We start from the raw sequence: 288358 nt of genomic DNA, 5'->3' as shown, positions 1-288358 counted from the left end.
GACATTTGCTCCAGAGCCGTGTTCTCAAGTTCTGGCCCTGTGACTCTTGGCTTTAGGGTCCCCAGAGCAAGCTTCTGAAATGGGTGGCTTGGAGGTGCAAGAAAATGAGAGGAGCAGCGTTCACTGCCTCCGTCAGCATTTCCCAAACTGGTCTCGTCTTATGTATTACTGGGGTCCTCTTAGAAAGACCCGGGTCCTAGCCCCTGGCCCTAGGGATTCAGAATCCGAGTGGGAGAGAAAAGTGAAACAGGCAGTTTGGATTCAGATGCCACCCCTTGGCGGGTGTAGCCAGTCCCTTGAGAAAGACGCCCTGGGGCTCCTGCAGTCCCTGGTTTACTTGTAACACCCGCCTCAGCCCAACACCATCAACATCTAAGACGGACCCCCTTGTTGGTCCTTCATCAGCAGATACATATTATTCAGAACGCATTTTTTTTGTTGTTTTTTTAAGCAGGAGAGAGTACGAACATTTTTTTAAATACAAATTTCTTATCTTTGGTTTTTATTTTAGGATTAACTATGGACAGATCAGGCAAAGAGCAGCCCAGTGAGACTCCTGAGAGCAAAGCATTCAGTTGGGATGGGGAAAGACTGTCAACAAATTAAGGAAGAAGAGAGAGAGTAAGTGGGAGAAGGGCCAGAAAGTAAGGGGGTGGGGGGAAGCAGAGAAGCGAGACTTCATGAAAAACTAATCATGGATGATTCTGGCCCATTCGACTCTTGGCAAGAAGCCCAGCGTGGTGGATAAACATGTGGGCTTTTGAGGTTGCTTAATTTAAGTACCAGTTCTGTCCCTTTCTAACAGGGAGTTGACTCAACCTTTTTGAGCCTCAGTTTCCCCACCTATAAATAGGCTGACAATAGTGCCTCTCTGGAAGGGTCTTGAGCAGCAAATGCAGTGAGGCGGTGGTCTCTCACCAGGCTTCGTCAGCCGACGTGGCGGCATGATCACAAGGAGCACGCAGTCAGTGGGAACCATTGTGGTCCTAAGTACCTCCTTTTGGCAGACATCATTTCCAATCTAGTTTATCTCTTAGTCAGGAGAAAAGCTGTATGCCTATAGGCCACCCCTATGATGATAAGTCCTGTTCCTTACTTTAAAACCAGACCACACACCAATAAGAGATGTTTATACAGTTCTTTCTGTCCCACTGATGAAGGAGGAGAGGCAGATCCGACAAGGAGTCTCCTCCTGGGATGGTGGGGTCCAGCAGCCATCATGGACACAGTGGTATCCAAGCCTCCCCTTGGGCTCAGCAGACACTCAGCTGACTCATGCTTGTAGCCCTCAGCTGTGCTAAGCCAGTTCCTTCCAGGAGTCCTAGCTGCCCCTCTCACAGTTCCCTCCTCCCCACCTAACTCACATCTCGAGGCGGAACAAGGTAAGTTGATTAGATAAAAGGCAAGGTTGCGCCCTGGCCGGTTGGCTCAGTGGTAGAGCATTGGCCCGGCATTCAGAGTCCCGGGTTCGATTCCCAGCCAGGGCACACAGGAGAGGCGCCCATTTGCTTCTCCACCCCTCCCCCTCTCCTTCCTCTCTGTCTCTCTTTCCCTCCCTCAGCGAGACTCCATTGGAGCAAAGATGGCCGCTGGGGATGGCTCTGTGGCCTCTGCCTCAGGCCGTAGAATAGCTCTGGATGCAACAGAGCGACGCGAGGGGTGGGGCATCGCCACCTGGTGGGCATGCCGGGTAGATCCCGGTCGGGCGCATGCGGGAGTCTGTCTGACTGCCTCCCGTTTCCAGCTTCGGAAAAATGAAAAAAAAAAAAAAAAAAAAAAAAAGGCAAGGTTGACAAGAATTTTCTTTTCTTTGGGAGGCCTCTTGCAAAGGGACAGGCCCATGCTCCAGACAGAGCAGGTAACAGACTATTAATTGGTTAATAGGTTACTCTCCACCAGTGGTTCTCACAGTCGAGTGTGCATCACCACCTCCTGGCAGGTTTGTTCTAACAGAGATGCCAAATCCCAACCCAGAGCTTCTCAGTCCATAGGTCTGGGAGGGAGCCTGAGAATCTGTCTATCTGATCATTCCAGGGTGATGCTGATGCTGTTGGCCCTAAGACCATACTTTGAAAACCACGACTCTACATTTTGAGGTGGGAAAAAACCCCACTATGACTTATCAGTGCTATCCATTATCATAGAAAAGACAGCGTGAAAGCTGCTCCTCTTCAATGGCTATTGGAGGCTGGAGGGAAGCATAAAATAACACCACTGAATAGACAACAGATGCTCTCTACTATGGCATACTACTGGTCCCAATTATCAGAGCACAGGATTCAGTTTATTATTTAGGAGCATGATGATCATTTCAAAATTTTGTTTCTAATTTATGAATAACTTTTATGTCAGCAAAGGAGGGATGCACAAGGCCTGATGAGTTTTATAAGAAATCTGTTTATGCATCTGCGTACAGATGGGCTGAGACCCTGGTGGTGTCAGCTCCAGATGTCCAGGGATTCAAGCTTTCATAGGGTTAGTAAACAAGGTGAGCCTTGACAGGCAGCCAGGAGCTTAGCCATGACGGGGAATCCTGGGGCAGGGTGATGGGCGATCACTAAGCAACAGTGTGTTTAGATAAGTGATGGAAGGGGAACTACAGGAACCGTCCTGGAGCCAAATGGCTTAAAGTTTCTCCTGGCTAACTGAGGTTTTGATAAGGAGCCCCGGACCTGAACCAAACAACAACTTTGGTATCCAGTATAATATGAGGTTATTGAATGACCCACAGGCGCTAAAGCACCACCTAGTTTATTCCCAGATCAGAATCACAATGTCAGGGATGCTGTGTACGGGACTTATAAAAGGACTCAATAGGGAACCTGGAGTTCCTCTGGTCTTCCATTATCTAACTGGGAAACGTTAATTAAATCTGTTATCACTACGGTGCTGACATAGTGAGATGCAAGGAAGTTCTTACAGGTAAGACCACAGCTAAAACCAGCCCCGGGAAAAAATGAGATGGGGCCAGGGTTAGGCGAAGACTGGGTGCAAGGGTGGCTGCCCAAGGACAGAGGAGGAAGGAGATACAGACTTAGTCTATGGGAAGGTGTCAGGGCACCTGCTGTCGTGCACCGCCATCTTGATTATCTTGATTAAAGAGGTTACAAGATGCAAAGGACAAGAGTACAGGTGAGAGAAAAGCAGTTCCTGACTGCTCCAAAGGGAAATCAGCAGAAACACTAATGACTTGGCTCCTGATCAGCTGTGTGCGTCCTGTTTAATTCACGAGAGCCTCAACTCTCCCTCCTGAATTGTCCCAGTTCTCATCCCATAGAAGGCACAGTGTCTGTATAGGTCATTCCATGAGAAGACTGGGTCACTCATTTCTGGGAGGATGTGGTACAGGTCCACGGAGGGAGAGGACAGGTAGTGCAACCTCAGATAGAAATATGTACCCTGAAATTGGAGCTGCCTTTTGTTAATTCCCGCGGAGACTGATGTCAGGTAACTGAGGACAAGATTGTAAACACAGGACCCTCTGCCTGCTCCGGTTCTACAAACAGTGTGCAGAGGACATTCTCTCCCTGGGGCGGCCTCCAGGACCAAGCCAGTTCTTGCTACAGAAATCTTGCATGGAAAGGAATATTACCATTGTGCAGGCTCTGGGTGAGCTCAGTAAACAGCAATGCACTCAGAGGGGGACTAATTGAAGTGTTGGAAAACAGGACAAATGAGGTTAGGGGGTTCAAACACAGAAGCCAGGGGACCACACCAACCGAGGTTTTTGAACATAACAAAGAGCTGTCCAGCAAACTCAGAGTCTGGAGGCTTTGCTAGGAATAAATGATGAAGATTTATTCAAGGGCCTTAGAGTTTGCAAACTGAGACAGAGCTAGGCAAAAACTCAGAAGTGCTGCAAAGAAGAAAGAAAAGTTGAAAGTTCTTATAGCAAAAAAGTACGTTCTTGAGAATTATCAGTCCTTCTTAGCACAAGGATGGCCCAGGACAGTTACCAGTCAGAGGACAGGCCGTCAAGATGACAGGTGCGAGGTGGTCTGGACACTGGGTGTCATGTGATTGGATACGTGAGTCCTTCAAGGGATAATCAGGTGGCCCGGGTACAAGAGTCCTTCAGGGGGTAATTAAAGGGTTACCTGGACTCCACATGCATATCCAGGCATTGATGCAGGACATAAAGATTAAGTTTCCAGGCTAGTTAAAAGAAGAATAGCATCTTTCCTCATGCTGGAACCTTCATAATGTTACTAATTTTTGCAGCTTGGTTAAAGTGACTTCATTTTATGTATTGCCCTATCACTCCTCAGAACCTAATTTTGTAGCGTTCTGCCCGTAACCTGACACATTGCTCTGTAATGTAGTTCTTTAAACCAGACGATGGTTCAGAAACAGCCTCAGAGCTAAGTCACTCGCCCAAGGTCACCCAACAAGTAAAGACAGAGCCAGGGCTCATCTGACTTGAGACCCACGCTCTGTCTACCCCACCATGTGACCTTCTACGGGGGAAGAGCAGTATAGTCTATAATTAAGGGGAAAAACGGTGGTACTCAGGTAATTTCTATTATGCAGCATGAGAGCAATAGGTAAGACCTAAGTAGGAGTTGTTTAAAATGGAATTGGATTGTGAAAGGAAGTTAAAGAAATCCTTTGGGTAGTGTTTCGACAGTATTACTCCTCCCCAAAATGAAAAAAAGCAGGATCAGGGGCCCTGAGCCATCCAGGGGTGGCCCTGGGAGTCATGGAGGAGTAGAGCCACGAAAGTCTCCCACTCCCACCAAACACACAATCGAAAAGATTAACTGAAAATGTGGGTGCTTTTTTTTAAGCTGACTTTCAAAGGACTGAGACTCTAGCGTGCAAAGGCAGGCAGTCTGTTAGCCTTGCCTGACCCCTCCCCCACCCCCCCAACATAAATACCATCGCTTATCCTGACACTTGCAGGAGGAGAAGGGAGGGTGTGCTCAGAAGCCCATCCAAGCCCAGTGCTTGCCCTGCACAGGCCCTGCCAGGCAGCTGTCGTGTCCCCGAGGTGGAGGCTGGCTGTGTCCTGCTGCAGACGCAAGGTCCTCGCACCACGGGTGCCGGCCAAGAATGGTGTGATTAAAACCAATGTCACATCCAAACCTTGACAGTCTCTTTGCCCATGAGCTTCAGAATCTGCAAGGAGTTTGCTACCAAAAATGAGCTCCTTGTGTAACTGGAGAGGTGTCCTGTGTGTAACTGGATCCCCTGAGAGGCTCCCGGTGGACTGAAGACAAGCTCACTCATCCGGCAGCAGAGCTCTGCTCCCCAGTCTCGTGAACAGTGTCAGAGGCTCGAGGCTTATCCTCTTTGACCAGCCCTGTCAACCTGGTCCGTCAAGTGCCCAAGCCACTCTCAGTCACCTCCACTCACAGTACTGTCCTTGCATGGATATACCTCTGTCTTCTCCCTGTCAGTCTAAATCCAATTCACAAGGACTAACAGGAAGACACTTCCTTCCTAAAGCCTCCCAGATCACCCCGGGCCCATGGAGATCTCTCCCTCCTGTGAATTCTTCACCCTCTCTGTCTGCGCCCTTGTTTGGCTTTTTAAATGGCCCCTCCCCTCCTCTAGGTTAGTGGACTTGACTTTTAGATATGTCTACCCAGATTACTGTGCTTTTTAAAAATTTCCCTCAGCATATAACACAGAACAGTGTACACGATAGATACTCACATATTCATTGTTTGACTGCCTAAATATAAATTATGGAATAACTTCTTTAAAAATATTTTAATCGGGCCTGCATTATATCTTCTCAGAAATAAATGTCCCAGCTCTCGGAAGTACATAAGGTAGAAAGAGGATCTTGCTGAGCAGAGAACAAAACAGGGCATATCTGGTCAAAAAGAGGAAAGAATACAAAATAGAAAGCATACATTGTCCCCCATACAGAGCCAACCAGTGTTTAAGTGTTGGGGTGTATCTTTCCAAACAATTTTATATAGATAGATAGATTTTTATAACACCTTTACTGAAGCATAATACACATGCCATACAATTGGCTACCCATATGGAAAAAGATAAAATTGGATCCATTTCTCACATAAAGACCAAGATAATTCCAAATAGGTCAAAGATCTAAATGTAAAAACGAAACCCATACAAACAGGAAAAATGGATAAAATATTTTATGACCTAATAAAGGCAAAATTCAGACGTAATAGAGAAAAGATTAATAAATTTGTCCCAATGGCAATATAGAACATCTTAAGTAAAGTCAAACGGCAAACAAAGAGTTGGGAGAAACAATTGCAAATTATATTACAGACAAAGGGTTAATATCCTTAACAATTTAAGAACTTCAAAATAAGATAAAGTCCAATAAACTGATAGAAAAATGGACAAGAGATATGAACAGGCAATTCACAGAAAAAGAAAAGCAAATGAAAATACATTCTTTATTGCTCATAACAAGAAAATTGCAAATTTAAACTATACTAAGATAACATTTCTTATCTTTCTGATAGGCAAAAAAACACGAAAGTTTGACAATCTACACTGTGGAGAGGTTGTGGGGAAACAGTCACACTTCCATGCATTGTTGGGAATTCAAAACGGCCCAATCTCTAAGGAAGGGGGTTTTGTAATTTATAGCAAATCGGTTTGTGCCTGTTCCTTTTGACCCAAGAATCACAGTTCTAGGAGTTTATCCCCAAAATAACTACCAAAATTGTAAAATGACATGTGTCCATGGTTATCCATGGTTATCTGTAATAGCAAAGGCTGGAAACAACTCAAATGTCAATCACTAGGACACGGGAACGTTCATACAGGGAAGTAAGTGCTAAGCAGCTATGAAGAAGAATAAGGATGGTCTCCAGAAGTACAAGGTCAGAAGAGTAAGCACACTATGCTGCCTGCTTTCATTAGAAAGGGAGGGGGAATACTAGTATACAAACATATCAACAACAACGGGAGGAAAAAACAAAACTAATCAAACACAGGCCCGGGCTAATTGGCTCAGTGGTAGAGTATCAGCCTGGCGTGTGGAAGTCCCAGGTTCAATTCCTGGCCGGGGCACACAGGAGAAGCACCCATCTGTTTCTCCACCCTTCCCCCTCTTCTTTCTCTCTACCTCTCTCTTCCCTTCCCTCAGCCAAGGCTCCATTGGAGCAAAGTTAGCCCGGGCACTGAGGACGGCCTCCGCCTCAGGTGCTAGAATGGCTCCAATTGCAGTGGAGCATTGCCCCCTAGTGGGCATGCCGGGTGGATCCCTGTCAGGTGCATGCGGGAGTCTGTCTTCCTTCAGAAGATTACAAAAAACAAACAAAAAAACAAACTAATCAAATAGTTATTCTAAGGTAAGGAAGAGAATGACAGTTGGAGAAGGGAGAAGACAAGAAGCTACACTCCTTATATCTTTTTTATAATTTCAACTTTCAGCCTTGTAGATATTTTACAGTACTTTTTTTTTTTGGATTTTTTCTGAAGCTGGAAACGGGAGGCAGTCAGACAGACTACTGCATGTGCCCGACCTGGATCCACCCGGCATGCCCACCAGGGGGCGTCGCTCTGTTGCAACCAGAGCCATTCTAGCGCCTGAGGCAGAGGCCATGGAGCCATCCCCAGCACCCCGGCCATCTTGGCTCCAATGGAGCCTCGGCTTCGGGAGGGGGAGAGAGACAGAGAGGAAGGAGAGGGGTAGGGGTGGAGAAGCAGATGGGCGCTTCTCCTGTGTGCCCTGCCAGGAATCGAACCCGGGACTTCCGCACGCCAAGCCGACGCTCTACCACTGAGCCAACTGGCCAGATATTTTACAGTATTAAACAACAAAAATATATTTAGAAAAGATAATGCCCACCAATCATTAACAAACTAAGACAAATAAAACCTACATTGTATCAAGTTGATTTCCTCAGCACATGGAGAATTATTTCATTATATCTTGACTGAACATCCTAATGGGATAAAGCCTAGAAACAAAGAAAGTGACAAAGACATCTTAACCCTGTTTCTCAGTCTTCCTGGTTATTCCATATGGTAAATGACCTAGTTTCGTCAACAAATAAAATGTGGCCTGACCAGGCGGTGGCGCAGTGGATAGAGCATTGGACTGGGATGTGGAAGACTCAGGTTTGAGACCCCGAGGTCACCAGCTTGAGCACGGGCTCATCTGATTTGAGCAAAAGCTCACCAGCTTGGACCTAAAGTCGCTGGCTTGAGCAAGGGGTTACTCAGTCTGCTGAAGGCCCACGGTCAAGGCACATGTGAGAAAGCAATCAATGAACAACTAGGGTGTTGCAAAGCGCAACGAAAAACGAATGATTGATGCTTCTCCTCTCTCCATTCCTGTCTGTCTGTCCCTGTCTATCCCTCTCTCTGACTCTCTCTCTGTCTCTGTAAAAATAAAATAAAATAAAATGTGTACAAATTAAAAGGAAGGCATTCTTTTATAACTTAAGGGACCTACAACAAAATGCAATTGTGAAAAGACAGTTTGGGAATAATCAGAGAAAATTGGGCTCTAGTATTAGATGGCATTAAGGAATTATTAATTTTAATGAGTGCGATAATGGTATGGTGGTTATGGTTTAAAACCGTTCTCAGGGATTTTTTTTTTTTTTTTTTTTTTTTAGTTAAGTGTGGCCTTAAGTGAGGTTCTCAGGCTTCTGGACAACAAAGCTAAGTAGTGACTTTGAAATCCCTAGGGAAACGTTCCTACATCAAACACCTAAGTTAGTGGTGAACTCCTCAGAAGCTGCAAGTGAGAAATTGGAGTCTCAAAGGAGATGACCTTATACTACATCTTCTGTTGGCTCACGCTGATTGAAGTGGAGAAACTTCTTGGTATGTAAAAGTCAAATCATTCAAGGCCATGAGCACAGGCTCTGGAGCCAGGCTGCAGGTCCAAATTCCAGCTTTGCCATTTCCTACTCTACGACCCCGGGCCAGACGGTTGTCAGGTCAGGAAAGCTAATTGCAGAAACCCTTTTTGATGAAGAAGATGGCTAAAAGAAAAAAAGGTGAGGAGTATCGTACTTTTCAGCAGGAATGGACAGAGGAATTCGCCTTTGTGGAGTGTCTAATATGCAATGATAAAATTGCACCAATGAAACAGTCAAGTATGTATATAAAGCGTCACTTGGACACACGCCATACTACATTTGCATCGAAATATCCAGCGGGGGACAGCAGGAAGAAATCATGTCAAAAATCATGTGCAGAGTGCAAGCCAGTCAGCAGCAACTCCATGTTTGGACCCAACAAGGTGACTGGAATTCGGCTAGCTTTGCTGGTGCTTTAGCAATTGTGAGAAACGGAAAGCCATTCACAGATGGGGAGTATGCCAAAACATTCATACTTGATGTTGCCAATGAACTCTTTGACGACTTTTCGGATAAAGACAAGACAATCAAACGAATAAAAGACATGCCTCTGTCGGCAAGAACTGTTCACGATCGTATCATCATGATGGCAAATCAAATTGAGGCAACACAAATGAAGGACATAAATGCAGCACCATTCTTTTCTCTCACTTTGGATGAGTCAACAGACATAAGCCATTTATCTCAGTTCAGCGGGATTGCAAGGTATGCTGTTGGTGACACACTACGTGAGGAAAGTCTTGCTGTTTGGTCTATGAAAGAGACAACAAGAGGGGAGGATTTATTCAAGTCTTTCACCAAGTTTGCTAAAGAAAAAAATCTACCGATGGATAAATTTATTTCGGTGTGTACTGATGCTGCTCCGTGCATGGTGGGGAAAAACAGAGGATTCGTAGCACTTCTTTGTGAACATGAAAAGAGACCCATCCTAAGTTTTCACTGCATCCTACATCAGGAGGTGCTTTGTGCTCAGATGTGTGGCGAGCAGCTTGGTGAGGTGATGTCGCTGGTCATTCGGGTGGTCAACTTTATTGTTGACCAAGCTTTAAATGATCGCCAGTTTAAAACACTGCTGGATGAAGCTGGGAATAATTATCCTGGTCTGTTTCTGTGCAGCAATATGTATTGGTTGTCAAGAAGGAAGATGCTCAGCTGTTTCACAGCTTGTCTGAGTGAAATCCAGACTTTTCTTGAAATGAAAAACGTCGAGCATCTTGAGTGAGCTAACACTGAGTGGCTCCTGAAGTTCTACTATCTCATGGACATGACTGAACATCTGAACCAGCTCAATGTTAAAATGCAAGGTGTTGGAAATACAGTCTTATCCCTTCAACAAGCAGTGTTTGCATTTGAAAACAAGCTGGAACTCTTCATTGCCGACATTGAAACAGGTCGTTTACTACATTTTGAAAAACTGGGAGAGTTTAAAGATGCATGCACAGCAAGTGACCTTGCTCAACATCTTGATCTCGGGCAGCTAGCGGGCTTCACATCTAATCTCCTGCAGTCATTCAAAGCGTACTTTGGAGAATTTCGTGAGCGCACTCGTCTTTTTAAGTTCATCACCCATCCACACGAGTGTGCAGTGGACTGCACCGACCTGAGTTACATCCCCGGTTTCTCCGTCAGAGATTTTGAGCCTCAAGCTCTGACCTGAAGGCCCCAGACATGTGGGTGAATAAGTTCAAGTCACCGAATGAAGATTTGGAAAGACTTGCACGACAGCAAGCAGAGTTGGCAAGCAAACACAAGTGGGGAGAAATGAAAAAACTTCAACCCGTGGACCAGCTGATTGTCAAAACTTGGAATGCACTTCCCGTCACATACCACACACTGCACCGTGTATTGCTGTACTGACAATGTTTGGCTCTATGTATGCATGTGAGCAGTCTTTCTCACATCTAAAGAACATTAAGACCAACCTACGATTATGTTTAATGGATGGAAATCTCAACGCCTGCATGAAGCTTAAGCTCACCACGTATCAACCAGACTACAAAGCCATCAGCAAAACCATGCAGCACCAGAAGTCGCATTAATGGTAAGAAGTACTATATTCATCATTGGTTAGCAACAGCATAACAATGTTATTAAAAAGAATTCAGAGACTTATTGTACTTTAAAAGTGTTGGTCTTACATAAAATGCACACATTTACTTGTATTTAGTGTCAAACATACTGTATGGCTCTCACGGAATTACATTTTAAAGTATGTGGCGTTCATGGCTCTCTCAGCCAAAAAGGTTCCCAACCCCGGCCCTACCCCTACCTGCAATGATGTGCCCTCTTCTGGCTGACTCTGGATAGTGACCCCTAAAGTCTGAGAAGTGAAGGAGCTCAACGCTGCCTTGAGGGCAAACCTGGCCAAATGCCAAATGACTTTAGGACTACCTCCTCCAGGAAGCTCTCCATCACCCCTCTTTGACTTTTTTTCTTATGGTGGGTAACCATCACATGAGGGTGCAGTCATCAATCACACCATGCTGAAATTCCCATCTTGTCGGCACATGTGTGTAGACCTTTGCTTTGCTCTCCTTTGCAACCCAGTAGGTGTTTCATAACCACTTGTTAAACGGAACTGAACTGGGTCCCCAGTGGATAGGGGACCTGTGCAGAGAGGAACAGATGGAAGAAAATTGAGGAAAGGAAAAAGGCACCACAGGCAAACAGCATTTCCACTTGGGACCCTCCCTGCCCATCAACACTTATCCTGCCTTATCAAAAATATGCTCGTCTAATCACCCTCAGTGTCTGTGCCTTGCTTCTCTCCACAATCATTTACTAAAGAGCTCCCTGAAATACAATCCTGCTCCCCAAAACAGCAGACTGATAAAAGAGATAAATCTCATCAAAAGATACCGTCAAAAGAGTTAAAAAGGAACCTGACAGAATGAGAGAAATATCTGCAAATCTGATAAAAGATTAAGATCCGAATATACAAAGACCTTCTACAAATCAATAACAACCCCCACCCCAATAACGCAATTTAAAAATGGGCAAAGGGCTTGACCAGGCGGTAGCACAGTGGGTGGAGCATTGACCTGGGATGGTGAGGACCTACATTCGAAACCCCAAGGTTACCAGCTTGAGCACAGACTCATCCAGCTTGAGCACGGGCTCACCAGCTTGATTGAGGGTAGCAGCTTGAGCGTCTGATCATAGACATGACCCCATGGTCACTGGCTTGGGCCCAAAGATAACTGATTTGAAGCCCAAGGTCACTGGTTTGAACCCAAGGTCGCTGGCTTGAGCAAGGGGTCACTCGCTCTGCTGTAGCCCCCCGCTCAAGGCACATATGAGAAAGCAATCAATGAACAGCTAAGGTGCCACAAAGAAGAATTGATGCTTCTCATCTCTCTCTCTTTCTGTCTGTCTGTCCCTGCCTGTCCCTCTGTCTCTCTTTCTCTCCTCTCTCTCTTTCTCACAAAAAAAAGGCAAAGGACTTGAATAAACATTTCTCCAAAAAAGATAAGCAAATCACCAACAGGAAGAGACTAATGGTCAGGTGAGAGGGAAGGGGAAGCAGAGGGCCTTGTAGATGGCAGCCCAGCAGAGGTGAAGGCCCAGAGACAAGCTGCAGCACTTGCAGGCAGCCTCCTTTAGTTCACCAGACATGCATGAAGGGGGTCATAGAAATGAGGTAGGAATGTGCCCAGCAATGCCCAGGATTCTATTTCATGTCACATTTGGCTCAGTCTGTTTTGAGCAGGGATGGAGACAGCTGTGTAGCTGGTCTCAAGACCAATGTTTAGGTGAGCACTGGCCGGTTAAGCTGAGAGCACTGTGTAAAATGACTGTCAGCCCTGGAACAAGGTACATTTGTGGCTTACACTTTCCTTTGTCTCAACACATAAAATTAGCAAAACATCATCTGTAGCCAGTCACAGTTTTCTGTGGACTTCACACAGGAGCACCAGCTGTTTCTCCACAGCCTGATCGCCCTGCACAACTCATCCTAACCTACTGACACTGCCCGAAGTGCGTGGGGGTCTGTGCAGCTTGCCCTGAATCCCCACACTGCACAGCTGATTTTAGCATTGGGGCCCACACAAGGAGACAGAGCAGGAACTTAGCTCTGACCACTCGCTTGCCATGTGACAAGTTAGTCTCTGAACCTCAAAGTCATCAGGAAAATAGAGTGGTTATCATTCTTGACAGAAGATCAAATGAGGAAATTAATGTGTGTGAATGTGTACTGAAAAGTGTCAAGTGACACATAAATGTAAGAAGTAGTGACAATGATGTATACTTTCATACCCATTTCACCACCTCTCGGGACCCAGAGGCTGTAAGTACCCAAGAAAGCAGAACGTGTTTAAGTCCCCAGGAAGGAGAGTTTGTGCATGGGGCACCTGGTAAATAATACTGTCAGCTCAAAGTAAACCCTGGTGTCACAAAAACACTGCTTCCAGCCTCCTGGCATTTTGGGTCCTCCCTTTCTCTGTTCTACTTCCTTGCTCGTTCTTTCTATTTCTATGGCACCGGTCACCATGGTGTCTAGGTACTCAAATAAACACATTAAGTTGAAAACAGAGCCATATGTGCAAAGACACAGTCCCCTTCTGAAGCTTTACCTTCCAAAGCTGAGCTTGGGGGAGGAGCGACAAGGTGGATGATGGAATCTTGGTATTTCCCTTAGGAGAAGAAGAGAAGCATAAAGCAAGTATCTAGCAAATGCCCATAGGGTGTAACACCTTATTAACTGCCTGGAGATTCAGAGTTATGACTCCTGTTCTTTTGCCCTTAACGACTTACAGCCTCTGAGGCAGACTCTCCAAATACACAATTAGCATGGGGACAATAGATGACACCAGGGCTTGTCCCTGCCAAAGGTGGGTATGCACAGATGAGAGCTCATCTCCAGAAAAACACCAGCTCAACCCAGAGGTGAACTCTGTCTCATCTCCTGCCAAACCAGGGGCATCCGAAATGACAGATAAAGGCCGTCACTATGGAGACGGTCAAGGAGGGGAGACTGCGGGGACCCCTGCAGAACCGAGCAGGTACAGCTAAACAGGGGAAGTTTGTTCCAAACCAAGATGACTCCTGCTTCTCATCACAGGAGCCCCCTTTCAACCAGAATTTGTAAAAGCCAAAGAGCTCAAATAAATAAGTCCGATCACTGGTTCTACTTCCCATTCTGCCGCTGTGTCACTGGGTAATCGAAAGTGATTACTTGATCTCGTCTGATAAATGCTTTAAAAAGAAACAAAACTTCAGAATTGGATGACACTCTAGCATATTGCTCACATTTTACAAACCACAGGTCAAGATATATTTGGCAAAACATCCCTTATTCTCTTTCCAAAAGCAAGAAGCCTTCTAGGAGGTGTGGAGTGAATGTGTGTGTAACCGATTTTCTGGGACATGTGATTATTTATAGTCACCATCACAGACAGAATATTGAAAATAGGGCTGTTCCAGAATGCCTGTGACAAGGGATGGCAAAAGTGGGTGCCTTCCAGCCAGGATGTTCCTTCCGAGGGCACCACCATGTGGTCAGCAACACCTTATTGAATATTTCTGGAGGGGAGGGCTAATTTTAATATTGAAGCAAAAATCTGCTTCCTAATAACTTATTCCTTGGCCCCAAATTTGCCCTCTAATCCTACACAGAATAAATATCTTCTCTTCCACAAACATTCTAAGTATTTAAGGAGAGATGGGTCCTTGCACATCTTCTTTATTCTAAACCAAACATCCTCAGTTACTTCAACTGTCTCCTGGTTTCCAGGCCTGTCATCCAGGATGTCCTTTTAACTAACTTGTCTGCTATTGGACTGCATATTTTTTTAGAGAAATGGTTTGGCCAGCGTTGTGGCCTACTATAGCCATAAGGGGACATTTGAGGCTCCTTTAATCCACCCTCACAGAGGAAGAAGCCAGGATTTGGTCATGGGTACAGAGTTGGGCAAACATTCCTTTGGCTTCTTCCACTCTCCTTGTTAGAATCTCTATCCCTGAGAAGCACATGCCTATGGTCCTGTCAAAAGGTCTGGGGTTTGCCTTCTGTGTAGGGAAGACCCTGCCCTTGTTAGGAGGATCAAGGTGAAGCCAGGCAAAGGAGATATGGTAAAGCTTAGAGCTCTACTCTAGGCAAAGAAAAACGCTGTGGTCCCTTTACCCAGGCCTTATCATCGACCAATAAAAAGGTCAGCTAAAGGGAGCCAAAGAGCTTTTCACTCACTGTTGGCCTGGACTTAGAGGGAAAAGAACAGCTTGAAGCTCATCCAGCCATGAGAGCTGGCCAAGACCAAGCCATCTCCCTCCAACAGGGTAATAGCCAACAACTAACAAAAGCGTGTATGCTACAATGAGATGGTTGCATCCTGTGGCCCGGTTGCTGTGCTGCTATTAATGCGAGCAAAAACTGCACTGACCTTTTTAGCCAGTTTCTTTATGGACTCATGTTGAAACCATGGATTATAAGGAAAAGCTGTTCCCTAAATAAAACTGAGATCCTGCAAAGTTTAGCATCAGAAGAAGAAATCAAAGAGGAAAAATCACTCTAAGGAGCCCTGACTCTACCCCTAACCTTTGGGCTATCTCATTTCAGGACCAAGTCAGCACTGCACGGGTACCCAGGGGTTACTGTCACAGTTGGAGTCTAGGTGTGGGCATCACTCCTTCCCTCATCTGCTGGTTTTCTCTGGGCTCTGCTAAGCTTCAGGTGGCTTTGCCAGTATGGGTGTTGGCTCAACAGAGCGAATTTGTCCCCCAGAACTCACATGCTATATAGTCCAGTTCACCATCTCAGAGAACTACATACCCAAAAGATCTGGTACCTTCCGCAGGTACCCTCCTTGGGGTCCTCATATCTATCTACATGGACACCATCCGCCAGCCAGCCACCAACAGTCTCCTCATTGGCAAGCCACTCCACACAAGGGGTAAAGGCCCATCTGGCCTAGACTTGTAACAGCGAGGACTCAGACACCCCTCTGCTTCGTCCCGCAGAAGGGACAGGCCCAGGGGCCCACGGCGGCGCAGACTGGTAGCACCGCTCCCACCGCGGGTTGAGGCGCACCGCAGGGCCTCTGGCCACTAGGTGGCGCGCATGGCTGCCAGCGCCCCGCTCCAGGGTGGGTAGGGGCCTCTCGCATGCAGGCGACGGAAGACCCAAAATGACTGGCTCTGCGAGCCAACTCGCCCGGCCACCCTCCGCTGGCTCAGTCACACCAGCCCGGGGCCTGGGACCAAGGAGAAAGGGCAGAGCTGCTTGGCAGAACTACTACACAGCCTCGTTAAAAAATGTTTCCACCCCAAGCACCACTCTCAAATCAATTTAAAAATAAATAATAAACTGTGATAAAGGAAGTTGTGACAACTTAATAGTACAAAACAGCATGGATACAGGCATCAATAGAAGGAGCTGATTAAGAAGAAGTGTGGATTCTGGAGTCTGACGGCTTGAGAATCTGGCTTAATTGTCGGAAGCCGATAAACAGCTGCTGGTTGACATAGTCACAGCAAAGAAGATCAACAACTGCTGGTTGACACAGTCACAGCAAAGAAGAGGCGCAATGATACTTCTCCCTTTAACTTTTTGAATTAATTTGGTTTTTTATCCCCCCTTTTCTGGGTGTGTGTGCTATCATTTATGGCACGGGGATAATAGCACCGTGCTTTCCCTGCAGATTCGCAGTAATTTCTCTGGAAATGAGACAGAGGGTGTGAGTTCCACAGGAAATCCTATAAACCCCCTTGCCTGGACCCATAGACATAGGAGGCCGGCTATGATATCTCCCCAAAAGGGCTAAGTCTGTAGGAAAATTCCCTCCTATAAATCATATTAGGAAAAAATAGATTGTGACTTATGAATAGATAGGAAACAGTAACTATACACAAAAACACCTTTCAGCCTTCACTTAATCCATTACTTTACCTCCCTAGCCTTTTCATATAATAGAATAGAAAACCTTTTGGTTCCTCTTGCATACCTGACTTTCAGGTGGTGAAACACTCTGAGAAAAATAAAGTTAGGACTTAACTAGTATATGAATATAGTAGACAAATAAAATTTGACTAGACAATAGGCCATTAGGTAAGGTAGAGTTATTAATCAATACTGACCTTTAAGAAGCTTGCACAAAAACTGTTGTTGCTGTTTTCAAGCTATTGTATAACTATACTTTGAATGACTTACCACCTGATTTATAGCTTATAGAAATGTACTAACTGTTGCCTAGAAATATGTAACCATAATGAAATATAAACAATTATTAATCAATGTATTCTGAATACCATGTGATTGTAACTTAGTGTGTGTGTATAAAAATAAAGCTGTACTAGCCATTGGCAGAGATGCCTGGCAGTTAGTGCTAAAGCATTCGGCTTTCTCATTTGTTTCGTGCCAATACCGGCTCTTCCTGTGGGACCCCTGGATTCCCCCCGGGGCTGGGCCCCAGCACTTAATGACCTTTGCACGTTATTTATCCTCCACATCACCTCATTGCCTCCTCTGCAAATGCAGATAGTTTACGTAGAACTTGCCTCACAGGGCTGTTGACAGGAATTAAGTGAGTTGGTACATTATGTGTGTATTTACTATATGTACCTATGAATTATATGTACATATAAAAGTATAGTATATTTGTATACCTATACAGCATATAATTATATGTAGTATATAATTATATAGGTAATATGATTATAAAATTATATAAGTGCATATATTATACATGTGCCTAACACATGATTAGCACCAAAAATGGTAGCCACATTTTCTATTTCAGGCACAGGGATAATAGCACCGTGCTTTCCCTGCAGATTCGCAGTAATTTCTCTGGAAATGAGACAGAGGGTGTGAGTTCCACAGGAAATCCTATAAACCCCCTTGCCTGGACCCATAGACATAGGAGGCCGGCTATAATATCTCCCCAAAAGGGCTAAGTCTGTAGGAAAATTCCCTCCTATAAATCATATTAGGAAAAAATAGATTGTGACTTATGAATAGATAGGAAACAGTAACTATGCAACGTCTATAAATTTTTAATTTTTAAAAAGTCTTTCATTGAAAGAAGAGAAAGTCACATCTTTGGGATTTTTTGTTAACCTTTTAAAGGCAAATTTTCAAATGTTTACAACCGTAGAGAAAATTGTATAATGAGCTCGCATAGTCTCATCACCTAAATTTCAGTAATTATTGACACATGGCCAGTTCCCTGGCAACCACCCACAAGTGGAAGATGTTATGGCCCACGTACTTGTTAGGAATGGGCCTTGCCTGACCTGTAGTGGCGCAGTGGATAAAACGTCAACCTGGAAACACTGAGGTTGCCAGTTCAAAACCCTGGCTTGCCTGGTCAAAGCACATATGGGAGTTGATGCTTCCAGCTCCTCCCCCTTCTCTCTCTCTCTCCCCCCATCTCTAAAATGAATAAATAAATAAATTAATTAATTAAATTAAAAAAAAAAAGGAATGGGCCAGCCTCTGTTGACTGCTTCTCTCTGAGGGGAGTCGGTTTCTTTCACTGTACCCAGCAGTCCAGAGTTTGGCTGCCATTCTAGAAGTGTCCCTGATGTTAGCATTTCTTCCTTCTACCCTCTCCCACTAAGGCTTGCTGTATAGGACCCACTGCATGGCATACCTCCATCATCCATTCTCCGCCCATGTCCAGCTGGGACAATTGTGTTCCTTGTGAGAATGTGAGACAACCTCCACAGTGGCCCATGAATGCCGCACGAGCTGTGGGTGTCAGCATCTCCCAGGTCTGCCTATGCCCTCCCCACCTTGGGTTGTCTTGCACACCCCATCAGGTCTATCGTCCTAAAATGCCCACTCCCCTTGGGCCGCTTCTCTTTCGGGACTCTGCAGTGGCTGTGCGTTGTCTATTGGGAAGGAAAGAATGGGCACATTTGGTGAGTACTCACCACCCTACGTACCAGGGAGTGCTGGGTCACTGACCTCTATTCAAGCCTGTGAGGTAGGTGATATTCTCTTCATTCTGTAGGTGCAGGTTCTGCAGCTCACAGAGGTTAAGACTCTGCTTCAAGTTACAGACCTTATACGGCATAGAGCTGAGACTGGAGGACTTGGGGAATCGGACAAAGCATGCACCATTTTGCCTTTGTGACAGAGCTCTGAGCACACACAGCGCCCCCTCAGGGAGGAAGAGCAACTGCCTAGGTCAGTGATGCTCAGGCCCCACCCATAACAGGAGAGGGCTGGCTCCCAAATCACTGGTTAAGTTTCAGTGCAGAGCTGGGGGTACAGAGAAGTGAAAGATAGAACCATTATAGGATCCAGCATACATCCACAGACTAGTGAGACCCAAGGAAACAAAAATTGGACTTGTTTTACAAAACCGGTTAAAATCATAATACACACTCGTAACAATTTATACAAATTGAATTACAAAAGATTTTTAAAAGTCCTCTGTTCTCCTCTGTCCAACCCCACTCTCCTAAAGCAACTTGTGTTAGCTTGTTAGGGTATACCATTCCATACTTTTTCTATGCTTAATACAAACATAGAATTACCTTTTTAGAGTCTCATTTTTTCATAATATTCTACCACTTGCTTATTTTTACTTAACAAAATGTCTGCTGCACCTTCCCAACTTGATACATATAAATGTGGTTTGTTCTATGTTATGACTGCATAGTAGTATGCCATAGAATTTACCAAATCTATCCATCATTAGTCATGGGTTACGGTTATATCTGATGTTTTGTTTGCTAATTGTTTCATCTAGGCTACCCTTGTTTTCATGTAGTCTCCTAAATAACAAAGTACACTTCTTAAATACATACTTCCTTCCTAGAACCCAGCACATCACTGCCTACACACATCACACATTTGACATGACATGAATATTCTTTTAATTTTGGAAATGCTCATAATGTCTTCTTCTTGTTTGCTAAAAAGAAGACAGTTCTTTGGATGAGAGGCTCATATTTGCTACACTTACTGAGCAGGGGAAGATAGTTTTTAATCTCCTAACCCCATATGGCCCAATTTTTCTCCATATGTCAATCTCCCTCCTAACACATGCACCATATTGTCCCATGGATATACCCTTGTATTGTCCTGGCATAAATAGCAATAATACCCCCCTTTAGTCTCATAAGTGTTTCATTTTAGACAATTTTGCATGTATATTTCTGTATTTTTTGTACCAAAATCTGACCATACTGTACATGCTATTTTATAACCTGGATCTTTTATTTAATGATTTCTACTTTTCCATGTAAATAAAAGCCTATCTTTTCTAATACCAGTTGGCATTCAAATTTCCTCAGTCATCCCTAAAACATCCTATACATCTGGTTTAAGCAGTCTACACATTGCATTATAATAGTTTTCTCTTCTAAACTAGTAACAGTTTCTATCTCTCTCTATAACACTGATTTATCAAATGGATGAGGCCAAGTGTGCCATGGGCTGTGACATCTTTTGGATTTTTCTGGAGACTTTTTTATGGAGTCAGTTTGCCCCCTCCCCATTTTCTGTTTTACTTATCAACTGGAAATTAAACTTTGATGGAGTGGAGTTTTACTATACATCATAGGTAATGTTGTTGATCTCAGATCTCTGTATCACATTAGGAACCATTGTGACCTCTGATTGATCTACCTACCATTCCTGAAGCTAAGATCAACCATTATGATGGTAATGGCTTTCTGATCCCATGATAGGACAGTTACAAGTTATCCCTTGCAACTAGAAAGAATCTATATGTATCACTTTGGCTCCATACAAACAATTTCTCATCAACCTTACAGCTAATGCTTTTAAGATTGTTGATAATTGTTGCCTAAGTCAATACTAAGGGTATTGCAGGATGTTGATTTGCTAATTCTATCAATCCTACTACATTATTTGCAGATTTTATTTGGTAAAAAAGAAATATTTCATCATCTGGGACTTTATTTTTTCAGCATTAAAAAAGAACAAGTTTCTATTGGAAAGGCAAGTTGAATGTTTATTTCTTTTCTTTCACCATTTTCAAATTAGGAAGCTAGTTCAACAGCCACTTCGGTCCAGTTCCTTGAGTCCTTCTGCAATATCTCCATTAAGAGAGTGAGCACCCGCCCTGGCCAAATAGCTCAGTTGGTTAGAGCACTGTCCTGAAGCACAGAGGTTGCTGGTTCAATCCCTGGTACAGGAACAGATTGATGTTTCTGTCTCTGTCTTCCTTCCTTTCTTTCTCTCTAAAATCAGTTAAAAAAAAGAGAGAGAGAGAACACCTTCTAAATAAAAGTCTAGAGCAGGGGTCTCAAACTCAACTCAGCATGTGGGCCGCAGAGCAAGATCACAGCCGTTCGGCGGGCCGCACTAGGTCTACAAAAGGCAACTGTTACGCAACACTTTTCTCACTGCAGTTGAAAAAAAAAAAAAAAATCAGTACAACAAGCACAATCGTACATGCAGTTTACTCAGTGTCACAAAACGACCAGAAACTGTAGTTTGCATCACAACTGCTGTTAACTAAGCTAATATCTAGCTAGGATGCTAGAGAAATGAAAAATACAAGTAGGCCCCTAGGCTTACTTAATTTTATCCAAAATATTTTGAACTTCGTGGATTAGTCTGCGGGCCGCACAAAATTGTTCGTCGGGTCGCGAGTTTGAGACCCCTGGTCTAGAGGGTGTAGAATTAGACAATGCCGTAAAGTGTGACCACACTGCAGACATGATTGGCAACCAGAAATACTCCACTGAACACAATATCTATGGTAAGTGTTTATCTAAGGCAGGAGTAGTCAACCTTTTTATACCTACCGCCCACTTTTGTATCTCTGTTAGTAGTAAAATTTTCTAACCACCCACCGGTTCCACAGTAATGGTGATTTATAAAGTAGGGCAGTAACTTTACTTTATAAAATTTATAAAGCAGAGTACAGCAAGTGAAAACATATAATAATAATTACTTACCAAGTACTTTATGTTGGATTTTTGCTAAGTTTGACAGAATAAATCTTTTTTTTTTTTACAGAGACAGAGTCAGAGAGAGTGATAGATAGGGACAGACAGACAGGAATGGAGAGAGATGAGAAGATCAATCGTCAGTTTTTCATTGCGACACCTTAGTTATTCATTGATTGCTCTCTCACATGTGCCTTGACTGTGGGCCTTCAGCAGACCAAGTAACCCCTTGCTCAAGCCAGTGACCCTGGGTCCAAGCTGGTGAGCCTTGCTCAAACCAGATAATCCTGCGCTCAAGCTAGCGACCTCGGGGTCTCGAACCTGGGTCCTCCGCATCCCAGTCCAACGCTCCATCCACTGCGCCACTGCCTGGTCAGGCAAAATAAATCTTTATAAAACAACTTACTATAGTTAAATCTATCTTTTTTTTAAAGATTTTATTTATTCATTATAGGGAGGGGAGAGAGAGAGAGAGAGCACGAGAGAAGGGGGGAGGAGCAGGAAGCATCAACTCCCATATGTGCCTTGACCAGGCAAGCCCAGGGTTTTGAACCGGCAACCTCAGCGTTTCCAGGTTGACGCTTTATCCACTGCACCACCACAGGTCAGGCCTAAATCTATCTTTTTATTTATACTTTGGTTGCTCCACTACCACTCACCATGAAAGCTGGAATACCCACTGGTGGGCGGTAGGGACCAGGTTGACTACCACTGATAAGCAGACCACAGTTTTTACATGTGACCCTCGAGCCACAATCCAGTACTACATTTATTCAAGCTTGGAAGAGTTCTTGAAGAGGACTTTGTTGATGACAGAACCCTCTGATGCCTCTCAGAAAAGAGCTTTCATTAAGCAGAAGCAGAGCTGTTCTAGTTAATGGGTTCTCCACAAACAGAGGCACTGTACCAAGCTGTGGGACAATGATTCTTTGTGTTCTGACTTTGACATGTGGTGTAGGGCCTTAAAAAGAGTATTCCCAAGGGAACATACATGATACACTGTGGCATGTTCAACAATATCTCTCATCTCACATGCTCTTCTTACACAGTGACTTTGACACTTCTGCCAGTGAGAGGTGGGGTCTGTGTTCCCTTCCCTTGAATCTGGGGAGGCTTGTGGCATGGCAGATGTGACCATATATATGAAGATGCCACTATTTGTTTATTCAATCACTTATTGATGGATATTCAGCTGTTTCCAATTTGGGGATATTACAAATAAAGCTGCTATGAACATTTGTGTACAAGTCATAGTGTAGACACATACTTTCTTTCCTCAGGAATGAATGGCTGGATGATATAGGTGTGTGTGGTTTGACATTTAGGAAACTGTCAAATTGTTGCTGCAAAGTGTTGTACCCTTTTACATTTCCACCTGAAGTATATGAGTTCTGGTTCCTCCACATCCTCACCAACATTGAGTATGGTCAGTCTTCTTTAGCCATTCTAGTAGGCAGGAAGTGGTAATCTCCATTTCCCTAATGACTAATGATGTTAAGCATCTTTGCATGTGCTTTTTGACTATTTATATAATTTGTTTGAGGAAATGTCTGTTCTAATCTTTTTACAAAGTTTAATAGGGTTGTATTCTTATAAAGTTTTGAGAATTCTTTATATTTCCCAGATACAAGTTGTTTCTCAGATATACATAGCTAATATTTTCTCCGCGTCCATGGCTTATCTTTTCATTTTCTAATAGCAGTTTTTCCTTCTGATGAAGTCTAGTTTGAGTTTGTTCTTTTATAGATCATGCTTTTGGTGTGAGAGCTAAAAAATCTTTACCTAAACCGAAGTCACAAAGATTTTTCTCCTATGTTTTTGTCTGCAAGATTTTTATAGTTCTGGCTCTTACATTTAGGTCTATGACCCATCTTAAATTAACTTTTGTATATGGTACAGGATATGGATTGAAGGTCTTTTTTGCATATGTATATCCAATTGTTTCAGCAATATTTGTTGAAAAGACCATCCTTTCCCCACTGAATTCCTTTTATCTTTGTAAAAAAAAAAATCAGGCCCTGGCCGGTTGGCTCAGTGGTAGAGCGTCGGCCTAGCGTGCGGAGGACCCGGGTTCGATTCCCGGCCAGGGCACATAGGAGAAGCGCCCATTTGCTTCTCCACCCCTCCGCCGCGCCTTCCTCTCTGTCTCTCTCTTCCCCTCCCGCAGCCAAGGCTCCATTGGAGCAAAGATGGCCCGGGCGCTGGGGATGGCTCTGTGGCCTCTGCCCCAGGCGCTAGAGTGGCTCTGGTCGCAACATGGCGACGCCCAGGATGGGCAGAGCATCGCCCCCTGGTGGGCAGAGCGTCGCCCCTGGTGGGTGTGCCGGATGGATCCCGGTTGGGAGCATGCGGGAGTCTGTCTGACTGTCTCTCCCTGTTTCCAGCTTCAGAAAAATGCAAAAATGCAAAAAAAAAAAAAAAAAAAATCAGTCATAAGTGTGTCTGGATCTAGTTTTACTCTTTATTCTGTTTCACTGATCTCTTTCTACTGTATACCACCCATTACTGTCTTGATTACTACAGCTGTATAATAATTTTTGAAACTGGGTGGATAGTTTTAGTCCTCCAACTTTGTTCTTTTTCAAATTTCTTTTGGCTATTCTGGGTCCTTCACATTTCATATGAATTTTAGAATCAGGTTATAAATTTCAATCCCAAGAAAAATAGCCTGCTGGGATTTGATAGGTATTGCATTAAATCTACAGATCAATCCGGGAAGGATTGACGTTTTAACTGTATTGAGTCTTCTGGCCCATGAACAACATATACCTCTCCATTTCTTTGTCTTCTTTCTCCCAGCACCATTTTGCATTTTCAGTGCACAGGTCTTGCAGGTTCATTCCCTAAATAGCTCATATTTTTATGCTATTTTAAGTGGTATCTTAAACTTTTTGTTTCTGATTGTCAGTACAGCACTCATTTTTTTTTGTTTTGTTTTTAATTTTTTAAAATTTATTCATTTCAGAGAAGAGAGAGAGAGAGAGAGAGAGAGAGAGAGAGAGAAGGGGGGAGGAGCAGGAAGCATCTACTCCCATATGTGCCTTGACTAGGCAAGCCCAGGATTTCAAACCAGCGACCTCAGCGTTCTAGGTCAATGCTTTATCCACTGCGCCACCACGGGTCAGGCAGTACTCATTTTTATTTCTTAATTTCTTAAGAGTTCTTTATGGTTCTGTTCTTTTGTGTTGTTTAAAAGCATCCCATACTTGTTTTATTCATGCAAAATCTTCTCATCTAAGAATGCAAGTTTATTTTGTTTGTTTGGTTTTAAATTTTCTTCTGCTCCCTGAATAGTCTATGTTTTCTCTAGGTTTCTTAATTTCTGTTTATCTGGGACTTTATCTTTCAGGGCAGTCCATTCATATTTGAGAAGGAGACACTAAAAAGCCAGTCAGAAGCTCTGCACGCTGGGCAAAGGTAGATCACCAGTAGTCATCTCTGTAGGGCAACTGCCCATCTCTCATGAAACCCTAAAATGTCAGGATTTGTAGTATTTTTGCCTTGGGTTAGGTTCTCCAAAGAAGACTCATCTAACTTTTGCCAAGAGCCTGGTTTGAAGGAAAAGGGGCCTGGATGAAGACCAAGGTTTAGGGAATCTCCCTCTTCCATATGTAGATATTTACTTAATTTTCAATTTTAGGATTGTGCCTCAACACTCATTCCCCCGGCCTTTGTTCCTGAGTCTGATGCTTCTTTAGTTGAATTTCTTTAGAAAATAAACTTTTTTTCTTCTTCCGGGGTAAGGGAGAGGTAGTCATCTTGCAGCGTAGGGTGTGGAAAGGGACCTGTGGTTGAACTGTTCCTGACAGTCTTCCAACAAATCGCTGTTAGGAGTCCCTCCCTCCTCCAGCTATTTGAGGTACCTGCTACCTCCGATTCCTGAGGCCCTCTGAGCTCTGCTGCACAGACTGGTGTGCCCATTGGCATTTTCCTCTGTAGGCCGGGTCAGTTACCACTGCCTTTCCGCTTCCCATTTTCTAATGTTTGTTGACATCTCTAATCCACTGGCTTCTCCTGTCCTGTGAATTTAAACGTTTATTCTTTGCACAAGTGTGCAGTCCACATTTACCTAGAAGCCAGTTTTGAATTCCCAACTAATAACCCTGAGTGGCAGCCTTGATGTTTCATCCCTCCCAATGAGGCTGTGGGATTAAGTCTAAAGGAGCGAGGCTGAAGGTGGGGTCTGGTTCACTCATTATATTTAGCAATTTAAGAAGAATGTCCAGCCTGACCTGTGGTGGCGCAGTGGATAAAGCATCGACCTGAATGCTGAGGTTGCCGGTTCAAAACCCTGGGCTTGCCTGGTCAAGGCACATATGGGAGTTGATGCTTCCTGCTCCTCCTGTCTCTCCTTCTCTCTCTCTTTCTCTCCCCTCTTTAAAAGGAATAAATTAAAAATTAATAAGTAAATATAAATATAAAGAATGTCCAGCCTGACCCGTGGTGGCACCTGGAGCGCTGAGGCTGCTAGCTCGAAACCCTGGGCTTGCCTGGTCAAGGCACATCCACTTCTCCCCCACTGCCTTTCTCTCTCTCCTCTAAAAATCTATAAATAAAACATAAAAAGAACATCCAGTAGTTTGTAAAAATATATAAGAAAATGTAGGTTATTATTTCTATAATCCTTCTATGACAAACAGGTAAAAAAAATTGTAACATGTCAGAGTGCTCCTAATATATATATTAAAAAAATAAGTGCTTTCAAATCAATGGTGAACACCCAATAAAAAATAAAGATGAAAATATATTGCAATAAATGTGAAAATTAAAATATTGAGCTTATTTTCACCTATCAGATTAACAAAGTTTAACAGGTCAGCCTTTCTTGGGGTGAGGGGTACAATTTGGCAGTTCTGTCAAAACTTGAAATGTGAGTCGTTTTTGACCAAGAAATTCCAGCCCGAAGGTCGCTGGCTTGAGCAAGGAGTCACTGGCTCTACTTGAGCCCTCTGGCCAGGGTGTGTACAAGAAGTAATAAATGAACAACTAAAGTGAAGAAACTACGAGTTGATGCTTCTCACTCTCCTTCCTATCTCTAAAATCAATATAAAAATAAAATAGTTTCCGCCTGACCAGCTGATGGCGCAGTGGATAGAGCGTCGAATTGGGACGCGGAGGACCCGGGTTTGAGACCCCAAGGTCGCCAGCTTGAGCATGGGCTCATCGGGTTTGAGCAAGGCTCACCAGCTTGAGCCCAAGGTCACTGGCTCGAGCAAGGGGTCACTTGGTCTGCTGTAGCCCCCTTGTCAAAGCATATATGAGAAATCAATCAATGGACAACTAAGGAACCGCAACAAAGAATTGATGTTTCTCATCTCTCTCCCTTCCTGTCTGGCTGTCCCTATCTGTCCCTCTTTCTGAAAAAATAAAATAAAATAAGTTTCCTATGAACTGAGGTAGCATATTAGCATACAGTTGTGCTTGCTGCATCTCAGAACATGAAAAGTCCCAGAAAGGGGACAACTATATGATTGAAGCAATCTTAAGCCTTTAATGAAAGAAGAGCTACTTCATTAGCATAAACTAAAGAAAAAAATTGGAACTCGTCAGCCTAGAAATGTTACAGCTCAGAAAAATTTAAAAAGACTTCATCAAATCTAAACTGACAGAACTAAGATTGACAGGCACTGTCAGCACCTTCACAGTCCTGTTAAAAGAGTTATTCACAGGGCAGAAAAGTATCAAACTCTATACTTCTATGAAGTAGTGCTAGCCAGAAAAGTCAGGCAGGCAGTCTTCAGAACAGGAAGTTCCTGGAAAATATTATAAATAAATCATTAGAAATTAAATTGTGTTTCCCACTGTCCCCCATTTCCCAGCAGTAAGATGAAGGATCTTGACCAAGGGAGTATTATGTCAAGTCACAGATATAGCCAACATGTTATTAATAAAATCCAATGACTTCAAAACTTCATATTCATAAAAATAAAAGGGTCTTTACGTTCCATACCCTGATTGTACCAGAAACCTCCATTTACTGTAAGGTGTGCAGAACTACAGTGTGTCCGTAAAGTCATGGTGCACTTTTGACCGGTCACAGGAAAGCAACAAAAGACGATAGAAATGTGAAATCTGCACCAAATAAAAGGAAAACTCTCCCAGTTTCATACCTATTCAGTGCAGTTTGATGTGGGCTCATGCACAGATTTTCTAGGGCTCCTTAGGTAGCTATCCCGTATAGCCCCGGCCTACCAGAACAGGGTTTCTCCACCAAACTGCCAGTTTCCTTCAACTGCTTATCCCACTGAGTAACGTTATTCCTATGTGGTGGCACTTTGTTATAAATGCGCCAATATTCACGTTGCACTTTGGTCACGGATTCGAATTTAGAGAGCCACAGAACACACTGAACTTTCCTCTGTACCGTCCACATCTCAACTGGCATGGCCATGGGCTGCTCTGCTGTATACACGGTGTTACGTCATCATCTACGCATGCGCACATGCTGCCACATCCTACAGAAACTGGGTTTTCCTTTTATTTGGTGCAGATTTCACATTTCTATCGTCTTTTGTTGCTTTCCTGTGACCAGTCAAAAGTGCACCATGACTTTACGCACACACACAGTATATGTATGTATATAAATTGGAGACCCTGGCTGATGGCTCAGTGGATAGAGTGTTGGAGTATGGATATGCTGGGTTCGATTCTTGATAAGGGCTCACAAGAGAAATGACCATCTGAGCTCCCCTTCCTCCTCCTGCAATCAGTGGCTTGAGTAATACGAGTATGGACCCAGGGACTGAGGATAGCTCAGTTGGTCTGAGCCAGGGGTCCCCAAACTTTTTACACAGGGGGCCAGTTCACTGTCCCAGACTGTTGGAGGGCTGGACTATAAAAAAAACTACGAACAAATCCCTATGCACACTGCACATATCTTATTTTAAAGTAAAAAAAACAAAACGGGAACAACTACAATATTTAAAATAAAGAACAAGTAAATTTAAATCAACAAACTGACCAGTTTTCAATGGGAACTATGGGCCTGCTTTTGGCTAATGAGATGGCTGATGTCCGGTTCCATATTTGTCACTGCTAGCCATAACAAGTGATATGATGTGCTTCCGGAGCCGTGACACGTGCATCCCACGTCACCAGTAGTATTATACGTGAGCAACGCCACCACATACAGTACTCCAGGAGCACAGGATGTGGATGCATCCTGTGCTCCTCTCACTGACCACCAATGAAAGAGGTGTCCCTTCCGGAAGTGCCGCAGGGGCCAGATAAATGGCCTCAGAGGGCCGCATGCGGCCCGCGGGACGTAGTGTGGGGACCCCTGGTCTGAGCACATCAGCCTCAGGCACTAAAAATAGCTCAGTACTCAAGCATGGGCCCCAAACAGTACATGCAGGAGTCTACCTATCTCCCCCTCTCTCCTCTTAAAAACAAATTGTATATATCCAATACTAGAAGTAAAATTATATCAAAACTTCTCTTAATGTCTCCTGCCTTTAGAATATAGGAGGGCTTTTATTGGGGTGAGCCAAATCTTTAAGAAAAAAATTAACAAGAAAATTGCTGTCCAGATAGGTTGCTGAATTTTCTATTACCTGAGCTCTACTTATCTATAAAGTCCATTTTTATTGAAGAATTCAGAGCAGCAGCTGACCATGGATTTGAAATGGCCACGATGGGGTTGTGACAGCCTGTGTTTCCTTCCCAAGTGTCAACTTCATGGCAGCGCCCCTATCTCTCCTGGAGATTTGTATTGAGTATCAATAAAAGTACTTTTATACATATTTTACTGTGAATTAAGTGGGTCAGTGTAGATAGAGTGCAGAGCGCATTCCTAGCAGCTGTGGCTGATGTGATGCTCTGAGAACACTCCAGCACCTGAAACCCTCCTAGGCACACCCAGGAGGGAGCTCGCCCACTGTAAGGAAGTAACTCAGCACCAACCAGGCAGCTTCCTGACCTTTTCAGCCATTGGCTTTGAAGAACATGCTGTAACACCCCATAGGCTGAACCTGTGTATATATAAGCTAACTTACTTCCTGAATAAAGCGGATCTGCATCACTGAACCTGGTCTCCAAGTCAAGTCCTGCATCTCCATCGTCCTCACCCCCCGGTGGGCCTTGTCCACAGGTCATATATTCTCATTTCATACAAAAGATATCTAAAGTTCCCTTAAATGACATTAAGTCATATAGCTCATTAGTTGGCAGAGCTAAGTCAGGTCTTCCAAATGCTAGTACTGTACTACAAAATGCTATGTCCAAGTTATTAAGACTTATTCTTGACTCATCCAAAATAACCAGACTATAAGTTGTTTGTTCCTTAACTCCAAATCTTGAGACATGTATAAACTGTTCCTTCATAGAAAATACCACTTTCCTGCAGTATAGCCAACTGCTTGTCTGCCAGCACAGAGCTATTTCTTCCAAGAACCCTTGGGAGTTGGCGAGATGCCTACATGATAAAAGCAGGATTTGTAGTTGACAGGATGACTATAGCCCAGGTTTTCCCAGTAAGGTCTCTCCCACTTAATGGAGATATTTTTTAAATGACTATCATCACTTCTCACTAGATAACTAATAGCACAATGAGATTTTCTTGTGACCACAAATGTCTAGATTTTTCTCAAAGCCACGTAACTTCAGAGGAGGGGGGTAAATTTTTAAGTTCTAAACTACTGTGTTTCTTTTTCCCAATCTTGGAGTTAGGATCTGGTATACCTCAAATATTTTTTCAAGCTCAGAAAAGCTAATCTTTAAAGAGTTTTCAATATATCCAAACTCAATACCTAGATGTGCCAACACTATCATTCCCTTTCCCCATCACAGCAATCCAACCCATATCCTGGCCCCAAACACCCACCTTACCTAGAATCTGAACAAGAGGTAGCTGGTGTCAGTCAGGAATTCTGTGGAACTCAACCAGTTGCTTCTCCCCTAGCTGCCCATAAACTAGGGTAGAAAGTTCTTCCTCCAACCCAAGTTACCACTCAGACCTTTACCAGCTCTGAGGATTCTCACATGAACATTCATGATGCAAGAAATTGGTGGGTAGCCTGATCCTTACTTTTATTCATCACTACTTTCTAGTTCTAGAACATTCTTATTACCCCAAAAGGAAATCCTGTACCCATTAGCAGTCACTCCCCATTCTTTCATCCCCAATCTCTGGCAACCACTATTTTACCTTGTCTAACCATTTATCAGAGCAATTAATAGTTGGGCTAATACAGCTAATACATCCAGTCACTAAGGAGAACCAATTAATTCAATAAAGCAAAAGGCTTGGTTGTATACAAACTTTGAGTATTAACATCTGGATTCTAAGTCAAATTTAACTTCAGGTCATAATATCCCTATTGGTTTGCCTTATTAAACGTGAGCATACCACAAGATCTGAGTCTCTCATCATCAATTTGTGAAATAGAATTACCTTACCTGCTTCCCTCCATATAGTGTTAATTACTCCTTGCCCTCGTTTTCCTCCCATTTTATAGAATTCATAAAAGCTATAACAGATTCAGGTTACATTACTCAAAGATTAGAGATTCACTAATCAATTTTCAGTTCTTATTAATAGGGTTTTGTCTCCTATCTGGAAATACACCTTTGCCACTCTTCTGTTGTTTCCTTCATAAACTCAAATTAGCCTATTGACTTTTTTAAGCTAACTGCCTGCTTGAACTTTTCAAGTCTGGCCCATTGTGTGCACTTAATAGATGCTGGGGAAAGAAATGAGTTAAATATCCAAGAAGGCAAATGGGTCCAAGTGACACTTCTGAAATGGTTTTTGTAGAAACTAAGTTTTTGTTCAACTGTAATTTTTTTCCCTCTAAATTATAACAAAATAATCTTATCTACTTTATATTAATGCTTGTGATATCATAAAATCACAAACCAAGATAAGCTTTACATGGAAATTAATAATAGTTTACTTTGACACTAGAAACATACATACACACAGAGTCCAATTAAGTCCAAATCTGCTGATGGTCTATATCAGTCTTTTCTGAAAGCTCCCCACGTGATTCCAGTTTCTACTGCTGGAATCACCCCCCAATCCCGAAATCCTCTCTAAAGAATCACTGCTGAATATTACTGTGCACACAAGCATTATCTACCATGTCTTTTAACTCCCCCTACTGTCCTAGGAAAAAGGTATTCTAAATACAGTCACATCCTCATATCATCTTAATAACCTAAGCTTCACAATCATAAACTGTAATCAAGTTTCAAGCCCCAAAACCATCCCACTGGTATTCAGTTATCTAATAAGCTTCTCTAAAATTATAGTAACAATCACAATCTTTCAGGCCAGACTAGTTTATTTGCCAGTCTCTCAATAAACCTTAACTACTATCCAGAAAGAGGTTAACACTGCTCTTTATTTCTGTTGGCATTTATTTCTGTGGAGTAAACACAAAACCAGAAATGCTAACCAAATTATCAAATCAACTCAAAGCAAACATTTCAAGGTTGGCCAGCAGCTTCTGCCTTTGTGATGACTGTATTACACCAAGGAGTTATGTATGTTTCCAAATCACTGCCACCCATTCAGTGCTTCTGCTTAATGCAATGAACAGTTCTTATATGATTACATAAAAGGATTTAAATTACATAATAGAATTTTTTAGTATATAGAAGCTTCCTGCTTTTGAAAAGGGAATCATTAACAAATCTAGTGAATATTTTCAGTATAGAAAAGGGTCCAGAAATATTTCACCTGTTTAAACTTTATGGAAGCACTCATGAGGAAATAGGAAGGGTCACAGGCCTACAACTGGCAATAAGATAAATGTTTCAGGTTTCAAAATAGGGAGTGCCTTCTGTCAAACAATTCTCAATGATCATTCAGTTGATTCTTGTTTGTATATTAGAATGACTAAAGGTGAGATTTAGGCAATTGTAGATTCTTAACATGTAAGTCATGATTTGTAACTGAAAAGGGAACTCGAAGACAGAGGTCTACTGAGCACGAAAGGATCCCGTTAGCCCATGCTCATGCTGGTTTCCGTATGCTGTCTAAATTAGGGTATCTTTAGTTCTACCCTCTTTAAGAGTCGGGGCACTGACCTCTTTTCTCTTGGATTGTCGATAAAAAATGACAACAGCCAATATAACAATAGCTGTCCAGTGTGAATGAATCAAAATTCTACCTACTTTTTGGGCCATAATAGCAAAAATATATATATATTGGTGTGCTACTACAAAATTTTAGTATTTATTGATAGTTTATGTGTGCCATGAGATGAAGATGATTAAAAATTCCTGTTCTAGATGGAATTTAAATTTTTCTAAATTCTTAGAGGGCTAACAGGACATTGGTCAACTGACGTCAAAACTTAAGGGGACAGCCCTGGCCGGTTGGCTCAGTGGTAGAGCGTTGGCCTGGCGTGCGGGAGTCCCGGGTTTGATTCCCGGCCAGGGCACACAGGAGAAGCGCCCATCTGCTTCTCCACCCCTCCCCCTCTCCTTCCTCTCTCTCTCTCTCTTCCCCTCCCGCAGCCGAAGCTCCATTGGAGCAAAGTTTGCCCAGGCGCTGAGGATGGCTCTGTGGCCTCTGCCTCAGGCGCTAGAATGGCTCTGATTACGGCAGAGCGACACCCCAGATAGGCAGAGCATCACCCCCTGGTGGGCATGCCGGGTGGATCCCGGTCAGGCGCAGGCGGGGGTCTGACTGCCTCCTAGTTTCAAACTTAAGAAAAATACAAAAAAAAAAAACAAAAAACTTAAGGGGACAGAAATGTTAATGTGTTTAGTTTCTATGTGAACTTTCTATTCGATAGCTCTTAAATTATTTTAAACCTATGTAATTCTTTTAAAAATTAAGGCAAACTGCCTTTTTGTGTGTTAAAATTCAAAATAAAGCTTTTAGAAAAGATCTAAATGGAACTTCTATATGCAAATTTATTTTTAAAATCTCTCAAGATCACAAAACTACTATTTGCCAACAATAGACTTCATAGTTATCAGATGGTTGAAATATATTCTCCTTTCTTTTAAAGATGAAAATAAAATCATCATATCAGTTTCCTATTATAAAAAAGCTAAGAACTTGATAACAAGTGTACGAGCGTCTCTTAATCCCATGTTCCAGCCTTACATTTTACTTGCCTATGTATAAAATATGTTCTTTTCCAAATAAAGAAAAATAAAACAGATCCACTGGGAGAAAGAATGTTTAATAAATGGTGTTGAAACAAATAGTTATCTGTTTGGAATAAAAATAAAATTAGATCCTTATACCTTGCACCATATAGAAAAATACATATATTACTGATGGATTCAAGAGTAAAAAATAAAAATGCAAGTACCCAAAATTCTACATACAATTTTAGGGGGTTCACAGACTCCCTAAAGCCCATCCATGGATCTCAGATTATCTAGAAGAGAAACTGTTAATCATAACTTCTATTAAAATTTCAGTGCCAAATACCAGACATGTTTTCAAGATCAAGTCACATGCAACCAATGAAGATGAACACATTAACTCATTGCTGTAACTTTATAAAATCTCCAGACTGGAACTAGAAACAGAGGCATGTCAATACAAATGGACAATGACTTAAAAAAAATACACCAATTTAAATAAGTTTGAGTGCATACTGTACAAGTGTACCCATAATCTCTGTTAGCTTTTCAGAAATATAAAATCAGCTAAATCTGTAGTACTTAAAATTTAATAAGTGTAATGTTTTCCTCAAACTTGATTAAAATACTTAATAAATACAAGTTATGTTTATTATGAATAACTGCAACATACTTAAACATCTAAACATATAATAGGAATTCTATAATATTAAAATGCAATACTTTCACCTGCATTAATCTCATACACAATGGAAAAATACTTGCAAATAATTAGCATTAAGAATGCAAATATATTTTCACTGTGGAAGAAAACTAGTAAGATTAGAAATCATATATTTTGAGTAATCTACAAAGAAGCTGTAGATAGTCTACATTATGACATTCTATTTTAAAATGAAAACAATTCAATATGTAAGTTTACAACAAATTTACTCAAGGCAAAATACTTGTTTATTACAGAACAGGATCTTAAAGTAAGCAAGGCAACATTAGATCAACCATTGTAGATTTTTTTAAATGAAGTATAGCTTTAAAATTGTAATAAAGGTGAACATAAACTCTAACATGCTCTTCTCTTCTTATAAATGGGATGATGTAGAAAAGCAAAGCTTCAATGTGTAGGGATTGGAACCATCTGTAAAAATTAAAAACCAAAGTTAATAATTCATGTCTTCAAAATTTCAAGATTACCCTCAATTAGCAGGGTAAATTATTTTACCTTTTTATAGTATTTGAAGCAGGAATATAAAGAAGGAAAATTTTTAAGTAAAGTTAAGGGAAGATTACTTTTGTTCATATCTACATTCCTACTGTTCTAAACATTATCTGACACATAGAAGGTAATCGATTGGGGGTGTGTGTGTGAATTATAGTTAAATAGTGTCAGGATTAGGTCTACGTCCATGAGCAAAAGCTCACTTTGCAGAAAATATTACAAGTGGCAATTTCTCCATAAAACCCAATTCAAATATAGCTTGATAAATGGGACAAGACTGGAAATTAGAGAAAAATACCAATAAGCTGAAAAATTTCCAGGCAATCTAGTATTAAATCTTTGATCAATAGAGCATGTAAATTCTAAAATTATATTTTTTAAATTGAGTATAATCCACAAAAATACTTCCATTTCATGCATTTTTCTTTAATTTTTTTAGATCAGAGATAACTCTTCATCAATTGATTATGCAAAGAAATTATAGTAATGTACCAAAATTTTAGTCTTAAAAGCTATAGCTTCTTAAGGAGGAAAAATAAGTCATATAAAGGAAAAGCTACACATATCAACAAGTATTTGAAAGATTGTAGAGGATGAAACAGAAATAATCGTACCTGTCTCCAAGGAGCTTACAATTAATATACTCCACTCTGTTGAACATATCTCAAATATGCATATAATTTTAAAGCTTTTTAAAACCTTCTATCAAAAATTAAGCCTGACTTACTACTTAAAATTTACTTTTGTGACTAGAAGTAAAATGAGAAGTATTCCTACTTATTTAACTTCTTATTTTAAAAAATTTCAAACATAAATAAAGTAGTATAATAACCCTCACATAGCACCTCACTTCAGTAACTGTCAATATTTGGCATTCTGACTTCATCTATCTATCCTCCCCACACTTTGGGGGCTAGGATATTTAAAAGCAAATCTTAGATATGTTATTCCACCCATAAATCCTTCAGTGTGTATTTTTTTTCTTAACTACCATTCATTACCACAGCTAATAAAATTAATAACTTTTCTCCTATTAGCTAGAAAAATAAACTCTTAACACCCTTTAGATCCAGGATCAAAGTGAACTGTACAGCACAAAGCTTCAAAAGTAAAATACTTTGCACGATAAAAAAGGCCTTTGCACAATAAACAGAGTGATAATTTCATTTGATATACATTTTAAAAAAACAAAAGTTTTACTACACTATTAGTGAGTGCTGGGCAATAGGCATTTTCATGTACGACAGTAGGAATGTAAACTGGTGCAACCTTTACAAAGAGCAATCCAGAAACATTTGCCAAGACATAAACCTTACTGTCCTCCACTATTAGGAAACTGTCTATAATACAAAAAATTGCAACTACAGAAAAAACACCTAGAAACTAAGTGTTCACCAGTGAGGAAATGGGTAAATCAAACAAACTGTAGTCATCTCTACTATAAACAGCTATTCTACAAATGCTTTTTTAAAAACAGTAGTTTTGGGCCCTGGCCGGTTGGCTCAGTGGTAGAACGTCAGCCTGGTGTGCAGGAGTCCCAGGTTCGATTCCCGGCCAGGGCACACAGGAGAAGCGCCCATCTGCTTCTCCACCCCTCCCCCTCTCCTTCCTCCCTCTCTCTTCCCCTCCCGCAGCCAAGGCTCCATTGGAGCAAAGTTGGCCCGGCACTGGGGATGACTCTATGGCCTCTACCTAAGGCGCTAGAATGGCTCTGGTTGCAGCGGAGCAACGCCCCAGAAGGGCAGAGCATCGCCCCCTGGTGGGCATGCCGGGTGGATCCTGGTCAGGCGCATGCGGGAGTCTGTCTGACTGCCTCCTCATTTCCAACTTCAGAAAAATACAAAAAAAAAAAAAAGTAGTTTTGCACGTGCTAATATAGAAATAGCTCCAAGATATATTAAGTGAAAATAGCAAGGCACACAATAGTATGTATAGAGAAACCATTTTGAGTAAGTTTCAAAAAATGTAGATATTTATACATGCATGTATGTGTGTGTGTATGAATGCATATGTGTGTGTGTGTGTGTGTGTGTGTGTGTGTGTATATATACACACACACACACACACACAACACACTGACAGGAGGAATAAAAGGAAGACACAAAAGGTTAGAAGGTATAAAAAGCTTTAACTTTCGTTTTGTACCTTCATGTATTATTTGAGTTTTTTAGCCATATACATGAATTGCTTTCTTCTAAAAAATCAATAGGTATGGTAGAAACCAGCTTCTAAGATGGCCCCAACGATCCCTACCTCCTGGTATTCTCAGCCCTGTGTAGCCACCTCACAAAGTGTACCACAGTTCTTCTGGATGACCACAAGAACACAGCGTTAAGTGATGGCACATCACTTCCAACATTATGTTATAAAAGACTGCTGTTTTGGTCTTTTGCCCTCATCCGTCTTGGATCATTCACTCTGACGGAAGCCAGTTACTGAGCCCGCAAATAACCCCATTCAGAGAGCTTGGCAGTGAATTTTTTAGCCCCAGGCCAGGCGAGTAATGACTGAGACCCAGACAACAGCTTGACTGCAACATCATAGACTCTGAGCCAGAACTACCCAGCTAAACTGTACACAGATTACTGACCCTCAGAAATAAGATAAATGTTTAATGTTTTAGGGTGTTACATATTGGGAAAATCTGTTACACAGCAATAGGTAACTAATAAAAAGATTGTGGGGGTTGTAGGATTTATATGCCTTTTTTTCTTTGTATTTCTATTTTTTTAAAGCTAATAAATGTTATTTTTAAATTACTGTCAATGTTTCTGACAGTACCTCTCACTGAAAAATCATGACCATTTTACTCACTTGGAACTCTTATCTGGTAGTGATTAAGTGCTGTAAGGGCTTCGACTGCATCAGTTTTGCATTCCCATTCTAACAGCCCAGAAAGCGTTTTGGCAGAAGCTAAAACAAAGAATCACAGATCCAGCTGTTATTTGCTTATCATCAACTTAACCAGAAAACTTAAAAAGAGGGAATGTGCACTTACGTTTTGCATCAAACACTTTATATTTGATGAATGTAAGAACTTCATGGTCATTACACAACTGTTAAAGAAATGTAAAACTCCATTAAAAATATGGCCAAAATAATATTCCTACCTTTTTTAAAGAAAGTAAACTTTATGGCAGCATTTAAGTTTTGAGCCTGGCATAAATGAATTAAATCAAATGTGTTTTTAGATTAATAAGCTGTGTAACTAGAAAAAAATCAATAATGAACAGCGAAGGAGCCACAATGAAGAATTGATGCTTCTCATCTCTCTCCCTTCCCGCCTGTCTGTCCCTCTTTGTCTCTCTGTCTCTGTCACCAAAGGAAAAAAAAAGGGCTGTGTAAGAAAAAAATTAAAAATAGTGATGTTCTATACACTATGTACATAATTTAGAGCTGTACAATGGAATCACAAATTTGTAACTGAAATATATATTCTCAGAGTTGACTAGGATTTACCGGTTGGCCCAAATCAATTCTTTTCTTAGGCATTTCCTACAGTTAGGGGAAAAGGCAGGGATATATAAAATTTTCTTATGGTTAGGAATTTAAAACATTGTAAAAGAACTTTCTGAATGCAGGAGTCAAGGTATCTCATTCTAATTCCAACTCAGAGAAAGACTGCCACATACCAAAAAGACCAATGAAGAATGGAGGCCAGAGAAGTATATTGACCAAAGAATAAACTATACAAATAAAGCACCAAAAAACATCAGAATACAAATATAAAAAGCAGATAAACAGAACAAAGCCTTAAAATGAGGCTAAAATAGGACACATTTAAAAATACACAACAGGAACATTTTACACAATTTGTATTTCAGTGCCTACCTTTGTGAAGGTCTCTTCTGTGACACACAAGGGAACATTGTAATAATGCAGCACACACGAGGGTGGCTGGATTATATTCTTAGATGCTTGGCCAGCACTTGTAAAGCGATTATTTTTGCTCATTGCAAAATCCTTGTAGCTACTTGTACCATCCTCCAGTTCAAATATCTGACTTGGAACAACTGAATGTTGTTTAGACACACTAAAGATTAGAAAGAAAAAAGGTACAGAACATACTTTGTTAGATAAAACACAGCAAGTATGCAGTCTCAAAATGTTAACATATATACCTGCATCAACCTTAATTTAAAAAAAAATATATATATATAGCTATTTAAACACAATTTTAAGTATTTAATATTTTTGAACATTTATTTAAATATTTTCGTTTGAGTTAAATCACTTATATTATTACAGATATCAATTAGAAAGAAAAATCTATTGAATATTAGGAAACTTTAACATAAATGTGCCCATTTTACCATGCTACTTTATGATCATAAAACTAGAAACTAGGTATAGATAAGCAAAATCTGAATTATATAATCCTAAAAATCTGTCTAAGATAACAACACTATAGCTGGTAGTTTCAAATGTCCCTCCAGTTACATTAAAATATTCTGAAAAATTGAAATTACCTTTAATAAAAAGGATAAAGATTTAAAAATATTTTCTAAATTTACCACTTAAGATATTTACCAAACATTAAGTCTTTTTCCAAATAACTTGACATTGTTAAGGTGTGTGACAGCTCTTTCTACAGCATATTCATCACCCATTTCTACCAGTGCTGTACCAGGAATGGTCTTCATAAATTTTACCTGTAAATACAAAATGCCAAAATGGTGACCATTTAATTTCCTTTTTTTTTCTTTTTTTTTAAATATTTTATTTATTGATTTTTAGAGAGAGGGGGGAGAGAGAGAGAGAGAGAGAGAGAGAGAGAGAGAGAGAAAGGGGAGGAGCAGGAAGCATCAACTCCCATATGTGCCTTGACCAGGCAAGCCCAGGGTTTTGAACCAGTGACCTCAGCATTTCAGGTCGACGCTTTATCCACTGCGCCACCACAGGTCAGGTTAATTCCCTTTTATAGTAACAGAATTTCTAAAAGATAGTATCGTTTAAGTGGCTGATGTCAAATACAGAAGGATCACCTGGAATCTTAACTTTATTCTGATGTGCTATTATGGGACACTTCACTCATAGCAAAATTCAATCAAGTTAAAAAGGAAGACTGTAATACACTGTACAGCACACTGAAGAAGAGCACAAGCTTACCACCCTGGCCCTCTATGTACTAACTGTGTGGCCTACAGCAATCTGCTTTACTTCTTCTCTGAGCCTCAAACATCCCTATAAATGAAGATAGTAACATCTGACAGAACTAATCAGTATTTAGTCATTCAACAAATATTTACTAAATGCCTAATATATTTTGATAAGCAATGTGCTAGGCACTGGGGAGTTAATGATGAACACAACAGATGTGGTCTTCTTGAAGTTTGTATTCCAGTAGTTAAGTCAGAAATGTAAAAGTAAGTAATAATTACTAAATATCCAGAGTATTGTTATAGTGATATACAAAAACCTATAATGATGGCCTTGAGACAACATTGCCAGTAGGAAGGCTTGTGCAAGGTAGGGGCAGTTTGAAAAACAGGCAGTATTTCACAAGTTTACATGACTTCTTGGGCAGAGGCCACACTATACTCTTACACTATTCCAATTTTAATATAAATGTTATAAGGGTTAGATGGAATGAAGTATGAAAATCCTTTGGCATCGTGATTTTCCTATAACCCTTGCAAGTCCATAAATAGCTGTAAGTACCACTAACGTCCATGACAACTTGAAATACTTCCTTATCAGTTAACCTCAAAGGAATATCGAGAATGTACTTCCACAACAAATGCGACATAACATTTATATCCACCACAACTGTCAACTTTATTGGGCTAACCTAGCATTTTTATACTATGCCTGCCCTTGAACAAAACTCAGCCAAATAGGACTTTTCAGTTTTATTTGAAATCAACTACCTTCTTATGGGCAAAATTTCTCTCCCTTGATTAAATCCAATATAACATCCTACAAATCTAATAGTGAGTAAATATATGTGTAAAATATGTAGTTCTTGTGCTGGTAAGTCTTTAACAGAAGTTAGAAAATTTTAACTATATATAGATATAGATATAGATATATAGATATAGATAAGATGGCCTGAGTTTAATGTATCATTTCAAACATTTAAAAAATTTTGAGATATGAAGTGAGAATAGAATTGTTCAAATATTATACAGAAAATTTAAGTTTTATTAGGCAAAGCAATTTGGGTTTCTAAATCATGAGATAATTTTTTCAGAACGCAAAGACAGAGATCTACTAAAGATGTTGATTCAACGGCCTGACTCTGATGCTCTACAAATGTGAAAAGCGCCAACAGAAAAGTAACACCGTGTAAAGAAGGTAAAAATACACATTAGTTATCAAGTATGAGGCTCCTAGCCCTTAACTAAACATCGAGTGTCTAAGATAAATGTCTGTATGAAAAAATCTGAACTACTTTCCCCATGTTGCTAAATATGTCCCATGCAGTGTTGGCTAGTTACATAAGTAGAAATATCCCATATGTTATCTCCTAGACAAATGTAAATTGTGTTCTAAAAGTCTGGTCAAGTAGTTGAGGAAATTCATATTTTAGAGATTTTCCAAATTGCTTCTTCAAATCAAAGAGGCTTCAGACTGAAAGAACAAAACGCACCAAGAGACTCATATCTTTATACTTTTCTACTGTTGTGAAAAGAATACTCACTACAAATCACTCAAAACAACAGGGAAACATCATCACTACAATATTGAAACTCAAATGAGCAAGTGTACCAAACAATTGGTAACTTAAGATACCAATCGTTTCCCCCATTAAATTTTCCAGGATTCTTTCAAAAACAGTTTAGCGCCCTGGCCTGTTGGCTCAGTGGTAGAGCGTCGGCCTGGCGTGCAGGAGTCCCAGGTTCAATTCCCAGCCAGGGCACACAGGAGAGGCGCCCATCTGCTTCTCCACCCCTCCCCCTCTCCCTTCCTCTCTGTCTCTCTCTTCTCCTCCTGCAGCCAAGGCTCCACTGGAGCAAAGTTGGCCCAGGCGCTGAAGATGGCTCTATGGCCTCTGCCTCAGGTGCTAGAATGGCTCTGGTTGCAACAGAGCAATGCCCCAGATGGACAGAGCATCGCCCCCTGGTGGGCATGCCAGGTGGATCCTGGTCGGGCGCATGCGGGAGTCTGTCTGACTGCCTCCCCGTTTCCAACTTCAGAAAAATACAAAAACAAAAACAGTTTTGCATCTACTTTGTGACAGGGACTATTCTAAGTATTTGTAAGATGATCAATGAACAGAGCATCACAGATCTGGTGAAACCACTGAGTATCTGGCAAAAATAAAGTTACAATTTTAAAGATCTTCAAAATATGCATAATTTAAATGTGTTGCTCCTTTTCTGAGTATAAGCCTTCGGACAGAAAGTTCTGGACACACTCTATCAAAGTAGGTCAGTTTCAGACACCACTGGAGCCTCTTGTTCCTCAGAAGATACAAGAGCTCTAGCATTTGGTAGACAAGTATGTATGTAACTCCAGAACCCCCTAAAATTCATGACTTGTGGACAAGTCATATTTATGTATACCTAAATGTGTATAAGTAACTGCTCTTTCACATTCCACAGTTAAACATGTTAAATGCTAGAATCTCTCTGAAATGATAAAAAGAAAAATTTATGCCTATAATACCACAGTAATTGATTAAACCATTTGACTTCTATTTATATTAGTTATTTTAAAAATATTTAGTACCAACAAACGATACTGATCACTTACCAACAAAAAACAATTTCTAGAGTTCCTACCTACTGGATTTTTAGCTCCTGTGGGTCACTACTAAAAGAACTTGAATGTTCCTAATTCAAGGACAATATACGTATCTGTTGCCTTTTCAGATTTTCTTACTATATTATCTTAGCAAAAGAAACTAAATATAAAATGAAACTTACCTTTTCAATATTTCCATATAAGCAGAATAGGTTAAAGACTCTTGAACAATTCATTTTTAGCGGATGTAATCCACTGACCATTACAACTGACCCGGAGGGATTTCCTCCATGCATGTAAGAGGAAGAAGCCTGTGGTATTGGATAGGCAACAAGCTCAGGTGTATCTCGAGAGCCCATCCTGTAACGACTTGGTAAAGGCAATAATGGACCATGTGATCCTATAAAAATGATCAAAAAAGAAAAGAAAGGAAACACAACTTTAGCAAATACACTATACCATGCAGAAAATAAACTCTTAATATAGTCTATGTCCAAAGAAAATTCAAATGTGTGAATGTTCAATTATAACCTGTGGGAATTAGTAAAATCTATATTTATTGTCCCAGATCCAATATACATCGGCCTGCACACACCTGTATACATCAGGTTGTAAGTTTATATATTCTTTAAAAATAGTAGTAGGATCAGGCCATAGACAGAGAGGGAGAAATCAGTGTAATACTTTGGATCACTGTATATACATTATACCTCACATTTTAAAAAAACACCTGCTGCCAACATCTTTTGGAAAACTATCTCTATAGAGCAGACATAACAAAAAAAAAAATCTTTAGTTCCACTGAAGTTGTCTCCTTTAAATATAACTTACTATAATGTACTTTCAGGTTAGTAATTTTATTCCAATTCAACTCTTAACTAAAACCACAGATTTAGTTAATACCACACCTACTCAGAGATGTCATTATTCAGCAACCTCCATGTTTTGCAACACCATCAAGAACCATAAGAAAATGCCTCAGTATATGAACCTGTTGTCACAGAAACACATAAATATCTACATCTCTTATACTGAAAATCATTAAATATCAATCTGCTAACTTTAGAGTAATTTTCTAAGAGTAATCAACTTCTGGTTTTCTAATCCACAACTGAATTAACATAACAAGAAAAATTAAGCTAGCTAGAATGAATGAGATAGACAGGAATGAAGGAGTCTGGACAAACTGTGATACTAAAAGTAGGCACAGGGCATGTTTACAGCAACCAGAAGAGGCATAAGAACTCAGAAGAGGAAACTAAGCTGAAGACAGGCAGCTCAGAAATCTCTGAGCATTCCTGAGTTAGTGATTATAGAAAGAAACATACTCTGGGATACATGCAAAGGTCCTCTTGATGTGCAAGAAACCAATCCAAATTCCAAGTACTTTCCTCATTTCTCAAAAAGTGGAGGGTATGTAATGCTACTGACTTTTGTTTTTAAGTTAAGACTAAGGGACACTTGTCATCTACTAAGTGAGTTACTAAGAATTACTGTATTTTGGTTTTATAGAATGCTATTAGAGCTTATGCGAATTCCAATTCAGTATTCAGTCTTCTAAATATAGCTGCCATGCATAACAACACAGAAACACTAGTACTGAGCACATGCAAATGGTGTGAATTCCTGAAATTTTATAGAACAGGGATTTTTCAACCGGTATGCCGCAAGAATTTTTAGAATATGTAATACCTTATGTTTTAGTCAGGGGCTCTTTTCCCTTAGATTGTCAAATAAAAAGATGACAACAGTCAACATAATAGCCATCTGGTGTGAATGGTCAAAATTATACCTACTTTTTTGGTCAGATTGGCAATATATATATATATATATTTTAATATTTTTGCTGATTTTAGTAATTAGTTTATATGCACCAGGAGATGAAGAAGGTTGAAAATCACTGTTATTGAGGAATACTTTATCAGTGCATCGTCATCAGTACTGCCTTAAATTGGTCATGGTTTTCAACTGCTCTTCTTGCTGGTAATTGTTTATCAAAACAATCAATATGGCTCATGGTGAGTTGTTTGTTAGTAACCACATTTGGCCTGTAACTTAAACTGTTATACATACACTGGGGTCATATATCAATCATTCTTATCCCTATTGCAAAAGTATATATACATATTATACTGCACCCCCCCCCCCCATCTGCTTGTAAGTAGTGACATCTTACTATTATCACTAAATTTTCTTTTCCATGGAAAGTGGAAAGATCAGGGTAGGTGAGCAGTAGAAACCTTCCACTCTCTTTAAGTTGGCCAAGGTCCAACAACTTTTGGGATCTACTGCCATAGATAACAATTAAATCCAGTGTAACATTATAATTAATGTTTAGAGTTATGACCTTGAGCCATCAGGATTACATTATGTTACCTATAGAACTTAAATTGTTACCTATATTGTTTAGAAGATTAAAAAATTACATATTTTTAAAGATTTCTATACTAAATAGTTCATACAAAATGTTTTGGTCCTTACAAAACCTAACACTTCAAGTTTTTAAAATATTCACTTATATGAAAAAAAAATGCTATATAAATGGCAGTATTAACATTTTGAAGGCATTTCCCATCTTTGATATTCTAAAATTGTTGGTCCAGGACCTATATTCAAAAATACTAGCAGCCAACACACAAACTTTTCTTGGGCTCACAGCAAATAAGTACATTTATTTTTTTGCCACTTTTCAAGGAAAACAGCGTCTACCAGTTCATCTCATAGTGCTGGGCTTGCCAAATTACAAGAGCTAAAAGTTCTAAAAGCACAGATTTATACTGTTTTAATAAATTATAAAAATAAATTTAATCTAATAATTAAAACTCTTCTATTCCCTCTTTCTTACATACCAACATAAGAAAAAGCCACATGTGATACGGCACAAAAGTGCAAATAAACCAGTTTGGCTGAACTGAGGGGTACAGCTGCGATCTGCAATGTCTGTAAAAAGTCTCAGGATCACTAGCACCCACTCCTGTTTTTTGCCTTTCCCCCAATTTCCTCATCTTGCTGCTTTCCCTCTTTATTCATTTCTCCCCCTCCCACGCCCACCTCTCTGTCCGTCTATAACCTATTCTGCTTAACTCCCTAGGAAAGTGGAATTATCCTCAGAGTTAAGTGTTTCAGTGGACAGAGTTCAGAATGGATGCCCCTACACAACCCCACCGCAACCATTCCTCCTCAGAAGGGCTCAACAAAGCCTGAAAGATCCCTAGTAAACAGCCACCATCATGCCAAAGAATTCTGCACCTCCTCTCTTAAGCAAGCTTACACTTTAAAATTTATATGCACACACATACACAAATACTCTAAATAAATTAGGGCATGGAACTGACAAAGAATTTTACAATAGGCTTTTTAAAAAAATGTAAAGTTCTTCTAGGGTATATAACCTATTTTTGTTTATACAATTTTCAATAAGATATATTTTCAAAAGGAGGGAAAACCCGAAAACTCGCACTAAGAATAAGTCAGTGTCAACACTACTAAAGCAGAGTTCCTCATCCTTCATTTAGTCTTACAGAGATTTCTCTAGCCTGCTCTGGGAAAACACTTAACCAGTTTTAGGCTTCAGCTAACTCTTAGGAGACAGTTATATATTCCACAACTACACTACAAATTTGTGATTAGCAATTCCTTTGCAACCCTCCATTATGCAAAGCACACGGGGCTCCTAGTAAGTGTTTCGTAGAACTACCCATACGACCATTTTTATACACTGTTAAAAAACTAAGACAAATTAACAAGGAACACACTCACTAAAAAGACAATACATAGTAAGATTTTCATTCTATATAACATACTGTTTAAACATACTGTTTCAAGTTCTTCTGCCATATAGACTACTATAGAAATTTGAACATACACATCACATAATAAATTCCTGGAGTTCAAAGGAAGACAAGGAATAAGCTAAAATTCACAGCCAAGAATGTAGGTGATTTGAAAATATTTCAGACAACAGACAACACCAGGGACTTTTCGATGATAAAGCCCAATGCTATGATATAGCAATTTCTATTTTCTACTTTTCAAATAGCACTGGACTTCAACATTAACCACAGAATAGGTGGGGTCAATAATTAATGCTTTTTAAAAACTAACAACTATATAAAACCACAGAACCTATAAACCATTAAAAACATTATCAACAGCAATTCTCAGTTTCTACTCACAATAACAACAGCCTGATACCTCTTTCCTGAGGAAGAATATTATTCTAGGTTTCATAATCTTCACTTACCAACACAGCAAACATTAAAATCAAAGTCTTAAAAGATTAAATACAAACCAATTTAACCAGAGCCAAAATATCAAATGCAGAACTAAAATAACTAAAGATCTAAACAGAAACATGTCTCCTTTTCAACAAATATTCCATTCCTTCTGCCTTTATTACTCAAAACTCCTCTTTGCTTACAATTGCTAGAATGAAAGAAGAATTACTAGTATTACTCAGCAATAATACTTCGATTTGGTCCTCTAACAGAACCAGAGCCCATCACTAATCAAAACCAAGGCAAAACTAAACAAAACATCATGGTAAAAAAGCTTTCAAATAACTACCAACAGCTCTTCTTTATCTCAAGGATTATATGACATAGCCTTATTCTAAAAAGCAAAAGATTCTGGACAACTCCTTGGGAGTATATTATAAGGGACCAATCCCCTATAAGCCAAATCAGGTGAGCAGAAAAAATAGAAACAAGAAATGTGCCATTCTTCATCAGAAATGCAAAAATGCTAACAATTCATCTATACTACCTTCCTTCTGCCTTGACAAACTTACCATAGCCATCATGTCTAAACGAAGAAGGGTGTTCTCCCAAAATGGCTTGTCTCTGGCGACCCTTTCCTCTATCTGACACAAAAGTAGAAACATGGTTTTAACAATTTTGACCCAAGTACTTAACAGAGTTCTGACATGGGAAAACCCATTCAAAACATTCATTACAACTCATAAAATATATATATATAATTCCTGGTTAACTTTAAACATCGATTCATAACCGTTTTAAGTACAAACACCAAAAGTTTAAGAAAGTAATTCTCTCTAACAAACTCCACTTAACTTGAAAATACCTTTTTGGCAAATGCCAAATACAATCACACTTCCAAATTTTAGAAAAGAATGGATACTTTTCAGAAAGTAAATAGACACAATGCTAGAGTTTGACACTGTACAGAAGTTTTTACCAATACATGTCTTTAAAACAAGCTTTAAGTGCAGTACTTTTGAAAGACAGTACCTGAATCATACTATTAGCTTCAACAGCAACACATTTTCAAAGTGGGCTTCTTTCAAGAAGTTCAGCATAAGCCAACAACAACCTGTATTACATGGTTTCACAATCAGTAAACACAGAGTATTTTGTATGTACATACACATATTTACAAACACCTACAGACTGGAGAGCTGGAAATTTGCACATCACTGGCCCAGATTGTATCATGGACTGGTCATTGTGTATAGATCTTAACACCAAGCAGGACTATGAGCACCTCCCAAAGCTTAAATATGCCAAGATAAAGCTAACCAAAGGGGCTACATTATTGGATGAGAGTACTACAATATTCCTAAATAATTTTATTTTAACTACATTTTCAAGGAAGGCATACCAATTTTCCCAAATCTAATTTGAGACAATAAAAAGTGACTTGTAAATTTCTAAAAATAGCACTTCCTATGTTGGTTAGTAAATATTTAAAATCATTGTACAATACTTTTAGAAAGTCTGCTGATCCAAATGCCCAGTAAGGTTTTTTTATAATGTATCTTGAGTCTGGTCATTTCTATCTCTGAAAATTCAGAGAGGTTTTTGACATATCCTTAGTCACCTAAACAAATGAGGTTTATGGGAGATGAGAAATACTTTAACTTTCACTTCTGTCTGGAGAAGTATCATTTTAATTACCTATTTTAAGTTATCACAGCATTGATACAAACCTAGGAGGTCTTCTAGTTCAACTTTTATTCAGTGTAAATTCTCTATGGCCCTGATCATTTGGGACAATCTGGCCTCTGATTACCCAACATCAGTAATAAGATATTCGCTACTTTCCATTACATTTTCAGTTAGTCTTAAATCATCAGGAAGTTAATTTTAATATTGTATAGAAATTGGTCCTCTACCCATATTCTATCCCATTTGGGGCCTCGCATACATACTCATTCTTTCTTCAAAAGCCCTTCCAAGTGCTCAGAAGCTATGATCTTCCATTTCCCTAATGTCACTTATTCTCCAGTTTAAACATTCACAGTTCTTTCTTTCCATTCCATGGCTTCCATCATCATCATTGAAGTCTCACTCCTCCTGCATCAATTCAATCTAATACATTCTGCTAATGCGCCTCTATTTAAGCATGCCACCAAACACTAAATACAATTCCTTATCTGACCTAGGAATCTTAAAACCAAAACCACCATGTCTTCAAGGCTCAGCTTTATTGATACACAGTTAACAGTGTGCTATGCAGTATATGAAAGAGCACTGAATTGGTAATCAGAGGATCCCTACTAAATCACAGAAAAAAAACTTCATTCATAAAACGAAGGAGTTAGGGTAGATAATCTCCAAGCTATCCTTCAGTCAAACATTATCATTATTAATACTTCTCTTTATTTGAAGTATTCACTACTTAATATTAGGTCACATAAAATAGAAGTGTGCAGAAGAGTCAAAAACACTGAATACACTAGACTATAAACAGTGGTCTGTAACCTTTCCTGGAGTCCTCTGAAATCTCATGGAAGCTGTGGGCCTTCTCCCCTAAAAATATATATAGACAAGTTTTGCTTAAGATTTCTGGAGGGCTTCTCTGGAGTCCAGGCTAAGAATTCTTTTCACTAAAATGTAACTTGGGCTAAAAAAGACTTTTTAAAATGAGGTTATGTTTATAAAAGCACTGTTTTTTGGCTGAAAAAGTTATAACTCAATGTCAACTTGAGTAGAAGCTAAAGTCACTACAAAAACAAAAACATAAACTGCTATAGTCTTGCCAGACAATTATCTACTTGTAAGGAGTTAGAAAAATTCTTTTCCCTTGAAAACATAACTAAAATTCTGTTTTATTCCTTTTAATGACATTTCACCATTTAAATATCTACCTTACACATCTCTAAACTTTTCTGACTGTAATTCTTTACATAAAAAACAAATGTAAACTAGCTTTCTATAACCTTTAGACCAGCGGTTCTCAACCTGTGGGTCGCAACCCCGGCGGGGGTCGAACGACCAAAACACAGGGGTCGCCTAAAGCCATTGCAACCCACAGGTTGAGAACCGCTGCTTTAGACCTTTTAAAAGAATAGATGTTAACACTATTAAAATAAGAAGCATGTCTATAGTTTAAGAAACATTAAGAAAAATTTAACCAAAAACCACTATGTCAAATAATAAAAAGAAAAATAAAAAAACCTGAATGTTCAATAGCTGACTGTAATTTGACAGAAGTGAGAGATTTCTCATCAACCACTATTCTTTTGTTTAAGGACTATGGCTTTGTTTTCTAATACTGTAATCAACTGCACCAAGCCTATACCAAGAAGATTTCTCTGAATAGTGAAAAATGTGGGGTCCAGGCAAAGCTGAATTACAAACCAAATCTATTTGTAATCCCATACTTAAGGCAACATGATTTACTGAGAATTGAGACTTAAAGGGGCCAATCATCCAAAAGTCCTAAAACTTTGGACAGGCAAAGGTTCACTGCTTGTATTTTTTCTTTTGACAAGAGTACATGCACTATAGAGTCCCTATTGCCCACAGTATTTTAGATGCCATAAAAATTTTTTCCTAGTTTATTAAATTTTACAGACATACTGATCTTGGTGAGTTTTCCCAACATCTGGTTCAAATGCTAATATTGTAGTTGAGATGTAGCCAATATTGCAGCCCCCTTGTTTTTACAAGATCCACATTTTAATCTGTATATTCCAAAATTGCCACACACTTAGTTGAACAATCTTATCGGTAATATCTATGCTCATGAACTCTAGCATTTATTGGTTATAGGTGAAAATGAATTGCTCTTATTTTCAGACTTATCAAGTTCAAATATATTCTACCTCAAACAGACATGTTACTTTCACCTAGATTTGAAATGTCAAACTTTCTAGTTACATAAATTAACATGTGATAACCTTAAATTGTTACAAAAAGTAACAACTTATAAACAGCCACTTGACAAAAATCAAACCACACAGAAAATCATTTTTTACATATGATGCACCTTTTCATTATAGTATTCTATTCAATGACCACAGGTAAGGGAGATAGAAAGAAAATTAAGTGCACTAAGGGTGCACCTTTCTAATTCTTTTATCTTTAATATCTGTGTGGACTGGTTGAGCATTATCAATTCTCAAGACCTGTAGATAAATTGGCCCTGGTTATTTGCCAATTAACAATTTGAATCTAAGCTGCCAACAGTTACAGTAATGGGCATTAAGATTTACAACATTGCATATAAAGTCTAGTATCCGTTAGTAAAAAATCTTAAACTCTACAACTGAAACCTTAAGGGAAATCAGACCAATATATACATACAACTTGAATAAATGGGCACAGTCTATCATGGTGTTCATTCCATGCAAGTCTGAAGTACTGTTAAGTGTCCTCCTTTAAAAACTTGGGGTGATGGTGCATGCAGTATGCAGTCAAGGTGAATTGCAAGTCTGAGTTTTTCAGAGGGCTTTTTGCTGGTGCCGATGTTGTGCATGATGAAGTGTAGAGTCAGCCTGCTGGAGTCCTCTATCCTTCTTAATGCCTCGTCCAGCTTGGGGGTAAAGTCCTTTCCATAGAGAAGCAGTGTGCAAGTTTGAAGTTTGTAAGGAAATTCTGAATCAGTTTCCTCTCCTCCAAAGAGAGAGAGCTGCTTGGAGAAATGCAAGTCCTTGAACTGCGGGCGTGCTTGTATGTGTGGGCTCCTTTGTTGAACTAAATACATAACTCAGTACATACCAGTAGGGGGCACTAATGATCAAGGTTATTTTCAAGCATCACAAGGCCTTTCGCAACAAAAGCATTCACCAACAAGATTTTCAATGGAATGAACTACCTCATCTCAGGAAAAAGGAATCTAACTTCATATAAAAACTTTTCAGCAGATACAAGTACATTCTAAAATACATAAAATACTTACCTCGTCTTCCCAAATATGGTTTAGTGTAGTCCCAACTGTCATTGTCATTCCTAATAACATTTAGACGAGTTGGCTGTTAAGATTAAAAAGAAAGTTAAGTCTAAACTGTATATCCAAAGTATAAATATTTTTTTTGGTGAAGTGTTGAAAAAAATACTTACCCTTGCATATTCAATTTTTAGTGTACAACATCCAGCATATATATCTGCTCCATTGAGTGCTGCTTTAGCTTTCTGGGCACAAAGGACTGATTCAAACATAACCTCTATTAAGGAAATTTGGTTTAATATGTCCAATATTTAATCATCAGTTAATCCCTAAAGGAAAGAACTTAAAAAATTAGAAGTAACTCATTTCTGGAATGTTTTACCAAATAAAATTGCTAGATGCTTTTAGTAGAGTAACTTATTTTTAAGATCAACAACACCATCATAGAATATATAAACATAACATTGTATGTCAACTATAATTGAAAAATAAATTTAAGAAACAAATCAAAAAAGAAAAAGAAAAAAAGGATCAATACCCAAAAAGAAGAAAAAACATAATACAACCAACCTATCCACACATTACTGAGAACCAAAATAATACAAAACAAACATTTAATTTTTATATATTTCTGAAAAGGCAGGGCTTTATAATCTTGTAACTATCTTCATTTTATTGGTTTTTAAAAAATGCTTAAGTCTATATAGTTCTTTCCAAAAAAATAAAATCAAACCACAAAAGTAGTTAAAGAACCTGACCAGGCGGTGGCGCAGTAGATAGTGTTGGACTGGGACACAGAGGACCCAGGTTCGAGACCCCGAGGTCACCAGCTTGAGCGCGGGCTCATCGTATTTGAGCAAAGCTCACCAGCTTGAGCCCACAGTCGCTGGCTCAAGCAAGGGGTCACTCGGTCTGCTATAGCCCCCAGTCAAGGCACATATGAGAAATCAATCAATGGACAACTAAGGAACCGCAACAAAGAATTGATATTTCTCATCTCTCTCCCTTCCTGTCTGTCTGTCCCTCTCTGATTTTCTGTCTCTGACACACACACACACACACACACACACACACACACACGAGTAAAGAAAGACAAAAACACCTGGCTAGAAGTAAGCACCATGAAGAGTCTGCTGTATATCTCTAGCTTTCTCTATGCATATGTTGGGTTTTTTAAGTTATTCTTTTTAAATAAAATTATACTATATATCTATTTTGCAACTTGTTCTTTTTACTCAACCTATAACAAATTTAACAAACAGAACTAGTTCTTACATAAATTATAACCATTAACATCCAATAAAGAAAGGTAAAAAATGTTCCATTGATTCTAGTTTGGTTCTTCCAAATGACCTATTTTAAGAAGAGATTCAGAAAAGCTCATTCACGATAAAATTAAAAACGGTGCAAGTGTACATATCAAATAGTGTCATTTCTTCCCCATTAGAAAGGCAAAGCACACTGTAAGATGAAGCACTGGCCTATTCCATAGTAGCAAGCACAATTCTCTATAGGTACTAGTTTCATTTTTTAAATCTAAGAAAAACAGACTGGGGAGGAATAAACACTACCTGTCTAAAAATGAGTATGCAAGAGAAAATAAAGTCTATATTACAGAGCATTCATATATATCAATAAAAAAAGTACAAATAAAGGATATTCAACCATTGCTTGTATTCCATTTCTCTTGAAAATAACAATACGTTGCACTTTTCCAACAGGGTTGCATACGGTATACAAAACATCCTAAGAAAGAAAGAAAAAATTTCTTCACATTTTACATTTGGAAAAACATTAAAAGCTGAACAGCGATTTCTTTAACAACAAAAACTATCAAGATATCATTTTTATTCATTCATTTATTTATTTATTTTTGTATTTTTCCAAAGTGAGAAGGGGGGGGCAGGCAGACAGACTCCCGCATGCACCCGACCAGGATCCACCCAGCATGCCCACCAGGGGGTGATGCTCTGCCCTTCTGGGGCCTTGCTCCATTGTGGCCAAACCATCCTAGCACCTGAGGCAGAGGCCACAGAGCCATCCTCAGCACCCAGACCAACTTTGCTCCAACAGAGCCTTGGCTGTGGGAGGGGAGGAGATAAAGAGAGAAAGAAGAGGGGGAAGGGTAGAGACGCAGATAGGCGCTTCTGTGTGCCCTGGCCGGGAATCGAACCCAGGACTTCCAAAAGCCGGGCCAATACTCTACTGCTGAGCCAACTAGCCAGGATCGCTCAAGATATCACTTTTAATAATTACTAATTAAACTTTAAAAAAATTGTTATACTTTAATAAACCTAAAGTTATTTCCTCACCTACACAATATAACTACACATTAGAGACGTTCCAATAAAACATTTGAAAAGCACTGTTACCTATATTTGATCCCTAAATGAATTCTAAATTTTTATTTTCTTAACAGATGGCTAAAATATTGACTATACACAGTTAATACCAAAACTGTAATCAATTAATTTGGTTTTTTTCCAAATGTGACTCAGAAATGTTTCCTATTATAATAACTTGAATTATGGTAATAAGTATTTATTAAGGGGTAGTAGTAGAATAACTCAGAATCTATTTTTCTTTTTCTTTTTTTACAGAGACATAGAGTCAGAGAGAGGTGCCTTGACCGTGGGGCTACAGCAGACCGAGAAACCCCTTGCTTGAGCCAGCAACCTTGGGTCCAAGCTAGTGAGCTTTGCTCAAACCAGGTGAGCCTGTGCTCAAGCTGGCAACTTCAGGGTCTCGAATCTGGGTCTTCCGCATCCCAGTCCGACACTCTATCCACTGCACCACCGCCTGGTCAGGCCTCAGTATCTATTTTTCAAGGGACAATGGCTATTCAGAAAAGACCCAGGGAAGATCATTTCTACAGTGTTAGATGACATCAAACAAGATGCATGAATCATCTAAGAGAGAATCAACCTAAATACCCTTTTAAAAATTCTTCAACTTTCAAGAAATTCTTGAATACCTACAATTCCATAGCTGTACCATTTAGGTACCAGGGATACAACAATAAACAAATCAGAATACTTGTACTAAATTATGTTATATTCTTTTTCCCAGAATAAGTACTATTAATATATTAATACTGTATATTAACAACTCTGTAACCATAAAGATAAATGTCTAATTAAACTTAAAGCTTAAGATACTATTTAAATTTATGTCTCACTATCATATACCTTGACTAGAAATGATACTAACTGAAGTTTCCCTTACTGTGATAGTCATTATAAAAAGCAAGTGTCTTTGTCACTAGCTTATTGTGAAACAGCATGTGATTATAAAGTAGAACACTCAACTGGTTTAGAACATGAATCTTTTTTAAAATTCTACTAATAACACTTTTTTAAAGGGTAAAGCAGAGAATTTTAAGTACAGTGGTACCTTGAGATACGAACAGACCAATATATGAATTTTTTTAAGGTCCGAGCTACAAATCGGTCCATATTTTTATTCGAGATCCGAGCGAAATTCCAAGATACGAGTCGTGATTTGGGAAGCTGCGGCTAGTTGGTGCACGGGTCCAGTATTGGCAGTTTGATATACGAGTTGACTGACTTACGAGCTCGGTTACAGAACGAATTAAATTCATATCTCAAGGTACCACTGTAAATCAGGCCAGTTTTTAACAACCTGTATCAAAGGACCTTATAATAACAACATGCATCTTACAATGCTATGGGAGTGTCATTACCTAGTAGATGCTCTTGATACATGTGCTGGCATATGAGTGAGACAGCCTTTGTGGGTCATTTCCAGTAAGTCTGTCTAATTCCTTATTAGAAACAGTTAACACTGATGATTTCAATGTTCTTATTTAATTATGACAATGGTGCTTCTGAGCCCTTTAGCATCAGTGTTTGCCATTTCTTTATTCATTAAAGTTAATAGTCAAAACTAAGCTTCATTTTAATAACTAACTCTAAAAACAAGCACTATTTTTAAATATCTAGATGGCAGTGAAGAAAATTAGATATTAGTCACTCGAACGGCAAATCACTTTCAATTAAGTTTGTCATTACAAATCCATACCACTGTAATTGGATAAAGAGGATTCTGGATTGATAATAGAAGAACTTTGTTGCCTCCTGATGGATCATCAGTATTTCCTGGCCGAGTTATCCTTTTGCTTGTAGAATAGTTGAAAAAAGCCTGTTGACCAGCAATGTATACAGGTTCATCTGCAGCAAATGTCACACATTCTTTGGCACTATCTACGTTCTCAAATTCCACCAGAGCCTGCCGTTTAAAAGGCATCATCATCACATAGCTGAAAGAGATTGGGAGGGAATACCCAAATATAGTAAGTTCAATTAGCATTATTTGTTCTCCATCAAGTAAAAGCAGACTTTAGTAAAAAAAATGTTAAGTCATACAGATTAGTATTCTTTACTATGTGTACCCAAACTTAGTGAACTCTTAAATCATCCAAATAAGTTGTGTTCTACCAGTTACATGGTGCACATTTGAAAACTTATCCTTGTGTGATTGCAAGCTTATCCATTTCATGCCTTCCTCAAGCACAATTTTCTGTTACCAGTTACTAATGACACCACCCAGGTCCTCAGGCTGCCACTCCCACACAGTATTAGAAAATATATAGATATAGAAACCAACAGTGATAAAACTCAGCAGAAGCTTAGTAGATGGGACCCCTAAAGGCAGAAGCTACTACAACTACTGGTTTTTCCAAGTAAGTGCCCACACTAATAACTGACTATACTTTCACTTATCTTACTGAAAACAGAGAACAAAAGATAAATAAAAGTAACTAATCTCCCCCAAATATTTTTAAATACTAAAGAATGTGAAAAGATATTCACTAGAATATGGTAATCACGATTGCCGATGGGCAGGAAGGTGAAGTATTACTTTTCACTATATATTCTCTTGGGGGGAGATAAAATGAAAAATAAAGACATGAAGGAAAAAGGAGGGAAGAGAGAAATCAGAGCACATGGGTCACAACAGGAGAATCAACATGCCCTCAATTCACAGAGACAAAAACCTTAAAAATGTTTTTAAATACAATTAACATGGTTTTAATAATAATAGAACAGAGAAATAACATTAGGTCAGGTACTTGGTGACTACACTGCTTCTCAATCAGGCATCCAGGACCTACTGCTACACTTTAGAGACTGGCATATGGTTTATTATTAAAAAACAGGCTACTCTGTAAACTGGCAAATTATATAATTTCTTAAGAATTTCAGCCTCCTCATTTACAAAACTTGGAGAATTGTTATCAAGATTTTAGTTACACAGTCTGGCCTGCGGTGGCACAGTGGATTGAACATTGACCTGGAACACTGACATCACTGGTTCAAAACCCTGGGCTTGCCCAGTCAAGGCACATATGATAAGCAACAAGCAAGCAATGAACAGCTAAAGTGAAGTAACTATGAGTTGATACTTCTTGCTTCCTTCTCTCTCCTCTCTAAAATCAATAAATCTTTTTTTTTAAATTAAGTGAGAGGTGGGAGGCAGGGAGGCACAGATTGGGATCAATCGGCATATCCATTAGGGGGCGATGCTCTGCCCATCTGGGGCTGCTACTCTGTTGCTTGGTAATTGAGCTATTTCAACAGCTGAGGTGAGGTCTCGGAGCCAACCCCAGACCTCTAGAGCCAAGTTGCTCAAACCATTCAAGCCATGGCTGAGGGAGAGAAGGAGAGAGGGACAGGGTGAGGCAGAGAAGTAGAGAAGCAGATGGGTGCTTCTCCTGTGTGCCCTGCTCAGGAATTGAACCTGGGACTTCCATACGCCTGGCCAATATTCTACTGTAGAGCTAACCATTCAGGGACTAAATAAAAATCTTAAAAAAAAAAAAAAAAGGATTACAGTTACACAAACTGCTTCCCTTGCCTCATTTATCTTTATATCATCAGAAGCTTTAAATAAATTTTTTTTTAAAAGCCTGGCACATAACAGGAATTTCATCAGTATTTGTTGGTCTGTGAGGCTTGTTAGCTCTTCCCACCCACATCATGCAAAATTAAAGAAAAAAATTACAGAAACAATAGGTCTTGAATTGAAAGATTCACCAACTATAAATATAAGATACAAGTCCTAGGAGAGAAACATTCCCTTTAGAAACACAGACTCCTTCCTGAAGTTCTGAAGTCCGGGGCAAAAAATTCTTGAATTGTGCTAAAGAAATTTAAGAATATTCTCTCACAAATGCAAGATGGTTTAACAGCTAAATGATATTGCCAAATAAATACAATAATACTGGCCTTTGGCTCTTTGGAAACAGAAAAATAATAAAGATTAAAAAAAAATTTTATTGGTCATAATAGACTTAGACTATTTCTAGAACAATAAGAAGTGAGCTAGAAGCACAGATTGAAAACTTAAAAAGTTACCCAGGAAAGTGGTACCATATGAAGATAGAGAAGAAAAAATTAGAGTATCACAGATATTTTAAGAATGCACTTAAACTGTCTGGCACATAATTTCTAAAAAATATTTAAAAAGCATTAATATGAGGAAGACTGAAAGACCAAAGAGAGAAAAAAATAAACAAAAAGGCTAAAGGACACACTGGGTACTTTCAACTTCGAGCTCAAGACATGTTTACTAAATTTTAAATAAAAACAGAAGGAGGCAAAAAATTTACTACACAAATTAGGTTTTGTTATAAAATTTTAAGCTAATCATTACCCAGCATCCTCTCCTTAAATGGGAGGGAGGAATAAAAAATAAATAAATAGAGAGAAGGAAGAAAAAGAGACTCGGTATATATATTTCTTTCTTTTTTTAATAGAGGAAGGAAGAGAGACAGAGAAAGAGAGAAACATCATCTTGTTATTCCAGTAATTCATGCCATCATTGGTTGACTCATTCTTGCATGTGCCCTGACTAGGAATCAAACCTGGAACCTTAGCATATTAAATTTTTTTTTTAATTTTTTTTGTATTTTTCTGAAGCTGGAAACGGGGAGGCAGTCAGACTCCTGCATGCACCCCACCGGGATCCACCTGGCACGCCCACCAGGGGGCGTCACTCTGTCACGACCAGAGCCACTCTAGCACCTGGGGCAGAGGCCAAGGAGCCATCCCCAGTAGCCGGGCCATCTTTGCTCCAATGGAGCCTCGGCTGCAGGAGGGGAAAAGAGAGACAGAGAGGAAGGAGAGGGGAAGGGGTGGAGAAGCAGATGGGTGCCTCTCCTGTGTGCCCTGGCTGGGAATTGAACCCGGGACTTCAGCACGCCAGGCTGACGCTCTACCACTGAGCAAACCAGCCAGGGCCCTTAGCATATTAAGATGACACTCTAACCAATGGAGCACCCAGCCAGGACACACTACATACTTTTAAGTATTCTCTGATTATAATATATGAATATACTACAGAATAGATTTTTAAATATAGTAATTTTATTATCCTGACACAATCATTCTCAACATCTTGTTAGAGTTTCTCCTGAACTTCCTTCCTATTCATTGTTTTCAGGTATAAACTTACCAAATATTGAACTTGATGACTCACCTTTTTAATATGAGCAGTTTCTGTATAATCGTTATAATTATACATCACAAAACAAACAAATAGGAAAAGGTTTCTATAAATACAGCATTTTGAAGCAAAATACCTACTTCTCGCTGGAGTCTATGTAAGGTACTTTCAGCTTTACCAGCAGTCACTTATTCACTATCACTTCATACAACTGAAACTCCTATTATTCATATTTATGTCAATTAAGTTCTTAATTATACACTAATTTGTTCCAATTATTTCACAACTTTTCTATCCAGATAACTACCAATCTTGAGGACAGAATGATTAGGCAAGTTAACGGAATAATATTCATATATGGAATGCTTTACCACGGACTACATATGAAACAGTATTGAATCTAAAAGTGAACAGACCACCAAAAATAATAAATTAATCACCAACTTAAACACATAGTTCTAGTTCTTTAATCCCAACATTCAGGTCATTGTTATAATTAACATCAAAGTTTCCAACTATATTTGTTCATCAACTTGTTTTTCTGATATTGTTGCAGTATTTTTTGGCTATAAGGAAATAACTTTAAAAGCCCTAAATAAATAACACAAGAAAAATAAACCAGAAATAAGCATCTCATTAGAACTCCATAGTACAATGCACTTATAAGGTCCTTATAGTGAATGGGGTCAGTCTAGTGTCAACATGTAAGTCTAAATAAGGTCTAAGTTATATATATATATTGAAGTTATATATATATAACTCTCCAGACAGACTGAACTTTCAAGATCTACTCTGAATGACTAAGAAGTAATACAGTATGTTAGTGATCTTCAAGAAATGAGCTTTCTTATGCCCATGTAGAGCCCTAATTTATACCTTCAAACAGAAACACTATGGAACAGTGATTCCTGAGGCACATAGGTTGAAGGTAACAGGTTTGCCACATCATCTACCTCTCAATGAAGTCACTAAAGAAATAAAAAAAAAGATGCCATGATAGAAGTTATCACCTAAAACTACTCCTTTGAAGCGATGATTCCTTTCTGTTGGATATCTCTCATCACTCCCTCATTATCTATTTATGCATCATCCTCAATACTCAAAAACACCATATACAATTTTTTAAAAATTGAAGCAATCAAGCTATCTCAACAAATATACTAAAATTTCCCTCCTGTTCAAAAATTTTTCTTTAGTCTATGTCATGGAGGCTTAAAAAAAAAATCCCAAACATATTCATCAAGGAAAAAATAATAATAAAAATTGACTCTAGATTATCCATACTAAGAAGAGAACTGGGCATGTTCCAAAAATAATTTAGCAAGAATTTTTAAGTGTCTATTTTTAACAGCAGATTCAATTTTCTAATTACGTTTTCACTTAAGTCAATATTGTCAAGCACATACCAGCTGTGGGAATGAGAAAGGAGGAGCCTGAGTGAACACAAGACACAAATGAAAGACAGCTAGAATAAAACACTGACTGCTTATGATCTGTGTAAGAACTCACAGCAACACATAGCTAAGCAAATAACACCTACCCTTCACTATCCACTTTTACTTGCCAATTCCTAAATATTCCAAAATAACTTTATAAAACAAAGAACAACCTGACCCATGGTGCCACAGTGGATAGAGCCTCCTTGGTCCCAGGTCCGAAACAAGGTCTCCGCCTCATGTGGCTTGAGCGCAGGCTTGCCAGCTTAAGTGCAGGGTTGCCAGGTTGGGCAGAGGATCATCAACATGATCTCAGGGTCACTGGCTTGAACCCAAGGCTGCTGGCTTGAGCAAGGGGTCACTGGCTCAGCTTAAGCCCCTCTCCCCCAACCTCCAAGACACTTATGAGAAGTAATCAGTGAACAACTTAAAAAATGAAAGCAACTATGAGTTGATACTTCTCATCTTTCTCCCTTCATCTCTCTCTCTCTCCTCCTCTTTCTCATGAACGCAAAAAAAAAAAAAAAAATCAATATTTAAGTGCCACTAACCACTTGAAACTCTGATGATAGAAGGGTGTAATCAACTCACTAGTTTAAAGCAATGTTTAATGAGGAATCATGGACTCATCTGAAAACCAAGAAGCAGCAATGATCAGTTTTACATAAAACCTAGTTGGGAAGTGAGAGATGATCATGGCCACAAAAATATATACATCCATGCATCACCCCAAAATGGTTAAAATCAACAGGCTTAAAGGTTCCAAAGAAATACAGTGATAAGCAAAACTTGATATATACAACAGTAAACGTTAAGGCTGTAGTAACCAAGCAAGGCTTGTTCATTCTGTTTTCAATCTGCACGAAGTCCCTAATTGTTCTTACCATATTGTCCCAAATTTTTCCAGAGCCTCCACAAGGTCTGCTTCCACCACAGATTCACAGAGTCCTCGAACATGGACGACGGGTGAAACAGAAACTTTATGATGACTTCCACCTGCCTCCTAGCAAGAGAAAATATATAATTAGGAATTAAAAACTTAAAAAATCCAAATTGTACCTTTTAGTAAATTTAATTCTGCCTTAAAAAGCAAGCATTAAAAAAAAAACCCACAATTCACAAGTTAGCAAAGGACCTACAAGTAAAATCAACATTTAGTTGCTTGGCATAAAAATTTCTATTTCTTAAAAGGGAGCAGTCTTTCTCAATAAAAAGTAAAAATAAGTTATTTTAATAACTCATTTCAACTAGAAGAAAACCTCAGAAAAAACCTCAGCAGATAATATAGAGAGAGTATGCTAAGAAAAACTGGGAACACCATTTTAGGCTCATAATTTCATAGTTTTACTTCCATAAAATCAAAATCAAGCAGTCCAAATGAACAAGTCCCAATTTAAAACTTTCATTTAATATAAAGATTATATATTTTCTTTTTCCAGTAACATAGATTTCTATATTTTTGTCCTCAACTGGTTACCTAGTACCAGTATAACTTGAAGTTACTCAGCAGTACACTTGACAACTTAAATTTATACAAGGGACTATGTAGAATTACTCTGAAAATTAAAATAGCTCTCATTTACTTACTCAAATTCTATTAATTTACTTTACTCAAGTAAATTAAGATTTATATTTACAGTTAGCTGCTGGATACCTCTCCTGCATCACTTCAGAAATGACTTCCATATACAATCCATTCATATATATGAGATTTTTTCTTTTGCCCACCACATCACATTGTTCACCCTCTGCCCCTATCAACATCTCTTTCTGTCCCCATTTTCCCAACCTCTGCCTGCCTCTACATAGCCTTCATCCCCCTTTCCCTCTGGCCATCACCACACTATTGGCTGTGTCTATGTGTTACATATATATGTAAGTATGTTTTTTGGCTAACCCCTTTACCTTCTTTCATACTAATTCAATCCTTGGAATTTCATTTGGATTGCTTAGGTTTAGCCTTTTCTATGCTTACACAGATATTCACTACATGTCACTGAATTTGAAAGAAATCATTCTCATTGTTCCCTATGTAAACCAACATATTTTTAGCAACCTTAACAAATGAGACCCTGCCTATGTGAAATTCAACAACTAAATGTGCATTATCACCATTAAGCTCCTAAATATAACTGAGCAATAATAATGCAGCAAGAGTGCTCTAAATAATACCTAAAACCCTTAATTGAGACATATATTTAAAGTATAAATAAGAAGTTTTGCTCTAAAAGAATCAGACAATAATAAACTACAAGAAATAAGAGTCATCTCCGTTGATCCTTAAAAATCAGCTGGCAAAGAAAAGATGCAAAAGAAACCTACATTAGCCTGGACTCTTCAAAAAGTTAGTATCAAGAACAGTGGAAGATTTCAGATTGAGACTAAAGACAGACAACAACCAAATGTATATAGTATGTAAGCCTTCATTTTATAATAAATAACTGCTATAAAAATACATCTTAGGGACAAGTGGAGAATTTAAATAGGATATTAGATTATACAATGGAACCTTGGGTACCATTGTAACAACAGTGGTATAAAAAATATCATCTCTATTTTTTAAGAAAGCTGGGATATTTAAGGATAATTGTGACGTCTGTAACTTACTTTCAAATAGTTTAGGAAAAATAATGTATAGAAATATATACTGCTCACAAAAACTAGGGGATCAGGTATGTGCAGATATGCCAGTACTTTCACCCTTTGTATAATGCATTTTCACCAATGAAATAAAAGTTGGTTTTGCATCTCATTTGCATAACTGAACAACTTTCTTTGACTTGTTTGCTTTTCTGATATTCTTGTTTAATAAAAAAAATCAAATGCTTCTTTTATCTTCATATTCATTTTGAAATATCCAATTTTTGTGAGTATAGATACATAGATAAAAATTCCAATTAACAAAATGTTAAAAACTGCATATGTAATTGAACATTTTACATAGTAATAAGAAGTTGGGAAAATATATTATTATATAATATTTAAGACCATCAAAAGAGTACAAAGAACAAAATAACTTACCACTCAGTTTAATAAATGAAACTACCCATCAGTCGAATACATCTCGTATCTCCCTTGCCATGATGGATAACCACTATCTTGTGCTAAAGAATATGGCTTTTTTCAAATTGGTCTTCTCACAAAGAAATGGATTACTGGACCAATTTTAAAATCCCTCAAAAGGTCTAATTTTAATATATTATTTAATTATATTTCCCAAATGAAACAGATTGAGACTCAAGTCATTCTTTAAAAGCTGGAAAATGGCCTGACCAGGTGGTGGCGCAATAGATAAGAGCGTCGGACTGGGATGCAGAAGGATCCAGGTTCGAGACCTTGCCAGCTTGAGCGCGGGCTCACCTGGTTTGAGCAAAAAGCTCACCGGCTTGGACCCAAGGTCGCTGGCTCCAGCAAGGGGTTACTCGGTCTGCTAAAGGCCCGTGGTCAAGGCACATATGAGAAAGCAATCAATGAACAACTAAGAAGTCGCAAGGCACAACGAGAAACTAATGATTGATGCTTCTCATCTCTCTCCGTCCCTGTCTATCTCTGCTTCTGTAAAAAAAAAAAAAAAAAAGCTGGAAAATGTTAAATGCTATCCATTTGGTATATGGTAGAAGATATGATTATCTTAGCCCAGAGCAGAAAACATACCCCACACCTCTGGTATTTCCCTTATTCCCACTCAATGAATTTGCCCTTCATGAATTTACCTACCTTGATGTTTCTCTATCTTTAAATTATGTCTCCTTTTCTTAAACTTAAAAAATTCTTATCCTTTCTGTGGTTGATTTATTTTTTAAAACTGTATGTATCTTAGTCTCATTTTTATGTCCCACCTACGTATGGAATCATGCAGTTCTTAGTTTTTTCTGATTTACTTATTTCACTCAGTATAATGTTATCAAGGTCAATCCATGTTGTTGTAAATGATCCAATGTCATCATTTCTTATGGCTGAATAGTATTCAACAGTATATATGTACGAGACTAAGAGACATGGACAAGAATGTGGTGGTTACGGGGGGAGGGGCACAAAGAAAACTAGATAGAAGGTGACAGAGAACAATTTGACTTTGGGTGACGGGTATGCAACATAATTGAATGACAAGATAATCTGAAGATGTTTTCTTTGAACATATATGCCCTGATTTATTAATGTCGCCCCATTAAAATTAATAAAAATTAAAAAAAAACTGTATGTATCAATTTTAGAGAGGAAAGGAGAGAGGCAGAAATATTGATCTGTTCCTGTATGTGCCCTGACCAGGAATGGAACCCACCACAACCTTTGTATTGGGACAACACTCAAAACAACCGTGCTATCTGGCCAGGGCCTTTCTGTAGTTTATTTAAAAAGAAAAAAGAAAAAAAAAAACCTCTATGGTTGCTACCAAATATACATTAAAGATATCTTTTCAAACTTGATTTTCATTCCCTTGTACCTCCAAAACACTTTTCTTAAATCAGTATTATCTCGGGGGAGAGGCAAAGTGGCAGAACCACCACCAGGTTGGGCCTTGGTCCATACCCACCCAGTGTCCACAGCCACTGCCACCACCGGAGTACAAGAGGAGACGGGCACCTAAAGCAGGGCTAGACCTGCGTGGTGCACTACACGGCTACACTTGAAGATGGAAAGAAATCTGATTTCGCCTAGGGCAGAAGCAAGCCCTCTAAGTTTATGCGAGGTAAGCAGGAGGTGATCCGAGGCTGGGAAGAAGTTGCCCAAATGAGTGTGGGTCAGACAGCCAAAGTGACTATCTTCCCAGACAATGCCTAGGCTAGTGGGTACCCAGGCATCATCCCACCAAATGTCACTCTCATGTTTGACGGGAAGCTTCTAAAACTGGAATGATAGGAACGGCCTTCTCCCTGAGCTCCTTGTTCTTGGATGTGCCACAGAGGGACCTGCTGTCCAGACACCCATACATGAATCCCTCGAGATTTCCTGATGTTTCACCACACTCTCCGTATAAACATTTGCCCCGACGGAATGTGTTCTGTCACCCAGCTCTGCGCCTCCTCTTTCTCCTAGGCATGTGGGATGACCTAAACTATTGATATATTCCATAAACCTCCAGTTACTCTTGATTTTGTTTTTGTTTTGGAATGAAGATTCAGTTGCAGTCTTTTGGATCTAGGTTTCCAATTAAGTATTAGGGTTAACTTTACACTAGGAATCAGTATGGGGGAGGAATGCAAGAATATTTTATTATTTGGGTGAAATTTTTAAATCTATTATATATTAAACATTCTCACTGCTGTGCTGCAAAGCCATAGCAGATTTAAGATGTTGTTGAAGGTCAAATTATCTCCAAATTGAGATATGTCTTTGGGTTAAATTAAGAGCCCTACCCAAAATTGAAGTGGGGAGATAAAGCCCTTGACTCCACTGCCCCATCCAAATCTCCCCTTAAAACCTCTGCCTTTTAAAAGCAAATCACTTTTGCCCTGGCTAGACAGCTCAGTTGGTTAAGACAGCCTTGACCATATATGCCAAGGTTGCAGGTTCAATCCCCAGTCAGGGCACATGCAGGAAAAGATTGGTGGTTCTGTCTCTTCCTTCCTCTCTCTCTAAAATCAATCAATAAAAAATTTGTATTTATTTATTTTTATTGAGAGGCAGGGAAGCAGAGAGACTCCGCATGTGCCCCAACTGGTATCCAGCCAGCAAGCCCCCTGCAGGGCAATGCTCTGCCCATCTGGGTCTGGTGCTCAGTTGCTCAGCAATTTCAGCACCTACGGTGAGGCCATGGATGGCACCACCCTCAGCGCCTGGGGCCAACCAACTTGGATCTAGTGATGGCTATGGGAGAAAAGAGGGAGAGAGAGAGAGAGAAGGGGGAGGGGTGAAGAAGCAGATGGTCACTTCTCCTGTGTGCCCTAACTAGGATTTGAACCCAGGACTTCCACATACCAGGTCCATGTTCTACCACTGAGCCAACCAGCTAGGGCAATCAATACAATTTTTTAAAATGTAAATCATTCTCACTGTGATATTGGACCTTACAGGTATCTGTCCCTGGGCCAGCAGGGACCTATGAAGCCTTCTTCACAGCCTGGCTTTTTCCCCCCTCCATCTTGTGTTGTTTTATTTTTCCTAAGATATTCAAAGACTTTTATAATGTCTTAGCTATCCAAGCTCCACTCCCTAAATTTTAAAAACTTTAAACAAAAGTTTAAATTGAAGGTGCTGTTTGTAGACAGGTAACACCCAATGAAAGCCCAACTATCATGACAACTCCTTGAGTATTGTCTTAAAAAAATGATGCTGGTCATCACAGCTTCAGCATCTCCTGTTTTTTGATGTTCAACTCCCCCTGCTGATCTCAGTTTCCTGTCTTTTCCTTCCCTCTTCTTACTCATTTGCTGTCTTATTCTATAAACTCCGTGTTTTTGCCTACACTCAACTCCTTCCCACTTCTTCTGGCTAAACACACCAAAAATAAATAAAGAAAGAAAGAAAGAAAAAGATGCCGGACCAGGCAGTGGCGCAGTGAATAGAGTGTCAGACTGGCATGCAGAGGACCCAGGTTCTAGACCCTGAGGTCACCAGCTTGAGCACAGGCTCATCTGGTTTGAGCAAAAGCTCACCAGCTTGGACCCAAGGTCACTAGCTCGAGCAAGGGATTACTCGGTCTGCTGAAGGCCCGCGGTCAAGGCACATATGAGAAAGCAATCAATGGACAACTAAGGTCTCGCAACGGAAAACTGATGATTGATGCTTCTCATCTCTCTCCATTCCTGTCTGTCCCTGTCTCTCTCTCTCTCTCTCTGTCCCTGTTTAAAAAATAAAAAAAAAACCTCTTCAACTCCATATCATTATATGGTATTCTCAATCACAGTCATGTTTCCCTACCTTCAGAGGTAGCCCAGTGATTAGTTGTGGAATTGAGAGATAAAAAATGGTTGACTGGAGGAGATAAAAAGGAGGGCTAGGGAACACTTTATCTGCTAGTTATAAGATAGAGCTAAAACACGGATGGGAGACAGAATCAAGTCTCTATGACCTCATCTAAATCTCTGGGTCCAGCCATGACTGAAACTAATTCCACAACTTGGCTTTTCCAGTTACATGGGCCAATAAATTCCCTACCCACGCCCCCTTTTTGTTTTGCTAGGTTCATCTGAGTTGTTGTTGCAGCTCCAATTGCAAACTTTGAAAGTTACATTCAATTTTATAGAGGGGGAAAAGATCACTAAATAATGTAGATTCACTGATTTTTAGATACATTGTTTTAACTATTATATTATCAAGAACTGCACCTGAAACATGGTAGGGGCTCAAGAATTATTTTTTTAATAAGTTAAGAGATCACGGTAATCATCTAACCCAACCATCTCATATGATAGGTAGCAAATTGAGTTCAAAAGCATGTTGGTAGCAGAGCCAAGGCACCTGCCTGCTTGGGCTTATGGCTCCTTTCACTTTATAAACTATTGAATACAAAAAAATAAAACCAAAAGATAGTAATACCTACTTCTTTCCCTTTCTTTCCTAAAAGTAGGCCTGAAAATCCTCACTTACTGTAGCAGATTACCTAAAGGAGATTTTACTACTATCGAAGTCTCAAGGACCCAACACTTACCTGCATGGCATACATCCTTGAAAGGTTTTATTCCCCAGAGTGTAGTTACTATGCTCACTGTCACGGTCTCTAATAAACTTTTCCTGTGGGAGCTAAACTAATAAAGTGACCTCATCCCTTCTCCCATCCCATATGCATCCAATAAGCCATCATAATATTCCTAACATCACTGTAATTTAGATCATAAAAGTATAATAATATATCTTAAATTCAAACTAGATTATCTACATACATATATTCCTTTATTTGGACATTTATCTTGCCATTTTGCCATCTTGCAAGTCTAGTTAATAAAAGTTGAAAAATAAACTTCTACCTCATCAGCAACAAACCACTTTATATTTAATTTCCTGCTTACTCACTAGCAGAACAAAGTAAAAAAAAAAAAACTTGAAAAAATCTCAGAAATAAGTTAGTACTCCAAAAATTTTTATTGATACCAGTCTTTATAAAAGCAGATCTTCTCTAAGAACCTCCCAATTCAGTTTCTCAGTTAGTTTTGCCAAGTGAAGCCCTAATATTTGGAAGTCAAACTGCTTTCTTAAAATGAAGTGGATACAGAAATTTACTATTAATATAATCTTGAAGGTCATGCCTGCTAAACTTAATAGTAGCATTTACAGGCAGTCCCTGGGTTACCAAGGAGATCGGTTCTGTAGGTTTGTTCTTAAGTTGAAACATTTACCTATTAAATGCAACTTACAGAGATGTATTTATTTTTACCTGTGTATAAACACTTAAACATTTTCAAACCTACAGAACCTATCTTGGTAATCCAAGACTGTCTGTACTCTCTAAGAATAAAGTAACTGTATAATACATAGCACAAACCTCCATAATCAAGCTTTGTTCAACAATATAGCCTCAATGAATCTATATCACTCGGGAAATTTTTGCTCTTCAAAATAAGTACCATAAGACTCAAATTTAAAGTATGTCTTATTCTTCATGTCTTATTTCTCCTTGTACCTTGAAACATCATGATCATCACAATGACCAATTCATCTTTAAATTAGGAGTATTTGTAGAAACACTGTTTTTCTAAATATGTACTCACTTTCCTCTTTAAATCTAGTTAACATATTATTAAAGAACTCATGAAAATAATTATGAAAAGCCAATGTAAATCTTTGAAGTCTTACTTTGTACTTCACAAACTTCCAAAGAGTTGTACAGATTGACCATCACTGTACCTAATCTTTGTGGTACCTAATACCACCAAAGGTATGTCTTCTCTGGATGGGCTGAAGAGGACTAGGGTTGACTCAGACCCTTTGCAGTTAGATGAATTACCATATTACTAGACGATGATGCATTAGACAGTAAACTTCTATCCAGAAAAGGCCTATCATAATAAAATTTTATTATGTACAGGTTTCAATAGTTGCAATGATTTCAAACAGTATCAAAAATTTCATTTAAAAAATGTTTAAAAAACAGGAAAAATATGCATTCTTTAGATTCACAGTGCAATATGGGTTCTACTGTTAAAAGCAATTCACCCTCACTTAAGAAATATGAGAGCAGTAAGATAAACAAAAATTTGAATTTATAACTCAGTCTGCATATATATATATATATATTAGTTCCTGCCTGGGTAATTTAAAAACAGTTTTACATTCATCACTGAACTACAACTTCAGATATGGAAGGCATGAAGTTCAACTTTCATATTTTACAGACTAAGAGAATTCAGCATAGTTAGGTGACTTTCCCAAGGTCACATGAACTGTATGCTAGCTAAGACTTGACTCTCCCCAAGTTCTGCCTGGTGCTATTTCCACTACTGGATACAATTTGCTCTGGATATGTTAATTACATGTTATTTTCTTCCCAACATCCTATACTATTGACTTAATGTTTTATCTTTCCAAGACACTCAATGGAAGATATTTCATGATGCTGCATGAAAATTCAAGCAAGGCTTTAGGCAAAAGACATACAGTGATACAATACATCTAAGTATCAGTTATAATATTACTGTTTTCAACTTCTACAACACAACTGGCTTTGAACACTTCTTTAAAAACCAAGGTACTTTCTTTATACACACTTCCAAGTTACATTTTGAATATTCCCTATGGGTAGGCACAAAAATCAAATGTAAGAAAACTATTTTATTTAGTAGATGAAAAAGTTCCTTTCTTACCCATCACATTATCATATCTAACAGAAGTTTGGGGACTATTTATCAGAATTTTTTAAATAAATAAATTTAAACAATAGCTAAAAGACTTCTAATAACAGAACATATGTGTACAATGTCATAATTTCTGGTAAAGTGTGCTTTTAAAAATATCACAATTGAAAACGAGAAAAAGTAAAGCAAGAAAAAATTGGAAAAGACAAAAAAGGAACAAAACATGAAAAATAAAACCATAATGAAAACGTTTTAACTGTTTAAAGAACACCTAAGTCATTAAGGCTGCTTAATGCACCAAAGAAGGGCTTTGCTTGTTTCCTTCAAGTCGCCATCCAACTGAAGCTGAGTTACTATCTGCCGTGGATAAAACGATTTCCACATTTCCTCCTGCCTCCAGCTAACCTTTTTTGATGAGAGAAACAAGAATCTTAGGAAGTGTGTTGAAAGCAGTCCTGAGCTCAGTTCCTCTCTTCGTGGGGCATGAAGAACTGAGATGATTTTAAGATTTATTTTACTTGCGACTAGAGATGTCCCAACACCCACACCGACACTTTTTTTCCTTAAACCGAAGAGCTAAAAACTTTACTAAGCAGTAATGAAAACTGGGTAGCAAAGCATGTACTCCATACCTGCCAAGAGTAAAAATATTCAAGTTAAATCTTCAGGGCGCCGGTCAGGGCACATGTGAGGCGCAACCAACGAGGGCACAACTGAAAAAGGAACAACTACGTGGAACAACGAGTTGATGCCCCTCTCTCTTCTTCTGTCTCTCCCCCTCTCCCTTCTCCTCTCCCTCTCTTTCTCCCCACCTCTCTCTCTCTCTTTCTTTCTCAAATCAATGGAAAATTTTTAAAAATTAATTTAAAGAAAAGAAACCTTCAGGAGAACTAGAGCATGAGCACCGGAGCGTAATTACTCCTTTAGTTAGGACTCTCCTCTGGACCTAGGCGAAGAGTCCTCGGCAGAACAGGCGCAACGATCATCTTGTGCCCGTGACCAGCGCGCGACGCTGCGGGCAGAGGGTCTGGAAGGAGAGCGGGTCTTCCAGACGCCCGCCGGCAGCCGGAAGAGTTCAACTAACAAAGAGCTGGTCGCGCACCCCAGCCCCGCGGCGGAGGTAACCCGCCCCTCCCGCGACCCTCTCCAAGTTCAGGGCCGCCGCCGCCTGGCGCCGGGGCCTACGGCCAGGCCTGGCCGGGTACGCGACCAGGATGCGGTAAACAGGGAGAGCAAATAATAAGAGCCCCAAAGAGCAGAGCGGGCGCTTCCCGACCCGGTCAGCGCAGGCAATAAAAGGAAACGAGGCGGGCGGGAGGCCCGGAGCCAAACCCCCGCCACCGGGCCCTGCTTTCCGGGGAACCGCCAGGCACAGCGGACGGGGCGCCGCGCTTTGTTACCGGCTGTGAGAAGCTACGGCCGCCGCCGCCGCCGCCGCCGCCATCGCCCCGGGGCGTCGCTTCCCGGCGGTTCTCGCCTTCCTCGGCCGAGTAGTCGATCTCCCCCTCCTCGGTCTTGAGACGCTTGGCCTGGCTCTCGTACTCCCGATCCTCCTCGTACGTCTCCCTGGGGGAGGAGGAGGAGGAGGACATGGCGGCGGCCGGAGGGACCGGCGGGCTGGCGGGTGGGGGTGGCGGCGTGGTGCGGGCCTCGGACCGCAGGTCAGTCCCCGCCGCGGGCAGCGCGTCTTCAGCGAGGTCTGCGCGGCCGGGCCGTCCGCAAGGGCGGCGCGCCCAGGAGCCGGGTGGGTACGGAGGGCGCCAGGGGAGGAGGCTCCCGAGCGGCCGCTCCCTGTACTAAGGAGCCAACATTCAGCCTCTCCCCGCTCCTCGGTCTCCGCTGCCAGCCCCAGGGAGCGAATCTAAGGATCGGACACGACCGTGGCTTCCGGTCTTCCCTCCTCCCCGGATCCACTGCCCGCCGCCCAGGCCGAGCCTCCGCCCCCGCCCCCGCCTTCGCTGTCTCCGCGCAGGATCGAATCCAGCCGCAGCCCGCGGGAAGCGGCCCCCAACGTGGGTCTCGCTCCCAATTGGCAGGGGGAAAAGTCGACCAGGCTTCCAATTGGCTACAAGGGCCGTTCGTCAGAAGCCCCCAGCCCGGCCTCGCCTTCCTCTCTGCACCTTCTGAACTCGACTCTGGCCTGACTCCCGACTGTGCAACGCTCGCTGCTCGCCGCGCGCCGCCTCGGAGCGGTTGCTTCCCCGCGGCAGTTAGCGCTGTTGGGTTAGCCTGCGGCCGTGCGCAGAGTGAACCCGGGAGGGCAGGTGACGGGGTGTGCAGAGGAGTAGAGCTGCGGGTGTTAACCGCCCTAATTTAAATGCTTTTATTATGTGTCATGAAAAAGAAAAGGAAAACCTCCAAAATTCCTGTAGATATGCCTCATACAGCCTAAAACTACAGAGGAGAAAAGCGTTTGGAACCGTGAAAGTCGCCTTCTGCCTGTACTGTGTGCAAAATCTGATAGAAGTGGTGGACTCCCTGCCCCTAACTAGGTATTGAAGAACAGCAGTCAACATTGACTAAATGCAGCAAGTGCAAGTCTGCAGAAGATGCACCACACAAGCGACTGTCAATTGATCAGCACTCATTTATCAGCTGGACCTTTGTTCTTTACTGACAATTATAGGGGACTTGTCTAAGTCTCTGCTCCAATTAAATGTTTTAAACCTTCTGTATAAAATTTCACCATCCCAACACTCTCCTTTATGGACAATCTATTTCACAATATCATTTATTTTTGAAAGATACAAAAGCCTATCACAATTCTCTCTGTCCTTTGAACCACAGTTCTCTTCCTCTGTGGAACCTTGAGGTCTCTTCCAAGCTTCTAGTTGAGGCTTTCTCTTTTTGCAACAAGGCCCTTAATACCCACCTCTTAGGATGTTCTGTTTCAAAAACTAAAAGCACTTGAAGACAGAAACTATTCCTTTCACTTTGCATATCTAGTTCTTGTACAGTCCCCACACAGGTTAGGCCTCAACAATGCCAAATGAGTGGTCCTTAGGAAATAAAGGTCCAGTATACCTTCTAGGAGAGTCCCTGTCAAATCTAGTGCAACCCAATGCCCTCTGTGACTTAATCCTTGGAGGACTGCTGAGGATCCATACCCAGCAATTTCACTCTGGGTATCTACCTAAAGAAAACAGGAACACTGATTTGAACAGTACATGCACCCCTATGTTCAATGCAGCATTATTTGCAATAGCTAAGATATGAAAGCGACTTAAGTGTTCATCAATAAATGAATGGATAAGGAAGCTGTGATATATATAATAATGGAATATTACTGAGCTGTGAAAAAAATGAAGTCATTTGTGCCAACATAGATGGACTTAAAGGGTATTATTCTAGGTGAAAAAAGTCTGACAAAACAAATACCATATGATTTTACTTATATGTGGAATCTAAATAAAAAAAATAGATTTGTAGATACACAAAACAAACTGAGGGTTGTCAGAGGGAGAGAAAGGGCAAAAAAGTTGAAGGGTAATAAGTACAGATTTCCAATTAGAAAACAAGTAAATCATGGTGATATATGTTCAATGCAGCATAGGGAATATAGCTGATAATAATGTGATAACTTTGCATGATGTCAGAGGGTGATCACTGTTAGGTGCATAAAGGTTGAATAACTATGTTGTATATCTGAAGCTAATATATTGTATGGTTACTGTATTTTATTAAAAGTAAGGTCACTTAAGTGTTTCCGTTGTTCTTGTGCCTCAAATGCTTTCCTAAATGTGGCTCTTCCTTTCCTAGGTATGGATTGTTTCCTCTCCCAGACTAGTTCTCTCTCCTTCCCAAACATTGTATTTGTTGCTGACATTGCTTTAATACAGTGTTTTATACTTTATAATTTATACTGCTTGTTGTTTTGGAGTTTAACTACAAGCTTTTTCACAACTCCATATAGGTATAATCAAATTTGTATGTGGCTGCAAGTACTCACTGACAAAATAGAACCCCAAAAACATAATTAGAAATTTAATTTGTAAATAAGATAGAGTAGAAGTGGATAGAGAAATATGAAAGAGGATGCTGCAGAGCTGGTTGCAGACAAGGGGATGTCATTGGCAGAGCACTGGAAAGAATCAGGGCAGCACAAAGGCCTTATATAAACTTTCCAAGCATTTTGTATGATGATGGAAATATTTTAAATTCTCAATACTGGCCCTGGCCAGTTGGCTCAATGGATAGAGTGTTTCCCGGTATGTGGACGTCCTGAGTTCCATCCCCCAGTCAGGACACACATGAGAAGTGACCATCTGCTTCTTCTACCCTCCCTTTCACCCTCCTTCACTCTTCCCCTCTAGCAGCCAGTGGCTTGATTGGTTCAAGCGTCGGCTCCAGGCGCTGAGGATAGCTCGGTTGATTCAAGCAAGCATCAGCCCCAGATGGAAGTTGCTGGGTGAATCCTGGTGAGGGTGTATGTGGGAGTCTGTCTCTTTATCTCATTTAAAAAACAATTCTCAAAGCCTTCATCCGACCAATGGATTCTACCAGGTTAAAATGCAATTCTCACAACAATCAGTAAGGAAACCCAGGCTTGCTGAACCTTGCCATTATATTCAGTGTTTACTTCACTAACTGTAGGTAGAAATCAGTCTGTACCAGTACTAAACTTAATTCTTTTTTGGACTAGCTCAAATCAAATTGTTAGGTTAAAAAACAAAACAAAACTGAAAACGTAAAACTTAAGTTTTTTTTTTTTAATTTTTTTTCCATTTTTTTTTTTAGAAAGGAGAGAGAGGGAGGGAGAGAGAGAGGAGAGAGAGACAGAGGGGGGGGGAGGAGCAGAAAGCATCAACTCCCATATGTGCCTTGACCAGGCAAGCCCAGGGTTTTGAACCGGCAACCTCAGCATTTCCAGGTCGACGTTTTATCCACTGCGCCACCACAGATCAGGCAAACTTAACAAGTTTAAAGGACATGTCAGTACATTGACCTTGGGTGACCTTTGAGACTATTACAGATGAGTTGTTCAGACTGTGATAGCAGGTCCTTTAATAAGGAAAATGCTAGCTAGCCCATCTCTATACCATGAGAGAAGAAAAGGAGAGATAAATTATATTCTGCATACACTGCCCAGTAGTCAGAAATGCCTAAGAAATTCAGAAACAGATACTAAATGTTGCGGTCATCTGGAATCTTTTGCACTACCACATACATCCTTTGGCCAAAGTTCTGATGGTCTGGATGCTTGATTGGATTGGCTGGTGTTGATTGGCAAAGGAAGCAGCCACAATTCAAAGAGTTTTCAGGGCTTATACTAGAGTGGGAGAGAGATCTAGAGCAGAAACTGATAGTCAAGGTCCTTCATAATCTAACTCCAAGTTGCCCTTTAATGTTAAATCTCATTGCTGACTATGTATGTAATTTACAAGACATTGTACTGAGTGATGAAGGGGCTAGAAAACTATATGACAGGAGTCCCCAAACTTTTTACTCAAGGGGCCAGTTCACTGTCCCTCAGACTGTTGGAGGGCGGACTATAAAAAAAACTATGAACAAATCCCTATGCACACCGCACATACCATATTTTAAAGTAAAAAAACAAAATGGGAACAAATACAATATTTAAAATAAAGAACAAGTAAATTTAAATCAACAAACTGACCAGTATTTCAATGGGAACTATGCTCCTCTCACTGACCACCAATGAAAGAGGTGCCCCTTCCGGAAGTGCAGCGGGGGCCGGATAAATGGCCTCAGGGGGCCGCATGCGGCCCGCGGGCCGTAGTTTGGGGACCCCTGCTATATGAGCTGGATCCCTGCCTTCTCAAAGCTTGCAATCAAGTTGAGGATACAAGATGCGTACCCAAAAAATAGGCTACAAGGCACATGTAATATACATGTAATAATAATAACAGCCCTTTATATTATGCCAGGCAGAGGTGGATTTAATGGTGGATGCACCGGGTGTGGGCCCTGGGCCCCGACTTCTGAAGAGCCCTACAAAACCACAACTTTACACTTTTCTCTAATGACACTAAGTTTGGTTTCATATGTGCAATTTTAACATTAGTAATACATAATATTTTTATTTATTTAAAAATATGGTTAACATGTTTTTTTTATTTTCCCTGTCTCTCTTTTTATAAAGGGGCCCAATATTTTCTTCTGAGCCCGGGGCTTCAACTGACCTTAATCAGCCTCTGGTGCCAGGCACTATGCTAACTGCTACAAGAGTCAGGTCAATAAATCCTAACAGAAGCCCCCTAACAGAGGCTCTATTACTATGTTCATTTGCTCATTGTACAAGTAAAGAAACAACGTAGGAGAGATTAAGAGATCTGCCCTAGAAGATGCAGTCAGTAAACTAGGCAGCCAGGATTGGAACCCAAACAATCTAATTCTAGAGCCAATAGTCTTCATCAAGAAGGATAAATTGGCCCTGGCCAGTTGGCTCAGCGGTAGAGCGTCGGCCTGGCGTGCGAGGGACCCAGGTTCGATTCCAGCCAGGGCACATAGGAGAAGCGCCCATTTGCTTCTCCACCTCCCCCTCCTTCCTCTATGTCTCTCTCTTCCCCTCCCGCAGCCAAGGCTCCATTGGAGCAAAGGTGGCCCGGGCGCTGGGGATGGCTCCTTGGCCCCAAGGTGGCCCGGGCGCTGGGGATGGCTCCTTGGCCCCTGCCCCAGGCGCTAGAGTGGCTCTGGTCGCGGCAGAGCATCGCCCCTGGTGGGCGTGCCGGGTGGATCCCGGTCGGGCGCATGCGGGAGTCTGTCTGACTGTCTTTCCCCGTTTCCAGCTTAAAAACAAACAAACAAAACAAACAACAAAAAAAGGATAAATTAATTACTGTATTTACTGCCATGAACATATAGATCTAATTTCTAGTCACTTATCACGATACTAATTCATTCATTAATTTCTACCAGAGCTTATACAACTGTAATTATGGGAAGGGGTAAACAAATTATAGTTCTCACCATTTTTATTGGGATAAAGAAATTCAGTTAGCTTCCATAGGAAATTACAAATATAACACACTGTTTTAGTGTTTGTTTTAAAATGTATTTTCTATAGAAAAGCCTCAGAAATTATGAGAATAGTGTCACCATTTTCTGGTGGATGCATCATTTGAACAACTAGGCATGCAAACTATGACCTTTTCATACCCAAACTCGATTTCCAATATTGCTGCTTTTCATTAAAAATATAAAAATCTGTTTCCTCCCTCAGCTCCTGAAAAAAAAAAATGAAATAAAAAACCTTTCTATACACCTTATTTGTGAACCACATTTCCAAAGGACTGGAACCATAAGAGGAATATTTTAATTAAGACATGTTTAACATAAATCCAGCTTAGAACAAAGTCTACTCAAAGACAAATCAATTAGTTCCTATGAAACTTTGAAATTCAGAGTACATTATTTGTGATATCATTTTCCTTGTTTGACAGAGACCACCAGGAAAGTGGCACTGGTACCCAAACTGGCCCCTTTAATTTCATCTACATTTGGTTAGTTATAATGAAAAAAAAAAGCCACCGTTCCAAAAGGATGCCCCCCACAGGAAGTGCCTGGAGCACAATTAGCTCCTGGGTAGTCAAGTGTAACCACAGTGGTATTCTCTTTCAGGTGCTATAGTCATGCACTGCTTTGGGGCAAGAGCTGCCACTGTGTTTAGCCTCTTTTAAAAATAATAATAATTTGTGATAAATATGCAAAAAATAGAATGACCTTAGAAGGACTAGCTCATATATTAGATAATGACAGGTAATATTCAGATTTTTGTTATCGGTTATAGCCACTTATCCTTAATTTTAAAAAGAATTTTAATAAAAATAGTAAAATTGCCTGATACACCAAGGTTGTGGGTTCGACCCCAGGTCAGAGCACATACAAGAAACAACCAATGAATGCATAAATAAGTGGAACAACAAATCTATGTTTTTCTTTCTCTTTATCCTTTCCATTCTCTCTCTAAAAAAATTTTTAAAAATTATTAAAAAATTTAAAAGAGTAAAATCATAACACTCTGTCCCAAATTGAGAGTAAATACTTTATCAAAGTAAATTTATCTTGCATGTGACAATATAGATAAAAATAAATTAAATTAACCAATGGATGCTCACAGTTAAAAAGATACTAAGATAGAATGTGAAATAACTGAGAGCAATCAGTAGTAACTCTTAACAACTTTGTTAAGTATGAGCCCTCAATTCTTTTCTGTATTTTTAAAATTTGAGCAAAACAAAAATATCTTGGATGGCCCACCTGACCCTAAGAAGTAGCTCAGAACTCCATCACCACAGTCACTGTCTGGAAACCACCAGGATCAGGATGCTGCCACTTCCACAGCCAGCTCCAGAATCCTACCATACCAACTGTTATCTGAACCAACAAAATGGTGGTACTATCCCATGCTCCCTGATGTTCACACAGCCTAATGACTAAAGAATGGGACCTCTACAGTAGGAAAAAAATGCCTCCACAGCCATGCCTATCAGAGAAATAGCCTTCCAGAGCTCACATGAAAGCATCTGATTGTTAAAACCTAAGCACTGCAGTAAAAATAGCAAGAGACTCTGGAAGATGTGCTTTCTGGCTTAGGTCTCCGCAGTACGGGAAGCATACTTGAGGCTTGAAGGAGGATGAAATGAAAGGTTTGTAAGTTCAATCCTCTTTATCCTCCACACTCATCTAAAGAAACTAAATGTTTGGTTTTAGTAGACCACATGTTTTGTGCTGTACTTTTGTAGAATATGTCGTATTTGTATATAGGTGTATGTGTATAAGAGAGAGTGCGCATGCTCCATGATGGCGGGAACATTATAGAATCAAACCTCATATCCCTGGCAGCACCGTTTTAGTACAACTTCTTCTAGCAGAGGAACCCCCCACCCCCGTTTTAATGATTTGCTCTTTTGTTAAATACCCAAGAAGTGCAACTTCCCATCTGGTTATATTACTCACTATATTCTAGATCGGTGCTCTCAAACTTTAATATGCATGTAAATCACCTGGAAATCTTATGGAAATGCAGATTCTGATTTAGTAAATTGGGATAGAGTCTGCGATTCTGCATTTCTAACAAGCTCCCACGTGCTGCTGAAGCTGCTGATGTGAAGACGGCCTTTTGAATACCAGTATTTTAGATAAGCCCTTGCATGGCTGCCCCATGAATGGAGTATACTGAGATAATGATTCCCTTCAATACCTGGGCAGCTAGGTGAGGCGGTGCAGGCAGAGCCTCCAGGTCAGTTAGCTTCGGTCGGATTCAGTGTGCCAGACAAATATTAGTATTTTCTAACCCGTGCTGTGATTTGGCAAGCATTGCACTATTTGAATAAATGTGTCAGTTATTGAGTCTTGGTCAAGTATCAGTCAATTAGCATGCTCCTTTAGGAATACTTTCTTAATAGTAGAAAATTTTTTTAATATTCTTACAACAAATTTAGAGAACTAAAGATAGCAATAATCAATTTACATATCACCAAATCAACTCTTATAATAAGGATTTACAGTAAGAAAAAGTAGTATTAATAAGCATGTTATCTCAAACTGAAAGCAAAGTCTTAAGATACTTACAATGGCTTCAGCTATTCTGCAATGACACTAAAATGACCATAGGAAGGGAGAAGAGAGAAAGTTACTCTGATTGTTTCCAGAGTGCAATACTTTTGCAGAAAAGTAAAAATTTACAAACACAGCATTTAGGAATGCTTCTGCATGAATACCAATGAGCACATCTATGATTTAGATATAGTATATATACATATACATATGTGTGTGTGTATATATATTTTCCCCCTGCAAACTGTAAGACAAACCCTAGTCCTTTTAAACTAAATAAGGCCACAGTGCTACCTACTCAAATTGAGTGTTTTTCACAAGTGTTAACATTTCCACCACTACTTAAACCTCTTCTCTGACTCCCACTTCCCAACTCTATCAACCAGCAAAGAATCTATCAACAATCCAAAAAATTGTTGGATGAGCAAAGAAGGGAAAGAATATTGTAGCCACAGCCTTATGTAGAGAGCCATCCTGTGTGCCCTGTGGTGTGGGGTTCTGAATGGCCAGGGCAACATGGGTTCTATATGCCCAGGAAAGGAAGATGAAGAAAGATGAGATCACCAATGATAGATTTGGTCTATTTTACAACTTTAAAAGAATGACTCTTCCAGTGTTGTGGTGGAGAAGGAAGATTGCTAGTGGCCTCCAGATTATCAAGCCCCCAGTCTTAGAGATTCAAATATAAGAAAGAGAGAAATGGGCTAACGAAGACAAATGATCTAGAAATGAAATGGATTGAAGCATCAGGCCCCTCTTGATTGCTCTTTATTTTCTGGTGTTTTGGAGGTATCTAGTTGTGACATACCAGACATCTGTTTAAGACTGGACAGATTCAATGATTCATAAACCATCTGACACCATTGCCACATTGTGAAACAATTTTTATTTTTATATACCCACATCTACAAAATAAGTTCTTGTCTGCATTTTCAGCTGGGTGTATGGCCACCCAGCTAAAGACTACATTTCTCAGCCTCCCTTGCAGCTAGGTATGGCCATGTGACCAAACATCTTGCCAATGGAATGTGAGTAGAAATGATGGTGCTACTTTTGTATCATTTCCTTAAAAAGAAGTTGTTTGCCCTCCATGTCTTCTTTTTCCCTTCCTACATGCTGGAGTACAGATGTAGTATTGAGTTAGATGTCACCATGCACAACACCCTAAGGCAGCGGTTCTCAACCTGTGGGTCACAACCCCGGTGGGGTCGCCTAAAGCCATCGGAAAATACATAATGCATATCAGGTATTTACATTCCGAATCATAACTGTAGCAAAATTACAGTTATGAAGTAGCCACCAAAATTAATTTTTGGTTTGGGGTCACCGCAACATGAGGAACTGTATTGCGGGGTCACGGCATTAGAAAGGTTGAGAACCACTGCCCTAAGGGATGGCAGAACAGCAAGACTGAAAGCACCCAAGGTCTTGGGATGATTTCTATGGAGTAGAGCCACCCGCAGCCTGGACCATGTACTTCCAGACTGTTACATGAGAGAGACAAACTTTTATTTTGCTTGTGTGCTTTATCTTGGAATCTCTTAGCTATGGTGCTTTCTAGCCTATATCTAGCATATCTATTAGACCCTCCAGAGAGAGAAACTGGATATTTGGAAACCCCAGCTTGAAAAATACTTCATATATTTTTTCAACTTTTGTGTCATGTACATGTGTTCCTAAATGTTAAGAATTCATTGGTCAAAATATTAATTTGTTAATACCTTTACATCCCACTTAAGTTATAAAAAAACCAATGTTATCTTGCTGAGAAGAAGAGCCCTGTGTGTGTTCCCAGACCTTCAATAACTTGGCTTCTACCACAACCTTAGCAGAGTCTGAGAGCAAGAACAATCATTAAGTGTAATGACAACTATAAGAACCACTTCCAACATGAATGTTAATGGTTTTATGGGAACACAAAACTTTCTGTGCTGTCATCTGCCCCAGTAAAGTGAGTCACATTAAGTTAGTCACTCCATGTGCTACTACTCCTACCCATCTCTGCACATTCAACAAACATTTATAACATATATTTTCAACCTGTGGTGGATACTAAAGATATAAAGGTGAATAAGAGGCTACCCACGTGGTGCCAGTAGCACCCACCTACCCCTGTCCCATGTGGGGCAAAATCATCTCCAACTGAGTATCCTTAGTAGATAAACTAAATATATAATGTATATTTTATGATCATAGTTATATAAAATATATGCACATGTAGACAAAGCTTGGTAGGAATTTGAAAAAAATTAAATGGCACTTTTAATGTATATGCGTTGACCAGGCAAGCCCGAGATTTCGAACTGCTGTTCTCAGCATTGCAGGCCAGTGCCTTATCCATTGTGCCACCGCAGGTCAGGCTCTTCTATGGAATTTTAATCATCAGATTATTATACATTTTATTATTATAGAGATAATGTTAATCTCACCACTGTAACATCAAAAGTAACTTTAGATGATTGCAAAATCATTTTTTAAAAACCCATCAAGTCAAATTGATATGTGATTCAGATGGGGAAGGACAGAATGACTCATTACTGCTGGATGTGATTCTCATTCTGCAGAATGCTTCTTGGAGGTAGCCTACATTCAGAATTGCCACTGATTTCAAAGGAAACTTTGTACAAATAAAAAAAATTCAGAATTATTTCATCATTGATCTCATCACTGGATTTAGGTAAGACCTTAATGTATGTTTGGCTTCAATAGGAAAGTAATTGAAAATATTTTGACAATGCCCAATTTATTATTATTATTATTATTTTCTTTTTTTGCATTTTTCCGAAGCTGGAAATGGGGAGGCAGTCAGACAGACTCCCTCATGTGCCCGACCGGGATCCACCCGGCATGCCCACCAGGGGGCAATGCTCTGCTCCTCTGGGGCATCGCTCTGTTGCATCCAGAGTCATTCTAGCGCCTGAGGCAGAGGCCACAGAGCCATCCTCAGCGCCCGGGCCATCTTTGCTCCAATGGAGCCTCGGCTGCGGGAGGGGAAGAGAGAGACAGAGAGGAAGGAGTGGGGGAGGGGTGGAGAAGCAGATGGCCGCTTCTCCTGTGTGCCCTGGCTGGGAATCGAACCCGGGACTCCTTCACGCCAGGCCGATACTCTACCACTGAGCCAACTGGCCAGGGCGACAATGCCCAATTTTATTTAAAAAACACATATTCAAGTATTACAGCATCTAACATTTGCAGAATACTTTACAGTGTTTCATTCTCTCTTTTAATCAATGTAAGTGTAAGACACAGAGGTCCAGTTATGAATATGTGCAGTGTATGGTGAATATAAAATGTAGAACAAAGATAGTTGAGGCTACTCAACACTGTAGAATTGGGAAAGAATAAAGCTATTGTCAAAATTTACATAGCTGTTCTGTTCCTTGCTACATTAGGAAATATGATTGAAAACTATTTTTGAAAGTCTCAATGACATTCTGAAAAACAGTTGATCTGGTGAACCTAAGACTTGGCAGAGAGGGGCATGTGGGTTGTTGACACACAGCCTGTCTTGTTCTGGGGCATATATTTGAATCTGTAAATAGACACAGGGCTATTTGATGCTTGACTTATGGTAGTTATGCCTGGAAGCTTGAAGAATTTGGAAACCCCACCCAACCCTCTTGGTTCTGTGGACTCATTAGATCCTTGTAAAAAGAAATGGGAAAGCAGAAGTTGAAGAAACTTTCTCAGGATACTTTGTCAGACGGGGTACATGCAGCACTGTTTTGGCCAGGTCATAAAGGACAGAGTGGGTTGGGGACATTGTCTTTATTTCTTTCTGAATGGATGGAGCAAAGCAAGTGGAGCAAGTGCTGTTCAGGATGGAGCGGCAGAAAAGCAGTATTTACATGGCGGTACCAGCAATAGGGGCAGTGCCTCCTTCAAACAAATTTGAACAAGGGACTTCCACCAGGAGACTGGATCACCACAGGCCCTGAGCAAGAAACCCACTCACAACTTCCCAATTAACTGGTGAACAATTTGTAAGAAGAAGTTATTGAAGTCTTTTAGGTAGCTATGTATTATTAATCTGACTTTTTTGGTTTCTACGGACTGACTAGACATCAGAGCATTCATACTATACCTGATTTATAAAAATATCCCACCAGTTCCCAGTTTTATATTCCACACGTATTCCTTACTTTATAAAATAAATATTTCAAAAACATTGACTATAAATAGAATGTAAAAGCAATCCTATCTTCTTATAAGTAGCCAGTTTAAGGTATAATTTACATTCACAGTGACCATCAAATTCTTTTCCAGTGGGGAAAATTTTTCAATAAATTGGATTAAAAACTTTTGATAATAAAAAACATTGAGATGAAGCTCTGGCTGAGTAGCTTAGTTGGTTAGAACATTGTCCCAATATGCCAAGATTGTAGGTTCAATTCCCAGTCAAGGCATATACAGTACAAGAATCAACCAATAAGCCTGGTCAGGTGGTGGTGCAGTGGATAGAGCATCGGACTGTGACATGGAGGACCCAGGTTTGAAACCGAGGTTGCTGGCTTGAGCATGGGCTCACCAACTTGAATTCTGGGTCACTGGCTTGAGCGTGGGGTCGCTGGCTTGAGCATGGGACCATAGACATGATCTCATGGTCACTGGCTTGAGCCCAAGGGTTGCTGGCTTGAACAAGGGGTCACTCGCTGGGCTGTAGCCTCCTAGTCAAGGCACATATGAGAATTTAATCAATGAACAACTAAGGAGAGACTAAGGAGCTGCAATGAAGAATTGATGCTTCTCATCTCTCTCCCTTTCTGTCTGTCAGTCCTTATTTGTCTCTCTCTCTGTCTCTGTCACACACACACACACACAAAAGAATCAGCCAATAAATAAGTGGAACAACAAATCAAGGTTCTTTCTCTCTAAAATCAATTTTAAAAAAATTTTTGAAGAAAGACATTGTGATGACAGATATGTCAGAAAAGCCAATTGGGGCACATCTCTTACTCAAAAACAAATCTTCCACTCTTAGATACTGCCATTGCCTTACTTTACATTTCTTACATTTGCCACTGTTAGATACTCACAGTGCCCAGATTTTTTAGCTGGTATTTGTGAAACCTAAAGAGTGGAGCTGTAATGGTATCATTTCTGCTAGTACTATGATCATCACACCAAATTAAAGTTTACTTAAAATTGTACGGAATAAACTAGTCCCATATTCATTCTAAAAGTTTAGAATGTTTTAGAGGCCCTGCTGGCCAGCACACAAGGATAAGGTTCTAATTCATCGGTGGTAAATGAATCTGTAATAGACATCTCTCATTTTTAACAGCCTAGTTCCTCTCCCTTAAACAGAACCCTTCTTTTCTGTGAGAAGACAAATCTAAGTGTCTTGTTGGGGTTCACCTCTAACTCAAGGCTGCACAGCCATCATCACAAGAATGTGCAAATGACAAGGCCAAGCAAACTAGAGTTTTCCAGTTCCCCAGTGTCATTGCTTGTTTCAGAGGTGTGTGTATGTGTGATGTAGCAGAATGTGTCAGAATCACCTCCAGGAGATTTTTGTCAGAGCTATTGGGAAAGACTGTTCTTTTTGCTGGATTTGCTGAACTAGGAGCATGGGCATCGGGAACTGAAGAAGCCCGGAATGAAACTGTGAGGGTTAGACAGCTGGGAGAGAGGGAAACAGTCCTGATGACATCATCTGAGTCCCTGGACCTAGTTATGTCTGAAGCTGGCTCTGTATTAACTCTCCTTTCTTCTCCTATCATCCCGCTCTGGAGCAGTAGGCTTAGTTGCTCTGATCTGAGAACAATTTACACAGCTCAGCATGAGTAAAAAATCTTACCATTTCCAAGACCTGAGTCCTGGAGTTTTCTTCCAGACAGTGGTGCCAATGAAAAAACTAGTGAGGCAATAAGAATATCTGAGCCCGTGATTCATTATTTTCATTAACGTTAACCAATCAGGGAGAAAGACAATGGGCTGGAATTACCTAGCTCTCTCAAGCCCACGGGGTTTTAGATTATCCTTGTTATGAGCAGGAATTATCTTCCTTATGATATTGTTCTTATCTGTGGCCAAATCATTTCTAAAGCTTCTCTGCAAATCACTTCCAAAACTCTCCTCCAGATAGTACCCCAAGGTTCAGTTAGCTAGACTACCTGTGGCTTTGCCTCTAATTGCTATTTACTTCATTTGCATGTAGTCTTTGTCATTATCATAGAGAGGGTGTTCCATTGCCAAGACAACCGTGAGGAGACAGCACCTCACGACTTGAGTGCACTTGAACCACACCTGCTTCACCCCCGCTGTGTTCTTGGGAAACCTTGCTTCTGTGTTCACAGAAACAGACGTTCTGCAGTTCCTGCTCATGTCTCTTCGTTTTGTTTCTCTATCCACAACTACTGACTCACTTATTTACTTCACCCTGAATTTGCTAATTTTATTTATTTTACTTCTATTAACTAATATAGGTAGCTTTTCTTCCCCCTACATAACAAATTATCTCTCTGAATTTCACTTGTAGACTAAAATTGTCCATTCACCCCTCTGAACCTACCAATTTTGATAAGAGAATAATTTCTTCTTTTTCTGTTAGCCTGTTTGAGCAGGGTTTCTTTCACCAAAAAAAAAAAAAAGTGATTCCATTTCCTACCACAATCTGCTGAACTATTAAACTGTTTCATTCTTTTATTCAGCCAATTATTGGAATGCTCACTACCATAATTCCTGGGATTCAAAATTGGATTAACTAGAAAAAGGAAGGAAAACATGGTAGAGTCACCATGCCCCTGTGTTCCCCAAACAGGAGTAAAATTACAGTAAAGAAATACAGTGGCTCTTGGTTCCTGGGATGATTAGCATGAGAGAGCAGAGAGAGCAGAGGGAACAGAGCAGAGAGCAGAAAGAGGCCATGTGGCCAGGGGAAGCAGGCAAGATGGCGGAGTGCTGAGTGAGATGCCAGTTTGTGCAGAGTTTGTATCTGGGCTAAGGAAGGAGATGGGGAACTGAGGAGAATAAGGTTGGTGAGCTAGAAACTTTTGATTCTAGGAAACTCAGATAAGTCAGTAGCTTTGTGAGCACTGAATGTGAGTGGGTTTTGGAGCCCAGTGTGTATTTTTACTTGCCTGCCGGGTGCAAGCTAGAATTAAAAAAAATGGCCCATCAAAAAAAAAAAAAAAAAAGAGAAATACAGTGGCTTGACCGGGCGGTGGCGCAGTGGATAGAGCATCAGACTGAGATGTGGAGGACCCAGGTTCGAGACCCCGAGGTTGCCAGCTTGAGCGCAAGCTCATCTGGTTTGAACAAAAGCTCACCAGCTTGGACCCAAGGTCGCTGGCTAGAACAAGAGGTTACTCGGTCTGCTGCAGCCCCACGGTCAAGGCACATATGAGAAGGCAATCAATGAACAACTAAGGTGTCGCAACGAAAAACTAATGATTGATGCTTCTCATCTCTCTCTGTTCCTGTCTGTCTGTCCCTATTTATCCCTCTCTCTGACTCTCTCTCTGTCACTGTAAAAAAAAAAGAAAGAAAGAAAGGAAAAACAGTGTGGAGTATTAACCTCCAACAAGATGGAGAGGACTAGAAACCAAGAATATTACTTATGGAGATGGAAAGTGAATGGAGAAGTTAGCACTAACGTAATAGAACAGAAGAAGCTGGAAATTAAAGAGAGGGGAATTCCAATGAATAGTGAACTGAAAACTAGCAGTCTCAGTATTTGGAGGCTGTAAGGTCCACAAACAGTGAAAGTAAAGACGTGACTCTAAAATTAGTGAGATTGGTAGATGATATGTGTGGAAAATGGTTGGACCTCTAGTTTTAGGTCCCCTTCCCAACTCTTAAAAAGCCAAACAAATATTTCCCTCTCTATCCACCTCTCCATGGGAGAATAGAGGTTCTTACTCTGGAGAAATTAACCCAAGAGGCTCTGGAGTTGGAGTCTAAGCCACATGCAGGCAAGTACAAATTATAGAGTTAAAAGCTGGTATATTATGTAAGAAGCTATATACTGAGTTATGGAAGCCTCAGGCACCTCCCTGTCCCGCTCTGAGAATGCCAGCACCCAGCATTTATGTATCCCTGCTTCCATCTAATCAGAGATCCTCCTCTGGAGAAACTGGACAGTTCCAGAGAAAAGACCTCCACACACTGACATTATAGGGTCCCTCAGTAGCGATAAGGCTAGTCCACTACCCAATAATCCTACAACAAAGCCCTTCAGACAACAACCCTTACCAATGTACCCAGAGCTTCCAAAAAACTTTCTCATGAGTCAGTCCTAAAAACTAATGGCCAGCCAATAAATCCTGATATTTGAGGAAAATCCGCACATGAAAGACATCCCAAAACAAACAGAAAAATAAAATTCAAGTGTTGGAAATCAGAAGTTATTGACCCTAGAAAGAGTGAGTATAATTATAATCACTGCTTGTGAGGACGTTTGGTCAGCAGAGTTGCCATTAGTATACCCTCAATGTGTCATGTCAGCTAGGGTTACATTCAGTTGCAAATAACAGAAAAATTACCACAGTGGCTTAAACAAATACAACCATGTGCCTCTTAATCATGGGGATACATCCTAAGAAATGTGCTGTTAGGCAATTTTGTCATCATGCGAACAAACTTTGATGGGGTAGCCTACCAGCATGTAGGTGGTACTACTTTTATATAACTGGTAGTGTAGTAGGTTTGTTTACACTAGCATCAGCACAAACATGTGAGCATGCATTGTGCTATGGCATTACAATGGCTACAACGTCACCAGGCAATAGGAATTTTTCAGTTCCAGTACAATCTTATAGGATCACTACATATATGATTTGTCATTGAACAAAATGATGCATGATTATAACAGTTTAGTTTTTCACATAACAAGAAGATGGAGGTAGCAGCTGCAGGCATTGGTTCAACATCTTAATTAAGTCAGAGATGGCACCTCTGTGATATTCTCACCCTTATCCTGATGGCCCAAGATGGCTGTTGCACTTTCAGTCATCACATCCTGTTCAAGGCAGGAGAAGGAAGGAAGGAGCTAAAGATAATGCCAGCTGTACCTGTCTCTGTGATATCATCTTTTGGCCAGTACCATGTCACATGCACCACTACCACCGCCACCTGGGAAAGCTTATGTCTATGCTTGGATGAGCCATCACTACCTTAACAAAATCAACAAGAAAGAGGAGGGAGATGTTCACTGGATAGAACCTAGCAGTGTCTACCACAGTTTTTAAATTGAAAAGTAACTCTCTGAAACGTCCTTGTTATCTAACATCTTACAAAATCATAAATGATTTTTAAGTAGCAACATATCAAAAGAAAGACCTGGAAAATGTTTATGGAGATTATGGTATCTTTCATCCAGACTAGAAGAGTTTAGCCTTTTCTTAGGATGACATCCCTTAATTGTCTTTCTTGTAGCAAAGTTTAGGGAAAATCCACAGTGCCACAGATACTTGAGGCTAAAACAATATATATGACATTTTCCAGCCTTATTTCTCACTTCTAACTTAAGTTTCGGATTTCTGCACACTTTCTATATGGTGAATGTTGGCTCACCAACAGCATCAAGAACAGCACTACCACAATTGCTTTCAGAACTCACATCGGTAAATGAATGTAACTAATATCTTCAAAAGTTTCAAATGTGGCAAAGGTATACTGTAGACCAAAATGTGAACTTGTCCTTGTGTATCAACAGCTCCCATATTCATGTTCAACATACATCGTGATGAAAACTTATTCAGCTCTACCCTGTGAGAACTCAAGCTCTAAATACAGGAATTTTTGTTTTGTTTCTATTAACTATGCCAAGATCAACACTTGGAATATAGTAAGGCTCAATAAATAGTTAATTGAATGAATAAATCTCCTGACTTTCTGTTTTCTTCTTGCTTCCTTATTACACATCCCACTGGTTTTGCAGAAGAAAACCCTTTGCACTGATGGTAGAATTGAAAATTGGTACAGTCACCGTGCAAAACAATTGGAGCTTACTCAAAATTTAAAAATAAAACTACCATGTGACCCAATAATCTCACTTCTGGGTATTCATCTGAAGAATAAAAAAACATGAATTTTAAAAGCTACATGTATCTATATGATCATTGCAACATTATTTACAATAGCCTTAATGTGGAAATAACCTAAGTGTTCATGGATGGATAAATGAATAAAGAATATGTGATATATACACAATGGAATATTACTCAGCCATAATCAGGATATCCTACCATTTGTGACAATATGGATGGACCTTGAAGGCACTGTGCTAAGTGAAATAAATCAGACAGAGAAAGACAAATATTTTATGATTTCACTTATACAGTATTTGTCTAAGGAAATTGTGGAATTTAGTGAAGCCAAACTCAAAGAAACAGAGAGTAGAATTGTGATTGCCAGAGACTGAGAGGAGGGGGAAATGGGGAGATATTGATCAAAGGGTACAAACTTCTAGTTACAAGATAAATAAGTTAAAACAAAACCAAAAAAAAGATGAGTAAATTCTGGAGATGTAATGTACAGCAACAGTGACTATAGCTAACAACACTGTAATACATCCTTGAAAGTTGCTAAGAAAGTAGATCTTAAATGTTCTCCTCTTACACACAGAAAAGGTAATTATGTGAAGTGATAATGGAGGTGTTGAGTAACCTTATTGTGGTAATCATTTTGCAATATATACGTGTATGAAATCATCACATTGTACACCCTAAGCTTACAATGTTATATGTCAATTATATGTCAATAAAGCTGGAGGTGGGGAATAAAAATGATGTGCTTGTAGAACTCGACTCTCAAGACCCATTTTACATCCTTTGATGATGGTGAAAACAGTCCTACATGGGCACACTGCTAGTTAGCTAGATAGAAGTCTTTGTCAGGGAAATAGGTGTCAGCAGCGAAACAATCTGCTATTTCACCAATGATCATTACCTGAATACCTGCATTTCACAATTACTAGTCTAAACCAGGAGTCCTCAAGTGGGAAGTGGGCTCTACTGAAACCAGGAAACATGCTACTGAGCCTTTGGGAGCCATCAGCCAGTCCTGTTAACACTTTACTTCCCTCACAACCTTCACCGACTTCCAGCTCCAACAAAGGGGTCAGCATCAGCCCCTTCTCTGCTGCAAGCCGTGTGGTCCTCTGGAGAGACAGTTCCTCCCATCGACACTCCACCACTGTACCCAGCCCCGACTCCATGCTCTCCTGTGACCTGAGGCTTTCAGAAAAGCATTTTGAAGGTATTGATCACTGCTTTAGATGATGATAAGACCAGAGTGTACTTGAATCTAGGTGGCAAGTCATGTTATAACGGCACGGTTTAATTCTTGGTGGCATCACAAGATGTCCTGTACTCAGCATAGTGGTGCTTCTGACTGGGGAAAAAAATCAGTAATAAAATAGCATCTAATTTATTGAGAACAGACCACATGCCAAGCACTCTGCTAAACACTTTACACGTACAAACTCATATATGTAACCTTCACAGCCACCCTGGCAAGTAAAACTTACTATTCCATTTTACTGATGAGGAAAATGAGGTGAAGAGGTTAAATAATTTCCTAAAGTTACACAGCTAGTAAATGATTGTTAGTATCACATTTTTTTTTTTACATTGCCGGCAATAAAAAGCCACTTGAACTAAATTAAGCTCCCCTCCTACACAAAAAGGAAATTTAAGAACAGCATTAACAGAAACCCAAGGGTCAGGAAGTAGCATCACACACCAACAGGGACTTGAATCAGGAAATGGAAATCTGTTAGGGACAGTGAGAATGCCCAGAACTCATGTAGGGTACCTTGTAGTTAGGCTTCACTTGTCTCTCCTTCTTCCTCTCTAATCCTCCTTCCTCAAGGTCTCTTGCTTAGTTCTCCATATATCTTCTTCATCATGTTTCATTCTTTCCTATGCTTCAAGCATATGTGCATGGCCAAATATAGTTGTCCCCAATCCCAGCTTACAAGTTTACTTGTTTTTAATCAAAGTGGCCACAATTCTAAATATTAGGAAAAATAACTTGATTAATCTACTTTATTATTAAAAATAATTTTTATATATATTTATTGGTTTGAGAGAGAGAGGAAGGAAGAGGTAGAGAGACAGGAACATTGATCTGTTCCTATAGGTGCCTTGACTGGGAATCAAACTAGCAACCTCTGTACTTCAGTGCAACGCTCTAACCAGCCAAGCTGTCTGGCCAAGGTATAACTTGATTGATCTTGTTTCCTCTTCTGACCCAATCAAACGTGTCCAGACAGGCAGTCACATAATATAAGCATGATTACAGGGCACAGGCCTAAGGGCAGTTTTCGGAGGAGGCTTGCAGTCTGGGTGGACTCTCCAAAATGTGTATTTTCCAGGGCTTGAGATTAGATTGGAGTCCAGGTTTTTCTGACTCCAGAACCAGAGTTCCTAACTATCATGTATTCTGAAAGAGGGACACTAAATACCTACTGGATTTTTACATTGTTGAAGTCATCACAAACAATGTATGTGTAATATTTTATTTATTAAACTGGATAAAGATTCATTATAATATTCCATACACTTTGTATATCTAAAATATTTCATAATTTGAAAGCCCAAGCATCATCAGACATTGAGATTTTAGGAAAAAAAATTCAAAAGGTGATCAAAGACTTAAAATTTTTAACAATATAGTGGCCTAACTGTCCAGAGTAACTCTCTCAGTGAAGTTGTTAGATAAAGTAAAAATGATGGATAAAGATTTTTTTGATATACATTCAAAAAATGGGTTTTTTACTATTGAATTTTTGAGAGAGAGGAAGGGAGAAAGAGAAACATTGATTTGTTGTTACACTCATGTATGCGTTCATTTTTTTATTTTTATTTTTTTTTAATTGATTGACTTTAGAGAGTAAGAGAGAGAGAGGGAGGGGAAAGCATTCATTTTGTTGTTCCACTTTTTACTTGGTTGTGCACTTATTGGTCACTTACTGTATGTGCCCTGACCAGGGATCGAACCCACAACCTTGATGCTGGATGATGTTCTAATTAACTGAGCTACCCAACCAGGGTAAAAAAAAAAAAGTTTTTAAAGGTATTGTTGAGCTGGCTGGAATATAAGGAATCTGTGGGGGTGAGAACCAACCAGAAAAGTCAGTGGTGTTTGCCCTGGGGCGTCTGCTTATCCCTGGTGACCTAGTACCTGGGCTTTAATAAACCTCTGGAATATGCAGGCATCAGGAGAAAAGTCTTTCACAAAATGAGAGACCAGAATAGAGACCCTCAATAGAGTGTTTTAAAGATAACTGACTAAGTAGATGATTTAAGGGGGGAAACACACCCAGCAAAGTGCAATGGGGAGATTCTTATCTGTCTTGACATTGAGATATCCTAACCACAAACTCCATACTTACATAAATCTTGAGCATTGACACTACCTATATGGCCTGAAACTCCCCAATCTGAGAACTCAGCTTAAATGGTTCTAGATTGTCAATGCTTCCAAGCACTAAACAGGTACAAAAAAATTTTCTCTTTGGTGAGACACACTTTAAACCCAGGCTTCAAATAATTCCCATAAAGTTTCAAGGAACATAACATCACAACCCAGAATCGTAAAATAGTATACATGAGAAGTCAAACCAGGGTGTTCAATTTATTACTAATCTTTCAACTGTACCAATATACTATATATACTCTTGTTTTAAGATCTTCATCTTTTTAATTTAAAAGGTAATCTGAATTCATTTGAAAAACTATTAAATTGAAAAGTTAAAAATGCAGCAATAATAGAGTTAAAATATCAATATTGTATACTGCCCACATAATTTGACCAGATAAATATTAAGACCATGTTGAAAATGGAACAGAAGTCAAGAATAGACAAAGTCAAACAGGAGAATATATATTCTTATATATAAGTAACAGTTAAATATAGGGATTAAAAAATTTAAAAATTCCATCAAACTAGTAGTAAAAATAAATTTAAATTTAGTATTTAAATACTATCCTTGTTCAAATTAAATATATTAGTTTTGGGCATTATACAATGGATTAGCAGGTAAAGGTCATACAAATTTGTGAAAAGCAATTTATCAACATCTATTGAGAGTCCTAAATTGCTTATAACCTTTGGTTAAAAAATACTTCCACAAAAATATTTACTGAATGTGAGATGCCATGTGCCAACTATGGTCCTAAACATATGAAGTAGGTAGTGTTATAATCAACATCTCATGAATAGAGACTTGGGTTAAGTTATTGCCCAAATTACTCAGCCTGGGGTACCATGGTCAGAATCCAAACCCAGGCAGTGTGATTGTAGAACCCATATTTTAACTGCCACACTATATTGGAACACTGCAGCATTATTTCTTCTAATTGTAAAAATAAAAAAACCCACTTTTTAGTAATTTGAAACAGTGTGAGACAATTATTCATGGGGGAAAAAAGAAAAAAGAAACTGTCAACAACCTAAATGCCCAATAAGAGCCAAATAAAGTATAGTATATTTATATGTGATTGGGGGGGATTATCATTTCAGAAACTAACATGTGGGAGAATATGCATCTTAGAATTGAAGAAATGTAGTAGCAGTGCAAATGTGTTACTGTTAAAATTCAATTAAAAGTGAAAGTCCTACTCATGACGAATCAATATCATCTTAGGAAGCAATGGACGGCATCTTTTTATTTCTAGTTTAATTTAATGCTAATGGGTAATATACTCACATTGTCCAAACATCAAACAGGCATAAAAATATACACAGTAGAAAGTCTCACTCCCACCCTGTCCCCGGTCCACTTGGTTCCCATCCTTAACCCCAACATATGTCATTAACATTAGCAGTTCCTTGGGTAGTCATCTAGTTTTCCAGCAACTTGATGTTTTTTCATTTAGTATATCTTGAAGATTTTTCTAAATCAATAGAAAGCACTTACTCACTTTTAATAATTGCATAGTATTCTAAAGTGTAGTTGTACCATAATTATTTAACAAGGCTTATATTGACACCTTTGTTGCTTCCAATTTTTTGCTATCACAAAAATAAAAATACTGCAATGAATAATATTTCTTAAATGTTATCTCTAGAAATAATTATTAAAAATATAACATTGGATTCAAATTTATATCTATTTGTAATATTGATGGAAACTGCTAATCCTTAATGAGCTAACATCTTTACGCCATTAGGTTTTCCTACCCCAAAACACAGTCTGCTTTTTCGTTAGTACCAGCCTTCTTTAGTAGTGGACAACACATTTTGCACCCAGTGCTTTTAAAAAAAAATAATACATATAGACAAAACTGTATATATCAAGGATTTCAGTTATGCAGAAAGAGGAATAAAAGGAAATAGTTCATTATGTTAACATTAAGTAATCTATTAGGGCAGGTGGATTATGGGTTAAATGAGTTACCTCTGTTTTTTGTTACCATATACTTTTCTGCATTTTCAAATTTCTTACTTTATTTTTTAAATTTTGTTTTGTTACAGTAATCATGATTACTTTTTAAATAAGAGCTTTTAATAAACGTCATCTGGTCCCGCCTTTTGCATCCATCTGCCAAAATAAGACAACTAAAGCAGACTTTAGATGATGGGCCAGCGGTCACATTTAACTATTCTTCATGGCTGGAGAATGGTTCAGGTCTCCTGCTTCCCAATGTGGGATCCCCCCCTCCCAAGTTCCCATATCTTGCTATTTTATTTGGCAACAATGGAGATTTTGATTACTTGCTAAAGTTTGGGAAAATGTGCTCCATACATTTCATTGTGTTATAATGGAGTTTTTTCCCCCAGCTTGATCTAGTGCTGAGTTTGGACACAACGTCAGGCTGTTGTTGTTTTTTTTGTTTTTTTTTTTTTTTTTTTGGTATTTTGGTATTTTTTTTTCGAAGCTGGAAACGGGGAGAGACAGTCAGACAGACTCCTGCATGCTCCCGACCGGGATCCACCCGGCACGCCCACCAGGGGCGATGCTCTGCCCCTCCGGGGCATCGCTCTGCCGTGACCAGAGCCACTCTAGCGCCTGGGGCAGAGGCCAAGGAGCCATCCCCAGTGCCCGGGCCATCTTTGCTCCAATGGAGCCTTGGCTGCGGGAGGGGAAGAGAGAGACAGAGAGGAAGGGGGGGGGGGGTGGAGAAGCAAATGGGCGCTTCTCCTATGTGCCCTGGCCGGGAATCGAACCCGGGTCCCCCGCACGCCTGGCCGACGCTCCACCGCTGAGCCAACCGGCCAGGGCCATGTCAGGCTGTTTTAAAGATGAGCTCACCCCATCCCCAGAATCAAGGTCTCCCAAGAAACCCCAGTCATCACCGCCACTTTCCTGAAGACTCAGTTACATGCAGTTTATCTGGCTGCTCCCGCTCTCAGCCTACATCTTCTCTGCCCAAATATCCAGTAGGGTCTTCAAAAGTGATGTCCCACCTGTATTACTGCTTTAAAAAATTGTTGTAACTTTTGCTTGCCAAATGTGGCCCAATTTACTGAATAATAACCCTGAGGCCTATACGTAGGAAATTCTACACTTCCAGGAAAGACATTGTTTGATGCAAAAGGTGAGGCAAGGTAATATACAGAAAGGAGGTAAAATCAGGGAGACGTAGGTTTTTCAGAAGTGTAGGAAGGACGCACAAGTCTGCAGTTATACAAAGAAAAAACATGTTACTCATTTAAAATCTCAGAAGAGCCGATAACTTTTCAAAGTAATAAGACAGCACCATTCATCAAGAAAAACAAAAACAATATAAACCCATAATAGACTGGCCAAGAGAATTAGGTACTTTGACATGAAACTGTGAATTGTCTAGATAAGGCAAATTCCCCATTTGTCCTTACTGTGTCTTATTTCAACTGACAAGTTACGGCAAGACCAGTAGAGAAAAGGCTATATACCCTTGTACTGAGTTTGACCTTTCTGAAAGCAGAATGTGGTTTTGCTAAAATAAGAAAAGACTCTATCAAGGTCTTGCTGAACTTGGTTGTTATATTACAAAATTTGACAGAAGTTTTGTCCCAATCTTATTTGCAGCACTGACAACTCCAGAAAAGCATCTGTTTAAATTGGTGCTACCACTACTGATGCAGAATCTCATTTTAGGAAACTTCATCATCTTGGGAAACCACAGTTTAGAGATACATAATTTGATTTTTTTATAGGACAATCAAAGTATTTCTAAAGGAAAAATGCTAATATAGAGACTTACTGAAGGAAAAATTTACTAAAAATTTCCTTTAGGGGAAATTTTCTGTGTGGCATAAATGACTTTTCTCTCTTTGGTCAATTCTTATAACTGTTTTTTATAGACCAAAATCTGTTGAACTTCATATTTTGGGAAGAAGGAAAGAAGGAAGGAAAGACTGGTGGAAATAAGACAGGACTACTCAATTACGCTAGGGGCTCAGCCTAGACTGAATTCCGAGCAAGTTCCCTCTCCTGCTACCCTACCTCCCACATCCTACGTTCATGTTCTTGTACTGTTTCAGACTCTTAGTCCCAGCTAGCTGTCAAACATGAAAAGTTCTTATAAACAAATCCTCCTTAAGACGGTTTACCTTTCTAAGGAAAATTTACATTTCAAAAAGGTTTTGAAAGAAAAAAAAATCAAAAGGCCAAAAGGAACATGGCTCTGACCTCAGTGCTTTAGGAAAAATAAGAGGCTGGTAAGAAAAAACAAGAGGCCCCAGGCCTGGGCCACTCCTGACTCAAGCACACAGGCTGGTCACATATGCCACCTACTTAAGATTAGTCCTTAATCCCCTAAATTCTGAAACATAAGAATCTTGATTGTTTCTTCCTTCAAATCAAATGAAAAGGAAAATATTTAAACTGATAGTATATAGGTCTGGGTTTAGGGGGGGGGGGGTTTGAAGCAAAATGTACCCTCAAGCCATAGCCCCAACTCATATTTTATTAGAGTTTCATTTAATGCATTCAAAATCTATTTAACTATTAGATATAAAAGATTCACAAAGTAATCATAAAAAATAATACATGAAAATATCTACCATACCTAATATGTACTTCAGTACAAGAAATAATTAATCCACCTAATAATGAATGTTCTTTTTCCGTTACTTGTCAGCTTACTGAGTATTCCTGGATCAGGAACAATGAAAGCTCCCACTCACCACAACAGCTTGTTAGATTTTTATCTGCTTACTTAAATAAATGTGGGGCATCTCAGAGGAATTCATACATACACTCTACAGGATAAAAAGTGTATAAAGGAGGAACTTTGGGACAGATGGTAAATGAAGTTTAGAAAATAAAGACATGATGTGCTCAATACATAAAAACCATGTCATGAAGATTTTTCCTGTTTATTCAGTTGTATGTTTGGTTCTGAGCTGCTAGCAGCCAAACCAGAGGAAAACTAGATCAGTTAGAAAGTCAAAGCCTAGTTAGGAATTCTAGTCACAGAGACACTGAAAAAAAGAGAGAGAGAAGAGAGATCAATATATGTCCACAGCCCTGGCCAGTTGGCTCAGTGGTAGAGCATTGGCCTAGAGTGTGGATGTCCAGGGTTCTATTCTTAGGGCACAGAGGAGAAGCGACCATCTGCTTCTCCACCTCTCCCCCTTCTTCCTCTCTCTCTCTCTCTCTTTTTCTCTCCTCCCGCAGCCATGGTTCCATTGGTTTGAGCACATCAGTCCTGGGAAATGAGGATGACTCCACGGAGCCTCCCTTAAGCAATAAAAATAGTTCGGTTTCGAGCATGGCCCCAGATAGGCAGAGCATTGGTGCCAGACAGGGGTTGCCTGGTGGATCCAGGTCGGGGCACATGCAGGAGTCTGTCTATCTCCCTTCCTCTCACTGGGAAAAGAAGAAAAATAAATAAATGAATAAAAGTAAAAAATTCATCTTAAAAAATACATGTCCAAGTAACTCACTTCTAGCATTATCATGCATTCTAGAAAAGAAAGAAAAACCAAGTAAGTCCACAATGGACGTCCCACAATATCATCTTAGAAAGTAAGAAGTTTTAGATTTTGAGGGACAAAGCAAAGCTTGCCCTAGAAGTATACATAGCAAGTCTCTAACCCTGTGATTAAAGAATACCTGGACGTTTTTTGACTCTGTTGGGTTGGCTGTTTTTATATGTATGTAGTTACAACAAAAATCCTCCACCTCATGGTCCAATACTATTTGTACTGATTCAAGTTTTTTTCTTTTTCAAATTTCAATTTTATGGCTCTTTACCATTTTTGCTTTATTTAAAAATGGCAAGCCTATTTTAAGATGATTGTTACTGTTTATACATTTTTTATTTGTTTTCTTTATTGAGGTATAGTTGACAAATATCAATTCAAGTTAATTCAAATTCTTGACATCATTTCAGTGTTAAAGTCCTTTTCTTTTTAAAGCCACTTCCTTATCATGATATCTTTGGGTACTACATATTAGCAGAGTAAGACAGAGGACACCTGGCAATAGATGTTGCTGTCACAGCTGCAGAATTCACTATGCTATAAGACAGCATTTAAATTTTGTCTTTTAGAGTTTGAATGAACTGTAATTCCATTATGATGCTATTAAGTGCATTTATAACATGAGCATTCACAAACACTCCCTCCATGATAAAACAGCTGAGTTGCCCTTTTTTCCTGAACGGTTGAAGACAGATCTGTTGCTCGGTTTAAAACAACCTATAATGTGAGGTCAGAGTCACATGCTTTAAGTCTTGAAGATCAAGAAAACATAAAACTATACTAACCATTTTCTCTGGGGGAAAAAAATGCATGTTTTCACTATGTGTACTGTATCTTAGTCCCTAATGAGGTATGTCTTTTCGAGAAAAAATTAAAATAGAAATTCTGATGCAGATAAAATGTTTAAATAAGGGGAAAAGTGAGAACACTGAAATCACTCTGAAACTAAATAATGATAAATTGTAACAGCTTCCAACAATTAGTTCTTTTTTTTTTTTTTTTTACAGAGACAGAGAGAGAGTCAGAGAGAGGGATAGATAGGGACAGACAGACAGGGACGGAGAGAGATGAGAAGCATCAATCATCAGTTTCTCGTTGCAACACCTCAGCTGTTCATCAATTGCCCTCTCATATGTGCCTTGACCACGGGCCTTCAGCAGACCGAGCAACCCCCTGCTCAAGCCAGCGACCCTGGGTCCAAGCTGATGAGCTTTGCTCAAACCAGATGAGCCCGCACTCAAGCCGGCGACCTCGGGGGTCTCGAACCTGGGTCCTCCGTATCGCAGTCTAATGCTCTATCCACTGCGCCACTGCCTGGTCAGGCAACAATTAGTTCTTATAACAAGTATTTGCCATGGCAACCATGGCATCAAATTGCTCTTAAATAGGTCCTGAGCCATGCACACACACACACACAAAAGTCCTAGACCCATATTTATGTGTGTGTAGAGGCAAGAAAGTAGCCTACAGTATCACAATACTACAAGATAACACATGAGCACCTCTTTATAGAACACGCCATACACACTATCTCGTAGATGTGCTCATGATGATGGGATCAGTTTAATTATATCGATCTCCTTCCTGACATTTCAGAAAGGACTCCCAGACTATTTAACAGTGATATAAGGAATTTTTGAAAATGGTGCGGGGGGATGCCTCCTTTCATGCAGTTACTAAAATAGCGTTAAATTCTGAAGTCCTCTCAGTACCACAAGGCATCTTCCATACATCAATTTCATATTATCAGTGAACATAGGCAAGAGTCTTAAGGAAGTAATCTGATATGTGGACACAGATATAAGAACAAAGATACATAGAGCAGCATAACAATAGCCAAGAAATTAGAACATGCTCTTACTCTTTTATTCTTATCAGGGCAACATGAGAATATTAATAATAGAGGAGTGAGAACATGGAACATGGAGCCAGACGGCCTGGTGCTAAATCCAGACTCTGCTACTGCCTAGATGAGTAACCTCTTCTTCCCTGTTTCTCACCTGTGAAATTGAGATAATTACAATACTTATGTATTAGATTATCATAAGGTTTGTTCAGATGAGTGCATGCATAGGACACATGAATAATGCAGCACACAGTAAGTACAATGTGGATGTTTGCTATTATTGCCATTATCATTTTCAGTAAGCACATTCTATGTACTTGGTCACAAGATCCTTTAAGTACACTGGCTCATTTCATCATTGCAAGAACCTTATATGGTAAGCACTATTAGTCTCATTTTATAACTAGAAATTCAGACTCAGAAAAATTACCTAATCTACCAAAATCAGACAACTAGTAATTGGTAAAACACACTATTGTATAGCTCATGAAATCAATAAATTTAAGATTCTGGACCAGTTTTTGCTAAATTTAGGTGGAATGTCTACAAAGAAAGACATGACTTAACATTTAGACTACATGTTTTACAGAAAAATCACTTTGGGGAGGACAGCAAAGCCGTTCCTGTCCAGAGCATCTGAGACTGAGTTCAACGTGAGGTCACTGCGAGTGCACACCGGCAGAGACGTGACGTGAAGCCTACTGAGCTGTGCACCATTTGTAATGGCAAACTGGTGCCACATGTCTTCCTGCTGTAGTGACAGCAGTTCATTAAAAGCTAAAGAAAAAAAATAGCTAAGAGGAAAAGAAACTTGGTAGTTTGATTGTACCTGAAACCAAATGAACAACATTCAAATACGCAGGGATAAGATCTGTAAGTGGAATATAGCCCAGTATCAAAGGTGACTCATTAAAATGTTCTCTCACCTCTGTTTGGGCACAGTTTTTCTTTTCTCAGTATTATCTGGCGCAAATTTTCTGTTTCTCTCCACAGCGCCTCCAACCTCTGATCAGAAAGCCATGGCCCTGGAACTCCTTGGTGACGGCCCTATGCCTGTGAAACACATGCTTCACTTCCTGTTTTCTCTTTCATCTTGATGCAACAGGTACAAGTAGAGCAGGATATGACAGTTAGAGGGAATGTTGCAAACAATAATGAAAGCAGTTGCTCTGAGTCTCAGACCCATTTGCTCATTTTAGCTTCAGCAGATAAGTGATATTATCTCTTATATAATGCTCCAAGTGGGACAGGGGTTGTCCCCATACAAGGGAAGAAGAAAAGGCACCTGGCTTCAGTATTCGCTGTCAATCAGCAGCCTGTTTGGCCTCTTCAGGTCTTAGGTAATTTTTTTTTTAATTAAAGCCTTTCCGGGGAGTGGCTGGAGGGTAAAGGGAACAAAATAATGGTGATGGAAGATGATTTGACTTTGAGTGATGGGCACACAATGTAATATACAGATCATGAACCATAGATGTTCCTATTAACCAATGTCACCAATAAATGTCATTAAATAAATAAATCTATAAATAAATAAATAAATAAATAAATAAAGCCTTTTTACTAATGAGCTTTTGAGTTTGAATTTAGAGTTTTGTAACTTTATAGTTACTTCATATCTTAAAAAATATCACTTACCTTAAAGAAAGGCTGAAATATAAGACAAAATTTAGAAAAACAGCATGATTCTTTAGGACTGAATGAGGAAAGGGATGAAGTGCTTTCTGCTTTCACTGAGTGCAATATGGAATCAGTTCTTCACAAAAACACTCTACCACAGCAGATGAATTACTTTTCATAATACAGTATATTTAAATCTAACTTTATTCCCTGATGCTCATTTTCACAGTGTTTTTGCTGGACTGTCCAGTAGAAAATCAGACTCTTTCAAACATTTGCTCTCAAACAAGAAGTGAATTAGCGGTTGTCTAGGCGGGGGGATGGGTCAGGGGTTCCTCTTCGGGATAATGGAAATGTTCTGAACGTAGACTTGGGTGGTAAGGGCACAACTCTGTGAATATACTAAAACCATTGAATTATACCCTTTAAATGAGTGAGTTTTGTGGTTTTTGAATTATGTCAATAATTTAATTAATAATCTGAAAGAGTGCAGAGTACCATAAAAAGAAGTTAGGCGTCTCTTGGATTTGAGTCATCTCTTAGCTAAAGCACTAAGGCCAGGACGGACCTGAGTATTTTATTTGCTATATCCTAGCATTTCACCATTCTTTCTCCCCACCACCTATCAGGGTACATTTTTGTCATCAATCTCATGAATATAACCTTGTAATAGACACTGGGAACTGGCAGTCCCAGAGCCATTCATACTGTCCTGTTCTCTTGTTCTCTTCTACTACTGAGGCTGGAAAGGAAAATACTTTCCCTTTGCTGCTAGCGGTGGCCATATGACTCAGTTCTGGCCAATACAATGTAGGCACAATTATCTTAGTCACAATTTCCATGAACTTTTACTTTCCAGATGAAAAAGGATAGGTGCAGATGCAAGAGCCCTCTCGCCCCTTTCATCCCTGTTGTCTTTCCCTCTTCTTCCTGCCTAGAAAGCAGACATGAGGCCTGAGGGGTGCAACCATCAGGGGATGGCATGAGGTGACAAGCATGAAGATTGAAGCTTATAAGCTAAGAATGGTGGAACAGGAAGATTGACAAAGCCTTGGTCCTCGTTAGCATTTCTTAGCAGCTATATTGGTGCTGGACTATTCAGTTCTGAGCTCTCATTATATCAGAAAAATAAAACTCTTTTTTTGTTAATCTACTGTTACTTGCTGTTACAAACAGGTCTTCTGTTACTTGCAACCAAAAGCACTCCTAACAAGCCAATTAGGAGACATTCATATTTTAAATTATTTAGGTATGTCAGTGTTAAAGTGGGTCAGGGGTTGCTTCTTGTGAAAAAGACCATTTTAAAATTAATTGGTGTTTAAATTATCATACTGTTTATTGAAGACATAAGTTTTCCTTAAGCCTTTAAGTTTAATTTAAAATATTTTATCTTTATTATAGCAAAGATGAGTGTCATACTAGCAATCTGTGCAAACATAAAGAAAAAGGAAAAAATTGTTTCATAGAGAAGCATTTTGAGTTAGGCCTTAGAGAATGAAAAGAAAATTCAAAACAGAAAGAATGCATACACTCAGAGACATAAAAGCACGTGGTGCGGTCGAGGGGCTGGAAAGCGATTTGAGGTAAAATTGTTCAGAGTCTTGTACATCAGACTCAGCAGTTTGAGTGTTACCTTATAAGGAAACAGGAAGCTTTTAGAGGTTTTGAAGAAAGGGAGCGACACAATCCTATGGGTGTTAAAGAAAGAAAAAGATTGGAGAAGTCCATCGGCAGGGAGGCCGTTTGACACCTATTGCAGAAGAACTAATGAGAGAGGGTAAGGGTCTGATCAGAGAGAAGACCCCACTGCAGATCCCACTGCAGATCCCACTGCAGAGACGGCAGTAGACCCCCAGGGCAGGAGCCAATGGAGGACAAAGCAGAGGCTCAGGGTCCACAGTCAGAGGGAGCTGAGGGGAGGCCAAGTCTGCGAGGCAGAGGGGGTCACTGTTCCCAGGAAACATTCCCGAGGTTGTTAGAGGCCACAGCTAACCGCTGCAGGCTGCAGTTCAGAAACCAGCGGAGCTCATAGCTAACAGATGGACATGGGAGCAGAGGGGGCAGAGAACCCTCCCTCTACCTGGGACTTTGACTCTTCCTGCTGTGACAATCACTCATAAGCCATACCCCTTCCTCTTCACCATTTCAGGAAAACAAGCAGGGAGAGCAGAGTTATCTGGGAGTTAAATTATTTTTATCTGAGAGAAACTGAACATACCTATTAAATTAATTGAACAAGGAAGCCATTAGATTAAGTGGGTCTAATGCCATGGGGGCTTACATAAGCAAACCAAAATCTAAGTTTATAAATGCCTCAGGGTGATAAAATTGAAACCTAAGACAACCAACCACAAACAGCCAACTAGGATTTACATGATAGCCAATCTGTAATTTCCTTACTTTGCTTCCGCCTTTTCTCTATAGAAGCTTCTCCCCAAGCTCCTGTTGGTAGATGCTCCCAGCTGCTTTTGGCTTGGTGATGCCCTAATTCCAATCAATTTTTGCTCAAGGAAACTTAAAAAATTTTAATATACCTAAAGGGTATCTTTTAACATACCTAAAGGGGTCATTTCCATTATCAGCATTACCATGCTTTAAACCAGATCAGACGTTTATAGATAATCACCACCAACAACTAACCAAGTAGGTGGAAGCTCAAGATGAGTCCATGTCAGTTATGAACAAAATAGAAGGAACACCCAGTTTCTCTGCACAAGGTTGGAGCACAAGTTACATTGTGCAAATCTGGTGTAGATGCACAGAAAAAGCAAAGTCGAAGTGCAGACACTGGCTGATTATGTTTACCATTGTCCAAAGGAGGCGCTGAACCCAGGGGGCATCAGTGGCCTAGTCATCGGAGATAACTCCCACTTGCAAAGCATGTATATTTTGGGGGGATTGGCTGTTGCTCGACCCACCAGCTCTTTGCTCCAATCCACGCCCATCAAATGGCCCTTGATTACTAATTTATCGTTGTCAGTTCTTCAAAACTATAGACTGGGAAAGGATAACCACCTTTTAAAGGAAAAAAGTGGGCATTTATTTTACACATCAGTCTCTTAAGAATGTGGTTGGGGCCCTGGCCAGGTGGCTCAGTGGATAAAGCATCAAGCCGGTGCACCAGAGGTCGTGGGTTTGACCCCCTTCTCAGGGCATGTACAGGAAGCAACCAATGAATACACAACTAAATGGAACAGCTAAGTAAAATGAGTTGATGCTTCTCTCTCTCTCTCTCTCTCTCTCTCTCTCTCTCTCTCTCATTCAAATCAATGGAAATATTTTTAAAAAGATAGAGACAATGTAGTTGGTATTAGTCTCTCTAATTGGGACACATTCTGGAGACCTGACAAGACTGAGTGAGTTTCTTGCCCAAAAGGCCGAGGACCAGACCCTGGACTCATTGGTGAATTCACACCCTACTGATCACTTAGCCAGTTTCTCTGATGATACCACTACTTTCCTGCTGCCCCTTCTGTCAGTGTCACGTCACACTGCCACCTCCATCCAAGATGGACAAAAATCTACATATAAGTAGAACACAAGCTAGCTAGGTGGGCGTATTTCCTGGACCTACCATATCACAATCTCTTGGTGTGTTGCCAAGCTGTCCACTCAATGACTCATCCCTGAACGCTTCCCGTGCCCCACTCCACTTCCCTCTAACCTGCTCTGAAAGTTCTGCCTGCTGGTATTTATTTTCCCACTCTCCCCATTGGATTTGACCTTGGCTGACTCAAAAAGCATTGGTTGATTCATTCTTATTTCTCCCTCTACCCCAGCCCTGAACAAAAGGCCTGCTCTCCTATCAGGCTTGCCCTGGCCTTACAGACAAGACATATACAATTCAGGGAATACTTGTCATGTCAGAAGAGGCACAAGTTGGCATCAACCACACTAGGTTCAGCATAAGATGTGTAGACCCCAACAATTTCCAGAACTGTTAGTTGGTCTCTGCCCCGGGGATTAGAGTTCAGCAAAAAAAAAAACAAAAAAATAACAGAGAAGCATTCATCCAGCAAGACTGGTGATTTCCCAGGGAGGCTCGGAGAAAGAAGCTGCTTCAGTGACCAGCATCTGTGGGCTGATGTTTTTCATACTTGGCATCCCAGAGCTGTCCATCAGCGCTGCCATTTCCAGAAGTGATGATGGAGTGATTGACACTCTGCACTGTGGCTGCAGTGACTCTGGCTCACAACCAAGTCACACCAGCTCAACACGCTCCCTTTTAATTATTTACCATTTTGAGGTAGGTATTGGAATACCAGCTGTGCCTCCTCAGCTGCAGTATTCTTTGAGTCTTCGTTTCTCAGCCATAAAATAATAATGGTTATACCTCTCCCACAGATAAACTACATAAAAACACCCAGCAGCCACACTGCCCAACACACAGCAAACACTGACCAATGTGAATCCTGACTCCTTTTCCTGAGATTCTGAGACAGAGTCTTCAGAATCTGAATAATCTGCATTACCTAAGGGTGCTCTGAACTCAATGTAATTTTTTGTCCTTGCATCAAAAGATTTTTTCAACCTGCAGCCAGACTTGGGCTCTTCCTTAAGGCATGATTAGATCTACTTTTGGAAAGGAGTGGTGTTGAGGGTGGGGAACACTCAAGGAAGTACTTATTCTCTTGTTCTCAAACTTCAGTGAGCATGGGGATAATTTAAGGGGGTGTATTAAAAATACAGATGCCCAGGTCCCTTCCTCAGAGTCACTGAGAGTCACTGAGTTATGAGACTCAGATACCGGAATCTATATTTTTAAGTTTCCCAGGCTATTCTAATGTGCACCAGAGTTTGAGAATCACTGCCCTTTCTGAAAGTTTCTCCCTTTCCCTCCTTAACCTAGTTACTGTGGTAGACAGAGTAGGTGGTGGGGCTCAGTTGGGGCTGTGGTGTAACTTAAAAAAGAAATCAGTCTTTGACTCGAGTTCCTGCCACAGAGCTCCCCAAATGCTTAAAATCTCTTGAGTGATAAGAGTGTGTGTTATGCTAACCAGCTCCCAGGTTGATGAATCCATTCTGGTGCTGGGAAGCTGGTCCACTAAGAGAGAACATGAAAGCCTGCACCAACCCCCCTCCCCCCATAACTTGCCTTGTGTGCGTTTCTCCCATTTGGCTGTTCCTGGGTTATCTCCTTTCTAACAAGCGCATAAAGGTAAGTAAAGTGTTTTCCTGAGTTCTGTGAGTCATTCTAGCAAATTATCAAACCTGAGAGGAGCTTGTGGGAACTCTCAGATTTGTAGTCAGCTGGGCAGACGTGTGGGTGGCCTGGGTACCCCATTAGCAGCTGGTGCCTGAAATAGAGACAGTCTTGTGAGGACTGGCCCTTCAACTGGTAAGATGTGGCCCTAACCTTGGGTAGATAGTATCAGAATTGAATTGAAATGTTGGGTACCCAATTGATGTCATAGAATTGGTTGGTGTGTATAAAAACAACACACATTTAGTGTCAGGAGTGGTATCTGAAAAAAAAAACATACCGGGACCCAGTCACAGTTTGTCTCCTTCTGACTGCACTTGGCACATTGTATAAACATGCTTCTTTATAGAATGTGGTTAAACCCAGCAGAAACGGCCAATTCTGCTGCAATTCTCTGACCTAAATTCAGAGGCATAGAAGTGGGGCTTAAACTTTCCCCATTTAAGCCTACCCAAGGGAGGGCAGAGTTTGCCTTCAGGCCTCTGACCTGCTGACAGTAACCCACACCATAGCCAGTAGGCAGTCTCCAACAGGCCAGGGAGCAAAGGACCTACTCTGGAATAGGGTACATGCTCATTTGCTGGGATCATCTTATGGATTCGCTGACCACCTGAGCTTGCTGACTCTGGCTGGACCCCACATGAGCTGCCTCCTAACCTTTTAAGCCTGTTTAGAGGTGTCTGCCAGTCCTCTTCCATCCAGCTAGATTCTTTGCCCTCGTTCCTCTTGGCTATTTGTCAGTAGTGAAGCCTTTCTTCATGCCTCAGCGGTGCTGCAATAAACTCACTCAGTCATTTCCACTAGAATGTGTCTCAGGAGTCCAGGCAGAAGCTTTGCTGATCAGCCTTCCTCTCCCGGCTTCACACGCTCCAGGTGTCTGCTGTGCTTGTCCCAGCATTTGTGGTTAAAATGCTGTCTCCTCCCTTCCTGCCTTCTGTTCCCTCTCCTCCTAGAGAAACCACACAGTTTTGTGAATCAGTGTTGCCCATCTTAGTATACCCACCAGCATACTTGAAACTATTCACAGGGGCCTCACTCTTAGTCTTATTATTATTTTTTTATGTGGTGATTTTTGACCGGAACTTCCTCTACTGGGACATTGTTCAAGACAAAGTTAATCTGGCCAAAGATCGTCTACCCCACCTGCAGGGAGAGAGACACAGTAAATTTGACAAAAGATTGCACCAAATTAAGGGACATGACTGAAGATCAATAGGCTGTAGAAGTCCAAGTGGAATAAACTGGCCAAATGCTTCTATTCTGAGCAGATTCTCAAGTCTTTCATAAAGGAGTTGCTTCCCTGGCCCCAGGGAGCCATTTTGCAGGCTCACCATTAACTAGTGGAGAGTTTGTTTGAGCTGCAAAGTCATCCCAAAGGACCTCATCTGGGCACAACTTGGCCCCAAGAAATTTCTTACTGTAACTATACTGGGCTAGCACTAACTCCTAGAAACCCCTGCCTCCAAGTCCCCTCTTGGAGACTCTTCTTCCAAGACACAAACAGCCCATGTCCTGTGCTGACTGACTTGGGATTCTCTGTGTCCTTCTTGGGAGCCAGTTATGTGAGGGTTGTGGGAAAGGGAGGGGGACTCTTGTGTGGATTGGGTTCTTCTTCCCTTGACAAAGCCATCACCATCAAGATGGTTCTTATCCTGTGCTCCCCACCCTCTGGGCATAATGAACTTCTCCCACTAGAAGTTTAGACCTTGACACAGTGATCCTTGGAGTCTAGCTCCACACTCACAAATTCACCATCATCTGGAGTAGAATCATGATCTTCTTCCAGATCCTTGGAAATCATCTGAATTCTTTGTGTTCTCATTTGGGCAGTGCCTGAAGTGTATCTGATACCTCTAGTCCTATCCCAGTCATGTGCTTGTAGATATCTGGCTTCGACCAGACACCCAAGACACGGGCTCAGATTCTCATTATGTACAAAGGATAGGAGGAACATAGTGGCTGTTTACAAGGTCCCTGTATAGTATTTATTGAAATACTATCTATGTTTAGTAAAGAATATGGTAGAGTACTACTTCGTTCCAATGTCTTCTCCTTTATACTACTTTAATAGAACCCCTTAGAATAATGATTATACATTTCTCCACCTATCTTGAAGTTTGATGTTATGTAAATAAGTTCTGGTCAATGGGGTATGAAAGGAAGTAATGTGTGTAACTTTCAGGATGTGTCTTTAAAAAAAGGGGACCTGCTTCTTCTTGAACATTCCTTCTCCACCCCTCCTCTCCTTCATTCTGCTGCTTTAAATCTGGACATCTTGGCATACCTCACTGGCCAAGTGGACCTCAGGACATAACCTACAGACAGTAAAACAACAAATTAAAGGGCATCTATGTTCCAGACTTCTATACTTACCTTGAACCACCTGTTGAGATAAGTAATCCACCATGGCCCTGAGCATCTCTGAACATTTTCTGGGGGTATGCCAAGAATGCATACTACTGACCATTTCTCAGAGTTGAGTTTGCAATGAGCAGACTCAAGGCATGAGGTAAAGTCATCTGTCAGAGAACATGCAGGCTTGCTTACCACTTATTATAAAAGTGGTAGAGTCCAGTTATAATGAAAACACACTGTGTATAGCATTCACCTTGGTCCTTCCATGTTGGCTTCCATAGGTCTTAGGGGCATGAAGATCCAGCACCAACATGATGTACATGCTACTTGTTATGCAGTAAATGATAAAAATTCTTTGTCTGAGACCTAAGAATCTTGTGTCTTCAGCCAGCATCTGTAAAACAGTAATTTATTAGCTTGCAAGTAGGATAAAATCCCAGAACATAACGTTACTATCTCTAGACTGTTCGTACGTGAAAAAAAAAATCAACTTGTATCTCTCTTAGCCACTGTTATTTTGTATTTCTGTTACTAGCATTCAAACCTAATCTGAACTTATCAATGAGTAACTTTTCAAAGTTTTGATTTGGACAAACAACAACAACAAAACACCACGTTTATTACATCTCATCAGAAATTTATTATTCAAGCTGAGCCAAAGAAGATCCATTCAAAATCCAGAAATTATACAAGTGAGAAGTGACTGCTATTTGGGACCTCTTGAACTAGTGTCATATAGGAATTAAGAAAATCATATTATGACTAGTTCTCATGGTTAGTAGATATCAAAGGTGTTGAATCAAAGGTTACTGAATCGTGCTGGCAGAATCATAACAGTAAATGCTTCACATTTATTTGAGTAAGATAATTAAAAAATACTCTTTAAATGTTACTTTCCGCCAAGAATTATCTTCACCTATACTTTTTGATAAAAGACTTCATATTATGAGGAATGGAGTCTAGATAAACAGGGACAGCAGTTTCCTTACCTGTCTTTAAACAAGAGAGGGATGAACCTGCTTCAGGTTAGCCTGAATCTGAGTTGATATTCTGTCTAGAATGTGGGCAGCTCTTGTCCTTCGAAAAACAGCAGGGTAGCCCTGGTTGGGTGGCTCAGTGGATAGAGCGTCTTCCTGGCATGCTGAGGTGTGGGTTTGATCCCCAGTCAGAGCACATATGAGAAGCAAGCAATAAGTGCACAACTAAAGGGAACTAAGTGGAACAATGAGTTGAAGCTTCTCATCTCTCTCCTTCCTGTTTCTCTCCCTTCCCCCCCCCATCTCTATCTCTGAAATCAATAATAATAATAATAATAAACAGCATGGTAAGCGAGAAAGTGTAGAAAGGTTTAGGCAAGGTTGTATCACTACCACCTCAGTCAGGAGACCAAGGCAGATAAAGATAAAACAGAAATAGAAGTGAGGATGTGGCAACACCTGCACCTGAACCACTGACAAGATGTCGAAAGCTCTTTTGAGACACAGATATTTTGATGTGTCAAAATAGTCTAAATGTTTGAACACTCTGAAGAAATTAACACCATTACTCTTTTTGGTGGGTGCATGCTGTTTCCACTTGATCAGCATCTATTCTCTCTTTGGGAACAGCATCTAGATTTTCTTTTGGGAAATTGCCTCTCCCCACTCTCTCAGCCCATATTGTTGAGTGGGGTTGACTACCATGTCAAGCACCAGATAATTGGTTCAGAAGGGGATATAACTGAGATTCAATGCTGGGACTTTGTCATTTCCATTGAGACCATTATTGTGAGTAACAGAAGCCTGGGAATGCTAGATATCATAAATATAAAGAGCAGTCCTGAGAATAGGACTATCACAGTGGAAAAGATAACCAGGAGGCAGAGAAGCACCAGGTGTTACTGACATAGTTTTAGCCCAGATCCAGCCATGCCTGAAGGCAAGTCTATCCCTAGAATTTCCACTATGTTAACCAATAAATTCTCTTTTTTGCCTAATCCAAGTTTGAGTTGGTCTATACCTTTTAGAAATAATAGAGTTCTGACTCTTAAAGGTATTGCTGTCACAGGGATACCTAAATGTGGTTATCTGGTTTGTATAAAAGCAAAGAATGTGCTCAGGCCAATTGTGGCTCCAAATTTCTATATATAGATGCTATATTCAAGTCAGAGGGGAACGGAAGAGGGATTTGTTTTAAAGCTGCTTTACATAAAATTGATTAAACATCTATTATTCATATCAAAGAAGAGGGAAAGAAAAGACAAACTCCCAGCCACTCCTTGGCACCGTCACTGACTCAAAGTAAGGAAAGATCAATCAACAGGGTTTCCAGGATCTAATACATACCTGATTGTCAATGTTTACCAGAGATAGATCAATGTAGCTCTGGGTTCAAATCCAAGCTCTGCAAGTTACCAAGCTAAATGGATTTAGATTAATGGTTTATATTCAGGGAGAACAAGCTGGTATTACAGTTTTTAATTTGATATATATGATATCTTTGAATCTTTCTGCCACAGCTTTTTTTCTCCCTTAACATGAACATTATGAAATTCACACCTGAGGACTGACTGATGGAGCCTAGTGCACTCATTTTCCTGTTATGTCATATTCTATTCATGAATTTACTGTAATTTTTAAATCCATTTTTTTATTAGAGACAGAGAGAGAGAGAGAGAAACAGAGAGAGACAGATAGGGACAGACAGACAGGCAGGGAGAAAGATGAGAAGCATCAATTCATTTCAGCACCTTAGTTGTTCATTGATTGCTTTCTTATATGTGCCTTGACTGGGAGGCTACAGCAGAGCAAATGACCCCTTGCTCAAGCCAGCAACCCCATGCTCAAGGTGGTGAGCTCATGCTCAAGCCAAACGAGTCCATGCTCAAGCCAGTGACCTTGGGGTTTCAAACCTGGGTCATCTGTATCCCAGACCAACCCTCTATCCACTGTGCCACTGCTTGGTCAGGCTAAATCCAGTTTTCAATGGATGGACCTTAGGTTGTTTCTAAATTTTTATTTGTGCACAGAATAGTACTATAAATATTCTTATGTTCGTATGCAAAACATCGTGTAGGGTCTATTCCAAGGAACGGAATTGCTAGGTTATGGCCATTCCTGAGTTATGGGCAATTTGACTTTATAGATACTGACTAGTTGTCATCTATAGTGGTTTTATCAACTGAGACTTTCACCAGCTTTGTATGAGAGATGCATCATATTCTTTCTAGCGTTCAAACATTCATTCAACCAATATATTTTAGTGACCTACTAACTATTCTAGGTACTAGACACAGCAGTGAAAGTTCCAGCTCTCTTGGAGCTTCCATTTTCTTGGCAGGAGACATGATAACAAATAAATGAATAAATATGTAATTAGTCCAGAAGCGATGAGTGTTTGTTTGCAGGTCCTGTGGGTGCCAAAGACTAGCTCTTCTCCTTGGGCCCTTCTTTACCTTTACTGTGTAAGTGAATGTAATACCCTCTTGAGCTCAATGTGACTTAGTTCCAGAAGTTGATTTTTTTAAATGTGTAATTATTTGTAATTACCATAAATATTAGAAGATGAACTTTTACATTAGTGTAATATGTTAGAATCTATAGGGTGTTTTGGAATCATGTTCTCAGTTGACCATAATACTAGACAACTTATAAGGAAGTGGTTAAATGCTCCTATCTCTGCAGTCAAGTTGCCTGGGATCAGATCTTGGTTTCCTGACTTACTAACCATGTGACCTTAAACAAGTTACTGAACCACTCTAAATCTCAATTTTTGTGTCAGATAATAGTGCCTGACTCATAGGGATGTTTATCATGTTGCCCATTAAATTTTTAGTACTTTATATTTACTAGCAATTAATTAATAATAATTGGATGGTCCAATCATGTGATATAATTTCCACTTTATAAATGAGGAAACTGAGGTTTAGAGTGGTTGAACAAGTTGCCAGTAAGTTCTAGTGCCTCTTAAACCAGGTCTTCTGACACCAGGGCCAATTCTGCACTGCAACTTTGTACTTATGAATGTATCATGTATTCATTCAATAATTATTTGTTGAGCATCTAAAATTGCCAGTCATTGTGCTTGGTGCTAGGAAATTCTGAAATAATCCCAAAATGACTGATCATCTTTGGGCAATCCTGAAATTATAACTACCTAGTACTTTGTTTTATCTAGCATAGATTAGTAATAAATTTTCAAGATTTGACTGAAGTTTTTATGGAGGACAAGGATGAGCATCTATCACATTAGACTGTTAACTCCTTGAAAAACAAGGATCATATTAGTTATCAATATACAACTGGCACTTAGCACAATGCCTGGTACATACTCATTGAATATTTGACAAATGAGCAAAGTGTCATACAGCTAAATTTAATTTCTCTCCCTCAATAACTTCTCACCTGCTCCCATAGTGTCTTCCCCAGAAGCTGCTCCAAAATTGTTGATGAAATAGATTTGAATAGCACTGGAAAGAAGTCCACTTCTCATGAACTTGATAGGATTCTCCCAGGTATTCTTGTTTTCCAGATACAAGTAGTTTCCATCTGAAACCAAGTATAGTGATGTTTGGGTTAGGAAATATATATATATGTCAAGATATTGACTCAGAAGGCCAACAGTTGAATAAACAACCTCAACAACAAAGTGTACTCATGGAAAGACCCTGATCTAAGACCATGCGTGTTGAGTGCCCAATGAAGAGAACTGGCAGTAAACACTACTGGAGTTCAAAGTGATGAGGAAGAAAACAGGAAGTTGATAACATATCAACCTGATTGAAAAGAATCTATTCTATTTCTCTTTGTAGACAAACTCTGAGGTATTGTGAGTTGTTTTCATTCTTATATCTCAGTGTTTTCTCTGCCAACAGCTAAAGGCTTTGGAATCAGTGGTCCTCCTGGGCCCCAAGTCTGATACATCCCAGGAACAGCATACTTGCAGTTTCTGCTTAGAATAAAGAGGTGGAGCCCAAGGTTCCAGGGCTCAGATTTTATTTCTGGCTCCCCAGCACTAAGTTTAGGGGACTAACCTCCCACTGAGAACAAGGACAGAACTTGTTCTTCACCTGTCTACTCATCCCCAGTTGAAAGAAAAGGTATCCATTCTAAGTAACTCCTCATTGACATAAATGTCACAATTCCTATTTCCTTGACCTCATAATCTTCGTCTCAACCCCTAGCCCCAGAATAAAAATCAATACCTCCTAGAATTTGACAATGCTTCTTTTTCAAGATTACTGCTTTGCATCTGATCTACTCCAACCTTGGAGACGAAGAATATTTTCTTAGATTTAGGCTTATTTCTCTAAGTGCATTAAATATTTTTTTAGAGCATGACAGTGGGACTAGAAAAATGGGATATTCTGATAAGAAAAATCAAGGTTTGTGCCTGACAGCTGCCTTAGCACAAAGTAGTCTGATTTGGCTCTATTTGTCAAACCCTTAAAAGTGAAATCAACAAGTAGAGTACTTACATCTTAAAGAGACATCATAACATGTTTCATTTTATACCAAGCCAAGCTACAAGACCTCCCCTAGTGACATTTGGATTTGGCCATTTGAATGCATTTATTTCTCTCCATGACAACATGAGCTTGGCAGAACATTGAGAACTGGCGCCTGAGAAAACAAAATGCCAACTTCCTGCTCACAGAAGAGCTTCTAAGACATCCTTGCTAACACAGCATAGCCAAAGGAGCTTGTATATGAATCAGCTATAAATGTTAAGTGGGCTCATGAGGGTTGCAGAATTCATGAGAATTTCTGATGAAGCAACATGAAAGAGTGCTTATTGGTTATTGTATGTGTGGTGCAGTCTGTAATTTGGCTTGTTTGGATCTTTTTGTTATCATATGCTATCCTTCACCACAGCCTGTTGCAAGTTCTCATTTTCCTTTTGCTATCAGAATTCCCCTGCTTCGTGAATGAGAATTGAGGCTTTATGGCAAGAATGCTAAACATTCCTTCCAACTACCCAGACAGAAGAGGCTGAAAGACAGTTATGTTTTATTAGCAGCTGATTCCAGAAACACGATCCCAATTCTCCTAATTTCCTAATCACAGATACTTTTGGCATTCACTGAAGTCTAGTTGGATTCCCTCTGAAGTACCTAGGAACCAAACCAAAAGCAGCATCAAGCAAAGATGAGACAAGTATGCAGATAGTCAAGTACAACATGATTTCTGGCTTTCAGCATCCTTTCTTCCTGGGCCCAGTACTGTCTAGCACTGCCAGATATATCAAAGAGATATGTAGGCTCCTGTATTTTAGCTGACAGTCCTTCTGGGGCTCTTAGTAGCTCTATTTTAGTCCTCTGCCATTAGAGCCTATTTTGGTGTTGGGGGGAGCCTTAAATTAGTCATCAAAAGTTAGGGCAATATTTCTTAAAGTTTGGTCCCAGATAATCTGCATTAGAATAACCTGGAAAACCTGTGAAAAAGGCAGATTCCTGAGTCTCAGCCTGAACTCAAAGAATCAGAAATTCCAGGGATGGGCCTAGTAATGTGCATTTAAAAAAATCTCTGCAAATAATTCTGAGGCATACTAGGCATGATCATTCTTTAACGACCTCGGTGTTTTTCCTCTCCCAGCAGTATATACTTAAAGCCTTTTTCTGCTTGTGGGAAGGAGATCATAAAAGTATCAGGTATTTATGATGATCCAGCTAGACTGTGGTGAATGTCAAAAGCATCTATGATTAAGAAATTAAAATAAATGTTTCCTTAATCCCTTCTTAAAGGGAATCTGGACCTCAGGAACAAGAGTGGGAAGATACCCTTTCCCAGTCCTCTGAAGAAAAGATGGTGAGAGCTGCCTCTGATCACCTCCACAAGCACCTGATCAACTATCTATGATTGACCCTGTTGAGGCTGCTACCCCAGTGGGCAGTCAGGAGAGCCTTTGGGCAGGGGAAACATGTGCAGGGCTTTGCCCTGTGGGACAAACAGAATGCATCTGCAGCCAGCGTGCAGTGTGCCAAGAAGCCTGCAACCACCCCTTCTCTAAACAACTGTACTTCTTTCCATTCTGAGTCAAAGAGTTAACTTAAAACCAGAATTCCCCCACCCCCCACCGACAAGATCTGTTTCACTGCCTCTAATTCTGCTCCCTGCATTTTCCAGCATTTAATCTGAAAGTTAGCCACCAACATTAACGAACAGCTCATTGAATGTTGAGAACCTTGGGCCAGAGACCCGGGTGGAATCCTACAGGTTCGGGATTGGGCTTAGAAAGACTACAGGCCCCAAAATGCAATTTTACCTTCCAAAGACTACCATTCCCAACATGCAGTGCAGCCTGGGTTAGCAAAGGAAAATTACAACAAGCATAGTTGGAAATTTTGCATTCAGGTCACCCTTAGGCAAGGAAATTACACTGCTCACAAAAATGAGGGGATCAGGGAACGTACAGATACTCTAGTACTTTCAGTCTTTTGCATAGTGCATTTTCACCAATGAAATAAAAGTTAGTTTTGCATCTCATTTCCATAATCGAACAACTTTCTTTGACTTGTCCTTTGCTTTTCTGATGTTCTTGTTTAATAATAATAAAAAAAAATCAAATGCTTCTTCTTTTTTACCACTCCATATTCATTTTGAAATATTCCCTAGTTTTTGTGAGCAGTATATTAGAAAGGCCCCCAGAGGATATTTTTTTTGCAGGAATAGTCACTTCCTAAATCCAAGCAAGGAAAGGGAGGAGCCTGAGTCGTGTCCCACCCCTTCTCCAGTAAACTTCTGTCTTTCCCAGTTTGGCGGCTGGAGTTGGAAGAGCCAGGAGTTAGCAGCACTTCCTGAGCTTTCCCCATGGTTTCGGTAACCAGTTCCGTGTTTGGAGAGTTGCCCTTGGGCGCAGGGACTGTGGAGAAGTTCCGGCTGCAGTCAGATCTGCTGAGAGTGGACATCATCTCCTGGGGTTGCACCATCACAGCCCTGGAAGTCAAAGACAGGCAGGGCAGAGCCTCAGATGTGGTGCTCGGTTTTGCCGAATTGGAAGGTGGGTTGAACTCCGTCCAGGGCCGCGGGCGGGCCTCAGGACCACCCCGCACACGACCCGGATCGTGCGGCTGGCGGATCAGGGACCGAGAGGAAAGATCCAAGCTTGGGACCGTCAGGAATGCTTGGATCCCGCTAACTCACTGTGTTGTGATCCAGTGCTTGAAAAAAGACAAAAATGAATGGAAACGGCTATAGGACTTGGCCTCTGGTTATCCTTTCAGGCTTTGCCTCAGTTGATTTAAAAAATAAGTCAGTTGAGAGTAGGGTAAAACTTCAGCAACCCAGGAGTGATCTTTGAACTGCCTGACCTTTGTGAGGGTTGGAGAGGAAAAAGCAGGCTGGAGTGGGTATGACTCCCGAGTTCCTTCCGCGTGCCCTTTCTCAAGAAGGAAAATCAAAGATGTGCATCTTCTACTTGCTTTTTCCGTGATCAGATTATCTTTGAGGCATGGTTGTCTCAGAAATGCTCAGGGGGTGCGGACAGCTTATCCACTTCAGTCTGGGTGGGGTTAGTGCCCAGCGCTCCCTGACTGCTCAGTAACCATGTGGAACACAGAAGACCTTACTCCTTGTCTAGAAATGAGGTCTCCTAACCAGGGTGGACTTTTATCCTGTTGGAACCCCTGGGCAATTAAGACCACGTATTAATAAATACACGCATTTAAAAACTGATAATTCAGTTATCTCACTCAGTGAAACAGACGAAGTCCCCACCCTCATAGAGCTTGCAGTTGTGTTGGGAACATAACTGTTAGCCAAATAATTGCATAAATAATTACAATTGCAGTTTGATCACAACAAAGGAAAGCATACATAGTGCCCTCTTGGCAATGAGGATGCAACTAGACAGAGAACAAAGTCTGAAATAAAGTTGGCAAAGGTACACTGCTGAGAAGGAATATCCTCTGCTCAGTGAGAGGTGTGGACAAAAATCTGCTGAGAGAGGAGGTTTGAGGTTTTCCTTTAGGTGTGTCTTTCCGTCTGTTTGGTTCTTTAGATATGTAGCGTGGCTCGTGGCTGCAGGCCACTGGTTTTCCCTTAGGAGACTGAAATTTGCTCCCCATATCCTTAACAAAATGTAGTTATCAAAATATTCCTGGCCAGACCTGTGGTGGCACAGTGGATAAAGTGTCGCCCTGGAGTGCTGAGGTCACCAGTTTGAAACCCTGGGCTTGCCCAATCAGAGCACATACTACAAGCAACTGGAGTTGATGCTTCCTGCTCCTCTCTCTAAAATCAATAAATTAAAAATCTTAAAAAAAAAAAAAAAGGAGTTCCTAAGGATCCTATTCCTGGCCCTGTTTATCTATCTGCCTTGGATATTCCACAGCCTGGCTTAGAGAGAAGCAAGGTAATCTTCAGCAGAATTTCCTTGGTAATTTAAGCAAATATTGTATAGGTGACTCAAGGGTGGGAAGGCACAGGGACATGGGAGAAATCAGCTTCATGTCCCTTTGAATTTCTGGGGGTGGGGATTCACATCTGTTTTCAAAGTCAAAAGGCAAGAAGATTGAGAAATGACAACAGAGGATTTCTCATTTTGCTGAGTCAACTCTCTTTGTTAGTAGCATCACCATTTTCTAGTCTGAAACAGCACCATAAAGAAATTATTTAACTGGTGCAGAACTGCCCGTGAAGTAAAAGAATTGGGTATTTGCTTGTAATTGCAGTACCAGTAAGGAATTGGAGATGATAAGCTAAGAGCACCTGATTTTATTATCTCATTTCCATCTCTGCCTTATCACCATTCGGGAGGCAACTAACTACTCCCCCCGACACACAAACACACACTCAAGTCGTAGCATTTTTAGTTCTGATGTGGGTTACATGGACCTTAAAGCACAAAGTGTCTTTCTCAAATTCATTTGAAACGTGGGTCACGATGACACAGCACCTGGGAAGCACCAGGCATAGAAGTGCCGATTTTGTGAGGGCATTTATGTAATTGTCTCAATGAATCTATGTCTTTTGTGGGAATCTGGGTGAAAGACAATATTATCTCCCCATATTCTTAAAATGGAGGGAAAAAACCTGATTCCCTCAGATCCCCTGGCTTGAATTGTATTACACTCCATATTATTAACATCTCTTCAGAAATTCAAATAGCATTTTCTTAACCATGCATCGCAGGCTTCACAGAAAGCATTGAGACAAGCATTTCCATTCCTATGCTATAATTTAGATAATTTATTTTATTTTAAAAGGAAATCGAGCTGTTTTCAAAAAAGAAGTTAAAGAAAAGCCCTCAGAATATCCAGTAATACTTTCTGATCTATCTAGCCATCTTTGAGGCTGCCACAGGTGATCCTTGTTCCCTTTTTAAGGCCTTGTCCTACAGGGTTTTTTTGTAGATTCTTTCAGTATTGCCCAAAATAAAAAAGACTTCCTAATAGGAAGCATAATTGTCTCCATCAGATACAGTCATGGCTGCATAACAACATTTCGGTCAAGGCCGGACCACCCATACTACAGGAGCACACCAACCATATAGCCTTGGTGTGTCGTAGGTTTGTGTAAGTATACTTTCTGATGTCGGCACGGTGATGAAATCGATCAGGGTGCCCCCATCATTAAGCGGTGCATAGCAGTAGTTTGGAATGAGTCTCTGCTACTATTTTGATCAAATCTAGTGTATTAAAACCCGTGTTAAGAAATTGGCAACACTGGTTGTCCTTAAACAAAGACTTTGGGTAGCTAAGGTACAGGGATAGGAAGGAGACTTAATTTTTATATGGAGTCTCTAAGAATGTCTGAGTATGTAAGTTTTATATAAATAAATTGAGGCAAATAATTTTTTTTTTTTTTTTTAGCAACAGAGAGAGACAGGAAGGGAGAGAGATGAGAAACATCAACTCGTAGTTACAGCACTTTAGTTGTTCATTGATTGCTCCTCATATGTGCCTTGACTAGGGATCTCTAGCCAAGCCAGTGACCCCCTGGCTCAAGCCAGAGACCTTGGGCTCAAGCCAGTGGCGTTGGGCTTCAAGCCAGTGACCTTTGAACTCAAGCCAGAGACCATGGGGTCATGTCTATGATCTCACACTCAGACTGGCATCCCTGTGCTCAAGCCTGATGACCTGCACTCAAGCCATCAACCTCAGGGTTTCAAACCTGGCTCCTCTGCATCCCAGTCTGATGCCCTATCCACTGCACCACCACCAGTCAAGCTTGAGGCAGATAACTTAAAGTGAAAGATGTGACAAAGTCAGGGATTATCTTCATTATCATGTTTCAAAAAATGTTTTGAGCCACAGGGAAGAGCTAAGCATGGACAATTCCATGAGACACAGTCCTTGTGTAACTGCCCGGTTAGATGTGAACTATCTCCAATTTCCCAGATAGATTGTATTAACTGCTTGGATGATGGCCATGACCTGAGGTCAGAATGGTTAAATTTCTCCCTGGGAAAATGAGATCTTTCTTCTGCAGAATTCTAAAGAGGTTAATCATATATGATCTTTTAGTTATAGGCTACGCAAATCAGACATGGCCTCCTGTGAGTTTTCTGCCATTTTTTGTATTTAAAATATTGTTAAATGTTTTTCATCTGCATGTCCCACCTGCAGTCATTATGATTTCTTTCAAAACCTGTGATGAGAATATTTGCTTCTCAGGGACAAACAACCTACCCATACAATCAGTGCAACTCCTCCTCCATCTTCCCCCCAGTTACCAACCAGACACCCAGCTATTACTGCCAAGAGGGCCATTATGGAATAACTGGAAAAAATAAACTTAGTGCTTTAAAAAAAAACCTGTATTCATAAAAGAGAGTATCCTGGAGGAAAAGGAACCAGTGTAGAGGCTGTAGTTTAGTATTACAGATCCCTTATAAGGAACATTGAGGACTCCTGGTTTAAATCAGCTTTGTCCCTTAAAGCTGTGTGACCTTGGACAAGTTACTTAATTTCTTCAGACCTATTTCCTTGCATGTAACACGTGACAGAAGATGCTTGAACGTGCTGTTGGCTGTGATAGTGTGTGGCTATGGTGAACAATTGATAATTTTTACTTTCTTTCCTTCCTTTGCCCCCAAATACCTTCCTTTACACCACTTGAACTTTTCATTTTACTTTGTTAACACTGAAAAAATAAATAATGGAGGTTCATCTGGAACAACCAGCAGCCATTTAAAATATATAAAATATTTGGGATGTTTAAAGTGTTTGTCCATTAAAGTAATGTTTGTTTTTCTCAAAAAGCCAAAGGAAAGTGGACCATGGTGTGAAGCAACTGTATTTGCAACTTTAGGGCACTCTGGCTAAGGTTTGGGCCGTCCGAGATGAATGTCATATCTGGGATCCTTGGCATGTTAGAGGAGCAGAATGGGCCATAGCCCATTGTTCAACATTTATTACTATATTCGGACCAGTTCCTTGACTCCCCCCCCAAAAAAAGAGGATACTTTTTCTTTATCCTTTATTCCACATTAGCAATTGGCTTGATAAAATCAGCTTTCCTGGCTTAACTAGAAACTTTGCCCTTTTTTGTAGAAAATAATATTTTCTACATTTCAAAACAAGCTTTTTAGTCATGTCCTTTTTATCATTTGGGGACTGTCACATTTTGTTATTCTGATTTGATATAAAAGCTTAGTAACATATGCGGATAATATAAAATTCATTTATTCTGAAGAGTTTTCCAGAGACAGTTGGAAGCAGTGGTGTCTGCTGTCCTTACAGTTTAATCCTGAAAAGCCCTCCATATAAACCAGCAACTGACAAGTGCTTCTCATCTCCCTGGGCTTACTACCCACTTCTAGGAAGCGGTCCCTTCTGAGGCAATCCTTGCAAGCCCTTGAAGCAGCAGCCTTGCTGTTGGATGTGTAGATGTTGCTAAGCATGTGACTGACAGAGAGAAAGGGCTCAGTGTGCACTTGTTGAATGAATCACAATAGCAGTTAAAAATAGATACAGCCAAACAGTTTCTGAACAGAAGTTCTGTTTTCTTCACATTTTTGAGCTCTTAAAAAACAAATGAGTGTTCCACATTATATATCGTCAGAGAAAAGCAAATTAAAACAAGACATATTAGAATGGCCAAAGTTCAGAACACTGACAACACCAGATACTAATGGGGATGGAGCAGCAGGAACTCTCATTCATTGTTGGTGGGTGTGCGGAATGGTGCAGCCATTTTGGAGACAGTTTAGTAGTTTCTCACCAAACTAAACATCCTCTAACCATACAATCCAGAAATCATGCTCCTTGGTAAATACCAAGGAGTTAAAAAAACTTATGCTCACACAAAAACATGCACATGGATGTTCATAGTAGCTTACTCATAATTGCCAAAACTTGGAAGTGGCCATGATGTCCTTCAGTAGGTGACTGGATAAATAAACTGGGGTATATCCAGACAATAGAATATTATTCAGTGCTAAGACATGAGCTATCAAGCTATGAAAAGATAGGGTGGACCCTTAAATGCATGTTACTAAATGAAAGAAGCCCATCTGAAAGGCTACATACTGTATGATTCCACCTATATGACGTTCTGTAAAAGGCTAAACTATGGAAACAATAAAAAGATCAGTGCTTGCCTGGGGCTTGGGGGATGGAAGGGATGAATAGGCAATGCACAGAAGATTTTTAAAACAGTAAAATGCTCTGTATGATAATGTAATGGAGGGCACATGTCATTATACATTTGTCCAAACCCAAAGAATGTACAACACTAAGAGTAAACTGTAATGTAAACTGCAGACTTCAGGTGATGGTGATGTGTCAGTGCAGATTCATGAGTTGTAATAAATGTACCATGCTGGTGGGGGTTGTTGATAGTGGGGAGGCTTTGCCTGTGGGAGGGAGATGGGATATGTGGGAAATTTCTGAACCTTCAGCTCAATTTTCCTGTGAACCCAAAACTGCTCTAAAGAAATGAAGTCTATTAAAAACCAAAACACGTGAAGCAAAATCAGGAAAAGATTGTTTGGCTTTTTGGAACTCCTTTTGGTTACCCAGTGTAAGGGGTTTTAAAGCTTCAGAAAGAAAGGGGTCCGGGGACATAGGTGGGAGCTGATAGATCAGTCTGGTTGCTGCTAAGATGGTGGTGATGTCAATTAACCAGAAAACCTTGTGCTTTCCAAGTACTCAGGAGCCAGACTGTCTGCATCCGACTCCAGGTTCTGCCATAACTAGCTGTGTATTTGGGGACAAGTTACTTAACCTTTCTGTTCTCAGTTTCCACACCTGTAAAATGAGGGTAGTAATAATGTCAACCATATAGAAACATTCTGATGATAAATGAATTCAATATAGAGCACTTAGAAAGCAGCTGAGACTTTGAAAGAGCTCAGTGTTAGCTGTATGATGGTCTCTGAGCAGGACTCTGAGGACCTGCAGTTTAGCAAAGAAGTGAACCAGGAAAGACCAGGATGGGAAGATTAATGTTTCACGTGGGCCTAACTAGTTGAGGAATGAGAACCTGTGACCTGTACCTGGCCTGATCTGTTCAGGGTCCATAGCCGAAGAACCCCTCCAGCCACGGTAAAAATAGTTCATACACTTAGATTGCATGCTCATCTGCTCTATAATAGATGTGATGGATACACAGGACCGCAGGAAAGGGAATGGGATTATGAGAGCATCTGAGTGAAAAATAGAGTAGAAACTAATCTTGGTGACAATACAAAAAGTAAACTACCTCCACACCTTTGTCTCTGCCAATGTAATCTAAACCAAAAGATCATAGCGAAAAGGAATTTAAAGAGAAGGGAAGTACTGTAATATGCCCAGGCACAAAGTTCTAAGTATAGGACACAAGCTGTATTTCTTTTAACTGCCCCCCAAAGCTGACAATAGTTTATGCTCATCAAGATGCCATGAACCCATCAAAAGAAATAGGGTAGGTGAGTATGCAGTCATTTGGAGAGACCTTAAGACATTTGATAACAGAAAATATTGCAAAACAATGTGTATAGTAAATTCTCTTTATATAGAATGTGCATTTATGTATTTGTATGTGCTTACATGTAGTTAAATTTTTTAAAAAATAAGAGTATATGCCTAACTGTTAGCAGTGGTTACCACTGGGAAGGGGAGGAGTCGAGAGGCAGAGGAGGGTTGCATGTTTTACTCTTTATTAAGGTTGCCAGATTTTGCAAATAAAAATACAGGATGCCCAATTAAAGTTGAATGTCAGATAAATAGCGAACATTTTAAAGTGTAAGTATGTGCCATGTTTAGCAATAATATGGACATACTTATACTAAAATATTAATATTTATCTGAAATTCAGATTTAACTGGGCATCCTGTATTTCCTCTGGCAAACCTACTCTATATACTGGTGCATTATTGAACACTCTTTACAGGACATTTTTATGTACTAATTGTACTTTTTTAAAAAACGAAAAGAGGAAAAAGATGATAGTTTTTTCTGAAGACTACACAAAAATATAATTTTTAGTTAAGAAAATTGATCAGCCTAGAAGAAAAAAAGCAGATTACAAAGTAGCATGGACACTCAGACCCCAGTTTATAAAAAAAGAGGAAAAGCACACGTGCGCATGGAATAGAAGAAGGATGTACGTGTTAACAGTGGCTTTCTGGTGAAGAGGTCGGGATGATTTAAATTTCTTCTCTGTGCTTTATAAAGTTCTCTAAAAATGTTCACTACCTTTGGAAAGGGCAAAGGTCATGTGTAGAGCACACCATCTTCCGGTGCTTCCAAGTGGGTACGCCCAGCTTGTTACTCTGCAGCGGCCCTCAGGAGAAAGTGGTGGGTAGCAGTGTGAGCCTCGCCATCGGCGTGAAGTTTTAAAAATCGCTGTCATCTCATGTCCTTGCAGGGTACCTCCAAAAGCAGCCCTACTTTGGAGCAGTGGTTGGCAGAGTGGCCAACCGAATCGCCAAAGGAACATTCACGTTGGACGGGAAGGAGTATAAGCTCGCCATTAACAAGGGGCCCAACAGTCTGCATGGAGGGGTCAGAGGGTTTGATAAGGTGAGTCAGGGCCATTGGGAAGAGGCCTTACCTGGCACGCTTCACAAAGCACCTTCGAGCGTACCTTCTGTTTGCCAGGCACAGTCTTGGGCCCTGGAGCGAATGCATGGAAAGTCGATTCAGGACAGAGGCCGAGGTTCCTCTTCCCAAGGTTCCTCCTGCCAAGGTTCTGAGGAGCAGATGCACTGGGCCCTGTCCCAGGACCCATCCTTGTCTAGTTCACCTGACTGTAACAGTCAGGGAGCCAGTGAAAGGACAATGGCCCTTGACTTAGGAAAGATAGGGAACGACTTTCTCAAAGTGTTGGGATCAGGGAGTCACATTGACCTCAGGCACAGCTGGAAAATGGATTGAAAATAATACCTCACCACTTACTGTATTTTTTGCTACATAAGACGCACCTGACCATAAGACGCAACTAGGGTTTTAAGGAGGAAAATAAGAAAAAAAATATTCTGAACCAAATGGTGTGTTAAAATACTTAATAAAACATACCACAATAATATTTCAACAATGTAAACTCAATAGCAGTATTAACAACCATTAGCACTGTTATTAACAAATGAGAAGAGACTTGAATGTTCAAATACTCTTCTAGCTGTCCGGGAACCTGCAGCAGCTATAAAAATATAACATTCGCTCCGTAAGATGCACGGGCATTTCCCCTCTCCACTTTTTTTGGGGAAAGTGTGTCTTATGGAGCGAAAAATACGGTACTTACTGCACAGGGCATTTGCATATATTATCTCTTACCCTTACTAGAACCCTGTGTTATTACCAGATGTGAAATCTGAGGCTCTGAAAGGCCACACCCTTCTAAGCCAGGCTGCCTGGTCTGACAGCCTCACTCCTGCACTACAGCTTCAGCTGTCCACTAGGGCCACCACTGTGGGTGCCTCCAACCCAACACCCCCCACCCCATATCTGTTCTTAACCCCTGCTGCATTCAGGCCTACCCTTCCACATCTCAGAATTACCTAATATTCTCCCCAGTTCCCCTTTTCCACATCAAAACTTTCATTCCCCAAGAGAATCTCTGGGAAAAAATAAGATTAGGAAAGCAAATTGACCAAATAGCTTCTCCCTGTGATAGGAATGCCTGGCCTCCTGCTTCCTGGCTGGGTGGTTAACCTCTTACTAGCGGACTCTCTCTTTTCTTTTTTCCTTTCTTTCTTTTTAAATTTTATTTATTCATGCAGGAGTCCCCAAACTTTTTACACAGGGAGCCAGTTCACTGTCCCTCAGACTGTTGGAGGGCCGCCACATACAGTGCTCCTCTCACTGACCACCAATGAAAGAGGTGCCCCTTCCGGAAGTGCGGCAGGGGGCCAGATAAATGGCCTCAGGGCGCCGCATGCGGCCCGCGGCCATAGTTTGGGGACGCCTGAGAGAGAGAGAGGGAGAATGGAGGAAGGAGCAAGAAGCATCAACTCCCATACGTGCTTTGACCAGGCAAGCCCAGAGTTTTGAACCAGCAACCTCAGTGTTCCAGGTCAATGCTTTATCCATTGCGCCACCACAGGTCAAGCACCAGCGAATTCTCTTACTCGTCTAATTTCAGTCTGTGAGGGAGATAATTTCAGTGGTTAACCTTCCTTTCAATTATACCACCCAGGTTATTTCTTAGAGGAGAGCCAGAGAAGACAGGCACATGTATGCAGTTAATGATAACAATTTTTTCTTTTCTGCCTCTGACCACCGTCTGTCCTATAGAAGGAAGTTGGTCACTCTCTGTCCCACCAAATTCCTCTGTCCCACCAACTTCCTTTCTGTGGCCCAGAACCACACTGCCCCATCAGTTCCCTTTTCCTTAATGATGGGACTTCTCACGCCAGGGAGGCACAAAACCAGAGGTTCTCTGGAATATACGAGGTCCATGGGCAAACCTCAATTAGAGGAAGTTTGGCCCAGCTCTGTTTGGACAAGAATCTTCAGAGAGGTCTCAGAACAGTACCTTGTACCAGCTCGTTTCTGTTCCCTCTATTCTACTGTGGTTTATCTGTGTGTGTTGCTTAACACGTATGCTCTAGCCCTGGCCGGGTAGCTCAGCTGGTTAGAACATGGTCTTGATATACCAGGGTTGTGGTTTTGACCCCTTGTTAGGGCACAGACAGGAATCAAACGGTGACAGCATAAATAAGTGGAACAACAAATCGATCTTTCTCTTCCTCCCTCTCTTTTTCTCTATGTCTTTCTCTTCTTCCTCCTCCTTCTCCCTCTTTCCCTATAAAGTAAATAAATAAAAAAAATATTTTTAAAACCATGTATGCCTTGCATGAACATAACAAATAGTAAGTATACATGTATACATATCCTTGCATGTAGTATGCCTACTGAACCCCTTCTGTGAACCAGGGCACATTATAGGACAGGGGTTTCTAAGGCTCACGTTATAGTGAGGGAGTGGGACCCTTCCATGAACAACTGTTATGTGTGGGCCACAACAAGCCCCTAATATAGACCCCAGTGGTGTGATAGAGGAACTGGGTATGAACAAATTAATAGCAAGTGGGGAGGTGGGATCTGAACTGTCCATGAAGAAAAGATACCATTTCACTCACTAGACTGATATTGGAGGGAATGGCTGTGCAACAGCCCAGAGAGAAGTGGGGCAAGACTTGCAATGTTATTATGGAGCCACTGAAAGTTTTAAACAGTAGGTTTGTATATAGTACCATGAGCAGTGTACCTGATGAACTTTGTTTTAAGGTATGTTTGATCTCACCAGTTACTGAATAATTGTTCTGTTGGAGGTATGTGTTGTCTATTTATATCAATGCATTTTTTTAAAGATGAAATTTGAATAACCTGACAGGATTAGAAATGGTATAAGTAGACCTAACAGTGAAAATTAGGAAAATTTCTGGAAATTTGGAAACTACTGGGTCAGAGAAATTATACTTCCCATAGTATCATATTATCCTTATCTGATAAGATTGGTTTACACAAAAATCTTTCCATTGTGTCCTTTCTCTAAAGGAGAAAACCTAGGTAGCAAGTTAAGAACATTTTATATCAAATATTTTATCCCTAAAATTTTCTGTTTGAGAGATTCTTTTTTCTTTCTTTACTCCTGTATGTAACATGCTTTTTATATGTCAAGTGTCTTGAAAGTTCAACATTTCTGGGGGGTAATTACAGTGTAAAATTAATTTTTTACTAAGGTCAGTAACTTTGTTTCAAATACCAGCTGCTTTCACCATAGGTGAAGGCAGAGGCCTCCGTTCCCGCTGGGTCCCCCTTCCTGGCAAAGGCAATGTCACCAGGAGACCCAGCGGGAGGTGGTGGGCGGAGCCTGGGCTCATACAGCGCTCCGCAGGCCAGAGGAGTTGCTATCTTTCAAGTCTGTTAAGAGTGACAGTTTGGCCTCAACTCAGGGAGATTTGAACAAAACATTCACTGAAACCAAAATAAGTTATAACGTAGACTACCAGACCCGAATTTGAGTCCTGGCTCTGTACAACTTTAATAATTTTTTTCTCTCTTTAAGCAGTGGGCATGTAATATGAAAAGTTTCTGCTCTACTCCCCTGGGTTTTAGGAGGTGGAAGTGAGCGAGTCAACTCCACTGAACTCAATTTGCTCATCTGTAAAATGGGGATAATAGTATTAATTAAAACCATGTGAAATTGCCACTGTTCAACTATTTTGACCTACAAAGATGGTGATTTTTTTGTTTGTTTGTTTGTTTCCACCAAATCCTTACCTTGTGAAAGAACTTATATAAATAAAGCACCATGTCAGTGACTGGTGAACACTCAACAGATGGCAGTCTCTTGTCTGCAAAAGGCCCCTTTACCCCAGGACTTCCCAAAGGGACTGAGGGTCTCTGGCTACTTTGTCCTCTGATAGTGTAAAATAAGGGGAGAAGGCCTGGCCTGTGGTGGTGCAGTGGATAAAGCGTCAACCTGGAGCACTGAAGTCGCCAGTTTGAAACCCTGGGCTTGCCTGGTCAAGGCACATATGGGAGTTGATGCTTCCTAGTCCTCCCCCCTCCTCTCTCTCTCTTCTCTCTGAAATGAATAAATAAAATCTTAAAACAATAACAATAATAAGACTTCTGAAAAATAAGGGGAGAGGATTAGACCACTTAGTTTAAATTCACTCTTACTAGCTGTGTGGCCTAGAACAAGTAATTTATCTTTTCTGAGCCTCAGCTTTGTCATCCCTAAATGAGGATAATGGTACTTATATTAAATCAGCTCTGTGAAGTTTCTAGCAAAGTGCCTTGGTTCATAACGGGCACTCAATAGATACTGGTGTTCCCTTCCCTGTAAGCGCCATCTCGGGCCTCTAAGGCAAAGTTGAGAGGAATCACTGTGTTAATTCAAATTTCCTATTTTTATTTTCAAAAGCAAGAAACTCTTTTAGAAAACTTTTCTTCATATTTTTCTTTCCATTCTTAGAATCATATTTTCCAGAATGAGAAAGAAATCTTTGAGATATTTTTTTCTGCCCCTTTATTTTATGGATGGGATTGATGTCCAAAATCATACAGTGAGCGTGAAACAAATTTGGCCTTTAAATCAGGACTCTTGACTTGTGGGCTAGAACTCTTCCTAATGGAACAAGTGCCTTCTTTTTTTGGAATGCCCAGGAAATATAAGAGAATATCACAGTGTTTTTTTTTAACAAATATTTATAAATAGTATCCCCAAGAGAGGGGCTGATTTATTAAAATTATTGTTAATGCTCTTAGCAGATAGCAGATATTGCAATATGGCACTCAGCATGTGGTGCTGAGATTTCAAAAAAAAGTCTCCAAGTAGGGGGGAAAAATGTGGTAGACACATACATATAAAGTTAGGGAAAGAGAGTATGGAAAATGTGACTAGGTAAAGAGAAAAACTTTTTCTCTCAAAATCTATTTCAGAGTTTTAGAATAATTAAAATCTAGGCTATTATTTTAAACCTTATCAACTATATCATTTCCCTTTCTGGAATCAGTTGTCTTTAATACTGAAATGTGGCATTTAGCTTGGGATTGCAGTGACTAAACAGCTTTGAAAACACTTTTTCCCCAGGTCCTCTGGAGCCCTCAGGTGCTGTCAAACGGCGTTCAGTTCTCACGGGTCAGTCCAGACGGTGAGGAAGGTTACCCTGGGGAGTTAAAAGTCTGGGTGACATACATGCTGGATGGTGGGGAGCTCGTGGTCAACTATCGAGCACAAGCCAGTCAGACCACACCAGTCAATCTGACCAACCATTCTTATTTCAACCTGGCAGGCCAGGTAAGTGCCCTTGCCTCCGCTCTCCTGCCTGCTCTAACCTGCCTCTTCTCTCCTGCGATGTACTTTGTAGAATGACCTGGGGGAGTGGCTGGAGAGACCAACCCAGCATGAAATTACTCTGGCAATCACCCCATGATGATGAAGAGTGCCCAGCAAAGCCATCTGACTCATAGTAGATGCTCAATAAATGGAAGTAATAGAGAAAGATAGGATGAGTACATTGTACTGCCAAGAGAAGTATCTGTGTCCCATATGCTCAGACAACTAACTAGCCATTTAAAGGATTTCCTTTCATCTAGAAGCATAAAATTACATTTGCTTCCCCTACTTCACTCCAAGCCCTCCCCCCCTAAATTATTTCCAAGTAAAGTGAATTCCACCCTTGGGCCTTTGGAAATGTGCGTGGTCCAACCCCTTTAGCTATGCTATCAATAGTTGTGTGTACTATGGTGCAGCCCACCCTAAGTGCAGGGTAGAGACGTTGACAACTCCCCTTAAGTAATCTCTAACCTACCACATTCACTCCTTATGCTAAAATTTTAGCTTGTTGGGGGTGAGGGGAGCTATTGCCTGAGACAGAATAAAAATAGCTTAAACTGTAGATTATATCTATTACTTCCTGTTCTTCTGAAGAACTCATCATCGTCTACTATACTTGAGTCATTTTGGCATGATTTTCTACCACAAGATGATGTTCACAGCCAACTAGTAACATCTTGCATTTTAACACTCTTTTACGAGTTTGCTAATGATCTGCCGGTTTTTTTCTAGGATTTTTTCAAATAGCATGAGTCAGTTGGTTCTTATAAAATTTCCAAAGTTTTCCCCTTTAAAAATAAGAAAGATGTGTCTGATTGGTGGTGTTGCAATGGATAGAGCATCGACCTAGGACACTGAGGACCCAGGTCTGAAACCCCGAGGCCACCAGCTTGAACGCAGGCTTGCCAGCTTGAACATGGGATCATAGACATGACCCCACAAGGTTGCTGACTTGAGCAATGGGTCACTGGCTCGACTGGAGTCCCTCAGTCAAGGCATGTGTGAGAAGCAATCATTGAACAACTAAGGTGCCGTAACTATGAGTTGATGCTTCTCATCTCTCTCCCTTCCTGTCTGTCTGTCCCTGTCTGTCGCTCTCTCTCAAAATAATAATAATAATAATAATAATAAAAGAAAGATGTTTCTTCACTTCCTTGTTTCTTATCTTCAGGAACTTTCACCCACTATCCTTCCTCAGATCTTTAAAGACAAACCAAAACACAGAAACAAGACAAACGTGCCCAGCCATAGGAGGCTCTGCACTAATATATATAAACTCTACTTTTGAAAATAAGTTCATGATATATTATGAATTAGGCAGAAATTTTGTTCACCTCTTGTTGAAAATGTCTCTAAAATATAAGATCATTTCTAAAATAAAGCTCCTACTTTAGTAAGTGAAAAAATAAAATAAGTTTGTAAAGAAACTTGACCAAAAAAAAATAATAACAAAATATTAATGGTTGTATGTAGGTAGTAGGTCCTGGTGATTTTTTAGTATTTATGTAGGTAGTAGGTCCTGGTGATTTTTTAGTATTTTCCACAATTTTATATGCTTAGGACATCCTCTATATCAGTGGTTCTCAACCTGTGGGTCGCGACCCCGGCGAGGGTCGAACAACCAAAACACAGGGGTCACCTGACCCCCGCCGGGGTAGCAACCCACAGGTTGAGAACCGCTGCTCTATATAATCAGGGGTGATCTAAAGTAATAGATTCAGAAACCGAGAAATTATGTGTGAACCATTACACCTCCGTGTGTTCCAATGGAGGAGATGTAATGGGAATGTAAGGTTTGTTCAGACTTTTCCATTTACCTGGCAGGAGAGCCCTCCTGACCAGAATTTTACACCCTCCCTCTCTTACAGGGACTTAAAGTGATAAGTATTTCTGAATTTCTTTCCAGAGGCAGAATAGTTTCCCAGATCACAGCCTAACCAGAAGGGTGGTCAGTGTCAGCTGCCTTCTGTATACTGTCTTAGTAAGTGCAGCTCCAGTCCACAAGCATTAGCTTCAGGGCTGGGCGTGGGCTGCAGTTGTTAGCCTTCTGGGGCGCGCAGGTAAGAGTGGAGGGTCAGTCACCAGGCCTGGGGTCAAGGTGCCTCTGCGGTTTCAGAGCATCTCTTACTCTTCCCATGGGCACATTAGCATATATCTTAAACCCTCCCTGGGGAAATAGGTCAAAACTTGGTATTTAAGGTAGTTGGCTCATCTTATATATATTCATCTTTGGGTTGTTGGGGTTTTTTTAATTTAATAGCTGTGAAGCCAGTAGCCAGGACCACCATCACAGCAGCCTGGCCCATGCAGGTTCTCATTGGATTCGGACAGTCGGTAAAAAAACAACGGAGCCAAAAGCTGATGGGCCATCATCTTTAATCCTAGCTTGCACACAGCGGGCAAGTAAAAACACACAATGGGCTCCAAAACCCACTCATTCAGTGCTCACAAAGCTACTGACTTATCCGAGTTTCCTAGAAGCAAAGGTTTCTAGCTCACCTGACTTATTCACCTCTGTTCCCCATCTCCTTCCTTCTCCCTGCACAAACTCTGCACAAACTGGCTTTTCCTTCAACACTCCGCCATCTTGGCTGCTTCTCCTGGCCTCCTCCACGTGGCCTTTCTCTGCTCTCCTCTCTAATGCTAATCTCAGGAACCAAGAGAGCAAGCTCCCAGTCTGCCCCCATTTTATAGTGTAGAAATCAAAACCTTTAATCCAATATACAAATAAGGAAGTCTCTGATAAAAGTCACTTATCTGAGGCCTAATTGGATTCCTCATGAGAGTGCACCACTCCAATCAAAAAGGGTGGGAAAGGCCCTGGCCAGTTGGCTCAGCGGTAGAGCGTCGGCCTGGCGTGCGGGGGACCCAGGTTCGGTTCCCGGCCAGGGCACATAGGAGAAGCACCCATTTGCTTCTCCACCCCCCCTCCTTCCTCTCTGTCTCTCTCTTCCCCTCCCACAGCCAAGGTTCCATTGGAGCAAAGATGGCCCCGGCGCTGGGGATGGCTCCTTGGCCTCTGCCCCAGGCACTAGAGTGGCTCTGGTCGCGGCAAAGCGACACCCCGGAGGGGCAGAGCATCGCCCCCTGGTGGGCAGAGCGTCGCCCCTGGTGGGCGTGCTGGGTGGATCCCGGTCGGGCACATGCGGGAGTCTGTCTGACTGTCTCTCCCCGTTTCCAGCTTCAGGAAAATAAAAAAAATAAAAAATAAATAAAAAATGGTGGGAAAGGCTTAGTCCCAAAACCAAGCCCCAGGCTACAAAGATCCCACCTGCCCACAGCCCACTCCCAACACACATTAATACAATCATGCCCATCCCAAACAATCACTGGGCAACGGGCTTCCATGTGGGCAACGCCATCTTTATTTATTTTTTTTTTTTTCCTCTTTTTCTGAAGTTGGAAACGGGGAGGCAGTCAGACAGACTCCTTACACGCCCGACCGGGATCCACCCGGCATGCCCACCAGGGGGCGATGCTCTGCCCATCTGGGGTGTTGCTCTGTTGCAACCAGAGCCATCCTAGCACCTGAGGCAGAGGCCACAGAGCCATCCTCAGCGCCCAGGCAATCACTGCTCCAATGGAGCCTTGGCTGCGGGAGGGGAAGAGAGAGACAGAGAGGAAGGAGAGGGGGAGGGGTGGAGAAGCAGATGGGCGCTTCTCCTGTGTGCCCTGGCCGGGAATCGAACCCAGGACTCCCGCACGCCAGGCTGATGCTCCACCACTGAGCCAACCGGCCAGGGCGGCAATGCCATCTTTAACAAAGTGAACATAGATATTTTATCTGCCCAACAATAGCAATTGTTTTTTTCCTACTTGGGGCCAAGCTTTCACTTATCACTTCTAAGTTTAAGTGTTGGAGGCCTGGCAGGGAGGAAGAACAGTGTTTTTCAAAGAATGGAAAAGTTATGTGGGTTGGTTGGTTGGGTTGGGTGTTTTTTCTTTTTTTCTTTCTCTCTCTCTCTCTCTTTTTTTTTTCCGGCTGTTCCTGCTTTTGCCTAACACAAAACTAGGAGAACATTTTTCTTATTGAAACTTTACCTAAAGAGCTATGCAAGCAGGCTGGTAGCTGTGGTTCTGGTATGACTGGGCAGGTACGTCATCAGGAACCAAGTCCTTCCATCTTTCCATTCTGCTTCCTCAGTGTTTTGGCTTTTGTCTTCAGGCTTTTCCCTTTATGCTCACAAGATGGTTACCACAGTGTGGGTCAAATAAGCTTGCAAATAGGATGTATATGTTTGCTCGCTTATAGTTTACGTTGGGTATGGGGGACAGGCTATAAGCAGGCAGGGTCCTTATAACCTAAGGCTTAGTTTTAAGACTAAGCCTTTCCCATCCTTTTAATACTAAGATCTTCTCAACACTAAGCTTTTCCCCACACCCTTGACTGTTGCATGATGTGGGGTGGTGCACTCTTGTGAGGAATCCCATTTATGCCTCAGATAAGTGGCTTTGTATCAGAAACTTCCTTATTTGTATATTGGCTTAAAGGTTTTGATTTCTACACTATAAAATGGGGCAGACCAGGAGCTCTCTCGCTCAGTTCATGAAATTAGCATTGCAGCAGAGAGGCAGCCAAGATGGCAGAGTGCTGAAGAAGCCAGTTTGTGCAGAGTTTGTGCAGAGAGAAGGAGATGGGGAACAAAGGGGAATAAGACTGGTGAGGTAGAGACCTTTGATTCCAAGAATATTCAAATAAGTCAGTGGCTTGGGAGCCCTGAATGGAAAGGAAAGTGTTTTCCCACTGTGTGTATTTCTCACCTGCCAGTTCTTGGCTCCGTTGTTTCATTACCGTCTGTGTGAATCAAATGCGAACCTGCATGGACCAGGTGGCTGTGATGGTGGCCGTGGCTACTGGCTTTACACACAGCTCCAGAAATTACATCCTCATATAGTCACATGTAGAGACAAAAAAGGACCTATTCCTTTTTTTCATATCTCTACTGTTCCATTTTTAAGAACAAGCTAAAATGCCTGACCAGGTGGTGGCACAGTGGATAGAGCATCGGACTGGGATGCGGAGGACCCAGGTTCGAGACCCCCGAGGTTGCCAGCTTGAGAGCGGGTTCATCTGGCTTGAGCAAAAAAGCTTACCAGCTTGGACCCAAGGTCACTGGCTCAAGCAAGGGGTTACTCAGTCTGCTGAAGGCCCACGGTCAAGGCACATATGAGAAAGCAATCAATGAACAACTAAGGTGTCGCAACGAAAAACTGATGATTGATGCTTCTAATCTCTCTCCGTTCCTGTCTGTCTGTCCCTATCTATCCCTCTCTCTGACTCTCTCTCTGTCCCTGAAAAAAAAAAAAAAAAAACAAGCAAAACTTTTCCCAGAAGCTCCCACCAGATTTTTCCCTCACATTTTGCGCAAACCAGATGAGCCCACGCTCAAGCTGGCGACCCCCACGAACCTGGGTCCTCTTGCATCCCAGTCCGATGCTCTATCCACTACGCCACCACCTGGTCAGGTGTCCCTCATATTTTGTTGCCTTATCTAACCCCTCACAAGCAAGGTAATTAGACCACTGTGATTGGCTTAGACCAATCAAGATTTGCCCTCTGGGGCCAGGGTGGGGGTCATTTCCTGATAAGTCAACAGGTCAAGGTTCTTCCAAGAGACAGGGAGGGCACTGGTAAAGGAGTTGCTAGGGCTTGGGTAGTTATCAGTAGTGTCATATCCTGCTGAGTTAAGGCAGTGGTAGTTGTAATGCAAAAAAAGTCTTTAAAGCCTTGTGCAGGCCACAATGAGTGCTATAAATGGTTAATGTTACAGACTAGTAACAGCCAAGTCAAGTTCATCAAAACAAACGCTGAGCTCAGAGATGGACCTCAAGTTCTGTTTGTGAATCAGCATTCCTTGCCAAGTTTTCATCAGCCTGGAAAGGAAATGAATCCAATAGTAATATTCCACCGGAGTAGGTCATTGCATTATTCCAGGTCAGAAGAGTCATAAAATGAAGGGTGCTTTCCTTCAGTGAGGGAATGTTAGTGCTGCTTAGTGACCCAATAACCATTAAGGGAGTGGGTGCCTAACAAGCGTTTTCTTCCTTCTCCTCCCAGGCTTCTTCCTAACATCTCAAGCTCATCAGTTTATTTGGGGTGTGGTTTTCATATTGAATCATTTTCTTCCTGCTTTAGTGCTAAAAAACAAAGAGAAAAAGGAAATTCCTAAGCATCTTTAATCATTAATGGTAAAAACAGAACAACCCAAAAGTCTGTCAACAGGAGAATGGATAAACACGTTGTGATATACTCATACAATGGAATGGTGCTCAAACTTGAACTGAACTTTGAACAGAGAGAGCCAAGAAAACAGTCTCAAGTTCTCTTCCCTCATCAGGGCAAAGACGCCCCTCAGTCCCCAAGGCCTCTTTGGGGCTGACAGTACCCCCGAGCGTAAGAGGGTGGCAGTAGGGAGAGCCACATGGAAGATGAGCCCTCTTGTCCAGGGCTGCCCTAGGCAGACCCCTTCCATTTTGGACCTACCTTCCCAGCTCAGAACAGGGACCAAACAAGTGGCTAATATAGTGTAAGCAAGGAAGAGACCTCTGCCTCCACTTTGCCTGCCACCCATTCTTACCTCTGCCCAGCATGTAACCTCTGGGAGAATAAGAGATGTTCTTCAGAAATATACCTTCTCAGTAGTGTAATTAAAACAGTTTCTATCACATTTAGAAATAGATTCTCAAGGTCTCTAAAATCTTGGCCTTCCTTCTTAGGACAACCCCATTTGACTATGTGGACCTGAGTCTTTCCGACCATACATTCTTGTTTTCCATTAACTTGCAGTGCTGTCTCTCTCTGCTGACTTCTCAGGGACCCAGCTGAACCTTCAATGTACCTTAGCTCCTGGTTTCTCAGTCTTGGTACTACTGACATTTTGAGCCAGATAATTCTTTGGGTAGGCTGTCCTGTACATTGTAGAGTGTTTAGTAGAATCCCTGGTCTCTTCCTACTAGATGCTATCAGCATTACTACCCCCAGTCATGACAATCAAACATGTCTCTGGACAATGTCCAATTTTTTCCTGGTGGGGCAAAATCAGCCCCAGTTGAGAACCACTGGTTTCGCTTATTTTTGAGTACTCACTAAGCAGAAGCTCTCACCTGATTTCCTTTTCATATCTTCTGCTGCGGAACTTTAAAATGAACTCCTATTAATAATAAAAAGAACCCCTTAAATTAGAATCGTATATGTGTATCTTCTACTTTACCAGCAATACAACATGTCTTTACTAGACTGTTCTTCACAAGAACCCTGGAAAAGGTGGGGTCATTATTAATCCAGTTTACACCAAAGGAAATGAGATTCTAGGCAGTCACGTGACTTCCCTGGGGCCTCTCACCATTAACCATACTTTGGCTCCCCCAGAAAAGCAGGGTGCATCTTGATGGAGGAGATGACAAACTCTCAAAAGCAGGGACCCCAGTTCTGACTCCCCAGCTTCTGTCATGTGACAGGGAGTGTCTGGGTGGGAATTGGGCCAGAGAAATGGTGACAGGCCCCACCTCTAGCAAGCCTGGAAGTGAGGCCCTGGTCGTCCAGCAGCTGTCTAGCACTTGTGTGTTACAGGTCACCGAGCCTTGCTCTTCTGTCTGCCTGGCAGGTGAGGAGGGTGGAGGAAACCCCAGGGCTGATAAAGCTGAAATGCAAAAGGCTCTCAAACTACTGGTGTCTCTCCAACTTTCATCTTTACAATTTCATTTAGAAAAGAGAATGCATGCTGGGGTCACGCTGAAAAGCTTCTTCCTGGTGTGTCAGCTGCTATTTTGAGGCCCTATCTCCTTAAATGAACATATCAGTCGTCAGCGTAGGTCAAATGAGATGTCTAAAGTCAATGCTTGAAAACATTTTTGCAAGAGAAGTTCTAAAGCAAATTTATGAAGTAAGACTATGCTTTAAATCTCCTTCTCTACCTTTTCCATCCCAGGGTTCCCCAAATATATATGACCACGAAGTCACCATAGAAGCTGATGCCTTTTTGCCTGTGGATGAAACCCTGATTCCTACAGGTTGGTGGTGCATTTTAACTTTTTATGGGAATGTAGAGCTGGGGTTGGACTTGAGAAACTTTGAAACTTTATTTGCCTAAATTTATTTTCCTTGTTGGCCTGCCAAAATGCCTATAATTACCAAAGCTAGTCATTTATTTTGGTTAAGGTTGGGTAACCACCTATTTAGACACCCAAACCAGGGCCTTTCGGAGGGGAAAGGTGATGCTATTATTAATGAAGCCAGGGCAACAGGCATAAACTAGGACAACCCCAAACACACTGGGTCCTCTGGTCACCCCAGCTGAGCTTTAGGTTCCAGGAGTTCTTTACTAAAAGGTAAATCTGTTACTTGTTAGCACCTTAGCAGAGATCGCTTTAACATAATATCACCTCACAAATGCAGGACATTGATAGAACACCATATGGTTTCTGATAGAAGATGGAAGGGTAGGATGAGTTGTACCCGGAGCAGGACGAATGCAGACAGGTCACCTCTGGGACACAGTTGGAGGGATGGGGTGAACAGGGAGTGCAGACCATCGAAAGAGAAGGTGAGGTGCTGCCAACATCTAACTTCCTGGGTGTGTGTGCACACGCACATGTGTGTATGTAGCTCCTAGGTTAACTAGATTGAGATGATCTTGGTTATTATATTTTGGAATCAAAAGTACCTTGGTTCAGATAGGCAAATCCGGAGACCTAGAAAGTAGAGGAGTGAGTTGCCAGGGACGAGGGGCAGAGGGAAATGGGGAGTGACGGTGGGCATGAAATCTCTTGTTGGGATGATGAAAATATTTTGGAATAGATAGCGGTAAGGGTTATATAACCTTGTAAATATACTAAACACCATTGAATTGTGCACTTTGAATTGTGTATGTGCATTATATCTCAATTTGAAAAAAGAAAGAACAAATGTTCTTTTTTTTTTTTTTTTTTTTTTTCCTGTTACTTGCTGGGTGAATGCCACCTCCGGAGTGAGTGGTGTGTGGTTTTGTACTAGATAGTGCGTACACCCTCTTCGGCCTCCAGGGGACAGATGGATGACCAGATCACTGGCAGGGAAGCTGTTGTTTGTGACAGCTTATGGAAAGTAACTTAAAGTAATTACCTCAAAGTAGCAGACAAATATTCTTACTGGGAACAGGTGAGTGTAGAAGGCATGGTCTCAGAAACCTAAAGTAAACAAAAGTAAAGAGCAAACTGAGGCAAGAGCAGACGTCCAGAAAAACACAGACATTTCCACATCTGCTCCTCCTCCCTGGGAGGAAGGGCTCCTCACGTGTGGCCCCTTGGCTGATCCAGGTCCCCTGCCGGTGTGTCTGACAGCGACTTCTCGGAGGCATTACCTCATGATCCCCTAGTCAGATGCTAATGTTCTGTGCTCCGGTCTCTCAGGCATCCCTTCAGGGCTGCAGCCCTCAGTAAGCCTGTCTGCTGGCAGCTAGGAGCAGAAGGCCAGCAAGGCCCTTGCCTTCTGTGCCCACCTCCCGTAAAGGGGCTGTTACTCCAGCTGTCGCATCTGCTCCAATGAAGAGCTTAGAATGACAGCATATAAGCAATGAGAAGTCAAGGGCACATCTTAACCAAGTAAACAAGGTTTATATCACCAGTAATAAGACATTTGGGCATTACACTTCCCCTCACGTGATGCAATAAAAAAGCATATCATTTGTGTGGTATTCTGTCAAAAATGCATGACCTCAATCCATTCGGGAGAAAATAGCCCATGAACCCAACTGAGAGACAGTCTACAAAATAATTGACCAGCACTCTACAATATTATCAAGATTATGAAAGTCAAAGAAAAACTGAAGAACAGTCGCAGGGGAGACCAAGGTGATAAGACAACAAATGCAACATGAGAGCCTCGATTGGGTTACCAGGCAGAGAAAGTAAAATTCTAGTGAAGCCTATAGCTGAGTAAATAGTATCATTCCCATGTTAAATTTTTTAGTTGTGATCATTGTACAGTTGTCATGTAAGATATTAACATTAGAAAAGGAGAAAAGGGTAAGGGAAGGATACACAAAGATATACTATTTTGCACCTTTCTGTAAGTCTAAAATGATTTCAAAATTAAAAAAAAAAAGTAGAAAGCCTGGCCCTCACTGGTTGGCTCAGTGATAGAGTGTCAGCCTGGTATGTGGATATCCCAGGTTCAATTCCTGGTCAGGGCACACAGGAGAGGCGCCCATCTGCTTCTCCAACCCTCTCCCTTCTTGCTTCTCTCTCTCTCTCTCTTCTCTTCCTGCAACCATAGCTTTGTTGGAGCAAGTTGGCCCTGGGTGCTGAGAATGGCTCCGCGGCCTCCACCTCAGGCGCTAAGAAGAGCTCGGTTGCTGAGCAATGGAGCAACACCTCAAATGAGCAGAGCATTGCCCCTTAGTGAGCTTGCTGGGTGAATACTGGTTGGGGCACATGCGGGAGTCTGTCTCTCTGCCTCCCCTCCTCTCACTGAATAATAATACTAATAATTATATTATATATAGAAAGCCCAGGGCACCAAGTAAGATGTTACTTTAAGTTTACTGGCACCTGCCTTACTTTAGGTAAGGGCTTTTGTTTTATTTTGGCCTCTTTCAAACAATGGGGTTGTACTTATGGCTGCTAGATCAAAATGTTTAGGAGGAAAAGGTAAGAAGGTAAGCCGGCATACTAAACAGCAACTTCAGTTAACAGCAGGGATTAGAAACTCACAGAAATATAGTGACTGTGAAACTAATTAGAGTAAGAATGAGAAATCAAGATAAATGGATTCAAATATTTGGCATCACAGTGTTGAATGTTTTGCTGGCTCCCGAGCTGGGTTTACAGGTTTTTATATTTGTCTTGATGACGTGTCATCTTTTGATATTGACATGGCTCAGTAGATGAGCATGAGTAAGCTGGCCCATCTTGTCCTGGGTACAGAATTAATGCATTTGAACCATGTGTTGTGAACAGCAAAGAGAAAATAGCAGTGGTGACTGTTTTGTTACTGATAAGGAAGAAAATGAACTAAATAGCTTATATTTGGAGGTGATGAACTAAGTGCCTATTTATTTGTGTATATTTATAAAATCTTAAGCTATCCTGTTGCATTTTGATCAGATGAAAAATCACAAAAAATTCATGCTATGTAAAGAATATTTGTTATGATTGTAAGAGGTAATTGTGGCAATGCACAGTGGAACTTAACCTACAATCTCACTGGTTGTATAAAATTATGTTCATCTCAGTTCTGCACTGTAAGTGGTTTAAGGATCAAATTCAATACTCCACTAGCATTGAACACCCATGAAGTCGAGTATGATATAAGAGCTCTGGACTTGGGGAGACAAGAGCCCTGGTTCCAGTCTTGGCTTTGCTGTTAGCTAGCTAGGGAAACTTTCACTGTATGTTTAATGCTTACCACATAACTTCTCTACACTCTCATTTTCTTTTCTGCAAATAGGAGGAATATTGAACTCAATCCAATTTTATGGACTAGTAAATTTTTAAAAAAATATTTTTAAGACTTTATTCATTTTAGAGAGAGAAAGCAAGACAGAGAAAGAGTGAAGGGGAGAGGGTCAGGAAGAATCAACTCCCATATGTGCCTTGACTAGGCAAGCCCAGGGTTTTGAACCTGCGACCTCAGCATTCCAGATTGACGCTTTATCCATTGCGCCACCACCGGGAAGGCTGGACTAGTAAATTTTCTTTAAAACACACTTTGGGAGATTTATCTGGCATAGCCCAACATTTTATTTTGCCAAGTTAGAAAGCTATCATATATGTATGACTATTAAAACTAATTGGAATGTATGTATGTGTATTTCAATAAAATTTTTAAATACTGATTGGAATAATAATGAGGAACAGAGATAGACTACATTTTTTTAATTCCAAAATGCCATTTATAATTGTTATCTTTTCATAAAAATTGAATTCATCTTTTTTCTTTTTTCTTTTTTAACAAATATAATAGATTATCCCCCAAAATCTCAGTTTTCTATGGACCAGTGAAAATTTTATCATAGACTCAAGACTGAGAACAAATAATTTGTAAGGTCACTTGCACCTCTTCTAGCCTGTGATTCTTTGAGGCCCTGCGCAGAGCACTTACTCCTGTTTACACCACCTTCAAGTCCATTGGAACTCCATCAATAAGTAGCCGAGGCTGGCAATAAACTTTCACCTCTCTGCCTATGAATAGCTTTTATTCCATAAATCAGTTACTTTGCTCCCCATCCCCATCCTCTGCTTTCAACCCCAAATCCTTGTTTGTGCGTTTGTTTTTTAAATGTCTTCCTAAGATCATGAACATTCACATTATTTTTACTTGGACCTCCTAGAAACCAAGAACTCCTTCACAGCACCCAGAGTACCACAAGAGCAGGTAACAAGGAAACACGTCTGCAGAAGCGGCTCATGCAGGAGCGTTGTGGTGGACCCGGAGGAAGCTCAGGGCCACATTTAACCCTGAGGACTTTTGTCAAATCAGTCCTTGAATTCTGTGTTCGCTTGTCCCAAATGCTTAATCTGACAAATGGCGATTTTTCAGCTTCCTTTGGTCAGCCTTCTGTGGACTTCCAGCCAAGTCACCTAGGCCAGCTTCTAAGCTTGTGTTACAAGATTGTTTAATGTGTAGTCCCAGGCCTCTGCCTTGTGACTATGAAATTGTATTCATACTAGTTTTTCAACTCCTTCTTTCTGCTTGCCCTTCATAAAAGCTGTAACCTGAGTAGTTCTTGAGGAAAATGCTGATGCAGATCTAAACTTTGGGGGTGTTTTTCACCTTGATTACAGACATTTGGTAAATAATTTTTCAGGTGCTGGGAAAACCCGTTGTCAGGTGAGAGCGACTCTCTGCCCCCTTTTTTATAGTAGTTGTCAGTCTGTGGCACTGGGTAAAAAGAGACCTTCCCCAGCGTGTGCCAGGGGAGGGGTGAAGTCCTGGCCCCTCTGTTGTTTGTCATCGGCTTATTGATTGGATGTCATCACAGAGAAAAGAAAGGGATTATGTCCTCAGTATTACACTTGCAGGAGCGTAAGCAAGCGCACAGGACGGAATCCCCTCGTCTTCACCTTGTAGTTCCATCTGGACCTTAACCCCAGGCGGGGCCCACAGACCCCTGGAGGCCTTGGGCACCTGCTTTGCTTTTGCCCTTTTCCTGTTTGCAGTTTTGGGGGGCATATAAAATATGGAGGTCAACAGCCTGTCTTCCATGGCTGCTTCTTTTGTCCCCTTTCTCTGCCCTGCTAATTATTAAAAGGCTGCCCTTTTCCCAAACCCAGTGGGAATGCCTTGGTCAGTGTAGGGGTATCAGAAGGCTTCAGAGGGGCCCACTGAAGTAACTTAAAGTCGCCCCATTTTTCCCATCAGAAATTTATGCCATTTTGTCAGCCCTGCTGGCTTCCTATCACAGGCAAACAATATCCCCTGGGTTTTGTTAGGCTGAAACACTCCAGCATCTTTGCTTTTCTTCTGGGGGGGAAAAAAACAGTTTGTGTAAAAGAGTAGATAGAAACCACGAGTTAGCTTCTGAGGATACCGCTCTGGATGAGATGCCGGCACTTTGAAGTCGGTAGCGGTGTTTTGAGCACAAGGTTCTCGCTCCCAGGTGACTCTTGGCTGTGCCACAGCCGCACCACCTGGAGGCCTCTGGAGGCCTCGAGCTCATTTTACCTGCGAACCTGGGTCAAAGGTGGCAGCTGAGCTGTCGGGCTGGCTTTGCGTGTCAGCAGTGAGTTTCACTTCGCTTCTTCCAAGTGATCCCCACCCCCTTACTTAAAAAAATAATTGCAGACCATAAAGCATTTGCTACTGCTAAGGATGGGCACACATTGTTACTGGGGCATCTTCAGGTTCTCTTGCGAGTGTGTGTGTGTGTGTGTGTGTGTGTGTGTGGTTGTCAGTGCTGTCCCCAGAGTTTCCCAGCAGAGGAACTCCTGGAGGCCATTTACCTGGAGGGTCAGGTATATAAGGGATGTCCGCAGACAGAGCACTCCAAGGCCAGATCTCTGTGTGACATGTCAGGATTTTAGCTATGGGACCCAGAGTCTCGTGTCCTGCCTGTGGCAATGGTGGAGGGGACAGGGGGACTGGACTGGTCCTTGGTGCCTTGCTTGGGTATGAAGCCAGCTACATGTGAGCAGGTGAGAAAATGCAATCCTCTGTTTCTCCAGGGACGAATTTGCTCCAAGGATTGTAAATATTACGTTTCACCCTTCCGCCTTCCACAGCTGTGAGACGTGGAGGCGATCTGGGCAACCTGCCCAGCAGGACGTGATGATGCAGGCCGCACGTTGTGTAACTAAGCAGGTGTCTCTGAGGCATTCACAGCACATAGCGTTTTTCTTCTCTTAATTTTACTGCTCTCCCCTTGCAGATAGCAATTAAGAAAGAAAAATAAGAGTGCTTTGACTAGGTCTTTTGCCTCTTAAAGTAACATCAGGAAAACCCCATCTTATTTATTCTTTTTCTTGAGAAAAGATACCTTTTATTCTTATAAAAATTAACCTCAACCCACTCTTTCCCACAGCCCATCCGTGTTCACTAGTTACACTTACTGCTCTCCGTTTCTGAAAGCTCATTCTAAAATTACATCAAAGCAACCCCATTTTGACAAAATTAGAATTCTGGTAGGAAAGGTTTACTTCAGGCTGTGAAGAGAGACCCAGCAAGATCTGTGCGTTTTATTTCAACCTCTCTGGGTTCAGCCCACCATTCAGTCTGTTTTATAATTACTTCTCTAGGGTAGGTGTAAGTCTCTGCCCTGGAGAAATAACAAATTCCAAAATTGTCTACTGGTTCAAAGAGGGTGCAAATGAGGACTCTTTGGATCTACATGTTTTCGTCTTTCTGGAGCTTCTTGCAGAACATTTCTTTAGACTTCGTGTAATTCTAAAGTAGCTGGGCGTATGGATTTCAAACCTCCCATCAGTATACTTCCTCTGTCCCTTTTTTTTTTTCCCTGAAGTTGGAAACGGGAAGGCAGTCAGACAGACTCCCACATGTGCCTGACCGTTATCCACCCGGCACACCCACCAGGGGGCGATGCTCTGCCCAGCTGGGGTGTTGCTCTGTTGCCACCAGAGCCATTCTAGCGCCTGAGGCAGAGGCCACAGAGCCATCCTCAGTGCCCGGGCCATCTTTGCTCCAATGGAGTCTTGGCTGCGGGAGGGAAAGAGAGAGACAGAGAGGAAGGAGGGGGGGAGGGAAGGAGAAGTAGATGGGCGCCTCCCCTGTGTGCCCTGGCCGGGAATCGAACCCAGGACTCCTGCACGCCAGGCCGATGCTCTACCGCTGAGCCAACTGACCAGGTCCTTCCTCTGTCCTTTTCATTCTCCCCCGTCCCTCACCTGATATTGTTAGTCATCCGGGTCCCACTGATATTTAACTCCTGAGTATTTCTCAAATCTGCTTCCTCAACATGTATTATTATGGCTTATGTGGCTTCATCTTCATCACTGTCCTGGTTTAGGCTCTTTTGGTCTTGATCAGTGCCTAGCTTATATTATGAGCTTCATAAATTAGGATCAGTGAAGGAACAAAATGAATCTGGACGACAGCTCTCTAATGGGGGCGAGGGGTTTCTTCAGAGCAATCCTCTAACAGTTGTTCAAGTCATCTATCTAAAATACAGATTTCACTTTGATACTCTTCACTTTAAAAAATCCCTTAGATAGCTCCCAGATCAGATGCCAGCTGCCTCCCAGACACCCCCCCCCCACCGTACCTCAGTCACACCCTACCCTGCCCCACCCTGGTTCAATACTCACAGGGACCACCCAGTACCCTCTTCTTTGATGCATCAACCCCTATTCTTTCTTCAAGACTCATACTTTCTCCTGAGAAATCTCTCCCCCACCTCCTGGACACAGTGGATTCTTTGTTGCTCTGGGGGTTTTATTTGTTCAGAGTTCATCTTGTGCCAAAGCTCCCTGTGTTTCCCTCCACAAGTCTGCCTCAGATGCTCTATCAGGATTTAGTTACAAAGTCAGAGTAGGGAGCCAGCAGGGAGCCACAGGCTTGGTCTTTTTGGCTTGAAGCTAGAAAACCGATCTTCGGTAAACACAAAAATGAAACCACATAATGGCCAGTCTGCACAGTCTAGTCCTCCCTTTCCCCTCACAGTGCATCTCTCTCCACTGTTTTGCCTTCTTTACATTGGTTTTCATACATTAAAGCAATACTGTGGGATAACTGGGACTCAGAAAACCTGGATGCCTGCAGGTCTCAGTTCTCTACCCACCAACCACGCCCTTGGTCAGCCAGGAAAATTCTTTGGGCCTCATAACCTCCTTTGTAAAATCTCATTAGGTGATGGTTACATGACATCCTCTGAGGTCCTGTCCATTTCTAACAATGATCCAAAGACCACACAAAACCTCAAACCCAGATCTTATCAACCAGGGGCCATACCTGGATGTCTGAGATGTCTGAAATTCTGTGTAAAACCCGTGTGAGTTGGTCATATCCTCTGAGTCCACAGAGGGGTTTTCCAGTCTTTTTCCCTCCCTTAAGGTATTGACAGTTTATGGTTTGTTCTCTTTTTCTACATAAAGGTCACATTGTTTTTGGGAAAAACAATAATTTCCCCCTTTTTTAGGAAACTATTAGGAAATAGTTTTCCTTTTTGTAACGAACGTGGTTTTTAAACTTCTGTGGTTGTTAGTGATTATCATTAGGTTTTCTCAAGGGAGCTGGAATGCTAGCTAGAGGGGCAAGACGGGCCACCAGGAAGAAAAGGAACTTCCTCAAGATTCTACTCAGGGGAGCAATAGCAGCCGGGGCTCTGGGTTGGAGGGCCAGCTTTTCTGTTTCTATTTGATCAGACGAGCGAAATTACTTTCCATTATTCACCAGCCGCTGGCGCGGTCCTGCATCCAGGCCTGGCCATCAGTCTGTAGAGGGGAGGAGTAGGCAGGCGTGCTGGGACCTCACTGGAAGTGGAAAGCCAGAGGGCATGGTGTTCTGGTTTCATCTTCGCTCTGCACTTCTGCAGACGAGCCCTTCCGGCTCCAGGTCCACTCCCCAAGTTCCATCCTTTTCCATTCTCCATCACCAACTGATACCAAATACTCTCCACGTGCCAGGTACTATGCCAGCCTTGGGGGAAAAGTGTTGAGTAAAATAGATCTGGAGAACATATAGCCATGGATAAGCCATTTGGTCTTGTCCTCAAAGAAATACAGCTGGAGTTAAGAAAATGCTTGAATAACACTAAAAAGGGGAAACTCGTGACATTGGATAGAAGAATGGACTAAAATGGGGAAACTCATAATATTGGATCTGATGGCATATTAATTACCCTAGTGCTGTTTCTCCTCTGACAGTTCCCTCCTAAATAGTGGTCAAGGAAGTTCAATACAGAACTTTCTTGTAACAGTAATATTCTCCAAGGGGATGTATTACTGAATCTCTCTATAAAATGATCCCAAGAAGAGTTTTCTGAGGCCCCAGAATAACTCCCAAAGCTCCTTGTGTTCCTTGCTGGAAAACACATCACTTGCTGGGAGATTGGCAGACATGCGCCTGCACGGTGGAAATTTGGCAGGTGGAAAGCTCAGAAATTAGCACTTGGCCGGGCATTGTGTAATTCCCATAAAAATTTCAGACTAATGTCAAGTAAATTTGTCAGGAGAGTTATTTGCTAGAGCTCTGACTTCCACCCTTGGAGAGGAGATGGTTTAATACCCTCCCTGCCCCACGCTAGGTCTCAACAGAGGCTGGCTCTAGCTTATATCTGGTACACAGCCATCCTTAGAGGTCACCCCATTGTGAAGGGCCTGAGAAGTAACTGTGGGCTTGCACCATGGGCCGGAAGGCTGACTCAAGCAAGTTCCCAAAGCACTTTTGCATACAGTTCAGCTAACATTTATATTGCCCCTACTGATTTCTATATGCTGCCTCAGGCACTGGTCACAGAAAGATGATTGAACACTATCTCTGCATTTGAGAAGCTTCTAATATGCCCGACCATGTTAGAAGACCATCTAATGTGAGGACAGGGATAGAAATAATGCCTAGGGGGCCTAGGGGACTAAGGAAGCACAGAAGCAAAGGTGGGGAAGAGCACCCTGAGCTATGAGAAGCTATTTAGTATATGTAAAGATCCAGCAACAAGGAGAGAGAACTAAAGCACAGTAGGGGTGGATTGTCAAGCCAAAAAGCTAGAGAGGCAGCTGGGTTGGGTGGGGGCTAAGGTGAGACAAGAGACAGGAAGCACCGAGGGTGTAAAATTTAAAGCAGCACTCACTCTCAGGGTTGTGCACCTGCTGGGACAGCACCTGCGTGTGAGTATGTCCTTAAATTTTGCACCCTATCCCTGGCCAGATAGCTTGGTTGGTTAAAGCATCCTGATATGCAGAGGTTGTGGGTTCAATCTCCAGTCAGGGCACATACAGGACCAGATTGATGTTTCTTTCTCTCTCTCTCTCTCTCTCTCTCTCTCTCTCTCTCTCCCTACTTCTCTCTCTAAAATCAATAAACAAAAAAAATTTTAATGACATTAAAAAAAAATTGCACCCCAGCTCCTTGTTTGCCTCAGCCTGGTCCTGCTGTTTGATGCAGTCATGATGGGCCTTTCATGCCATCCCAAGGAGCTGCGACTGATCTCTAGATCATGAAGTGTTTTGAAGATTGCCCTAGCAAGATTGGCATTTTAGAAATACCACCTAGCTACTGTTGGGGGTGGGGCTTGACTGGAGACCAGTGAAGAGGCTATCTTAGTAGACTAGCAAGAGGTAAGAACCTAAACTAGAGGGCAGATGGAAGAAATGTAGTTTTATAACAGTATTTAAGAGGTTAAATCAGGAAGCCTGAATTGAATGTAGTAGATGAAGAGAAAGGAAGGCTGTATGATGACTTCCAGGGCAGCGCCTGGGCAGTATAAATGGAGCTATTTAGCGAATAAATAGAGGAGGAGGTGCTGGCATGGAGGCAGATTGGGGGACAGAGAGGGACAGCTGGAGCTATGGATTTGGCTGGAAAATATTTGAGATTTTCCAGATGATGTCCAGCAAGTGGTTGGACACATGCGCACAATGTTAGGAGAGAAGTGAGAGCACGAGATATAAAGCAGTGTGTTCTTATAGATTAAGTCGTGTGGATTCTCCGGGGAGGAACCTTAGGTTGAAAATAGCAGTGGTCGGCCCTGGCCGGTTGGCTCAGCGGTACAGCGTCGGCCTGGCGTGCAGGAGTCCCGGGATCGATTCCCGGCCAGGGCACACAGGCAAAGCGCCCATCTGCTTCTCCACCCCTCCCCCTCTCCTTCCTCTCTGTCTCTCTCTTCCCCTCCCACAGCTGAGGCTCCATTGGAGCAAGGATGGCCTGGGCGCTGGGGATGGCTCTGTGGCCTCTGCCTCGGGCGCTAGAGTGGCTCTGGATGCGACAGAGCGACGCCCCAGAGGGGCGAAACATCGCCCCCTGGTGGGCATGCCAGGTGGATCCTGGTCGGGCGCATGCGGGAGTCTGTCTGACTGCCTCCCCATTTCCAGCTTCGGAAAAATGAAAAAAAAAAAAAAGAAAAAAAGAAAATAGCAGGGGTCTAAGGACTACACCTTGGGGAACCCACCAAAACCACCATCAATATTTAAGGTACAAGAAAAGTTCACATTTAAGGTGCCAAGGGAGATGGTCAGAGGAAGAGGCAAAGGAGGAGAAAGGGTGATCAGAAGTCTTAGAGTGACTAACAGTGTCAGCATTCCAGAGAGGTCAGGTCAGGGGGTACTTGGGCTGTCGTGGCTGTTCCTGCTGACCCCATTTCATAGAGTGGAGTGGGTTGTTGCCAGACTGTGACAATTGGAGGAGTTTAAGTGAAAGTAAGGAGAGAGAGAGCCAGTGTACAGGCCAATGAGCAGTTCCCAACTGAGGCAACTTCCTTGAATACAGAACCCTAGGCCCCACCCCAGAGGTCACTGCTGTTGAATAGGCTTTCAAAAATGTGTGAAAGGAAGAAGAGGCTTTGCCGGAAGAGCAAAGCTGATGAAGGGCGAGGAAAATGCTGGTCTGAGGGTGTGAGAATCCCGATGAGCATTGAAACCATGAAGCTGTGGTGGCCTCAGCTGGTGCTTCCGTGGGTTTTCCCCAGTCTCTCTCAGCAGCAGGGAGTGAGGGGCAGAGACGGTGGACTGTGGGATGACCCAAAGTTGGGGTCTGTCAGGTAGGAAGGGCAGCAGGACAGGGTGTCAGGTACGTCAATAAGAGTGTCGGGTCATAGACAGTGGGCCCAGACAGGTAGCAGAGGATGCGAGGGAACTGATGGACGGCACAGCAGGGCCCTGAGGGCCTGGAGAACATGGTAACACCCAGGAGGAGAGCAGGTCTATGGGAATGCCCCTGTGGGAAGGCTGCAGACAGACAGTGGACGACACCTTTTTTTTTCCGAAGTTAGAAGCAGGGAGGCAGTCAGACTCCCACATGCACCCGACCAGGATCCACCAGGCATGTCACCAGGGGGCAATGCTCTGCCCATCTGGGGCATTGCTCCGTTGTGGCCAGAGCCATTCTAACACCTGCGGTGAGGCCATGGAACCGTCCTTAGCACCTGGGCCAACTTTGCTCCAATGGAGCCTTGGCTGCGGGAGGGGAAGAGAGAGACAGAGAGGAAAGAGAGGATGGAGAAGCAGATGGGCGCTTCTCCTATGTGCCCTGACTGGGAATTGAACCCAGGACTTTCACCGCCAGGCCGATGCTCTACCACTGAGCCAACCAGCCAGGGCAACACTTTTTAAATGGCAGCAAATCCCTGGATGGGAGTCTAGGATGGAAAAATTCTCTGTATGAAAATTTCCTGCCCAACTGTGAAGTGTAAAATTGCCTTCTCACCTGAAAACACTGTGTAGCTGGGTTTAGCATTTTATGCTTCAGATGGCATGTAACATCCACAAGCAAAGCCCTCCCCCACTGCAAGTCAAAGTGAAATCAGAAAAGACTCAGTGGAAAGAAAAAAACAACACGGCAGTAAAATCAAGCGGCAAACCCAGAAAGCATTGGCAGAAGAAAGGGGGGAACTGCAGCGGAGACCAGCTCTGACTCTGTGTGATCCATGAACATTTATAGAAATGTTACCCTACCAAAAAATCCCAACGTGCTTTACTTGCCAACCACTGGAATGAAATCAAAATTCCCACCCGGGGTGTTACTTTTAATTATCCTTCTCTTTATGTTGTTTCCTAAAATAATAACAGGCATTCTAGAGATGATTTAACCAAGATGGCTTAATGAGTTGTCAGATGAGTACCTGTGCCCACGAGCCCCTTTACTTCTGGCTGCCTTATGCAAATTTGACTGACTATTCTGAACTTGAAGAAACAGTAATTGAAGCAGCTGGGCTGTCAGCACAGCTGGGCCATCCCCATGGAGACCAGACTCTAGCCTTCCTCCTATTGCCCCAGCATTCCTCCCCTCCCTTTTCTTACTGAGCTGAATGCATAGCACATCCGAGCCTGGGTCTGTCTCCCTTAGGTGATCTTCTATCAGTGCCTTTCACCTGTAATATACACATAAATCACCTGGGGAACTTGTTAATTTGAAGATTCTGACTCAGTTGACCTAGGGTGGAGCCTCAGGGCCTTCATTTCTAACAATCCCTAGGGATGTGGTGCTGGGTCCACCCTTTTTTTATATAAATAAATTATATATGTGTAAAAGAGTTTATTTGAGCCAAAACTGATGACATATGGATGACAGGGAGCAAGATCCCAAATGTTACCAGGGTCCAGCTTTGAGTAACTATTTAAAAGGCTTTACAATGCTCTATCTAGCCTTGAGAGGCCTTTGTTGCTTTTCCTTTGTGACATCTATTTGTCCCCACTTGCTCCCCTCCCCTAGAGCCCTGTGTCCTCCTGCTACCCCATTAGCTGCGCTTATTTCTCTCCCCTTCCACTTTGGCCCTCTCTTGTCAAAAGCCATTGTCTTAGGTCATTCTGCAAAAAGCTGCTCTCAGCCAATGGCCTCTGTAGACAAGACAAGCTAAAAAATTGACTTAAAAAAGAGGGAGGAAGGCCCTGGCCGGTTGGCTCAGTGGTAGAGTGTCGGCCTGGCATGCGGAAGTCCCGGGTTCGATTCCCGGAGAAGCACCCATCTGCTTCTCCATCCCCCCTCCTTCCTCTCTGTCTCTCTCTTCCCCTCCCGCAGCCAAGGCTCCATTGGAGCAAAGATGGCCCCGGGCACTGGGGATGGCTCCTTGGCCTCTGCCCCAGGCGCTAGAGTGGCTCTGGTCGCAACGAGCGACACCCCGGAGGGGCAGAGCATCGCCCCCTGGTGGGCAGAGCATCGCCCCCTGGTGGGCGAGCCGGGTGGATCCCAGTAGGGCGCATACGGGAGTCTGTCTGACTGTCTCTCCCGTTTCCAGCTTCAGAAAAAAAAAAAAGAGAGAAAGAGGAGAGAAATAACCGGATATCACCATGTGTCCCTGAAGGGAACAACCTGCTTTATTGTTTGTCATGTGAGCCAATGGTCTTACAGCCCCAGAATGTCACAATTGGAAAGGATCTTATCTTTTTCAACTACCACCCTCCTGTCCAGTATCTAATCCCAGAACTGTGGGCCCTGCCAGCACTCAGGTGTCTCCAGGACAGGAAGTTCACTGTCCATCTCCATCCTGGGTCAGTGCATCAGAAATGCCTTTATTATTATTATCATTATTATTATTATTATTAAGTGAGAGGAGGGGAGGCAAAGACAGACTCCTGCATGCGCCCCAACTGGGATCTATCCAGCAAGCCCCCTATGGGGCAATGCTCTGCCCATCTGGGGCTGCTGCTCTGTTGCTTGGCAACCTAGCTATTTTAGTGCCTGAGGTGAGACCATAGAGCCATCTTCAGCGCCCAAGGTCAACTTGCTCAAACTGTTTGAGCCATGGCTGTGGGAGGGGAAGAGAGAAAGAGGGAGTGAGAGAAGGGTGAGGGGTGGAGAAGCAGATGATTGCTTCTCCTTTGTGCTCTGGGAATCAAACCCGGGATTCCACACTCTGGCCTGATGCTCTACCACTAAGTCAACCAGTCAGGGCCAGAAATGCCTTCTTTTTTTTTTTTTTATAGGGGTAGAGAGAGAGTCAGAGAGAGGGATAGATAGGGACAGACAGGCAGGAATGGAGAGAGATGAGAAGCATCAATCATCAGTTTTTTGTTGCGACACCTTAGTTGTTCATTGATTGCATTCTTATATGTGCCTTGACCGTGGGCCTTCAGCAGACCAAGTAACCCCTTGCTCGAGCCAGCGACCTTGGGTTCAAGCTGGTGAGCTTTTGCTCAAACCAGATGAGCCCACGCTCAAGCTGGCGACCTCAGAGTCTCGAACCTGGGTCCTCCTCATCCCAGTTTGACACTCTATCCACTTTGCCACCGCCTGGTCAGGCCAGAAATGCCTTCTTGATATTGAGTTGAAATCTGTCTACTTAGAGCTGAACCCCAGTTGGGCTTATTCTTGGGTCCCTAAAGAGTATGCTCCAGGCCTGCGAAGGCAGTCATCTGTCACCCCAAGTCATTTCCTTTTCAGGCAGCACTTCCCCAGGTCCTCGGCTAGTCTTCTTATGCCGTGAATTGGCCTTCTGGTCATTCTCCTCTGCTTCTGCTTGTCTCTCTGCCTATGATACCTGTACTGAAAAAAGTAACCAAAAACTGTCTCCAGCTTATTATACCCTACATGACTCCTGATGAACTTGCTGCCAACCACAACTTGAAAGTCATTTTCATACATGTGGTTCAGCCATACCTCACTAGTCAGTAATAATTGTAGTAATTTGACTTAACATTTATGAGAGTTAGTATAACAGGAAGGTTAAGAGCGCAGGCTCTGGAACCAGATTGCCTGGGTGTGAAGCACTCTATGAAAAACCATATCTAATCATTGGCTATCACCATCATGATCGCCATCATGATCAACCCATGATCACCATAATGATCATTGTCTTCATCACCGTACTAAGTACTTGGCCTCCAATCACTATTTTAATCCTCACGACAACTTCATGCGGTCTGGGCTATCTTATCCCCATTTGATAAGTGAGGAATTGGGATCTCTAAAGATTATGTTTTGTGCCCAGGTTTAGATTTACAATGTAAACCTAGGCAGTGTCCTTTGTTTTTTTTTGTTTCTGTTTCTTTCTCTCTTTTTTTTTTAAAGATTTTATTTATTCATTTTAAAGAGGAGAGAGGGAGAGAGAAGGGGGGAGGAACAGGAAGCATCAACTCCCATATGTGCCTTGACCAGGCAAGCTCAGGGTTTCAAACCGGCGACCTCAGCGTTCTAAGTCAATGCTTTATCCACTGTACCACCACAGGTCAGGTCTTGTTTCTGTTTCTTTAGGGCACAAGTGCAGGACCTTTTCTGTGGCTATTATCCATGAATTTCATCTTGTTGTAATCAGTACATTATTCCCACTTTGCACTGTCTTTGGACTCCTGGTTCTGTCATCCCAAGTGACTGCCTCCTAGCTTCATCTCCGTGGTGTCTGTCCTAGTTTGAGAAGAATACCTTCTATATCTTCATCTAGATCATCCACAGTTCAGAAGGCCACTTGACAGCTCCTTACAGATTCTGCTCACTACAGCCCAGATGCCTGGTCTCCAGAGGTTTAGGAAGCTCGCTGAGCCACCAGTCCTGTCACCCACTGAGAGAAGCCGAGGGGTGCTTGGAAAGAATTGCATTTGACTCTATCTGTATATGGCTCCTAGAGAGCATGTCCTCCTCCCTTTTCAGGTCTCCACTCCAGAATTCTCCCCAAGACAGAGAGCAGCTACTAAATTTGTTGTGAAATTGACCCTCTGGGCAGGCAGATGCAGTGAACAAGTAGAATGCAGGGTCTACAAAACACACTTCCTGGAGAAGGTAATGACCATGTTGTGCAGATAGTGAGATGTAGACGGCTGGCCCTGCAGGGCAAGGCTCTAGCCTCCGAATGCACTTGTACAAACACGGGCCTTTTATGCTCCCCCTGAACCACAGGAGGCTAAGCAGCTGTGATGCGGCCAGTATTTCTGTGTAGAGGGACTTGGGGCAGCAGTCTTCTTAGAAGGGTGACTGAGGCATGCTCTGAAACTTAAATTGTATGTTTACTTGGGGCCATTTGCAAGAAAGAAAAGCACTGATGGAGATCAGGGGGGCCGAACTGCTCACGTAAAGCCATGTCATGGTGCTACCACCATGTCAACTGACCAGAAAGGCTGGACTGATTTTTCCCTCTCACCTTCACTGGCTTTTTTCTCTGACCCTGGGTCATTAACGCAATTTGGCTATGTTCAATTAATATCCTTTTCATGGTGTCAGGATGTCAGCCACCTGCCCCTGGTGTTCATCTAGTCTCCCTGTGAACTGTGACAGTGGGAGCCTTGTGACTTGGAGGAAAGCAGGAGGCCGTGGGTCTACCAGGAGCCTGAACTCCCTGACCATGCGTTGTCACTGGAGCCTGCCTGAGCCGCTATGAAGCAGCAAAACAAACATGCAGGGAAGTTCTGCCCAAACCTGTTCTCCTCTCAACACCATCAAGCAAACCCGGAACACTGCCTCTCTCTGTGGTCTTGCAGAGGGGCTGTCCCTCTCATGCTAGAGCTATTAGCTGTCCTTGGCTTACTGAGGCCTGTGGAGTCAAGGTGATTTGGGGAAGGTGGTCTTGGACTCAGAGAACCACATCTGGTCCTAGCAGTGCCTGCTTTGGGCTTTGGGCACCACCCACATGCCATGAAAACTGTTGGGGGCAGGCGAGGGTGCTCCAGCCAAAATTAGAAAGTGACTCTGACCTCAGCAAAGTGAGTCCTTGGTATGACCTTGAATGGCTATTGAAAAGGGCTGATTCAATACAGCATCATCAGGAAAACACAGTAGTTAAGGGCCTGGACTCAAACCCTGACTGCTTAAGTATAAGTCCTTACTGGTTCTGTGAACTTGGACAATTTACTTAAGCTCTGCAGACCATATGTATAAAGCAGGGATAATATTGGACCTACCTCATTGGTTGTAAAGATTAAATGAGGAGCCTGACCAGGCGGTGGCACAGTGGGTAGAGTACTGGCTCACCAGCTTCAGTGCAGGGTCTCTGGCTTGAGTGTGGGATCATAGACATGACCCCATGGTTGCTGGCTTGAGCTCAAGGTCACTGGCTTGAGCAATGGGTCACTCGCTCTGCTGTAGCCCCCTGGCCAAGGCACATATGAAAAAGCAATCAGTGAACAACTAGAGAGCCACAACAAAGAATTGATGCTTTGCATCTCTCTCTTTTCCTGTCTGTCCCTATCTGTCCCTCTCTCTCTCTCTCTCTCTGTCACACACACACACACAAAAAGATTACATGAGGATCTTACCTGTACCAAATATTGCTTGAAATAAGGAAACATATGGGCCAGACCTTGAAAAGTGCTGCCTGATCTAATGTAATTTGTTGTCTTGAACTCAAACTTTTAAAGAGGAACTGATTGTGCAAGAAAATACTTAAATACAGTAAAACCAAATTGTAAAAAATGCTCTTTCTCCCTGCCCCATTGTGATGGTTGATTTTGTGTCAACTTGACTGGGCTAAGGGATGCTCAGACAGCTGATAAAACATTATTTCTGGTGTGTGGGGGTAATACTTATAAAGTGCTTGGGATAGTTCCTGGCATTTAGTAAGAGCTTTGTAACTACTAACTATTATGTTTACCATTATCATCATCACCACCACCATTTACTCTGTGTTTAACATGTACTGGACACTAAGCACATGGTGCTACCTTTTGAAATAAATGTTATGCTTCAGTAATGCCTCAGTTGAACAAACAGACATTTGGAGAGATCAGGTAACCTGCACAGGGTTAAACAGGCGATTGGTGGAGCCAAGTATTCCTGTCCCAATCTGTGCTGTCATTGTTCTCAGTGGCAGTCCATACTCACAGCTATATTGCTAAGTACTGTGCTTCCCACAGACTGGGCAGGGTGCTGAGCATTTTACGTGCTTGATCCTGTTTAAGTTTCATAATTCCATGAGGTGGATACTCTTGTCATTCCCATTTGACAGATGAGAGAAGCTAAGCAACCTCTACAAATTTTGACAGTAAAGAAAGCTGGGATTTGAATTCAGGCCTGCCTGGCTCTAAAATCCATTCTAATATCTATTTAGTTTGATGGCGAAACAGGTGAGCCGGATGCTCCTGGGAGGCTGGTGACAGTAATTGGTAATCATGATTTCCTGATATCCACTGCAACGCAGGGGGACACAGTTTGCCTAGTCAGCCCTATTTTCAGAGCTGTTATTAAGGGCAATTTCCACTTTCTCTGATATTTCATTTTCCTGCAGCTTCTGAAAGCTGTAGATGTGCTCAGGTTGAGACAGGCTTCTGTGCCTTTCACAGGTCAGTCTGTTGTACCTGATGCAAGAATATGGAGGAATCATAAACGGGAGACCCTGTTATGATATGCAGAGTCTTCCCTGCATTGCAATAGGAGGAAAGAGCCAGTAGATACCCAGATTGCATTTTTTGACCAAACACCTAAGGTTATGTGACTGCATCATTCCAAATGTGCATTTCATTATCAGGTCACAAGGGGGCAACTTGTTTGGTGACAAGTAGCAGTATAGGCAGAACACAATCATCAGCCTGTAGATCAGCAATTCTGAACCAGGCATACACTGGCTGGGCATCAGAGGGCCCGGGAACATTCTGTGTGTGTGTCTGCATTTTCCTTTAGCCTGTAACTTTTGTAATATGCTCTAGGGAGTTCATGACACACACACAAAAAGTTTAAAATTCATTGTTCTAGATTTTACAATCACTAAAAAAGAAAGCTTCAAAAAACAAAATACCTAATTTCTTTTTTAATGAAAATGGCAATGCCCCCTAGAGGCAGCAATGCACCTTTCTTTTGGATGAATGATTTATGCTATAATGAGCGTTCTTTCTATTCTCTGTATTTCTAACGTGTGTGTGTGTGTGTGTGTGTGTGTGTGTGTGTGTGAGAGAGAGAGGTAGAGACAGAGAGAGAGGTAGAGAGAGAGAGAGAGAGAGAGAGAGAACTATGCCAGGTTCTAGCCTAGAGATAAGATTTCCTTCACAGCAATCTTTTGGGTAAAGCTTATAATATCTGTGTTAGGTAGATAATAATATTAACTCCATTATATAAATGGGGAAATTGAATCTTACAGAGACATACAAACTTACCCAGGGTCACTTAGTAAGTCAATCTAAATTCTGAGATGTCATAACTAGATTTGTAAATCAAAATACAGGATAAACCATAGAAAATAATTTTTAAATAATATATTTTAATATTTCTTTTTAAGGAAGAAAAAATTTGGAGAAAATTTCTTCCTACCCCCTCCCCCACAAATTTTTCTAGAAATCTTTGCCAGAAATCTTTTTTTCTTTTCTTCTTTGGCAAAATAATTTTTTTTTTTTTTTGTATTTTTCTGAAGCTGGAAATGGGGAGAGACAGTCAGACAGACTCCCGCATGCGCCTGACCGGGATCCACCCGGCACGCCCACCAGGGGCAATGCTCTGCCCACCAGGGGGGATGCTCTGCCCCTCCGGGGCGTCGCTCTGCCGCGACCAGAGCCACTCTAGCGCCTGGGGCAGAGGCCAAGGAGCCATCCCCAGCGCCTGGGCCATCCTTGCTCCAATGGAGCCTTGGCTGCGGGAGGGGAAGAGAGAGACCGAGAGGAAGGAGGGGGGGTGGAGAAGCAAATGGGCGCTTCTCCTATGTGCCCTGGCCGGGAATCGAACCCCGGTCCTCCCGCACGCCAGGCCGACGCTCTACCGCTGAGCCAACCGGCCAGGGCCGGCAAAATAATTTTTAATTGTTATTATAAACAGGACTACCTGTGCTGAGGATTTATTTCTGGCAGTGGTGTTACTGGGTTGTGAGAAGAGGAGACAGAAAGGGACCTGTCAAGAAGGAAGAGGCTAAAAATGAATGAATGTGTAGATTCAGTGGCTCTTACACAGTGACCATATGTTCATCTTCTCAGAGAGTCAGACACGAGGGCCACCAGGCAGAGAACAAAAAGCTATTTCAGATGATGGGAAATTAAATACTTTGAATTAAAATTCAGCCCAGGTGAATTTTTCTCAGACACTTTGAAAGTGTTCATGCCCAGATGTTACCAAAAGAACATTTCACCAAGTTAGTGTTTGATCAGGAGTCCACAAGAACTAATTCATCTTCTACTTCATTTCCTAAGTCTTTTGACCCCCAAATTAAATCAGAGCCCACAGAACATGTGTAACATAAATGTATCTTGCCAATGCCCCAAATCCAACTTTACAGGTGGCAGAGGGCAGTTCCTATGCTCGTGCCTTGTTCAGTTGGCCAATCCGACTTCTCTTTTAGGATTAGGTTCCTGCTCACACCTCCGGGAAACCTTTCCTGCCCTGATGGCTGCGTGAGGGGCAGCTTCTCTCTGCTCCACCAGAGCTTCTGAGTGCCACTCATTGCTTTTGTCACATTCTTCTGTTTTTATTTTTTGTGTGCCTCTTTAACCAGATTCTAGACTCCCTGGAGTTAGTTTAATGTCTGGGTACATAAAAGATGCTCAAAAATTAGTAACCTGACAATCTTGCACTTGTTTTTCCCCATCTAAAAGTAATGGCAAGCCCTGGCGGGTTGGCTCAGCGGTAGAGCGTTGGCCTGGCGTGCGGGGGACCCGGGTTCGATTCCCGGCCAGGGCACATAGGAGAAGCGCCCATTTGCTTCTCCACCCCCGCCCCCCCCCCTTCCTCTCTGTCTCTCTCTTCCCCTCCCGCAGCCAAGGCTCCATTGGAGCAAAGATGGCCCGGGCGCTGGGGATGGCTCCTTGGCCTCTGCCCCAGGCGCTAGAGTGGCTCTGGTCGCGGCAGAGCGATGCCCCGGAGGGGCAGAGCATCGCCCCCTGGTGGGCAGAGCGTTGCCCCTGGTGGGCGTGCCGGGTGGATCCCGGTCGGGCGCATGTGGGAGTCTGTCTGACTGTCTCTCCCCGTTTCCAGCTTCAGAAAAATACAAAAAAAAAAAAAAAATCAATAAATATTAAAAGTAATGGCAAGTCTTAGTGTCCTTAAAGTAGAATCATTTAAAAGCACTCTATGTTAAAAAGGGGTGGAGGGTGGGAGGGGCGCATTAACCTCATGCCAGGACTTGTAGAGTTAGTGCCAAGAAGGGAAGACATCCAAGGGCAGTATACTAGTTATCCGTTGCTGTACAAGAAGTTGTTTCAGCACCTCACTTATCATCGCTCTTTATTTCTGCTGGTCAGGGATTTAGACAGCCCATTTATCTTGCCTCTGCATATGGTGCCTCGGGTCTCTGCTGGAAGGGTAGAGCCGGGGGCTGGAATCATCAGAAGGCTCATGCACTCACAAGTCTGGCAGTTGACTTTGGCTATTGGAGACTTAGCTGGGGCTGTCAGTCAGAACACCCCCCACATGGCCTTATGATGTGACTTGAGCTTCCTTAGAACATGGCAGCTGGTGTCCAAGGACAGATGTCTTGACAGACAGAGAGCCAGGCCAAAGTCATTCTGTACATATAACTGGCCTCAGAAGTCACATGGCACCACTGTGCCACATTCTATTGGCTGAGGCCACTCTAAAGGTTCATTTAGGTTTAAGGGAGAGAACAAAGGCTCCACCCCTCAGTGAAGAAGCATCAACATCACATTGTAAGAATATCATGTAAGACAGGATATATGCCATGTGGCCATCTTTTAAAAATGCTATCTGAGCTCTGTCCAGGTAACTCAGTTGGTTAGAGAGTCGTCCCAATACACCAAGGTTGTGGCTTCAATCCCTGGTCAGGGCATATACAAGTAGCAACCAATGAGTCACAACTAAATGGAATAAGTTGATGCTTCTCTCTTTCTCTCTCTCTGCCCTTCTCGCTCTCCCTTCCTCTCTCTCAAAATCAATAAGTAAAAATTTTTTTTAAATGCTATCTGCCGTAAGCAGTCATAGGGAAAAGGCCAAATTCCCCATAATAGAATATGTGTAAGAATCCCTATCGGGGAGAGGGATATGAATCAAGGCAGAGGAGTTCATAGAGGCAGTGGGGTTTCCTTTACTTCCAGAAGACAGCTAATTACAAGGCTTCCAGGAATGCAATAGAAAAAAGAGATTTAATACCTTGTGACAGATATTTGAAATGTTAGAGAATTCTGTTTCTTATTATCAGGTCTACATCATCTTCTTGCAAGAATGAGGCAGCTTTACTTGCCAGAGTGACTCTCATGTGACCTCTCTTTGTTGAGGTCATTTATAGACCCCCTCCCCCCCAAGTTTCTTCTTAATTCCTTGCTCATGTCAATCTATCACTCTTGTCATAATACTTGGTTATTTCATTATCCTTACTGATGATACCCTGGCCTCTCACCATTATGACATCCTCTCTTCCAGTGATCTTCTCCTCCACCCTTCTCATCTACTCATTCCTATGGTCACTGGGTTATTCCCTTGACTTTGTCATTGCAGCCTTCCATGGTCACTGTTTAAGGTGTCTATCAGCTCCCATAAATCTTCGATGCTAAAAGAACCCATAACCTCTGATCTTTCTACCTTTGTACTGTCCCTCACTTTCTCCTGACCTCACTCCCCCCAAATTAGGTCAGAAGTCCAGGATTAGAACCCCTGACTTGCATATGCTCTCAAATTCCTTGCCTCCTCCCTCTTCTCTTCTTTGTAGTCTCCTGACAAAACTCAACTCTGATTAATTCCCCCCAGGCCCCACCTGGCTCCCCACAACTGCCAATAGGCAGCTACTGGTCTCACTCTAAATTCATGACAACAACCTCCAGTGAGTCTTTAGGGTGCTCACAGTCAGACTTTCCCTGAAATGGGAAAGCAGAAGTGCCACTTGAGGTTGCTGCTGTGCCCCAGAGCTATAACCCCACACCTTTGGGTCAGAGCTCACTACCTACTAGACACTGCTGCTCAAACTCAGGGCATACCCAGGCAACCTTCCGAAGAATAAATCCTCTTTAGAAAACAGCTTCTCTCTGCCAACACCCCAGCTTTCCGGTGGCTTCAAAACCAGTCTGGTGATGTGACATCCTCTCAGAGGACAACCTTTCCATTTCTGCTTTGTACATTCTGCATTGCTGAGAAAGCTGTGCTGACATCTCCTTCTACTACTGTTAGCACCAAAGCACAAAGTCAGAACTGCACGTTCATTTTTCAGTGAGAAAAACCAAAACACCTGGGGGTGAGGGTGAAGGGGCTGTAACCAAGTCACTGCTGGGTGAGGCGGAAAGCACCTGAGTAGGAGCCTAGAAGATCTGTCACCTTGGGCAAGTCCCTTCAGCTCTCTGGGTCCCAGCCTCCTCATCTGCAAAGCAAGGTTCTTTCTAGAGCTTTCATTCTGACTTTGCCACAGGATGCTACACCATTCACAGTTGCCCCTGTATTTTTCAGCCTCTACTTCATTCACTCATCAGCTTTTCCATCCAGAAAAGGCTCTGCTTTGTGCCAGGAGGGTACCAAGATAAACAGAACAGAACCCTGGCCCTCTAAGTGCTCATATTCCTTATAGACAGATAGCGTGATATGATCTTATAATTATGCCATAATGTGACGAATGTTTGGGGGAAAATATCTTTAAAGTGTGATGAGGACAAAAAAACAAAGAGGATTAGTTCTCACTGTGGAGGTCACAATCCTTTACAGAGAAAGCAGCACTAGAAAATTCTTAAATGACCTAGACTCTAGGTCCTAGAGGGTTTTGCCAGAGTGTGGTGGCCATAGGGGGCGCAGAAATGACATTCCAGTTATGCAAAAGGGCCCAAAGATTTGGTGAATCTGGAGGACTAATTCCAGGTTTTCCATATGTCTGACTCTCGGGCACATGGGGGAATGTGTCAGGGTACGAGGCTGGACAGGACAGATTGGAACCTTTGCTCTTGTTTTCCTCTCATTTAGCAAAAATCTCACTTTAGAATTATCCCAATTCCTCGTTCTTTAAGTCAGGACTTCCCTGCCAGTCTTCAAGTCTTGCCCACTGTAGCCTCTGCTCTCTGTGTTATGTATGAATTCTCCTGAAACCTGACCCCTCTGTGTATGCCATCCTCCCGTATGAATTCAAGCGAATCGCTGATCAAATATTTCCATGTAATGTATAAGGCAGCAGATAATAGCAGCTTCGTTTCACAGAGAGAAAAGCTAAAGTAAACACTGATTTACAGATGTCTCAGTATCAGGTAAACAGACTGGAAATATGTCCTGGGTCCTTATGTCATAAAAACTCCATGACTCTTGATGGAAGGAGACTTGACTTGGAGTGGCGAATGCACAATACAGTGTACAAAAGGTGTCTTGTAGAATTGTGCACCTGAAGCCTATTTAATCTTGTTAACTGGTGTCACCCAATAAATTTAATAAAAAGGAAAGAAACTTAAATTAAAAAGAATACCCTCCATGACTTTCTTTTTTTCCGAGTAAGGAGAAATAAGTAATCTTGACTGACCTAGGCAATCACATTGGAACTGTCATAAGGGTAAGATTTTGAGCAGAGTATAGCTTTAGGGAAGAGATAAATAAGGGAAGAAAGCATAACGAGTTACCACTCGGCATGTGGATGGTAAAATTAAAATCTTGAGCCCATGACAACCACTGCTTCTTTTTCCCAGTCTAATTGTTTCACAAGGAAAGAGAGTTGTTACCTTTTAAAAATTCACTGTGAGAGGTAATTGGTCACCCAAACTCCACAGGACAATAGCACTCAGATAGGTCACTATCCAAGATCTGGTCTTTGGCCTTAGAGATCCAAAAAGTTCAACTATTAATTTTCACAAAAGAGATCAGGGGTTCAAGGACTGAGTCTGAACTCAAATGAGGTTGATGTTTATTTTATAAAGCAAGCTCTTTATATTGTGTCACTAGCACCATCTGCTGGGAAACAAAAGTGACTTGTTAAGAATACTTAATGTTTGAAAGTCTCAGCAAAGAGGAAGGACAAACTAGGCAGATTCTGAGAAAAAAAATTTAAGTATGTTATATTGAAGTTACTTATATACAGAAGTAACCACTAAAACAAAAATACATACTTTATAAATGACCAGAAAGACACACAAACACAGATCATATGGTAAAAGATTTTTAAAAAGCAATAACTAGAATTAGTCAACACAGAAAGCGTGCCACCAAATATAAAGACAGAACAAAGAACACTTAGAACATATATATGTCACATTAATGCCATAGAATCCCCTATTAAACAAATTCTCTGAGATGGAATCACAAAGCAAAACCCAACGAATGTTGTGTACAATCCACGTGACTCAGAAAGGTTGAAAATAGGAGACTTCGCCCTGGCCGGTTGGCTCAGCAGTAGAGCGTCGGCCTAGCGTGCGGAGGACCCGGGTTCGATTCCCGGCCAGGGCACACAGGAGAAGCGCCCATCTGCTTCTCCACCCCTCCGCCACGCCTTCCTCTCTGTCTCTCTCTTCCCCTCCCGCAGCCAAGGCTCCATTGGAGCAAAGATGGCCCGGGCGCTGGGGATGGCTCTGTGGCCTCTGCCTCAGGTGCTAGAGTGGCTCTGGTCGCAACATGGCGATGCCCAGGATGGGCAGAGCATCGCCCCCTGGTGGGCAGAGCGTCGCCCCATGGTGGGTGTGCCGGGTAGATCCCGGTAGGGCACATGCGGGAGTCTGTCTGACTGTCTCTCCCTGTTTCCAGCTTCAGAAAAATGCCAAAAGAAATAAAAAAAAAAAGAAAATAGGAGACTTCAAAAGCACACCAAACAAATGAAAGCCAAAGCAGCACGGATCTCAGTCGGCAAAGGCTGATTTCATGACAGAAAGCATTAAGTTACATAAAAGAACACAGACACCTTGTAATGATAAAGGATGCAGTTCACAGTGAAGGCTCACAAAAAGAGATAAAAGGAAAGAAGGGAGAAAGGGAGGGAGGGAGGGAGTCCCATAACACCAGAAGGGATGTTCTTAACTGGTCGCTGGTTGTGTGATGACCACCAAGACAGGGCTCCTGTTCATGTTCCTTCTGAGCTTTGCGCTTTAAGAGTTGAGGGGCCCCACACTGCAGTGACCTCCCACCCAAATCATTGTAAAGAGGCATCAGGATGTCCTCTCTTGATGAGCTTGAGGAATCCAGCGTGCACATGCGCAGTGCTTGCTGACTTTAACTCCTTCAGGAATGCGTCCTGGAGACACAACGCTTTCATTCAGGGGGTTGACTCTAAAATAGGCAAATAGTAGAGTGGCCGTACCTCCCAGTTTGCCCTAGAGACTGTCCCTGTTAACTCATTTCTCCCAGTGTTATTAACAGCCCTACTACAGGCTGGAGTGTATCTACAAGGAAGTGACTGGGAAAGGGTCGCTGCCAGTGTTCCTTTGGCTAATAATGGCCCCAATTGGTTTGTGAATCATTCATGTCAGGGACATTTTTAGTGCCTGTTTAGCCACTTCCAGATGCTATAAGCCCTGGGATATTTCAGCACTAAAGCGAGAAATGTCAACAAAGTGATTTGACTCAATGGTTAGGACAACCATCGCCCTTTATCCAACTTAGCCCCTAATGGAAATTGTTTCCTTGATTTTTGTATTTTTTTTTCCACATATGAATGATTCTGAATATTATAACCACTGCATCTGACAACTTTTTAAAAATTTAATAATTCATTCTCCTTCTTAGGATCGGAGCTCCTATCTCCTTTACAAATCAAAATGAAGGCCGAGTGAGTCTTTAGAACACCACACACAAAGATGTGAGTTGGGCATTTATCACCCTTTTTTCTGCCTCTTGCCAACAGGGGAAGTTGCTCCAGTGCAAGGAACTGCATTTGACCTGAGGAAACCAGTGGAGCTTGGGAAACACCTGCAAGAGTTCCACATCAATGGTTTTGACCACAATTTCTGTCTGAAGAGATCTAAGGAAAAGCATTTTTGTGCCCGGTAGGTACTTTTCAATTCCTGCCTCTGTACAGAAGACGAAATAGCCACCCCTATTGGAGGAGCTCTATTTTTCTTTTTAATTGATTTTAATTTATTGTGCTTACATAGATTCAAGTGTCCCAATGAATATATCTCCTTGCCCTCCACCCCCTGTGTTCCCGTTGATACCCTCTTTGCCCCCTCCCCCCAACACCTTCCCCCTTCCCTCCAGGATTTGCTGTCCTGCTGTCTATAACTCTGTTATTTTTTTTTTCAACTTGTTAATCTTTTTTTTTTATATAAATTTTTATTAATGTTAATGGGATGACATTAATAATTCAGGGTACATATATTCAAAGAAAACATGTCTAGGTTATCTTGTCATTAAATTATGTTGCATACCCCTCACCCAGAGTCAGATTGTCCTCCGTCACCCTCTGTCTAGTTTTCTCTGTGCCCCTCCCCCTCCCCCTAACTCTCTCCCTCCCTCCCTCCTGCATCCTCCCTCCCCCTACCCCTGGTAACCACCACTCTCTTGTCCATGTCTCTTAGTCTCGTTTTTATGTTCCACCAATGTATGGAATCATGTAGTTCTTGTTTTTTTCTGATTTACTTATTTCACTCCGTATAATGTTATCAAGATCCCACCATTTTGCTGTAAATGATCTGATGTCATCATTTCTTATGGCTGAGTAGTATTCCATAGTGTATATGTGCCACATCTTCTTTATCCAGTCTTCTATTGAAGGGTTTTTTGGTTGTTTCCATGTCCTGGCCACTGTGAACAGTGCTGCAATGAACATGGGGTTACATGTGTCTTTACGTATCAATGATTCTGAGGTTTTGGGGTATATACCCAGTAGAGGGATTGCTGGGTCATAAGGTATAACTCTGTTATGAATATATAATTTCACTAATCTTTCTCTTCTCTGATCCCATCCTCTCGTCTCCTTTCCCTCTGACCGCTTCCCCTCTGGTCCCTTTGATCCCACGCCTCTACCTCTATTCCATTCCTCCATGATTAGATTACGCATATGAGTGAGGTCATATGATATTTTTCTTCCACTGCCTGGCTTATTTCACTTAGCATAATAGTCTCCAGGTCCATCCATGTTGTTGCAAAAGATAAGATTTTCTTCTTTTTCACAGTCATGTAGTATTCCATTGTGTACATGTACCACTGCCTTTTTAATTCACTCGTCCACTGATGAACACTTGGGTGTTTCCAGATCTTGGTTATTGTAAACAATGCTGCAATAAACATGGGGATCCATTTCTTCTTTTGAATCCGTGATTTGCTATTCTTAGGATATATTCCTAAAAGTGGGATAGCTGGGTCAAAAGGCAGTTCCACTTTTAATTTTTTGAGAAATCTCCATACTGTTTTCCACAGTGGCTGCACAAGTCTGCATACCCACCAGCAGTGCAGGAGGGTTCTCTTTTCTCCACACCCTCGCCAGCACTTACTATGTGTTGTTTTGTTAATGAGCGCCATTCTGAAAAGTGTGAGGTGGTACCTCATTGTGGTTTTAATTTGCATTTCTCTAATGATTGGTGATGTCGAACATTTTTTCATATGACTATTGGCTATCTGTATGTCTTCTTTAGAGAAGTGTCTATTCAGTTATTTTTCCCATTTTTTGATCGGATTGTTTACCTTCCAGGTGTTGAGTTTTACAAGTTCCTTATATATTTTGATTATTAACGCCTATCAAACATGTTCTCCCATTGTGTGGTTTGTCTTTTTATTCTGTTCATATCATCTTTAGCTGTGCAAAAGCTTTTTAGTTTGATATAGTCCTATTTGTTCATTCTGTCCTTTATTTCACTTGCCCGTGGAGATAAATCAGCAAATATATTGCTGCAAGAGATGTTGGAGAGCTTACTGCCTATGTTTTCTTCCAAGATGATTATGGTGTTGACTTACATTTAAGTCTTTTATCCATTTTGAGTTTATTTTTGTGAATGGTTAAGTGGGTGGTCTAGTTTTATTTTTTTGCAAGTACCTGTCCAATTTTCCCAACAATATTTGTTAAAGAGACTGTCTTAACTCCACTGTATACTCTTACTTTGTCAAATATCAATTGTCCATATAGGTGTGGGTTTATTTCTGGGTTCTCTGTTCTGTTCCACTGATCTGTATGCCTGTTCTTATGCCAGTATCAAGCTGTTTTGAGTACAATGGCCTTGTCGTATAATTTGGTATCAGGAAATGTGATACCATCCACGTTATTCTTCTTTTTCAATATGCTGAGGACATTCGTGTTCTTTTTTGCTTCCATATAAATTTTTGGAATATTTGTTCTATATTTTGAAGTATGCAACTGGTATTTTAATAAAAATTGCATTGAATTTATAGATTGCTTTGGGTAAAATAGACATTTTAATGATGTTTATTCTTCCTATCCATGAACACGGTATATGCTTCCACTTGTTTGTATCTTACTTGATTTCTTTTATCAATGTTTTATAATTTTCCAAGTATAAGTCTTTAACCTCCTTGGTTAAATTTACTCCTAGGTTACTTTCTTTTTTATTGTTGGAATAGTGAAGGGGATTGTTTCCTTAATTTCTCTTTTAGACAGTTCATTGTTGGTGTATAAAAATGCTACTGATTTCTGAATATTAGTTTTATATCCTGCCACCTTGCTGAATTCATTTATCAGGTCCAGTAGTTTTTTGACTGAGACCTTAGGGTTTTCTATGTACAGTATCATGTCATCAGCAAATAATGATAGTTTTACTTCTACTTTTCCAATTTGGATGTCTGATTGCTGTGGCAAGGACTTCCAGAACTATGTTGAATAAGAGTGGTGAAAGGTGGCACCCCTGCCTTGTTTCTGATCTTAAGGGGATTGCTTTTAATTTTAGCCCATTGAGTATGATGTTGGCTGTGGGTTTGTCATAGATGGCCTTTATCATGTTGAGGTATGTTCCCTGTATTCCCACTTTGCTGAGAGTTTTGATCATAAATGGGTGCTGGATTTTATCAAATGCTTTTTCTACATTTATTGATATTATCATGTGATTTTTCTCCTTCCTTTTGTTTATCTGATGAATCACATTGATTGATACGCAAATATTGTACCAGCCTTGCCTCCCCAGAATAAATCCCACTTGATCATGATGTATGATTTTTTTCATGTGTTGCTGGGTCGAGTTTGCTAATATTTTGTTGAGAATTTTAGCAACTAAGCTCATCAGGGATATTGGCCTAGAGTTTTCTTTCTTTGTAGTGTCATCACCTGGTTTTGGAATGAGGAATATGCCTGCCTCATTAAAGGAGCTTGGAATTCTTACTTCTTCTTGAATTTTTTGAAATAGTTTGAGAAGAATAGGAGTTAGTTCTTCTCTGAATATTTGGTAGAATTAGCCTGTGAAGCCATCTGGCCCAGGACTTTTGTTTGTTGGGAGTTTTTTGATAACTGTTTCAATCTCTTTTGTTGTAATTGGTCTGTTTAGGTTTTCTGATTCTTACAGATTGATTTTTTAAAATTAATTTTAATGAGGTGACATTGATAAATCAGGGTACATATGTTCAGAGAAAACATCTCCAGATTATTTTGACATTTGATTATGTTGTATACCCCTCACCCAAAGTCAAATTGTCTTCCGTCACCTGCTAACTGGTTTTCTTTGTGCCCCTCACCTCCTCTATCCCCTCCCTCTCCTTCCTCCTCCCCTTCCCCTCTGCCCCCCCCCATCACCATCACATTCTTGTCCATGTCTCTGAGTCTCATTTTTATGTCCCATCTATGTATGGATTCATATATTTCTTGTTTTTTTCTGATTTACTTTTTTCACTCAGTATAATGATATTAAGTGGGATTTATTCTGGGGAGTCAGGCTGGTACAATATTTGCAAATCAATCAATGTGATTCATCACATAAACAAAAAGAAAGAGAAAAACCACATGATAATTTCAATACATGCAGAAAAAGCATTTGATAAAATCCAGCACCCATTCATGACCAAAACTCTCAGCGAAGTGGGAATATAGGGAACATACCTCAACATGATAAAGGCCTTCTATGACAAACCCACAACCAACATCATACTCAATGGGCAAAAATTAAAAGCAATCCCCTTAAGATCAGGAACAAGGCAGGGGTGCCCCCTTTCACCACTCTTATTCAACATAGTCCTGGAAGTCCTAGCCACAGCAATCATACAAGAAGAAGAAATAAAAGGCATACAAATTGGAAAAGAAAAGTAAAACTATCATTATTTGCAGATGATATGATATTGTATATAGAAAACCCTAAAGTCCCAGATTGATTTTTTAAAGATTATATGTTTCAAGGAATTTGTCCATTTCTCCTAGGTTGTCTAATTATTTGGCATACAGTTCTTCATAGTATTTTCTTACAATCCCTTGTACTTCTGCTGTGTCAGTTTTTACTTTCCATCTTCATTTCTAATTTTATTTATTTGAGTCGTCTCTCTTTTTTGCTTGGTGTGTCTGGTTAAATGTTCATCAATCTTGTTTATTTTTTCATAGAACCTGCTCTTGGTTTCATTGATCTTCTTTTTTTTTTTTTAGCCTCTATCATTTTTTTCTGCTCTGATCTTTATTATTTCCTTCCTTCTACTTCCTCTGGGTTTTACTTGCTGATCTTTTTATAGTTCTTTTAGATGCAGGGTTATGTTGTTTATTTGAGCTTTTTCTTGCTTTTTAAGGTATGCCTGTATGCTATGAACTTCCCTCTCAGGACTGTTTTTGCTGTGTTCCATAATTTTTGAGTTGTTGTATGTTCATTTTCACTTGTTTCAAGGAAATTTTTTATTTCTTCCTTGATCTCATTGTTAACCCAGTCGTTATTTAATAACATGCTATTTAGTCTCCAAGTGTTTGAATGTTTTTCAGTTTTTCTATTGTAGTTGATTTCTAATTTCATGACATTTGATCACAGAAGATGCTTGATATGATTTCAATTTTCTTAAATTTGAGACTCATTTTGTGTCCTAACATGTGGTTTATCCTAGAGAATATACCATGAGTGCTTGAAAGGAATGTATATTCTGCTGCTTTAGGGTGAAAGGTTCTGAAGATATCTATTAAATCCAGTTGATCTAGTGTGTCCTTTAAAGCTGGTGGGGTTTTTTGTTTATTTTCTTTCTTGAGGATCTATCCATTGATGCTAGTGGGTTATTAAAATCCCCTACTATTATAGTATTGCTGTTGATCTCTCCCTTTATGTCTGTCAAAATCTGCTTTATATATTTAGGTGCTCCTATTTTAGCAGCATAGATATTTATAATGATTATATCTTTCTGTTGGATTGCTTCCTTTATCATTATGTAGTGACCTTCTTTATCCCTTACTATAGCTTTTGTTTTAAAGTCTATTTTGTCAGATATAAGTATTGCTACCCCAGCTTTTTATTCCTTTCCATTTGCATGAAATACTTTTTTCCATTCCTTCACTTTCAGTCTATCTGTATCTTTTGTTCTGAGGTGAGTCTCTTGTAGGCAACATATGAACGGGTCCTGTTTTCTTATCCATTCAGCTACCCTATGTCTTTTGATTGGAGCATTTAATCCATTTACATTTAAGGTTATTATTGATATGTAGTTGTTTATTACCATTTTGTTCTTTAAATCTACAATCCTCATTTTCTAGATTTTTATTCCTTTGCTCTGTTTACAGCAGGCCCCTTAACATTTCTTGCAGAATTGGTCTAGTTGTAATGAGTTCTTTCAGTTTTGTTTTTTTGTCTTTGTTTTGGGGTGGGTTTTTTTTTTTGTCTGGGAAGCTTTTTATTTCTCCTTCAATTTTAAACAATAACCTTGCTGGATAAAGAAGTTTTGAGTATAGTCTCCTGTTTTGCATTACTTTGAATATTTCTTGCCATTCTAACTGGCCTCAAGGGTTTCTGTTGAAAAATCAGATGTCATCCTTTTCTGGGCTACTCTGTAGGTAATAGACTTCTTTTCTCTTGCAGCTTTTAGTATTCTTCCTTTATCTCTTAACTTTGGTATTTTAATTTTGATGTGTCTTGGTGTAGGCCTCCTTGGGTTACTCTTTAATGGGACTCTGTGCTTTTTCAACTTGTGTGACTCTTTCCTTCATAAATTTAGGGAAGTTTTCAGGTATGATTTCTTCAGTCAGGTTCTCTATCCCTTGTTCTTTCTCTTCTCCTTCAGGAACCCCTATGATACAGATGTTGTTTCTATTCATGTTGTCACAGAGCTCTCTTAGAGTTTCCTCAGATTTTTTTTTTTTTAAAGACTTTATTTATTCATTATAGAGAGGGGAGAGAGAGAGAGGGAGAGAAGGGGGGAGGAGCAGGTAGCATCAACTCTCATATGTGCCTTGACCAGGCAAGCCCAGGGTTTTGAACTGGCAACCTCAGTGTTTCCAGGTTGATGCTTTATCCACTGCGCTACCACAGGTCAGGCAAGTTTCCTCAGATTTTTTGAGCCTCTTTTCTCTTTGCTGCTCTGCTTCCATGCTTTTGTTTATCTGTCCTCTAAATTGCTGATTTGATCCTCTGCTTCATCCAGCCGCTGTTAATTCTTTCTAGTATAGTCTTCATTTCTGATATTGTATTGTATATTTGTCATTTCTGACTGATTCTTCTTTATGATTTCAATGTCCTTTTTGATGCTTGCTATCTCTTTATTTAGGTGCTCATTATGTCCATCCATTGTTGCTCTAAGATCCTTGAGCATCCTAACAATCATTATTTTAAACTCAGCATCTGGTAATTTGGTTACTTCCATCTCATTCTGTTCTTTTTCTTTTTTTTTTTTTTTTTTTCTTTTCTGTATTTTTCCGAAGCCGGAAATGGAGAGAGACAGTCAGACAGACTCCTGCATGCACCCGACCAGGATCCACCCAGCACGCCCACCAGGGGGCGACGCTCTGCCCACCAGGGGGCGATGCTCTGCCCCTCCGGGGCATCGCTCTGTTGCGACCAGAGCCACTCTAGCGCCTAGGGCAGAGGCCAAGGAGCCGTCCCCAGCGCCTGGGACATCTTTGCTCCAGGGGAGCCTCGGCTGCGGGAGGGGAAGAGAGAGACAGAGAGGAAGGAGAGGGGGAGGGGTGGAGAAGCAGATGGGCGCTTCTCCTGTGTGCCCTGGCCAGGAATCAAACCCAGGACTTCTGCACGCCAGGCCGACGCTCTACCACTGAGCCAACCGGCCAGGGCCTCATTCTGTTCTTTTTCTATGAATTTCTCTTGTTGATTCATTTGGATTGCATTTCTCTGTCTTCCCATTTTTTCTGTGTATAGAGTCCTCCTTTGGGTGTGTTCTTTGAATAGCTAGCTGAGTCTAGGGTTTAAGTTGTCTGCCTTCTGCTATCAGGTGTGTTGGTTCTAGATCTTATTGGATTGTCTTCATCTGTTGTTTATAATCTGCTGTGGGCTACTTGTCAGCAGCTACTGCTACTGCTCTTTTTGCTGTATGTGTAGGTGATTTCTCTGCCTGGGTAGTGTGGGAGAGGTCAACCTGTCTATACAGATCAGCTTCCTCCTGTTTAGGGCTGTCAGCAGCTCCATAAAAGCTGCAAGCTCTGAAAGATATGCCTCTACTTTTCAGTTTTGCCACCACCTCTTGCAGCTGCCTTGTCTTTTCAGAGTCTTCAGTCTTGGTGTGGCTTCTTCAGTGATCCTTGGTTTTAGTTTCCTCTTAATTTAGTCCAAAGTTGGTTTTTCATGATGATTGTTCCTAATTTGAGTTGTAGTCCAATTTGGTCCTGAGAGGCGGCAGCTGGCACATCTGCCTACTCCATTGCCATCTTGGAATATTTGAGGAGCTCTTCCTCTGGCCATATAAACATGTACTATGCTACAGGGACCAAACGCCACATGCCATGTCTTTTCAAAGCTGATGTTGCACAGGTGAGCTCTGCAGAATTTCACATCCTGAACCCTCATGCCATTATCCCTGTGCCCCTGCCTGGTATCTCATCCCTTTGCTCCCACACACCATGTCTGTCTGCTCCTTAAGGCCCCTTTTTTGTTAGAAGCCCTAATTCCTCCTTCCAGACCCTTTGTACTTCTTTACCTTGGGTTTCACCCTTCCCACTCCTGTCAGCCCTCCCACCTCCAGCCTGGTGTGACAGGCATTGTGTGCACACTCCCTCCTCACTGAATTCCCAGCCCCTCCTGCCAGCTCACCTTTGTGAATCCCTGCCTCTCCCTATCCCCTAATACCATGGTAGCACTAGCAAAACAACCATAAGTATTTGTAGAATTAATGGATTATCAGTAACACCTAGAAAATGATTCAAACTCTATGAGAGAACTTAAACAGCCTTCTTTCCCTTGGAGCCGCAGACCTCCTGCCTTCTTTCTATTCCACTACTCAAGTTCTGGCCCTCAAACCTCTTTCCCTGAACCACTTGGTTAACTACATGCTGTGCGATGTTTTACTTCTCAGAGAGACTGTGAGACCCAGGCTCTTTATCAATAGCCCTTAGACACCAAGTACAGGACCGGGAAGGTACTTACCTCTGTAGAGGCCTGGTTTGAGGGAAAAAAAAAAAAAAAAGGAAACTGGTTGTTGCAGAAACCCCAGCAGATGATGTAGGGGCTAAAGAGCACACATGCGCCAGTCCCAGAGATATGGACATTTAATTAAGGAGAGTGTCTCTTTTTTCAAAAACCAGCTGGTTGTTTTGCCAGGCTGAGCAGAGAGCTCCAGCTCTTTATGAAGAGGAATCCCAGCAAATCCCAGCCCCTCCAGGACCCTAAAACTGCCATTTTCCAACCTGGCTGCCCCAAACACACACACACACACACACACACACACACACACACACACACACACACACACACACACACCGTCTGTTTAGTCCTTCCCCAAAAAAACTAAAATCAGAGTGAGACATTGCTACAGAGGATCTTCAAAACCACCTGCGAATGCCTTACCTAGGAGGCTGCCAGAATTTCCCATGATGCTCTTCTTACATTTGTCTCCTCCATATATCTAGTCCTGGCTCTGTGACTGGGTTTGATTTCTGTCTCCAAGCTGCTTCTGAGCTCTGCTTTTCTCTGGCTATTTTTTCTGCCCTGAACCTATATATGGTTTGGCTTTTTCCCCAGGGTTCGTCATGCTGGAAGTGGGCGGGTACTGGAAGTACACACCACCCAGCCTGGGGTCCAATTTTACACGGGCAACTTCCTGGATGGAACCCTGAAGGGCAAGAATGGAGCAGTCTATCCCAAGCATTCTGGTTTCTGCCTCGAGACCCAGCACTGGCCTGATGCAGTCAATCAGGTAAAGTGACAGGTTGGCCTGTTAGAGTGGTGGTGTGTCCAAGGTCACACTGTATGACAGAGGTTATCACTCTCAAGTCTGGTTTGTATGATTCAAAAGTCCAAGTGTGTTCTCTTCTCCAAGTCATGATACACACAGGAAACACTTAGCCAAGTTACTAACATAGCACTGAGACATTTTTTAAAATATCTTGTTTTGGGCCTGACCTGTGGTGGCGCAGTGGATAAAGCGTTGACCTGGAAATGCTGAGGTCGCCGGTTCGAAACCCTGGACTTGCCTGGTCAAGGCACATATGGGAGTTGATGCTTCCTGCTCCTCCCCTCTTTCTCTCTCTCCTCTAAAATGAATAAATAAATTTAAAAAAAAATTAAAAATATCTTGTTTTGTACCTTCAAAGCTTTTATTCCGTTTGTTTCTCATCAATACCTACTCATTTTCTGCAACCACACATTTAAGATAAGCCTTCATATCTTCTCTTCCTATTTGCTTCCTAGTAACTTTCTTTTCTAGCTGTTCCCTAGAGTAATGTTCTGAAAAGCACCCTCCAAGGATAAGACACTTGCAGCTTGCACCAGAATATGTCAACACACTGCTTCCTTCGTGATAGTCTGGCTATGACCAACTGTGCTTAGTGATGTAGTTGATTTTCATTCTGGCTCAAATTCAAAACAGGGCCTCCATTGCCATCTGGTTCACAGAGCTGATCTAAAGACCAGACTAGAAGCCATCCTGGGTATGGGTGCAACCTGGCTGGCAAGGTGTAACCTGTGTTTTTCCCCCTTCACAGTCCCACTTCCCTCCTGTGCTGCTGAGGCCTGGTGAGGAGTATGACCACACCACTTGGTTCAAGTTTTCTGTGGCTTAAGGAAGTGTACGACACAACCTGCTCTGGGGCCAGGCTGTGAGCCCCTTCAGAAGCTGGTCTACTCAGTGGTGAGATAAAGATTTAGAAGCTTTAAAAGTGATCCTGTGAATTAAAACCATACAAATAATAGCTGTCATTATAACGAGTCTGAATATTCATTTCCTTTCCAATGACTGGCTCCAGGTCTCTGTGTAGTCAGGAGGACCCAAGTACCACTCATCATCCAATCACTAACCCTAGCCCAGAAATGGCACATGGACCCCCATGCTCTGTTGGCTTCATCTCTCCACCCCGCCACTTTCTTTTCTACTTTTCACCCCCTCTTTGAGCTTACTCTCTCATTCCTTTACTTCTTCCTTTTCCTCAAACCACCTTGAGCATCACTTTGGAGTTTTCAGAGATCACATTAGTTCTTTCCACATGCTGGCAGATGGACCTTTCCCCTTGATAAGGCAGTATATAATTAAGTGAGGAAGTTGAGTTTTAAGGAAGGTAAAATGATGGTCGTGGCTGGTTGGCTGTGGTAGAGCATCTGCCCAGCATGTGGATGGCCTGTTCTCAACTCCCGGCCCAGGCACAAAGGAGAAGTGCCCATCTCTCTCTCTGTCTATCTCTCTGTGTCTGTCTGTCTCTCTCTCTCTCTCTCTCATCCTCCTCTCCTCCTGCAGCCATGTCTCAATTGGAGCAAACTAGTCCTGGGCACTGAGGATGGCTCCATGGCTTCCGGTGCTAAAAAATGGCTCTGGTTGCAACAGAGTAAGGGCCTCACATGGGCAGAGCATCACCCCCCCTAGTGAGTTTGTAGGGTGGATCATGGTAGAGCTTATGCAGGAGTGTCTCTGCCTCCCCTCCTCTCACTAAAAAAAAAGGAAGGTAAATGGCCCACTTAAAGGCACACAGCCCAGGAGTGTCAGCCAGGACTTGAGGTAAGGCCATGTGAATTCAAGTCCCTTCTTTACTTCCCCTTCCATCTGCCAGAGCATTTCCAGGGTCCACTCATGGGCAAAGCAGGGTCTGACCCTTATCTGTTAGAGCTAGCCTTTCTTCCCATATTCACTTTTATGAAAAGCATTAGCATGAGTTTAATTAACTATCTCTGAGCCTTAGAAGTGGTGTGACTTAAAGTACAAGAATCAAAGCTTTCTTAGGACAGCGGTGCATTAGACTTAAATAAATAAAAGTACAAGAATCTGGAATTATGATTCTGTGCCTTTGAAGTTAACTTGGAAAGCCCTAGCCCAACCAAGGTTTGGAAGAAAGGAAGCCACTGGAGTCAGGACCTGTGTGTGCAGAGAGGACCTTACCTGGGGGTCGCACATTGCACCTGGAACAGATGTTGTGTTGTGTATATGAGGCTGGGGCTCCCTCTTTTCCTGAAGAGTTGAATCATCAGTGATGGGTTTGGGTTAGTGTTTTTTTAAACAAATGTTATCTTTCATATATTAGCAATCAGTTGAAATAAAAAAAAAAGAAAAAAATACCTTCCCAAAACTCCCAGTTTCTTCACTTTAAATCTGTGAAGCATGGGTCTTTAGTAAAATTTTTGAGAAACTGATCATTTGTAGTGGTGACTAGTCCATTCTTTTTCATGAAACACACATAAAAGAGAACTTTGATGTTCTTGAGAAATGACACTACATAGTTATGAGACATGTGAGCATAATTGTAGAATTTTATGGTAAAATCACTGAAGGTGTCAGCAAGAAACAATTTTACAGTCTAACCCAGGGGTCTCAAACTCGCGGCCCGCGGGCCGCATGCGGCCCGCCAAACAATTTTGTGCGGCCCGCAGACTAATCCACGAAGTTCAAAATATTTTGGATAAAATTAAGTAAGCCTAGGGGCCTACTTGTATTTTTCATTTCTCTAGCATCCTAGCTAGATATTAGCTTAGTTAACAGCAATTGTGAAGTGAACTACAGTTTCTGGTCATTTTGTGACACTGAGTAAACTGCATGTACGATTGTGCTTGTTGTACTGATTTTTTTTGTTTTCAACTGCAGTGAGAAAAGTGTTGCATAACAGTTGCCTTTTGTAGACCTAGTGCGGCCCGCCGAACGGCTGTGATCTTGCTCTGCGGCCCACATGCTGAGTTGAGTTTGAGACTCCTGGTCTAACCGGACACTTCATTCACATGAGGTGGTGAAAAAAAACATGGAATTTAATATGAAAACATACTACAGTATTAAAATCTTATTGAAAATGCAAATATCTAGTGCTTATAATATTACAAGCATGCCCTACAACGAGTCTTGATTCAAATAACAATGTCCTAAGTAAGCAAAGCTAATGAAGAGTATTTTAAAGAAATACTTTGTAAATGAGATATCAGTAGTGTTCAAAGTAGTACTTTTAAAAGATAAATATTCCTTTTTTATACCTAAACAATAAATGCAATTATCCACTAAAATGAAACATACACTTCCCTCCAAGAATAAGTCTCCAGGCTCCTAGGAGTCCAAGCCTTACTTACTACACAGCCCTACCCACAACCAGATTAGTGCTTTATTATTCTGAGTTCTAATCCTGCACAGGTGAACATATCATTGATTAAGCTCAATGATCTGTATAATCCTTGATCTGTATAATCTGAATTGTTTCTAATTCATTGGACATTAAGTTCTTATCATTTCATTACCAGTAGGATATTAATTTTTTACAGTTTCCACTCATTTTGCCTAACAAGGTAAGATGCAATATTAAATAACTGCACAAACATTGCTGTAAAGACTAAACTAAGATGGCATGAAGGTTGATGGAGGTTGAATTCTTGACTGTTAGGTGACCAATGACAGTGCAACCTCAGCAGACAAAAAGGAAGTTGGTGTCAATGCATAAATGAATAGTTTGTGAAAAGTAGAACATGAAATAATACAAGACTACCAGAAGACAGGAGGAATGTACACCATATACCCAGTTCCTTAGACAAGTTCCAATATTAGTCATAACCATTTTAAACAATTGGATCACCAGTTCGCAATGGGCTATTTGGACAGTTGTGACAGGCATGCACCCCTTTTTCAGTCAAGGTATTTATATTCTCCCCCTAAGTTCCAACTTCTCCAATCCAATTACCCAAATCATAATTAAAGTCTCAGGTGCTTTGGGTAGCATTTCAGCTATAAGTAAGTAAAATGCTCAGCAAATCCCCTCTTCAATAACGCAACTATAATGCTGGGGAAAAATCTGACAAAACAATTTTGGTGCTCTGGAAACTGACCATAATCACACAACAATATGAGACGTGTTTGTGTTTGAAAAATTACTGACCTTTGGGTAGGAACAATGGGACACTGTGGTGTCCTGCCTGCGACTGCTCCCATTCTCCTTACTTTCCCAGCTCGGTCACTGTGGAGCTTCTCCCAGGGCAAAACAGAACATGAGGACCAGCAGGTTCTGCGGCTGATGGGGAGGGGGAATGGCTCACTCAGTTTGGTGGGTGATACTTATATCCAAAAACTTTATCAATACAATGGAAGTAATGATCTCAGTGCTATGCAAACACAACGGGCCAATGCCTCTAGTAAGTAGCCTGAGGTTGCAGTCATGATTGGAGCAAACATATTCGGGGTAATCAGGGGCTGTGCACATGCATAGAAGAGACCAGAGTGGATACAAGCTATTCACACATTCCTGGCCAACTCTGAGGCCACATGTATGAGCAGAGAAAATTAAGAGGGGCTCAGCAAAAAATAAAAGCCAAGACAGATGAAAACAGCCTGAACACTGAGTTCACTCTCTAACTACACACATATCCATGATCAGATGGAAAAAACCTGACCAGGTTGAGGTGTTTCTGTCCAGTTAATGGCTGACCACTGAACCATGCAGACACAGGGCAAACCCCCAGAATGCTGAGCTTACAAATAAACACAAGAGCCCTGGGTGGCTCAGTAGGTTAGAGCACCATCCCAATATGCAAAGGTTGGTTCGACCCCTGGTCAGGCAACGTACAGGAACAGATCAATGTCTCTCTCTCCCATTCTCTAAAATCAGTAAGTAAATAGTTTTTTAAATTCACAAGATTTAAATAAATAATAACCAAAACACTAAATCGAGATTATTTTTAAAAAAAGTGAAATTCTGAGGTTGAAATGTACAACAAAAAATGAAAAGTTCACTTCTTCACTTGTTTCTGAGAAGCTCAGAAACAGGTTTAAGATGGCAGAAGAAAGAATAAGAACTTGAAGGCAGCCCTGGCAGGATAGCTTAATTGGTTAGAAACTCAATCCAAAAGACAAAGGCTGTGGGTTCAATCCCAGGTAAAAACACATACACAAACAGATTGATGTTTCTGTCTGTTTCTCTCTAAAATCAATAAATACATTTTTTTAAACACTTGAAGACTGAATAAAAGAAATTCTTCAATTTAAAAAAGCAAGAAAAGAGACTGAAGAAAATGGAAAAGAGCCTCTAAGATGTGTGGACATCAGCATACGTATATAGGGAGTCTAAAAAGTGTGGAGAAAAAGGGACAGAAAAATATTTCAAAACATAATTTGGGCCTGACCAGGTGATGGCACAGTGGATAGAGTGTCGGACTGGAATGCAGAGGACCCAGTTTGAAATCCAAAGGTCGCTGGTTTGAGTGCGGGTTCACCAGTTTGAGCACAGGGTCATTGGCTTGAGTGTGGGAACATAGACATGACTGCATGGTCGCTGGCTTGAGCCCAAAGGTCGCTGGCTTGAAGCCCAAGGTTGCTGGCTTGAGCAAGGGGTCACATGCTCTGCTGTAGCCCCAGTCAAGGCACATATGAGAAAGCAATCAATGAACAACTAAGTGCTACAAGAAAGAGTTGATGGTTCTCAATCTCTCTCCTGTCTCTATCTTCCCCTCTCCCCATGCCTCTATCACACACACATACACAAAGATATATTACTAGACAGATATTTTATAATGATGAAAATATCAACACATCCAATGATACAACAATTATATGATACACGCATCTAATACAGCCTTGGATGCTTTGACGCATTAACTGTGAGCAGAGGCCATGCCTGGAGTCATTGGTGTTGGGCATAACACAATAGCTCTGGTCAATATTGCTTCAAATTTCCTGAACAGAACAATTTTTTTTTTAGATGAATACTTCTCTGTGCTAGTGAACTCTACTGGTACTAATTGAAAGTAAAATGCAGTTTGTGCCTTTTTTATAGAAAGGTTCCATTCCAGGATAAGGTCATTTGGTTAAAGAAAGGATCAGAAAAACCTAAAGAATACTTAACAGAACCCTGCTTTGATTAATATATGTGTGCTGCCACCTTATAATAATAGCAATAAGCCAGGCTAATCCATCCAATGACCAGTGAACGAGGCTACCCTGCCTAACATTATCTCCTACAGCAGTTTTCAATTCTGGTTGCATGTTAGAATCACCAAGGGAGTTTTCTGGATTTTAATACCGGGCTTTAAGTTCAATTTTGGTTTCATTAGGTTTTAAAGCTCCTTGGATCCTAATATATAACTACGAATGAGAACTAATGCCCCAGAGTAAAAGCTTTCCTCGTTATTATCTCATAACATTCACCAATATTACATAAATGTGTTCAGCTAGAATTTGCTCCCTAGCTTCCTGAAGCATTTCAAGAATGAGTCACACAGAAACAATCTTCCCAGACCAAAAATACATCTTGGTAAGGCCCTGCAAAACCCCATCAATAATCCTGGCACCAAATATCTTCCTAGATAATTATTTTGAAGATGGTAAACAGTTCAAGGTATAATGTCTAAACCAGGAGTTGGCAAACATTTTCTGTAAAGATGCCAGAATGTTTTAAGCTCTGTGAGACTCAGTAGTTCATGATTGTTCAACTCTTGTCATTGTATCAGAAAATCAGACAATAGGTCACTGAGCATGACTGTGTTCCCATAAAACTTTATGGACGCTGAAATTTGAATTTCTCTTAATTCTCATGTCTTGAAGTATTATCATGTTTTCAACCACTTAAAAATGTAAAAATCATCTTTGCTCATAAGCTGTAAGAAACAGCAGTAGGCGACATTTGACGTGGAGGCCCTAATTTCCTGCATCCTGGTCTAACAAATAGCCAGCACTCGGAAAGAATGGAAACATAAGGTGCAACATATTCACCCTTAGGCAAGGGAAGCAGTACTTCTTGTTACAGGCACCCAAGAACTCTGGTGATTGTCCTCCTGATAAACTGGCCCATCTGCCTTGACCTCTGCCATACATACTTTCCTTATAGCCAGTTTTATCCTTGGCAGTGAAAGGATTCATCTTCTAGAATTCAGATTTCCTGAAGATATGTTACAATCCAAAATAAAAATTAAGTCTTTGTATTGGATCACATCCAGCCACCTTCAAGCTTTAGTCACTAAAATTCCCTTCAGTCAGGGAATCTAGAGGTGGACAATGTAACCTTAGGCAGCTGATAAGACATAAGAAATGGACCCTGTTAGTTCAATGACTTGACCTTCTTTACATAGGTTAGGCTGACTCACCTGGGCTAAACAGCTTTGCATAGTAAGTCTGCACCCTTTTCTGCAGAGAACTTTCTGCACAGAAATCTTCCACACCCTTTCTGAGAACTCTCTAATTTAACCCAGACATGGAGAGAAACACTTTGCACTCAACTTGGAGGAGAGATGGGCATTGCAAATTGCAGCCAAAGGATCCCAATTATCTGCAGGTAGATTCTGACAGAAATCAGTCTTATAAGGGACTAAAAGGAAAATGTGAAATGTGGGATTTGAATTGAAATGGTGATTATAAAGTTCTCACATAAGAGGTTAAAATTTTATGTGCTTGGTTTAATAGATTCAAATTCATTCATTCATCCATCCATTAACTCACTTATTATTCACCAAATATTTAAGTACTAATTAAGTGCTAGGCACTGAGGAACTGAAACAAGGCTGGGTACCTGCTGTCACAGTGTGTCTTGGGGTGGCATACCTACAGAGTAAACAGGCGATTACAGTATCAATAGGTGTCCCACCATTGAAGAAGTTCAGTGTGTTGAGAGCAAAATACCTAAACCAGATTTTTGAACACTTGGAAATTTTCCAGAGTAGGCAAGAAATATGTATTTTACAGTTTAATAAATAAGAAAAAAAAAACCCACACCTATGCTGTGACACCATTTTCAACACAAGATTGATAAAATTCAACGAGCTTGATAGCCCTGTACCACATGGGCAATGGTACAGGAAAACAGGCACTCCTACACATTGCCACCAGGGAAAACTAACATTACCGAGCAAAAATATATATAAACGCACATACTCTTAGACCAAACAATTCTTTCTGGGGATTTTCCTACATATGCAGATTCATATGTGCAATGTATTGTACAAGGATACTCACTGCAGCATTGAGATAGTAATTAGAAACAACCCTCGTATCTATCAATAAGGAACTAATTCAATTCCTATTTGCTCAAAACTCTAAAGGAAGACTCCTTTCTAGGACATACCAAGTCCTACATGATCCCCCTGCCTTCCTGTGCCACTCTCTGTTCACTTCCTAATGGCCTCCTTACACTCCAACAACGCAAACTACTTTAGGGCCTTTGCACTTACTGCGCCCTCTGCCTAGAAAGCTCTTTCCCCAAAAGTAAATGTGGCTTACTCCCTCACTAGCTCAAATGTCACTTTCAGAGGCCTCCTTAGATCCTTTACATGATAACAGCCAGCTCCCAACACCTCTTACCCTCCCTGTGCCTCATTCTTTTACGTTATCAGTTATTACCCACCCGATGTTTGTTCGCCTCTTCAGAATTTAAGCTCCGTAAGGATAGACTGTTCACTGCTGTACTCCAAGGCTAGCAGTACCTGGCACATTGAAGGGGCACAAAATTTTACTGCCTGGATTATGCAACATCCAGGCAACTAAATAGTAAGCAACATTAAAATAAAAAAGGAAGAGCCATGTTTACTTATATGAAAGATACTAAATGAGAAAAGCTAGGTGTATTATATTGTTAAAAGAAAAAATATCTATGTATATATGCCTAGTCTACATAACTGGTTTCAATGGCTGGAGTCAACTGGGTGGCTGAGTCTGGCTAGGAAACCTAACTGTATATATATCGAGTGTATTATCAAGGCTAAAATGAAACGAAAATAGGTTGAGCCAGTGGCTTGTGGAAAAACACAAAAGCAAAGTTTGAGAGTGACCTTAAATTTAATGGCTACTACATTCCGTGTGCTCCAGAATAATCCTTATAATCAGCATCTTTCCCCAACAGGTATGGAAGGAAAATTGCCAAATTATAAACAATGGTATAACCTACAATGGGAGGAGCATTGGTTGTCTATTTTCTCATATTTTGACTTTTCCATGTGCTTTTGTTTTAAAGGAGCAATAAAGTATGTACTTTATGATTAAAGAGTAAGGGCTTTAAAACCATCAGCAGGATTCAAACTTTTCTTATCAGCAGATTAATAGTAGAGGATTAAATTATCAATCACTCTGAGGCAAGTTACAAACCTCTTCTGTGAAGGGGGTTAACTGTACTATTTTGTTGTGGGGATTAAGTGACAATGTGGCTTTGAAATTGTTTATTGGTGCTTTCTCCCTCTTTATTAAAAGTCAAGTCTGAATATAACAACTTAATATTATCATACCACTGCCTAGGCCTCTTTGCCCCATTTTGACTTGTCACCAGTTCTCCCCACTCCAAATGCTCTGACAGCCAGGCCTCTGGTATTTCTGGTAACTATGTTTCACCTTCTTTGCTTTGTGTCTTCCCAACTATTCAATTATGTATACATCTTCTAGGTTATATAGCGCAGCCCTAAAAAGGTCTCTAAGCAAGAGTTGCTCTTTAAGCCCAATCTAATGAATTCATTACTATTTATTCTTTACTTTCTGCCAACTTGTCCTTTTAGAGCTTCCTATTCCTACTAGTTTTATGTATCTTGGAAATCACTGGGCTCCTTCAGAATTCAAGATAGGCTACACAAAGATGACAACCACAATCCTACATGACCATTCATTTAACAAGTCTCAAGTTAACAGCATTTCAGGCCCCCTATTTTCTGTCCTCAGAAGAGACAGTGCCAAGAAGTAGGATCACACTTTCACTTGTTACTTAGCCTAGTTCAAAGCCTAAGGGAGAACTACCACTGTGAAGTCAAGGGTATGCATACTTCCCTCTCTATCCCTGGGAGAGGATCAGGTAAGGCTCTATGTCTAAAGCATGTCTGACATATTGTAAGCTACTAACTGGAGCCATGTTTAAAATTTAGAATGATTTGAGTCTGGACCAACCCTTTTCAACTCAGTCACAAAACCTAGTAGCAGTCTTAACCTCTAAAAGCAGACAAGTGCACTACAAACTGTTACCACTTTTAGACTACTGAACACAGGGGTACTGAGTTATAGTCAATGGTATGAAAGGTATTTGCCTATATAACCTTCCCATAAGGGTAGAATTTCCTGTGCTTGTTTCTTAAAATCATTTTTGCTCCTACTCCTCCCCCTCTATATCTTTTATCCTTTTCTCTTTAGCAACTGCTAGTAATCCGTCCCAAAGCTACCAAAGTTATTTCTACACTTATCTCAGAAATCCGACTTCCAAAAATTGAGTATCAGGATTGTTTGTTCTCTACAGATTTATTGAGTAAACTTAGCTTTATATAATACAAATTAATTAAAACTGACCAAGTGCAACAAATAAGCTTGCCAATTAGTTTGAAACCAACCAGAATTCAGCCAGATTTCAAAATGCCAAGAACAAAGTATCCAAACTTCCAACATACTAATCATTCACACCAAATACTTTGAGGCAGACCAGCATTCCCAAATTGCAGTGCTATCCAGTAACTTTGTTAAGCCTAAGGAAATGGACACGACGGACACCTGTGCCCCACAGGCAACGGTCATTTCCTTTGCTTCATCTTTTTTTTTGCACCAAGGCTAGAAAATTAGCAGGCAAAGCTTGATCAGCAAACAAAATGAACTGTTACTGCCCTACTAAAGATAAAGTCTAAATAAAGAATCTACTGGCTATATTCTAGGGTCTACCAGATGCGACCAAAAACTACATAAGGTATAGCTAAATATATGAGCTTTACAAAACTGCATCTCATTAACATTTCTGATTGACATCTTTAATGACTGCACCAGCCTGGCAAAATAAGATAAAGTATGTTGGGGGTTGGGAAAGAACTAAAAAAAAATCTAACTTGGGAATTAACAGATCTCTGCTCAGAATAAGGCAATCATTAATTTGAAGAGATAGAGGAGTTTCTGGGTTGGACAATTTTGCAAAGCTGGTTTACAAGATGTTTTGTCCCAAATTTAGACAATTCCTCAAACATGCAAAAATGTAGGTATAAAATTGGCTAATCTTGAAAACAAAATGACACCGAGAACTTCCTAAAATGGGAGTTCTGATTTGACACCATCTCATCTAATAACCTGAATACCTCAGTCACTATATCTAGTGTTCAGAAAATTCAGTGCCTTGAGCATCAAGCTCAATTACTTCTTTTATCATTTATTAATAAGCTGTGTTTAGTTCTTGTCAGGCTATTTCCAGGCAAGTCAGTGGTTCTTCTACCTTGACAGATGGGGAATAAGCCTGACAACATATAACAACTCCAATTAATAAAATCAGGGGCTTGTCAGGAAGCGTTCATCCTTTGGGAGTATTTATCTAAAAGCTCTAGGGTGAAAGGAAATTTTCCAAGTGTATGTATACTAAAGGTAATGATGCTGAGGATTTAAAACACCATTAAAACATTGATGTAGGTCTGTATGAATATGGTTGCTATCAAGCTTGACTACTGAAGCTTACCAATTGAGTATTAATATTGAACACAGATCAAAAATCTAGAGAGAAACATTTTATTTAAATGTGCCAAATAAAAACCCACATTTTCAAACCATAAGATGTTAATACATTCAACATTTATATTATCTTACTGCTGTGAATTTACAGAGTAATAATCCAGATCCATTTTGATTAGATGGTTGAAAACCCTTCTTCTAGGTTACATTTTACAAACATCACAAATCCCTTATAATAATGTAAACAAAATAACATTTCCCTAAAAGGTGAACTTGAGAACTTCAGTCCACTCTTTCAGGACTTGCGCTTCTTCGCGGACTTCCTGATGGGGAACGACTAAAAAGAAAAACATTAAGTTTGGAACCATTAGTGTCTACTGAAACTTACTCTTCTTGTTCTGAACATGTCAGGGCAAAACTCAGTTTCCATCAATTCAAAGGTGGCCAAAGAAACTAAGTTTCTATGACAGGGACCTAAAAATTACATAAAAGACCTATTATATATAAATCCTCTGTCCCTGCTTAAGATGAGGCTTTTAATTTTAACCCTGCTAAAATTGCAAGATTGGCCCTGGTCAGGTAGTTCAGCTGGTTCGAACATTACCACAATGGACCAAGGTTGCAGGTCTCATCCGGTCAGGGCACATACAAGAATCAACCAATAAATGCATAAATAGGTGGAACAACAAATTAATGTTTCTCTCTAAAATTATTAAATAAATTAAAAAGAAATTGCAACATTTAATTAAAGAAACTAAATTTGGGGCTTTCTGGGATTATTAAGTAGCAACTAGAAGAGGTTTACAAGACTAAATGCAGCATCATCATTCTAACATTTTATGACTGAATTATTTCCAACAAAAGTGTAGTGATATTGAAGCAGGAAAAGCAATCCTCTAAGAAACTTATTAGCTAGTTGTTGTTTTTTTAAATTTTATTTTATTTATTCATTTTTAGAGAGGAGAGAGGGAGGGAGAGAGAGAGACAGAGAGGGAGAGAGAGGAGAGATAGACAGAGAGAGAGAGAAGGGGGGAGGAGCTGGAAGCATCAACTCCCATATGTGCCTTGACCAGGCAAGCCCAGGGTTTCAAACCGGCGACCTCAGCATTTCCAGGTCGACGCTTTATCCACTGTGCCACCACAGGTCAGGCAATAGCTAGTATTTTTTACATATTTGTGTATATAGCACCAATTCTCCAAAGAGCTCAAAATCAAAGCCTACAAAGTAGGCAGTAAGCAAACAAATTAGGCAGAGGCCATATTTAACAGTTAAAATTTGGCAAATTATTTAGCTTACCTTCTTTTTGGAGATGGAGATCTGGACTTTGATCGGCTGTTAAAACATGAGAAATTCTATTAAGAAAAAATACTAAACAATCCCTCTCAAAGACACATATCATGAAATGAACCCCCATACTGTCCCAAAATTAAAATGTCAGACTGCAGTTACACTGGAGAAAAAGAAAATAAAAGCCTACCACACGCTTTTGCTGACAAAGCAAATCTTCCAACTGTTCTTCATAAAATTAACTACTTTTATCATGCTTAATCTGCCACAAACACAACTATCTTAGAATGCTTTCCCACACACCTAGCAGTTCCAACAAGGGCCTCCAAATAGAACCCTTAAGTTCTAAACCAGGGGTCGGGAACCTTTTTGGCTGAGACAGCTATGAACGCCAAATATTTTAAAATGTAATTCCATGAGAACCATACAGTATGTTTAGCAGTAAATACATGTAAACGTGTGCTTTTTATGTAAGGCCAACATTTTTAAAGTACAATAAGTCTCTGAATTCTTTTTAATAACGTTGTTATGCTGTTGCTAACCAATGATGAATACAGTACTTCTTACCATTAATGCGACTTCTGGTGCTGCATGGTTTTGCTGATGGCTTTGTAGTCTGGTTGATACGTGGTGAGGTTAAGCTTCATGCAGGCATTGAGACTTCCATCCGTTAAATGTGATCGTAGGTTGGTCTTAACGTTATTTAGATGTGAGAAAGACTGCTCACATGCATACGTAGAGCCAAACATTGTCAGTAGATTAATACACGCTGCAGTGTGTGGTATGACTGGAAGAGCGTTCCAAGTTTTGACAATCAGCTTGCCCACGGGTTGAAGTTTTTTCTTTTCTCCCCACTTGTGTTTGCTCACCAACTCTGCTTGCTGTCGTGCAAGTCTTTCCAGATCTTCATTCAGTGACTTGATCTTATTCAGCCATGTCCAGACTGCGCTCACGAAATTCTCCAAAGCACGCTTTGAATGACTGCAGAAGATTAGATGTGAAGCCTGCTAGCTGCTGATCAGGATGTCGAGCAGGGTCACTCGCTGTGCATGCACCTTTAAACTCTCCCAGTTGTTCAAAGTGTAGTAAATGACCTGTTTCAATGTCGGTGAAAAGTTCCAGTTTGTTTTCAAATGCAAACACATCTTGTTGAAGGGATAAGACTGTATTTCCAACGCCTTGCATTTTCACATTGACCTGGTTCACATGTTCATTCATGCCCACGAGATAGTACTTCAGGAGCCACTCAGTGTTAGCTAACTAGAAATGAATGCTTGGCGTATTTCATTTCAAGAAAAGTCCGGATTTCGCTCAGACAAGCCGAAAACAGCTGAGCACTTTCACTCTTGACAACCAACTCACATTGCTGTGCAGATGCAGACCAGGATAATCATTCCCAACTTCATCCAGCAGTGTTTTAAACTGGCAATCATTTAAAGCTTGGGCAACATTAAAGTTGACCACCCGAATGACCAGCAACATCACCTCACCAAGCTGCTCGTCACACATCTGAGCACAAAGCACCTCCTGATGTAGAATGCAGTGAAAACTTAGGATGGGTCTCTTTTCATGTTCACAAAGAAGCCCTACGAATCCTGTTTTTCCCCACCATGCACGGAGCATCATCAGTACACACCAAAATAAATTTATCCACCAGTAATTTTTTTCTTTAGCGAACTCAGTGATAGACTTGAATAAATCCTCCCCTCTTGTTGTCTCTTTCATAGGCCAAATGGCAAGACTTTCCTCACGTAGTGTGTCACCGACAGCATACCTTGCAATCTCGCTGAACTGGGATAAATGGCTTATGTCTGTTGACTGATCCAAAGTGAGAAAAAATGGTGCTGCATTTATGTCCTTCACTTGTGTTGCCTCAATTTGATTTGCCATCAAGATGGTATGATCGTGAACAGTTCTTGCCGACAGAGGCATGTCTTTTATTCGTTTGATTATCTTGTCTTTATCCGAAAAGTCGTTCAAAAGTTCATTGACAACATCAAGCATGAATGTTTTGGCATACTCCCCATCTGTGAATGGCTTTCCATTTCTCACAACTGCTAAAGAACCAGCAAAGCTAGCCGAATTCCAGTCACCTTGTTGGGTCCAAACACGGAGTTGCTGCTGACTAGCTTGCACTCTGCACAGTAGCTCTTGACATGCTTTCTTCCTGCTGTCCCCGCTGGATATTTCAATGCAAATGTAGTATGGTGTGTGCGCTTTATATTTGACCGTTTCATCAATGCAATTTTATCATTGCGTATTAGACACACTGCACAACCTACTCTATCCACACAAAGGCAAATTCCTCTGTCCATTCCTGCTGAACAGTACAATACTCATCTTTTTTTCTTTTTGCCATCTTCTTCATCAAAAGGGTTTGTGCAATTAGCTGACTACTTGATTAAAAGGAGGAAGTTTACTTCCTGATCTCACAATGACCCATGTATGTTAAGTATTATCCAATAAAAATTTAGTGTTGTCCTGGAGGACAGCTTTGATTGGCACCAGCCACCCGCAACCATGAGCGTTAGGAAATGAATGGATTGTAATACATGAGAAATGTTTTATTTTTTAACATTACTTTTTTTATTAAAGATTTGTCTGTGAGCCAGATGCAGCCATCAAAAGAGCCACATCTGGCTCGCAAGCCATAGGTTCCCAATCCCTGTTCTAAACTTTTCCACTATAGCCTGGCATTCTCTTGTCCAGAAAGTCAGCCAGAGTAGGTCAGGTACAAAAGAAATTCTTAAGTTTACCTTATTCATGAGATAATATGCTCTCACCTAACACCTAGGCTTAGAGTTAACACTCAAAACTTCAAAGAATTCGAAACACTTTGAACTCTTTGGATATTGGTGCCATATAACTATAAGAGCAGTAATCACATTTTTACCCTTACCTGCTTCTCGGTCGTGAAAGAGACCTGGATCTTGATCTTGACCTCGACCGGGATCTAAAAAACAGAAATTACACCCCTTAGTGCATACTAGCCATTTTCTAAAACATCTCCTGAGCACCTTATTAGGTAGGTTCAGAACAGAGAGGCTGAAAATACACAAGAGGCAACTCTCGCCTTATATCAAGAATTGGACAGAGTCACATTTTCAACAAGCTGATATTAAATAAATAAGAAAACAATTTCCGATATCTGCTTTGCTCATCCATAATGAGCTGGATTGTCACAATTACAGAGGTGTAATATTCTTAAAATGTATAGTAATCCAAAAGAAAGTAGTTTGCTTTCGTTTAAGGATAATATGATTTGCTTTTACCTTAAAAGAATCAAATCAATGTCACGTAGATCCCTGAATTGAGATTTTTTTTTACTTATTTTAGAGGGGGGAAGACAGTGTTCGAGAGAGAGAGAAGGGAGGAAGAAGCCAAAAGCATCAACTCCCATATGTGCCTTAACCAGGCAAGCCTGGGGTTTTGAAATGGCAACTCGGCCCTGGCCGGTTGGCTCAGCGGTAGAGAGTCGGCCTGGCATGCGGGGGACCTGGGTTCGATTTCCGGCCAGGGCACATAGGAGAAGCGCCCATTTGCTTCTCCACCCCCCCTCCTTCCTCTCTGTCTCTCTCTTCCCCTCCCGCAGCCAAGGCTCCATTGGAGCAAAGATGGCCCGGGCGCTGGGGATGGCTCCTTGGCCTCTGCCCCAGGCGCTAGAGTGGCTCTGGTCTCGGCAGAGCGAAGCCCCGGAGGGGCAGAGCATCGCCCCCTGGTGGGCAGAGCAGCGTCGCCCCTGGTGGGCGTGCCGGGTGGATCCCGGTCGGGCGCATGCGGGAGTCTGTCTGACTGTCCCCGTTTCCGGCTTCAGAAAAATACAAAAAAAATAAAAAATAAAAAAGAAATGGCAACTCCAGCATTCCAAGTTGACGCTTTACCCACTGCACTACCAAGGTCAGGCCTGAACTGAGATTTGAATTACTCAAGTGATTAGAGCTCAGTAAGAAGGATGTCAAAACTGAGTAAGGGTTTATTCTTGAATCAGAAAATCATGGTTCAAGACCATCAATATATCAGCGAGAAACCAAATCAGTATGACATATACATCTTGGGGTCTTGCAATCAAATTAAATTCATTTACCTAGAGAGAGGGTCCAGAACTTTTACAGATGGACATCTCTGCATTTAAAGACTCACAGAACAATGTTATTTCCCAGTTGCATTCCCTACTACTGACTCATCTGTGGAATTATCAACTCCAAATTTTCTAGACTTTATTAAGACATTCTAGTACTGTCATTAAGACATGACAATCCAAATACAAATAAGGGGGGGAAAAATGTTACATACTGGAAATACGTCGATCCTTTTATAGAACCAGATCTAGAGCGTCTGAGGGAGGCTGATCGTGATCTACGGAGAGATACAGATCTGGATCGTCGAGGAGATGCTGATCTTGACCTAAAAATTAATTCAAAGAGGTTTAGGTCCATTTGCAATTAGTTTTTTACTGCTTGTTAAAACTTGAATTAAAGATCTCTCACCTCCTTCCCCTGCTCCTGCTTCGTGAGCGAGAGTATCGCCTACCTCTGGATCTCGAATGTGATCTAGAGCGTGACCTATTTTTCAGGTTAGAAAAAAACAAAATGTTAGATAATCACTCATTTTTATAGTTTTTGTGCCTCTGCTGAAATCGAATCTCAAAACTATTTAAATTTAGTGTCTCATTTGGAAACAAACTCTGGGCCTATTATAATTATCATTATTATTATTTTTACTACCTAAAAAAGGATTTGTTAAAAGCTGAATTACATCTTAGAATTACACAATAAAAAATACCGTAATTTGTATTTAAAATAAACCTTGCAAGTTTGCAGGTCGACCCTCTTTGGCCCATGGTCTAGTAGATCTAGACGATCTAGAAGTATCTATAGCCGATCGCTGCATCTAGATGTTTTCTTCAATCTAACGACGATCAAACTGACAGCCAAATGAGCCAGGTGAGGCTTGATTGACGCAAGAAGATTTTTCTAGTTGGGAATGTGGTCAATCTGGTGTTCCTCTTTCTAAACCGGAGGGGGCCCCAATTGTAAGCCAATTTTACTGTTACGGCGATCACCGACTCAAATTTTCTGCCCTTTAAAGAATAAGGTGAAGCTAGGTGTAGATGACTCGAGGGGATCTGGTCTCTTATGCTGATCACCTCAAGGTCTAGGAGGATCTTAATTGTCGGATTTGCAAGGCGCCTCAGCATATCATAAGGCTCGTGACATTCTGAATCAAGGCGACTGACTCAAACGAAGAAACCTGAAAGGTTTTGACCAGGTTGATTATTAATATATTAACATTGGTTTAATTAAACAATAATTGTAAAATACACCTGTACAATTAACAGTCAAATTTATACAAACATAATAGTTTCTGCCTTGCTAATAAAGGATTTACTTGATTAACTAGTATACCAACCATTCTTTTAAAATAAATACCTGCTGCTTCTTCTTCGCCGACTATAGCGATGACAATCATAAGCATAATGTCCCTTTTCTCCACACTCATAACATCTATCATTGGGATCAAAGGGACGTCGGGCAGGTGGTCTATCAAAACGAGATCTCCGAGGCATGCCTGTTGATAGTTCAACCCTTACTCGGGAACCACAAATCACCCTATAAAAAAGAACAAAAATTCTAATGCTAAAAAAACATGCACCTTCCTAGTTTTAAAACTTTTCTTTCTTTCTTTCATTTTTTTTTTTTTGTATTTTTCTGAAGTTGGAAACGGAGAGGCAGTCAGACAGACTCCCGCATACGCCTGACCGGGATCCACCGGGCACGCCCACCAGGGGCGTCACTCTGCTGCAACCAGAGCCATTCGAGTGCCTGAAGCAGAGGTCAGAGCCATCCTCAGCGCCTGGGCCAACTTTGCTCCAATGGAGCCTTGGCTGCGAGAGGGGAAGAGAGAGACAGAGAGGGGAGGGAGAGGGGTGGAGAAGCAGATGGGCGCTTCTCTTGTGTGCCCTGGCCGGGAATCGAACCCGGGACTCCTACAAGCCAGTCCAACGCTCTACCACTGAGCCAACAGGCCAGGGCTAGAACTTTTCAACCATTCTGCTTTTACAAACATTAGCTGTCTTTGTAAGTCCTTCCAACGCACCTTTGCTCCCTTTCTGAAGTAAAATGATGAGCTAATTATAATCTCTAAACTACAGAATCAGAGCTTAGCACCTAGCTCATTAACCAACCCGCTGGACTATATTCTAAGTTTCCACACGGACATCTTACTTACTTGCCATCCAGGCCTCGCACTGCATCTTCTGCATCTCTAGGGTCTTCAAATTCCACAAAGGCAAATCCTGGAGGATTTCTCGCAATCCACACAGTTCTTAATGGACCATAATAACTGAAAGCCCTTTCTAACTCTCCTTTGCCAGCACCAGTTCCCAGGTTACCAACATACACCTTGGTTTCTGTTTAAAAATGCAAAAAGAAAGATGAATGTTATGCAACATTTGACCCAAGTTTGAATAATACTTTACCTTAAAACTGTGCAAAGCACGTTTAGTGCTCTGTCAAGGATTAAGTTTGGCCTCAACATCAGCAAAGTCTGAAAATTTCGAAAAGCTAGGCGTATGACAAGAATTCTAATAAAGTGGGGGGAACCTCCAATACACGTGTAACGATGAATGGTAGGATATTCCCAGGCGTACGGCGGGCTCCGCCCCGGCCACGCCCCCGACGTCCTGGGAGCGCGCGGACCCGTGGCGGCAGCGGCGTCGGGCGCCCCACCGAAGGCCGGACCGGGAGAGCAGGGCTGCGCCGGCTCTCGTCCTCCGCGGCAACCGCCCCGGGCGCAGGCTCATCTAAGACTCCAGCTCCCGCCCCAGTAATAAACCGCGCTCGAAAGAGCTAAAAGAAAAGAAACCAGCCGCCGGACGACAAGACTACGTCTCCGTACCCACTCCGCAATTCGACCGAGTGTATGACGAAAAACCGCAGCTCGAAGCTGGGGCCAGTTTTGTTCAGGCTCAAAGTCATCCTTGATTTTATAGCTGCCAGCAGGCCTGTCCCCTAAAGTGGCGGGAAAGTGCCAAGGAAATGCGCCACCACGCTCGTCAATGTGCGCAAAATGGCAGCCGAGGGCAGGAGGGGGGTGTGGGGGGCGACGAGCGGATTGAGGAAGGGGGACACGAAAACAGTGACCGTGGGCATGACCTGGGCTGGTGCGCCAGACGAAAACGCCCGAGCAGCAGCACGGCCCTCGACACAGACCTACACCCGCCATCCCCCGTCTCTTTTAATATCCCGCCCCTGCTGCCTCCGGCTTCGGACGCCATGCGCCGAGGCCGCCATTACGCACGCGGAATAACCGTCTCCCAACCGCCGCGCCAGCCCCCCGGCCTCGCAACACTCGCTACGCCCACAACAACGTCCCTCACTGGGCCCTAGCCGCTCACCTCCTCCGTACCGCCCATAACGCGACATAGTGACTGTCCCGCGAGCTCTGCTCTCTCAGCTCGCAGTGACCAGGAATCGAGGAATACAAAACCCACAATCCCTAACACGCCAACGGTCCAGCGACACTACGAGGAAGAGCGTGAGTTCCGGTTTATATATGCGACGGACCGGTTTCTTTGCGCATGCGTTATCTTAGCGTTCTGCGCGGCACAAAGGAGACGGGTAGAAACAGCGGAGAAGCGACGCGGAAGGAAACCGAAGAAACTAAAACACCAATCACAGGCGGAGGGATACGTTTCCATGGGAACGTCAGAATCCCGCCTGTAAACCCTTGGTCTACCCCGCGGTGTCCCGCCCCTATCCTCCCCGTTTTTCTGATCCCTTCTCCTTTCCGTTCCCTCCTCCCTTCCCCGTCTCATTTCCCCACTCTAGGGACCGCAGCTCTAGTACTTATTACAGGTGCATTAAACTGGCCTTATGAAAGGCTGTAAAATATAACTGCTGATGTTGCAGCCGTCGCCACCGTTCTGTTGTCAGACTGGCCCAGACCACTACTCTGATCTTTGGGGCTCATCAGAGCCAGGCTGAGAACTCCAGGAACTCCGCCACCTGAGTAGTGGGCTCTGTAGTGGGCTCTGCATTATACGCCTCAGAAGAAGTGACACCTCGAGGGATCGCCATTCCTGTACCGACCCGCCTATCCCTTAAGAACCAGCCACCAATTTTCACCAACACGTTCAGAGTTCTTGGAGGCAGGGAGCAGGGCGGGGGTGGGTAGGTGGCGGGGGGGGGGGGGGGCAACAAAGGTGTAGAGTTTCTTCTTTCGTCTTATGTTGAAATTGTGACAAAACTAAATCCTTAAAGCATTTTGTCTAGTGGCAATTCTGAAATTATTTGCATTTGAAGCACACTCGATTTGTGCGTCCCTTCTAGTTCTTTTTGCTTTGTATTGTAGTAACACATCTCAGCCACTAAACACTCAGATCCTTAAGTCTGGGACTTAAGTCTTTTAGTAGCTGCTGCTTGCTGCTTAGCCACTCTATATTGCAAATATATGGAAACATTCTTTTTCGTTACAATCACTTAAAATCCAGTATTGATTTTACACATTGCATTTTCCAGACACCGATTATACAAATTCAGATTTAACTTTTTTTTTTTTTTTTTTTTACCATGACCCATAAATACTTGGGATACACGAATTGGAAATGTTTCACATAAAAGAATTCCTTAGGTATCTGTACTTTTTTCACCTGCTGTATCTTCACCCAGTGTGTATAGGTGTGGGATACACAGTATAGAAGAAAAGAGGATTAGCTGAAGAAGCCTTTATTCAGGAGAGAATATGGATTCTCCCCAGGTAATGCTATGAATTTATATATTTTTTCAGATTTATCAAATTATGAAAAGAATTACTGTGTCAAGGAACTCTAGCAACAAAATAGAAGTTCTATATAGTATATTTGTTTTCCATTAGTCTTAATGATTTTTGTCTTCATCTACTTTACACAATTCTTCTCAAAAGGATAAAACCATAAAGATATTTTTATTTTAAGTCTCTGAAAAGTAGACTACAGTATTAATTCTATAGAATCTCACTATTTATATTTTCTCCTCTTAAGAATTTATGAAAATTGCTGTTGGACAAAACAGAGAATTTATTCAAAAGATAATCAGTCAACGGCCATACCACCCTGAATGCCCGAGATCTGGTCTATCTCTGGCACCAAGTTGGGTTGGTTCTGGTTAGAACTTGGGAGAAATAGTACTTATTATACTGCATAGCTCCTAATAGGCCTCAATAAATAGTTTTTGGCTCTGAACACAGAATCTAGTGTACAGAAGGGAATTCTAAGCCAGTAATAATGCTAACAATATAAAAAGAAGCAATTTTTCAACTTAAAACAAACTGCTTTCAAGCACATTAAAGGAGAGAGGTTAACCCTGACTGACTTGCCTGCCTCTAGGAGACAGGCACTTTGATAAATTAATTACATCTATTTATTTCTATTAAAAGAGCCGATTCTAGGCTGGGCTTTGCTAACATGGTTGCCATGAAAAAAATAGCAGTACTGTGTACTATTTCTGTACACTATTATAGTGAACACTCTTTCTCTAAGAACATGTAACCCAGGGGTCCCCAAACTACGGCCGCGGGCAGCATGCGGCCCCCTGAGGCCATTTATCCGGCCCCACCGCGCTTCTGGAAGGGGCACCTCTTTCATTGGTGGTCAGTGAGAGGAGCATAGTTCCCATTGAAATATTGGTCAGTTTGTTGTTTTAAATTTACAGGTTCTTTATTTTAAATATTGTATTTGTTTCTGTTTTGTCTTTTTACTTTAAAATAAGATATGTGCAGTATGCATAGGGATTTGTTCATAGTTTTTTTTATAGTCGAGCCCTCCAATGGTCTGAGGGACAGTGAACTGGCCCCCTGTGTGAAAAGTTTGGGGACCCCTGATGTAACCATTTCTTTTCACTAAATGACAATCTAAATTTGGGAGATTCTATTGTAAGGAGTACTTTTATTCTGCTGATTCTTTTGAAATAAGTTTCACTGACATTTTTGCCTCTAGGATTCTGTGTTAAATTAAGATTACATTCTCAGATTCAGTTTGAATGTTAAAGCTACTTAATTCAGTTCAACAAATATTCTATTTACTAATATGAAATATTGAGTAATTCTTAACACATTGTTGTTAACATTGAGAATGTTTTTAGTGTTTTAGGGGGTAATTCTTAATCTTTTTACAGCAGCTTTCAAAATTTATCTACATTTCCTAGATCACTATTTCCAGGGAAGCATTAAAGAAAAAGTTCACTTTTTATCTTATTTTCTTCTTCATTTTAGTTTCACTTTTAAGTCATTTTTACCATCTTAGCTTGGATATGAAAACATTAAAACAAGAAAATCAAGTTTAGACTTTTGCACATGTATTGATTTTTTTAACCCAACAAAATAGTCTGTAGTTACAAAGACTAGTCTTTTAATATCTATTTATGTATGTGCTGTTGTATGTATGGTCAATCGAAACAACTACAACTTTCTTTTTTCAACATTTCATAATCTTATGTTTCATCTGGAATGCATGTTAGAAGCATATTTATAATTTTTTCATAGTATAAAAAATTTGACTTTTCATTACCCAAGTGTTGGACGACAGTCAGTACTTAAGTCTGGGGTAGGTTGGGACAACAGTTAAAGAAAGCCAGTGCTTTGACCATCTTCATAGAGCGAAACTAGGAAGAAGAAAAATGTGATGCAGGAGTGCCCTGCTAATATAAATATTACCATAATGGGTGACTGCAGAGTAAAAGAACCTAGGAAGAATGAGGCTTTTGGAGGAATGCCTGATTGTATTAAAAAGTGTGAAACTGTAACCATCAATTGTTAAACTAATCAATTGTGTTGTTCTTTCTCTAAAGAAAGAATATTCATGAAAGGAATTCAGTAAGCTTGGTTGGTGTCTTAACTAGAGGGCTAGATTAGTTAGACTTTAGAGTTTAGCAGTTTATCCATCACCATTTTAGAAGAAGAGAACCTATGTTATTTAGAGAAATACTGCTCAAGACCTTTGACTTTCCTTTGTCTGATGTTTTGGCACTCATTTTCTAGTCTCTGGAAAAGCATATGTTCTACTCTAAGTTAATAAAAGTGATTTTAGTTCATACATCCTTTTCTTAGGAGAGGTGGTGCAGTGTAATAATTAAGAACGTAAGCATGTGGAGTGTGACAGTAACGGGCTTGAAGCGTGGCCCCACCCTGGTCAAGTTTTTCATCTACCAGTACTTCCATTACCTCATCTGAAAAGCGGGGTTTTGCCTGACAGTGTGATGTCGCAGCAGATAAAGCCTCAACCTGTAATGCTGAGGTCGCCTGGTCAGAAACCCTGACTTGCCTGCCCGGTCAAGGCACGTGGGAGAAGCAACTGCTGCGAGCTGATGCTTCCTATTCCCCCACACACTTTCTCTCTCTCTCTCTCTCTCCTCTCTCTCCTCTCTCTGAAAGTCAATAAGTAAAATGTTAAAAAAAAAAAAAAAAGAACCCCCAAAACAAAACTAAAACAATTCTATTAAAAAAAAGTGGGGTTTCATAATAGTAACTATCTCAGAGAGTTGTTTTTCGGAGTCAATGAGGTAAAACAAGTAAATAACATTGCAAAACGTCTAGCATTATTCAATAAATGTTAGTAGAAGGTGGAGGAGGAAGAGCAGTAGTAGTAGCAGTAGTCTGACTAACCTTTGTAAGCTTCTAAAAGTTTGATGTGATCTGGGTGCATTGACAAAATTGAAATTTGTTTCTGCAAAGCTAGAGACTAGACCTCTGGAATGTGGTGACCAGCCTTAAGTGGCCACTCCTAAGACGTCTTTGTCTGATCACTCATTGACTTCAGTAAGGGAAATTGTCACTTTTCTTCTTCAACCCAATCCACAGAGAGAAAAACAATCTGACATATAAGAAGCAACAACTCAGAAAAGGAAATTTTGTTCTTGGAAAGTAAATTCTGCCCTGGCTGGATAGCTTGACTGGTTACTAGTCGTAGTCAACCTGGTCCCTACTGCCCTCTAGTGGGCATTCCAGCTTTCTTGGTGGGCGGTAGCGGAGCAACCAAAGTATAAATAAAAAGATAGATTTAATTATAGTAAGTTGTTTTATAAAGATTTATTCTGCTGAACTTAGCAAAAATCCGACATAAAGTACTTGGTAAGTAATTATTATTTTATGCTTTAACCTGCTGTAACTCTGCTTTATAAATTTATAGAGTAATTTCCCTACTTTATAAATCACCATTACTGTGGAACCCATGGGTGGTTAGAAAATTTTACTACTAACAAAGATGAAAAGGGGGCAGTAGGTATAAAAAGGTTGATTACCCCTGGGTTAGACTGTTAGAGCATCATCTGGATACACCAAGGTTGTGGGTTTGATCCCCAGTCAGGGCGTATACAGGAACAAATCTATCTTTCTCTATCTCCCTCTCCAGATAAAATCAATAAATAATATTTAAAAAAAGAAAAGTAAAGTAAATCCCCAGGAATTCCAAAATGAAATGCTGAAACCTTGTTAAGGGTTATATGCAAAAGTATTTGCCTGGGGAATGGGGAGATACGTGTTCATGAGCAGTGGAGAAATTGTCTCTTTTTATACAAAGTTTAGTCTTTGAAGCTAATTCTTGTGAGATTAAGCACATATTTTTTTATTTTTAATATGATTGATTGATTTTAGAGAGAGAGAGAAATATCAATCCATTATGCCACCTATCCATGCCTGCAATGATTTAGTCTTTATGTGCCCCGACCAGGGATTGAACCTGCAACCTTGGTATATTGGGATGATGCTCTAACCAACTGAGCTACCCAGCACCACCTGTAGGCACTTCTTTAAAAAACAAAAACAAAAAAATGTATTTTAAAACCAATAAGACACTACAACACTTAAATAGATAATTAAGTTTAGACTACATGTGAAAGAAATGGCTTGAAATTCAGAGATAGAAGGATCTCTGAATTAGATCATTAGTCTAATCACTTTGTTTTCCAGATGAGACTAAGATATAGAATTACAGAATGGTGAACTTGACTTGGAGTGGTGAACACTCAATACAGGGTACTGATGATGTGTTGTTGAATTGTGCACCTGAACCTGTATAATTTTTTTAACCATGTCACCCCAATAAATAAGTAAAAAGAAAAAAAATAATTGCAGAATAGTGAGAGCATTGATTCCCAAATGCTGCTGCAAGGACTGTCACTGTGAACCGTGATGAAAATTTCTCAAATCCAAAAAAATAGGGACTGTTGGCAACTAGTCTCCCTTAGGAAAGAGCCATCCTTTGTTCTGTGAATATGTCTTTCTTATTTTTTTATTAAAATGCTCCTCCAGTTTTAGAGTTTTTTTAGTTTTTATTTCAGAGATAGAAAGTCAGAGAGAGGTATAGATAGGGACAGACAGACAGGAACGGAGAGAGATGAGAAGCATCAATCATTAGTTTTTCGTTGCGACACCTTAGTTGTTCATTGATTGCTTTCTCATATGTGCCTTGACCGTGGGCCTTCAGCAGAACCAGTAACCCCTTGCTCAAGCCACCGACCTTGGGTCCAAGCTGGTGAGCTTTGCTCAAACCAGATGAGCCCGTGCTCTAGCTGGCGACCTCGGCCTCTCAAACCTGGGTCCCCCACATCCCAGTCCGATGCTCTATCCACTGCGCCACCGCCTGGTCAGGCGCTCCTCTAGTTTTTTAATGAAAGGAACAGATTGTTGTTCCTCTCTCTCTCCTTTCCTCTCTCTGTAAAATCAATAAAGTAAAAAATATATATATTTAGAAAAAGAACAAAGCATGAATTTACCCAATTAAAAATAGAAAAAAAATCAGAAACAGTTCAGAAAAGCAAAGAAAGAATAAAATGAAAAAAAAGTTTATCGTAGTAAAAATGCAAATTAAAACAGCGTACTTTTTTTTGTCAGGAGTGCAGTGAAATCGGCACTTATACCCACTAATGGAAATGTGAAATAATATGATATTCTTGAGGGTCAGTTTGGCAGTGTTTTATTTCTTAAATTTTTATTGATTTTTTTTAAGTGAGAGTAAATAGACTCCTGCATGCACCCCCACACCCAGCAAAGAGGGAAAGAGAGAGAGAAGGAGTAATGGGAAAGGAAGCAAATGGTTGCTTCTCATGTGTGTCCTGACCAGGAATCGAACCCAGGACATCTACACGCTGGGCTGAGACTCTGTCCACTGAGCTAACCAGCCAGGGCCCAGCAGTAGGTTTTAAATTTCAATTATATGTAGAGTAGGTCCCTCCTTACCTGTAGTTTTGTTTTCCATGGTGTCAGTTACCAATAAGCTGGAGCCAATAAATATTAAATAGAAAATTCTAAAAATAATTTACAAGTTTAAAATTTTTTTTATTGATTTTAAAGTGAGAAGAGAGGGAAGTGGGGGAGGAGATAGAGAGACAGAAACATATGTTTCTGTATGTGCCCTGACCAGGGATTGAACCGGCAGCCTTTGGCTCCCAGGCTGACACTCAAACCAACAGAACTATCCAGCCAGGGCACAATTTACAAGTTATAAATACGTACCATTCTAATAGTGTGATGACCTATTGGGCCATTCTGCTCCATCCCACCCAGGACGTGAATCCCCCTTTGTCCAACATATCCATGCTGTATATACTACCTGCACTTTAATCACTTAGTAACTGTCTGGATTAGCACATCATTTGTCAGACAGACCACATTCACATAACTTTTATTATAATTGGTGTATTTTACTACTAGTTACTATGTACCTAATTTATAAATTACTGTGCCTGGAATTGCCAGGGCTTGGATATCAATCACTGATGAGTATGGGGGAAGAAAAAGGGAGACAGTGTAGAGTAGATGATGGGTTCGACCATCTAGACAGGAAATACAAGAGTAGATTGAGGAGGAGATGGGTTTAGGGTTTCATAAATAGCATCCCTTTTCCTCCCCTGAGTTCAGGAAAAGAAGACTGAAACATGACCTTTTTAAAGTAGAGCATTCCTATAGCAGAAAAGTTCCCTTAGGGAACAATAAGAATAAGGAATACAGTGGATGGGGTAATCAGAGATGTTTTCTAATGAGTATAAACTCTCAGTTCTGAGATTAATAAGGTCTGAGGATCTAATATATAGCAAGGTGACTATAGTTGACAACACTATTGTATGTACAATTAAAATTTGCTAAGAGTAGAACTTAAATGTTCTCACCACTCCCAGAATCATCATGTTGTATACTTTAATTAATCTTACGATTTTATTTGCCAATTTAATTTAATGAAACTGAGGGAGGAAATAATTGGAAATAGGAACCCCCTCACCATCTCTGAAAATGTATATTATTGACTGAACAAGTATTAGTCCTTGAGGTAGGTAAAAATAGAATCTCAATCCCAAAAATATTAGAACAATATACAAGTAAACCTTGGTACAAGGACCTCATTATGGTTATATCTTTATGTACTCTTTGGGAATAGCAAACTTAGCAATTCTATGGCAGAAAGATGAGTTCACAACTTGCTTTCAAGAAATTCCTAGAAATATGTTGTGGGTACCTGAATCATTTAGCAACCATTTATTAATCCCTACTTTGTTCAAAAAAGTGAGCTAGGACTGGGGTGTGATGCTGAATAAAACACAGATTATACCTCAGAGTTCCCAGGCTGGTAGTGAAAGCAGGTGACTAAATAATTACAGTGCAGTGAGCTAGAAGCTAATAGGGATATACGCACAATGCCATTAGAGTGGTTGTGCTGACAGACTCAGGTCAGGTTCTGGGAAAAGTAAGATTTAGATTATGTTGGAAGGAGAATAGGGATTTTACGGAATATCATTTGAAAGCATTAGGCCAAAGAAGGGGAAGTTTGTCCTTGGGTGGAATCTGGCCCTCATCTAGGTTTCTCCAGCGAACCTTCATCTAGCCATTACTACTGCAGCTCCAGGAAGAATTTCCCTCCTCATGAACTGCATGGCTTTTCCTCTCAGAACTTAACCTTTAGGGAAATATGTAATTAACAGCTTTCTTCTTTATTTTTAATATTTTTAAATTTATGTGAGAGAGAGAGCGGAAGGACGGGAGGAGCAGGAAGCATTAACTCATAGTTGCTTCTTGTATGTGCCTTGACCAGGCAAGCCCAGGGTTTTGAACAGGGACCTCAGCGTTCCAGGTCAACGCTTTATCCACTGCACCACCAGGGCCAGGTAACTTAGCTTTTTAATGGATAGTGATTATCGTTGCTGATATCCTGAAGCATAACTAAGCCTTAAGGTGTAAAAACAAGCAATTTAACTAAAATAATACCTCTGAGGTTGTCCTCCTTCCCCTCATTTTTTCCCTCTGATATTTTCCCTGTTTCAAAATACAGAATTAAAGTACATTTTAAAGTATACTTGTAATTGTTGTAAAGCATGGTAATTAATATTAAAGTGCTATATTTGCTGTTTCAACTTTTTAAAATAGATTAATTGAACCTACTGTGTTGTTATGAATCGATTTCTACATGTAATTGGTTTTCCATTATACAGACCCTCCACCCTACCTTCCTACCACAATACCACAGTAATGCTGTGATAGCAACTGTTATATTTGAATATTTTTTCGAATTGCAGCAATGCTAGGAAGTCTTTCTAGTTTATACAGCCTTTCCATGTCCAAAATTCCATACAAATAACCATAATATTTCACAAAGATCTATTTTTTTAATGAAAATATACACAAATGTAGTGGTGTTACTAAGAATAATAGAATGGATTTTTGATTCCTATAATCTTTTGGTCTGGACAATTTACTCCTTCCTTAGTTTTAAGCTTCCTTAGTTTTAAGGGGATACAGTCCCCTTTCAAGCCTGAATCTTGTCCCCAAAATTTTCCTAGAGAGAAGTTCAATTCTACAACATAAATTCGCAAAAGCATGATCTTAAGAAAATAATGAATTGGAGGGATGGTTACAAAAGAACTCTTCACACAATATATTAAAAGAATGTTTTTTATTTTTAGAGAAAGGGAGAGAGAGAGACAGGAAGGGAGAAAGATAAGATGCATCAGCTCATAGTTGCATCATGTTAGTTGTTCATTGATGGCTTTATATGTGCTTTGACCTGGGAGCTCAAGCAGAGCCAGCGACCTTGGGCTCAAGTCAGCTTTCTTAGGCTTCAAGCCAGTGATCATGGGATATCGATCTCGTGCTCAAGCCTGTGTCCCCATGCTCAAGCTGGGTGAGCCTGGGCTCAAGCTGTAGAGCTCGGGGTTTTGAACCTGGGACCTTAGCGTCCCGGGTCAATGCTCCTTCCACTGAGTCACCACTGGTCAGGCAACGAATGTGCTTTCTTTGGTACATTTCAAATGATTTGAGGTTTTCAGAACTACATCTTCTAGGTAAATAAAATGATCTTTTTTCCCATTTTGTCTGATCTAGATGACACTATCCTAATGCTGCACCTCAGAGCTCTTAGTTTGCTTGCCTCCATTATAATAGCAACACTTCAGGTTGTAGGACTGACCCCAGTCAGGAGAACAGGAGCTACCCTCACTGCAGACACATCACTACACTGCAGATCTTTCCCATCTCTAAAACGAAAAAGTGAATATGTCGCTTATTCTAAGTAAAAGAGAACATAATAAGGAAGATGACTTTACATCATTTACTTTATGAAAGGAAGACAATGATGAGGCCAATGATGAGTTTGAAGACGCCTATGAAATTATTCCAGCAGCCACAATAATGAATCTAACATCTTCCCTGGAAGAATGCACAACTGGGTTGTATTTATTTCTAAATAACAGATTCTCCGATGCAATAAATTTCATGGTCGAAAAACAGCATATACCATGCTCTAATTTATGGTATCCTTATGGTTGTCCAAGCCATCTTGACTTTCGAGCCACAGGATATAGAGATTAGGATGACTGCTGTAAAGGAAGCTTCGAAAACCTGTAACAGTTTCCGAACAAAAGAGAAGAAGACGAGTTTTCTCATTTAGTGAGTAAACAGGCAATGAAGGCTGTCAAAGAAGAGGAGTTGCATGCAGAAGTCTGCTATGCTGAGTGTTTGATCTTAAAATCCACTATAACATTTATACAAGAGGAGACTGTACTTGGTTTTCTTAAAAGTGGGGTCAACATTGGGTTAAGTTACCAAATATTCAAAGACTATCAATATATATTAGCACGAATACCTAACAACCAAAGCAAAACCTACAAACACCTGGTTGGAGGAATAAAATTTGGACTTGGAGCATTCAATTTGATGTTATCACTTGTGCCATCAAACATACCTAAATTCCACAATATTCTTGACTATTATGGTGATAGAGAGGTAGGCTTAACTTTACTTCACGAGAGTGCATCTGGATCACATATAAACAATGTTTTAAGTATTGATATTTTGACACTACTCTTCCATTACAATTATATCTGTATTACTTTTGGTATTGAAAATGGTCATCATTCTTCTATAGAAGACCTCTTCCTAATCTATCTCCAGAAATTTCCAAAGTGTGTCATACTTAAATTTTTTCAAGCACGTTTTAGTATGCTGAAAGGAAAGTTTGAAATTGCACAGTTACCATTAGAGGAGTGCATTTTTATTCAGAATGAATGGAAGCAGCTTAATCACCTCTGTTACTGGGAGCTCATGTGGTGCTACATTTTTGTGCATTGGAAGCAGGCTTACCACTATGCCGATCTGCTGTTTCAAAACAGCAGGTGGTCCAACGCAACGTATTTATACAGTAAAGCTATTCTGTTGGCCTTGCTTCCTTCTGGATTTGCTAAATCAGCAAGTGAGGACGTGAACTCTCTCTTCTTAAAAGTGGATAACCTGAGAATCAGAATTTTAGGAAATTTTGTGCCAGTAGAAAAGTTTGTTGCTGAGAAGGGTCAGCGCTATGGTTCTCCTACAGGCTGCTTTACAGCACAGCCCATTCTGGAATTCGTTTATGCCTGGAGTGGTTTCCAAGTCATGAGCAAAATACTACATCTTATTTCATACTGGCTTTCAATAATTGACAAAGGAGAAGACATTTTGTGAGAAAATCCAAATTAAGAGTATGGCACAGATGACTTAAATTTGCTAAATTTACTGAAAGGTCTATGTCTGAGATACTTAGGCAAATATTCAACAGCTGAGCAGTACTTTTTTTTTTATAAATAAATTTTTATTTTAATGGGGTGACATCAATAAATCAGGGTACATATATTCAAAGAAAACATGTCCAGGTTAACTTGTCATTCCATTCTGTTGCATACCCATCACCCAAAGTCAGATCATCCTCCTTCACCTTCTATCTAGTTTTCTTTGTGCCCCTCCCCACCTCCTGCCCCTCTCCCCCCTTCCCTCCCCTGCCCCCCCCTAAACCACCACACTCTTGTCCATGTCTCTTAGTCTAGTTTTTATGTCCCACCAATGTATGGAATCCTGCAGTTCTTGTTTTTTTCTGATTTACTTATTTCACTCCGTATAATGTTATCAGGATCCCACCATTTTGTTGTAAGTGGTCCGATGTCATCATTTCTTATGGCTGAGTAGTATACCATAGTGTATATTGCCACATCTTCTTTATCCAGTCCCCTATTTTATTTTTACAGTGATTAAAGCTTTTAAGCAAACTCTTGGCCAATACAGGAAGAATCCATAAAAGAGTAGTATCCTTAACATGTTCACCAAGTCCAAGTTGGCCCCAACACCATGCCAAATCCCTGAAAAATGCAACCCAACCCCTGAGCAGTACTTTAATTGTGTCATTCAAAAGGAGAAATTGTTAAAATATGACCACTATTTGGTGCCATACACTTACTATGAACTGGGAATTCTATACTATCTGAAAGGAGATTATGCCAATGCAATGAAAAACTTTGACAACATAAAAATCTACAGAGACTATTCCATGGAAGCCCGATTACAGTTTAGGGCTCACATAACTCTTGAACGAATAGCTAAAGAAAAGTAATTTAGACACAAAATATGCTTTTGTTTACTATGAGTAAAGTGTCTCCAGTCAGCAAGGTTAATTAACAGGTAGAAAAAATCATTTCTTTGTGGAAGAAATCTAAGAAGAGGCAGCTGCTAAGAATCTGGTAACAAGAAAGAAATTACCTTTCTCTCTTTCCTTCTCTATAAGTATAAAATTAAATGTCAGACTAGCAAATGGAATGATGTACATTTTTGAAAACGAAAAGGTAAATGATGCACATTATAAAAGATACTTTCATATAGTTATGAATTTATCCATCATGTTAGAGAACATTTTCAAAAACTCAAAAGATATTTTTAACATCTCATTATATATAATATATACTTCTTAAATAAAATAGGGAAAGTAGCTACACTAGGAATCCCAGTGCCCTGTAAATGTTTTTATTTAATTAGTAAAAGAAAGAAAAAAGAGTTTAAGGTCTTCCTGACATTTCAAAACAATGATGAGCTGAGAGCCTAGACTCAATGGTTTCCAATGATGCTCAGTAATTGTTATTGGCGTTTTATACCAGAGAAGATTATTTTCCTCCTGTGTGCTTAGAAGTATATTTTACCTTTTTCATTAGGAAGTCCAAATATGTGGCTATAATTTACAGCAGGATAGAATAGAAAGATGCGGCTCCTCCACACACGCACACGCACACACGCACTAACCCTTTGAAGATAATTGAGGAGGCCAGGAGGATAAATGCACTGGGTAAAAAAAAAAAGTCAAGATTGAGGCCCTTAAAGGGAGAGTTTAGTTACCACCAGCCCTCCCTTTAGCTGCTGTCCCTAGGTATAATTCCTATTAAGACCAGCTCTTCAATATAATTAAACCCTTGCATCTATCCTGTGTTATGGTAAACGGGCTAATCTGAGAGTCAATTGCATGGGCTCGGTATTGTTTTACCCTCTTCGGGATAAAATTAGTCCCTGGTTTTCAGACCATTAAGTCTGGCTGAGTGTATCTTCTGTGCTGTCACCTGTGAAAAAAGACACTGCCAGGAAAGCTTGCTTTGCTAAAACACATGAGTGAAACACATTATCTTAGTGCTTTGGGTGTCCAAACAACCCACTGGAGCCCATCCTGGGGCTACTAGTTCAGATATAGAAATGCTTAGGTTGAAAAACATGTTCCTTATTAGTTAAAAATAGACTTTTAGGTGCACAGATATACTTTAGTTATAATATATTCACCATTATTTAATAATGCTGGTACTGTATAGTAGTTAGGAGGGCAGGTTCTGGCCTGATTGCCTGGATTTACATCCTAGCTCTGTCACTAAATAGCTGTGTGGTCCTGGGCCTCTGTACCTCAGTTTCCTTAGCTATCAGTTGAGATAATTAATAATAGTTCTTATCTCATGGTTTTCCTGTGATTAAGACTGAGTTTATATAGATTTATTATCCCTATTACTAGTAAGAATAACACATTGTTGTTCAGTGAAGAGGACTTAAATTACTTTCTTGGAAAAAGCAAAGGTTCCTTTGTTACCACTTTGCCAATCTAAAACTTGATTGATACTGTAACTTGCTTTTTCTGTTCTTAGCTTATCTTGGTAACTTATGAAATAAGTAACTCTCTGTTTAATTTATGACTTTGTGCTTTGCCCCAGTTTCTAACAATGAAGAGTGAAGTTATTAATTAAACAAGTATCTGTTGAGTGCCTACTATATGCAGGCGCTGAGCTGTGTACTGAGGATATAAAAAGAAAGCATGGTCTCTCTTCTGAGGACTTTATTAGGGAGAAAAGTTAGAAAAAGGTTTTGTTATGGGTTTAAACACTTAAAGAAATTGCTTAAACAGAAAGTCATTTATTTGTCCCAAACAAAAAAGTATCTGAACGTAGGTAGTTCAGGTCTGGTCTGGCTCTTTTTATCTCATATTTTTCTGCTTGGCATACAGGCCTTCCATGCGTGTTTCCTCACGGTGGAAAAGGCTGCGGCACCTCCAGGCCTCATGCTCAAGCCAGGCAGGCTGGGACAGAAATGGTTAAGGCACCAAAAAGGCCTTCTCTTTATTAGGAGGCATTGCTTTTTTATTTCAGAAAACACAGCCTTCCTAGGAATGTCCATTATATCTCATTGGTCAGAAATATTTGTGTGGCCACTTCTGCCCACAAAGGAAGCTGAGACTGTGTTTTAGCTGTCATCCCTCATTAATTAGGAGGTTATGGGAAAGGACTGTTAAATGAACCAACCTGAAGTTACTGCCCCCTAAACCCATATGTAAGTAACAATAAGCTACAAAAGAGTATCAGAGGGGCACAGTTGAAAAGGAGGCAAGGCAACAGTGAGATCAAGGGACACCTGGGAAAGACTCTATGGGGATCTAACAGGACATCTTGTGATTACATTTCCTTTGTGAAGGTGCTTCTCACAGTCCAGGTTCTGGCCTTTAATGGGCCCAAGAGTTGACTAGACACATTGAAGCTGTTTTTCACCAGTCAAAGTCACAAGAGATTAAGGTATAATTTACTCTGCTAACTTATTTATTTATAGCAGGAATTATTCCAGAGTTGCAAATTCAACTTCCTATAGGGATCAGGCAAGCAATATAAACATTAAAGAACCAAGTATAAAACAATAGTGCCTGACCTGTGGTGGCGCAGTGGATAAAGCATCAACCTGGAGCACTGAGGTTGCCAGTTTGAAACCCTGGGCTTGCCTGGTCAAGGCACATATGGGAGTTGATGCTTCCTGCTCCTCCCCCTTATCTCTCTCTCTCTCTCTCTCTCTCTCTCTCTCTCTCTCTCTCTTCTCTCACCTCTAAAAATCAGTAAATAAAATATATTTTAAAAAAAACAATAAAAGTGGTGAAAACTAGTTGTGAAGAAAAGAGAGCAAATCTATCTAAAGACTTACAAATTATAAAGAAATTTAACAATATACAGATATTAAATCTACCTGCAAGTACTGATATCACCTTTGGCCCCTAGTTTGTGACTTCTGATCGATTCCTTTGTATTGACTGGGAAATGCACATGTTTCTGTCTTGAGAACCATCTCTCTTGATAAACAGTGTTCCTAGAAAACCAGGGCAGAGTCACAGGCAGCACGGTGAGCATGGAATCAGAATATAAAGAGACAGATAGTTTAAGGAATATCTATTCCTGGCCAGGGTGAGACACAATGAAGCATTCATTCCTCACAATGTGGGAACCTCTCTGCAAAGTCCCCGTCTTCCAGATTCAGGATCTCTGAGAAATATCTCCCAAACATCTGCTTGCTTACCTTTCTTCTTTTGTGCCTTCTGCTGCCAACCCTGGGCTACTGAATGTCGTAGGGGTCAATATAACTAAGTTTTCATCTACTAAGCTTTTATCCCATTCCAGCCCCGCTTCGAGAAACTGCAACCTGATCACTTAGTTTAGAACTTTCAGTCATCCCCATATTCTTTGGTTACCCATAGTATAGATGGTCTCTTTGTGCAAATGAATCACAGATCCAATCCCATCCATTTTATTTAATGTTTCGGGTTAGTTTAGGGTTATTTAGAAGAGTTGGGTTTAGGGTTAGTTTATAAGAGCTTGGAGGTGGTACCTCAGTGTTGTTTCCTGTGCCATAAACACAGATAAAGTGCTATTGAAACTTTTTATTCTATGGAGAAATTTTTTATTTATTTCATTTTTATGGGAGACAGAGTGACAGAGAGAGGGACAGATAGGGACAGACAGACAGGAAGAGAGAGAGATGAGAAACATCAGTTCTTCGTAACAGAACCTTAGTTATTCATTGACTGCTTTTTCATATGTGCCTTGATTGAGCCAGTGACCCCTTGCTCAAACTAGCAACCTTGGGCTTCAATCCAGCAACCTTTGGGCTGAAATCAGCAACCTTTGGGCTCAAGCCAGCAACCATAGGGTCATGTCTATGATCCATGTTCAACTCAGCAACCCCTGTGCTAAATCTAGATGAGCCTGCGCTCAAGCGGGCGACTTAAGGGTTTCAAAATTGGGTTCTCTGCCTGCCAGGCCAATGCTCTATCCACTATGCCACTGTCTGGTCAGGCTATGGAGAAATGGTCTTATTTAAAATAGTAAATATAATAACTATTTGAAGGCCCAACATCCTGGAAAAATGAAAAGGAAAACAGGGTGTTATGAATAAAGAAAAGAACAAAAAGATTTCTAGGCCTGACATGCGGTGGCACAGTGGATAAAGTGTCAACCTGGAATGCTGAGTTCACTGGTTCGAAACCCTGGACTTGCAGGGTCAAGACACACATGGGAGTTGTTGCTTCCTGTCCCTCCTTCTCCTCTCTCTCTCCTTTCTAAAAATGAATAAATAAAGTCTTTAAAAAGAAAAAAGATTTCTAGCCCTGGCCAGTTAATTCATTTGGTTAGAGCAGTGGTTCTCAAAGTGTGCGCCAGGGCACACAGTTGCGCCCTAGAAGATTTCCAGGTGCGCCCTATGGTATTCTAGAGAAATATGTGCCTGTTGGGGACTAAAAAACCAACAGGGTTTTTGGAGTTTAGATTTTTGGGGGACAGAGGTGTGGGGAATTGGATGTAAGCTGACAGTCTGCCCAACCCCCCACCTCACTTGCCTGATTAGGTTGCAAAAGGCTGTTAAGCTATGGTGCTTAATTGTTTACACTACCCCCCATGTTCCCCGGAAAGACTGTAGGCAAGTTCCTTCTATCCTTTGTTTGGTGTAAAGTTAAGATGATATGTATGGTGAGGGTTTTCTGCACTCAACACAATTAAGAGTAAAAAGAGAGGAATTCTTCAATGTATTGATGAGGAAATGAGAGTTTGCCTTTCAAATATATGCCCAAACATTGAAGAAATCGCTAGGACACATCAGGCTCATGTTCTCATAAACACAAGAATAAACTTAACACATTCGCACCTGGACAGGCCAAATTAACAAAATCTTACTAAGAATGTGTCTATATATATATATAAATAGATAACTTTTTGTCATTCTTTTTTTTTTAATCCCTCTTTTTTACAAATTCTAAAAAGTATAACTCTAAAAATGTAACATAAAAATGTTTTTTAATGTCAGAATAAATTTAATTTTGTCATAGTATTTATTTTGTTTAATTACCATAAAAGCACACTTGGACTTTATATTTTTTTCTTTAATATTTGACTTAATTATTATAACATATTTCTCAGCAATTTGTATATACTGTGCCTACAATTATTTGTAGGATTTTAAATGTGCCCCTACTTCAAGAAGTTTGAGAATCACTCGGTTAGAGCATGGTCCCAAAACACCAAGATTCGACCCCTGGTCAGGGCACATATGGAAAATGACCAGTGAATGCACAACTTATTGGAACAACAAGTGAATGCTCTCTCTCCGCCCCACTTTATTCTACCAATAAATAAAAATTTTAAAAAAATTTCTGTGAAGACCTAGTGTCAAAGTTCTTCTCAACATGCCCTTTCCCCAATCAATCATTAAATCATGTTGATTTCTACTCTAATATATTTGTTGAATCTACTTCATTATTTCTTTTTCATTTCCACTGCTACCAACTTAGGCTAGGACTTTATTATTTCCTGTCTGGACTACTGCAGTAGTTTTTAGGAAATCAATAGCAGACATAATTTTGTGTTCCAAGACAATTCCAGGGGAAAATAAAAATAGTTAACCTCACTTTATTATATTTTCAGATCAAAATAAAATTATGTAAAATCTATATTCTTTTTTTAAGTTGACTTTTTGAGAGGGAAAGAGAGAGAGAAACATCAATTTGTTATTACATTTATTTTTGAAAGGTTTTTGTCAGGATCATTACAAACTCAGGAGAGTACACAGAAGGTCTTACAATGTGTTTCTCTCCTTTTTTAAAATTAACCAGGTAATAAGGAAATAGGAATCTTAGTTAAGACCAAAGAGGAAAGAAAAATTATTGGACCTTGCTGGAAGTGAAGGATTGAGACTGCTCTCAGGATCTGAAAGCAAGTTCACCCAGAGCCAGAGCAGCTCCAGCACTGCAGCAGGTGCTAAGAATATTCCCTCCAATGCCCCACCTTAACGAGACTCACCACTCAGGACCTCAGTATTCCTTCTCTTTGTACCTCATCCTCATTGCTGACTAGTATTCTACTGTAGGAATACATGAGTTTGTTTATTCATCCACCAGCTGACAATGACCAAGGCTGCTTCTAGTTTTGGCGATAGTGAATAAAGCTGCTATGAATTTTACAAATTTTTTGTTAAAATATGTTTTCTTTTCCCTTGGGTAAATATCTAGGAGTAAGATTGCTGGTCATACGTAAATTTCTTTTTACTTTCACTTTTTATGTTTATTTTTAAAAATTGAATTTAGAGGGAGAGGAAGAGAGAAAGTGAGAGAGAGAGACAGAAAATCAATCCATTCCGCAATGTGCCCTGACTAGGGATAAAAAAGGTCAGGTTCAAGGTCATGGTATAATGTTCACATTCATGTTCAGATTGCAGCTACAGCTGTGGCTGCAGCTCAGACATTGGTTCTTACATTTATGTGATATCTAATTAAGGGTCAGTCAGTTTTACTTTGTGGGGGAGGATTTTTTAGGAGTGTTATTTCTAACTGAAATCAATGTAGAACTACTGTCCCTTTATTCTCTCCTTTAATAACCTAATACTCCTGCTAAGGAAACTGTTCTTCACAGATTCATTGACCCTCTTATTTCTTTTTTTCCACTTCTATTTGAACTCCAAAGCTGTCTTTGATGTTCATTTTAATGTTTCCAGAAAACTAACGGTTCAGAGTCAGTTAAAGTTCATGGTCACATCAGGTTTACGGTCAGGATCAGGTCACAGTCACGTTCCCAGTCACGTTCCATTCACGGTCAGGTTAATGTTCATTGCATTTCCGGCTGCAGCTCAGGTTTTGTAAACCTTCCTTAGTGTTCACATTTGCAGGAACTCAAAATTTACCACCTTGTACCATTTTTCAGGATCATAGCTCAGAAAAAATTCTGGACCTGCCAGGAGCCAACAAAGTACCAGAAACCTGTGGTGGGAACGAGTCTTTTGCACTTTTTCACTTAGGGGTGGGGTGTTTATAGCGAGTATTTGACTAGGTGGAATTTATCCAAACCCGGTGCTTTTCTTCCCAGCTTCTGCACCTCCCCTATGGCTGTACCGAGAGCACATCCCAAAGGGGCCGGCACCCTAATGGCCTTACACAGGCCAAACAATATCTTTGTTCTGTTGCTCTTCTCCAAGGTACTTTCAACTCACATTTCCAGAGCTTTAAGGTTTACTAGGGTTCATGTGGTTTGAATCCGTGGCAAAAGTGAAATTCCACTTCCATCAAGCACCTGGCACGGGTATTTTCCCCTTAAATATATATTTTTTTCGTTTTAGCCTGGCCCATGGTGGTGCAGTGGAGGATTGGACCTGTAACACCGGGGTCACTGGTTCAAAACTCTGGACTTGCCAGGTAAAGACACACAGCACAGGCGAGTAATGAACAACTAAAGTGAAGCAACTCTTGAGTTGATACTTCTCGTTCCTCCCTCTCCTCTCTATAAAATCAATACAATATTTAAAAATAAATTTTCTTGTAAATGTCCTCTGTGGCAGTGGAGAGAAGTGGCTTCAGAGAACAAGAAGGCTTATTGTTATTACACAAAAATCTCAGCCTGACCAGGCGGTGGCGCAGTGGATGGAGTGCCAGGATTGGGATGTGGAGGACCCACGTTCCAGATGCCCAAGTCTCCAGATTGAGCGCGGGCTCATCTGGTTTAAGCAAAAAGCTCACCAGCTTGGACCCAAGGTCGCTGGCTTGAGCAAAGAGTCACTCGGTCTGCGGTAACCCCCCCCTCCTCCCATCAACGCACATATGAGAAATCAATCAATGAACAACTAAGGAACCACTAGGAAGAATTGATGTTTCTCATCTCTCTCCCTTCCAGTATGTCTGTCCCTATGTATTCCTCTCTCTAACTCTGTCTCTGCCACACACACACACACACACACAGAGAGAGAGAGAGAGAGAGAGAGAGAGAGAGAGAGAGAGAGAGAGAGAGAGAGAGAGAGAGAGAGAGAGAAAAGAAAAGAAAAAGTCTCAGCCCCTGCCCACAACCTGCAGCCCGCCTTTAACTCTCCAGAACCCGCCATTCTCTAGGTTTTGCTAAGCCCAGGACTACAAAACAGTGACTTCTGGGGTGAGGAAGTGACGTCACGACGCAAAGCATGCTGGACCCAGTCCGCTCCGCTCAAGAAAAGACGCCTTCCTTCCCAACGTAGTTCCTGGGAGCTGCTTGCTGTTTTAACTGGTGTTTTGCTCGTTTATAAGGATTAAACGTTAAGTTCCATCTTGTTTGATTACGACCCAAAAAGTACGATGCTCCTGCAGGCTAGATCAAGAAATGTGAGCTCTAGATCCTTAGCTGCTACCTCGTTATGCGTCATCCAGAGGAGATTGTGACAAATCCGGAGGTCGGGCCCCTTTCTGGAGGATGCCTCGGAAACCGCCAAAGAGCGGGACGGTGGATATCCGAGTTAACCTTTTCAGTTTGGGGCTAAAAGTGCTGTGGAGTGAGGTCATTTGGTCGAAGGAGAGCAGAGTTTAAGGGTTTGAGCATCTGCAGACCGGAGTTCAAAGCCAGCGTGACGGCTATCGGGAACGGGATTGGGGGTGGAGGAGGAGTGCCGGATGAGTTACCGCAGACGGGGCCCCGCGGGAATGCGGTGGGCCCTTCCTATTCCTCCTTTCAGAAGGAATAGGAAATACTGTATTAACTAGTTTTCCGATATGGAACTTGAGGCAAGTCACAGATATTCTTTACCTCTAGGGTGGAGATTAGGGGTAAGACATTTGCTTGGGTGCAACGTATATAATTAACCCGAACTGGTGGTGGTCTTAGATCTAGCCAGATGGCAGCTATGAATGAATGGATGAAGAAAGGTCCTTTAGAATGGCAAGATTACACTTACAAGGAGGTCAGAGTGACAGCGAGTGAGAAGGAGTATAAAGGATGGGTTTTAACCACGGACCCAGTCTCTGCCAGGTGAGTATGGATCCTGCTTCCCTGAAATCATGACACCCTATTGTGCTGCCTGTATATTATAGCCAAACTCAGAAAGCGATAACGAAAGGCTAATTATTCCTTTGTAAGAATTTTATTGCCTTTGAATGTATGTACGGCTTTAACTATGGATTGCCTCGTCAAACCAGCCAGGTTGGTAGACATGAGATATTTCCTACTATATTTTGTTGGGAAATTTCAAACATATACAAGTGAAAAGAGAATGGTATAACACACACTAACCTTACGCCCCCACATATTTTAAAGCCATACGCAGGCATATAATTTTGTTCATAAATACTTCACTATATCTCTTAGTAGATAGGGACTCTAAATTAATGTAAGCTCAATATTATAACACCTAAAAACAGTAATAATAATTTTAATATTAGCTAAATCCTAGTCTGAGTTCAGATTCACCTGGCTGTCTCTTTTTATATTGATTCATCCATTTGGTTGATATGTCTCTTAAGTATCTTAATCTATAATTCTGCATTTTCCCTTTTTAATTTTCTGTGTTCCTCATTTATTCAAAGAACAGCAATTTGATAGAATTGAATACGTTCTGGATTGAGCTTCTTGCAGTTTCATGTAGCTTAACATGTTCTTTTATCCTATATTTCCTATAAACTAGTTTTCAGATGTCAAGGTTTAATTGGGGTCAGACTTACCTTTTGCAAGACTACTTTTAAGGTGGTAATACATATACACACACACTTTTTATTTTGGGATGGTTTTGGATTACAGAAAAATTGTAAACAAGGTACAGAGAATACCCATGTACCCAGTTCCCCCTAATGTTAGCATCTTACATAGGCATAGTGCATTTGTGAAAACTAAAATTTATGTTAACTAAACTGTAATCATTTCTATTTTACTAGTTTTTCCATTAATGAACTTGTTTTGTTTTGGGGGGTTTTTTTGGTTCCAGGATCCAATCTGGGATGCCACATTACATTCAATCATGTCTCCTTAAGTCTCCTCCAATCTTTGACAGTTTTTTAATCTTATCTTGTTTTTCATGACCTTGACTTATTTGAAGAGAACTGGTGAGGAATTTTATAGACCGTCTCTCAATTTGTGTGTGTGTGTGTGTGTGTGATCTCATTAGTAGACTTGGTTTTGGGGAAGAGTACTATAGAAGTGAAATTCCCTTCACATCACATCATATATCATATTTTATTTAGAATTTTTACATTTGTGTTTGTGTGTGAGATTCATTTATAGTTTTATTTTTTAATTCTGACCTCTGCTTTTGGTATCAAGGTTATATCAGCCTCATTAAACATGTTAAGGCATAGTCCCCTTTAATAGTCTCTAGAAGAATTTGGTTAGATTAGAAATGTTTGATGCTTGAAAGTTTTATAGAATTTTCTGGTAAGGTTGCTTAGGTCTTTTTTCTCCCTTCCATGGGAAGTTTTTAAACTAGTTATTAAGTTTTTATGTAAAGATCATAGGATTATTTATACTCTTTCTTTTTTTTTTTTCGTCATTAGAAGAAACATTTTCCAGGGTTTTCTAAGTTCAAAATTATTTGCATAAATTTGTTCTTAATATTTTATACTTCCTTATTTCTAATTTTATTTGTATGTGTCTTGGGTTACTTTTTTCAAAAGTAATCTTGCTGAGTTTTGTGAATTTTTTTCAAAGAATCAACTTTTGGCTTTGATCCTTTTATTGACTCTTTTTTCTATTTTATTAATTTTGTTCTTTGTAATTTTTCTTTGGTCCAGTTTGAAGGGGAGTTAATTGGGTTGTTTTTTTAACTCTGAAATTAAAATGTGTACCCTCTTTTCCTTTTTTTCAAATTTTTATTTATTGATTTTAGAGAGAGGAAAGAGAGAGAGAGAGATAGAAACGCCAACTTGTCGTTTCACTTATTTATTCATTCATTGGTTAATTCTTTTATATACCCTGACTGGGGATCAAGCCAGACTTTAGTATATCAGGATGATAGTCGAGCCAGCTGAGAAACACAGCCAGGACCTTTCTTCTTTTCTTTTTATTTATTTTTTATTTTTTTAATTTTATTTATTCATTTTTAGAGAGGAGAGAGACAGAGAGGGAGAGAGAGGAGAGAGAGACAGAGAGAGAAGGGGGGGAGGAGCTGGAAGCATCAACTCTCATATGTGCCTTGACCAGGCAAGCCCAGGGTTTCGAACCGGCGACCTCAGCATTTCCAGGTCAACGCTTTATCCACTGCGCCACCACAGGTCAGAGCCCTTTCTTCTTTTCAATACACATTTAAGTCACTCATAACTCTTTAATCCTTTTACTGACTCCCACAATGACTCCCTCATTTCATTGCTTCATCCATAGTTTTATGGACCTTCTTACATAGATTTATGGACCTTTAAGTTTTTCTTTTGCAAATATGCTCTGAACTTACTTTTTCTCCAAAGTATTGTCCTTGTGAACTTCCTTGAAGATGGCAGCATGCATGTGACCGGAATTATGGGACATGCTGTGCAGACGGTTGAAATTGTGAATGAAGAGGACCATAGGGTGAAAGAGAAGCTGATGCATTTGTTCACATCTGGAGACTGCAAGGCATACAACCTTGAGGACTTGGAAAAGAAAAAGAACAGCCCAAAGAAATGGCTCGAGAAGAACTACATCCCTGTCACTGAACAGGGAGATTCACCAAGGACACTCTGTGTGGCAGGGGTCCTGACTATAGAGCCACCATATGGTCCAGAAGATTGCAGTAGTTCTAATGAAATTATTCTATCCCGTGTTCAGGATCTTATTCAAGGACATCTTGCGGCTTCCCAATGAGAGGCTAAGAACCATGGATGCACTGAAATAAGACTTACTTTTTTGTCCTTCATAAAATGTTTTGAATGTTAATGTCATCATATTTTAGGATTATAAAGGCACACAGATGTGTGTGTGTGAGTTTTAATTCGTTGTTTTGGTAAAATCAAAGTTGTGGATTATGAGTGCTAATCACTAAGTGAACTCTGGCAAGGATAGCATCACATGCAACCAGATTAGCACAGGGACATCAGAATTCTAAGTCTTTTTTTGATGGGGCCATGGCTCTGTTTCTGTTAGGCAGAAAATGTGTTTGTTAAAAAATACATGTTACATTTGATATAAAATGTATTAAGTCCCTGGCACTAAAATTGTGTGTGTGTGTGTGTGTGTGTGTGTGTGTGTGTGTGTGTGTGTGTGTGTTTAATAATGAAACTTGGTTGAAAGTTGAAAGTTTTGATTATTGGTAAAAATCTTTTTTTTTCTTGGTGACAGAGACAGAGTCAGAAAGTGGGACAGATAGGGACAGACAGACAGGAAGGGAGATGAGAATCATCAATTCTTTGTTGCGGCACCTTAGTTTCTCATTGCTTTCTCATCTGTGCCTTGACTGGAGGGCTATAGCAGACTGAGTGACCCTTGCTTGAGCCAGCGTCCTTGGGCTCAAGCTGATGAGCGTTGCTCAAACCAGGTTGCTTGTGCTCAAGCTAGTGACCTCGGGGTCTCAAACCTGAGTCCTCCACATCCCAGTCTAATGCTCTATCCACTGCACCACTGCCTGGTTAGGCGGTAAAAATCTTAACATGTAAGGCTTATAATTCACAACGCCTTTAAAGTGAGAATGAGGTGATATTTCTGAGGAGAAAGGTAAATGTGACAGGCATTCTGCCCCTGAACTTACTTCAGTTTCTTTGCCTGGTGCTGTCAGCCCAGGCTTCTGACTGAGGTGCTCTCTGCCTGTAGTCCCTATTCCCAGGTTAGGCTTCACAGGGGGTGCAGGAATTGTGCTTCGCTGCACCTGTCCCGTGGAAGCCAGTCAGGCCCAGCACTCCATAAGGAGGTTTCTGGCCTAGAAAGGCTCCTCAGGCTGTTAGTTGGGATTACTTTTCATGGGCATGCCTAGAATGACCACATAGTCATACTAGATTAGAACTCCCAAGGCCCTGACTCCCTAGGATAGGGGTTAACAAAATTTAGTCCCTTGGAGACAAATGTAGTCTGCTACCTGTGTTAAAGTTTTTATGGAATACACCTACCAGTTTACATTTTATGTGCCATAATGGCAGAGTTGAGTGTTACAACAGAAATTATACGGCTTATATTTAAGAAGAATAGGACCCTTTACAGGAAGTCCTTCCCTCACAACTTTAAAATTCCATGATACTATAAATGAAATTTAGTGCACATCCTTTCTCCCCGTGACCCTGGATGTCTTCTGAAAGTAAATAGGGGAAGGGAAATAAAACTAAATTTAGCATGGAAAAGACGGTGACATTCTGAGGAGGCCTCGAGAGTGAACTGTGTAGGAAACTGCTCAGCCTCAGTGGGGCTCAGTCCCTCAGTGGGGCTCAGTCCTTGGCCCAGGCACAGTGTAAGTGTATTTGCTGTCTGGCTAATGAGCTGGAGACAGATTGAACAATGTGCGTGCTGAAGAGGCTAAGTGGTCTGGCTCTGCCGTAGAATCCTGCCTGCTTAGGGAGTTGTCCCGCTCCTTCCTCAGCTAAGATTCTCCCCCAGGAGTTAGCTCAACTGTTTCAGATCCCTCCTCTGGTTCCAGATGCCCAGGGAAGATTCCTCCCAGAGCTGCCTCTGCTCCCTGCCAGCTGGAGGCAGTAGCTGGGCAGTCTTTGAACACATTGGGTATCAAGGATACCTTTTTCTAAAGTTTTAAAATTTATTATGTTAACATGGTTTCAAGTGTCCCACGCAATGTAACACCCCCACCCAACCCCTACACGCATACACATTGAGCCCCCATGCCCCATTCAGAGTCTCTATTGCCGTTTCACCTCCTTTGCCCCAAGGATACCTTTCAAAACAAAGGTTGTTAGATTTTCACTGAGTTCTTTTTGGTCCCTTTGGAGCAAAGTTTCCAACCTTTGCCCTGATTTCTCGCTATCTCATTGTCTGATTTCCTAAATCTCTCCACCTGTCCCTAGACGTTATAGCAAAATAGGTTTTTCTATGAATTAAGTTTTTAAAAAGCTATTATTTTTATTTATTTTGGTGAGCAAGCAAGAGAGAGACAGGAAGTGGGGGAGAGAGAGACAGGAAGAGAGAAGCATCAGCTCGTAGTTACAGCACGTTATTGTTCATTGATTGCTTCTCATACATGCTTTGACGCAGGGGCTCCAGCCGAACCAGTGACTTGGACTCAAGCCAGGAACCTTGGGTTTCAAGCTAACCTTTGGGCTTATGCTGGTGAGCCTGTGCTCAAGCTGGATGAGCCCACATTCAAGCTGGCAACCTTGGGTTTCGAACCTGAGACCTCAGTGTCCCATGTCGATGCTCTATCCACTGCACCACCACTGGTCAGACAAGTTTAAAAAAATATATTAATGAAAGATTTAAAACGGCCCTGGCCAGTTGGCTCAGCAGTAAAGCGTTGGCTGGGCGTGTGGAAGTCTCAGGTTCAATTTCAGGTTAGGGCACACAGGAGAAGCGACCATCTGCTTCTCCCCCACCCCATCTCTCTCTCTCCCTCCTGCAGCCATGGCTCGAATGGTTCAAGCAAAGTTGGCACCGGGCACTGAGGATGGTGCCATGGCCTTGCTTCAGGTGCTAATATAGCTCAGTTGCTGAGCAACAGAGCAGCAGCCCAGATAGGCAGAGCATCGCCTGGTAGTGGGCGTGTTCGATGGATCCCAGTTGGTCGGTGCACATACCGGAGTCTGTCTGTGCCTCCCTGCCTCTCAATTAAAAAAAAAAAGATTTAAAACATTCACATTCATTTTATTTGATGAGAGCTGGTGGAAATTTCATGATGCCTTGAAGCAGACTCTAGAATGCTAGAGTCAGGAGTAAGGATTACTATAATTCATGCTTACATTTTAGAATAAATCAGCAGTCAAGGACTATGGTTTAATATACTTAATTGCTTCTACTACCAAATACAATGCATTTTTTAAAACCACTTATTTTGTGGTATAAAAAACTGTACATATTAAATGTATACAATTTAATAGGTTGGAGATACATCTGTGAAACCATCACCACAATTTATGCCATAGCAATCCTTCATCTCCGTAAGTTTTCTTCTGCCTCTTTTATTATTATTATAAAGTTGGATTTTATTGTTCAAACGAAATTAAATCTTTTTTAAAATCTTTTCTTTATTTTTAATATTTTATTTATTGTCCTTTGTGATGTTGACATTTTTGAATACAGGCCAGTTATTTTGTGGAGTCACCCTCAGTTTGGCTTGTCTGGTTTGTTTTGTTTGTTTTATGATTCAGTTCAGTATGCATTGGAGATGATAGTGTGCTCCTCTTGTATATCATCTCAGGGGCACATGATATTAATTGTCCCATTTCTGGTGATGTTAACTGTGATCACTTAGTTAAGGTGGTGTCTCAGGTTTCTCCAGTGTGAAGTTACTATTTTTCTTTTAGTAATTAAAGGTATCTTCATACATATTTTAAAAATGAGCTTTATTGAGGTATTATTCACATATAAAGTTTATCCACTTTAGACATATATAACTCAGTGATTTTAGTAAATTTAGAGTTTTGCAGCCATCACGACTTTTCATCATCCTATAATATCCCTTATCCCATTTGTAGTCAATTCCCATTCCCACCCTTAGTCCCAGGCTAATCTACTTTCTGTATCTATGGATTTGATTTTTCTGTACATTTCATGTAAGTAGAATCATACAGATGTGTCTGGCTTCTTTCACTTAGTATAATGTTTTTGAAGTTCATGTTGTAGCATGTATCAGCGGTTCCTACTTCTCTCCCCTTCTCTTTCTCTCCCCCTTCTCTAAGAGTGACTGAAAATTAATAAAAAAATTAAAAAATGAATTTATTGATTTTAGAGAGAGGCAGGGAGAGAGAAACATTGATTTACTGTTCCACCTATGCATTTATCATTGGTTGATTCTTGTATGTGTCCTGACCAGGGATGGAACCTGCAACTTTGGTGTATTAGAATGATGCTCTAACTACCTGAGCTACCCGGCAAGGGCCACCTTTTATTTTATTTTTATTTATTTATTTTTCTTAAAGGTCACATATTATATGATTCCCTTTATTTATATTTTTATGTTTTTTGTTTTTTTTTACACAGAAGAGAGAGGGATAGATAGGGACAGACAGACAGGAATGAAAAGAGATGAGAAGCATCAATCATCAGTTTTTCGTTGTGACACCTTAGTTGTTCATTGATTGCTTTCTCATACATACCTTGACCATGGGCCTTCAGCAGACTAAGTAACCCCTTGCTCAAGCCAGAGACTTCGGGTTCAAGCTGGTGGGCTTTTGCTCAAACCAGATGAGCCTGCGCTCAAACTGGCGACCTTGGGGTCTCGAACCTGGGTCCTTGGCATCCCAGTCCTACGCTCTATCCACTGCACCACCACCTGGTCAGTCGCCTTTTATTTTCTTAATTATGTTTTTAAAAAATTTATTTATTGATAAACATTGATCTGTTCCTGTATGTGCCCTGACTGGGAATTAAACCCACAATCTTTTCATATTGGGACAGTGCTAACCAACTGAGCATCTCTCTGTCTAGGGCTTAATTATGTTTTTGAACTATGTAAGTTTAAAAAATGGGCATATTACAATTTACCAAAAACATTTTTTTATAGCTCATATGTTCAGTGCCATAGCTAAGAACTCATTGCCCAACCCTAGGTCACAAAGATTTTTTTTTTTTTTTTTTTTTTTTTTAACAGGAAGAAGGAGAGAGTCAGAGGGATAGATAGGGACAGACAGGAACGGAGAGAGATGAGAAGCATCAATCATCAGTTTTTCGTTGCAATACCTCAGTTGTTCATTGATTGCTTTCTCATATGTGCCTTGACTGCGGGCCTTCAGCAGACCCAGTAACCCCTTGCTCAAGCCAGCAACCTTGGGTCCAAGCTGGTTGTTGAAATCCATGGGAGTCCGAAAAGACCAGAGTAACAGGCTTTATTGAAAGGAACAAAGGAACCCTGCTGGGCACTTCTCAGGGGGAGAAGGGTGCCAGTTACAGACTAGAGGTGAGTTATATAGTGTTTGGGAGAGCCTGAGGGGATACTGAGGCAAAAGTCCTGGTATGTCCGGAATGCTCCTCCTTGGGGGGCTTCGAGCATGTGGGTGTTGAATCAAAAGTCCTGGTATGTTCGGCTTGTCAGGTTTTTGGAATTCCTCTGTCTCAGGGGCAATACTCCAGTAAGGGTGAAGTCTGACAGATAAGCCGAACATCAAGAGGGCAGTTTGGAATACACATATCTATCACTGGTGAGCTTTTTGCTCAAGCCAGATGAGCCCGCACTCAAGCTGGCAACCTGGGTCCTCCATATCCCAGTCTGATGCTCCATCCACTGCGCCACCGCCTGGTCAGGCAAAGATTTTGTTTTCTTTTAAAAGTTTTAATTAACCCTTAATGGCTTGGCCTTTGGTGGCGCAGTGGATGGAGTGTTGACTTGGAATGCTGAGGTCACCTGTTTGAAACCCTGGGCTTGCCTGGTCAAGGCACATATGAGATTGATGCTTCCTGCTCCTCCCCCCTCTCGTCTCTCTAAAATGAATAAATAAGAAAAAATTTAACTTTTAAACTTAGGTTTATGTTCTATTTTGAGGTAATTTTTGTGTATGGTATGAAGTAAGGGCCTTAATTCATCTTTTTGCATGAGGATATGGAATTAATCCAGTACCATTTGTTGAAAAGACTTTCTTCATTGAACTGTCTGGCACTTTTGTTTAATGTCAGTTGATAATAATTTAAGAGTCTCTTTCTGGGCTTATAGTTGTGTTCTATTGCTCTATATATCTGTCCTTGTGTTAGCAACAAGTTGTATTGATTACTATAGCTTTAAACTGCAGGGGTCTCAAACTCGCTGCCCGCGGGCCACATGCGGCCTGCCCACCAATTTTGTGCGGCCCACAGACTGGCCTGCAGACTAATCAAACTTCGTGGATTAGTCTGCGGGCCGCACAAAATTGGTGGGCAGGCCGCATGTGGCCCGCGGGCCGCGAGTTTGAGACCCCTGCTTTAAAGTAAAATTTTATATCTATGCATGTAAGACTTCCAACTTTGATCTTTTAAAAGATTGTTTGATATTCTGGCTCCTTGGCAGTTTTATATAGATTTTGGATGAGGTTGTCAATTTCTGGAAAAAAATGCCTGTGGGATTTTGATAGGGATTGTGTTGAATCTGATCAACTGCAAGAAAGGTGTCACCTTAATATTGAGTCTTCCATGAACTAGGATGTCTCTTCATTTATTTATATCTTTAATTTTCTTAAAACAATGTTTTATAGTTTTTAATGTATAAGTCTTATATATCTTTTGTTCTTTTGTTAAATTTATTCCTAGGCATTTTTTGTGCCATTGTGAGTGGAATTGTCTTCTTAATTTTATCTTTGAATTACTGATTGGTAGTATACAGAAATAGTTGATATTTATATATTGATCTTGTGTCCCACAGCCATGCTGAACTCATTTCTCATAAACAGTTTTGAGTTCCTCTTCCTTTACTTTACATTGCCCAAGTACTTTTTTTTTTTTTTTTTTTTTTGTATTTTTCTGAAGCTGGAAATGGGGAGAGACAGTCAGACAGACTCCCGCATGCGCCCGACCGGGATCCACCCGGCACGCCCACCAGGGGCGACACTCTGCCCACCAGGGGGACCAGAGCCACTCTAGCGCCTGGGGCAGAGCCAAGGAGCCATCCCCAGCGCCTGGGCCATCTTTGCTCCAATGGAGCCTTGGCTGCGGGAGGGGAAGAGAGAGACAGAGAGGAAGGGGGGGTGGAGAAGCAAAAGGGCGCTTCTCCTATATGCCCTGGCTGGGAATCGAACCCGGGTCCGCCACACGCCAGGCCAACGCTCTACCGCTAAGCCTACCGGCCAGGGCTGCCCAAGTACATTTTGAAGAGGGAGTAGGTCATACATTTATTCCTTACAGCCTCTTCTTCAGTGATATGCAAAAGTTACTCACAGGTTTATGGAAGCCCTTCTAATTGTGGAACAAGATGAGAGTCTTAAAAAGCAGAATTAAAAGACTTGATCAAAACCATCAACACCTTTTCTTTTAATTTCAACATATAGTCATCCAGCCTTTTTAGAGCCTTCACAGGCTCCTGAAAGGGGATATTATTTTCCTGAATGATTAAATAAAGTAAACTTTTTCTATTATCATCTTTTTCTTGTGTCCCTATTTATCTTTGTATCTTGAGTTCATAACACAACTGGCACATAGAACTTGTTTAAAGTAAGTTGTTTATATTGATATTATTGCATAAATGTGAAAGGAATTTCTGCAGTCCCAATATAGGTCTCAAACTGGACATGTAGCACACATTAGTTATAAACTGGACAAATGGCCTCCTGTTAACTAATCAGATTGCATGCTTCAATTAATCCAGCCTTAGCCATTCTTTTTTTTTTCTGAAGCTGGAAACGGGGAGAGACAGTCAGACAGACTCCCGCATGCGCCCGACCAGGATCCACCTGGCACGCCCACCAGGGGCAAGGCTCTGCCCACCAGGGGGCGATGCTCTGCCCCTCCTGGGCGTCGCTCTGCCGCGACCAGAGCCACTCTAGTGCCCGGGGCAGAGGCCAAGGAGCCATCCCCAGAGCCCGGGCCATCCTTGCTCCAATGGAGCCTTGGCTGTGGGAGGGGAAAGAGAGACAGAGAGGAAGGAGGAGGGGGGGTGGAGAAGCAAATGGGCGCCTTTCCTATGTGCCCTGGCCGGGAATTGAACCCGGGTCCCCCGCATGCCAGGCCGACGTTCTACCGCTGAGCCAACCGGCCACCTTAGCCATTCTTACTGTAGATAAGGATGGTATAAAGATTTGTGGGCTAGAAATAATGGGGACAGCTGGAGCTTAAATAGGACAGTGCACAGGAGAATTTCAGACACAGAAGGGTGTTTTGTGCTGGGTCGATATCAGTGGATTAGTTTCCTCTTTAAATGGGATAGTCCCTTGGTGACAATTGTATAGCACAGCCCCTGATTTGTAGACACCTGTCTTCTAAAGAACATAACACGTCTTTGATATTCAATCTGGTAATCTTACTAATAATGAAATCTTAAAACAGATTTTTTTGCAGTTCAAACTATAGGGTTAATAAGCCTAGAAATTATAGTTCCTAATGAGGCTTCATGTTTATTTTTCAACATTTTATAGTCATATACCCTTAGAATTATATACTTCCAACCACCCCCTTTTAACCTTATTTGTGTTTTAGTATATTGGCCAAAGTCTTCTAGGTTGGACTCTGTTAAGATAACACAAAGATAAGGTAAGGGTGTATGTGTTTTTTAAACATATTAATGTGGACCTAAGTGTGAGAACTTGAGTTTTAAACTGGAAGTGTTAGCAATATTAGTGTCACATGTAAGTCACATCTTCAAAAGGCATGTTTTAACTTATTTTCACATTTTCAGAATAAGTGCTTTAAAAAAATGAAACCAAATTTAATGGTGGGATATTTTTATTTTTTTATTTTTCCAAAGTGAGAAGAGGGGAGGCAGACAGACTTCCACATGCGCCTGATTGGTATCCACCCAGCATGCCCACTACGGGGTAATGCTCTGCCCATGTGGGGCATTACTCCATTGCAACCAGAGCCATTCTAGCACATGAGGCAGAGGCCATGGAGCCATCCTCAGTGCCCAGGCCAACTTTACTCCAATGGAGCCTTGGTTGTGGGAGGGGAAGAGAGAGATAGAGAGAAAGGAGAGGGGGAAGGGTGGAGAAGCAGATGGGCACTTCTCCTGTGTACCCTGGCCAGGAATTGAACCGAGGACTTCCACATGCTGGGCCGACACTCTACCACTGAGCCAACTGGCCAGGGTGGTAGGACATCTTTTAAAGAAAAGATATCTCTACCCATCTGTGCATGGCTTTTCCAGTTCATACATATTATTTTCTCAATTTCTTAAGTACTCTGTATTTCTGATAACATTCATATAGGACATGCTTATTAGAGTTGATTTGGCAAAAAAATATTTTGCCTTCATTAATGGAAATATCTTTCCATTTTCAGAGACAACCATGGGCATAATTTATATTTGAATAATAAGTAGTAGCTAGACTTTACATGCTCACCTATCATTTTGTTTATATAGGTTTTCTCTGCCTTGGCACTAGTGACATTTGGACTGCATACTCTCTTGTTGGGGGTTACCTTGTGCAGTTGCAGGATATTTACAGCATCCCTGGTCTCTAACCTCTGGATGCCAGGAATACTCTCTCTCCTCAGTCATGACAACGACATCTCCAGACATTATGACATGTCCATGGGAGGGTAAAATTGCCCCCAGTTGAGAACTACTAGTTTAAAACAAACAAAAAGTATAAATGATAAAGAAGGAAATGTCTTTATAGTCTTTGTACATGATAAGGTCCTGTACTTATTATAGTTAATCAAGTTCTCTGGACAAATAAAGTCTTATTTGAAAGGCTAACAGTCACTTTTGTTTTAATACATTTGAAACCCAAAGATGGAATAAGGTGAAACTTGCTAAAAGTGGACTCTTAGGACTACATGAGTCTTTTTGGCTAAGTTATTTTGTCTTTCATTTTTGTAGGAAAAAAAGTAGCCATGGATCATTTGTTCTTTGTCAACTAAATTCATTCAACATGAAAGGAAATTAAGTCCTTTGGGCCATTTTCAGTAAAAACTATGTTGAAGGAGTAGCAGTAACTGCATATTCTGCATAGGAAATAATAATAAAACGCCTCGCTGTTTGAATACGTCTGTTGAAAAGTTTATTATTATGTTAGTATATTATATTTAGCCATATTGAAATATGTCGATTCATTATCCTAAACACTGATTCTCATTGTAGTCCCCACACAGCCAGCCAGGGCTCAGTGGGAAAAACGCACTCTCAGTCCTGATATGCTGGCATTTACTGTACTGTAATTTTACAAAGTACTTCACAAGATCTTATTTTAGGAACATTTTATAAACAATGGCTAGAAAGAAAAAAGAAAGTTTACCATATGCCTACAGATTCACAGGCTGTGTGCTTTGATATACGAAACTTCTCAGATCAGATGACAGAATGGGAGGACAGAGACCAAAGTTCAGTGCCTGCCAGGAAGGCTGAGCTGCAATACTCAGATATAAACTCAGGCAGGAAGAAGACAGAGCTAACACTGTCAACCTATTATCGCCTCTATAAGAATGTTTAGACCTTCTAATTTTCTGAGAACTTCTCAATTAGACATACTACAAAACAGTGTGCAGACTAATTTCATAGCAAGTACTTTATTAATATTGTTCCCTAACTAGAATCCAGTAAAACAAACATTTAAGAAAACATTTACAGAGTTCTCCATAAAATTAACATTAAATGCTGACCATCTTGTTGGGGCTTAGAAATCTAGTTTCACATTGAAATACTCTACTGCATTTTGACCTTTAATCACAAAGAAATAATCTTACTTCATATTTCATAATGTTAATAGTTTTGGGGGTGGCCCTGGCCAGTTTGCTCAGCGGTAGAGCATCGGCCTGGTGTGAAGGAGTCCCGGGTTCGATTTCCGGCTAAGGCACACAGGAGAGGCGCCCATCTGCTTCTCCACCCCTCCCCCTCTCCTTCCTCTCTGTCTCTCTCTTCCCCTCCGGCAGCCGAGGCTCCATTGGAGCAAAGATTGCCCGGGCGCTGAGGAGGGCTTTGTGGCCTCTGCCTCAGGTGCTAGAATGGCTCTGGATGCAACAGAGTGACGCCCCAGAGGGGCAGAGCATCGCCCCCTGGTGGGCATGCCGGGTGGATCCCGGTTGGGCGCATACGAGAGTCTGTCTGACTGCCTCCCCGTTTCCAGCTTCGGAAAAATGGGAAAAAAAATAGTTTAGGGGGTGACGATTTTCTTATTCTGTGCCTTCAGTCAAGGGTCCCAACCTTCTTAACACACTGGCACATCTCTAACGATGACAGGATTTGTGCATCTGTTATGTGGCCGCAAGAAACCAGCTCAGGAAGGGCTCCTCCCACCCTGCATTGGGCTGCAAACTGGGTTCAGTCCCCCCGGCTCCAGGTAGGACAGCATGAGCTCCACTATAGCACCAAGAGTCAAAACGGGTTTAAAAACCCTTTTTAGAGGTTTAGTGCAGCTTTCTCCTCATTTCTCCTACATGTCCCAGCCCAATCACTTCTGTAATCAGCCTTGTTTCAATAGCAAAGTCAGGACTTGCATATTTTATATGCTATGCATATGTATGTCTTTTACTTAAAGTAATACGCATTAATGCCTTGAAAATACACTGCTTACAGTCTAAGCTCCAAGTGCACTGAAGCTTAACCACACCTGATAATGATCATCTTGGGCAGTCTAAGAGGTTTCCCGGAAACAACTAAAATAGTATCTTAAGAAGTGCACACCCTTCACTGAGATGGATTTTCTCAATTAGTTTGAATTCCATCTACAGTATGAAACCTGTAGTGACTCTACCTGGGGGCTAGACAAACACAAGCATCTTTCCCACTCAGTTCTTCGGGATTCTTGCTGACCACACTGATAAAGGTCCATGAAAAATGTAAGTGTACTCGTTCTTCTTCAAAATGCTAGTGCTCCATTAGCCTAAGCAGTCTCATGGAAGGTATTTTTATGGCTGTAAATCTGACACTAGCATGGCAACTTCTACCTCAGCCATGCCAACTCTGCTCTGAGAACACCATTAAAATTCCCCTTTGGGTAATGTGAAATGTGGCCATTAGATGCGGGTGAGTTCATGAGAGAGCACAGATTTCTAAATGGAAAACCTAAAGGAAAATAAAGACATCCAGACTGTTCTGCTTTTAAGAATCAGAGAGTTATAGATAAGACCAGCTTGCATTTTAATAATAAATGAGAGGTCATTAAGTTTGTTTTTTAAGGCTTACCTTGAATGAGTAAAAAGAAAAATCCCTCACAAATCAAGTTTACTCTGTCGCCAACAACCTAAAATGGAATTTTAATTTTTCTTGCTCACATGACTATTTTTTCTTCTCTGTTCTGACTTCTCTCAGTTGAGCCCAAATGAACAGAAAAAACAATTAGTGCTTCTCCTCATGCCCCCATCTCACTTCAGTAAAATGCAGGAGAAAAATAATACATAGATTAAAATAATCGTACTGTATTAAACATTCACTTTTGTGTCATAAGGCATATTTCATTCATTCCAGGACGGTCATAGGGAAAGACAGGTAAGGCGGTTTTTAGACTGTCTTACCACGGCACTCCAAATTGTGCTGGGAGTGCCCACTGCTTCGTTGGAACTACTGAACCTAGGAAACGTCCCTACGGGCATGGGGCACCCCAGCGGACAGAGCAGTGCGCGCCCTGGCTCCTTCAGGGCCAGTCCAGCGCAGGGCTTTAGTTCGAGGCAGAGCTGCTGCTGTCTCCCAGGTGAACAAGAAGCAGGCGAGGGCAGTGCTCTCCTAAGACTAGTCTTATTGCGTGGTGACAAGTTTCACAATCATGCTGATGATCCGGGACCCTCGAGGACAGGTACACAGATCCATGCTCGGGTTTTTTATCTTATCCTGCAGGAGCTGGTCAAGTTCACAGCGCAGTTCCTTGACTAGTTCGGCGACCTGAAATGAAAGTTTGCAATGTGAGCAGTGCTCAGACCAACAGGGGAGGGAAGGTTATTAAAGGAAGTGCCCCAATTATGATGATCAGTATTCTAGATGTCTGGTATTAATTTTAACTTCATTAGTGGGTGGGGAGGGGTAGAAACTAAATGCATTTTCATTCTAAAAGTGCTTCTAAAATTTCTTGATGCAACAATAAGAAAATTCAATGTGAACTCTGGACTACTAAATGGGGATCAACACACAAAGGCTTTTCTATCACATCTCATGTAAAGATTGAATTTGGAAGGTTTAATTTGCTCTTGTGTGTGTGTGTATGTGAGAGAGAAAGACAGAGAGAGGGACAGACAGGCAGGAAGGAAGAGATATGAGAAGCATCAATTCTTTATTGAGGCTCCTTAGCTGTTCATTGATTGCTTTCTCATATGTGCCTTGATGGGGGGGGGGGGCTACAGCAGAGCGAGTGGTCCTTTGATCAAGCCAATGACCTTGTGCTCAAACCAATGGCCTTGCCTGTAACCTTTGGCCTCATGCCAGTGACCATGGATCATGTTATGATCCAATGCTCAAACCAGTGACCCCAGCCTGACCAGGCGGTGGCGCAGTGGATAGAGATGCGGAAGGACCCAGTTTCAAGACCTTGAGGTTGCCAGCTTGAGCGTGGGCTCATCTGGTGTGAGTAAAGTTCACCAGCTTGGACCCAAAGTCGCTGGTTACTCGGTCTGCTGAAGGCCCACGGTCAAGGCACATATGAGAAAGCAATCAATGAACAACTAAGGTGTCGCAATGAAAAACTGATGATTGATGCTTCTCATCTCTCTCCATTCCTGTCTGTCTGTCCCTATCTATCCCTCTCTCTCTCTCTCTCACTCTCTCTCTCTCTGTCTCTAAAAAAAACCAAAAAAAAAAACCAAACAAACCAGTGACCCCACGCTCAAGCTGGCAACCTCGGGGTTTCAAACCTGGATCCTCTGAGTCTCAGTCTGTGCCACTGCCTGGTCACACTTTCTTTTTTTTTTTTTAAGATTCATTCATTTTAGAGAAAGGAAGAGATGGAGGGAGGAACAGGAAGCATCAATTCCCATATGTGCCTTGACCAGGCAAGCCCAGTGTTTCAAACCATCAACCTCAGTGTTTCAGGTAGACGCTTTATTCCCTGTGCCACCACTAGTCAGGCCGGAATTTTTTTTCTTATAGATATACTCCCCCGTAAATGTCTCCTTCAGACTCCACAGAGAACGTAGCTGAGACCTAAGAAAAGAATTCTGATCTATTCCCTATTTTTTTGAAATGGTAGTAGTAGAATCAGGGTGATTTTTATTTATTTCTACTCATCTATATTTTCCGATTTTTCTTTGGTGAATACATTGTTCACATAACAATTAGGAAGGTCCAACATCTACCCACAGCTTCTGTCCTGACTCTTTCATGCCAGGCAATCCTGGGCTTCCCCTCCCACCATGCTGCGGGAAGTCTTACTCAGTCCCCAGGCTTGGCCTCTCCCTTCAGCCTCAGTCTTTCATGGTGTCTCACTGCAGACCCATCATTCTCTCTTAATGAGCTTTGTTGTCCTTGGTCCCTGAAGGAATGCCCAATACTTCATAACATGAAAGCCCTTCATATCTGAGGCTCACAGGACAGATCCCTTTATACTGTACCTGATGGGAAGCAGCTACAAAACGAATCCAACCATCATCCAAGGAGACAACAAACTCTCCCCTTTGAAGCTGCACATTCACTTGGCCTCCTCCGAACAAGACCAGCGGGTACACAGACACCATGCTGCAGTTGCGGATGAACACCCGACTGGTTTTGATCTTCTCGTGGTATAGTAGGTAGGGGCTGTCAAAGTGTCTGACCTGGAGCAAAAACCTGAGATGATGACAGTGATGTCACTGTCCCACGGATTTAAATTCCACCTGTCTGATGACTTACAAAATTATCTCCATCCTTTCCCTTTCCTTGGAGCTCCAGACTTGTACATGCAACTTCCTAGCTGACATCTCCACTGGGATACCTAATAAGCACGTCAAACTTCTGATGTTTAAAAGGAATTCTTTTTATTTTTTACACCAAGGCTTTGAGGGTTTTTCAGTTTTTTGTTTTGTTTTGTTTTGTTTTTTTTCATTTTTCTGAAGCTGGAAATGGGGAGAGACAGTCAGACAGACTCCCGCATGCGCCCGACCGGGATCCACCCGGCACGCCCACCAGGGGCGACGCTCTGCCCACCAGGGGGCGATGCTCTGCCCATCCTGGGCGTCGCCATGTTGCGACCAGAGCCACTCCAGCGCCTGGGGCAGAGGCCACAGAGCCATCCCCAGCGCCCGGGCCATCTTTGCTCCAATGGAGCCTTGGCTGCGGGAGGGGAAGAGAGAGACAGAGAGGAAGGAGAGGGGGAGGGGTGGAGAAGCAAATGGGCGCTTCTCCTGTGTGCCCTGGCCGGGAATCGAACCCGGGTCCTCCGCACGCTAGGCCGACGCTCTACCGCTGAGCCAACCGGCCAGGGCCGAGGGTTTTTTTTTTTTAATTTTTTATTTATTCATTTTAGAGAGGAGAGACTTTTTTTCTTCCTTTGTAAGATTTATTCATTTTAAAGAGAAGAGAGAAAGAGAAAGAAGGGGGGAGGAGCAAGGGGCATCAACTCCCATATGTGCTTTGACTAGGCACACCTGGGGTTTTGAACCAGCGACCTCAGTGTTCCAGGTTGACGCCTTATACACTGCGCCACCACAGGTCAGGCCAGGAGTCTTGATCTCCTGCATGTAATGTTCACCCTCTTAGTAAATGACATTCTCTTCAGCCGGCTGCTCAAGCCCGGATTTAGGAGCCACCCTTGGTAATTCTTTCCCTCCCTCTCCATCTACATCATCACTGAGTCCCGTCAACTCTATTTTCAATACACGTGACAAACTGACAGGTTCTCACCACTTCTACAGCCACCCCTGCACAAGCCAGCGTCATGTCACACAGACCACTGCAAAGGCTCCCTAAGTACTCGCCCTGCTTCTCTTTTTGCATCTTTAGTTTCTTCTCCACACAGCAACCACAGAGATCCTTCAAAAACATACATCCAGGCCTGACCTGTGGTGGCGCAGTGGATAAAGTGTCAACCTGGAAATGCTGAGGTCGCCAGTTCGAAACCCTGAGCTTGCCTGGGTCAAGGCACATATGGGAGTTGATGCTTCTTGCTCCTCCCACCTTCTCTCTCCTCTCTCTTTCTCTCTCTCTCTCTCTCTCTCTCTCTCTCTCTCTCCCTCTCTCTCTCCTTTCTAAAAAAATAAATAAAATTAAATTTAAAAAAAATCATACATCCAGCTAGGGCTCAAAATCCTCCAGTGATCTCCCAGGGACAGAATCTCAAATCCTCAGCATGGCTTACCAGGTCCTGCGTGGCCTGACCGCTGCCTGCTCGTCCCAGTCACCTCCGCCCTGGCTGTCATCATCCCACAGCACTCGCACCGACCGCCTGCCTGCGTTTCCTGGAACACGCCAAGTATGCTCCCCTCTTGTGGTCTTTGCACTTCCTTTCCTGGAATGTCCTCTCTAGATACCCGCATGGCTCACCCTTCACTGCATTGAGGATTTGCTCAAATGTTTGCTCCACGGAGTTCTTGCCTGACCACTCCACGTAAAACAGATGCCCTCCTGTCACTCTCAATCTCTGTTTTATTTTTCTTTATAACATTTGCTGCCTCACTGAGATTGGTTCCTTACTTCTTGCTGGTCTTCCTGACTGGAACACGTGTGCCCTGAGGTCAGAGACCTTGTCTGTCTAGCACATTTGCTGTCCCCCGTGGCCGACAACAGCGCCTGGCTCAGAGGAGGGAAGCTCGAAGGCACCGAGTGCACCTAATGCTTGCACAGGTGACGTGCATTCATTGCACGAGGGCCACACCAGGCTTTGGTTCCTAAGTACACGTGCAGCTGAGAGGACAGATGACCTCAGACCCTCAGACTCTCCTGAGCTTATTTGAGGTGACCCTTTTCAAACTTTGCTGACTCTGCTCAGCAGTTCCTGCGGGCTCAAAGCCCTGACACTTCATACTCTCTCTCTAGTCTCCTTCCCACTTTTTCTTCTTCATTTCTCCTAAGAGCTTTATCAAGAGTCTGCTTTCAGTGAGGCACCATGCTAGACATCAAGAACGTCAAATAATTACAGTTTTCCTGTCTTCAGGAATCTCAGTAACATAAAGGAGGCACACCATAAACCAGAAAACAATGTGATGAGCACAACAGTGAACAAATGCACACTATATATTGGTGGAACAGAAGTAAAGAACAACTTAGAGAGAGAAGGGCCCTGGAGAAGTGGTATTTAATGGAAGCTTGAGGATAAGTTAGAACCTGCCGGGGAATAATAATGTCATGCCAGGCACAGAGAACAATGTCCTTTGTCACAGTGTCGGGGACACTGTTGGATATCTCGTGTTGCTGGAGCATAAAGAATGACAGAGGGAGAGCTGAGGGGAACATGGTATAAGAAGGGGCCAGATGTGAAAGGTCATATTGAAGTTTGCAGCAGATGCCGGATGTGAAGAGTTTCAAGCAAGGGAACGACATGATCGAATGCATGTTGCATAAAGGCAGTCTGGCAGCAGTTGTGTGAAAGGCTGGAGAGGGAGCATCAGAAGAGCACTTCATGCAAACGATGGAAGTCTGGTGTTTGAACTGAGGAAATGGCAGTGGGGCTGAGAAGAGCCGGTGAATCGGAGACATGCCAGAAGGAGGGCTTGTTGGGACCTGGTGACCAGCTGGGCTGGAGCAAGGGTCTGAAAGAAGCAGGGTCTGTGTCACTCCAGGGTCTGATTTAGAGGGTGCTTTTCAACAAGACAGGGAACACAGAAAGGAAGAGTGAACTGGGAGATAATGAGTTTGATTGTGCAGCTTTTGAGTGTGAGGTGCCTAGAAGGCATATAGCTCAGAGAAAACCCCAGGACTGGAGTGAGAGGCCTGGGGGTCTGTATCAGCATGGAGGTTGTCGTTAAAAGCATGATGTCGTGGTCTGGAGCTTCAGGAAGAGTATGTATGCTGCATGAGAAAACAAGGACTAAGGACCAAACCAGCGTTTAGTGTTTCAAAGCAGAGGAAGAGAAACTAGCAACGGGGATAGAGGAAGATCAGAGAGATAGAAGTAATGTTTTAGAAGCAAAAAAACCCAAAAAAACCATCAAAGATAGCTTTAAAAGGAAGGGAGGGGTCAGCAATATCAAATACTATGTGGGAGTCAAGTAGGATGAGGACCAGGACATTTCACTGGGTCTGACAACTTGGAGGTCACTCGTGACTTCTGATGAGTTTGGTGGAGTGGCAAGGGCAGGCGCCTCACAGCAGCAGCTGGAGGAAGGGAGTTGAGGATGTGGGATCAGCAAATGTAGGTCACTGCCTGGCAAGCACAGACTCAGTGATGCAAAGAAACAATTTCATCGAAGGGATCAAGGAGTTCAAAGTGGTCGTTACAAAACAATCACAGGGATGTAAAGTACAGCATAGAGAACAGAGTCAATAATATTGTAGTAACTATGGATGGTGCCGGGTGGGGCCTAGAAATATCGGGGAACACTTTGTGAAGTACATGACTGTCTAACCCCTATGCAGAATACCTGAAACTAATAAAAAATAATATTGACTGTCAACTGTAATTTTTAAAATGTTTAAAAATTAAAGAAATAATTTTACATAGGAAAGAAGTCTTGAACAGTTGTGTTTTTTTTTTGCATCCGAGAGACTTTTCTTGAAAATGGAAAACCTTTCCAGAAACGGACCAATTTCTAGTCTGTTTATACTCACTCAACCTTCCCCCTGCCAGTGGGGACGCTGGGGCAGCAAGTGACAGAACAAGGTATGGCTGAGTTTAAGGGCTATGTTTCTCACCCCAGACCTGCCACATGTAGCTAGAAGTGCACCCCGCCATTCTGACCTGATAGTTCACTGATGAAGGGTGAATGTGTACATAGCCATCGTTCTTGGTGACAAACTTCAGCTCCTCTGATTTTGGCTGCATTCTGACAGCTCCAGTACTGGTCTTCTGAAATTTCCCTTCTGGGCTTTTCACCTAAATGATAGGTATTTGTAAAAATAGATATATAATATGTATATTTCCACTGTAGGATGGGATCCTTCATACAAAATCAGTCTTGTTTGAATGAATGCCTTTTCTGCGTCTTCTCTCTCTTAATTTCCTTTTGAAAGTCGTATAAGTGTATTTTTTTTCTTTTCTTTTCACACCATCAAGAGGTGTGAATGTAGGTGCAGAAGCACTGGGTGACTAAACTGCACGCCAGCCACACGGATGCGAAACTATGTCGGTATTTCCGCTCTGCAGTTATGATTAGATGCAGAGACCCAGCTGGCAACACTGGACCAGGAATCTGTTGACTATCAACCCCAGTCCCAATCCCGATCCCACATTCCAAATAATTTTATTTCACAACAGCAAAAACAATTCTATGACTGGAAAAAATATTCTATGAATAAACAGATTATTTCATTTGAAAAAGTACTGAAAAACTTATGTAAACACATATATGAGTTATACATATATTGCAAAAATAATACATGTTTATTTTACAAATAACATGTTAGGAAATGAGAAAATAAAGACTTCCTGTAATCACATAATTAAAATAACTAGCATTAATATTTGATAAATATCTGTTTTCTCTGCCAGATTTATGTTCATATATATAGAAAAGCATAACAATATAATTAAAAATATACATAGATATTGGAACTAATATAGAATTGTTTTCTATAAATATACCTTTGAAACTAAATATATTAAGAAATTTATCCCTGCTTTAAAATGTTTTCCTAAAACATAATTCTTTTTTTTTTTTTTGTATTTTTCTGAAGCTAGAAACGGGGAGAGACAGTCAGACAGACTCCCGCATGCGCCCGACCGGGATCCACCCGGCATGCCCACCAGGGGGCGATGCTCTGCCCATCCGGGGCGTCGTTCTGCCGCGACCAGAGCCACTCCAGCGCCTGGGGCAGAGGCCAAGGAGCCATCCCCAGCGCCCAGGCCATCTTGGCTCCAATGGAGCCTCAGCTGCGGGAGGGGAAGAGAGAGACAGAGAGGAAGGAGAGGGGGAGGGGTGGAGAAGCAGATGGGCGCTTCTCCTGTGTGCCCTGGCCGGGAATCGAACCCAGGACTTCCGCATGCCAGGCCGACGCTCTACCACTGAGCCAACCGGCCAGGGCCTAAAACATAATTCTTAATGGCAATTAGTACCTTGTTGTAATGATCAATAATAATTTAACCAATAAACTCCCTATTATTTGAATTTTAGATATTCATAGTAACAGATTATAATTGCAAATATTCTCCCAGATGTATCATTATGCATATATACAATTACTTTCTAATAATGAATCCTTAAAAATGAAACTGCTATCTAGAAAGGGTATATCAATTTTATTCCTACCAAGAGTGAGAGTGCTCATTTTGGGAGGCTTATAACAGTATTATAATTAAAAAAAAATTTTTTATCACATCATAATCACCCAAAATTCATAGTTTACCTTAGGGTTCACTCTCGAGGGTGTGTGTTCTATGGATTTGGGTATATGTAAGGTGATATGTATCCATCATTATAAAACCATGCAGAGTATTTTCACTGCCCTAAAAATCTACTGTGCTCTGCCTGTTCACCCCCAACCCCTGATTTTATTTTTATTGTCTCCATAGTTTTGCTCCAAATGATTTTTGAAGTAAATTTCAAATGATTGAAAAGCATGCACATACTGACCAGAAAATGAACCATGATTAATCAGTGGCTGTTAACTGAGCATTTAACAAAAAGTTAAAAGAGTAATGATTCAGTACTCTGACAAATTCAAATCTAAGTTTCACAAGGACCAGATGCCAAAACCCAAAGGGCCCCACAAAGAGGTTTCCGGAAGGAGGGCCACAGGTGGTTGTAGGTCAAAGCACTGACCTGTTTGATTTTGTTCTTATCTAATTTTAGTCCAGAGTAGAGGGCATAAGAGAAAATGTGGTAGAAACCAAGTTTCTAACTATCACAGAAAGTCAGTTATACACAGGTTGCTGAGAAAGTGACCTACATATCTATTTTAATTCCTTGAATGTCAATAATACATTAGGATTAAAAAGCAACCCATTTTATACAGTAAATGTTTTTGAACAATGCATCTAAACAGATTAAGGAATTGAAGGATTAGAAATGTATATGAAATTTAAAAGGCTCTGTGTGTTTGAGTGAGTGTCTTTAAGATGATTAATGTGTAGACTTAACTTATATCTCTTGGCTATAAAGAAAACAAGTAGTGGGAGAATGCAAGAAAAATGTTTTCTTACCTGCACTACATTTGGATACAGAGCAGCACACAGCATTGCTGATATCAGCTTGGGGTTCTCAGCATTTGAATTTGCCTATGAGAGAAATGTGGTATTAATTTTGTAAGTTATGTGGCTACTTCTGTCTGTGTCCTGCAATTTACATAATTTTTCATTTGATTTCTACCTTAAAACAAAACAAAAGCAGCATATAACTTCTATACATGTGCTAGAAAAATTATTTTTTTCTAAGTAAACAATAGGTCTATTGGAACACATTCACACAGGACCCACTCTAAGAAGCCCACAGTAGCTCTTTTGATTTCTGTAAAGCAGTTACAAAGTGTTCCTGAGAATCAGTGAACAGAAAGATTCTGGTTCATGAGATCTTCATAAGTTCTAGAAAGTATTAACTTCACTTAAAACAGAGTGGCATCAGGTTCATCTTGAGGGAGTGTTCTTCCTATAGTAATACAAAAACCTGTCCCTTTGGGCAAAAGCTGGTCTGATTTAAGAAGACATTATTAGAAAGTCTATTCTACCTCTTATGGACTTATCAAGAAACCAGTGTGAACATTAAAAAACAAAAACAGTAACAACAATTAACAGAGAAACCCTTGTGTGAGTGTTAGCTGACATTTATTTGTGGAAAGAAGAAAAGCAAGAACCCACAGCTCACAGGGCTGAAGTGAAGGATGCCTACAAGAGGTCCTGAGTAAAATACTATTCATGGGCTAATCAGAGAAAAATAAGAACTCATTACACATTCTTTACCTCTTCTCTTGCGGCTTCCAGGATGCCATCTCCTCCTAGAGCCCTCTTCTCAATCTCCCTGGCTCTGAGCCCCTCCTTTACAAAGCCTATGTCTGATAACAGCTCTGTGAACTGTCGTTTGAGGCTGGCCATTTCCTGAAAGAAGTGGGCAGTCTTTAAGCAGGGGCTTCAACACAGAAAAGATAAGTGGAGATGAATGAGACAAAAATGCATTACTTCAGTAGACAGTAACGAGGCTCTTATGGGCCCATCAAACAGGTTGTTTCCAAAAAGGCAGTTTACATGTATGCAAACTGGCAAATACAGTGAAATAGTCACACAGAAATTCACAAATTACCAAAACCCTGGTTATTGGTTATTTATCTCTAGACTACATTTTTAAGATCATGTTCACTGGATTTTGAGTAGGTCTGATTTTCCTGGAAATTCTTGGAACAGCAAAAAATGTTTACTTTGGTTGGAACCCCAACTCAAGGTGCTGTGATGCTGTCTAGTTTTTCCTACTTGCATTTCTGCACGGGGCCTCTCAGTTCCTTACCTGAGCCCAGAGCGGTTATTTCTGCATCCCTAGTGCTGAACAGCCACCTCAGAACTTTCCCTCTTTCTCTTACCTTGAAGTCTCAGTGGCTCACATCTTTTCCTAGGAATAGGGACACGATTAAGCGGTCTAGATTTAGACACTCCTTTTTGTAGCTAAGCACAAGTATGAGAAAGGAAAGCCCAAACCTCTTTGTTCTCTGGCTTCTGTTCAAATATAGGCCATTTTTCAGGCACCAGAGAAGGAGACAAATCAAAGGAACTGAAACTAAGCAACACTATCCTGTCTCCTGATGACGATTGAAGTGTTTTCTTGGAATGTCTCAAGTACATATAAATAATGTGGCAAAATATAAGTAGGAGTTAAATATACCATAAATTAAGGGTCGGAAACCTTTTTGACTGAGAGAGCCATGAATGCCACATATTTTAAAATATAATTCCAGAGAGCCATACAATATGTTTAACACTAAATACAAGTAAATGTGTGCATTATATTGAAGACCAACACTTTTAAAGTACAATAAGTCTCTGAATTCTTTTTAATAACGTTGTTATGCTGTTGCTAACCAATGATGAATAAAGTACTTCTTACCATTAATGCGACTTCTGGTGTGCATGGTTTTAGCTGATGGCTTTGTAGTCTGGTTGATACGTAGTGAGGTTAAGCCTCATGCAGGCGTTGAGACTTCCATCTGTTAAACGTGATCGTAGGTTGGTCTTAATGTTCTTTAGATGTGAGAAAGACTGCTCACATGCATATATAGAGCCAAACATTGTCAGTACAGCAATACTCACATGCTGCAATGTGTTGTATGTGACTGGAAGCGCATTCCAAGTTTTGACAATCAGCTGGTCCACGGTTTGAAGTTTTTTTCTTTTCTCCCCACTTGTGTTTGCTCGCCAACTCTGTTTGCTGTCGTGCAAGTCTTTCCAAATCCTCATTCAGTGACTTGAACTTATTCACCAAAATGTCTGAGGCCTTCAGGTCAGCAGCTTGTAGCTCAAAATCTCTGACAGAGACACTGGGGGGTGTAACTCAGGTCGGTGCTATCCCCTGCACACTTGTGTGGACGAGTGATGAACTTAAAAAGACGAGTGCGCTCACGAAATTCTCCAAAGTACGCTTTGAATGACTGCAGGATATTAGATGTGAAGCCCGCTAGCTACTGGAGATCAAGATGTTGAGTAGGGTCACTTGCTGTGCATGCATCTTTAAACTCTCCCAGTTTTTCAAAGTGTAGTAAACAACCAGTTTCAATGTTGGCAATGAAGAGTTCCAGATTGTTTTCAAATGCAAACACTGCTTGTTGAAGACTGTATTTCCAACGCCTTGCATTTTCACATTGAGCTGGTTCAGATGTTCAGTCACATCCACGAGGTAGTAGAACTTCAAGAGCCACTCAGTGTTAGCTAACTCAGGATGCTCGATGTTTTTCTTTTCAAGGGAAGTCCGGATTTCGCTCAGACAAGCCGCAAAATGGCTGAGCACTTTCCTTCTTGACAACCAACGCACATTGCTGTGCTGAAGCAGACCAGGATAATTATTCCCAACCTCATCCAGCAGTGTTTTAAACTGGCAATCAATTAAAGCTCGGGCAACAATAAAGTTGACCACCCGAATGACCAGCGACATCACCTCACCGAGCTGCTCAGCACACATCTGAGCACAAAGCACCTCCTGATGTAGGATGCAGTGAAAACTTGGGATGGGTCTCTTTTCATGTTCACAAAGAAGCACTACGAATCCTCTGTTTTTCCCCACCATGCACGGAGCATCATCAGTACACACCGAAATAAGTTTATCCATCGGTAGATTTTTTTCTTTAGCGAACTCAGTGAAAGGTTTGAATAAATCCTCCCCTCTTGTTGTCTCTTTCATAGGCAAAACAGTAAGATTTTCCTCATGTATGTGTCATCAACAGCATACCTTGCAATCACGTTGAACTGGGATAAATGGCTTACGTCAGTTAATTCATCCAAAGAGAGAGAAAAAAAATGGTGCTGCATTTATGACCTTCACTTGTGTTGCCTCAATTTGATTTGCCATCATGATGGTATGATCATGAACAGTTCTTGCTGACAGAGGCATGTCTTTTATTCATTTGATTATCTTGTCTTTATCCAAAAAGTCGTCAAAAAGTTCATTGGCAAGTTCATTCATCAAGCATGAATGTTTTCGCATACTCCCCATCTGTGAATGGCTTTCTGTTTCTCACAATTGCTAAAGCACCAGCAAAGATAGCTGAATTTCAGTCACCTTGTTGGGTCCAAACACGGAGTTGCTGCTGACTAGCTTGCACTCTGCACAGTAGCTCTTGACATACTTTCTTTCTGCTGTCCCCGGCTTGATATTTTGATGCAAATGTAGTATGGCATGTGTCATAGTGCCACTTTATATTTGACCGTTTCATCGATGCAATTTTATCATTGCATATTAGACACACTGCAGAACCTGCTCTCTCCACAAAGGCGAATTCCTCTGTCCATTCCTGACCCCTATGTGTATGCCATCCCGTATGTATTCAAGCGAATCACTGATCAAATATTTCCATGTAATGTATAATGCAGCAAGTAATAGCAGCTTTGTTTCACAGAGAGAAAAGCTAAAGTAAACACTGATTTACAGATGTCTCAGTATCAGGTAAACAGACTGGAAATATGTCCTGGGTCCTTATGTCATGAAAACTCCATAACTCTTTTTTTTTTTGTATTTTTTTGTATTTTTATTTTTTTACAGAGACAGCGAGAGTCAGAGAGAGGGATAGATAGGGACAGACAGACAGGAACGGAGAGAGATGAGAAGCATCAATCTTCAGTTTTTCGTTGTGACACCTTAGTTGTTCATTGATTGCTTTCTCATATGTGCCTTGACCATGGGCCTTCAGCAGACTGAGTAACCCCTTGCTCAAGCCCGTGAGCTTGAGTCCAAGTTGGTGAGCTTTGCTCAAACCAGATGAGTCCGTGCTCAAACTGGCGAACTCAGGGTCTTGAACCTGGTTCCTTCTGCATCCCAGTCCAATGCTCTATCCACTGTGCCACCCTTGATCAGGCTTCATGATTCTTGATGGAAGGAGACTTGACTTGGAATGATGAATGCACAATACAGTGTACAGAAGGTGTCTTGTAGAATTGTGCACCTGAAGCCTATTTAATCTTGTTAACCAGTCACCCCAATAAATTTAATAAAAAGGAAAGAAAATTAAATTAAAAAGAATACCCTCCATGACTTTCTTTTTTTCCAAGTAAGGAGAAATAAGTAATCTTGACTGACCTAGGCAATCACATTGGAACTGTCATAAGGGTAAGATTTTGAGCAGAGTATAGCTTTAGGGAAGAGCTAAATAAGGGAAGAAAGCATAACGAGTTACCACTCGGCATGTGGATGGTAAAATTAAAATCTTGAGCCCATGACAACCACTGCTTCTTTTTCCCAGTCTAATTGTTTCATAAGGAAAGAGAGTTGTTACCTTTTAAAAGTTCACTGTGGGAGGTAATTGGTCACCCAGACTCCACAGGACAATAGCACCCAGGTGGGTCACTATCCAAGATCTGGTCTTTGGCCTTAGAGATCCAAAAAGTTCAACTATTAATTTTCCCAGAAGAGATCAGAGGTTCGAAGACTGAGTGTGAACTCAGATGAGGTTGATGTTTATTTTATAAAGTAAGCTCTTTATATTGTGTCTCTAGCACCATCTACTGGGAAACAAAAGTGACTTGTTAAGAATACTTAACATTTGAAAGTCTCAGCAAAGTGGAAGGACAAACTAGGCATATTCTGAGAAAAAAAAAACATTAAGTATGTAATATTGAAGTTACTTATATACAGAAGTAACCACTAAAACAAAAATACAAACTTTATAAATGACCAGAAAGACACACAAACACAGATCATATGGTAAAAGATTTTTAAAAAGCAATAACTACAATTAGTCAACACAGAAAGCGTGCCACCAAATATAAAGACAGAACAAAGAACACTTAGAACATATATATGTCACATTAATGCCATAGAATAGAATCCCTCTATTAAACAAATTCTCTGAGATGGAATCACAAAGCAAAACCCAACGAATGTTGTGTACAATCCACGTGACTCAGAAAGGTTGAAAATAGGAGACTTCAAAAGCACACCAAACAAATGAAAGCCAAAGCAGCACGGATCTCAGTCGGCAAAGGCTGATTTCATGACAGAAAGCATTAAGTTACATAAAAGAACACAGACACCTTGTAATGATAAAGGATGCAGTTCACAGTGAAGGCTCACAAAAAGAGATAAAAGGAAAGAAGGGAGAAAGGGAGGGAGGGAGGGAGTCCCATAACACCAGAAGGGATGTTCTTAACTGGTCGCTGGTTGTGTGATGACCACCAAGACAGGGCTCCTGTTCATGTTCCTTCTGAGCTTTGCGCTTTAAGAGTTGAGGGGCCCCACACTGCAGTGACCTCCCACCCAAATCATTGTAAAGAGGCATCAGGATGTCCTCTCTTGATGAGCTTGAGGAATCCAGCTTGCACATGCGCAGTGCTTGCTGACTTGAACTCCTTCAGGAATGCGTCCTGGAGACACAACGCTTTCATTCAGGGGGTTGACTCTAAAATAGGCAAATAGTAGAGTGGCCGTACCTCCCAGTTTGCCCTAGAGACTGTCCCTGTTAACTCATTTCTCCCAGTGTTATTAACAGCCCTACTACAGGCTGGAGTGTATCTACAAGGAAGTGACTGGGAAAGGGTCGCTGCCAGTGTTCCTTTGGCTAATAATGGCCCCAGTTGGTTTGTGAATCATTCATATCAGGGACATTTTTAGTGCCTGTTTAGCCACCTCCAGGTGCTATAAACCTTGGGATATTTCAGCACTAAAGCGAGAAATGTCAACAAAGTGATTTGACTCAATGGTTAGGACAACCATCGCCCTTTATCCAACTTAGCCCCTAATGGAAATTGTTTCCTTGATTTTTGTATATATTTTCCACATATGAATGATTCTGAATGTTATAACCACTGCATCTGACAACTTTATTTTTTGTATTTTTCTGAAGCTGGAAATGGGGAGGCAATCAGACAGACTCCTGCATGCGCCCGACCGGGATCCACCCGGCACGCCCACCAGGGGGTGATGCTCTGCCCCTCCAGGGCATCGCTCTGTTGCGACCAGAGCCACTCTAGCATCTGGGGCAGAGGCCATGGAGCCATCCCCAGCACCCGGGCCATCTTTTGCTCCAATGGAGCCTTGGCTTCGGGAGGGGAAGAGAGAGACAGAGAGGAAGGAGAGGGGGAGGGGTGGAGAAGCAGATGGGCGCTTCTCCTGTGTGCCCTGGCCGGGAATCAAACCCGGGACTTCCGCACGCCAGGCCGATGCTCTACCACTGTGCCAACCGGCCAGGGCCGCATCTGACAACTTTTTAAAAATCTAGTAATTCATTCTCCTTCTTAGTATCTGGGCTTCCATAGCCTTTACAAATCAAAATGAAGGCTGAGTGAGTCTTTAGAACACCACACACAAAGATGTGAGTTGGGCATTTATCACCCTTTTTTCTGCCTCTTGCCAACACGGGAAGTTGCTCCAGTGCAAGGAACTGCATTTGACCTGAGGAAACCGGTGGAGCTTGGGAAACACCTGCAAGAGTTCCACATCAATGGCTTTGACCACAATTTCTGTCTGAAAAGATCTAAGGAAAAACATGTTTGTGCCCGGTAGGTACTTTTCACTTCCTGCCTCCGTACGGAAGACGAAATAGCCACCCCTATTGGAGAAGCTCTTTTTTTTTTTAATTGATTTTATATCATTTAGTGTGCTTACATAGATTCAAGTGTCCCACTGAATACATCTCCCTGCCCCCCACCTCCATGTTCCCCTTGATACCCCCTTTGCCCCCCCAACACCCTTCCCCCTTCCCTCCAAGATTTGCTGTCCTGCTCTCTATAACACTGTTATGAATATATAATTTCACTAATCTTTCTCTTCTCTGATCCTATCCTCTTGTCTCCTTCCCCTCTGACCGCTTCCCCTCTGGCCCCTCAGTTCACATTGTTCCTTAGATTACGCATATGAGTGAGGTCATATGATATTTTTCTTTCACTGCCTGGCTTATTTCACTTAGCATAATAGTCTCCATGTCCATCCATGTTGTCGCTAAAGGTAAGATTTCCTTCTTTTTCACAGCCACATAGTATTCCATTGTGTACATGTACCACTGCCTTTTTTTTTTTTTTACAGAGACAGAGAGTCAGAGAGGGATAGATAGGGACAGACAGACAGACAGGAGCGAAAAGAGATGAGAAGCCTCAGTCATCAGGTTTTTTTGTTGTTGTGGCACTTTAGTTGTTCATTGATTGCTTTCTCATATGTGCCTTGACGATGGGGCTACAGCTGACCGAGTAAGCCCTTGCTCAAGCCACTGACCTTGGATCCAAGCTGGTGAGCTTTTTGCTCAAACCAGATGAGCCCACACTCAAGCTAGTGACCTCGGGGTCTCGAACCTGGGTCCTCCGCATCCCAGTCAGATGCTCTATCCACTGCGCCACCGCCTGGTTAGGCTGTACCACTGCTTTTTAATCCACTCGTCCACTGATGGACACTTGGGTTGATTCCAGATCTTGGCTATTGTAAACAATGCTGCAATAAACATGGGGGTGCATTTCTTCTTTTGAATCCGTGATTTGCTATTCTTAGGATATATTCTAAAAGTGGGATAGCTGGGTCAAAATGCAGTTTCATTTTTAATTTTTTGAGGAATCTCCCTACTGTTTTCCACAGTGGCTACACCAGTCTGCATACCCACCAGCACTGCAGGAGGGTTCCCTTTTCTCCACATCCTCGCCAGCACTTATTATGTGTTGTTTCGTTAATGAGCACCATTCCAACAGGTGTGAGGTGGTACATCATTGTGGTTTTGATTTGCATTTCTCTATTGATTAGTGATGTTGAACATTTTTTCATGAGCCTATTGGCCATCTGTATGTCCTCTTTGAAGAAGTATCAATTCAGTTCTTTTGCCCATTTTTTGATCGAATTGTTTACTTTTTGGTGTTGAGTTTTACAAGTTCCTTATACATTTTGGTTATTAATGCCTTATCAGACATTTTGTCGAATATGTTCTCCCATTGTGTGGTTTGTGGTTTGTCTTTTTATTTTGTTCATATTGTCTTTACTTGTGCAAAAGCTTTTTAGTTTGATATAGTCCTATTTGTTCATACTGTCCTTTATTTCACTTGCCCGTGGAGATAAATCAGCAAATATACTGCTGCGAGAGATGTCGGAGAGCTTACTGCCTGTTTTCTTCCAAGATGAGTATGGTGTCATGACTTACATTTAAGTCTTTTATCCATTTTCAGTTTATTTTTGTGAATGGTTAAGTGAGTGGTCTTGTTTTATTTTATTTTTATTTTATTATTATTATTATTATTTTGTATTTTTCTGAAGCTGGAAACGGGAGGCAGTCAGACAGACTCCCGCATGCGCCCGACCGGGATCCACCCGGCATGCCCACCACGGGGCGATGCTCTGCCCATCCGGGGCATCGCTCTGTCACGACCAGAGCCACTCTAGCGCCTGGGGAAGAGGCCAAGGAGCCATCCCCAGCGACCGGGCCATATTTTGCTGCAATGGAGCCTTGGCTGCGGGAGGGGAAGAGAGAGACAGAGAGGAAGGAGAGGGGGAGGGGTGGAGAAGCAGATGGGCGCCTCTCCTGTGTGCCCTGGCCGGGAATCGAACCCAGGACTTCCGCACGCCAGGCCGACGCTCTACCACTGAGCCAACCAGCCAGGGCTTAATTTTATTTTTTTGCAAGTACCAGTCCAATTTTCCGAACAACATTTGTTAAAGAGACTGTCTTTACTCCACTGTATGCTCTTACTTTGTCAAATATCAATTGTCCATATAGGTGTGGGTTTATTTCTGGGTTCTCTGTTCTATTCCATTCATATGTATGCCTGTTCTTATGCCAGTACCAAGCTGTTTTGAGTACAATGGCCTTGTCGTATAACTTGATATTAGGAAATGTGATACCACCCATGTTATTCTTCTTTTTTCAAGATTGCTGAGGCTATTTGTGTTCTTTTTTTAGTTCCATATAAATTTTTGGAATATTTGTTCTATATCTTTGAAGTATGCCATTGGTATTTTAATAAAAATTGCATTGAATTTATAGATTGCTTTGGGTAATATAGACATTTTAATGATGTTTATTCTTCCTATCCATGAACACGGTATATGCTTCCACTTGTTTGTATCTTCCTTGATTTCTTTCATCAATGTTTTATAATTTTCCGAGTACAAGTCTTTAACCTCCTTGGTTAAATTTACCCCTAGGTACTTTCTTTTTTGTTGTTGGAATAGTGAAGGGGATTGTTTCCTTAATTTCTCTTTTAGACAGTTCATTGTTGGTGTATAAAAATGCCACTGATTTCTGAATATTAATTTTATACTCTGCCACCTTGCTGAATTCATTTATCAGGTCCAGTAGTTTTTTGACTGAGACCTTAGGGTTTTCTATGTACAATATCATGTCATCAGCAAATAATGATAGTTTTACTTCTTCTTTTCCAGTTTGAATGCTTTTATTTCTTCTTCTTGTCTGATTGCTGTGGCAAGTACTTCCAGAACTATATTGAATAAGAGTGAAAGGGGGCACCCCTGCTTTGTTTCTGATATAAGGGGATTGCTTTTAATTTTTGCCTGTTGAGTATGATGTTGGTTGTGGGTTTGTCATAAAAGGCCTTTATCATGTTGAGGTATGTTCCCTGTATTTCCACTTTGCTGAGAGTTTTGATCATAAATGGGTGCTGGATTTTATCAAATGCTTTTTCTGCATCTATTGATATTAACATGTGATTTTTCTCCTTCCTTTTGTTTATTTGATGAATCACATTGATTGATTTGCAAATATTGTACCAGTCTTGCCTCCCCAGAATAAATCCCACTTGATCATGATGTATGATTTTTTTTCATGTATTTCTGGATCTGGTTTGCTAATATTTTGTTGAGAATTTTAGCATCTAAGTTCATTAATCTATAGTTTTCTTTCTTTGTAGTGTCATTGCCTGGTTTTGGAATGAGGAATATGCTTGCCTTATAAAAGAAGCTTGGAAGTCTTCCCTCCTCTTGAATTTTTTTTTTTTTTTTTTTTGTATTTTTCTGAAGCTGGAAACGGGGAGAGACAGTCAGACAGACTCCCGCATGCGCCCAACAGGGATCCACCTGGCACGCCCACCAGGGGGCGACGCTCTGCCCACCAGGGGGCGATGCTCTGCCCCTCCGGGGCGTCGCTGTTGCGACCAGAGCCACTCTATAGCCTGGGGCAGAGGCCAAGGAGCCATCCCCAGTGCCCGGGCCATTTTTGCTCCAATGGAGCCTCGCTGCATGAGGGGAAGAGAGAGACAGAGAGGAAGGAGAGGGGGAGGGGTGGAGAAGCAGATGGGCGCTTCTCCTGTGTGCCCTGGCATCGAACCCGGGACTTCTGCACACCAGGCCGATGCTCTACCAGTGAGCCAGCCGGCCAGGGCGAATTTTGTGAATTAGCTTGAGAAGGATAGGAGTTAGTTCTTTTTTTCTCTGAATATTTGGTAGAATTTGCCTGTGAAGCCATCTGGTCCAGGACTTTTGTTTGTTGGAAGTTTTTTGATAACTGCTTCGATCTCTTTTGTTGTATAATTGGTCTGTTTAGGTTTTCTGATTCTTCCAGATTGATTTTTGAAAGATTATATGTTTCAAGGAATTTGTCCATTTCACCAAGGTTGTCAATTTTTTTTTCTTTTTTTTGTGAAACCATGTGTATGTCTATGGGGTCACTGGTCTGGTTTCATTCACCTTTTTTTTTTTAATTTTAATTTTTATTTATTCATTTTAGAGAGGAGGAGAGACAGAGAGAGAGAGAGAGAGAGAGAGGAGAGACAGAGAGAGAGAAGGGGGAGGAGCTGGAAGCATCAACTCCCATATGTGCCTTGACTAGGCAAGCCCAGGGTTTTGAACCGGCGACCTCAGCATTTCCAGGTTGACGCTTTATCCACAGCGCCACCACAGGTCAGGCAAATTTTTTGCCATACAGTTCTTCATAGTATTTTCTTACAATCCTTTGTATTTCTGCTGTGTCAGTTTTTACTTCTCCACCTTCATTTCTAATTTTATTTATTTGAGTCCTCTCTCTTTTTTGCTTGGTGTGTCTGGTTAAACGTTCATCGATTTTGTTTACCTTTTCAAAGAACTTGCTCTTGGTTTCATTAATCTTCAGTATTTTATTTTTAGCCTCTGTCATTTATTTCTGCTCTGATCTTTATTATATTTCCTTCCTTCTACTTCCTCTGGGTTTTACTTGCTGTTCTTTTTCTAGTTCTTTTATATGCATGGTTATGTTGTTTATTTGAGCTTTTTCTTGCTTCTTAAGGTATGCCTGTAATGCTATGAACTTCTCTCACACGACTGCTTTTGCTGTGTTCCATAAATTTTGAATTGTTGTATGTTCATTTTCATTTGTTTCAAGGAAATTTTTTATTTCTCCTTTGATCTTATTGTTAATCCAATTGTTATTTAATAACATGCTATTTAGTCTCCAAGTGTTTGAATGTTTTTCAGTTTTTCTATTGTAGTTGATTTCTAATTTCATGGCATTGTGATCAGAGAAGATGCTTGTTATGATTTCAATCTTTGTAAATTTGAGACTCATTTTGTGTCCTAACATGTAGTCTATCCTAGAGAATGTACCATGAGTGCTTGAAAAGAATGTATATGCTGCTGCTTTAGGGTGAAAGATTCTGAAGATATCTATTAAATCCAGTTGATCTAGTGTATCCTTAAAGCTGGTGTCTTTTGTTTATTTTCTTTCTTGAGGATCTATCCATTGATGTTAGTGGGGTATTAAAATCCTCTACTATTATAGTATTGCTGTTGATCTCTCCCTTTATGTCCATCAAAATCTGATTTATATATTGAGGTGCTCCTATATAAGTAGTATAGATATTTATAATGGTTATATCTTACTGTTGGAATGCTCCCGTTATCATTATGTAGTGACTTTCTTTATTCCTTACTGTAGCTTTTGTTTTAAAGTTTATTTTGTCAGATATAAGTATTCCTACCACAGCTTTTTTTTCCTTTCCATTTGCATGAAATACTTTTTTTCATCCCTTCACTTTCAGTCTATGTGTATCTTTTGTTCTGAGGTGAGTCTCTTGTAGGCAGCATATGAACAGGTCTTGTTTTCTTATCCTTTCAGCTACCCTATGTCTTTTGATAGGAGCATTTATTCCATTTACATTTAAGATTATTATTGATATGTAGTTGTTTATTGCCATTTTGTTCTTTAAATCTACAATCCTGTTTTTTCTAGATTTTTTTCCCTTTGCTCTGTTTACAGCAGGCCCCTTAACATTTCTTGCAGAATTGGTTTATTTGTAATGAGTTCCTTTAGTTTTGTTTTTTTATTTTGTTTTTTTGTCTGGGAAGCTTTTTATTTCTTCAATTTTAAACAATAACCTTGCTGGATAAAGAAGTCTTGGTTTTAGGCTCCTGTTTTGCATTACTTTGAATATTTCTTGCCATTCTCTTCTGACCTCAAGTGTTTCTGTTGAAAAATTAGATGTTGGCCCTGGCCAGTTGGCTCAGCAGTAGAGCGTCAGCCTGGCGTGCAGGATTCCTGGGTTCAATTCCCGGCCAGGACACACAGGAGAAGCGCCCATCTGCTTCTCCACCCCTCCCCCTCTCCTTCCTCTCTGTCTCCCTCTTCCCCTACTGCAGTGAGGCTCCATTGGAGCAAAGATGGCCTGGGCACTGAGGATGGCTCTGTGGCTTCTGCCTCAGGTGCTAGAATGGCTCTGGATGCAACAAAGCAACACCCCATAGGGGCAGAGCATCGCCCCCCTGGTAGGCATGCTGGGTGGATCCCAGTCAGGTGCATACAGGAGTCTGTCTGACTGCCTCCCCATTTCCAGCTTCGAAAAAATGAAAAAAAATAAAAAATAAAAATTAGATGTCATCCTTTCATGGGCTCCTCTGTAGGTAATAGACTTCTTTTCTCTTGCAGCTTTTAGTATTCTTTATCTCTTAACTTTGGTATTTTAATTATGATGTGTCTTGATGTAGTCCTCCTTGGGTTACTCTTTAATGCTTTTTGAACTTGTGTGACTCTCTGTGCTTTTTGAACTTATGTGACTCTTTCCTTCATCAATTTAGGGAAGTTTCAGCTATGATTTCTTCAGTCAGGTTCTCTATCCATTGTTCTTTCTCTTCTACTTCAGGAAACCCTATGATGCAGATGTTGTTTCTCTTCATGTTGTCACAGAACTCTCTTAGAGTTTCCTCAGTTTTTTTTTTTCTTTTTTTTTCCAAAGCTGGAAACGGGGAGGCAGTCAGAAAGACTCCCGCATGTTCCCGACCGGGATCCACCCGACATGCCCACCAGGAGGTGATGCTCTGCCCCTCTGGGGCGTCGCTCTGTTGTATCCAGAGCCATTCTAGCGCCTGAGGCAGAGGCCACAGAGCCATCCCCAGCGCCTGGGCCATCTTTGCTCCAATGGAGCCTCGGCTGCAGGAGGGGAAGAGAGAGACAGAGAGGAAGGAGAGGGGGAGGGGTGGAGAAGCAGATGGGCGCTTCTCCTGTGTGCCCTGGCCGGAAATCGAACCCGGGACTCCCGCACGCCAGGCTGACGCTCTACCACTGAGCCAACCGGCCAGGGCCTCCTCAGTTTTTTTTGAGCCTCTTTTCTCTTTGCTGCTCTGCTTCCATGCTTTTGTTTATCTGTCCTCTAAATTGCTGATTTGATCCTCTGCTTCATCCAGCCTGCTGTTAATTCTTTCTAGTATAGTCTTCATTTCTGATACTGTATTTGTCATTTCTGACTGTTTCTTTTTTTATGATTTCAATGTCCTTTTTGATGCTTGCTATCTCTTTATTTAGGTGCTCATTATGTCCGTCCATTGTTGCTCTAAGATCCTAGAGCATCCTAACAATCATTATTTTAAACTCAGCATCTGGTTAATTTAGTTACTTCCATCTCATTCAGTTCTTTTTCTAGGGATTTCTCTTGTTGATTCATTTGGATTGCATTTCTCTGTCTTCCCATTTTTTCTGTGTATAGGCTCCTCCTTTTAGTGTGTTGTTTAAATAGCTAACTGGGTCTAGGGTTTAAGTTATCTGCCTTTTGCTATCAGTTGTGTTGGTTCTAGATCTTCTTGGGTTGGCTTCATTTGTTGTTTGTAATCTGCTGTGGGCTACTTGTCAGCAGCTACTGCTCTTTTTGCTGTATGTGTAGGTGATTTCTCTGCCTGGGTAATGTGGAAGGGGTCAACCTGTCTATACAGATCAGCTTCCTCCCGCTTAGGACTGTCAGCAGCTCCGTAAAAGCTGCAAGTTCTGAAAGGTTTGCATCTGCTTTTCAGTTTTTCTACCGCCTCTTGCAGCTGCCTTGTCTTTCCAGAATCTTCAGTCTTGGTGTGGCTTCTTCAGTGATCCTTGGTTTTAGTTTCCTCTTAGTTCAGTCCAAAGTTGGTTTTTCATGATGATTGTTCTTAATTTGAGTTGTAGTCCAATTTGGTTCTGGGAGGTGGCAGCTGGAACGTCTGCCTACTCCATTGCCATCTTGGAATCTTTCAGGAGCTCTTCCTCTGGCCATATAAACACGTACTATGCTACAGGGACCAAACGCCACATGCCATGTCTTTTCAAAGCTGATATTGCACACCTGAGCTCTGCAGAATTTCTCCTCCTGCATCCTCATGCCATTATCCCTGTGCCCCTGCCTGGCATCTCATCCCTCTGCTCCCACTCTTTTTTTTTTTTTTTAAATTCATTTTTTTTTTTTTTTTAGAGAGGAAAGAGAGAGGGAGAGAAGGGAGGAGGAGCTGGAAGCATCAACTCCCATATATGCCTTGACCAGGCAAGCCCAGGGTTTCGAACCGGCGACCTCAGCATTTCCAGGTCGACGCTTTATCCCCTGCGCCACCACAAGTCAGGCTGCTCCCACTCTCCATCTCTGTCCTTTAAGGCCCCTTTTTTTGTTAGAAGCCCTAATTCCTCCTTCCAGACCCTTTGTACTTCTTTACCTTGGATTTCGCCCTTCCCACTCCTGTCAGCCCTCCCACCTCCAGCCTGGTGTGACAGGCATTGTGTGCACACTCCCTCCTCACTGAATTCCCAGCCCCTCCTGCCAGCTCATCTTTGTGAATGCCTGCCTGTCATTAACTCCTAATACCATGCTAGCACTAGCAAATGGACCATAAGTGTTTGTAGAATGAATGGATTGTCAGTAACACCTAAAAAATGATTCAAACTCTATGAGAGAACTTAAACAGCCTTCTTTCCCTTAGAGCCCCAGACCTCCTGCCTTCTCTCCACTACTCAAGTCCTGGCCCTCAAACCTCTTTTCCTGAACCACTTGGTTAACTACATGCTGTGGGATGTTTTACTTCTCAGAGAGACTGTGTGACCCAGGCTCTTTATCAATAGCCCTTAGACACCAAGTACAGGACCAGAAAGATACTTACCTCTGTAGAGGCCTGGTTTGAGAGAAAAAAAAAAAAGGAAACTGGTTACAGCAGAAACCCGAGCAGATGATGTAAGGGCTAAAAAGCACACATGCTCTAGTCCCAGGGATATGGACATTTAATTAAGGAGAGTGTCTTTTTTCAAAAACCAGCTGGTTGTTTTGCCAGGCTGAGCAGAGAGCTCCAGCTCTTTATGAAGAGGAATCCCAGCAAATCCCAGCCCCTCCAGGACCCTAAAACTGCCATTTTCCAACCTGGCTGCCCCAAACACACACACACACACACACTCTCTCTCTCTCTCTCTCTCTCTCTCTCTGTTTAGTCCTTCCCCAAAGAAACTAAAATCAGAGTGAGATGTTGTTACTGAAGATCTTCAAAACCACCTGCTAATGCCTTACCTAGGAGGCTGCCAGAATTTCCCAGGTTGCTCTTCTTACATTTGTCTCCTCTAGATACCTACTCTTGGCTCTGACTGGGTTTGATTACTGTCTGCAAGCTACTTCTTAGCTCTGATTTTCTCTGGCTACTTTTCTGTCCTGAACCTATATATGGTTTGGCTTTTCCCCCAGGGTCCATCATGCTGGAAGCAGGCGGGTACTGGAAGTATACACCTCCCAGCCTGGGGTCCAGTTTTACACGGGCAACTTCCTGGATGGAACCCTGAAGGGCAAGAATGGAGCAGTCTATCCCAAGCATTCTGGTTTCTGCTCCCGACCCAGCACTGGCCTGATGCAGTCAATCAGGTAAAGTGACAGGTTGGTCTGTTAGAGTGGTGGTGTGTCCGTATGACAGATTTTCACTCTCAAGTCTGGTTTGTATGATTCAAAAGTCCATGTGTGTTCTCTTCTCCAAGTCATGATACACACAGGAAACACTTAGCCAAGTTACTAACATAGCACTGAGACATTTTTTAAAGTATCTTGTTTTGTACCTTCAAAGCTTTTATTCAGTTTGTTTCTCATCAATACCTACTCATTTTCTGCAACCACACATTTAAGATAAGCCTTCATATCTTCTCTTCCTATTTGCTTCCTAGTAACTTTGTTTTCTAGCTGTTCCCTAGAGTAATGTTCTGAAAAGCACCCTCCAAGGATAAAACACTTGCAGCTTGCACCAGAATATGTCAACACTGCTTCCTTCGTGATAGTATGGCTACGACCAAGTGTGCTTAGTGATGTAGTTGATTTTCATTCTGGCTCAAATTCAAAACAGTGCCTCCATTGCCATCTGGTTCACAGAGCTGATCTAAAGACCAGACTAGAAGCCATCCTGGGTATAGGTGCAACCTGGCTGGCAAGGTGTGACCTGTGTTTTTCCCCCTTCACAGTCCCACTTCCCTCCTGTGCTGCTGAGGCCTAGTGAGGAGTATGACCACACCACTTGGTTCAAGTTTTCTGTGGCTTAAGAAAATGTACGATACAACCTGCTCTAGGGCCAGGCTGTGAGCCCCTTCAGAAGCTGGTGTACTCAGTGGTGAGTTAAAGATTCAGAAGCTTTAAAAGTGATCCTGTGAATTAAAACCATACAAATAGTAGCTGTCATTATAACGAGTCTGAATATTCATTTCCTTTCCAATGACTGGCTCCAGGTCTCTGTGTAGTCAGGAGGACCCAAGTACCACTCATCATCCAATCACTAACCCTAGCCCAGAAATGGCACATGGACCCCCATGCTCTGTTGGCTTCATCTCTCCACCCCACCACTTTCTTTTCTCCTTTTCACCCCCTCTTTGAGCTTACTCTCTCATTCCTTTACTTCTTCCTTTTCCTCAAACCACCTTGAGTATCACTTTGGAGTTTTCAGAGATCACATTAGTTCTTTCCACATGCTGGCAGATGGACCTCTCCGCCTTGATAAGGCAGTATATAATAGAGGAAGTTGAGCTTTAAGGAAGGTAAATGATGGTCGTGACGGGTTGGCTGTGGTAGAGCATCTGCCCAGCATGTGGATGGCCTGTTCTCAACTCCCGGCCCAGGCACACAGGGGAAGTGCCCATCTCTCTTCTCTGTTTGTCTCTGTTTCTCTCTCTCTCTCTCTCATCCTCCTCTCCTCCTGCAGCCATGTCTCAATTGGAGCAAACTAGTCCTGGGCACTGAGGATGGCTCCATGGCCTCCGGTGCTAAAAAATGGCTCTGGTTGCAACAGAGCAAGGGCCCCACATGGGCAGAGCATCACCCCCCTAGTGAGTTTGTAGGGTGGGTCATGGTAGAGCTTATGCAGGAGTGTCTCTGCCTCCCCTCCTCTCACTAAAAAAAAAGGAAGGTAAATGACCCACTTAAAGGCACACAGCCCAGGAGTTTCAGCCAGGTCTTGAGGTAAGGCCATGTGAATTCAAGTCCCTTCTTTACTTCCCCTTCCATCTGCCAGAGCATTTCCAGGGTCCACTCATGGGCAAAGCAGGGTCTGACCCTTATCTGTTAGAGCTAGCCTTTCTTCCCATATTCACTTTTATGAAAAGCATTAGCCTGAGTTTAATTAACTATCTCTGAGCCTTAGAAGTGGTGTGACTTAAAGTACAAGAATCAAAGCTTTCTTAGGACAGCAGTGCATTAGACTTAAATAAATAAAAGTACAAGAATCTGGAATTATGATTCTGTGCCTTTGAAGTTAACTTGGAAAGCCCAAGCCCAACCAAGGTTTAGAAGAAAGGAAGCCACTGGAGTCAGGACCTGTGTGTGCGGAGACGACCTTACCTGGGGGTCGCACATTGCACCTGGAACAGATGTTGTGTTGTGTATATGAGGCTGGGGCTCCCTCTTTTCCTGAAGAGTTGAATCATCAGTTATGGGTTTGGGTTAGTGTTTTTTTAAACAAATGTTATCTTTCATATATTAGCAATCAGTTGAAATAAAAAAAAAAGAAAAAAATACCTTCCCAAAACTCCCAGTTTCTTCACTTTAAATCTGTGAAGCATGGGTCTTTAGTAAAATTTTTGAGAAACTGATCATCTGTAGTGGCGACCAGTCTATTCTTTTTCATGAAACACACATAAAAGAGAACTTTGATGTTCTTGAGAAATGACACTACATAGTTATGAGACATGTGAGCATAATTGTAGTATTTTATGATAAAATCACTGAAGGAGTCAGCAAGAAACAATTTTACAGTCTAACCGGACACTTCATTCACATGAGGTGGTGAAAACAAACATGGAATTTAATATGAAAACATACTACAGTATTAAAATCTTATTGAAAATGCAAATATCTAGTGCTTATAATATCACAAGCATGCCCTACAACGAGTCTTGATTCAAATAATAATGTCCTAAGTAAGCAAAGCTAATGAAGAGTATTTTAAAGAAACACTTTGTAAATGAGATATCAGTGGTGTTCAAAGAAGTACTTTTAAAAGATAAATATTCCTTTTTTATACCTAAACAATAAATGCAATTATCCACTAAAATGAAACATACACTCCCCTCCAAGAATAAGTCTCCAGGCTCCTAGGAGTCCAAGCCTTACTTACTACACAGCCCTACCCACAACCATATGAAAGATTTAGAAAAGTTAGGTGTATCATTTTGTTTAAAAAAAAAGTATCTATGTATATTTGCTTAGTCTACATAATTGGTTTTAATGGTTGGAGTCAACTGGGTGGCCGAGTCTGGCTAGGAAACCTCACATGTCGAGTGTATTATCAAGGCTAAAATGAAATGAAAATAGGTTGAGCCAGTGGCCTGTGGGAAAACAAAAAAGCAAAGTTTGAGAGTGACCTTAAATTTAATGACTACTACATTCCTTGTGCTCCAGAATAATCCTTAGATTCAGCATCTTTCCCCAACAGGTCTGGAAGGAAAACTGCCAAATTATAAAAAATGGTATAACCTACAATGGGAGGAGCATTGGTTGTCTATTTTCTCATATTTTGACTTTTCCATGTGCTTTTGTTTTAAAGGAGCAATAAAGTATGTACTTTATGATTAAAGACTAAGGGCTTTAAAACCATCAGCAGGATTCAAACTTTTCTTATCAGCAGATTAATAGTAGAGGATTAAATTATCAATCACTCTGAGGCAAGTTACAAACCTCTTCTGTGAAGGGGGTTAACTGTACTATTTTGTTGTGGGGATTAAGTGACAATGTCCTTTAATATTCTTAATAGAACGGGAATAAACCTGTGAGGAAAAGAACTACTGGGCTTTGAAATTGTTTATTGGTGCTTTCCCCCTCTTTATTAAAGTCAAGTCTGAATATAACAACTTAATATTATCATACCACTGCCTAGGCCTCTTTGCCCCATTTCGACTTGTCACCAGTTCTCCCCACTCCAAATGCTCTGACAGCCAGGCCTCTGGTATTTCTGGTAACTATGTTTCACCTTCTTTGCTTTGTGTCTTCCCAACTATTCAATTATGTATCCATCTTCTAGGTTATACAGCGCAGCCCTAAAAAGGTCTCTAAGCAAGAGTTGCTCTTTAAGCCCAATCTAATGAATTCATTGCTATTTATTCTTTACTTACTGCCAACTTGTCCTTTTAGAGCTTCCTATTCCTACTAGTTTTATGTATCTTGGAAATCACTGGGCTCCTTCAGAATTCAAGATAGGCTACACAAAGATGACAACCACAATCCTACATCACCATTCATTTAACAAGTCTCAAGTTAAAAGCATTTCAAGGCCTCCTATTTTCTGTCCTCAGAAGAGACACTGCCAAGAAGTAGGATCACACTTTCACTTGTTACTTAGCCTAGTTCAAAGCCTAAGGGAGAACTACCACTGTGAAGTCAAGGGTATGCATACTTCCCTCTCTATCCCTGGGAGAGGATCAGGTAAGGTTCTATGTCCAAAGCATGTCTGACACGTTATAAGCTACTAACTGGAGCCATGTTTAAAATTTAGAATGATTTGAGTCTGGACCAACCCTTTTCAACTGTCACAAAACCTAGTGGCAGTCTTAACCTCTAAAAGCAGACAAGTGCACTACAAACTGTTACCACTTTTAGACTACTGAACACAGGGGTACTGAGTCAATGGTATGAAAGGTGTTTGCCTATATAACCTTCCCATAAGGGTAAAATTTCCTTTGCTTCTTTTCTTTTTGTATTTTTCTGAAGTTGGAAATGGAGAAGGCAGTCAGACTCCCGCATGCACCTGACCGGGATCCACCCTGCATACCCACGAAGGGGCGATGCTCCGCCCATCTGGGGCGCAGCTCTCTTGCAACCTGAGCCATTCTAGCGCCTGAGGCAGAGGCCATAGAGCCATCCTCAGTGCCCGGGCCAACTTTGCTCCAATAGAGCCCTGGCTGCGGGAAGGGAAGAGAGAGAGTGGAAGGAGAGGGGGAGGGGTGGAGAAGCAGATGGGCGCCTCTCCTGTATGCCCTGGCTGGGAATCGAACCCGGGACTCCTGCATGCCAGGCTGACACTCTACCACTGAGCCAACCGGCCAGGGCCCTGTGCTTGTTTCTTAAAATCATTTTTGTTCCTACTCCTCCCCCTCTGTATCTTTATCCTTTCCTCTTTAGGAACTGCTAGTAATCCATCCCAAAGCTACCAAAGTTATTCCTACTCTTAATCTCAGAAATCCCAGTTCCAAAAATTGAGTATCAGAACTGTTTGTTCTCTACAGATTTGTTAACTGAGCTCTATATAATAAATAAGCTTGCCAATTAGTTTTAGACCAACCAGAATTCAGCCAGATTTCAAAATGCCAAAAACAAAGTATCCAAACTTCCAACATAGTAATCATTCACACCAAATACTTTGAGGCAGACCAGCATTCCCAAATTGCAGTGCTATCCAGTAACTTTGTTAAGCCTAAGGAAATGGACATGACGGACACCTGTGCCACAGGCAATGGTCATTTCCTTTGCTTCATCTTTTTTTTTTTTGCACCAAGGCTGGAAAATTGGCAGGCAAAGCTTGATCAGCAAACAAAATGAACTGTTACTGCCCTACTAAAGATAAAGTCTAAATAAAGAATCTACTGGCTATATTCTAGGGTCTACCAGATGCAACTAAAAACTACCTAAGGTGTAGCTAAATATATGAGCTTTACAAAACTGCATCTCATTAACATTTCTGATAGACATCTTTAATGACTTTGCACCAGCCTGGCAAAATAAGATAAAGTATGTTGGCGGTTGGGAACTAAAAAAAAATCTAGCTTGGGAATTAACAGATCTCTGCTCAGAATAAGGAAATCCATTTGAAGAGATAGAGAACAGTTTCTGGGTTGGACAATTTTGCAAAGCTGGTTTACAAGATGTTTTGTCCCAAATTTAGACAATTCCTCAAACATGCAAAAATGTAGGTATAAAATTGGCTAATCTTGAAAACAAAATGACACCGAGAACTTCCTAAAATGGGAGTTCTGATTTGACACCATCTCATCTAATAACCTGAATACCTCAGTCACTATATCTAGTGTTCAGAAAATTCAGTGCCTTGAGCATCAAGCTCAATTACTTCTTTTATCATTTATTAATAAGCTGTGTTTAGTTCTTGTCAGGCTATTTCCAGGCAAGTCAGTGGTTCTTCTACCTTGACAGATGGAGAATTAGCCTGACAACATATAACAACTCCAATTAATAAAATCAGGGGCTTGTCAGGAAGCGTTCATGCTTATGGGAGTATTTATCTAAAAGCTCTAGGGTGAAAGGAAATTTTCCAAGTGTATGTATACTAAAGGTAATGATGCTGAGGATTTAAAACACCATTAAAACATTGATGTAGGTCTGTATGAATATGGTTGCTATCAAGCTTGACTACTGAAGCTTACCAATTGAGTATTAATATTGAACACAGATCAAAAATCTAGTTAGAAACATTTTATTTAAATGTGCCAAATAAAAACCCACATTTTCAAACCATAAGATGTTAATACATTCAACATTTATATTATCTTACTGCTGTGAATTTACAGAGTAATAATCCAGATCCATTTTGATTAGATGGTTGAAAACCCCTCTTCTAGGTTACATTTTACAAACATCATAAATCCCTTATAATAATGTAAACAAAATAACATTTCCCTAAAAGGTGAACTTGAGAACTTCAGTCCACTCTTTCAGGACTTGCGCTTCTTCGCGGACTTCCTGATGGGGAACGACTAAAAAGAGAAACATTAGGTTTGGAACCATTAGTGTCTACTGAAACTTACTCTTCTTGTTCTGAACATGTCAGGGCAAAACTCAGTTTCCATCAATTCAAAGGTGGCCAAAGAAACTAAGTTTCTATGACAGGGACCTAAAAATTACATAAAAGACCTATTATATATAAATCCTCTGTCCCTGCTTAAGATGAGGCTTTTAATTTTAACCCTGCTAAAATTGCAAGATTGGCCCTGGTCGGGTAGTTCAGCTGGTTCGAACATCACCACAATGAACCAAGGTTGCAGGTCTCATCCGGTCAGGGCACATACAAGAATCAACCAATAAATGCATAAATAGGTGAAACAACAAATTAATGTTTCTCTCTAAAATTATTCAATAAATTAAAAAGAAATTGCAACATTAAGTTAAAGAAACTAAATTTGGGGCTTTCTGGGGTTATTAAGTAGCAACTAGAAGAGGTTTACAAGACTAAATGCAGCATCATCATTCTAACATTTTATGACTGAATTATTTCCAACAAAAGTGTAGTGATATTGAAGCAGGAAAAGCAATCCTCTAAGAAACTTAATAGCTAGTATTTTTTACATATTTGTGTATATAGCACCAATTCCCCAAAGAGCTCAAAATCAAATCATGCAAAGTAGCCAAAAAGCAAACAAATTAGGCGGAGGCCGCACTTAAGTGAAAATCTGGCAACAAATTATTTAGCTTACCTTCTTTTTGGAGATGGAGATCTGGACTTTGATCGGCTGTCAAAACATGAGAAATTTTATTAAGAAAAAGTACTAACCAATCCCTCTCATAGACATATATCATGAAATGAACCCCCAAACTGTCCCAAAATTAAAATGTCAGACTGCAGCTAGACTGGAGAAAAAAAAAAAAGGCCTACCACACGCTTTTGCTGACCAAGCAAATCTTCCAACAACTGTTCTTCATAAAATTCACTTTTATCATGCTTCATCTGCCATAAACACAACTATTTCAGAATGCTTTTCCATACACCTAGTACTTCCAACAAGGGCCTCCAAATACAACCATGAAGTTCTAAACCAGGGGTTGGGAACATTTTAGGCTGAGACAGCTATGAACACCACATACTTTAAAATGCAATTCCGTGAGAGCCATACAATATCCTTAGCAGTAAATGTGTGCATTTTATGTAAGACCAACACTTTTAAAGTACAATTAAGTCTGAATTCTTTTTTAATAACGTTGTTATGCTGTTGCCAACTAATGATGAATATAGTACTTCTTACCATTAATGCGACTTCTGGTGCTACATGGTTTAGCTGATTGATTTGTAGTCTGTCTGTACGTAGTGAGGTTAAGCCTAATGCAGGCATTGAGACTTCCATCCATTAAACGTGATCACAGGTTGATCTTAACATTCTTTAGATGTGGAAAGACTGCTCACATGCATACGTAGAGCCAAACATTGTTGGTACAGCAATACTCACACACTGCAGTGTGTGGTATGTGATGGGAGGCGCGTTTCAAGTTTTGACAATCAGCTGGTCTGGGGGTTGAAGTTTTTCCATTTCTCCCCACTTGTGTTTGCTCACCAACTCTGCTTGCTGTCATGTAGTCTTCCCAAATTCTCATTCAGTGACTTGAGCTTATTCACCCACATGTCTGGGGCCTTCAGGTCAGCAGCTTGTAGCTCAAAATCTCTGACGGAGGCACCAGGGATGTAACTCAGGTCAGCGCTGTCCACTGCACTCTTGTGAATGGGTGATGAACTTAAAAAGACAAGTGCGCTCACGAAATTCTCCAAAGCGTGCTTTGAATGACTGCAGGAGATTAGATGTGAAGCCCGCTAGCTGCTGGAGATCAAGATGTTGAGCAGGGTCACTTGCTGTGCATGCATCTTTAAACTCTCCCAATTTTTCAAAGGGTAGTAAACAACCAGTTTCAATGTTGGCAATGAAGAGTTCCAGCTTGTTTTCAAATGCAAACACTGCTTGTTGAAGGGGTAAGACTATATTTCCAACGACTTGCATTTTCACATTGAGATGGTCCAGATGTTCAGTCATGTCCATGAGGTAGAACTTCAGGAGCCACTCAGTTTGCTAACTCAGGATGCTTGACGCTTTTCATTTCAAAAGAAAAGTCCAGATTTCGCTCAAACCATGACACGACTGAGCACCTTCCCTCTTGACAAGCAACGCACATTGAAGGGCCGAAGCAGACCAGGATAATTATTCCCAACTTCATCCAGCAGTGTTTCATTCCAACAATAAAGTTGACCACCCGAATGACCAGCGACATCACTTCACCGAGCTGCTCGCCACACATCTGAGCACAAAGCACCTCCTGATGTAGGATGTAGTGAAAACTTAAGATGGGTCTCTTTTCATGCTCACAAAGTGCTACAAATCCTGTTTTTCCCCACCATGCACGGAGCACCATCAGTACACAAGATAACTTTATCCATCGGTAGATTTTTTTCTTTAGCAAACTCAGTGAAAGACTTGAATAAATCCTCCCCTCTTGTTGTCTCTTTCATAGGCAAAACAGCAAGACTTTCCTCACATAGTGTCACCGACAGCATATCTTGCAATCACGCTGAACTGGGATAAATAAATGGCTTACGTCTGTTGACTCATCCAAAGCGAGAATAAAGAATGGTACTGCATTATGTCTTCATTTGTGTTGCCTCAATTTGATTTGCCATCATGAAGGTACAATCGTGAACAGTTCTCGCCGACAGAGGCATGTCTTTTATTCGTTTGATTATCTTGTCTTTATCCTAAAAGTCATCAAAAAGTTCATTGGCAACATCAAGCATGAATGTTTGGGCATAAAACCGCATCTGTGAATGGCTGTCCATTTCTCACAATTGCTAAACCACCAGCAAAGCTAGCAGAATTCGTCACCTTATTGGGTCCAAACATGAAGTTGCAGCTGACTAGCTTGCACTCTGCACAGTAGCTCTTTACAAGCTTTCTTCCTGCTGTCTTCTGCTGGATATTTCAATACAAATATAGTATGGCGTGTGTGGAAGTGCCGCTTTATATTTGACTGTTACATCGATGCAATTTTATCATTGCATATTAGACACACTGCAGAACCTGCTCTCTCCACAAAGGCGAATTCCTCTGTCCATTCCCGCTGAAAAGTACAGTACTCCTCATCTTTTTTGTTTTAGCCATCTTCATCAAAGCAGGGGTCGAGAACCTATGGCTCGCGAGCCAGATGTGGCTCTTTTGATGGCTGCATCTGGCTTGCAGACAAATCTTTAATAAAAAAAGTAATGTTAAAAATATAAAACATTCTCATGTATTATAACCCATTAATTTCCTACTGCTCATGTTCATGGTTGTTGGTGGCTGGAGGCAATCACAGTTGTCCTCTGGGAGAACACCAAATTTTTATTGGATAATGTGTAACACACACAGATCATTTGTGAGGTTAGGAAGTAAACTTCCCTCCTTTTATCAAGTAGTCAGCTAGCTAATTGCAGAAACCCTTTTAACAAAGAAGATGGCTAAAAGAAAAAATGATGAGTATTGTACTTTTCAGCAGGGATGGACAGAGGAATTCACCTTTGTGGAGAGAGCAGGTTCTGCAGTGTGTCTAATATACAATGATAAGTTCCATCGATGAAACGGTTAAATATAAGGCGGCACTTCGACACACGCCATACTACATTTGAATTGAAATATCCAACGGGGGACAGCAGGAAGAAAGCTTGTAAAGAGCTACTACTGTGCAGAGTGCAAGCTAGTCAGCAGCAACTCCGTGTTTGGACCAAACAAGGTGACTGGAATTTGGCTAGCTTTGCTGGTGCTTTAGCAGTTGTGAGAAATGGACAGCCATTCACAGGTGGGGTTTATGCCAAAACATTCATACTTGATGTTGCCAATGAACTTTTTGACGACTTTTCGGATAAAGACAAGATAATCAAACGAATAAAAGACATGCCTCTGTCGGCAAGAACTGTTCACGATCGTACCATCATGATGGCAAATCAAATTGAGGCAACACAAGTGAAGGACATAAATGCAGCACCATTCTTTATTCTCGCTTTGGATGAGTCAACAAATGTAAGCCATTTATCCCAGTTCAGCATGATTGCAAGGTGTGCTGTCAGTGACACACTATGTGAGGAAAGTCTTGCTGTTTTGCCTATAAAAGAGACAAGAGGGGAGAATTTATTCAAGTCTTTCACTGAGTTCGCTAAAGAATAAAATCTACTGATAAATAAACTTATTTTGTTGTGTACTGATGATGCTCCGTGCATGGTGGGGCAAAACAGAGGATTCGTTTCGCTTCTTTGTGAACATGAAGAGACCCATCCTAAATTTTCACTGCATCCTACATCAGGAGGCGCTTTGTGCTCAGATGTGCACACGCCGAGCAGCTCGGTGAGGTGATGTCACTGGTCATTTGGGTGGTCAACATTATTGTTGCCCAAGCTTTAAATGATCGCCAGTTTACAACACTGCTGAATGAAGTTGGGAATAATTATCCTGGTCTGCTTCGGCCCAGAAATGTGTGTTGGTTGTCAACAGGGAAGGTGCTCAGTAGTTTTGTGGCTTGTCTGAGCAAAATCCGGACTTTTCTTGAAATGAAAAACGTAGAACATCTTGAATGAGCTAACACTAAGTGGCTCCTGAAGTTCTACTATCTCGTGGACATGACTGAACATCTGGACCAGCTCAATGTGAAATGCAAGGTGTTGGAAATAGTCTTATCCCTTCAAAAAGCAGTGTTTGCATTTGAAAATAAGCTGGAACTCTTCATCGCCGCCGACATTGAAAGAAGTCGTTTACTACACTTTGAAAAACTGGGAGTTTAAAGGTGCACGCACAAGTAACCCTGACTCAACATCTTGATCTCCAACAGCTCACGGGCTTCACATCTAATCTCCTGCAGTCACTCAAAATGCACTTCGTGAAATTTTGTGCGTGTACTCGTGTTTTTAAGGTTATCGGCCATCCACACGAATGTGCAGTGGACAGCTCCGACCTCAGTTACATCCCCAGTGTCTCCGTCAGAGATTCTGAGCTACAAGCTGCTGGCCTGAAGGCCCCAGACACGTGGGTGAATAAGCTCAAGTCACTGAATGAGGATTTGGAAAGACTTGCACACAACAAGCAGAGTTGGCAAGCAAACACAAGTTGGGAGAAATGAAAAAACTTCCAATCGCGGACCAGCTGATTGTTAAAACTTGCAAAGCGCTTCCCATCACATACCACACACTGCAGCGAGTGAGTATTGGTGTACTGACAATGTTTGGCTTTAAATATGCATATGAGCAGTCTTTGTCACATCCAAAGAATGTTAAGACCAACCTACGATCACGTTTAACGGATGGAAGTCTCAATGCCTGCATAAAGCTTCATCTTACCACGTATCAACCAGACTACAAAGCCATCAGCAAAACCATGCAGCAGAAGTCGCATTAATGGTAAGAAGTACTTTATTCATCATTGGTTAGCAATAGCGTAACAACGTTATTAAAAAGAATTCAGAGACTTATTGTACTTTTAAAGTGTTGGTCTTACATAAAATGCACAAATTTACTTGTATTTAGCGTTAAACATATTATATGGCTCTCACATTTTAAAATATGTGGCTTTCATGACTCTCTCAGCCAAAAAGGTTCCCGACCCCTGCCTTATTGGATCCAAACACAGAGTTGCTGCTTTCTAGTTTGCACTCTAAACAATAGCTCTTGACATGCTTTCTGCTGTCCCCCAGTGGCTATTTCGATGCAAATGTAGTATGGCGTGTGTTGAAGTTACACTTTTTATTTGACCGTTTTGTCGATGCAATTTTATCATTGCATATTAGACACACTGCAGAACTTGCTCTCTCCACAAAGGCAAATTCCTCTGTCCATTCCTGCTGAAAAGTACAATACTCCTCATCTTTTTTTCTTTTAGCCATCTTCTTCGTCAAAGGGGTTTCTGCAATTAGCTGACTACTTGATTAAAAGTAGGGAAATTTACTTCCTGACCTCACAATGACCCATGTACATTACACATTATCCAATAAAAGTTTGGTGTTGTCCTGGAGTAGAGCAGTGATTACCTCTAGCCACCAGCACCCATGAACGTGAGCGGTAGGAAATGAATGGATTGTAATAAATGAGAATATTTTATATTTTTAACGTTATTTTTTTTTAACAAAGATCTGTCTGCGAACCAGATGCAGCCATTAAAAGAGCCATTTCTGGCTCGCGAGCCATAGGTTCCCGACCCCTGAAATACAGCATCATCATATGACTGAATATTTCTCCAACGAAAGTGTAAAGTGATACTGAAGCAGGAAAAGCAATCCTCTAAGAAACTTAATAGCTAGTATTTTTTACATATTTGTGTATATAGCACCAATTCTCCAAAGAGCTCAAAATCAAAGCCTGCAAAGTAGGCAGTAAGCAAACAAATTCGGCGGAGGCCGCATTTAACAGTTAAAATTTGGCAACAAATTATTTAGCCTACCTTCTTTTTGGAGATGGAGATCTGGACTTTGATCGGCTGTCAAAACACGAGAAATTCTGTTAAGAAAAGTACTAACCAATCCCTTTCATAAACACATATCACGAAATGAACCTCCAAACTGTCCCAAAATTAAAGTGTCAGAGTGCAGCTACTCGAGAAAAAAAAAAAGGCCTACCACTCACATTTGCTGACAAAGCAAATATTTCAACAACTGTTCTTCATAATATTAAATACTTTTATCATGCTTAATCTGCCACAAATACAACTATCTCAGAATGCTTTTCCACACACCTAGCAGTTCCAACAAGGGCCTCTAAATACAACTCTGAAGTTCTAAACTTTTCCACTATAGCTTGGCATTCTCTTGTCCAGAAAGTCAGCCAGAATAGGTCAGGTACAAATGAAATTCTTAAGTTTACTTTATTAATAAGATACTATGTTCTCACTTAACACCTAGGCTTAGAGTTAACAGTCAAAACTTCAAACAATTTGGAACACTTTGAACTCTTTGAATATTGGTGCCATATAACTATAAGAGCAGTAATCAAATTTTTACCCTTACCTGCTTCTCGGTCGTGAAAGAGACCTGGATCTTGATCTTGACCTCGATCGGGATCTACAAAACAGAAATTGCACCCTAGTCCATACTAGTAATTTTCTTAAACATCTCCTGAGCACCTTATCAGGTAGGTTCAGAATAGAGGCTGAAAATACACAAGAGGCAACTCTCGCCTTACACCAAGGATTGGACAAATTATCACATTTTCAACAAGCTAATATTAAATAAGGAAACAATTTCCAATATCTGCTTTGCTCATCCTTAATGAGCTGGATTGTCACAATTACAGAGGTGTAATATTCTTAAAGTGTATAGTAATCCAAGAGAAAGTAGTTTCCTTTCATTTAAGGATAATATAATTTGCCTGCCAGGTGGTGGCGCAGTGGATAAAGTGTCGACCTGGAATGCTCTAGGTCACAAGTTCAAAAGCCTGGGCTTGCTCGGTCAAAAAGCACTTATAAGGAGGATATGATTTGCTTTTATCTTAAAAGAATCAAATCAATGTCATGTAGACCCCTGAATGGAGATTTTTTTTACTTATTTTAGAGGGGGAGACAGTGTTAGAGAGAGAAGGGAGGAAGAAGCCAAAAGCATCAACTCCCATATGTGCCTTAACGAGGCAAGCCTGGGGTTTTAAAATGGCAACTCCAGCATTCCAAGTTGACGCTTTACCCACTGCACTACCAAGGTCAGGCCTGAACTGAGATTTGAATTACTCAAGTGATAAGAGCTCAGTAAGAAGGATGTCAAAACTGAATAAGGGTTTATTCTTGAATCAGAAGATCATGGTTCAAGACCATCAATATATCAGCGAGAAACCAAATCAGTATGACATACACATCTTGGGGTCTTGCAATCAAATTAAATTCATTTACCTAGAGAGAGGGTCCAGAACTTTTACAGATGGACATCTCTGCATTTAAAGACTCACAGAAAAATGATATCTCCCAGTGGCATTTCCTACTACTGACTCATCTGTGGAATTATCAACTCCAAATTTTCTAGACTTTATTAAGACATTCTAGTACTGTCATTAAGACATGACAATCCAAATACAAATGGGGGGGGGGGAATGTTACATACTGGAAATAGCTCGATCCTTTTATAGAACCAGATCTAGAGCGTCTGAGGGAGGCTGATCGTGATCTACGGAGAGAAACAGATCTGGATCGTCGAGGAGATGCTGATCTTGACCTAAAAATTAATTCAAAGAGGTTTAGGTCCATTTGCAATTAGTTTTTTACTGCTTGTTAAAACTTGAATTAAAGATCTCTCACCTCCTTCCCCTGCTCCTGCTTCGTGAGCGAGAGTATCGCCTACCTCTGGATCTCGAATGTGATCTAGAGCGTGACCTATTTTTCAGGTTAGAAGAAAACAAAATATTAGATAATCACTCATTTTTATAGTTTTTGTGCCTCTGCTGAAATCGAATCTCAAAACTATTTAAATTTAGTGTCTCATTTGGAAACAAACTCTGGGCCTATTATAATTATCATTATTATTATTTTTACTACCTAAAAAAGGATTTGTTAAAAGCTGAATTACATCTTAGAATTACATAATAAAAAACACTGTAATTTGTATTTAAAATAAACCTTGCAAGTTTGCAGGTCGACCCTCTTTGGCCCATGGTCTAGTAGATCTAGACGATCTAGAAGTATCTATAGCCGATCGCTGCATCTAGATGTTTTCTTCAATCTAACGACGATCAAACTGACAGCCAAATGAGCCAGGTGAGGCTTGATTGACGCAAGAAGATTTTTCTAGTTGGGAATGTGGTCAATCTGGTGTTCCTCTTTCTAAACCGGAGGGGGCCCCAATTGTAAGCCAATTTTACTGTTACGGCGATCACCGACTCAAATTTTCTGCCCTTTAAAGAATAAGGTGAAGCTAGGTGTAGATGACTCGAGGGGATCTGGTCTCTTATGCTGATCACCTCAAGGTCTAGGAGGATCTTAATTGTCGGATTTGCAAGGCGCCTCAGCATATCATAAGGCTCGTGACATTCTGAATCAAGGCGACTGACTCAAACGAAGAAACCTGAAAGGTTTTGACCAGGTTGATTATTAATATATTAACATTGGTTTAATTAAACAATAATTGTAAAATACACCTGTACAATTAACAGTCAAATTTATACAAACATAATAGTTTCTGCCTTGCTAATAAAGGATTTACTTGATTAACTAGTATACCAACCATTCTTTTAAAATAAATACCTGCTGCTTCTTCTTCGCCGACTATAGCGATGACAATCATAAGCATAATGTCCCTTTTCTCCACACTCATAACATCTATCATTGGGATCAAAGGGACGTCGGGCAGGTGGTCTATCAAAACGAGATCTCCGAGGCATGCCTGTTGATAGTTCAACCCTTACTCGGGAACCACAAATCACCCTATAAAAAAGAACAAAAATTCTAATGCTAAAAAAACATGCACCTTCCTAGTTTTAGAATTTTTCAACCATTCTGCTTTCACAAACATTAGCTGTCTTTGTAAGCCCATCCAACACACCTTTGCTCCCTTTCTGAAGTAAAATGATGAGCTAATTATAATCTCTAAACTACAGAATCAGAGCTTAGCACCTAGCTCATTAACCAACCCGCTGGACTATATTCTAAGTTTCCACACGGACATCTTACTTACTTGCCATCCAGGCCTCGCACTGCATCTTCTGCATCTCTAGGGTCTTCAAATTCCACAAAGGCAAATCCTGGAGGATTTCTCGCAATCCACACAGTTCTTAATGGACCATAATAACTGAAAGCCCTTTCTAACTCTCCTTTGCCAGCACCAGTTCCCAGGTTACCAACATACACCTTGGTTTCTGTTTAAAAATGCAAATAGAAAGATGAATGTTATGCAACATTTGACCTATGTTTGAATACTTTGCCTTAAAACTGTGCAAAGCACGTTTAGTGCTCTGTCAAGGATTAAGTTTGGTCTCAACATTAGCAAAGTCTGAAAATTTCGAAAAGCTAGGCGTATGACAAGAATTCTAATAAAGTGGGGGGAACCTCCAATACACGTGTACCGATGAATGGTAGGATATTCCCAGGCGTACGGCGGGCTCCGCCCCGGCCACGCCCCCGACGCCCTGGGAGCGCGCGGACTCGTGGCGGCAGCGGCGTCGGGCGCCCCACCGAAGGCCGGACCGGGAGAGCAGGGCTGCGCCGGCTCTCGTCCTCCGCGGCAACCGCCCCCGGCGCAGGCTCATCTAAGACTCCAGCTCCCGCCCCAGTGATAAACCGCGCTCGAAAGAGCTAAAAGAAAAGAAACCAGCCGCCAGACAAGACTACGTCTCCGTACCCACTCCGCAATTCGACCGAGTGTATGACGAAAAACCGCAGCTCGAAGCTGGGGCCAGTTTTGTTCAGGCTCAAAGTCATCCTTGATTTTATAGCTGCCAGCAGGCCTGTACCCTAAAGTGGCGGGAAAGTGCCAAGGAAATGCGCCACCACGCTCGTCAATGTGCGCAAAATGGCAGCCGAGGGCGGGAAGGCGGCGTGGGGGGCGACCAGCGGATCGAGAAGGGCGACAGGAAAACAGTGACCATGGGCATGACCTGGGCTGGTACGCGAGACGAAAACGCCCGAGAAGTAACACACACGGGCCTCGACACAGATCTACACTAGCCATCCCCCGTCTCCTTTAATATCCCGCCCCGCTGCCTCCGGCTTCGGACGCCGTGCACCGAGGCCGCCATTACGCACGCGGAATAACCGTCTCCCAACCGCCGCGCCAGCCCCCCGGCCTCGCAACACTCGCTACGCCCACAACAACGTCCCTCACTGGGCCCTAGCCGCTCACCTCCTCCGTACCGCCCATAACGCGACATAGTGACTGTCCCGCGAGCTCTGCTCTCTCAGCTCGCAGTGACCAGGGATCGAGGAATACAAAACCCACAATCCCTAACACGCCAACGGTCCAGCGACACTACGAGGAAGAGCGTGAGTTCCGGTTTATATATGCGACGGACCGGTTTCTTTGCGCATGCGTTATCTTAGCGTTCTGCGCGGCACAAAGGAGACGGGTAGAAACAGCGGAGAAGCGACGCGGAAGGAAACCGAAGAAACTAAAACACCAATCACAGGCGGAGGGATACGTTTCCATGGGAACGTCAGAATTCCCGCCTGTAAACCCTTGGTCTTTCCCGCGGTGTCCCGCCCCCATCCTCCCCTTTTTTCTGATCCCGCCTCCTTTCCCTTCCCTTCTCCCTTCCCCCTTCCATTTCCCTACTCTAGGGACCTGCAGCTCTCGTAGTTACTACAGGTGCATTATACCGGCCTTAAGAAAGGCTGTAAAATATAACTGCTGATGTTGCAGCCGTCGCCGCCGTTCTGTTGTCAGACCGGCCCAGACCACTACTCTGATCTTTGGGGCTCATCAGAGCCAGGGTGAGAACTCCAGGAACTCCGCCACCTGAGTAGTGGGCTCTGCATTATACGCCTCAAAAGAAGTGACTCCTCAAGGGATCGCCATCCCTGCACCGACCCGCCTATCCCTTAAGAACTAGCCCCCAGTTTTCACCAACACGTTCAGAGTTCTTGGAGTCAGGGAGCAGGGCGGGGGCGGGGATGGGGGGGGGGCAACAAAGGTGTAGAGTTTCTTCTTTCGTCTTATGTTGAAATTGTGACAAAACTAAATCCTTAAAGCATTTTGTCTAGTGGCAATTCTGAAATTATTTGCATTTGAAGCACACTCGATTTGTGCGTCCCTTCTAGTTCTTTTTGCTTTGTATTGTAGTAACACATCTCAGCCACTAAACACTCAGATCCTTAAGACTGGGACTTAAGTCTTTTAGTAGCTGCTGCTTGCTGCTTAGCCACTCTATATTGCAACTATATGGAAACATTCTTTTTTCGTTACAATTACTTAAAATCCAGTTTTGATTTTACACATTGCATTTTTCCAGACACCGATTATACAAATTCAGATTTAACTTTTTTTTTTTTTTTTTTTTTTTTACCATGACCCATAAATACTTGGGATACACGAGTTGGAAATGTTCCACATAAAAGAAGAATTCCTGAGATATTTGTACTTTTTTCATCTGCTGTATCTTTACCCAGTGTATATATAGGTGTGGGATACACAGTATAGAAGAAAAGAGGATTAGCTGAAGAAGCCTTTATTCAGGAGAGAATATGGATTCTCTCCAGGTAATGCTGTGAATTTATACATATATATATTTTCAGATTTATCAAATTATGAAAAGAATTACTGTGTGTCAATGAACAGTCTAGCAACAAAATAGAAGTTCTATATAGTATGTTTGTTTTCCATTAGTCTTAATGCTTTTTGTTGTCATCTTAACAGTTCTTCTCAAAAGGGTGAAATGATAAAGATATTTTAAGTCTCTGAAGGGTAAACTACAGTATCAGTTCTATAGAATCTCACTAATTATATTTTCAACTCTTAAGAATTTATGAAAATTGCTGTTGGACAAAACATAGAGAATTTATTCAAAAGATAATAATTAGTCAACAGCCATCCCACCCCAAATGCCCGAGATCTGGTCTATCTCTGGCATCAAGTTAGGTTGGGCCTGGTTAGTACTTGGGAGAAATAGTACTTATTATGCTGCATAGCTCCTAATAGGCCTCAATAAATGATTTTTGGCTCTGAACACAAAGTTTAGTGTACAGAAGGGAATTCTAAGCCAGTAATAATGCTAACAATATAAAAAGAAGCAATTTTTTTTCAACTTAAAACAAACTGCTTTCAAGCACATTAAAGGAGAGAGGTTAACCCTGACTGACTTGCCTGCCTCTAGGAGACAGGCGCTTTGATAAATTAATTACATCTATTTATTTCTATTAAAAGAGAGCCAATTCTAGGCTGGGCATTGCTAACATGGTTGCCATGAAAAAAATAGCAGTACTGTATACTATTTCTGTACACTATTATAGTGAACACTCTTTCTCTAAGAACATGTAACCATTTCTTTTCACTAAATGACAATCTAAATTTGGGAGATTCTATTGTAAGGAGTACTTTTATTCTGCTGATTCTTTTGAAATAAGTTTCACTGACATTTTTGCCTCTAGGATTCTGTGTTAAATTAAGATTACATTCTCAGATTCAGTTTGAATGTTAAAGCTACTTAATTCAGTTCAACAAATATTCTATTTACTAATATGAAATATTGAGTAATTCTTAACACATTGTTGTTAACATTGAGAATGTTTTTAGTGTTTTAGGGGGTAATTCTTAATCTTTTTACAGCAGCTTTCAAAATTTATCTGCATTTCCTAGATCACTATTTCCAGGGAAGCATTAAAGAAAAAGTTCACTTTTTATCTTATTTTCTTCTTCATTTTAGTTTCACTTCTAAGTCATTTTTTAACATCTTAGCTTGGATATGAAAACATTAAAACAAGAAAATCAAGTTTAGACTTTTGCACATGTATTGATTTTTTAACCTAACGAAATAGTCTGTAGTTACAAAGACTAGTCTTTTAATATGTATGTGCTGTGTATGTATGGTCAATCCAAACAGCTATATTCAACTACAACATTCTTTTTTCAACATTTCATAATCTTGTTTCTTCTAGAATGCATGTTAGAAGCATATTTATAATTTTTTCATAGTATAAAAAATCTGACTTTTCATTACCCAAGTGTTGTATGACAGTACTTAAGTCTGGGGTAGGTTGGGACAACAGTTAAAGAAAGCCAGTGCTTTGACCATCTTCATAGAGCGAAACTAGGAAGAAGAAAAATGTGATGCAGGAGTGCCCTGCTAATATAAATATTACCATAATGGGTGATTGCAGAGTAAAAGAACCTAGGAAGAATGAGGCTTTTGGAGGAATGCCTGATTGTATTAAAAAGTGTGAAACTGTAAGCATCAAGTGTTAAACTAATCAATTGTGTTGTTCCTTCTCTAAAGAAAGAATATTCATGAAAGGAATTCAGTAAGCTTGGTTGGTGTCTTAACTAGAGGGCTAGATTAGTTAGACTTTAGAGTTTAGCAGTTTATCCAGCACCATTTTAGAAGAAGAGAACCTATGTTATTTAGAGAAATACTGATCAAGACCTTTGACTTTCCTTTGTCTGATGTTTTGGCACTCATTTTCTAGTCTCTGGAAAAGCATATGTTCTACTATAAGTTAATAAAAGTGGTTTTAGTTCATACATCCTTTTCTTAGGAGAGGTGGTGCAGTGTAATAATTAAGAACGTAAGCATGTGGAGTGTGACAGTAATGGGCTTGAAGCGTGGCCCCACCCTGATCAAGTTTTTCATCTCCTAGTACTTCCACTACCTCATCTGAAAAGTGGGGTTTTGCCTGACAGTGTGATGTCGCAGCAGATAAAGCCTTGACCTGGAATGCTGAGGTCGCCTGGTCAGAAACCCTGGCTTGCCTGCCCGGTCAAGGCACGTGGGAGAAGCAACTACTGCGAGCTGATGCTTCCTATTCCCCCATACACTTTCTCTCTCTCTCTCTCTCCTCTCTCTGAAAGTCAATAAGTAAAATCTTAAAAAAAAAGAACCTAAAACAAAACAAAAAATTCTATTTTTTAAAAAAGTGGGGTTTCATATAGTAACTATCACAGAAAGTTGTTTTTAGGAGTCAATGAGAGCCCTGGCCGGTTGGCTCAGTGGTCGAGTGACGGCCTGGTGTGCAGGAGTCCTGTGTTCCGTTCCTGGCCAGGGCACACAAGAGAAGCGCCCATCTGCTTCTCCACCCCTCCCCTCTCCTTCCTCTCTGTCTCTCTCTTTCCCTCCCGCAGCCAAGGCTCCATTGGAGCAAAGTTGGCCCGGGCGCTGGGAATAGCTCTGTGGCCTCTACCTCAGGTGCTAGAATGGCTCTGGTTGCAACAGAGCGATGCCCCAGATGGGCAGAGCATCGCCCCTGGTGGGCATGCCGGGTGGATCCCGGTCGGGCGCATGCAGGAGTCTGTCTGACTGCCTCCCCGTTTCCAACTTTGAAAAAATAAATAAATAAATAAATAAATAAATAAATAAATAATAAAGGAGTCAATGAGGTAAACCAAGTAAATAACATTGCAAAATGTCTAGCATTGTTCAATAAATATTAGCTAGTAGAAGGTGGAGGAGGAAGAGCAGTAGTAGTAACAGTAGTCTGACCAACCTTTGTAAGCTTCTAAATGTTTGATGTGATCTGGGTGCATTGACAAAATTGAAATTTGTTTCTGCAAAGCTAGAGACTAGTCCTCTGGAATGTGGTGACCAGCCTTAAGTGGCCACTCCTAAGACATACTTGTCTGATCACTCATTGACTTCAGTAAGGAAAATTGTCACTTTGCTTCTTCAACCCAATCCACAGAGAGAAAAACAATCTGACATATAAGAAGCAACAACTCAGAAAAGGAAATTTTCTTCTTGGAAACTAAATTCTGCCCTGGCTGGATAGCTCGACTGGTTAGACTGTTAGAGCATCATCTGGATAGGCCAAGGTTGTGGGTTCGATCCCTAGTCAGGACGCATACAGGAACAAATCTTTCTCTCTCTCCCTCTCCTGCTAAAATCAATAAATAATAATTATAATAATAAAAAAAGAAAAGTAAAGTAAATCCCCAGGAATTCCAAAATAAAATGCTGAAACCAAGTTAAGGGTTATATGCAAAAGTATTTGCCTGGGGAATGAGGAGATACGTATTCATGAGCAGTGGAGAAATTGTCACTTTTTATACAAAGTTTAGTCTTTGAAGCTACTTCTCGCGAGATTAGGCACATATTTTTTTATTTTTAATATGATTGATTGATTTGAGAGAGAGAGAGAGAGAGAGAGAGAAATATCAATCCATTGTTCCACCTATCCATGCCTGCAGTGGTTTAGTCTTATATGTGCCCTGACCAGGGATTGAACCTGCAACCTTGGTATATTGGGATGATGCTCTAACCCAGTGGTCCCCAACCCCTGGGCCGCGGACTGGTACCGGTCCGTGAACCATTTGGTACTGGTCCTCAGAGAAAAAAGAAATAACTTACATTATTTCCGTTTTATTTATATTTAAGTCTGAACGATGTTTTATTTTTAAAAACTGACCAGATTCCCTCTGTTACATCCGTCTAAGGCTCACTCTTGACGCTTGCCTTAGTCACATGATACATTTATCCATCCCACCCTAAAGGCCGGTCGGTGAAAATGTTTTCTGACATTAAACCAGTCCGTGGCCCAAAAAAGGTTGGGGACCACTGCTCTAACAAACTGAGCTACCCAGCACCACCCGTAGGCACCTCTTTAAAAAAAAATGTATTTTAAAACCAATAAGACACTACAACACTTAAATAGATAATTAAGTTTAGACTACATGTGAAAGAAATGGCTTGAAATTGAGAGATAGAAGGAGTTGTATTAGATCATTAGTCTAAACACTTTGTTTTCCAGATGAGACTAAGACATAGAATTACAGAATGGTGAACTTGACTTGAGGTGGTGAACACTCAATACAGGGTACAGATGATGTGTTGTAGAATTGTGCACCTGAACCTATATAATTTTTTTAACCATGTCACCCCAATAAATAAGTAAAAAGAAAAAAATAATTGCAGAATAGTGAGAGCATTGATTCCCAAATGCTGCTGCAAGGACTGTCACTGTGAACCGTGATGAAAATTTCTCAAATCCAAAAAAATAGGGACTGTTGGCAACCAGTCTTCCTTAGGAAAGAGCCATCCTTTATTCTGTGAATATGTCTTTCTTATTTTTTTATTAAAATGCTCCTCCAGTGTTTTGTTTTTTTTCAGAGACAGAGAGAGAGTCAGAGAGAGGGATAGATAAGGACAGACAGGAACGGAGAGAGATGAGAAGCATCAATCATTAGTTTTTTGTTGTGACACCTTAGTTGTTCATTGATTGCCTTCTCATATGTGCCTTGACCGTGGGCCTTCAGCAGACCGAGTAACCCCTTGCTCAAGCCAGCGACCTTGGGTTCAAGCTGGTGAGCTTTGCTCAAAACAGATGAGCCCGTGCTCAAGCTGGCGACCTCGGGGTCTCGAACCTGGGCCCTCTGCATCCCTGTCCTATGCTCTAACCACTGCACCACCGCCTGGTCAGGCGCTCCTCCAGTTTTTTAATGAAAGGAACAGATTACTGTTCCTCTCTCTATCTCGTTTCCTCTCTCTATAAAATCAATAAAGTAAAAAATGTATAAATTTAGAAAAAGAACAAAGCGTGACTTTACCCAATAAAGAATAGAAAAAATGCCTGATCTGTGGTGGCGCAGTGGATAAAGTGTCGACCTGGAAATGCTGAGGTCGCCGGTTCAAAACCCTGGCCTTGCCTGGTTAAGGCACATATGGGAGTTGATGCTTCCAGCTCCTCCCTCCTTCTCTCTCTGTCTCTCTCTTCTCTCTCTATCTCTCTCTCCCTCTCTCTCTCCTCTCTAAAAATGAATAAATAAATAAAAATTAAAAAAAATAAAAATTAAAAAAAAAGAATAGAAAAAAAATCAGAAACAGTTCAGAAAAGCAAAGAAAGAATAAAATGAAGATAAAAGGTTTATCATAGTAAAAATGCAAACTAAAACATCCTTTTTTTTGTCAGGAGTGCAGTGAAATTGGCACTTATACCCACTAATGGAAATGTGAAATAATATGATATTCTTGAGGGTCAGTTTGGCAGTATGTTTTATTTCTTAAATTTTTACTGATTTTTTTAAGTGAGAGGAGGGGAAATAGACTCCTGCATGCACCCCCACACCCAACAAAGAGGGAAAGAGAGAGAGAAGGAGTAATGGGAAAGGAAGCAAATGGTTGCTTCTCATGTGTGTCCTGACCAGGAATCGAACCCAGGACATCTACACGCTGGGCCGAAACTCTGTCCACTGAGCTAACCAGCCAGGGCCCAGCAGTAGGTTTTAAATTTCAATTATATGTAGAGTAGGTCCCTCCTTATCTGTAGTTTTGTTTTCCATGGTGTCAGTTACCAATAAGCTGGAGCCAGTAAATATTAAATAGAAAATTCCAAAAATAATTTACAAGTTTAAAAAAATTTTTATTGATTTTGGAGTGAGAAGAGAGGGATGTGGGGGAGGAGAGAGAGAGACAGAAACATGTTTCTGTATGTGCCCTGATCAGGGATTGAACCGGCAGCCTTTGGCTCCTGGGCTGACACTCAAACCAACAGAACTATCCAGCCAGGGCACAATTTACAAGTTATAAATACGTACCATTCTAATAGTGAGATGACCCATTGGGTCATTCTGCTCCATCCCACCCAGGACGTGAATCTCCCTTTGTCCAACATATCCATGCTGTATATACTACCTGCCCTTTAATCACTTAGTAACTGTCTGGTTTAGCACATCATTTGTCAGACAGACCACATTCACATAACTTTTATTATAATTGGTGTATTTTACTACTAGTTACTATGTACCTAATTTATAAATTACTGTGCCTAGAATTGCCAGGGCTTGGATATCAATCACTGATGAGTATGGGGGAAGAAAAAGAGAGACAGTGTAGAGTAGATGATGGGTTCGACCATCTAGACAGGAAATACAAGAGTAGATTGAGGAGGAGATGGGTTTAGGGTTTCATAAATAGCATCCCTTTTCCTCCCCTGAGTTCAGGAAAAGAAGACTGAAACATGACCTTTTTAAAGTAGAGCATTCCTATAGCAGAAAAGTCCCCTTAGGGAACAATAAGAATAAGGAATACAGTGGATGGGGTAATCAGAGATGTTTTCTAATGAGTATAAACTCTCAGTTCTGAGATTAATAAGGTCTGAGGATCTAATATATAGCAAGGTGACTATAGTTGACAACACTATTGTATGTACAATTGAAATTTGCTAAGAGTAGAACTTAAATGTTCTCACCACTCCCAGAATCATCATGTTGTATACTTTAATTAATCTTACGATTTTATTTGCCAATTTAATTTAATGAAACTGAGGGAGGAAATAATTGGAAATAGGAACCCCCTCACCATCTCTGAAAATGTATATAATTGACTGAACAAGTATTAGTCCTTGAGGTAGGTAAAAATAGAACCTCAATCCCAAAAATATTAGAACAATATACAAGTAAATCTTGGTACAAGGACCTCATTATGGTTATATCTTTATGAACTCTTTGGGAATAGCAAATTTTGCAATTCTATGGCAGAAAGATGAGTTCACAACTTGCTTTCAAGAAATTCCTAGAAATACGTTGTGGGTACCTGGATCATTTAGCAACTATTTATTAATCCCTACTTTGTTCAAAAAAGTGAGCTAGGACTGGGGTGTGATGCTGAATAAAACACAGATTATACCTCAGAGTTCCCAGGCTGGTAGTGAAAGCAGGTGACTAAATAATTACAGTGCAGTGAGCTAGAAGCTAATAGGGATATACGCACAATGCCATTAGAGTGGTTATGCTGACAGACTCAGGTCAGGTTCTGGGAAAAGTAAGATTTAGATTATGTTGGAAGGAGAATAGAGATTTTACAGAATATCATTTGAAAGCATTAGGCCAGAAGAAGGGGAAGTTTGTCCTTGGGTGGAATCTGGCCCTCATCTAGGTTTCTCCAGCGAACCTTCATCTAGCCATTACTACTGCAGCTCCAGGAAGAATTTCCCTCCTCATGAACTGCATGGCTTTTCCTCTCAGAACTTAACCTTTAGGGAAATATGTAATTAACAGCTTTCTTCTTTATTTTTAAATTTACGTTAGAGAGAGTGGAAGGGTGGGAGGAGCAGGAAGCATTAACTCATATTTGCTTCTTGTATGTGCCTTGACCAGGCAAAACCAGGGTTTTGAACCAGGACCTCAGCGTTCCAGGTCAACGCTTTATCCACTGCACCACCAAGGCCAGGCAACTTAGCTTTTTAATGGATAGTGATTATCGTTGCTGATATCCTGAAGCATAACTAAGCCTTACGGTGTAAAAACAAGCAATTTAACTAAAATAATACCTCTGAGGTTGTCCTCCTTCCTCTCATTTTTTCTCTCAGATATTTTCCCTGTTTCAAAATACAGAATTAAAGTATATTTTAAAGTATACTTGTAATTATTGTAAAGCATGGTAATTACTATTAAAGTGCTATATTTGCTGTTTCAACTATTTAAAATAGATTAATTGAACCTATTGTGTTATGAATAGATTCCTACATGTAATTGGTTTTTCATTATACCCACCCTCCACCCTACCTTCCTACCACAATACCACAGTAATGCTCTGATAACAACTGTTATATTTGAATATTTTTTCAAATTGCAGCAATGCTAGGAAGTCTTTCTAGTTTATACAACCCTTTCCATGTCCAAAATTCCATACAAATAACCATAATATTTCACAAAGATCTATTTTTTAATGAAAATATACGCAAACTTAGTGGTGTTACTAATAATAACAGAATGAATTTTTGATTCCTATAATCTTTATCCTTTTGTCTGGACAATTTACTCCTTCCTTAGTTTTAAGCAGATATAGTCCCCTTTCAAGCCAGATTCTTGTCCCCAAAATTTTCCTAGAGAGGTTTTACAGCTAAGCTATCACAGTTCAATTCTACAACATAAATAAGCAGAAGGATGATATTATGAAAATAATGAATTGGAGGAATGGTTACAAAAGAACTCTTCTGTTTACAAAGGACTTACTTCACAATATATTAAAAGAAAATGTTTTTTATTTTTAGAGAAAGGGAGAGGGAGAGACAGGAAGGGATAGAGATGAGAAGCATCAGCTCGAAGTTGCATCATGTTAGTTGTTCACTGATGGCTTTTTATATGTGCTTTGACCTGGGAGCTCAAGCTGAGCCAGCAACCTTGGGCTCAAGTCAGCGTTCATAGCCTTCAAGCCAGTGATCATGGGATATTGATCTTGTGCTCAAGCCTGTGTCCCCATGCTCAAGCTGGGTGAGCCTGGGCTCAAGCTGTAGAGCTCGGGGTTTTGAAACAGGGACCTTAGCGTCCGAGTCAATGCTCCTTCCACTGAGTCACCACTGGTCAGGCAAAGAATGTGCTTTCTTTGGTACATTCCAAATAATTTGAGGTTTTCAGAACTACATCTTCTAGGTAAATAAAATGATCTTTTTTTCCCTTTTGTCTGATCTAGATGACACTATCCTAATGCTGCACCTCAGAGCTCTTAGTTTGCTTGCCTCCATTATAAAAGCAACACCTCAACCAGGGGTCCCCAAACTTTTTACACAGGGGGCCAGTTCACTGTCCCTTAGACTGTTGGAGGGCCGCCACATACAGTGCTCCTCTCACTGACCACCAATGAAAGAGGTGCCCCTTCCAGAAGTGTGGCAGGAGGCCGGATAAATGGCCTCAGGGGGCCGCATGTGGCCCGCGGGCCGTAGTTTGGGGATGCCTGCCTCAGACTGTAGAAGGACTGACCCCAGTCAGGAGAACAGGAGCTACCCTTACTGCAGGCACATCACTCCACTGCAGATCTTTCCCATCTCTAAAACGAAAAAGTGAATATGTCGCTTATTCTAAGTAAAAGAGAACATAATAAGGAAGATGACTTTACATCATTTACTTTACGAAAGGAAGACAATGATGAGGACAAGTTTGAAGACGCCTATGAAATTATTCCAGCAACCATAACAATAAATCTAACGTCTTCCCTGAAAGAATTCACAACTAAATTGTATTTATTTCTAAATAACAGATTCTCCGATGCAATAAATTTCATCCTTCCATGGTCGAAAAACAGCATATACCATGCTCTAATTTATGGTATCCTTATGGTTGTCCAAGCCATCTTGACTTTCGATCCACAGGATATAGAAATTAGGATGACTGCTGTAAAGGAAGCTTCGAAAACCTGTAACAGTTTCTGAAGAAAAGAGAGGATGACGAGTTTTTCTCATTTAGTGAGTAAACAGGGAATAAAGGCTGTCAAAGTAGAGGAGTTGCATGCAGAAGTCTGCTATGCTGAGTGTTTGATCTTAAAATCCACTATAACATTTATACAAGAGGAGACTGTACTTGGTTTTCTTAAAAGTGGGGTCAACATTGGGTTAAGTTACCAAATATTCAAAGACTATCAACATATATTAGCACGGACACCTAACAACCAAAGCAAAACCTACAAACACCTGGTTGGAGGAATAAAATTTGGACTTGGAGCATTCAATTTGATGTTATCACTTGTGCCACCAAAGACACTTAAATTCCTCAATATTGTTGGCTATTATGGTGATAGAGAGGTAGGCTTAACTTTGCTTCATGAGAGTACATCTGGATCACATATAAACAATGTCTTAAATTTGTTTGTTTTTTTACAGAGACAGAGAGAGAGTCAGAGAGAGGGATAGATAGGGACAGACAGGAACAGAGAGATGAGAAGCATCAATCATTAGTTTTTCGTTGCGACACCTTAGTTGTTCATTGATTGCTTTCTCATATGTTCCTTGACCATGGGCCTTCAGCAGACCGAGTAACCCCTTGCTGGAGCCAGCGACCTTGGGTCCAAGCTGGTGAGCTTTTGCTCAAGCCAGATGGGCCCACGCTTAAGCTGGTGACCTCGGGGTATCGAACCTGGGTCCTCCGCATCCCAGTCAGATGCTCTATCCACTGTGCCACCGCCTGGTCAGGTGTCTTAAGTATTTTAACTCTTCTATTACAATTATATCTGTATTACTTTTGGTATTGAAAATGGTCATCATTCTTCTATAGAAGACCTCTTCCTAATCTATCTCCAGAAATTTCCAAAGTGTGTCATACTTAAATTTTTTCAAGCACGTTTTAGTATGCTGAAAGGAAAGTTTGAAATTGCACAGTTAACATTAGAGGAGTGCATTTTTATTCAGAATGAATGGAAGCAGCTTAATCACCTCTGCTACTGGGAGCTCATGTGGTGCTACATTTTTGTGCAGGATTGGAAGCAGGTTTACCACTATGCCAATCTGCTGTTTCAAAACAGCAGGTGGTCCAACGCAATGCATTTATACAGTAAAGCTATTCTGTTGGCCTTGCTTCCTTCTGGATTTGCTAAATCAGCAAGTGAGGACATGAAATCTCTCTTCTTAAAAGTAGATAACCTGCCTGACCGGGCGGTGGCGCAGTGGACAGAGCATTGGACTGGGATGTGGAAGACCCAGGTTTGAGACCCGAGGTTGCCAGCTTGAGCGAGGGCTCATCTGTTTTGAGCAAAAGCTCACCAGCTTGGACCCAAGGTCACTGGCTCAAGCAAGGGGGTTACTCGGTCTGCTGAAGGCCTGTGGTTAAGGCACGTATGAGAAGGCAATCAATGAACAATTAAGGTGTTGCAATGCGCAACGAAAAACTAATGATTGATGCTTCTCATCTCTCCGTCCTGTCTATCCCTCTCTCTGACTCTCTGTAAATAAATAAATAAATAAATAAATAAATAAATAAATAAATAAATAAATAAATTCTGTGCCGGGAGAAAAGTTTGTTGCTGAGAAGGGTCAGCGCTATGGTTCTCCTACAGGCTGCTTTACAGCACAGCCCATTCTGGAATTCGTTTATGCCTGGAGTGATTTCCAAGTCATGAGCAAAAGACTACATCTTATTTCATACTGGCTTTCAATAATTGACAAAGGAGAAGACATTTTGTGAGAAAATCCATATGAAGAGTATGGCACAGATGACTTAAGTTTGCTAAATTTACTGAAAGGTCTATGTCTGAGATACTTAGGCAAATATTCAACAGCTGAGCAGTACTTTAATTGTGTCATTCAAAAGGAGAAATTGTTAAAATATGACCTCTATTTGGTGCCTTATACTTACTATGAACTGGGAATTCTATACTATCTGAAAGGAGATTATGCCAATGCAATGAAAAACTTTGACAACATAAAAATCTACAGAGACTATTCCATGGAAGCCCGGTTACAGTTTAGGGCTCACATAGCTCTTGAACGAATAGTTAAAGAAAAGTGATTTAGACACAAAATATGCTTTTGTTTACTATGAGTAAAGTGTCTACAATCAGCAAGATTAATTAACAGGTAGAAAAAAATCATTTCTTTGTGGAAGAAATCAAA

General features: G+C 41.1%; 6 protein-coding genes and 2 pseudogenes across 18 annotated transcripts; 5 read left to right on the top strand and 3 right to left on the bottom strand.

Annotated features, from left to right (window-relative positions):
* Positions 1 to 33801: 33801 nt before the first annotated feature.
* On the bottom strand, positions 33802 to 73326 carry HNRNPLL (heterogeneous nuclear ribonucleoprotein L like). 4 transcript variants are annotated; one of them, XM_066378455.1, is made up of 13 exons: positions 71800 to 72633; positions 61553 to 61671; positions 55807 to 56044; positions 53431 to 53511; positions 51939 to 52040; positions 51778 to 51850; positions 47423 to 47494; positions 42816 to 43033; positions 39475 to 39596; positions 38776 to 38977; positions 37943 to 38000; positions 37759 to 37857; positions 33802 to 34863 (listed from the first exon to the last, which is right to left on the bottom strand). In XM_066378455.1, exons 1-13 carry the CDS (start codon positions 71989 to 71991, stop codon positions 34808 to 34810), a joined length of 1632 nt encoding a protein of 543 aa, XP_066234552.1. In that variant the 5' UTR covers positions 71992 to 72633; the 3' UTR covers positions 33802 to 34807. The 4 variants fall into 4 exon arrangements, with proteins under 4 accessions (XP_066234552.1, XP_066234551.1, XP_066234554.1 ...); XM_066378454.1 differs by having other exon boundaries at positions 51939 to 52035; positions 53426 to 53511; positions 71800 to 72623; XM_066378457.1 differs by lacking the exon at positions 47423 to 47494 and having other exon boundaries at positions 71800 to 73326.
* LOC136397439 (peptidyl-prolyl cis-trans isomerase FKBP1A pseudogene) lies at positions 64667 to 65525 on the top strand (annotated as a pseudogene).
* Positions 73327 to 117505: 44179 nt separating the features above from the next.
* Positions 117506 to 177001, top strand: GALM (galactose mutarotase). The gene is made up of 7 exons (XM_066378452.1): positions 117506 to 117780; positions 125574 to 125728; positions 130752 to 130958; positions 138926 to 139007; positions 166658 to 166799; positions 175833 to 176007; positions 176795 to 177001. The coding sequence occupies exons 1-7, from the start codon at positions 117591 to 117593 to the stop codon at positions 176870 to 176872; spliced, it is 1029 nt and encodes a 342-aa protein (XP_066234549.1). The 5' UTR covers positions 117506 to 117590; the 3' UTR covers positions 176873 to 177001.
* Positions 177002 to 187676: 10675 nt separating this feature from the next.
* SRSF7 (serine and arginine rich splicing factor 7) lies at positions 187677 to 275537 on the bottom strand. 8 transcript variants are annotated; one of them, XM_066378459.1, is made up of 10 exons: positions 275244 to 275535; positions 274080 to 274260; positions 273650 to 273829; positions 272708 to 272782; positions 272514 to 272624; positions 271434 to 271487; positions 270872 to 270907; positions 265133 to 265168; positions 188933 to 188968; positions 187677 to 187972 (listed from the first exon to the last, which is right to left on the bottom strand). In XM_066378459.1, the coding sequence occupies exons 1-10, from the start codon at positions 275269 to 275271 to the stop codon at positions 187918 to 187920; spliced, it is 792 nt and encodes a 263-aa protein (XP_066234556.1). In that variant the 5' UTR covers positions 275272 to 275535; the 3' UTR covers positions 187677 to 187917. The 8 variants fall into 8 exon arrangements, with proteins under 8 accessions (XP_066234556.1, XP_066234562.1, XP_066234559.1 ...); XM_066378461.1 differs by lacking the exons at positions 187677 to 187972; positions 188933 to 188968 and adding an exon at positions 264120 to 264415 and having other exon boundaries at positions 271434 to 271489; positions 272525 to 272624; positions 275244 to 275537; XM_066378460.1 differs by lacking the exons at positions 187677 to 187972; positions 188933 to 188968 and adding an exon at positions 264120 to 264415 and having other exon boundaries at positions 275244 to 275534.
* LOC136397939 (tetratricopeptide repeat protein 39B-like) lies at positions 206435 to 208796 on the top strand (annotated as a pseudogene).
* Positions 216983 to 220844, top strand: LOC136400972 (gem-associated protein 6-like). 3 transcript variants are annotated; one of them, XM_066378451.1, is made up of 3 exons: positions 216983 to 217060; positions 217624 to 217767; positions 220188 to 220844. In XM_066378451.1, the coding sequence occupies exons 2-3, from the start codon at positions 217634 to 217636 to the stop codon at positions 220561 to 220563; spliced, it is 510 nt and encodes a 169-aa protein (XP_066234548.1). In that variant the 5' UTR covers positions 216983 to 217060; positions 217624 to 217633; the 3' UTR covers positions 220564 to 220844. The 3 variants fall into 3 exon arrangements, with proteins under 3 accessions (XP_066234548.1, XP_066234547.1, XP_066234546.1); XM_066378450.1 differs by having other exon boundaries at positions 216983 to 217095; XM_066378449.1 differs by having other exon boundaries at positions 216983 to 217245.
* Positions 231564 to 260069, bottom strand: LOC136397438 (putative ATP-dependent RNA helicase DHX57). Its single transcript, XM_066371944.1, has 9 exons — positions 260055 to 260069; positions 257848 to 258021; positions 244191 to 244326; positions 242568 to 242644; positions 242352 to 242486; positions 241599 to 241673; positions 239199 to 239333; positions 234940 to 235140; positions 231564 to 233281 (listed from the first exon to the last, which is right to left on the bottom strand). The coding sequence occupies exons 1-9, from the start codon at positions 260067 to 260069 to the stop codon at positions 233138 to 233140; spliced, it is 1092 nt and encodes a 363-aa protein (XP_066228041.1). The 3' UTR covers positions 231564 to 233137.
* A 10286-nt stretch (positions 275538 to 285823) lies between the features above and the next one.
* LOC136397938 (tetratricopeptide repeat protein 39B-like) lies at positions 285824 to 288254 on the top strand. Its single transcript, XM_066372397.1, is given in 3 exon segments — positions 285824 to 286626; positions 286960 to 287409; positions 287741 to 288254. Coding segments are annotated over 3 exon segments (1767 nt in total).
* The last annotated feature ends 104 nt before the right edge of the window (positions 288255 to 288358 follow it).

This window comes from Saccopteryx leptura, chromosome 3 (genome assembly GCF_036850995.1).
Source record: "Saccopteryx leptura isolate mSacLep1 chromosome 3, mSacLep1_pri_phased_curated, whole genome shotgun sequence".
Classification (NCBI taxonomy): Eukaryota; Metazoa; Chordata; class Mammalia; order Chiroptera; family Emballonuridae; genus Saccopteryx; species Saccopteryx leptura.
This window is presented reverse-complemented; position numbering and strand designations above follow the sequence as displayed.

Coding starts and splice junctions, on each gene's coding strand:
- HNRNPLL (XM_066378455.1), bottom strand. CDS start 71,991: ATGTCCTCCTCCTCCTCCTCCCCCAGGGAGACGTACGAGGAGGATCGG. Junction 43,034..47,422: donor GTTTAGACATGATGGCTATG/GTAAGTTTGTCA, acceptor TCATTTTTATAG/GATCACATGGTCCATTATTG. Junction 38,978..39,474: donor GGAAAAAGACTTAATGTTTG/GTAAATATCTTA, acceptor TCTAATCTTTAG/TGTGTCTAAACAACATTCAG.
- GALM (XM_066378452.1), top strand. CDS start 117,591: ATGGTTTCGGTAACCAGTTCCGTGTTTGGAGAGTTGCCCTTGGGCGCA. Junction 117,781..125,573: donor CGGTTTTGCCGAATTGGAAG/GTGGGTTGAACT, acceptor ATGTCCTTGCAG/GGTACCTCCAAAAGCAGCCC. Junction 139,008..166,657: donor TGAAACCCTGATTCCTACAG/GTTGGTGGTGCA, acceptor TCTTGCCAACAG/GGGAAGTTGCTCCAGTGCAA.
- LOC136400972 (XM_066378449.1), top strand. CDS start 217,160: ATGCGTCATCCAGAGGAGATTGTGACAAATCCGGAGGTCGGGCCCCTT. Junction 217,246..217,623: donor AACCGCCAAAGAGCGGGACG/GTGGATATCCGA, acceptor TGGTGGTCTTAG/ATCTAGCCAGATGGCAGCTA. Junction 217,768..220,187: donor ACGGACCCAGTCTCTGCCAG/GTGAGTATGGAT, acceptor TTTTCTCCAAAG/TATTGTCCTTGTGAACTTCC.
- LOC136397438 (XM_066371944.1), bottom strand. Junction 241,674..242,351: donor TGGAAGCCGCAAGAGAAGAG/GTAAAGAATGTG, acceptor TTTCTCTCATAG/GCAAATTCAAATGCTGAGAA. Junction 239,334..241,598: donor TGTATCCAAATGTAGTGCAG/GTAAGAAAACAT, acceptor CCTATCATTTAG/GTGAAAAGCCCAGAAGGGAA.
- SRSF7 (XM_066378459.1), bottom strand. CDS start 275,271: ATGTCGCGTTATGGGCGGTACGGAGGAG. Junction 273,830..274,079: donor GTGCGAGGCCTGGATGGCAA/GTAAGTAAGATG, acceptor TCTTTTTTATAG/GGTGATTTGTGGTTCCCGAG. Junction 187,973..188,932: donor TCTCCATCTCCAAAAAGAAG/GTAAGCTAAATA, acceptor TTTTCTTTTTAG/TCGTTCCCCATCAGGAAGTC.